The following is a 226,206-nucleotide window of genomic DNA, read 5'->3' on the forward strand; positions in this document are numbered from 1 at the left end:
CTAAAGGACACAAGCAGTGCGGGTGGCAACAGCCAGCCCAGGCGGCGGGAGCAGGTGGTTGAGCGGGTGGGGGTCCTGCCCGTGAACGCGGCCCCCAGTCCCAGGCAGCCCAGAGGCGGGCATAGGGGGCGCCATGCCGCCGGGGGGCCTCCGAGGTGACGCCAGAGAGGAGCGGCCGTCCGGAAGGGAGGCGGAGGAGCGCTTCGCCGTCACGGGTGAGCGCGGCGGGCAGCCACGGAAGGAGGGAGTCGCACCCCATACACCGCAGATCCGAGGACGGGGGAGCTGGTGCATCTGGAGTTCGCGCTCCTCGCAGGGAGCTGGAGGTCGATAGCGGAAGGTCCGAAGGGGAACTGTCGGAGTCGGACGGAGGGGGTGACCAGGTCCGGTCGGCAGTGGTGGGTCTGAACGAGGTGGCTGCAAGGCCCAGTCCTGGGCAGCCCGGTGAGTGTGCTTCTACTAATGTTTTTTCTTCCTTGTTACAGGATTTACTTGCACGGGGTAGCCCGCAGGGTACAGCTACTGCGGGGGGAGTCGGGGCTGTAGGGCCCGGGGTGGACCTCCCTGTGGCAGGGGAGAGGGAGTGCGGTCAGGTGGGTCAGGAGGCCCTGGGGGGTTTGTTGCAGGGACTCAAAGATTTAGTGCAAAAGTTTGAACAGCGGGGTGCGGGCGGGCCGGCTCACGCGTGGTCCCAGGCGCATACGCTTGTGTCCGGCACAGCTGGAGGGGTGACTGGGGTGCAGGCCGCCCCCGCGGAGTTCGTCGGTGGTTGAGCGGGGGCGTCGGTGGTTGAGCCGTTAGCAGCCCCGGCCGGGGCCCCAGCGGATGGGGGCACGGTTAAACAGGCTGACAAGACGGCTGAATCGGTCCATTTGGTGGATGCGGCGAAGAGTGAGGTATACGTCTGCTTCGAAGGCCCGCTCGGAGCACACCTGAAGACAGAGGTGAAAGAGAAGATTTGGAAAGGTGATACATCGAGATTTTCACCTTGTTGCCGCTGGAGAAGTTCAACCTGGATAGGTTGAAGCCCGAGGAACGGAAGAAGGAGGATGAGGAGAAGCGTCGGTACAGGTTAATCCCATTTGCCAACTGGCTACAGGCATTCGCCATCCTGGCGAGTGTTGTGGGAGAACGGACACCGGAACACTGTTCGGCGCTGTTCGTGTATTTGGAAGCCATCAGTGAAGCGCACAGGACGTATGGTGGTACGGCTTGTCTTCGTTATGATGAGCAGTTTAGACAACGTATGGCAGTCTGATCGTCTCTTCGCTGGGATCACAAGGATATTAGCCTGTGGATGAAGCTCATGACAGCGGTGCGGGCTCCTAATACGTTTTTTCAGCCGGGGGTCGGAAGTTCGACAACCTCAGGGCAGCCGACCGAAAAACGTTGGGGTTTTTGCTGGCAGTTTAACGCAGGCACCTGTAAGTTTGGGGCCAACTGTCGGTTCAAGCACTTATGTTCCGGGTGCGGGGGTACTCACGCGCTCTCCAAGTGTTTCAAGAAGGGGAGCGGGCGTCCCGGAGATATTGCGCATAAGAGGGACGACGCCGGTGCGAGTGGAAAGGATGTTGCCTTTCCTCAGTAGATACCCCGATCGGGCGGGAGCAAAATTGTTGGAAGACGGTTTTACTTCCGGTTTCAAGATCCCCTGTACTTTGACCTCGGTTCCACCCCTGGCTAAGAATTTGAAGTCCGCATTACAGCACTCAGCTGTTGTTGCTGAAAAACTTGGCAAGGAAGTGTCCTTGGGCCGCATGGCCGGCCCATTCAGGGAGGCGCCTTTCCCGGACCTGGTGGTTTCGCCTCTCGGTGTGGTGCCGAAGAAGGAACCTAATAAGTTTAGGCTGATCCATCACTTGTCGTTCCCAAAAGGGGGTTCTGTGAACGACGCTATCCCCCCGGAGGAGTGTGCGGTGACATACACTTCTTTTGATGCGGCGATCGATTGGGTGCGGCGCTACGACCTTGATGGCGAAGTCGGACATTGGATCGGCCTTTCGCCTGCTTCCTGTGCACCCGGACAGTTTTAGACTTCTTGGCTGCACATGGGAGGGGGGGTTTTATGTGGATCGATGCCTTCCTATGGGGTGTTCTATTTCTTGTGCCTTTTTTGAGCAATTCAGCTCCTTTTTGGAGTGGGCTATCCGTGACGTGTCGGGCATCAACTCGGTAGTCCATTATTTGGACGACTTCCTATGTGTTGGCCCGGCGGGCACCACGGTGTGTGCTGTCCTTTTGGGGACGCTGCAACATTTGGCGGAGCGCTTTGGAGTTCCTTTGGCTCCTGGGAAGACAGAGGGGCCCAAGGCCTGCATCACATTTTTGGGGATCGTGATTGATTCCGCAAGAATGGAGTGCAGGTTACCATTGGACAAGCTGATGTCACTTCAGGAGGAGCTGCGTGGGATGATTGGAGTGCGTAAGGTGCAACTGCAGTGGTTGCAGTCGCTGCTAGAGAAGTTGAACTTCGCCTGTCGGATCATGCCCATGGGGCGGGTTTTCTGCCGCCGGCTGGCGGCAGCTACATCGGGTATCCGGTCCCCCCAACATTTTGTGACCCTCAATCAGGATCACGCGGCGGACTTGGAAGTCTGGCAAGGGTTTTTGGAGACCTTGAATGGCCAGGCACTGTGGATGTCCGGCCCGATCAGTAATTTTGACCTGGAATTGTTCACGGACGCTGCAGGTTCCACGGGGTTCGGAGCGTTTTTTAAGGGACGATGGTGCGCGGCACGATGGACGTCTGAGTGGTCTGAGGCGGGGTTGTTAAAAAACCTGGTGCTGTTGGAACTGTTGGAACTGTTCCCTATTGTGGTGGCTGTTGCAATTTGGGGGGAAGCGTTTCGTAACCTGAAAGTGAGGTTCAATTGCGACAATCTGGGGGTGGTGCAGGTGGTGAATCGGCTGACGGCGATCTCAAGGCCGGTTGTCAGGCTTCTTCGGCATTTGGTTTTACGGTGTTTACAGGTGAATGCTTTCATCTATGCTGTGCATTTGCCGGGAGTTGACAACACAATTGCTGATGCTCTGTCTCGTTTTCAGTGGGAGAGGTTTCGGGGACTGGCACCGGAGGCGGAGCATCACGGGATCGACTGCCCCACGGGGTTGTGGAGCATTGCGCTAGAACAGCGGCAAGCTGGATAGAGCAATCTGTATGTAAGGCTACGTGGGGGGCCTACTCGAGGGTGTGGCGTGAATGGTCGGATTGTTTGGCAGCTATCGGCATGGCCCCGGGTGATGCGGGCATGGCTCAGGCGGTGTTCTATTTCATTAGTGGTTTTCTGGATAAGGGGGTATCGGCAGCCACCATTGATCGGAAATTGGCTGGGCTGGCTTTTTTGTTTAAATGGCAGGGTCAGCGGGACTTCACGAAGGAATTCTGGCTAAGACAAGCGGTGAAAGGCTACAGGCGGGCGCACAAGAGGAGGGATGGGAGGCGACCAGTCTCTTTTGACCTTCTTCGTGCCCTGAGTCGGGCTGTGGTGGGGGTTTATCGTTCGGCCTATGAGCGAAAAAGCTTTTCTGGGTGGCTTTCGCCCTCGCCTTTTTTGGGGCATTGCGGATTAGTGAACTGGTCAGCCCGTCAAAGCGGGTTGCGGGGGGTTTGGCACGGGAGGATGTGGAACTGGGCCAGGCTGGGGTTAGAATCCTGATTCGGCGGTCTAAGACCGACCAGGAGGGTAGGGGGTTGCGAGTGGAGTTGGCCAGGATAGGGGAAGTGGCACTCTGCCCTGTTAGGGCTGTGGAAAGCTTCCTGGCGGTGCGGCTGGCGGTCTCTGCCCCATTCCTAATACATTTGGATGGCACTTACCTGTCCAAGTTTCAGTTTGTGACTGTTTTTCGTAAGTGCGTGGTGGCGGCGGGTTTTGACCCAACCAATTTTTCCTCTCACTCCTTCAGGATTGGGGCTGCCACCGAGGCTTCTAGAGCGGGGTTGGGTGTCGAGGCGGTTAGGCGAATTGGGAGGTGGGACTCGGACAGGTTTAAATTGTATGTCCGTCTGCAGCTGTTAGATTAATGTAATTTTTCTTAGTTTCAAGTTTTGGGGCTGGGGGTTCGGATGGGTTTGTTAGTGTTTTTTTCATATGTGTTAATCTTTATTTCTCCTCAGGTTATGAAGTGGGCTTGGTATGGATACTGGGCCATTCATACGTTTTTGGGGAGCAAAGAGAGCGGATATGCGGCCGAACGGCAGGCAGCTTCGCATACCGAGGCAGGAGGCGCAAGTTCGTTGGATTGGGATCCCTGGCATGAGGTGGAACAGGGTGCTTGGAGAAGTGCATAGGTTCTCACGCCTGGACAGGTCACCCGATGTGTTGCTTTTTCATGTGGGGGGCAATGACATGGGGGCCAGGTCGATGAGAGATCTCATCCGGGACATAAAATGCGATTTTTTACGATTAAAGGCTGCTTACCCTAATATGGTTATGGTATGGTCGGACATGGTGGGCAGGATGGCTTGGAGGTGGGCCCTATCGGACAAGAAGGTAGACAGGGCCAGGGTGAAGGTCAACAAGGAGGTCAACAAGTTCTTCATCAGGAATGGGGGCCTTGCAGTCAGACATAGGGAATTAGAACTGGAAACGTGGAGGTATTTGCGGAGTGATGGCGTTCATTTGAATGACGTCGGGACGGATCTGTGGACGTTAGGCTTGCAGGAGGGCATTCAGCGAGAGCTGCGAGTGTGGAGGTGCCCAAAAGGGTAAGGCTTTACCCCTTTCGGGCTGTGGCGGTTCTTTGGCAGTTTTAAGGTAATAATGGGAGGTACGGGTAGTAAACTGTTGTACCCATCCATGGATGGGGGTAGTTTATTGGTACTTCCAGGTTACGAGGGGTTAACCTGGAAGGGTTAAAAGGGGTAGGTCACTGCGACGATTTAGGTATAGCCTCTGAGACAGGGGTTTCCGTCTGGAGGTCAAGAGGTCAAAGTTCAAAAGTCGTTCGCAGTGACCAGTATGTTATTATGCTAGTACCCATGACCCGTTTAACCACTTGGGACCCGCGCTATAGCCGAATGACGGCTACAGCGCGGATCTCCTTTTCCGAGACTACGTCTATTGACGTAGTCCCGTGCACGAGCGGCCTGCACGCCCCCTGAGGGGCGCGCGCGGCGCGCTCTGTGATCGGCGAGTCTATGAGACTCGCCTGATCACCGATCAGAGCAAGGGGGTCGATCCCGACCCCTTATCACGTGATCAGCTGTCAGCCAATGACAGCTGATCATGTGATATAACGGAGCCGGTAATCGGCTATTATTCCTCCTCGTGCTGATAGCGTGAGGCGAAAAAAAAAAAGCCGATCACCAGCGGCCGTGATCGGGACATCAGTCCCGATCACGGCCAGCCCTGCCAGTGCCCACCTGCCCCCTGCCAGTGCCCACCTGCCCCCTCATCAATAAAGATGATACAAAAATAAGTGCCCCCCGTCAGTGCCACCCAGCAGTGCCCACAGTGCCACCCAGCAGTGCCACCCAGCAGTGCCCACAGTGCCACCCAGCAGTGCCCACAATCTGCCTCAACAAAGGTGCTGCACTCCAGTGCCACATATCCGTGCCCATTAGTGTCATCTACCAGTGCCCATCAGTTCCCAGCAGTGCCGCCCATCAGTGTCCAGCAGTGCCACCTATCAGAGCCACCTATCAGTGCCACCTATCAGTGCCCATCAGTCCCATCTATCAGTGGTAACTATCAGTGCCCCTTAGTGCCACCCATCCGTGCCACCCATCCGTGCCATCTTATCTGTGCCCATCTTTGCCCATCAGTGCCGCCTTATCTGTGCCCATCGGTGCCACCTTATCTGTGCCTATTAGTGCCGCCTTAACTATGCCTATCAGTGCCCACCAGTGCAGCCTATCAGTGCCCACCAATGCAGCCTATCAGTGCACACCAATGCAGCCTATCAGTGCCCACCAGTGCAGCCTATCAGTGCCGCCTCATCAGCGCACTTCAATGAAGGAGAAAAATGACCTGTTTGCAAAATTTTATAACAAACTATTAAACATGATTTTTTTTTTTTTTTGCATCTTTTTTTGTTTGTTTAGCAAAAAATAAAACTCCCAGCTGTAATTAAATACCACCAAAAGAAAGCTCTATTTGTGGGGAAAAAATTATAAAAATTTCATTTGGGTACAGTGTTGTATGCCCGCGCAATTGTCATTCAAAGTGCATCAGCGCTGAAAGCTGAAAATTGGTCTGGGACTGAGGGGGGTTTAAGTGCCCAGTAAGCAAGTGGTTAAAGGCTGGGAAGGTTTACGGTTATTTTAAAGTTATTTATGTTATTTATGAAACAGATTTGTTAAATAAATTACGGCCGGATGGCCATTTAATCCATATGTAGTCCTAGTCCAGTCGTTTGTTTAAGGTGGGTTACGGGAAGTGGTTAAGGGTATTTGGAGGAGTAAAAGGTTTATAATACACTGGGCTTAGAGTCCTACAGATGTCATGTGTAATAGATTCTAAAGCTAACCATACATTGTGCTGAATGAGGAAAATGTATTCTCTCATCTACACTAAACAGCATATGGAGGATTCTCCCCTGCCAGCAATTGAATTCTGACAGCTAGCACCCATGCCTGTTAGAAAATCTGAACAGTTCTGTGCTGGATGGCCTCTCAATCTAATAATGTTCACCTCACAAAGAGCACTTAAAGGGGTTGTAAAGGTAAATGTTTTTTCACCTTAATGCATTCTATGCATTAAGGTGAAAAAACATCTGACAGTGCCTGCGCCCCCAGCCCCCCGTTTTACTTACCTCACCCCTCGAAAGTCCCGCGCTCGTCCCCCGACGTCCTTTCCACCGTTCAGCCTGGCCGCTGATTGGCTGGAGTGGATGGATGGAAAGCAGCGCAGCCATTGGCTCGCGCTGCTGTCAATCACATCCACTGACGCGGAGCGCCGGGGCAGGGCCGTGTGATACAGCGAGCGGCTATAGCCGCCGGCTGTATCACGGAGCGCGCCCGCAGATGCTTCTCACCATGTGAGGGAGCTCGCATGAACGTGAGAAGCATCTGCGGGAGGAAGCCGAGACAGCCGCCGAGGGACCCCAGAAGAGCAGGTTCGGGGCCACTCTGTGCAAAACGAGCTGCACAGTGGAGGTAAGTATAACATGTTTGTTATTGTAAATAAAAAAAAATTCACTTTACAATCCCTTTAATATCATATATTTAAAGTTGCGCTAAATATACGTGAAAACTCAAGTGAAAAAGAGTAATAAAACTCAATATAAATTGTATAAAGAGAGCAAAAGAAATCGAACAAGCACCATATACAAAATTCAATCAAAAAAAGAAAGTCCTTATAATTAAGAAATCCTGGTTCCAACTAAAGAATAACGAACAGGGAGATCAGTCCTTTTCACAAATTCGATGAAAACCTTCCTGGCTTTGCCACTATCGCTTCCAGACTGGGGAAAAAAAGAAGGTTTGACTCTTACCGCAATGGATGGACTCCAAATCAACGGAGTCGTTAGCGCTGGCAGACAGCCCTCTGCAGGGTTCGTTTGTTCGTAGTCCGTCCCCACACACTACTGAGGTACGAATGAGTACATGCAGATCATTCGAAGGTCGTTGGCCCCAGTCGAAGAGTTCCGGAACTCGTCGGATATCCTGCTTTTCGTCTTGATCACCACGGGGAAGAGACAAGGCGCAAACCTGCAGTAAAACACAAAACACTCGGGCCTCCCAGCCGCCAGTGAAGGGAGGGGGAAACAAAAATGGACTCCGATCGTGAATGTACTGTTAAACAATCGACAAATTTATTAAATAAAAATAGATACACAACAGGCCAAAGGTATGACCCAAAAGGCCGAATTATAACAAATAAAAAGTATACATAAAAAAACAGTTAAATTAAAAGCAAATATACACCCGTGCTAGGGAATATTCTAAGCATGGTGGTATCAGCACAAACAGCCCGACATGTTTCGTAAAAACTTACATCCTCTTGGGGCACAGGTGATATGCTGATCCATCACGTTAAATAGCAACACGACTTAACCAAGCCTCACTTCCATTCGGAAATGGTCGAGGTCGACATTACGGCCGAACCACGACTCACTTCCGTTCAGCTACCATTTTTCGAAGACCAAGGAAGTGAATCGAATCTCTAATGGGTCGACATTACGGCCGAACCACGACTCATTTCTGTTCAGCTACCATTTTTTCGAAGGCCAAGGAAGTGAATTGAATCTCTAATGGGTCAGACCAAACCCCGGTCGCGTCCCACCGCCATTCTCATGGGGACCGAACGCGATCTGGGTTCAAAACATAATCTCAACACAAATCAAACTCCATTTTTTTTGTAGACTGAACTTACATCGGAAACTGTGCGGCTATACACATTCGAATGTCACGCAGTATTCGATCCCCACTCTAAGACCAACCTTTTTAAAAACTAAATTTAAATGGAGGGGAATAGTCCATCCTCATTTGATTAATTGAGAGGAAACAAAAATTACCACCCCCCCAAAAGGATACGTATTTGTACTAGTATCACAAATGTAAATTAAATCTACAAATCAAGAGGGGGGACTCCTAAACAATTATTATTCAAGCGTAAAAATAAAGAACCAACAAATAATAATAATTAAAAGAATAACAATAAAATTCAACTACTTTCAAAAGAAGAGTTATGCAACCAAAATATACTAAGAAATGAACTTTGAGCGTTTCATACCCCTCTCATGCATTGTCTATAAAAGCATTAATCTCTATGTCTACGTTGAGTCCGAAGGGTTTAAGGCTTTTAATTTTGTATATCCAACTCATTTCGAGTTGTGAGATCGCCCTCTTTTTAGGGCCTCCTCTCCAAGGCAACTGTAATTTATCAATTCCTAAAAGGGAAGTTCCCCGGGGATTACGATCATGTACCTCCAGATAATGTTTTGAGACTGGATGTCCTTTAAACCCCCTTCTGATGTTTCCCAGATGTTCCCCTAGTCTCACCTGGAGAGGGCGCAAAGTACGGTCCACATAGTGGAGCCCGCAGGGACAGGTTAGGAGGTATACTACTCCCTCTGTAGAACAGGTTATAAATGATTTAAGGGGGAAAGTCTGTTTAGTGTTTCCTGAACAAAATTATGTTGTTTTCTTTATACTATTAGTGGAACATACACTACACTTATTGCACTTAAAGAACCCTATTAGATTCTGAAAGAACATGGGTTTAATTGTCGGAGGGTTGCACACATTAGGTGCAATTTTGTGTCTAATTGATGGTACACCCCTAAATACCACTTGAGGTTTCTCAGGAAGGGACGAGCCCAAAACCTGATCGTTTTTGATTATGTGCCAATGTTTTTGTATGATCTTTTTAACTGAAAAATGTTGTTGGGAGAATCTAGTGATGAATGGACATTGAAAATTGTTGTTCATATTATTATTCCTCTCAAACTCAGTTTTTTCTTTAAGTAAAAGGCTACGATCAATCTCCCATACTTCCCTCAATTTTTCCTTCAAATTTTGTTCATCTTAGCCTCTTACAAGCAATCTCTCCACGAGGACACCAGCCTGCGCATCAAAGTATCCTTCACGGGAACAGTTGCGTCTCATTCTGATAAACGGGCTCTTCGGAACCGATTGCAACCACGCCTTATGGTGGAAACTGTCCCGTGGGATAAATGCATTATGGTCAGTGTCTTTAAAGAAGGTGGTTGTCAATAGGGTATCACCCTCACTCCAGACCTTAAGATCTAAGAAGTTAATGGTATGTTGACTTGCTTCGTACTTAAATTCAATCCCTCTATCATTCTTATTGAGCTCCATCATGAATCCCTTCAGGGACTCAAAAGATCAGTTCCACAGGAGGAGGATGTCATCTATATACCTGGCCCAAAGGACCAGTTCTGGTCTCCTATCCAAGTAGATGACGTCCTCCTCCCATTTCCCCATAAAGAGGTTCGCTAGGCTGGGGGTAAATTTAGCCCCCATGGCTACTCCTCTCTTCTGGAGAAAAAAGCTGCATGCCAGAAAAATTGTGCGTAGTGGCATATCCTAGAAGTTCCATAATAAAACCCTTCTGTCTGTCTGCCAAACCTGAATTTTTATCCAAAAAGTGTTTTACTGACCTAAGACCCCAATAGTGTGGGATCACCGTATACAGGGATGTCACATCAGCTGTGACCATCCAAAAGCCTGCCTGATATTGACAATCCTTAAGGATATTAATAATATGGCGGGTATCCTTAATGTAGGCCGGTTAAAGTTTAACTAGTGGTTGTAGGTACCTGTCAATGTACTTCCCTGCTCTTGATGTTAGCGAATCTATCCCGCTGATAATAGGTCTACCTGGCGGATGAACCAGGTCTTTGTGTATCTTAGGCAGGAAGTACATGACGGGTATCCTAGAAGAGACAGGGACTAAGAAGGACTTCTCCTTCTTATTCAAAATGCCAGTCTCAAAACCATGTTTAACAATATCTTCCAATTCCTTTTTGAATTTAAATCTTGGATCACCAGATAGTGATATGTATGTATCACTATCTCCAACTATTTTGTTCAGTTCAGCTAAGTAATCCCCTTTATTTAAAATCACTATGCCCCCCCCCCCCCCTTTATCTGCAGGCCTGATGACTAGATCTTTCTGGTTACAAAGTTGATCAAACCCTAATTGCAATTCCTTTGTCATCCTTGCCTGCTTAATTTTTAAACCTTCAAGGTCTCTCAGGACCATGTCCCTAAAGACCCTGATTGATGCAGACAAACCACCTGGGTGGTTAAAAAGAGATGCATTGTTTAAACCCGAGTGTTTAATATCTGTCTGACTAACCGTACTCCTATCTTGTGTATTAGACAACATATACCTTTTAACATTTAATTTCCTAGTATATTTTTGTAGGTCCATGTACGTTTCAAATTTATTAAGGGCCTTAGGAGGGGCAAACTTCAGTCCCTTATCTAGAATGGAAATCTCAGCCTCAGTTAGAATGACACTACTGAGATTGAAAATTCCCTCCCCACTTATTCTCTTTTTCGCTTTGCTTTTTGATCTCTGTCCGCCTCTCTTTCCTCTCTGGGTTCTGATGGTCTTTCCAAATTTCGTTCTACCCTGGGAAAATCCCACTGTCCTGACTGTTGTTCATCCCATCGGGGATACTGAGGAGGTCCCCACACTCTGATTCCCTCCTTTGATGATAGGGGGGTTGATACCACAAAGGTTTCTCTCGTCCCCCTCCTCTTGGTCCCCTATGTTCCCCTGGTTGATCCATCCTATTTTCAAAGTATCCCTCCTGGTCATTCATACCCTGAAATCTATTCTGAATTGGGACATTATATTCCAAATATCTTTTATCTCTATAGGGATTCCCTGGATTCCCATATGGTCCATAATCATTCCCATACATCCCATTCAAAAATGCGGTGTACGGATAATTATTCCCTTGCCATGTGTCATTAAAGGGCTTCCTATTCTTGGGTTTCCAATAGGGGGATTTCTTTCCAGGGTTTTTTGGGGGGTATCCTGGAGTTTTTGGTCTCAATTGAGGTGGTTTGTAGTATCTCTCTGGAGATCTATAAGACACCCTCCTATTACTGCCCTGTTGTTGGGATTGGCCTAGTGGAGGCCTATACTGATTATTATCAATTTTTTTTATCCGTTTTTTTAAGCTGACTAGTATTACCCTGACTTGTACTAGACGTAGAGGGTTCAGATACTTCTGAACAAACCATAGGTTCTATTTCATTATTGGCAATTTTACTTTGCCACTCAAAAACTAAACCACTTTTATAATCTCCTATATCTCTGTTATATTTTTTCCCTTTTTTTATTCTTTTGTTCAACCTCCTCCTTTTCTAATAATTTTTTTAAGGCTAACAGATCTTTCTTTATACTCTTCACATCCAATGTGAGGCAAAAGTTTATCCCTAATCAGTTTAATTTCTGTGTCCAAACAGCTAAGTTTATTATTTTTCCTCTGTGTTAAAAAAAACAAGGAATTGGACACCGGCTACATTGAAATATTTGAACCAATCCTCAAGATCCGCCTCACCCTTTTGGGGGCCAACGTCCCACCTCAAGCTACGTGGGACCATGGATTCTGCCACATATTGTTCTAAGAATGCTATATCCCATTGTGTATGGATTTCAGAATGGTCTTACCCATTAGAGATTCGATTCACTTCCTTGGTCTTTGAAAAAATGATAGCTGAACGGAAGTGAGTCGTGGTTCGGCCGTAATGTCGACCCATTAGTGATTCGATTCACTTCCTTGGTATTTAAAAAAATGGTAGCTGAACGGAAGTGAGTCGTGGTTCGGCCGTAATGTCGACCTCGACCATTTCCGAATGGAAGTGAGGCTTGGTTAAGCCGTGTTGCTATTTAACGTGATGGATCAGCATATCACCTGTGCCCCAAGAGGATGTAAGTTTTTACGAAACATGTCGGGCTGTTTGTGCTGATACCACCACGCTTAGAATATTCCCTAGCACGGGTGTATATTTGCTTTTAATTTAACCGTTTTTTTATGTATACTTTTTATTCGTTATAATTCGGCCTTTTGGGTCATACCTTTGGCCTGTTGTGTATCTATTTTTATTTAATAAATTTGTCGATTGTTTAACGGTACGTTCACGATCGGAGTCCATTTTTGTTTCCCCCTCCCTTCACTCGCGGCTTGGAGGCCCGAGTGTTTTGTGTTTCACTGCAGGTTTGCGCATTGAAAAACCTTTGTACTTTACGATTCGTTGGAGGGCTCTAGATAACTCCAGGAATTCAGAGTGATTGGTCGACCACCTTGTCTCTTCCCCGTGGTGTTCAAGAGGAAAAGCAGGATCTCTGACGAATTCCGGAACTCTTCGACTGGGGCCAACAACCTTCGAATTATCTGCACGTACTCATTCGTACCTCAGTAGTGTGTGGGGACGGACTACGAACAAACGAACCCTGCAGAGGGCTGTCTGCCAGCGCTAACGACTCCGTTGATTTGGAGTCCATCCATTGCGGTAAGAGTCAAACCTTCTTTTTTTTTTTCCCTGGTCTGGAAGCGATAGTGGCAAAGCCAGGAAGGTTTTCATTGAATTTGTGAAAAGGACTGATCTCCCTGTTCGTTTTTCTTTAGTTGGAACCAGGATTTCTTAATTATAAGGACTTTCTTTTTTTGATTGAATTTTGTATATGGTGCTTGTTCGATTTCTTTTGCTCTCTTTATACAATTTATATTGAGTTTTATTACTCTTTTTCACTTTAGTTTTCACGTATATTTAGCGCAACTTTATGTATAACTTTTTTGATTTGATCCATAATTTGATATTTGATGGTTTATAGTTGCAGCTTTTAGGTTTTGCCCTAAGCACGATATTTTTGGTTTGTTTATTATTAATATCATATATTTACATGGGGGTTAAAATATGATGTTGAGCTGCAAGTATACCATTCCCTCACCATCCAACGGCCATATATAACCAGCCCCGTGGATGTGGTACAGCAAAATTTACGGAAAAGGCTGGCAGGCAGTACGACCACCAAATACAACTCATTCCAGTGAATAAAGCGCCACCACAAGCCAAACGTTACCCCGATCCCATTACCCCAAACCCGTCACCCTGATCCCGAGCACTCCAGACCCACTGATGCCAAGCAGCCCAGACCCGTCACCCTGATCCCGACCACCCCAGACCTGTCACCCTGATGTCGAGCAGCCCAGACCTGTCACCGTGATGCCCAGCAGCCCAGACCCGTCACCCCAATCCCTAGCAGCCCAGACCCGTCACCCCAATCCCTAGCAGCCCAGACCTGTCACCCTGATCCCGAGCAGCCTAGAGCTGTCACCCTGATCCCGAGCAGCCCAGACCCATCACCCCGATCCCAAGCTGCCCAAACCCATTACCCTGATCACGGGCAGCCCATACATGTCACCCTGATCCTGAGCAGCCCAGACCCGTCACCCTGATCCCAATCAGCCCAGACCCGTCACCCCGATCCCGATCAGCCCAGACCCGTCACCCTGATTCCGAGCAGCCCAGACCCGTCACCCTGATGCCGAGCAGCCCAAACCCATCACCCTGATCCAGAGAACCCCAGACCCATCACCCTGATCTCAAGCACCCCAGATCCGTCACCCTGATCCCTGATTTATTTTTAGGAGAAACCCTATGGAATAAAATGGCGGTCATTGCAATATTTTATGTCACACGGTATTTGTGCAGCAGTCTTTCAAATGCAATTTTTTTAGAACACAAAAGTTACCCCAATTTTTTTATAAAATGTAAAATATGAAGTTTAAGCCAAGTAAATAGATACCTAACATGTCACGCTTTAATATTGCACACACAATTTCCATAGGTGACACTTTTCAAGATTTGTACAGGTTGCCAATTTAACCACCTAAGCCCCGGACCATTTGTCAGCCTAAGGACCAGAGGTCTTTTTACAATTTCGCACTGCACTGCTTTAACTGGTAATTGCGCGGTCATGCAATGTTGTACCCAAACTAAATTTGCGTCCTTTTTTTCCCACAAATAGAGCTTTCTTGTGATGGTATTTGATTGCCTCTGCGATTTTTATTTTTTGCGATATAAATGGACAAAGACCGAAAATTTTGAGAAAAAAATATTTTTTCTAATTTTTGTTATAAGAAAAATCGAATAAACTCAATTTTAGTCATACATTTAGGGCAAAATGTATTCAGCCACATATCTTTAGTAAAAAAAAATGTCAATAAGCGTATATTTATTGGTTTGCACAAAATTTATAGCGTCTACAAACTAGAGTACATTTTCTGGAATTTACACAGCTTTTAATTTATGACTGCCTATCTAATTTCTTGAGGTGCTAAAATGGCTGGGCAGTACAACCCCCCCCCCCCAAATGACCCCATTTTGGAAAGTAGACACCCCAAGGAAATTGCTGAGGGGCATGTTGAGCCCATTGAATATTTTTTTTTTTGTCCCAAGGGATTGAATAATGACAAAAAAATAAAAATAAATAAAATGTTTACAAACATTTGTCACTAAATGATATATTGCTCACACATGCCATGGTTATATGTGGAATTGCACCCCAAAATATATTCTGATACTTCTCCCGAGTACGGGGATACCACATGTGTGGGACTTTTTGGGAGCCTAGCCGCGTACGGCACCCCGAAAACCAATCACTACCTTCAGGATTTCTAAGGGTGAAAATTTTTTATTTCACTCCTCACTACCTATCACAGTTGCGAAGGCCATAAAATGCCAAAATAGCACAAAACCCCCCAAAATGACCCCCATTTTGGAAAGTAGACACCCCAAGCTATTTGCTGAGAGGCATGGTTAGTTCATGGAATATTTTATATTTTGCCACAAGTTGTGGGAATATTACAAACTGTTTTTTTTTTTTTGCACAAAGTTGTCAGTAAATGATATATTGCTCTCACATGCTATAGGCATATGTGAAATTACATCCCAAAACAAATTCTGCTGCTTCTCCTGAGTACAGGGATACCACATGTGTGGGACTTTTTGGGAGCCTAGCCGCGTACGGGACCCTAAAATCCAAGCACCGCCTTCAGGATTTCTAAGGGCATTCATTTTTTATTTTACTCCTCACTACCTATCACAGTTTTGAAAGCCATAAAATGCCAAGATGGCACAACCCCCCCCCCCCCCCAAATGACCCCATTTTGGAAAGTAGATACCCTAAGCTATTTGCTGAGGGGCATGTTGAGCCTATTGAATATTTTTTTTTGTCCCAAGGGATTGAATATTGACAAAAAATGTAAAAAAATTTTTTTTTACAAAAAGCTGTCACTAAATTATATCTTGCTCACACATGCCATGGTTATATGTGGAATTGCACCCCAAAATACATTTTGCTGCTTCTCCTGAGTACAGGGATACCAAATGTGTGGGACTTTTTGGGAGCCTAGCTGCGTACGGGGCCCCGAAAACCAATCACCACCTTCTGGATTTCTAAGGGCGCAAATTTTTTGATTTCACTCCTCACTACCTATTACAGTTTCGAAGGCCATAAGATGCCAAAATAGCACAAACACCCCCCCTCCCCAAATGACCCCATTTTGGAAAGTAGACACCCCAAGCTATTTGCTGAGAGTCATGTTGGGTGAACGAAAAAAAAGAGATTGATCGGTGGTTATGCCCACCATTAGAATACCTCCCTTCATCCACCCACTTCTAATGAATTTGGACCGTCATGTCTGCATGAAGGGAGGTAAGAACAAAAACATTTTTATTATCCATCCACTTCATAGTGAGCATATTATTACACCACAAGCAGGCTCTCTCCCCTAGCCTAAGATGGGAATCTACAAGCCACTGGAGAAAGCCCCGGCGATTAGGTCGCACGGTGCCACATGCTCCAATCTGATGATCAAACAAATGACTAAACAGTGGTACGCTCGTGTAATAATTGTCCACGTACAAGTGGTACCCCTTTCTGAACAAGGGTGACATCAAGTTCCACACTATCTTGCCAGCGCTTCCTATGTAGTCAGGGCAGATCTCCGGCTCTACGTAACTATCTTTTTCCTCATAAACGTAAAGCTCCATGTATAGCCTGTGGCCCTGTCACAGAACTTGGCTTGACCCCGTATCTGATACGCTTGTTGGGAATGTACTGTTTGAATGACAAGTGACCAGAAAATGTAATCAGGGACTCATCAACACAGACAACTTGATGGGGAATAAACAAGGCTACAAAACGTTGGTTGAAGTGGTTTATGAGGGGCTGAATTTTGTAGAGCCGATCGTATTCAGGGTCTCCACGAGGACGACAAAGTTCATTGTCATTGAAGTGCATGAACCTCAAGATCTGTTCGTATCATTTCCTGGACATTGAGTTAGAGAACACGGGCATGTGGTCAGTCGGATGCGTTGACCAATATGTCGGCAACGTCATGAATTTATGTGTGCCCATGTTGAGGGAAAGGCCCAGAAAGGTCTTAAAGCGGTTCTCCACCCTAAAGTGGAAGTTCCGCTCATCTGATCCCTCCCCCCCTCCGGTGCCACAATCGGAACCTTTCAGGGGGGAGGGGGTGCAGTTACCTGGATAATCCAGGTATCTGCACCCACTTCCGGGACAGACCGCCGCAGATGCCCTGCCCCCCCGTTGTGTTCTGGGAAACACACAGTTCCCAGGACACAGCAGGGACCAGCAGAGACGCGCATCGTAACTCACGCATGCGCAGTAGGGAACCGGGCAGTGAAGCCGCAACGCTTCACTTCCCGATTCCCTGACAGAGGATGGCGGCGGAGGCAGCAGAGAGATGAGCGACCGCTCGTCATCTGCCGCCGACATCGCTGGACCCTGGGACAGGTAAGTGTCAATTTATTAAAAGTCAGCAGCTGCAATATTTGTAGCTGCTGGCTTTTAATATTTTTTTTTAAGGTGCAGAACCGCTTTAAATTCGGAAACCGTAACTGGTTTACAATCTCTGGCAAGGGAAGGCAACTGGGGATCAGCGGCGATGTGTTGACCAGCATAAATCAAGTGGCATAAAATCAGCTGTATCCACCTGAATACCGGGTTGGCCAGTGAATGTGGGAAGTACTGGTGCTGCAGAAGTGGTGGGCACCCAATCAGGATTGGCGAATTCTGCAGGAAGGACACTATGGGAATGACGGGCCTGCCTTTGTCTTCTTCTTGGTGGCAGCGGGACACTACTTGTGCTTGCCACCTCGCCAGGTTGAACTGCACTTATGGGACTCACCACGTCACCACGTGATACTGCAGTGCTGGATGTACGTCCTGGGTGTACTAGGCCGCTGGTGCTTGCCAGTTCACCAAAAGGATGAGCGGCTCTAGTACATCTCTGCTCCATATGAGGGACCTGCGGTTCCTGCACCTCAACAACATCAGAAGATCAGGGTCCGGTACACCTGACGTTAGCAGGGACCTCATCTTCGTCGCCAGAGCTATCTGTCATGGAGCCGCTGTCCTCTACAGGATCGTATTCTGAGCCTGAATCTGACAAATCAGTGACTTCCTCTTCACTACCTGTCATGCTCAGGTTTCTGGACTGATCCCGCTAACAATGCGTTTTTTTTGGAACCCTAAACTGCTGGGGACGCTAGTATAGATCTGATCAGATCAGATATTGATCTGTTCAGATTATATACCGCTAAGGGAGGTGTATGCTTTGCGCGTGGGTGTTAGCGGTACTGGCACTAACCTAGCGCTGGGGCGACGCAGACCCTATCTGACCCTAAAACCTAATTGATATCACCTGCCGGGTGATCAGGGGGTTAAACCTTTATTGGGTAATAAATGGCGGGTGACCTGATGCTATAAAAAGCGAACTAACTAACCAGCGTCACACTTATACGGTGATCACTGGTGAAAGGGTTAACTAGGGGCAATCAGGGGGTTAAAACCTTTATTAGGTAGTATATGGGGGTACCTGACGCTATATAAAAACCTGACAATGAACCTAAATAACTAAATAATTAACTGGCTAACCAGCGTCACCAGTGACACTTATACAGTGATCGCTGGTGAAAGGGTTAATTCTAGGGGCAATCAGGGGGTTAAAACCTTTTAGGTTATATATGGGGGTACCTAACACTATAAAAACCTGGCGGTGACCCTAAAAAATAACTAGCTACCTAGTGGCACCAGTGACACTAATGCAGCGATCAGAAAAACGATCACTTATGCCGCGTACACACGATCAAACAATCCGGTGGAAAAGTCCGTCAAACTCAAGTCCGCCAGACAATCCTCCCATGTGTAGCCTCCGGCGGACTTTTTTTACCCAAAAAGTACGGCGGACTTAGAAAGTAGTTTTGCACTCCAATCTTACCGCCGGACTTGCATTTCGGCGGCCATTCCGGTTGTGCGTATGCCAGTCCGCCGTACTTTTGAAATGAACGGACTTTTCCCGCCCGGAGAAAAGTCCGCTCATTTTGAGCGCGTCTCCAGGTAGGCGGGGCCCGCGAAGGAAGCGTCGCTGGCCCCGCCACCTGGTATGGACTTAAAGGGGAACCCCAACGCCGAAAAAAATCGGCGTGGGGGCCCCCCCCAGGTCCACATCAGACCCTTGTCCGAGCGCGCTACCCGGCCAGCCAGGAAAGGGCGAGCGAGCGAGCGCCCCCCCCCCCTCCTGAGCTGTACCAGGCCGCGTGCCCTCCCCCCGCAAAACACCTTGTCCCCATGTTGATGAGGACAAGGGCCTCTTCCCGACAACCCTGGCCGTTGGTTGTCGGGGTCTGCGGGCAGGGGGTTTATCGGAATCCGGGAGTCCCCTTTAATAAGGGGGCCCCCGGATACCAGTCCCCCACCCTATGTGAATAAGTATGGGGTACAATGTACCCCTACCCATTCACCTGTGGAAAAAAGTAAAAAAAAAAACACAGCACACAAGGGTTAAAATAGTTTATTGCACAGCTCCGGAGGTCTTCCGTCTTCGGGGGTCTTCTCACCGGACTCCTCCGCTATCTTCTGCTAGCTCTTCTGCTAGCGGAGAAGCCCGGCTTTCTTCTTCGCCGCCGCCCTCTTCTTCCGACTTCGGGGGTCTTGTCCCCCTATTCGGTTCTTCTTGCCGGGCCACCGCGCCTTCTTCTAGCTCTTTTACAGGCGGTGGCCCGGTCTTCTGTCACCGCTGTCGCCGCCTTCTGTTCTTCTCTTCTTCTTTTCAGAGGTTGCCTCGTCGCTCTCTCTACTCACAATGACGGGGACAAGGCGCGCGGCGACTTATATAGGGACATCACCGGATGATGTCCCCGCCCAGTATGATGTCACAGTCCCAGAGGATGCTGGGACTGTGACATCATAATAGGCGGGGACATCATCCGGCGATGTCCCTATATAAGTCTCCGCACGCCTTGTCCCCGTCATTGTGAGCAGAGAGAGCGACAAGGCAACATCTGAAGAGAAGAAGAGAAGAACAGAAGGCGGCGACAGTGGCGACAGAAGACCGGGCCACCGCCTGTAAAAGAGCTAGAAGAAGGCACGGTGGCCCGGCAAGAAGAACCGAAGAGGGGGACAAGACCCCCGAAGTTGGAAGAAGAGGGCGGCGGCGAAGAAGAAAGCCCCCCGCCCGCAGACCCCGGCAACCAATGGCCAGGGTTGTCGTGAAGAGGCCTCATCAACACGGGGACAAGGTGCTTTGGAGTGGGGGGGCTGCGCGGCTTCCCTTCCCCAAGACACCCCCCATGTTGAGGGTACGCGGCCTGGTACGGCTCAGGAGGGGGACCGCTCGCTCGTCCCCCCTTTCCTGGCTGGCCGGGTAGCGTGCTTGGACAAGGGTCTGATGTGGACCTGGGGGGGACCCCCACGCTGATTTTTTTGGCGTTGGGTTTCCCCTTTAAGTCCATACCAGGTGGCGGGGACAGCGACGCCTCCTTCGCGGGCCCCGCCTACCTGGAGACACACTCAAAATGATCGGACTTTCCTCTGCGTGTGTGGACGAGTACGTTCATTTCAAAAGTACGGCGGATAGTCCGGTGGACTTAGTACGCCATATCAGTCCACTGAAAAAGTGCCGTGTGTGGGCAAGTATCCCGTTCGGAAAGTCCGGCGGACAGTCCGGCGGGAAGTCCACCGGACTAAGTCCGCCTGATAGTCCGCTACGCGTGTATGCGGCATTAGTGACACTGGCAAAAGGGGTGAAAGGGTTAACTGGGGGGGGAATCAAGGGGGTTAAACCTTTATTGGGGGGTAGGGGGCTACCCTGGACCTAAAGGGGCCTAACACTAACTGCCCTGACACTTTTTACAGTCTCAACTGACACTAAATGCAGTGATGAGTAAATAAATGATCAATCTGTGACACTGTGACGGGGGGAGGGCGGGGGATCGGGGGGTGACTGGGGTGAAATGTGTGCCTATGTGTACCTACGTGTCAGTGGACTGTTGGTGCACTTACTTGGATGTCTTCTCTCCTCGTCATCCGGTCAAAAAGACTGCCATGAGGAGAGTGACATCACTTCCTCCTGCCTGTATTTACACTTACACAGGCAGGGGAAGCTTCTCATTCGCCAGGAGCGATCGAGAGGGGATGGCCAGAAACCAACGGCCATCCCCTCGTCCCGGATCGCTCCTGAAGCGAAACGGACCGCCGCAGCCAGAGGGAGGGGGTCCGATCGGACCCCCCACCCGCTGGAAGGGAAGCACGTACGGGTACGTGCTTGTGCCCGTACATGCCATTCTGCCGACGTATAGTTACATGCGGCGGTCCTTAGCTGGTTAAAGTTATAGAGTAAATCTGGTGATAGAATCACTGCGATAATAATAGTAATGGGATCACAAGTGCTTCCTGCATTTTGGGAATCGCAGTAATTCTGCCCGCAATCCGGAATGCTTAGGTGTGAATGCAGCCTAAGTGTCTTCTATCAGTTGGTGGCATTCACCTTCTATAGATTCCTCAAACATACCACACATTCGCTTCATTCTTTATTCCACCACTAATAAATATTCAGCATTGAACTCGTATAGCACTTTTCTCTCTGAGGACTCCATGTATTGGAGATGGCGTTGGCCTGGGAATCGAACCCGGGTCAGCTGCTTGAAAGGCAGCTATGCTCACCACTGCACCACCAACGCAAGGTTGCATGTCTTTATAGTCAGGTGGAGTACCCGGAGGAAACCTACACAAGCACAGGGAGAAAATGCAAATTCCATGCAGATAGTGTCCTGGTCAGGATTTGAACCATGGACCCTAGTGCTGCAAGGCTAACGCCTAAGCCTCTGTGCTGCCCATATGCGGCCTCTGTTCTCTAAGGCCCTCCCCCGCTGAGTGGAGTACTTCAGTTATGTCCACTCAAAGCGCCTCCAGAAGAAATCCAAACTTAACCTAAACTACAATCTATATATATATAACACTCCAAAACACACTCAAAGAATAACACACACCTTCACAACATATACAAACTCATCCTAATCTACAATATATAACACTCCTATAATAAAACGCACCCAAATAACAATAAAGAGTTCAGTGGTCCCCAAATTAGCAACACAAAGGAGCTAATGATTCCATTCATACTTCCATCTTATTCACATGGAGGGTATGAAGCTTTACCCCATGGGAGGGCCGTGTTTATCAGAATGGGGATGCACAGGTGTTCCCAGCATCCCGTGTAGGCAGTCCCATTGCTGTCAACTGGGGTGCAGCAGCTGTACCCAATGTGACATCTGTGTGGGTGCTGGTGCAAGGCCCCAAAATGCATCCAGGGTGCGTCCCCGCGACTGCACCCGCATGGATGTCCTTTTTGGGGTAAATACAGCCCCACACAGGATACAGATTCATACACCCCGTGTGAGTGAGGCCTTGGACTTCTGCATAAAGGACCTTATTGGTGAGAAGAGTTCTCATTTCTCCAGCAGAAAAAGCCTAAATAAAGCTGGAAAGACTCCTCCGACCTCTGAAGACAAAAAGATTTCCAACCTCCCCTCATAGCCGGTGCAACACACGGCTCAAAAACATACCGGCCTCCAACCTCCCCTTATAGCCGGTCCAACACACGCCTCAAAAACATACTGATAGTACTTATACTTGATAGTTGGTGATCCAGAAGCTGCAGAAAGGGAAATAGAGGGCTGATGGGAAGGCCCTCCAGTTACTGGAGTGGCAGCCGCCATCAGTGTAGGAGCCTGTGTTGGTACATATGTACCTGGTCCCTGGCAGGGTTCCTCAGACTTTCCATTGAGTCTTATAACATTCTATTCCCACACACAAAACTTAGACTATGTAGAAAAGATAATATGCAGTGGCGGGACAAGGTCATCCAGAGCCCAGGGCAAATATGCCAAACTGCACCCCCCGCCCCCAAGGTGTATGGGCATTATGCGTCATCAAAACCCCCCACAAAAAAACTGAGCACTAATCTTTTTCACCCCCCTAAGTATAAATCCCCCCTCCTCCCAGCACAAATCTTACCCCCACCCCCAAATCCCCCCAATTCAAGTGCCCCCCCAAAAAAATCACTCCTCTACCCCTAAGATTACTCCTCCCAATAACTCCTCTGCAAACCCCCTTCCAGCACAAAGTGCCCCAATCATCCTTCCTAGCACAAATCTTCTTCCCCCATTCCTTCTCCCTCTAAATTTTAGCATACCCCCAAATTTCCCCTCTTAGAACAATACTTCCTGTTGCCCCCCAAATCCCCCTTTCCAACACAAATTCCCTCCCCCCTATTTCCTTGTTGTGACCCCCCACCGCCCATGATATCACAGTGCCCAGGGCAGCCGCCCCTCCTGCCCACCCCTTGTCCCGGCCCTGATAATATGGCACTCCTGTTGGGTGAAGATAGCTGAAGGTATTGCTCTTTTGAAGATAGGTGCTGATGAGAATCTTTCAAGAGAGTGATGACATCTGGACTCGACTGTCTGGTGATGATGGCTCGACTTGAAGATCTTCTCCCTCATGTTCACTAGAAAATCATTCTCTGATCCCTTTTCCTCATCATCTCCTAGTTTAAAATTTCTTCCAACATTTTGGCCATCTTCCTTCCCAAAAAAGCTGCACCTCTTCCATTTAAGTGCAATCCATCACTGCAATAAAGATGGTAACTGGCTGAAAAGTCAGCCCAGTTCTCCATGAAGCCAAACCCCTCCTCACTGCAATAGTACCTCAGCCAGTTGTTAAGATCCCTAAGCTCCTGCTGCCTCCATGGTTTGGCTCGAGGTACGGGCAGTATTTCTGAAAATATTGCCTTGGAGGTCCTTTTCTTCAATATAGCCCCTAAGTTCCTGAAATCATTTTTTAGGGCATCCCAATTTCCTCTAACTTTTTCGTTAGTACCAATATGTATCATGACAGCTGGGCTCTCCCCAGCCCCATCCAACAATCTGTCCATCTGATGGATAATGTCTTGAACACGAGCACCTGGTAAACAACATACTGTTCGGTAATAACTGTCTTTGTGGCATATTTCCCTCTTTGTCCTTCTAATGATTGAGTCCCCTACCACCAATATCTTCCTATTCTTTGCTGGAACTTTGCCCCCATCTTCACTGGAGGAGATGTTCCCAAGGTTCCTCTGGCATTTTTGTGGAGTCTCATCTTGAGCGTCACATTCTGGTGAAGTCACAACGTGAATGCCACATTCTGGTGGAGTAACAATGTGAACGCCGCTTTCCGGTGTAGTCTCAATGTGAACGTCACATTCTGGGTGAGTCTCAGTGTGAGAGTTACATTCTGGTGGGTTCTCAATGTGAACTTCACATTCTGCTGGAGCGTCAACCAAAATTTCTTCCAACATTTTGGCCATCTTTCTTCCCAAAAAAGCTGCACCTCTTCCATTTAAGTGCAATCCATCACTGCAATAAAGATGGTAACCGGCTGAAAAGTCAGCCCAGTTCTCCATGAAGCCAAACCCCTCCTCCCTGCAATAGTACCTCAGCCAGTTGTTAAGATCCCTAAGCTCCTGCTGCCTCCATGGTTTGGCTCGAGGTACGGGCAGTATTTCTGAAAATATTGCCTTGGAGGTCCTTTTCTTCAATATAGCCCCTAAGTTCCTGAAATCATTTTTTAGGGTGCCCCAATTTCCTCTAACTTTTTCATTAGTACCAATATGTATCATGACAGCTGGGCTCTCCCCAGCCCCATCCAACAATCTGTCCATCTGATGGATAATGTCACGAACACGAGCACCTGGTAAACAACATACTGTTCGGTAATAACTGTCTTTGTGACAGATTTCCCTCTTTGTCCTTCTAATGATTGAGTCCCCTACCACCAGTATCTTCCTATTCTTTGCTGGAACTTTGCCCCCATCTTCACTGGAGGAGATGTTTCCAAGGTTCCTTTGGCATTTTTCTGGAGTCTCATCTTGAGCGTCACATTCTGGTGAAGTCACAACGTGAATGTCACATTCTGGTGAATTAACAATGTGAATGCCGCTTCCCGGTGTAGTCTCAACGTGAACGTCACATTCTGGGTGAGTCTCAGTGTGAGAATCACATTCTGGTGGGTTCTCAATGTGAACGTCACATTCTAGTGGATTCTCTGGTGGAGTCTCCCTGTGGAATTCACACTCTGGTGGAGTATCCTTGTGGAAGTCACACTCTGGTGGAGTGGTCATGTCTAGGTCACACTCTGGTGGAGTGGCCATGTCAACGTCCCACGCTGGTGGAGTGGCCATGTCCAGGTCGCACTCTGGGGGAGTGGCCATGTCCAGGTCGCACTCTGGGGGAGTGGCCATGTCCAGGTCGCACTCTGGGGGAGTGGCCATGTCCAGGTCGCACTCTGGGGGAGTGGCCATGTCCAGGTCGCACTCTGGGGGAGTGGCCATGTCCAGGTCGCACTCTGGGGGAGTGGCCATGTCCAGGTCGCACTCTGGGGGAGTGGCCATGTCCAGGTCGCACTCTGGGGGAGTGGCCATGTCCAGGTCGCACTCTGGTGGAGTGGCCATGTCCAGGTCGCACTCTGGTGGAGTGGCCATGTCCAGGTCGCACTCTGGTGGAGTGGCCATGTCCAGGTCGAACTCTGGTGGCGTGGCCATGTCCAGGTCGAACTCTGGTGGCGTGGCCATGTCCAGGTCGCACTCTGGTGGAGTGGCCATGTCCAGGTCGCACTCTGGTGGAGTGGCCATGTCCAGGTCGCACGCTGGTGGAGTGGCCATGTCCAGGTCGCACGCTGGTGGAGTGGCCATGTCCAGGTCGCACTCTGGTGGAGTGGCCATGTCCAGGTCGCACTCTGGTGGAATCTTAATTTGAATGTCACTTGTTGGCGGCGTCTCAATGCGTTGGTCAACAGGCCTGCCGTGTGAGCCTTTTCTGCAGTAAATACTGCATACATCTTCAATAAAAAAAAGAGGAATTAGATTTAGCACCTTCACCTACATTTCATATATTTTTCTTTGTACAACATCAAATTATAGAGAGAAAAGCTCAAAACTCTTGTGCCAGAGACAATGAATAAATGTGATATGACAGGGACACCAGGATGACTATTGTTGGCCTTCGTATAAAAATGCTGGTTGCCTGCCACTCATCCCAGCCCACTGGCTGGCAATAATCACATGAAAAACCAGACAGGCTGGTTGTACCCAGCCCATAATCAGCCTGCGCATACATGGTTAGAATCTCGGCTGGTCCCTGCTGAACTGGCCGAGATACGAACTGTCTATGGCCGGCTTTAGGAACACAGACACTTTTAATTACAGCACTTAGGTTAAAGGCATAGTGCCAGGGCCGGACTGGGAATAAAAACCAGCCCTGGAAATAATTTCATACCAGCCCCAGAGCATTATTATACCAACCCAACAGCATAACGTCATTATTTTCTTGTTCACAAAAGGGAAAACCATACATTTTAAAGCACATTTGAAGAGTGTATTATATATAGATAAGAGAGACGTGGAATTTACAAACAGCACCAATTGTTTACTTGCAAAAAATCATGGCATTTAGGCTACTTTCACATTGAGGCGCTGGGCGCGCTGGCGGTAAAGCGGTGCTATATTTAGCGGCGCTTTACCGCCGTTTTAGTGGTGCTTTTTGGCCACTAGCGGGGCAGTTTTAAACCCCGCTAGCGGCTGAAAAAGGTTTAAAACCGCCCGCAAAGCGCCGCTGCAGTAGCGCTTTGCAGGTGGGTTTGGAGCACTGCCCCATTGTTTTCAATGGGAAGGGGCGCTTTAAGAGCGGTAAATACACCGCTCCTACAGCGCTCCAAAGATGCAGCTTGCAGGACATTTTTCCCTGTCGTCCCCTCCGCAGCCTCTGGAGGTCAGACGCTGCAGGGGGGAGCAGAAGGTCAGACGCTGCAGGGGGGAGCAGAATGTCAGACGCTGCAGGGGGGGCAGGAGGTCAGAGGCTGCAGAGGGGGCAGGAGGTCAGAGGTTGCAGGAGGGAGGTTGCAGGAGGGAGGACAGGGCAAGTCAGAGGCTGCGGAGGAGATGACAGGGGAAGTCTGAGGCTGCGGAGGAGACGACAGGGGAAGTCAGAGGCTGCGGAGGAGACGACAGGGGAAGTCAGAGGCTGCGGAGGGGACGACAGGGGAAGTCAGAGGCTACAAAGGGGACGACAGGGGAAGTCAGAGGCTACAAAGGGGACGACAGGGGAAGTCATAGGCTGCGGAGGGGACGACAGGGGAAGTCAGAGGCTGTGGAGGGGACGACAGGGGAAGTCAGAGGCTGCGGAGGGGACGACAGGGGAAGTCAGAGGCTGCGGAGGGGACGACAGGGGAAGTCAGAGGCTGCGGAGGGGACGACAGGGGAAGTCAGAGGCTGCGGAGGGGACGACAGGGGAAGTCAGAGGCTGCGGAGGGGACGACAGGGGAAGTCAGAGGCTGCGGAGGGGACGACAGGGGAAGTCAGGGCTGCGGGTGGGGCGGACAGGAGGTCAGATTTTGCAGGGAGGGGCGAACAGGAGGTCAGAGGCTGCAGGGGGGAGGGGGGCGGACAGGAAGTCAGAGGCTAAAGGGGGCGGACAGGAGGTCAGAGGCTGCGGGGAGGGGCAGACAGGAGGTCAGAGGCTGCAGGGGGGCAGACAGGAGGCCAGAGGCTGCCGGGGGGGGCGGACAAGAGGTCAGAGGCTGCAGGGGGGCGGACAGGAGGTCAGAGGCTGCAGGGGGGCGGACAGGAGGTCAGAGGCTGCATGGGGGCGGAACAGGAGATCAGAGGCTGCAGGGGGAGGGGGGCAGACAGGAGGTCAGATGCTGCAGGGGGGCGGACAGGAGGTCAGAGGCTGCTGGGGGGGCGGGCAGGAGGTCAGAGGCTGCTGGCGGGGCGGGCAGGAGGTCAGAGGCTGCAGACCGGAGGTCAGAGGCTAAGGGGGAGGGGGGGCAGACAGGAGGTCAGATGCTGCATGAGGGAGGGGGGGCGGACAGGAGGTCAGATGCTGCATGGGTGAGGCGGGGCGGACAGGAGGTTGGAGGCTGCAGGGGGGAGGGGGGCGTTTAGGAGGTCATAGGCTCCGGGGGGGATGCAAGAAGAGGCACAAGCCATCAGACGAGACCTCACTGAGCGCTGCTTTACTTTTAAAAATGGCGCCGCCCGGTGCCATCGTGTCACTGCGCATGCGTCCACCTTTCCGAAAATTGCCGGGCGTGTACGGGCTCAGCCCGAGCACGGCCCCAGGGACAGCCAGGCAGCCGGCCCACCGGGAAATTTCCCGGTATCCCGGTAGGCCAGTCCGGCCCTGCATAGTGCATATTAAAATGCTCATGGATAATTAATTATCGCTGTTTTATTTGTATTAGTTTTGTCTGTCTGTATGGACTTGTTTACAAGGGTGATGAGGCCCATATAGCATGAACGGGCCGTTTTTGCAACATCTGTAACTTCCAGGTGTTGCATGCAGGCAGTCTATTGAAAATGATTAGAACACAAGCAGCTACTTCTCCTAATATGATATGCACTGTCTGCATTCAGTGCCATTCGCCCCCACACTCAGGGCCGCTGTTAGATATGGGGCCCCGTACAGCTTGCATGACTGGGCCCCCTCCACCTATAAGGGCCAGGGCCTGAGCCTGCCTGACAGCTCACATTCAGCCAGTAAAGAAAAAGGAGATTGTGTGCTCTGTGAAGAAATTGGGGTGTGACAACATTTTCCTAACAGTATAAGGGGTTTAAAACCTGTACAGCACACATACAGGGATCTAAAATGTTTATATAACGTTGTCGTGTTTAAACAAGTGGTGAGGAGGCAATATAACACCTTCTTACCACCTGTCAAATGGACTCTGAAGAGCGACCTGGATGTGGATTGCTGTTCAGAGGGCACAACATGCTTAAATGAGCCCTAAGGCTGTTCAGACAATCCATAATTTTTTGTCAATTCAGCAGGGAACAGGGGGGGCTATTTCATGTTTTCTTTGGGGCACCGCTAAGTAATCTTCTGGTTTTCAGCAAGTACAAATTCACGGGGAGATGGTGCTAATAAGAGATCTATAACCATCCATCTGCATGTTTATGGACTTCCCAGTAGTGTGTACATGTGGATTGTTGGAAATTAAATCAAAAGATTGACATATTTGACTACAGAGTTGCAATCAAAATTGAACCTTCAAAGAGAGAAAGGGATCTAAAGCCCCATACACACTATCAGATTTTCTGCTGATTTTTTTCTTCAGATTTATCAAAACCATATAATATTAGGTCAAACCTTAGGAGTTTCAATTTGTATGCAATCAGGCAGGCCCTTCCACTACATGGTTTTCGGTAAATCTGAAGGAAAAAATCAGCAGACAATCTGATAGTGTGTATGGGGCTTAAGTCCCATATGGGATGATCATTGGGAGGCGGCATTGTCCGCACTGCCCATGGTCTCTTTATCCTCCACACAGAAATGAACCCAACTATTCATTTCACACAGGACCTATCATACCCCTGAGAAATTGTTTAAATGGCAGCATAAAGATACCTCTCTTTGTCCTAGATGTAATATGGGGCTGGCTAATTTAAGACATATGTTATGGAGATGTCCTAAACTCCATCACTATTGGGAAGGGGTTATTTCTACTGCTAACTGTCTTTAAAACGGAGGTACATACAAAAATGGAACCTCAGCTTTTCGGAACCCCCCCCCCCCCTCCCCTCCGTTGTCACATTTGGCACCTTTCGGGGGGGGGGGGGGTGCAGATACCTGTGTAATACAGGTATTTCCACCCATTTCTGGGCATAGACTCTCGTTGGAGTCTACGCCTCTTCACCCCCCCCCCCCCCGCTATCTGCTGTGAAATACACAGATCCCAGAGACAGCAGGGACCATCCGGATTGCGCAGCGCAACTCTCACTTGAGCAGTAGGGAACTGGGATGTACAAGGCTTCATTTCCTGATTCCCTTACCGAAGATGGCGGCGGCAGCACCCGAGAGCCAAGTGATAGATCGGCTTCGGGTGCCGACATCGCGGGCGCCCTGGACAGGTAAGTGTCTATATTTTAAAAGGAAGCAGATGCAGTATTTGTAGCTGCTGACTTTAAAAATAAATAAATTGTGGGACCTCCACTTTAAGTCAGAATTGATGGAAGAACCTGGGGTATGCCCCTTAAGTATGATAGATGAATCTAGGACCATGGAAAACACTCATATACCCATAATTAGGACTCTCTTTATAGCCTAATTAAGGGATGTCTCCACATCCTCCGACATTAGGCGAATGGAAAATGCAAACAAATGATATGGTGCTTATAGAAAAATAAATATATCTACATAGGAACTGCTCAGAATAATTTGGTAAGGTGTGGGGGATATGGCTGACTACCATGGGTTCAGCACTCACAACCAGGGGTGGACTGACCATTCAGCCATTCGGCCGCCACCCGAGGGCCCGCGCCCAGTAGGGGGCCCGTTAGATGTTCTGCTGCTGTGGGGGGGGGAGCAAGACACAGCATCTCCCCACTGCACCTCTGGCATTCAGTGCAGTGGAGGAGAGGGGAGGTGGCGATCGGCAGCTCTATGGTGCTGGCGGAATCTGCCTGGGGCTTGTATTTCTCCTTCACAGTGTATAGAGGGGAGAGGGGAGGGGCCTCTGACCCGGGGAGCAGTCGGCAAAAGCGTACAAGCAGAGCAACTCACAGAAGAGCGAAACTTGTAGCTGCCTGGGTCAGAGGCCCCTCCCCTCTCCACTCTATACACTGTGAAGGAGAAATACAAGCCCCAGGGAGATCCCGCGGTCCACAGGCACCATAGAGCTGCCAATCGCAACCTCCCACCTCCTCCTGTGCTGGGGGTTGGAGGTGCACAGCCAGGTACAGGGAACCTCTGGGGGGTTTAAGTCTGAGAACCCTGATGTATGGGGGACTCTCTGGGGACCCTGATGTATGGGGGAGGGGGATCTCTGGGGACCTTGATGCATGGGGGGTGGTGGGCTCTCTGGGGACCCTGATGTATGGGGGCTTTCTGGGGACCCTGATGTATGGGGTGCTATTTGGGGACTCTGATGTATGGGGGGCTCTCTGGGGACCCTGATGTATGGGGGGCTCTCTGGGGACCTGGATCTATGGGGGGTCTCTCTGGGGACCTAGATCTATGGGGGGTCTCTCTAGGGACCCTGATGTAAGGGGGGCTCTCTGGGGACCAGGATGTAAAGAGGGGGCTCTCTGGGGACCCTTATGTAAGGAGGGGTTGGGGGCTCTCTGGGGACCCTGATGTAAAGAGGGGGCTCTCTGGGGACCCTTATGTAAGGAGGGGGCTCTGTGGGGACCCTGATGTAAGGGGGGGTCGGGGGCTCTCTGGGGACCCTGATGTAAAGAGGGGGCTCTCTGGGGACCATGATGTAAAGAGGGGGCTCTCTGGGGACCATGATGTAAAGAGGGGGCTCTCTGGGGACCATGATGTAAAGAGGGGGCTCTCTGGGGACCATGATGTAAAGAGGGGGCTCTCTGGGGACCCTTATGTAAGGAGGGGCTCTCTGGGAACCCTGATGTAAGAGGGGGTCGGGGGCTTTCTGGGGACCCTGATGTAAAGAGGGGGCTCTCTGGGGACCCTTATGTAAGGAGGGGGCTCTCTGGGGACCCTGACATAAGGGGGGTCGGGGGCTCTCTGGGGACACTGACGTAAGGGGGGGTCGGGGCTCTCTGGGGACTCTGACATAAGGAGGGGGCTATCTGGGGACCAGGATGTAAAGAGGGGGCTCTCTGGGGACCAGGATATATAGAGGGGGCTCTCTAGGGACTCTTATGTAAGGAGGGGGCTCTCTGGGGACCCTGATGTAAGGGGGGTTGGGGGCTGTCTGGGGACCCTGATGTAAGGGGGGGTCGGGGGCTCTCTGTGGACCCTGATGTAAAGAGGGGGCTCTCTGGGGACCCTGATGTAAAGAGGGGGCTCTCTGGGGACCCTGATGTAAAGAGGGGGCTCTCTGGGGACCCTGATGTAAAGAGGGGGCTCTCTGGGGACCCGATGTAAGGAGGGGGCTCTCTGGGGACCCGATGTAAGGAGGGGGCTCTCTGGGGACCCTGGTGTAAGTGGGGGAGGCTCTCTGGGGACTTGTTTACATCAACAGACCACTATTCTGCCTCTGTTGGAAACAATCAGGCGGGGCCCACCGGACGCGCTGATTAGCTCTCAGTGTGTCCAATCAAACAGCAAGCAGACCCGCAAGTGCAGAATCAAGTACCTGTACGTGATTCTGCTCACAGGAGATGCAGCCCCGCAGTAAATGTACATGGTTAATGTACTTTATTTTCTTAACTCTTTAAACATTTATTTTGAACATACAGTAGATAAATTCTGTGACCAATGCATGTAATGTAGCAGTGCAATATATACGTGGTGCTTTGTGAGGGTGTGGCTTGTGTGTGGGTGGGTGTTGACAAAGGGGGCCCCATGATCCCCTATTGCCCAGGGGCCCCATGAGCTGTCAGTTCGCCCCTGCTCACAACCATCAATTATGTAGAGTGGCACAAGGGGTTTGAGGACAGATATAGTCATGATGTATTGACCATTTATTACACCGGATATATATGAACCTCTAAATATAGCGGTGTAAAAACTTGAATGATGGGGTTAGGAGATTAAGATATTAGTAGGATACAATGTTATGAGGTCTTTTTTTTTTTTCTTTTCTTTTTCTTAAATATTGCTTATAAATGTGTGTTTATTATGATTGTACAATACGTACATGGGTTGTGTGTATGTCTTGTGTTGATTGTAACTAAAAACCTTAATAAAAAAAGGACTTACCATTCAGGTCTTCTGTTTTCTGCTGTTGGCCATTGACTTTAACGCCGGCATGAAAGCATCCAATAACAGCTCTGAAGCAGCCGCGCATAAGAGTCCGTAGTATCCTCCTCTGCATTCTTTTGGGCTTCTTGCTTGAGATATCTGCAGGATGGAAACTGATATCTCCTTCCATAGGTGGTCTTCCAATGGTGGGCTTCTCTTTGGTGTTATTTTGAGAAACAACCTTTTTAAGGTTAAATCTGTTCATTATGAAGAATAATGAAACACGCTTTAAATGGGTGAGAATTAAATTGTAATGAAATCGGATAAAATCTGATCAGATTACAAGAAAAAACTCGCCAGAGAAAGAAGCTCGTGTTAACCGTTCAGAGTCAACAAAGCAACTGGCAGGAACCCTGCTGAGTGTTTCTTATATGAGAGCAGCCAGTGACATCATCAGCCAGTGTTGTCATGGGAACCTTTTTTTTTTTCAAATCTCCTGGTGCTCCTGTGCAGAAGCTTTGGTAACCATGGCAACAAAAGCCAGTTTAGTGCTGGATGGTGAGGAGTACAAAATGTGGGTGGAGCTCCACTTTAAGCCATGGGACTGTAAGAATGTAAACATGTTTTTTTTTTCTTAAAGGAGCCTCCTCCTGGTTTTGAAATTCAGGCAGTAGGCTTAGTATACAAATCCAATAAACAAGGATGTGGCTCCTTAAAAAAAAAAAAAACATGTTTACATTTTTACAGTCCCATGGCTTAAAGCGGAGCTCCACCCACATTTTGTACTCCTCACCATCCAGCACTAAACTGGCTTTTGTTGCCATGGTTACCAAAGCTTCTGCACAGTGATGAGCAGTGGGGGAGGCGGCTGGAGCATTTTAGCTCTGATTATAGAACCCGGGGGGACAGCACAGCCATACCATCTTCTAAGGATTTAAGGATTTATAATAGAGGAATATAATGGGGCAATATTGATGGGACAACGTGGTCAACGTGATCTCATTTTAATGATTGTGGTGGAGGTAATATTTTTCATTGTTGCCAGTGCTTATGTGGAATTGTTTAATAAAATATTTTGTTTCTCTTTGAAGAATCTCTTTGGATTGTGTCCTCCTTTTTTATATGCTGTTTACTGATTCAGAGGAACACACCTCACACTTTATTGATTACTATTGGGGTGACAGTTTTGGTGGCTTGGTTGAGGAATTGCTACCTATAATTCTTTTCCTCCCTTGTAACCATTTACCCAGGTGTACCTTGAGTGACTATTTACCTATACAATACATTGTCTGGAGGTACTGCATGTTTTACTATACAGATTCAACATTGTGAAATTTAAATGATAAGTTCACTATAAAAAAAAGTGCACATTTTTTTGTAGGTAAAAAAAAAAGTGCATTTACCATTTTAGTTTTTTTATTCTTTATAGAAGCCTGGAAAGCATTGCACCATGCATGACTCCTACAGACGGTCAGTGTAAGCTGTCTGCCCTATACATCGTACAGACAGGCTTTTTCACATGACAGGAAGAATCAATGGACTACCAGATTGCTCAACAACACCATGGTAGTTCATTGAGGACTACAAGATGACAGCTTCAAAGGCAGTTGATACTTGAAGTTTTCACATTCACTGAACTCTACAGGTTTGGAATTATCAATTTGTAAATGGATAGAAAACTGGCTAAAAGACAGAATTCAGAGAGTAGTGGTTAATAATTCTTACTCTGAATGGTCTAAGGTTATCAGTGGTGTACCCCAAGGTTCAGTGCTGGGACCCTTACTTTTTAACATCTTTATAAATGATATTGGGTCTGGGATCAAAAGTAAAATTTCTGTCTTTGCAGATGACACCAAGTTATGCAGGGGAATAACCTCCTTACAGGATGTCTCCAATTTACAAGCCGACCTCAATGCTCTGTTTATTGGGCGACTATGTGGCAGATGAGGTTTAATGTTGAGAAATGTAAAGTTATGCACTTGGGGGCTAAGAATATGCATGCATCATACATGCTAGGGGGAGTACAACTGGGGGGATCCATAGTGGAGAAGGATCTGGGGGTTTTGGTAGATCATAAGCTCAATAATAACATGCAATGACAAGCTGCGGTTTCCAAAGCGAGCAAAGTCCTTTCCTGTATTAAGAGAGGTATGGACTTCAGAGAGAGAGATATCATTTTGCCCCTGTTCAAATTATTAGTAAGACCTCATCTGGAATATGCCGTTCAGTTTTGGGCACCAGTTCTCAAAAAGGATATCGGGGAACTGGAGAAAGTGCAGAGAAGGGCAATCAAACTGATAAGAGGCATGGAGGAACTCAGCTATGAGGAAAGATTAGAGGAACTGAATTTATTCTCTCTTGATAAGAGGAGATTAAGGGGGGATATGATCAACATGTACAAATATATAAGGGGTCCATATAGTGAACTTGGTGTTGAGTTATTCACTTTACAGTCAACAAAGAGGACAAGGGGGCACTCTTTACGTCTAGAGGAAAAGAGATTTCATCTCCAAATACGGAAAGGTTTCTTCACAGTAACAGCTGTGAAAATATGGAATAGACTCCCTGCAGAGGTGGTTCTGGCCAGCTCAGTGGATTGCTTTAAGAAGGGCCTGGATTATTTCCTAAGTGTACATAATATAACTGGGTACTGACATTTATAGGTAAAGTTGATCCGGAGAAAATCCGATTGCCTCTCGGGGGATCAGGAAGGAATTTTTTCCCCTGCTTTAGCAAATTGCATCATGCTCTGCTGGGGTTTTTTGCCTTCCTCTGAATCAACTGTGGGTATAGAATTGGGTATATGGGATTGTATGATATTATTATAAATTTTTTTTTTTTTTGTGGTTGAACTTGATGGACATGTGTCTTTTTTAAACCTGACTAACTATGTAACTCTGTGAATGAATAAACCTGTTTTTTTTTTCCTTAAAGAGGGATTTCACTGTCCAAAAAAATATTAAATCCTACTCTAACCTGTATCATGCTAATTTCGCGCCACTCTTTCGGGACATCGACCGACTCTTGCGACAATGGGACTTATATCCCATTTCTCTCTTGGGTCGCATCAATGTCCTGAAGATGTCCATCATGCCACGACTTTTATACCTATTTGAAACATTACCGATCCCCGTCCCCATGTCCCAACTCAAAGCGACTCAGAGGTCCTTCCTTAACTTTATTTGGCGCTATAAGGCCCACAGGATAGCTAGTTCCGTAGTGCTCACTCCCAGAACCAGAGGAGGACTGGGGGCCCCGGACCTCCTTAAATATTATTATGCTACGCACTTGAAACCGGTTATAGTATGGTCCCATAGAATGTCATCCAGTGTGTGGTCTGACATTGAAATGAGCATTACTACCCCGGTCCACCCCTGCTCGCTGATTTGGGCAGAATTGGAAACCTCCATACCTCAACTCAGGAACCTTTCTCTCCGCCCCATGCTCTTTACTCTTTCTATTTGGAAGAAATGTGCCCAGCGTTTCTCCCTGGCCTCTCCGTGCTCGCCATTGTTAAACGTATTGTTCAACCCTGACATCCCGGACAGCCTGTCCTACCCACGCATGCTCCTTTGGACGCGTGCGGGCGTTTTCCAACTTCGTAATCTGGTACACCCACTTACACATTCGCTTCTATCCTTCGCTGACATTTAACGTAAATTTCAGGTCCCCAAGGGTTTGTTTTACTCCTATCTTCAAATCAGACATTACTTTAGCTCCAAAAACCCCACCCTTACCTTGAATAACCCTACCCCCTTTGAACTTCTCTGCTCCCAAGGTCCACACCAAACTGGACTCATCTCTGGGATTTACAAGTATTTACAGGCCTCTCCCTCTCTTTCTGGCCCAGGTCACCTCTATATGCGTAAGTGGTCTCGGCTTCTTGGCCAGACCATTACTACTTCCCAGTGGCTGAAAATTTGGGAGACTGCCTCTAAATGATCTCGCTGTGTGGAACAAAAGGAGACACTATATAAAATCCTGATGTTTTGGTACAGGACCCCGCAGCTCCTACATAAATACGATCCCCGGGCTACCCCACTTTGCTGGAGATGTCGGCAAGCTATTGGATCTCTTTTTCACATCTTCTGGGAATGTCCGGTCATTAAACCTTTTTGGTCCTCGGTCCATGTATATTTGCAAGATTTGTCCGACACCGTCCTTCCTCTAACCCCAATCCACTTTCTGTTAGGCTTACCCTTTCCTGACCTGTCTACCAATGTTCAGAAACTCTTAGGATATATTCTATTGGCAGCTAGATGGGCCATACCAGTCAGATGGCTGTCGCAGTCCCCGCCAACGCTCCCACAGATATTGCAAACGCTGGAACAGATCCGTAGGATGGAGCACCTTACCGCTGTTGTTCATGATACTTTGCCTAGGTTTTCCCGAGTTTGGGACTTGTGGGACCATTCCCACCTTAATCCGGGACTCCCTATAGCCCCCCCTTAATGTTTACCCGATGTCTTTCCTTACCCCCCCCCTCCCCGCCAGTATATGTCTCTCCCCGAGGATGCCTCAGTCTGGTATAGGCTCCTCCCGGAAATGAGCGTACCCCAGATCCAGTGGCTGGCTATGCTTTTTTGGCAGACACGTAGCTATCTGGCCTACCCATCCATTGGACTCTCTTCTACACCCCCCCTCCTGATTCTCCCCCCCCCGTCCCCCCCGTTGCTGGATGCATTACTGCTTTAACTGAGCCTGTGACTTGATATTACATGTCCAATACGTTGCTGTATTTATTCTCTGTTTATTTTCCGCTTATTTTTCTTTCCTTGCTCTGTGGCCTAAGATCTGTAACGTTGTTGACACTGACAATCATTTGTTGTTGTACTTCCCTTTGTATATCCTCACTGAAAAATTTTCAATAAAAATAGAATTGATAAAAAAAAAAAATATATTAAAAGCCAGCAGCTACAAATACTGCAGCTGCTGACTTTTAATAAATTGACACTCACCTGTCCCAGGATCCAGCGATGTCGGCAGCCTAGGTCGAACGATCGCTCGGCTCTCGACTGCTGCCGCCGCCATTCTAGGTGAGGGAATCAGGAAGTGAAGCGCTGCGGCTTCACTTCCCGGTTCCCTACTGCGCATGCGTGAGTCGCGCAGCGCACTAGGAATGGTCCGCGCTGTCTCTGGGACCCGTGTGTGTCCCAGCAGACAGCGCGGAGGGACAGGAAGAGGCCCAGAAGTGGGTAAAAATACCTGTCTTAGACAGGTATCTGAACCCCCCTCCCCCTGAAAGGTGCCAACTCTTGACACCGGAGGGGGGGAGGGTTCAGATCAGCGGAAGTTCCACTTTAGGGTGGAACCCGACTTTAACTGCGTCCAGACCCCCCACCGCACATTTACCACGGCAGGGCGGCCCCAGCTGCACGAAACAAAGTACCTGTATGTTGCTTCCACTTCAGGGATTGGGGCGCGCTGCCAGCGACCAACTCCCGCTGTGATTAGACACAATCAGCGGCCACAATGGCTGCCAAATCCTGTCGATCATTCATTGGAGAGGCAGAACAGCAGTCTGCCTATGTAAACGAGAGAGAGATTTGTGTTTGTGTTCCTCCAATCAGTCCATCCCCCACACAGTTAGAATTCACGCCCTAGGAGCACTTTGATCACCCCTGGTGTCAACCTGTTCCTTGCCAGTGTAATTTATACAGTGACAGTGCATTTTTTTAGCACCGATCAATATATTAGTGTCACTGGCCCCCAAAAAGTGTCACTCAGTGTCAGATTTGTCTGCTGCAATGTCGCTGTCCCGAAAAAATATTGCTGATCGCCACCATTACTAGTAAAAAATATAAATGCCATAAATCTATCCCATAGTTTGTAGAAGCGATAACTTTTGCGCAAACCAATCAATATATGCTTATTGTGATTTTTTTACCAAACATATGTAGCAGAATGCATATTGGTCTAAACCAGGGGTGTCCAAACTACGGCCCTCCAGTTGTTCAGGAACTACAATCCCCATCATGCCTAGTCATGTCTTTGAATGTCAGAGTTTTACAATGCCTCATGGGATGTGTAGTTCTGCAACAGCTGGAGGGCCATAGTTTGGACACCCCTGGTCTAAACTGATGAAGACATTAGATTTAAAAAAAAAAATTATTGGATGTATCTTATAGCAGAAAGTAAAAAAAATGATTATTTTTTTTTCCAAAATTGTCAGCTTGTTTTGTTTATAGCCCAAAAAAGAAAAACCGCAGAGGTGATCAAATACCACCAAAAGAAATCTCTATTTGTGGTAAAATAAGGACATCAATTTTTTTGATACAGCGTCAGATGAACGCGCAATTGTCAGGTAAATTGATGTAGTGCTCTATGGCCTAGTCATTATAGGGGTGAAACCTTCTGGGGCTGAAGTGATTAAGGTTGCCATTAATTCTTAATAGTACCCCACACATTGGCAAACGCGGGCTGTTTTTAGTGCAGTGCAACTTAAAAAAAATGGATCAGGGGCTTCTTTCCCTGCATTTCTGCAGATAGGGCAACCTATTGAAATGCATGGGCTGCCCTACACGTGCTACGTGCTACACAACAGCCAAACAGACGTAAACGCAGTTAAACTGTTTTTACCACCCCCAACAGCTCCCCCTTTAGCTGCAAAGGCAGCAGCTGTATAAATGATGTGGGCAAGGCTGGAAGTATACCTCCAGGTGAATGGGGCTGCACTGCAACCACCTTGCAACTGTGTGCATTGCATGTGGTTGCGGTGTGGTGATGCTGCATGTAAGGGGTTAAAACCAGTGGTAAGGAGGCAATCTTTATCGCCTCTCAAATGCCTCTGAAAGGCAATCTGAACACGGATTGTTGTTCAGAGGAGTGACAGTCCTGGCTGCTATTATGAAAAAGGCGTAAAAAAGCAGTACAGGAAGGGGATCAGGATTAAAAGTAACACAAACACACACATATAAACACACACACCCGATGAAAATGCTGTACACATGATCGGATTAGGTCCGTCCGGCCCACTTGGTCGGGAAATCTTTCCAACATGTTGGAAATTTGGATCGGACGGAGATTCGGACGGAATCAATCCGATGCATACCACACACAGTCGGATTATCTGACGACGCGGTCCGATAAGACTCATTCCGACAGATTCTCCGACTGTGTGTACAAGGGCTTACAGCCCCCTGACGCTCTGGGCTTTTTAAAACTGCCGCCTGGCGCCTGCGCAGTACAGCACCGTGCACACCAACGTGCACAGCTCACAACCACACTCCCCCTCCTCCATTAGCCCAGGAGCGCGCATGCGTGCACGAGGACCGCCGGAATACAGGGGGGGGAAGGGAATCTCCATCAGAGCTACGTGGGAGCCCTGTATTACCTTTATTGTGGCAGGGATTGCAGTGGAGACGTGAGACCTCTGGAGAACCAGGCTTCACTGAGCGTGTGTACTGAAAGGCATGTAAGTATGCATCAGGCTGCTCTTACTCCCTCTAGTGGTGGAAACCAGGTAAGACATACTACTACTCAAATGAAGAAATCCATAATATAATTATATATAGGATTAACTTCCCTTACCTGTCCTCGCCGCAGGAATTGCTGAAAAAAGACAGATTCCAGCCTTCACCCATCACGGCGGGCAGAGTTGTGCCAACCTTCAGGTTTTTTAGGGGTTCTTTCTCAGAAGAACCTCCTACCTCGATCTTGTAAAAGACTCTGCCAGAAACTTTCGTGCCACTATGTAAATAGTACACCAAGTCTGGTTTTCCCAGAGCCCAGTCTTCCAATAGGAGAGGACTTACAGGCAAAACCTCGTTTCTTCGTATGACGAGGCCTGGGTACCATACCATCTTGGGAGTCAAAATATCGGCCCAAGATATGGATCCGGTTTGTTGTAGCCCTTAGGCCCCCGCAGGGACCTGCACAGAGCTTTCTTCATAGCACATGTTTTACGTGACCAACCACCATAGACACTGGCGAAAAAACTGAGGTGCCTCCCATATGGGAGGGGTTATATAGGGGAGGAATTCTCCTTAATTGGGGTTAACCAGTGTCCAATCACCAGAGGTGCCTATATAACCCACTATGTAATGAACTCCTGTGTCCCGTGATGTATGATCAAGAAAAAGTGTTGGCTTGCTGGAAGCAGCTCTTAGGAATGACAACACTCGCTCCCCTACAGTCAGGAGGATAACCCCCTAACTGGGTTACGGAAGGGAAGTCCCCCAAAGAACCACATCAAACCATATTTGATACTAGGAATATGCCTCCAGTAGAGGGTGAATTAAGCCAGATGTCCCAGAGAATTTCTTGGGGCAACCTCTAAACTCATCTGTGAATTAGTAAAGGGATATGGCCGTATTGACTAGATGCTTACAGAAATCAAGAGATGGGGCTGAAGGAGACTGATGTCTGGTACACACGGTCAGATTTTCCGACGAAAAATGTTCAATGGGAGCCTTTTGTCAGAAACTCTGACCGTGTGTAGGTTCCATCAGACAGTTTCTGTCGGAATTTACGTTGCACAAAGTTTGAGATCTGGTTTTCACATTTTCCGATCGTGTGTACACAATTTCGACGCACAAAGTGCCACGCATGTTCGGAATTAAGCAGAAGAGCAGCATTGGCTATTGAACTTCATTTTTTGACTTGTTGTACCTGTTGTACGCCACCGTGTTCTTGGCGTTCGGAATTTCCGACCAACTTTGTGTGACCGTGTGTATGCAAGACAAGTTTGAGCCAATATACGTCGGGGAAAAAAAAACATGGGATTTTGTTGTCGGAATATCTGATCGTGTGTACGTGACATAACACTTTAGAATCATAGCTTTCCTGGCACAATATAAAAGCAGACCATATAGCATTCTTAGGGCCCTAGTAGGGGCCAAGGAGTTTACCAGGCCCAAATATAGATGTCACAGATGTAACCTAAAAATAAAATGTTCAATTTCACCCCAAAATGCCTGAACCAAAGGACAATTCCAAAAAACATGAAGTGAAGTCCTCTGGATGGACTGTACATCTCCAGCATCTCAAAGGTCCTCTGGATGGACTGTACTTCTCGAGCATCTCAAAAGTCCTCTGGATGGACTGTACTTCTCCAGCATCTCAAAGGGACAGATGGATATATTCTGTCTAACCGTTGAGGAGTAAAATATATTCATAGGGAAAAGAGGCATGAGGGTATTACTACATGATATTAATTGGGACCAAATCCTAGAAACATTGATCACAGAAGACAAATAGGAATGCTGTAGGAGCATATTGAACAAAGGTATCACACAGTGCATTTCAATGGGCAATAAATATAGAAGAGCGAAGGTTAAATCTGGGTGGCTAAACCGTAATCGTATGATTTTTGGTCAATTCGTTTTCATATGAAAAAAATCGTAAAAGCAAGACTACGCATGCTCAGAAATGAAAAATACATACAAACTATTCAACATATTGGGTTTTATTTACTAAAGGAAAATCCACTTTGCACTGCAAGTGCGCTTTAAAGTGCACGGAAAGTGCGCTTGGAAGTAAAGTTGCTGTAGATCTGAGGAGGACATGCAAGGAAAATAAAAAACAGCATTTTAGCTTGCACATGATTGGATGATAAAATCAGCAGAGCTTCCCCTCATTTCAGATCTACCCCTTAGATTTAGAGCAACTGCACTTCCAAGTGCACTTTCAGTGCAAAGTGGAGTTGCCTTTCGTAAATAACCCCCATTATGTCACTTCTGATGGTGTATTCTGTAGTATGAACATTTTTGGTATTGTGAGTAACCTCTTCACTTTCGACGTGAGACTAGCATGCCACAAAAAATGTACGTTCAGTCGTCTGAAAATCTAAATGTGTGTATGAGGCTTTACTCAGCATTTTACCCAGAGCAGCAAATTCAACCTGTAGCCAGGTGCTTGGCTAAGAATGGAGAGGGAGAGAAACACTGGCTGCAGCTGCTCTTTGTAGCTGCAGCCCCGTGGGGCCGAACTGGGTAACACCTATATCAGCAAGAGGAAGGAGCAGCTGAAGAAATCAATAGATTGAGTCAGGCAGCACTGCACTGTGGGAATTGTAGTCTAGAGCAGTGGTCTCCAAACTGCGGCCCTTTGCTTGCTTTTATCTGGCCCTTGGGGCATTATTCTCCAACTGTCAGCAGCAGTAAGGCACAGTTCCTACCACTGACAATGGCTCAATTTCCTCTCACTGACACCAACGATGATGCACTATTCCTCCCAATGACAGCAATGTTGGGGCACTATTCCTCCCACTGACAGCAATGTTGGGGCACTATTCCTCCCACTGACAGCAATGTTGGGGCACTATTCCTCCCACTGACAGCAATGTTGGGGCACTATTCCTCTCACTGACAACAACAATGGGGCACTATTCCTCCCACTGACACCAATGATAGGGCACTATACCTCTCTCTGACACCAATGTTGGGGCACAATATCTTTCACTGAAATCAATGATGGGGCACTATTCCTCCCATTGATACCAAAGATGGGGCATTGTTTACTCCCACTGACACCACCACAGTCCAGCCCCCCTAAATTTTGAAGGACAGTAAACTGGCCTTTGGTTTAGAGAGTTTGGAGACCTCTGGTCTAGAGGAAAGAGACTCTACTGTAATCAAGAGCTTTTGAACTGCATTTCCCAGAGAGTGATTGCCAGGAGGAGGGGAAAGAGCTGCTTTTTCTTAGGCTGCACAGGACACAGCTTCCTTTTGCTATAAGGGAGACCAGAGAGCAGTGGCGTACTAACTAGGGGGCGGGGGGTGCGGTCCGCCCCAGGTGCCACACATTAGGGGGGTGTCAGGCAGCTCCCCTGTATGAAACAGTGAGAGTGGGACAGGCTTGGTAGTGCAGTCGATGTGACATGCTGAGCAGGGAGACCTCAGGCAGACTGACCCATTGTCACAATGCTCTCACTCTCTGTTTAATTATAACAGCCCAGTGAGTGAGTACAATTCCCCCCCCCTCCCCTCCACAGAGATGGAAGAGTCTGCCTTAGCTCTGCCCCCCTCTCTCCCCTGCGTGTCCCATCCATGCTCCGTGCAGCCTGTGTGCTGAGCTGCTCTGAAAGGAATGTGGGGGCGGGGACATTTAAACAGTGTGAGGAAGAACATCCAAGTAAGTTATCAGTTCTGTCCCTGTGTTCAGACTCTGCCCTCTCTCTCCCAAATCTCATTCACTCCCCCTCTTTCCTCTGTTGTCCTCCAGTATCTTTCCATCATGTCCCCATCATATTCCCATCATATTCCCATCATGCTCCCCATCATGTTCCTTTACCAGGGTTTACACTACTGTGTTCATAGACATTGCATGTGATTCGCACCGAATTGCTGTGCAAATCACATGCCATGTCTGTGCGATGCAAATTCAGCCATACAAACTGTATGGCTGAAGTCACATTTGCACCAAAATGGTGAGGGACCCTTTTTTTGGTCTGCACTGGAATTGGATTGGATGGGTGTTCACACATATGCAATCCGATTCTTGCACCATTTCACAGTTCTCACTGCGATTTGCAAACCGATCTGGGGATGTCATTAATTTTACATTGACACCCGTAGCAGCTTGCAAAGGGCAGTGTGAACAGCCAACAAGCAACATGCAATGCAGGAATCTGCACTGGAATCTCACCGATTCCTACATCGCATCGCATATATGTGAACCAGGACTCAGGTGGGTTCACACTGATGCGCTGTGGTTCAGTTGCCTCAATTTTCACTACAGTCCTACAGACTTCTATTAGGTTACACATTTTTGCACCATTTTCTGAAAGCGCACCAAATGTCCTCTATACTGAATCTTTCAGAAAACACAGTAAAATTACCCCAGCTAATAGACGTCTGTGGGACTGCAGCTAAAAATGAGGATTATATGCAGAAAAACTGCATATACCCCAACACTGCGACAAACTTCAAGACACCAGTGTGAACCCAAAGGCTTCAGGGTGCTGTGTAATGTAAAGGGGTCCTGAAGTGCAGCGGGTTGTGTAATGTAAAGGGATCCTGAAGTGTAGGGGGTTGTGTAATGTAAAGGGGTCCTGAGGTGCAGGGGGTTGTGTAATGTAAAGGGGTCCTGAGGTGTAGGGGGTTGTGTAATGTAAAGGGGTCCTGAAGTGTAGGGGGTTGTGTAATGTAAAGGGGTCCTGAGGTGCAGGGGGTTGTGTAATGTAAAGGGGTCCTGAGGTGCAGGGTGCTGTGTAATGTAAAGGGGTCCAGGAGGTGCAGAGGGTTTTGTAATGTAAAGGTGTCCTGAGGTGCACAGTGCTGTGTAATGTAAAGGGGTCTAGAGGTGCAGGGTGCTGTGTAATGTAAAGGGGTCTAGAGGTGCAGGGTGCTGTGTAATGTAAAGGGGTCCTGAGGTTCAGGGGGTTGTGTAATGTAAATGGGTCCAGAGGTGCAGGGTGCTGTGTAATGTAAAGGGGTCCAAAGGTGCATAGGGTTTTGTAATGTAAAGGTGTCCTGAGGTGCACAGTGCTGTGTAATGTAAAGGGGTCCAGAGGTGCAGGGGGCTGTGTAATGTAAAGGGGTCCACAGGTGCAGGGGGTTGTGTAATGCAAAGGGGTCCAGAGGTGCAGAGGGTTTTGTAATGTAAAGGTGTCCTGAGGTGCAGGGTGTTGTGTAATGTAAAGGGGTCTAGAGGTGCAGGGTGCTGTGTTATGTAAAGGGGCCCTGAGGTTCAGGGGGTTGTGTAATGTAAATGGGTCCAGAGGTGCAGGGTGCTGTGTAATGTAAGGGGGTCCAAAGGTGCATAGGGTTTTGTAATGTAAAGGTGTCCTGAGGTGCACAGTGATGTGTAATGTAAAGGGGTCCAGAGGTGCAGGGGGCTGTGTAATGTAAAGGGGTCCACAGGTGCAGGGGGCTGTGTAATGTAAAGGGGTCCACAGGTGCAGGGGGCTGTGTAATGTAAAGGGGTCCACAGGTGCAGGGGGTTGTGTAATGTAAAGGGGTCCATAGGTGCAGGGGGTTGTGTAATGTAAAGGGGTCCACAGGTGCAGGGGGCTGTGTAATGTAAAGGGGTCCACAGGTGCAGGGGGTTGTGTAATGCAAAGGGGTCCAGAGGTGCAGAGGGTTTTGTAATGTAAAGGTGTCCTGAGGTGCAGGGTGTTGTGTAATGTAAAGGGGTCTAGAGGGGCAGGGTGCTGTGTAATGTAAAGGGGCCCTGAGGTTCAGGGGGTTGTGTAATGTAAATGGGTCCAGAGGTGCAGGGTGATGTGTAATGTAAAGGGGTCCAAAGGTGCATAGGGTTTTGTAATGTAAAGGTGTCCTGAGGTGCACAGTGATGTGTAATGCAAAGGGGTCCAGAGGTGCAGGGGGATGTGTAATGTAAAGGGGTCCACAGGTGCAGGGGGCTGTGTAATGTAAAGGGGTCCACAGGTGCAGGGGGCTGTGTAATGTAAGGGGGTCCACAGGTGCAGGGGTTGTGTAATGTAAAGGAGTCCAGAGGTGCAGGGGGTTGTGTAATGTAAAGGGGTCCAGAGGTGCAGAGGGTTTTGTAATGTAAAGGTGTCCTGAGGTGCAGGGTGCTATGTAATGTAAAGGGGCCCTGAGGTTCAGGGGGTTGTGTAATGTAAATGGGTCCAGAGGTGCAGGGTGCTGTGTAATTGAAAGGGGTCCAAAGCTGCAGAGGGTTTTGTAATGTAAAGGTGTCCTGAGGTGCAGGGTGCTATGTAATGTAAAGGGGTCCAGAGGTGCAGACTGTTTTGTAATGTAAAGGTGTCCTGAGGTGCAGGGTGTTGTGTAATGTAAAGGGGTCTAGAGGTGCAGGATGCTGTGTAATGTAAAGAGGTCTAGAGGTACAGGGGGTTGTGTAATGTAAAGGGGTCTAGAGGTTCACCGGTTTTGTAATGTAAAGGGGTCCAGAGGTGTGTAATGTAAAGGGATCCAGAGCTGCGGGGGGCTGTGCAATGTAAAGGAGTCCAGTTGTGGAGAGGGGGTACAAAGTAGTGACAAAGAGATATTGGGGGATGCAGAGGTATGCAGGGGACACAGTGCAGTGTTTTTACATTTTAAAGTGAGGGGGGTGCCAGATATAGGAGTCGCCCCGGGTGCTGAATGCTCTAGGTACGCCCCTGGGAAGGGGCTAGCAAATATGTCATGGGTGTCTGCCATTTGTGTGCCCCTGTGAGGTGAATGAGCGAAGCCAGACCTGTGGGATGTTGGACTGATGGGTGTTCTGCCTGGCCATAGGGGGCGCTGTCACTTCTGGCAGGTATGGGGACACAGTCTAATTGGGTGCTTTAAGGTTACTTTCTCTCAGAACCAGCCCAGTGGGAGTGTAACTCTTGCTGTGCTTTCTGGGAGGGGGTACTTAAGATGGGGATGTCACGTGTGCCGATGTTCCGGTCCAGAAGTATGTTCTGACTGCATGGTCCTGGTCCTCCTGACCAGCCCCCAGGACTTCCATGGCCTGGGGTGCGGATCCACCCGACTTTACGTCTCGGGGCTGGCTAGCCCGAGGCGAGGGAACTAAAGGAAGGATTCAGAGGTGGTCCGGTGCCATACGAGGTGAAGAAGGTAACAATAAGCCCAATAAATTCAGCTGCTCCTTAGTGGGTCAGTGCTACATATATAAAGCCCAACATAAAACATTAATGAATATTTCATTTCTAGTATTTATATACTGTAGCTCTAGTCTATGCTTCACAAAGCACATAGATGCTGTATATTTACATTTTAAATGTATGCGGCTACCTATACTGACGTTGGTATTTGACTCTCTAATCCTGTAGCCAGTAGGCCAGAAAAGAGAGTCCACAGAGCTGGCAGCTGTAGGCTTTGGGCGAAGGGACGGTATGACATGTGCTGGGACTGCACAGTCACCATTTTTAGAAGTAACAGTGGCCGCTTTAAGAAAGTAGGCGGGGCTTGGGGGCAGAGCCTAGGATTATCGCCGGGAAGCCGAGCGGAAGTCGCTAGTCGGTGAGCGGAGGAGAAAGAGATTGCACACATCCCTCACCGCTCTGCATTTCCAATATGGTGGCTTCGGATGGTGTGATGGCGCAGCTGCACTCTGCACTCGAGAGGGAAGGCACTGCATGGCTTCAGGCACAGATAGCAGCCATTGCGGCAGAACGTGATGCGGCGGCCAGTGGGGGGACAGCGGTGACACCTCGGGCGCGGCGATCCAAGCCACCGAAGCGGTTCAGCCCAGACACTGGCCCAGGGGGGCCTCAGAGAGCGGCATACACTACCCCCCGGCGGGAGACCAGAACGGCTCAGATGACACCTCAGTGGGAGACCCCAGCCTCCACCCCATCTGGGGCAGGGAGAAGCAGATATGAGGTGAGTAGTGGGGCCAGGAGGAGAGGACAGGGGACGGCAGCGGGGGAGCCTTTCAGGGGTCGGCGCCCCCTGCGCGGAGCAGATGGGGCGGATGGCAGCGGCCAGCCCGGACAGCAGGGGTCGGTTACCCAGCGGGTGGGGGTCCGGCCCGCCGGAGCGGCCCCCAGTCTCAGGGGCTCTAGTGGTGGTCGGACGGGAAGCCAGGACCCCCTGCAGGAGTCGCTGTGGGGGTACGAGAGGCCAGGATTCGGCAGGACAGGAGGCGCAGGAGCCCTTCTCTGAGACATGAGGGCAGGGCTGGCGGGAAGGGGGGCTGGGACTCTAGAGCACAGCACCGCAGGCCCTTAGTTGATGGAGTTGGCCCATCCGGGTGTCGCACTCCGGGATCGCAGCCAGCTGGCAACAGTGGATGGTCGGAGAAGAGGATCAAAGACTGACGTCGGCGGTGGGTCCATGGGAGGCAGCTGTGAGGCCTGGTCCTGGGCAGCCCGGTGAGTGTAATCCTTCTCTTACAATTTCTTCATTGTTGCATGATTTGTTAGGACGGGGTAGTTCGCCTGAGGTCGCCAGCCACGGGGGGTTAGAGCTGTGGGGTCGGTAGCCCACCGCCCGCCATCGGGGGCTCAAGATGCGAGGGTGGGGAAGGAAGGCCTGGGGGGGTCTGTTACTGGGCCTGAAGGAGCTGGTTCAGAAATTTGAGCCAGGGGCGGGAAGCGGGCCAGCCCAAGCATGGAAGCAGGCAAGCGGGGTACCTACGCCCCCGGCAGCTCCTGGTGAGAAGGTCGTGGGGGGGAGGCGCTGACGAAGTTGGTTGCCTTCTCGACCGAAGGGGTCTCGGATAAGCCGGTTGATAAGGGCATGAACCTGGTGAGGTTGGCAGATTCGGCGAAGAGTGAAGTATACGTCTGCTTCGAGGGCCCACTGGGAGCACACTTGAAGTCGGAGGTGAAGGATATAGAAGGGTGAGTACATAGAGATTTTCACCCTGCTACCGCTGGAGAAATTCAACCTGGATCGGGTAAAGCCAGAGGAAAGGAAGGAGGACGAGGAGAAGCGGAGGTACAGGTTGATCCCTCGTACCTTCTCCAATTGGCTGCAGGCATTTTCCATATTGGCGAGCGTCGTGGGAGAAAAAACTCCGGAGCACTGCTCAGCTCTGTTTGGGTATCTGGAGGCCATCAGCGAGGCACACAGGACGTACGGTGGTACAGTGTGGCTCTGGTACGATGAGCAATTTCGGCAACAGATGGCGGTCCGACCGGCGCTTCGCTGGGACCACAAGGCCATTAGCTTGTCGATGAAGTTGATGACGGCGGCGAGGGCTCCGAGATAGTTTTTTCAGACGGGGGTCGGATGTTCAGCAACCTCAGGAGAACCGACCGAAAAGCGATAGGGTTTTTGCTGGCAATTTAACAAGGGCAGTTGTAAGTTTGGAGTGAACTGTCGTTTCAAGCACATGTGCTCCGGCTGCAGGGATCACACGCATTTGCAAAATGCTTTAAGAAAGGAAAGGGGCATCCCGGAGATTCTGCTAACAAAAGGGACAACTCGCGTGCGTGGGGATAGGATGCGGCCTTTCCTCAATAGATACCCCGACTGGGCGGGAGCACAATTGTTGGAGGCTGGGTTTACTTCAGGCTTTAAGATTCCTCGTTCACTGACCTTGGCACCACCCATGGCTAAAAATTTGAAGTCCGCTCTGCTGTATTCGGCAGTGGTTACTGAAAAGTTGGGCAAAGAAGTTGCGTTGAGATGCATGGCTGGCCCTTTTCGGGAGGCTCACCTCCCTAACTTGGTGGTCTCTCCGCTGGGGGTGGTGCCGAAGAAGGAGCCCAACAAGTTCAGGTTGATTCATCACCTGTCATTCCCCAAGGGGTGTTCGGTAAACAATGCCATTGCGCCTGAGGAGTGTGCGGTAACGTACACTTCCTTTGGTCCAGCGTTATGGCCAGGGGACGTTAATGGCTAAGTCAGACATTGAATTAGCTTTCCGACTCTTACCGGTTCACCCGGATAGTTTTTGTCTTCTCCGCTGCACCTGGGAGGGGGGGGGGGGAGTTCTATGTGGACCGCTGCCTGCCTATGGGTTGTTCGATTTCTTGTGCCTTCTTTGAGCAGTTCAGCTCCTTTTTGGAGTGGGCTGTCCGGGATGTGTCGGGCATCAACTCGGTTATTCACTACCTGGATGATTTCTTATGTGTTGGCCCGGCAGGCACGAATGTTTGCGTGGTTCTATTGGGAATGCTGCAACATCTGGCGGAGCGCTTCGTGTCCCTCTGGCTCCGGGGAAGACGGAAGGGCTCACGGCTTGCATCACTTTCTTGGTGATTCTGAGAGGATGGAATGCAGATTGTCCCCTGACAAATTGGAGATGCTGCAAGAGGAAATACGTGGGACTGTCGGGGTATGCAAGTTGCAGCTGCGTCAGTTGCAATCCTTAGGCAAACTGAACTTCGCTTGTCGGATTATTCCGATGGGGCGGGTCTGTTGCCGCCGTATGGCTACTGCGGGTGTCCGGTCCCCAACTCATTATGTGACCCTGAAGCCGGACCATAGGGATGACCTGAGGGTATGGCAGGAGTTCTTGGCGTCATTTAATAGGCGGGCCTTTGGATGTCCGGTCCAATTAGCAATTGGGACCTGGAAATGTTTACAAAAGCCGCGGGGTCCACGGGCTTCGGGGGCCTTCTTTAAAGCAGGCCAATGGTGCGCAGAACGTTGGCCCTCAAAGTGGTCTGAGGCCGGGTTGTTGAAGAACCTAGTTCTTATGGAACTGTTTCCCATTGTGGTGGCCATGGAACTTTGGGGGGAATCTTTTCGTAACCTGAAGGTGCGCTTCAATTGTGACAACTTAGGGGTGGTGCAAGTGGTCAATCGGCTGACAGTGGCTTCTGGGCCGGTGGTCAGACTTTTACGCCATTTGGTACTGCGTTGCTTACAGGTGCTTTCATCTACGCTGTGCACCTGACGGGGGTTGACAACACGCTGGCTGACGCTCTGTCTCGTTTTCAGTGGGACAGGTTCCCGGGGACTGGCACTGGAGGCAGAGCATCAAGGGATCAGCTGCCCAGCATGGATTTGGAGCATAGCGTTGGAATCGCAACCAAGTTGATCGAACAGTCTGTGGGTAAGGCAACATGGAAGGCCTATTCTAGGGTATGGCAGGAATGGTCGGAATGCATAGCAGCAATCGGCATGGCCCTGGGCCACGTGGGCTTGGCTCAAGCTTTGTTCTACTTTCTTAGCAAGGCTATGGATCGGTGAGTATCCGCAGCCTCCATTAACCGGAAACTGGCAGGGTTGGCCTTTTTATTTAAATGACAAGGGTAATGGGATTATACGAAAGGATTTTGGTTGAGGCAGGCAGTTAAAGATTATCGAAAAGCACATAAGCAGAGGGATGGGAGATGCCCAGTTTCTTTCAATGTGCTGTGTCGCCTGTGCCGGGCGGTAGGGACAGTCTGTAGTTCTGTTTAAGAACAGGTCTTATTTTGGGTGGCTTTTTCCTTGGCCTTTTTTGGGGCTTTCAGAATTAGTGAACCGTTTTGTCCGGCCAAGCATAAGCAAGGGGGTTTGGAGGTGGGCGATGTGGAGCCGGGCTGGTCAGGATCTGGCTACGACGGTCTAAGACGGATGAGGAAGGGAGAGGTGTGCAAGTGGAGGTGGGCAGGATCCCTGAAACTGAAATCTGTCCGGTAAGGGCGGTGGATCATTTTTTGCACCTTAGACCATGGGTCGCGGGCCCCTTCTTTGTACACGTGGATGGTTCGTTTCTTTCCAAATTTCAGTTCTGTGCGGTCCTTAAGAAATGTGTGCAGGAAGCTGGTTTCGACCCACCGAACTTTTCATCCCACTGCTTCCACATTGGGGCGGCCACGAGGCTTCCAGGGCTGGGCTCAGTACAGAGGCTGTTCGGAGACTGGGGAGGTGGTATTCAGATAGGTTTAAGTTATATGTTTTCCCGCAACTGTTGGCATGAGGGCTGTTGTTTTGAAGGGTTTGGGGAGGTTGGTGGTTATGGTGTTAGGTTTGTTTTGCGTGTGTTTAATTCTTCTTGTTCGCAGGTTATACAGCTGGCTTGGTGTGGATTCTGGGCCATTCACATGTCTTTTGGGGTACGAAGAGAGCTGACATTCGGCAGAACAGCAGACAACTTGGTATACCCAGGCATGAAGCGCAGGTTCTGTGGATCGGGGTCCCTGGTATGCGGTGGAGCAGGGTTTTGGGCGATGTCCACAGATTCTCTCACCTGAAAAGGCCACCAGGTGTCCTGCTCTTACAAGTGGGAGGGCAATGACATGGGGGCAAGGTCCATGAGGGACCTTATCAGGGATATTAAGTGTGATTTCCTGAGATTGAAGGCTTCCTACCCGGAGATGGTTTTAGTGTGGTCGGATATGGTAGACAGGACTTCGTGGAGGTGGGCGTTGTCCAATAAAAAGGTGGATAGAGCTAGGGTGAAAGTTAATAAGAAAGTAAGTAGATTCTTCCTCAGGAATAGGGGCCTGGCCATTCGTCATCTGGAGTTGGAGATTGAAATGTGGAGGTACTTACGGAGTGTTGGGGTCCATTTAAATGATGTTGGGATGGACCTGTGGGCGTTGGGCCCTCAGGAGGGAATTCAGCGTGGGTTGCATGTGTGACGGTGCTCAAAGGGATAAGGGTTTACCACATTTCGTGCTGTGGCAGTTTTTTGGGGTCAGTAGAAGAGGTTAAGTGGTTCAGGTAGGAAATATGTTGTACCCATCCATGAGATGGGGGTGGTTGGATGGTACTTCCTGGTTACAAGAGGTTAACCTGGAAGGCTTAAAAGGGGTAGGTCACTGCGCTGGTTTGGGTATAGCCTCCGAGACAGGGGATTCCGTCTAGAGGTCAAGAGGTAAAAGGTTACGAATGTAGTGCGCAGTGACCAGTATGTTTTGGTATGCTGATTACCCATGACCCTTTACAAATGTTGGAATGTTTTACAGTTGTTAAAGTTATTTATAGAAAGTTTATAATTATATATTTTGTTAATAAATTAAGGCCGGGTGGCTATTTACTCCAAATTTAGTTCGGTCGTCTGTTAATGGGGGGCCGGGTTTGGAGAGGGTTGGGTATGCTGTAAGGTTGCCTCACGCTGGGCTTGAGTCACTACAGATGTCAAGAGAGCCAATTAGGCTCTGCTGCAGTGTACATGTACTAACAAAGAGCGTACTGACAGGAGGAGAAAGAAGAGTGATGAACTCAATAATGTGCTGCTGGTTACATGTACTAACAAAGAGCGTACTGACAGGAGGAGAAAGAAGAGGGATGAACTCATTAATGTGCTGCTGGGTACATGTACTAACAAAGAGCGTGCTGACAGGAGGAGAGAGAAGAGGGATGGACTCATTAATGTGCTACTGGATACATGTACTAACAAAGAGCATGCTGACAGGAGGAGAGAGAAGAGGGATGGACTCATTAATCTGCTGCTGGGTATATGGTGTACCTTTAAAATCCCAGTTCCTCAACTCTTTGTGCCTCACACAAATAGAGCTTTATTTTGCTGGTATTTGATCATCTCTGGGTTTTTTATTTTTTACGATACAAATAAAAAAAGACTGAATTTTTTATTTTATTTTTTATATTTAAAATGTTCTGCTATATTGTAAAACATATCCAATAAATCATTTTAAAAATCGAATTTCTTCATGAATTTAGGCCAAAATGTATTCTGCTACATGTCTTTGGTAACAAAAATCCCAATAGGTGGATATTATTTGGTTTGCGTGAAACATATAGCGCCTACAAACTATGGTATACATACCCACAGCCACTTTATTAGGTACACCTTGCTAGTACCAGGTTGGAACCCCTTTGGCCTTTAGAACTGCCTTAATTCTTCATGGCATAGATTCAACAAGGTGCTGGAAACATTCCTTAGATTTGGTCCATATTGACATGATTTGGTTTCTGCAGATTTGTCGGCTGCACATCCATGATGTGAATCTCCCATTCCACCACATCCCAAAGATGCTCTATTGGATTGAGATCTGGTGAGTGTGGGAGGCCATTGGAGTACAGGGACTTCGTTGTCATGTTCAAGAAAGCAATGGTGAGATGATTTGAGCTTTGTGACATGGTGCATTATCCTGCTGGAAGGAGCCATCAGAAGATGGGTACACTGTAGTCATAAAGTGGTGGACGTGGTCAGCAACAATACTCAGGTAGACCTTGACATTTCAATGATGCTTAATTGGTACTAAGGGGCCAAAGAAAAATATTCCTCACACCATTGCACCACCACCACCAGCGTGAACCATTGATACAAGGCAGGATATATCCATGCTTTCATGGTTTTTACGCCAAATTCTGACAGTACCTGAATGTCCCAGCTGAAATCAAGACTCATCAGACCAGGCAACATTTTTCCAGTCTTCTATTGTCCAGTTTCAGTGATCCTGTGCGAATTGTAGCCTCAGTTTCCTGTTCTTAGCTGACAGGAGCAGCACCTGGTGTGGTCTTCTGCTGCTGTAGCCCATCTGCTTCAAGGTTGAATGTGTTGTGTGTTCAGAGATGATATCCTGCATACCTTGGTTGTAACGTGTGGTTATTTGAGTAATGCCGCGTAGACAAACACAAGCGTTTTTTGCGTCAGAATAAACTCTGACATTTTTTCTGACTGAGTTCCGCTGAAACGGACTTGCCTACACACGATCATACCAAAGTCCGATTGTTTAGAACTTGGTGACGTACAACACATACGACAGGACTAGAAAAAGGAAGTTCAGTAGCCAATAGCTGCCCATGCGTCGTTTTTGGTCTGTCGAAACAGCATTCAGATGAACGGTTTTCCAGATAGGAAGTGATTCCTTCAGAAAGATTAAAAACATGTTCTATTTCTAGGTCTGTCAGAATTTTCGAAAAAAAAAAAGTCAGATGAAGCCCACACACGATCGGAATATCCCATGAAATGATTCCGTCAGACTTTTTCTGCCGGAAAGTCCAACCGTGTGTACGCAGCATTACGGTTGCCTTTCTATCATCTCAAACCATTCTTCTCTGACCTCTGACATCAAAAAGGCATTTTAGTCCACACACCCCTTCCGCTCACTGGATATTTTCTCTTTTTCAGAGGACTCCAGAGATTGTTGTGCGTGAAAATACCAGTAGTTTAGCAGTTTTTGAAATACCCAGACCATTCCATCTGGCACCAACAACCATGCCACATTCATAGTCACTTAATCCCCTTTCTTACCCATTCTGATGTTCAGTTTGAACTTCATCAAGTTGTCTTTACCACTTCTAGATGCCTAAATGTATTGAGTTTCTGCCATGTGATTGACTGATTAGCAATTTGTGTTACCAAGTAATTGAACAGGTGTACCTAATAAAGTTTATATTGGAATTATAATGGGACTGCGATACTGGGCTGGTCAATCTGACATTAGCTGGGGGGAACTTGCTCACTGCCACTGACATTAATACAGTTATCAGTGCTAATAGTATACACTGTCACTGTACTAATGACACTGGCTGGGCAATGGTTAACATCTAGGATGACCAAGGGGTTAAATACGTGCCTAACTATGTGTAATGTGTGTGTTATGTTGCTTTTACTAAGCGATCTTCCTTTTTATTTCCCCCTGCTTCACGGGAAATAAAAATCCAGCAAGACTGTGTGTCACTTTTGGGAGCTCTGTATTGCTTACAACACAGAGCTCCATTTGCCTGAATGATGAAGCTGATCATTAATTGACCATTAAATGCATTACCTTTGGCAACGTCCAGGTGAATAACCCAACAGGCCCTAGAAGGGAATAGGATGGTGGCACTGAATGAGCTGTCTCCCCCGGGGTTGAGGCGGGGACACATCCCCCTCCCCCTAAGCCATAGCTGAAGAGTCTGTTGGGTTATTCCCCAGGGCGTTGCCAAAGGTAATGCATTTACATTTAAAACCTGCTCTGTCTTTGAAAGCATGATTTTCTATTTGAGACTGTACTGACCTATTTACTTATTTATTCCACCTTTTTTAGCCATTTTTGATGCATCCCACTCCTGATGATTGTCTGAAAATGCCATGAAACGCGTAGAGTCCACACTCAGGGATGCCAAGTCAAGTTTGCTTCAATCATGAATTTCATTAACTGCATTTATTATCTACATTTATTAGGATAACCATGGTCACTTGTTCTGTTTATCCATTCATTTTTTTAATTGTGATTGCTTGTACCAATCATGTCCATCCATTATATACATTAAATATGTCTATATGATTACTACTATAATTTATTATGCTTTATTTTGCATGATTTATGTATTATATATTATGATACATTATATATATCTATTACTCATTAATTGTATTTCATTTATTGGAATGATTAGCAACTCTCTACAGTTACACGGATCTTCCCAGCAGAGATAGTCACAATTAACTGGTTCCCGACGCTGATGTACGTTGGCAGAATGGCACGGGCAGGCAAATGGGCGCACCTGTACGTCCCTTTAAATTTGCCGCCCTGCCATCGCGAGCGCGCCGCCGGCGGCATGCTCACGTGCTGGTCGGGACCCCGTGAGTCTGATCGCGGGCCCCGCGGACTCGATCGCCGCGGGCATACCCGCGCTCATCTAACGGGGCGGCTAAATTGAGAAATGCCATTGTAAACAGCATTTTCCCATTCTGCCTAGCAACTAGTGACGCAAATCTCTGCTCCATGTGATTGGAGCAGAGATCAGTGTTCACTAAATGAAAGCCCGGCCCCCCACAGTTAGTAACACACCCCTAGGAACACTTAATCCCTACACTGCCACCCACTGGTTAACCCCTTCACTGCCAGTGTCATTTACACAGGAATCACTGCATTTATATAGCAGTGATTGCTGTATAAATGACAATGGTCCCAAAAATATGTCAAAAATGTCCGATGTGTCCGCCATAATGTCACAGTCACAATAAAAATCACTGATCGCCGCCATTACTAGTAAAAACAAAATTATTAATAAAAATGCCATAAAACTATCTCCTATTTTGTAAATGCTGTAACTTTTGCGCAAACCAATCAATAATCGCTTATTGCGATTTTTTTTTACCAAAAATATATATCAGCCTAAACTGAGGGAAAAAAATGTTTTTTTATATATTTTTTTATATATTTATTATAACAAAAAGTAAAAAATAATGCGTTTTTTTCAAAATTGTCGCTCTGTTTTGATTTATAGCGCAAAAAATAAAAACCACAGGGGTGATCAAATACCACCAAAAGAAAGCTCTATTTGTGGGAAAAAAAGGACATCAATTTTGTTTGGGAGCCACGTCGCACGACTGCGCAATTGTCAGTTAAAGCGACGCAGTGCCGAATTGCAAAAGTGGTCTGGTCTTTGACCAGCAAAATGGTCCGGGGCTGAAGTGGTTAATCAAATTTTAGGTATCCCAGGTCATTCTAATTACAGCAGAGCTGCTACCCGGAAGCGTGGGTCACATATCAAATACGTGATCCATCGCAGGGAGGCCACTTTGACGCCATACATGCTCGTTCGGCGGTCGGCAAGCGGTTAAACCAGACAGTGAATGGACTTTATACCAAGGTGGTGTAAGGACAAGTTGAATATGATGTTTCACCAGCCGCACCAAATCACTTTAAAAGCGATATGCAAACATTTCTAGAAATGTCTGAAATGTCATGCACAAAAAATGATGCAGCATTTGCACCAATGTTCCCATCTAAAAACAGTTTTAAAATGCTGTATAAATCATTACCAGAGTGATGTATTTACTGTAGAGAACAAAACTTCAGTTCTGTGCCAAAACTTTGGTGCCCGTGGAGTAAGTGTGCTTGAATCTGGGGAACCACTGTGTGGCAAATAACCAAACTGGTGTACGTTACTTTTACAAGCATATAGAAATGAGTGAATTTTTGTTAAGCACCTGGCATTTTTATTGTATATTTAGGACATTGTGGGGTGGAAATAACAAAAACTGGTGCACGGTGAAACATGCGCTAATTTTTATATGCAAAGTGGTGCCCGCCAATGCCTTTATTTTGCACAGTATCAAGTTCTACCAACATTTTGATTGAAATCTGAGGTAATCTTCCCAAAATGTTTTTCATCTCCTCTCCTTCCTGCAATGCTGCGACCTTGCTGTCCATCTACATACATCAACCCTTTCTTTGCTGTATTGCTGATTGTTGCTTGCTGCCCCTCCTCACTATAGAATGTACACCACTTTGGTAATGGATATTTTTATTCCGTTACATTAATCCAGCTTGGACTATTGAAAGTATGTATGTGCCATATTTGGTCAACCCCTTTGAAAGTGGAAGATTATTGTAGCAGCCATCGCTACTACAGGGATCCTCACCATCTTCCAGGTTGAGCAGAGTGGATGCCCTGCTGCTTAGTGAACACAGGAGGTCATTCATTGGGCACAGGTGCCATTCAGAGAACATTTTGGTTTTTCCCAATGAATACAAAGCATTCTCTGATTGGATATAATTTTGCTGTAAATCTAAGGGTAGATCTGAGTGGAAGCTCTGCTGATTTTATTATCCAATCATATGCAACCCAAAATGCTGTTTTTTATTTTCCTTGCATGTCCCCCTCGGATCTACAGCGACTTTACTTCCAAGTGCACTTTCAGTGTAAAGTGGATTTGCCTTTAGTAAATAAACGTCTATGTATACTTACCTTGGTCCAAGCTGGATAGGTATAACTATGTAAAAATAACCATACCTGGAATTCCTTTTTATTTCCTTATTTCTTCTATTTTATAATCTTCATCAGGGGGTAACTTGGATTTGGGGTTGGTAAAAAATAAACCTTCATACTCCATTGGTGTGATGCTGCAGCTGTCCCCTGTGGGCTCTAAGCCCGAGCGGTCATGTGATCGCTCAGTTCTCAGTCAGCTTTGAGCGGAGCGCAGTGACTGTCAATTACCGCTCCTCCATCACTCACTGGGCAGGGGAGGAGGTGGGCGCAGCTGGCTCCGGTTCTGAGCAATGTGCTGGGATGTGGAGCCAGCTGTCAATCAGCCAGCTAGGTGGATCCTGGCAATATTGGTGATATCCTTCCAGAGCCTGGAGCAGCTCTGCCACATCAGCTGGTAGCAGGCAATACCCCGTTATTAGCTGAATCTGGGCCACCGAACAGCAAATGTAAGTGCACCCCTGTGACCCACAAGAGAAGTATGGGCAAAAAATCTTTGGCCAAACTTCTCTTTTAACCAGTTAGACACATATTAACCACTTGCCGCCCACCATATAGCAATATGATCGGACGTCATATGACGTGATCAGGATAACAAGCCAGCGTGCGCGCGTGCGGGGGGGCACACAGCGCAGCAATCCGATCGCGGTATGGATCCTCTGATGCAGGCTTCTTACCACATGAACAACTGTGACAAATCACAGCTGGTCATGGTGTGAACCAGGAAGTGCCAGTAAATGGCTTTCTTTGGTTCATGCCGACAGGGAGAGCCGATCAGCGGCTCTCCCTGTCAGAGGGGGGTCTGCGCTGATAATCAGCACATTGATTATCAGTGCAGCCTCCATCAGAGGTGCTCATCAGCTGCCAATCACTGGCCATTAGCTGCCAGGCTGTGCCCCATAAAGAACTCCTGTGCCCATAAATGTGCCAATCATTGCCCATAAATGTGCCAATCAATGCCCATAAAAGTGCCAATCAGTATAACAACAGTAATGCCTGTCAGTGCCCGTCAGATGCCACTCAGTAATGCCTGTCAGTAGTTCCTCATCGTGCTGCCTATCCAATGCCATCTATCAGTGCCCATCAGTAACCACGAGTGCCGCCTACCAGTGCCCATCAGGTTTTTCTTTCAAAAATGTTGTTTTTTTTTTAGTTTGTTTAGCAAAAAATAAAAACCCCAGTGGTGATCAAATACCACCAAAAGAAATTTGTGGGAAGAAAATAATAAAAATTGTGTTTGGGCACAATGTTGCATGACCACGCAATTGTCATTCAAAGTGTGACAGGGCTGAAATCTGAAAATTGTCCTGGGCAGGAAGGGGTGAAAGTGCCCGGTGGTATTAAAGTGGTTACGATTATTTAGAACAACATTTTTCCCTGCATTCATATTAGCCACTGAATGGTGGCCACACTCAGCTTTATTATCCGGTTGATTCAATCACAATGATTGAATCTGCAAACAAACAAGTAGCCATAACTTTAGTTGATTTCACCTAAATTTAGATTGAATCCAATCAAACTGAATCATTCGGCCAGAGTGGAAAATTATTGGTTGCTTTGCATCAATTGATGGCAATGAGATACTTTGTTCAAGAAAACAATTGTATTTTGATTGCTCAAATTATCAGATGAGATGGTGGAAACAGAGATGTGATCAATAATTTTAAATCTTGAGTTATGATCGTATCTTGGCTATTGACTAAAACCTATGACATATTGATTGAAAAAATTGTCCAATATAGATCAATTATTCCTATCAGAAGAGAGTGATAAGGAAATATATCTATCATTTACTGAAGCACTTATGGCCACCATCATTTTTTTTTTTTTGAATGGATAGATAGGCAGATCCTCTGTCACTTGTAAGATCTGCCAGTCTATGGTTAGAAAAGCATCCCATGGCAGGCTGTGTGGACCCCCTCCTCCATCCACCCCTGTAGACGGTGGAGGGTGACAGCTGTAATGCTAATCTGTGTTGTTCTTTAGGCTGCTTGCAGCAGTTCCAATTTCAGAATGGGAGGGGCTCTTTTTTACCTCCCAGAATTAAAAACCTGAACAGATCCCAGCGCTCTGCAAACCAAGACTAGATCCGAGAAGGTGAACGCACATCACAGTAAGGTCCCCATTTACTCTGATTTCATTCACTGCCTTATAGGATGCCTCTGGGACAGTTCTGCTTTCTTTCTGGGATCTTATAGATTTTCTTATTTCATTCTGCAATGCTTTAATAAGTATTTAGGGGACCAGTCCATCATAGAATATGTCATACTATGTATGGGACATGGGGCTTACAGCCTAGACTCAGTCCCAGCAGGACGCTTGTCTTTTGGCTAGACATTCCCGAGTCATGGTACGACTACGGCTCAGATAGGAAGCCTTTAAACACATTTGGAAACATTCATTCATTAAGTCTACTTTGATCGTTCCTTCTTGGCAAGCAGCATTCACTAATTTGCTATTTTGGCTGTTTTCATTGCATTACTAGGAAACGTACTACAGTGAATTGGGATTAGTTTGTAACCTTAAGAGACCGTGTAGATCTGTGCGGTTTTGTGTAGCATTAGGTAAGCGCGTTTGTCATGCATCAATGTGCGTTTATGTGCTGATGCTAAACTTCAACGCGTTTGTGAATTTTGAATTTGCAGTGGATAGGGTTAAGAGCCATTGACCAAGGCTTGTAAATACCTGTAGCTAGTGCATCAAACCGCATGTGATATGCATTTTGGGATGCTGCAGTTGACTTCTATGGGCCAATGCAGGGACATTTTTTTTTTTTTTTTTTTGTGCTGAGATAGGAAAAAACATTATCTTTATTGTGGCAGACTACTAACACAGGCATTAAAATGCAACAGTGTAAATGGATCCTTGGTAATCTCAATGTAAATGGATCCTTGGTAATCTCAATGTAAATGGATCCTTAGTAATCTCAATGTAAATGGATCCTTAGTCTTCTCAATGTAAAGGGATCCATAGTAATCTCAGTGTTAATGGATCCTTAGTAATCTCAATGTAAATGGATCCTTAGTAATCTCATCATAAATGGATCCTTATTAATCTCAGTGTTAATGGATCCTTAGGAATCTCAGTGTTAATGGATACTTAGTAATATCAGTGTTAATGGATCCTTAGTAATCTCAGTGTTAATGTAAATGGATCCTTAGTAATCTCTGTGTTAATGGATCCTTAGTAATCTCAGTGTTAATGGATCCTTAGCAATCTCAATGTAAATGGATCCTTAGTAATCTCAGTGTTAATGGATCTTTAGTAATCTCAGTGTTAATGGATCCTTATTAATCTCAGTGTAAATGGATCCTTAGTAATCTCGGTGTTAATGGAACTTTAGTAATCTCAGTGTTAATGGATCTTTAGTAATCTCAGTGTTAATGTAAATGAATCCTTAGTACCTCTGTGTTGTATACGTCCAATGACAAGCTCAGAAATTCTTACTGACCTGAGTCACCATTGGATCAGTGCAGATTGTAGAACTACAACTGCTAGACCATACCAAGCTCTATCAAATAATGCTGGAACTTGTAGTTCAACAATGGATAAAACAAATGTGTGTTTTATACAGTAGAAGCTTAAATGTGATGGAGGACAGTCACTAAACAATGATGTCAGATACATTATATCATAAACCTGGGAAAGTAGGTTGAGTGACTCTAGAATATCCAGCACCTCGTCCCTGGTATTGAGAATTGATAATAGCAAGAGGATGGGATTATAGCAGTGCTTAAGTAAGGAAGTATACATATATGATAAAGTATAAATATTGATTGTTGCATACAATATAAACATAGAGGTAAGGCTCAATAAAATAATTAACAGAGCATATGCAAATTATTTTTTACTGGTCACTGGTGTCCCATAGAAACAAAGATGGTCAAAGATAGATGTTATATCCCAACATGTTTTGCCAGCATTGGCTTCTTCAGGGGATAATTTAGGTCTTTAGGTCCTAAATTATCCACTGAAGAAGCCAATGCTGGTGAAACATGTTGGGATGTAACATCTATCTTTGACCATCTTTGTTTCTATGGGACACCAGCAACCAGTGAATTTTTTTTTTCGTATGCTCTGTTAATTATTTTATTGAACCTTACCTCTATGTTTATATTGTATGCAACAATCAAGATTTATACTTTATCATATATGTATACTTCCTTACTTAAGCACCGCTATAATCCCATACTCTTACTATTATCAATACATTATATCATGGTTATTTAACAGCACCCCTCCGCTTCTAGATTGTTACAGTTCATTGTCTAAATTATTAAGTATTGTATGGAAACGTTGATAGAGATTTCCAATTTTTCATGTATTACAAGCACCCCGACATATACACTCTAATAGGCTAAGGCAGGTCATATTCTTACCATAGCATGACCATATAATTATTGTACAATCAACATTAGGTCTAGCAAAACCTAATCTTTTCAGGTTAGGTTCACACTAGAACGCGCAGCGGCTCACAGCAGGAGTCCGGTGCATTTCCAATCACTGTATCAGCTCTGATTTAAGCCCACATTTTGGGCTGAATTCGGACCTGAAATGGAACAAAATTCACACCGGAGCTTCTATGGAGACCCGGTCACAATCTCCTGCTATGCAAATTGGATGTGGGTAAACCAGCATACAATTCGCAATAGTGTGAACCCAGCCTCAGTCAATTTGTATCCAATCAGGCAGGTCCTTGCACTACATATTCATTTGCAGATCTAAGAAAGATTGTACAATCAGATTGCAACATGTATGGCAAGCTTAAAAAGTGTCTCTGCCTATTCCAACCAATTTGATTCTTCCAATGATCTGGACTTTGATATGGGCAACATTCACTTTCACAGAATAGCCATAATGACTTTGCAGTGACAATAAATGCCCAAGCAGTAAGTAACAGTCAGGGGATGAGGTTGGGCACATTAACAGAAAAAGGTTTATTCAATGTTGTGTGTATAACCAAGCTGCCAGAGCTCAGTTGGTTGTTCTTTTTTTTATAGCTGAATGGAGCACATAAGAGATACAAGACTCAATTCACAAAGCTTTAACATCCAGGATAAGGAGCTATATTTAAGCCATGTGACTGTCATGTTCAAATCTCATTGGTCTCAGCTGAAAATAACTGTCACTTTTTTAAACTACCTTAACCTTATCCTGGTGCTAAACCTCTGTGAATTAACAGTTTCTTAAACCTGCCATACACAGATGGAATTTCAGTTGATTTGTCATGAATTCGAGCCATGGAAGGCCTTGTCAGCAGCCCCGTTTTGATACACTTTGATTGATGAATTGCAGGAGCTAGGTGGAACATTGTTAGCTGAACATCAAGTCAGATGCAGTCACTGTTCATGTATTTAGACAGCTGTGGGTATTTGAATACAATGGCTGACAAGGAATATCCTTCATCCTCAATGTTTAGTGTGGGTGGAGGAATCTATCAGAATTTGTAGTACGTATGACTAGCTGAAATTTCTTGTGTTGGGCCTACGGGCTGAACCAAAGAAATCAAACAGATTCCTCTATCCATGATAAATGGATGGTCAAATATCCCACTGCTGCTATTGTACTGTGGCAGCTGGTGCCAGTAGCTGTCAGAATACTCAAAAAGTAGCTGCATCTGATTGGCAGCAGTTATTCTTCAGCTGACATAATTCCACCCAGCTCCTTCATCCTTCAGAACAAAGTTTGTCCAGCTGGGTGGTGCCCACAGGGCAACCCATAGATCATATTTCAGAAGTTTTAATAGGAAACAATGTTATCAGTGTATGGCCAGCTTTAGGCTAGCTATAGACAGGCAGATTTGTCCATGAGGATGACACTTGTGCCTATGCTATGTAGTGCCAGGACCTACCACAAATGATCTTACCATTTACCTAACTGATGGATTTGTGCAATGAATACCTCCTTTAATAATCTCTATTATTTTGAGAAACATTGGCCATATTACACAGAGGGTCATTATTATAAAATAGCCCTATACAGTCTAAATCACACCCATGTCTCCCATTGGGCCATACAATCACAGCCATGATTAAATCATTTATGAGCACAATATGAAAATATTCCAACATTGATTATCTCCTCCTAAGGTTGACCATGCACTATGCAATCCAATTGTACCCTCTCCCTAACGGTGGCCATACATGCTTGAATAAAAGATCCATTTATTTTCGGATTGATCTCTCCTGATAGGAGTAATTGATTGATAGTTAACAACCCAATCGATCAGTATATGCCACACACAGGGAAGTGGAGGTTGACCAATAGTTGGAAGATCCGATCGTAAGTTATCAATCGCCTCCCTATTTCAATCATGCAGTCTCATAAACGAATCAATCAAAATATGACCAGAGGCATGACCAAAGCATCTCAGTGCTGCCAATCAATATGATTGATAGCTTTATGCCATGATTGATTGACTCAGTTTGATCAAATGTGATGTAAATTGAGTCTAAAGCTGGCCATATACTAGTAGAATTTAATTTGAAAATTGTTGTTTTAAGAATGTTCATGGGGTCGTTAGTGGACTCAAATTGGTAATTTTTGACCACAGTGCCAGAAAATTTGAAGGAAAGATTTTCTCAAATGAAGGAATTTTTGACAGTGAATGTGGTTTTCATTCTGGAAAGTTCATTCATCCCAAAATCAAATGTTAACAGCAATTTTTTTTTTAAGTATGTTCTACTACATTTGTCATGTCATTGAAGGTTCTGATTTTTGTATGACTCTTCATACATGAAAAACCTACTAGTGTATGGCCGCTTTAATCGATTGGAAGAGAAGTTATGGTTATTTAACTGTTTGCTGATTTGATTGTTTTGATTGAATTGATCACATAATAAAATGGAAGAGGGTATGGCCACCATTAGGTCCACCATCAATTATGTAGTACAAGGACCAGTCTGTCTCATTTGGTACTAATTGTTTAGGATTATCTTTGTTACAAAGTTTTGGAGATTAGGGAGATTGTGTAAGGCAGCCCTAGATGCCCAATTCTTACCCATCGGGCCATTGTACCAGGTAAGTTATGGCTGTCCTAGCTGTAGAATTTAACAATTGACTCGACTTCTGTGTCACTTCAATTGCTTTTAAAACCCATGCGGATAACGATGTGGAACATGTGCTGTGAGTGTGTATGAAGTGTGTATGAAGTCCAGACATAAGGGAATTTATGAGTGATGTATGGTTGTATGATGGTTATGGCTCATTCTCACCCCTGGATGACTGTCCTTGATCACAGTCCCTGCCATACCTCTGCTTGGCCCACCATTCTGTTGAGTGTTGATTGTACATATACTGCCAGAGCTTAATGCATGTTAAATGATCAGCATTGTTGTGTATGATAAATAAGCCCTCTCTAGTCTGGAGACACTGCGCACCTCTGATCGGAGCCTTGGTCCCCTTATACACCAAGCCTGGGGGTAATAGAACATGACTGATGGCTTTCCATGGGGAAGGAGACACAGGAGAGAATAATTGTTTCCTTGTGTTCCACGCTCCCCGCGTGCTTATATTTATGGGCATTGCAGGCGTTCATTGATGTTTTCCATGGTTTACTGTAAAGGGATGTATTCTTATGTAAGCTGACAACTCTTTCTTCTTGGACTTTAGGATGTTTCGGAGTCAGGATAGTATACAGTTGGGTTGCCTTGTACTATGTTTGGTATGCTGACCCCTCAGACAATTTTAACACCCCAGCTGTCTCCTTCTTAGGTATATAGACAAAGGAGCTCTGTGAATAGCCTGCTGGGGTGTAGGAATTTTACAGATGCTACTGGAAACCTGCACTGCCATGGAAGCACTCATTTACATTATATACTGTACAGGGATTGTATCAAATATTCTTTGCTGTTTATCCTTATTTTATTGTTAGGCTCCATTCACACTAGCGTTACTCCAAAGTCGCACGATTTCCAGTTTGGAGGCGAGACTTTGCGACTTGGATCCAATTCTACACTCAATGGATCTAAAAGTCGCAACAAAGTAGTGCAGGCAGCTTTTCAATGTTGCTACTGCTTTTCACATTTGATCACCTTTTTTTTTTTCCAAATGCCAGTCCCTCTATGTACCAATATAGCATTAATGTACTTATTTTACAAAAATAAAACAGCTTTCCATTAATTCTATACATGCTTACCTCACTCTCTTCATAGCTGTTTAACTACTTTCCGACCAGCCGCCATCGTTATACAGCGGCAGGTTGGCTCCCCTGTGCGAATCACCGTAGGTGTCCGGTGGCTGCTTTAAGAGGTATAGGGCGCACGCCTGCCGCATGATGTAGGAGCCAATGCGCGTGCCTGGCGGCCTCAATGTCTGCTGGGCACCCGCGATCGCTTCTGACAGAGACAAAATGGAGATCTGTCAATGTAAACAGACAGATCTTCGTTCTGTCAGGGAAGTAGAGTGATCATCTGTTCCTAGTAATTAGGAACAGCAATCGGTCTCCTCCCCCCAGTCAGTCCCATCCACCCACAGTTAGAAAACACACTGAGGGAACACATTTAACCCCTTGATCATCCCCTAGTGTTAACCCCTTCTCTGCCAGTGACATTTATACAGTAATGATGGCTATTTTTAGCTCTGATCACTGTTATACATTATATATTTATAATGTCAATGGTCCCAAAATAGTGTCAACAGTGTCCGATCTGTCTGGCACAATGTTGCAGTCCCGATTAAAAATCGCAGATCGCCGCCATTACTAGTTTTAAAAAAAATTTCAAATAATAAAAATGCCATAAATCTATTTTGTTGATGCTATAACGCAAACCAATCAATATACGCTTATTGCAAAAAAAATTTACCAAAAATATGTCGAAGAAAATATATCAACCTAAACTGATGAAGAAATTATTTATTATAATTTTTCTTTTTGGGATATTTATTATAGCAAAAAGTAAAAAAAAATGTTTTAATTGTCACTCTTTTTTTGTCTATATCACAAAATATATATCACAAAAAATAAAAACTGCAGAGGTGATCAAATACCACCAAAAAGCTCTATTTGTGGAAAAACAAATTAAGGGGGTAAATCCTTTCCGGGGCTGAAGTGGTTAAACACACTGCTCAATTACTTCTGCCTTACTCCCTGGACAGACTTTAGGTCATGACACAGGAAGGAGTTGACCAGCTGAGAGTAGATGGTGCAGGGTGTGTGCTAATGAGATCAGTTGGTCAACTCCTTCCTGTGTCATGACCTACAGTCTGTCCAGAAAGTAAGGCAGCAGTAATCAGGTAGTGTGTTTAAACAGCTATGAAGAGAGTAAGGTAATCAGGTGTAGAATTAATGGAAAGCTGTTTTATTTTTGCAAAAGAAGTACATCAATGCTATATTGGTACATAGTGGAGCTGGCATTTAGAAAAAGAAAGTGAACAAAGGTGAACTTAGCCTTTAAGCCACACCAATTTGAATTGGTGCCATCAAAAAGAATGGGCTGCCACTTGACATGCGACTTTGATGACCAAAATTGTGAACAGAGCCTTAAAATAGTATTCAACCCTTAGCATTTTTAATTTAACACAGCTGTAGTACTGTAAAATAAACACCCGTGAAATATGAATTAAAGTGGTTGTATAGCCTTTCGACACATTTTTACCTACCTTATGGTTTAGTGGATATTCACTTTGTGAAGGTCCGGCTGAAGGAGCTTGTCGGAAAGAAGACTCCCGCGCATGGGATTGACATCATCGCGGCTCTGGCAGCTCACAGCCCCAGAGCCGCGAACCCCCCGAAGACAAGCCGAGGATAATATGTCAGCTCCCTTAGCGGTGACCGAGATCAGATGCCGACGCCTCGTTCTAAGGTAAGTATTTCATAATGAGCTAGCATGCAGTGCATACTAGCTCATTATGCCTTTGCTTTACAGGTTTTTAAATATATATATATATATATATATATATATATATATATATATATATATATATATATATATTTCTTTATTACATTTTTTTGTGCAGGTATACAACCGCTCTAAAACTCTTCCCCCAGTACTTGTAGCTTACAACTTTCAGTGCTTCTGGTTCTGACTTTCTTAGGCCGCGTACACACGGGCGGACTGTTCGCCCAACCTTGTCCGCTGAACAGTGTTTGGGCGGACAGTCCGCTCATGTGTGGGCTTTCAGCGGACAGTTTCAGCGGACAGTTGGACGGACAAAGTCTTTCGGAAATTCCGAAAAACTGTCCGCTGAAACTGTGTTTGAGCGAACAGTCCGCCCGTGTGTGGGCCTGTCCGCTGTACTTTCGAAATGAGCGTACTGTTCCCGCTCGGAAAGTCCGCCCATTTCGAGCGCGTGTACAGGTAGGCGGGGCCCGCGAAGGAGACATTGCGGGCTCCGCCGCCTGGAATGGGCTTAAAGGGGAACCCCAACGCCGAAAAAAATCGGCGTGGGGGTTCCCCCAAAGTCCACACCAGACCCTTGCCCGAGCACGCTACCCGGCCGGTCAGGAAAGGGGGGCGAGCGAGCGCGCCCCCCCTCCTGAGCCGTACCAGGCCGCGTGCCCTCAACATGGGGGGGTGCCTTGGGGAAGGGGGGGCCGCGCGGCCCCCCCACCCCAAAGCACCTTGTCCCCATGTTGATGAGGACAAGGGCCTCTTCCCGACAACCCTGGCCGTTGGTTGTCGGGGTCTGCGGGCGGGGGGCTTATCGGAATCCGGGAGCCCCCTTTAAGAAGGGGGCCCCCGGATACCGGCCCCCCACCCTATGTGAATGAGTATGGGGTACAATGTACCCCTACCCATTCACCTGTGAAATAAAGTACAAAAAAAAACACAACACAGGGAAAAAATATTTTATTGCACAGCTCCGGGGGGTCTTCCGTCTTCGGGGGTCTTCTCGCCGGACTCCTCCGCTATCTGTGTGTAGCTCTTTTACTAGCGGAGGAGTCCGGCTTTCTTCCTCCCCGCCGCCGGCCTCTTCTCCCGACTTCGGGGGTCTTGTCCCCCTCTTCGGTTCTTCTGCCGGGCCACCGCGCCTTCTTGTAGCTCTTTTGCAGGCGGTGGCCCGGTCTTCTGTCGCCGCTGCCTTCCGTTCTTCTGTCGCCGCCTTCGGTTCTTCTGCCGGGCCACCGCGCCTTCTTGTAGCTCTTTTACAGGCGGTGGCCCGGTCTTCTGTCGCCGCTGTCGTCGCCGCCGCCGCCGCCGCCGCCTTCCGTTCTTGTTCTTCTTCTTCTTGTTCTTCTTCTTCTTCTCCTGGAGATGTTGACTCGACGAGCTCTCCGGCCGGAATGCCAGAGCCGCGCTGTGCGGTCACTTATATAGTGACAATGGGGCGGTGTCACATGGTATATGTCACATGGGTTGGTCACATGGGTTGATGTCACATGGGGACTATGACATCGTAAGGGGCGGGGTCACCATGTGACCAACCCATGTGACATATACCATGTGACACCGCCCCATTGTCACTATATAAGTGACCGCACAGCGCGGCTCTGGCATTCCGGCCGGAGAGCTCGTCGAGTCAACATCTCCAGGAGAAGAAGAAGAAGAACAAGAAGAAGAACAAGAACGGAAGGCGGCGGCGGCGGCGACGACAGCGGCGACAGAAGACCGGGCCACCGCCTGTAAAAGAGCTACAAGAAGGCGCGGTGGCCCGGCAGAAGAACCGAAGGCGGCGACAGAAGAACGGAAGGCAGCGGCGACAGAAGACCGGGCCACCGCCTGTAAAAGAGCTACAAGAAGGCGCGGTGGCCCGGCAGAAGAACCGAAGAGGGGGACAAGACCCCCGAAGTCGGGAGAAGAGGCCGGCGGCGGGGAGGAAGAAAGCCGGACTCCTCCGCTAGTAAAAGAGCTACACACAGATAGCGGAGGAGTCCGGCGAGAAGACCCCCGAAGACGGAAGACCCCCCGGAGCTGTGCAATAAAATATTTTTTCCCTGTGTTGTGTTTTTTTTTGTACTTTATTTCACAGGTGAATGGGTAGGGGTACATTGTACCCCATACTCATTCACATAGGGTGGGGGGCCGGTATCCGGGGGCCCCCCTCTTAAAGGGGGCTCCCGGATTCCGATAAGCCCCCCGCCCGCAGACCCCGACAACCAACGGCCAGGGTTGTCGGGAAGAGGCCCTTGTCCTCATCAACATGGGGACAAGGTGCTTTGGGGTGGGGGGGCCGCGCGGCCCCCCTTCCCCAAGGCACCCCCCCATGTTGAGGGCACGCGGCCTGGTACGGCTCAGGAGGGGGGCGCGCTCGCTCGCCCCCCTTTCCTGGCCGGCCGGGTAGCGTGCTCGGACAAGGGTCTGGTGTGGACTTTGGGGGAACCCCCACGCCGATTTTTTTCGGCGTTGGGGTTCCCCTTTAAGCCCATTCCAGGCGGCGGGGCCCGCGACGTCTCCTTCGCGGGCCCCGCCTACCTGTACACGCGCTCGAAATGGGCGGATTTGCCTCCTCCTTACGTGGGCGAGTCCGTTCATTTCAAAAGTTGGTCGAACTGTTTGGCAAACAGTTTGCTGAAACAGTCCGCTCGTGTGTGGGCAAGTCCGCTCATGCAAATTTTGAGCGGACTGTTTGCCGAAACTGTTTGACGAACAAGGTTGGGCAAACAGTCCGCGCGTGTGTACGCGGCCTTAGACCTCAGGCACACTGCACAGTACTGATGTTTGAGCATCTGCTTTTTTAGATGTTATTTCAGGTGTCTGTTTTGCGTTTATAAGCGTGCACAATACATTCTTAGGGAAAATGCATTATTGTTTATGTTCATGTACACGTACCAGCACAAAATACAGATTTTTCTATTTTTTACTTTTTTTTGTTACTCAAGAATACGCAGCTCTTGTTTATGTGCCTGTGTGTAATTGTAAACAATGGGCTGCATTCTAGATCAGTAAAAAAAAAATGCTGTGCTGAGTTTTCAAGCTGTGGTGTGCAAGAGGCTTTGGTGCTGCTTCCCTGAACATCCAGAGTTAACAGTGCAGTCTGGAATCAGTATGTTTGTTTGGAGAGGGGAGGAGGAAGGAGAAGCAGGGGAGTACCTTACTATCCTCACTATGGGGCTGTGTGTTTCTATTGATGCACACAGCATATTGAGACATAACTCTTGTCCCTGCATGCAAGGGTGGCCCCACAGGATACTGCAAGAGAAAGGGGTCGCCCTGAAACAGAAAAACTGGGGCAGCGGTGATGGGATCAGCTTTAACTGAAACATAGACACAGATTAAAAGGTAAAGAAGCTGAATAAATCAGCTGCTGCAAGTGCTTAAAAAAACAGAGAGTTTAACATCACTTTAAAGCTGAAGTTTAGGTATAGCACCTTGGACCAATGTATGTGAGATACCTGTGGAATCCCTGTCTAAATTGACAATCCCTGTAGTAGGCACCACTACTCCAGTGATCTCTGCCAGATTCCATGTCCTGCGCCGAGCAGCTGTCTCTGATTGGTGCCCCTGTGCCGAATGAGCTCCCTCCGGTGCTCACAGTGCAGTAGGGCAGCTTCTCAGGACATGACCCCAAAGCTAGCAGAGAGCACTGTAGTAGCAGTGTCTACAACATTGATTTCCAGCTTTTATAGGGATCTCACAGGTATGAAAGATATATACTTACAATGGTCCAAGCTGGTTTAAAAATGTAAAAATTGGTGTACATAACTTCAGCTGTAACTCAAAGTCCCCTCTGTTGCCCTCAGTCTCCTCCAAATCTCCAATTCCTTTTTTTTTTTGTTTTTTTTTTTGCTGCTGCACCGGCTCTCCGTTGTCCCACCGTATGTAGGAGTTTGACCACCCTTTCACTCACCCCCAAGAGATGGATATGGACTATGGAATTTGTAGTATGCACAGAGCCGTACACATGACCATAACTAATGTGCACTGCTTGTTTCAAAGTGAGAGGGGAAAGGAAAGGTTTGGGAGCTCACAGAAAACAATAAAATGAGCCATAAAAACACAATATAAGAAACTATTTCATGAAAAATAGGTTACAGGGCCATTGTGTAGTGAACATATATGAGTTATTTTTGGACAATAAGGCTATTTTTTTTTCTTACAGGTACCATACTTATATATTGCTTATATATCAATTTACGCAATGCTTTACATATATAGTGTACATTCACATTAGTCCCTGCTTTCAAGGTGCTTACAATCTAAGGTTCCTAACTCATACACATACTAGGACCAATTTAGATAGGAGCCAATTAACTTACCAGCATGTCCCTGGAGTATGGGAGGAAACCAGAGTAACCAGAGGAAACACATGCAGGCAGAGGGAGAACATGCAAACTCCATTCAGGTAGTGTCGCGGTTGTGATTCAAACTGGCAACCCTGGTGCTGCTAGGGGGAAGTGCTAACCACTTAGCCAGTTTAGTGTCACTTTAATCAAACTACACATACTGTATACAATCTATGTGGTGAAACGTACAACATTCTTAGTACTTGCTCGTCTCCTCCTAATTGGGTAAAGTTTTACCAAATCTAGGTGCAATAAATAGCGAGTTGTGATTGCCGGCAATTAAAAAGTGGAAAAAAATTGTCGTTTTTGGTCTTGTATGCATTTTAAGGGGAACCCCCAAAATCCATACCAGACCCTTATCCGAGCACGCAGCCTGGCAGGTGAGAAAAGGGGGGGACGAGCGAGCACCTCATCCCCACAACCTAGGCTATGTTTGTGTAGGTCTGTAGTCAGGGGGCTTTAATGGAATCTGGATGCCCCTTTTAACAAGGGGGCCCCCAGATCCTGCCCCCCGCGCCATAGTACTCCTACACATTATCAAAAGAAGTGTCAAAAAGTAAAAAAAACACAGAAACAGTTTGTGCCAATTCCTTTATTAAAAAATAAATAAACAGCGTTCCCTGATGTAGATCCATCCTCAATCACAATGTCGACGCCACCACCAGACCCAAAAAATACCCCCAAACCCTGTGCTGTCAACTAAGGCAAACCACGAATGCCTGGCTTGCCATTTGACAGTTCTTATATAGATAAGGAGCGGGGCCACCTGGCGACGTCACCTGGTGGCACGCCCCGATGCATGCTGGGTCGGTGGCATCACAAATGGGACGGTGCCACCAGATGAAGCCGCCAGGTGGCCCCACCCTTACCTATATAAGAACTGTCAAATGGCAAGCCAGGCATTCAGCGGTTTGCCTTAGTTGACAAGGGAGCATTTTTTGCCCCCCCCCCCCGTACACTCTTTATAGCCAATTACTTACATATAAGCCTTCAAAATGAGCACTCTGAAAACCGATATAGCTGGCATTTTTTTATGAAACACAGAGACAGGAGCACCTATCATTAGCAAACACACAGGATTATATAAGACTTTTACATGTATTTCAGCAGCAAGAGGGGGCAGGCACTTGACACAGAGCAGGCAGGGAGGGAGAGGACAGAGGGGGACAGGACAGCTGCAGATGACAGAGACACGTAGACTGACCACGATGTCAGGGCTCAGGAGCCATGATAAACTGTGGTCAGTTTACAGGGGGAAGGCAGAAACTGGCAGGATCAGCCAGGTATTTCAGGTGATAGAGAGGGCCAAATAACACAGCACAAGTACTGTGCTATATAACATGCTTTAAAGGAACAGCGCTTTAAGTTGGCCAAGGGACTGGCCAAAATTCGATCCATGTATGGGCTATAGGCTATTTGTTTTTTGTTCCAGTGTGGAGCTGTGAGGGAAACTGCAGACATTCTGCATAATCCCACACTGGACATCGCACCTCCATTTTAGTGTGAACAAAACATGTAGGTAACCAATGTTTTGTGTGTGTCTTGCACAGACTCACTCTATCCAAAACTAGAAACATTTTAGCTAGCATTCCACTTTAAAATATATATTTTAAATAAATACAAACAAAACTTTTTTAGGGGAGAGAGGGTTAGGGCCAGGACACCCTTAGGTAGTTGCAAGATTAATTGGCAGACTCTGAGACTTCAATAGGAGGATAGTCATGCAAGGAAGGACATCCAGCAAGATGCCATATTTTCATGTGTAGGAATGCTGTCTCCTATGGCAACAGTATTTAACAATTCCAAACACAAGGCTTAACAGTTCCTTTACTTTTACTACAATCACTCCTTGTAGTTCTTCAATAAATTGAGCTCCCGGTCTTGATTCCCACTGAATTTTCCAGATTCTTCACTGTCCCCGCAGTTGGTGAGAATACTGATCCGGTACTTGCTTCAGTTACTCACTGTGGTCCCTGGTAATAAGGCGGCTAGTCCCTTACTGGTGACAACTTCTCTTTTACCTCCGACCACGGCAGGTCCTCCGGCCGACAGAACCGTCACTTCTGGTTGGACTGTAAGCCGCAATCCAAACCCTGTGCTGCTCGCTTGCTTCTGGATAGGCCCTCAGACAGCCTAGCAGCCAGATGTGCCTGGGATAGGCCCAATCTCTGGCCTAGCAGCCCGGGAAATACAACACACGTCCACCCAGATAGCACAGAACATAGATCCCCTGAATCCACACAGTATATAGGCTCTCCCAGCAGGCCAAGAGATCCAAGAAAACCCCTGTCCATTGGCTGAGATACCCCACTTACCAGTAACCTGACCTTGGGTTGCCCTTCTCTTATCTAGTACCACCCAGTACCCCGGCCACCTAGTGCAGTAAGGGTCAAACTTAGGGAGAAATCAATGGATCTCTAACAATCAACCAGGATAACTACTCCTGGCAAGTAAATTTGTGAGGGGCAACCCCGCCTAAACTCCAGGGTGCTACATCCCCCCCTGCTCATAAAACTATATCTCAGAGTTTGCAGAAAAATAATTTTAAGCTCTCAAGCTTGTGACCGAGAGTCCTGGCAAAAACTGGGATGGGTGGGGAAAACAGGAAAGGGTTACCAATATAAAAGTATTGAAATATAAACATGTGTGGAGTACCACATGAATAAACGTAGATGTCAAATAGTTATATAAAAAACTATTATAAGTAATATAGGACAATAAAGTATCAATATATATTTACAATTTTAAAGGCAGGCCTAAGCAACAACCTTGATTCCTTACTATCTATGTAAAATATATGTACACTAATATTATGGAAATAGGTTAGTGTTGACAGCAGATTAGATCCCTTTCAGAAAATATATTATGTTTGGGGGGTTTAACTAATCTTCAGGCCTAAAAGTATTTTTTTGACATATGCAATAAATGAAAAATACTGGTCTGACTATTAAAAGGGTTGAAACAAACTAATATGAATATGCAGAGCAAAGTAGCATTGTTTCTTTAGCATTATTGAGCTTTCATGTATACCCCTCCCCTCCATTAAGTCTTCAAAAGCAAGAAGACACCAAGTACTTCTGAGTAGGGATGAGCTTTATGTTCGAGTCGAACATGAGTTCGACTCAAACATTGGCTGTTCGCCAGTTCGCCGAACAGCGAACAATTTTGGGTGTTCGCAGCAAATTTGAAAGCGGCGAAACACCCTTTAAAGGTCTATGGGAGAAATCAAAAGTCCTAATTTTAAAGGCTTATATGCAAGTTATTGTCATAAAAAGTGTTTGGGGACCTGGGTCCTGCCCCAGGGGACATGGATCAATGCAAAAAAAGTATTAAAAACTGCAGTTTTTCTGGGAGCAATTTTAATAATGCTTAAAGTAAAACAATAAAAGTGAAATATTCCTTTAAATTTTGTACCTGGGGGGTGTCTATAGTTTGCCTGTAAAGGAGCGCATGTCAGCAAAATTACATTTCTAAAGGAAAAAAAGTAATTTAAAACTACTCGCGGCTATAATGAATTGTCGGGTCCGACAATACACATAACAGCTCATTGATAAAAACGGCATGGAATTTCCCCACAGGGGAACCCCAAACCAAAATTAGAAAAAAAAATGTGTGGGGGTCCCCCTAAATTCCATACCAGGCACTTCAAGTCTGGTATGGATATTAAAGGGAACCCCGCGCCAAAATGTAAAAAAGGATGTACGGGTCCCCCTCAAAATTTGGGTCTGCTATGGATTTTAAGGGGAACCCTGCACCAATTTTTTTTTTTTTAAATGGCGTGGGGTCCCCCCAAAAATCCATACCGGACCCTTATCCGAGCACGCAACCTGGCAGGCCTCCAGAACTGTACCAGGCCCCATGCCCTCAACATTGGGATGGTGCTTTGGGGTAGCGTCCCACCTCAAAGTACCTTGTAGCCATGTTGATGGGGAGAAGGGCCTCATCCCCACAACCCTTGCCTGGTGGTTGTGGGGGCTTATCGGAATTTGGAAGGCCCCTTTAACAAGGGGACCCCCAGATCCCCCCCCCCGATGTGTATTGGTAATAGGGTACAAATGTACCCCTACCATTTCACAAAAAAAGGGTTAAAAAACACAAGAGACAGTATTTGACAAGTCCTTTATTAATTTCTTCTTCTTTACGCTTCTTCTTCCATTCTCTTTCTTCTGGTCTTCCTTCCGTGTTCTTCTTCTCCATCTTCTTCTCCATCTTCTCCATTTTCTTCTCCATCTTCTTCTTCATCTTCTTCTTCCTCCACTCTTCTCGTCCCGCATCTTGCTCCGGCTTCTTCTCCGCTCCGTCTGCATGATCCATCCTCCTCTGTGGGAGTCTTCCGCCGTGTAACGCTTCTGTTCTTCTGACACTTTTTATATAACGGAGGGTGGGGCCACTCGGTGACCCAGCCCCACTCTGATGCACGGGGATTTCCCTATGGCTTTCCTCATGATGTCAGAGGGGCATGGGGTTCCCCTTAATATCCATACCAGACCTGAAGGGCCTGGTATGGAATTAAGGGGGAGCCCCACGCATTCGTTTTTTTGGTTCGGGGTTCCCCTGTGGGGAAATTCCATGCCCTTTTTTATCAATGAACTATTATGTGTATTGTCGGACCGACAATTCATTATAGCCGCGAGTAGTTTTAAATTACTTTTTTGCATTGATACATGGCCCTCCTAAACACTTTTTATAACAATATCTTGCATATAAGCCTTTAAAATTAGCACTTTTGATTATTTAGACTTTAATGGTGTTCGTGTGTTCGAATACATTTTTTGCCTGTTTGCATGTTCTGGATGCAAACTGAACAGGCGGCTCATCCCTACTTCTGAGTATGGAGGAGCATGTGACTCACTCCATGTGATAGCACTAGTGCTTAGTGATTGGCCATAGTGGCAGAGGGAGTCTTCAGCCTTGTGTAAGCTCTAACTTTATTACTTTGCTCGGGGGGGGGGGGGGCATTGGGGGAATAATTGAAAGTTGAGTGAGTTTGTGATGCTGGGGAGGGTGACAATAAAGTGAACCTGTTGCTTTGCACAGATTAAGTTTAATAATTGAATGGCATTGCAGAGGGAGAGCAGGGGCAGAATAAAACCCCCACCCACCACTTGCTCACAACACATTTATAAAAGGCTCTGATTTTATTACATGTTAACAGCTAACATTTTTCCATAATCTGAAAGACACTAAATGTCTTTGACAGTAGGTACAAGTTAAATAACATTCCAAAGTCAAATATATGATATATGGTAGCTTGCTTCCAGAGCTAAATAAAATGTTATTTGAGACTATAAAAATAGTAGTTCAAATACGAAGCTGAATTAAGGAAGGAGCGTTCATATTGGAAACTTAGCAACAGCCATCCCTGAAATTCTCTGCCTTTGCCTCTCCTGGACATCGGATGAGGTGAAGCTGGTTGTGATATGTACTGGCATGCAGCATATATAGTATACACATAAGACACAAGGTTTAAAGAGGAGTTTCCATTAACAAAAAAAAATAAAAATCAGCAGCTACAAATAATGCAGCTGCTAACTTTTAATAATCAGACACTTACTTGTCCCAGGGTCCAGCGATATGCAGGGGAGCGAAGCCCCGCTCACCCCCCCCCCTCCACTCGGCAGCCCCAGCATTGCAACTGTGGGCACAACTGTGAAGCCACAGCCGGGCACCCACTGTGCATGCGCGAGCGGCGCCATGTGCCGTGATTGGCCGCGCAGTCATCTGGGACCTGTCGCGTGTCCCAGATGACTGACAGGTGGGAGGGGGTAGAGATGAGCCCTTTCAGTGCCGAGGGGAAGTGATGTCACCAGCCCAGGCACTGAAGGAGGCAGACTATGAGGGACCCCCTAGCAACAGGCATTTAGAGGTGAGTTAAAAAAAAAACTCCAAATTTCTTTTTTAGGAATTTTTATGATTTTAATTTTTTTTCTGTGGAACACCACTTTAAGAAACAGGGAATAATTGGGACTTTTGAGTTGAACTTTCATTAAAATAAAAAGAGAAACGTTTATTCACCTGAAACATTATATATAAACACTGCCCAGAAAAATGATCAATTGGTGGAAGTTGTTCTTCCATTTATTTTTTATTTTTTTTCAAACCATCTTTTTGCAGGCTTGATTTTAGAGATAACCGCAAGGTTTTACACCAGTTTTCCTCAACCAGGGTTATGTAGAACCCTCAGGGGTGGTAGGGTTCCTTAAACAATGAGCAATTTTTGACTTTCAGAAATGAACCACTGACAACAATGTTCTTTTTAGCTATCTGTAAGGGGGGAATTGTTTTAATGGCTACCAATGTAAGGCACTTTCTTCCCACTAACCACCAATGTAAGGGTCATTCTTCCTACTGACCACCAATCAAAAGAGCATACTTTCCTCTTACCACCAATGTAAGAAGAATTCTTCCCACTAACCACCAATGTAAGGAACATTCTTCCTTACTGACCACCAATAAAAGAGCATTCTTCCTACTGACCACAAATGTAAGGGGCATCCTTTCCACTAACCACCAACGTAAGGAGCTATCTTTCCCCTGACCACCAATGAAATACGCAAACTTCCCACTACCACCAATGTAAGGGACATTCAGCCTACTGACCACCAGTGAAAGAAGCATTCCTCCCACTGACCACCAATGTAAGGAACATTTCTCCCACTGACCACCATTGTAAGGAGCATTCTTCCCAAAAACCACCAATGTAAGGAACATTCTTACTACTTACTTACTACAATGTAGGGAGCATTCGTCCCACTGACCACCATTGTAAGGAGCATTCTTCCCAAAAACCACCAATGTAAGGAACATTCTTACTACTTACTTACTACAATGTAGGGAGCATTCGTCCCACTGACCACCAATGTAAGGAGCATTCGTCCCACTGACCACCAATGAAATAAGCACGCTTCTCCCTGACCACCAATGTAAGGAACGTTCTTCCCAATCACCACCAATGTGAGGGGCGTGTTTTCCACCAACCAACATGTAAAAAGCATTTTTCTCCCACTGACTTGCATTGTATGAACATATATATATATATATATATATATATATATATATATATATATATATATATATATATATATATATAAGTGAAAAAAGACCAAAAATTTAAAAAAATATATATATTTTTTACACATATACAATAAAATAAAATGTCTTCATAAATTTAGGCCACAATGTATTTTGCGACGTCTTTGTCAAAAAAAATCCCACTAAGTGTATATTAATTGGTTTTCATGAAAGTTATAGCATCTATGGCATATACACTGTAATTTTTATTTTTTTTATTTTTATACTACTAATGGCAGTGATCAGTAACTTATAATGGGACTGCAGTAGTAAGGCTGGCAATCTGACACTAACTTACATTGGGTGGGGACTGACTAACTGACATCCCCAGTGCCACTAATACAGTGATCAGTGATAATCCTGTCTGTACACTGACACTGTACTAATGACACTGGCTGGGAAGGGGTTAACATCTAGGGGCAATCAAATGATTAACTGTGTGCCTAACAAGAACAAGAGTACAGGCATACCCCACTTTTAGGTAAACAATGGGGTTTATTTACTAACGCTGGAAAGTGCAAAATCAGGCTCACTTCTGCATAGGAACCAATGAGCTTCTAACCCCAGCTTGTTCAGTTAAGCTTTTGTAATAAAACCTGGAAGCCTGAGCCTGATTTTTCACTTTCCAGCTTTAGTAAATAAACCCCATTGTGTACCTAAAATTGGGGTATGCTTGTAACGTGTGCTGCTTTTACTAAACAATGTAGCTGATTCACTGCTCTGTGTACAGAGCCCTGTGTTTTTAGTAAACACAGGGCTCTATACTGTGATTCGCTAAGCCAGTGTTTCTCAACTCCAGTCGTCAAGGCACCCCAACAGGTCATGTTTTCAGGCTTTGATCAGTTTCACTGCCTTAGTAATCACCACAGCCAGGAAATCCCAAAAACATGACCTGTTGGGGCGCCTTGAGGAATGTGGTTCAGAAACACTGCGCTAAGCATATCAGCAAGTCCTGGCCATCCTTGGCTGGGACATGCTGACCGACTTGTGCTGTACTAAATCGCAGCACAGCACATTGGGCCCTCTAACCAGAAATGGCAGATCACGCCCATGTACACAATCCAGCGCAGGGCAGGTGCCCCAACGCCGTATATGTGCATGGGTTGGTCCACAAGTGTTTATAAATAAAGTATGTAGGAAAGATCATATATATGAGGCTGCTGGGAAAGAAGGGACAAGGTAAATAAAGGCACTTTTTTTCTGGTACCTTAGACAAAAAAACAAGCATTTAACCCTTGCTGTGTGTGTGGGGGGGGGGGGGGGGTTGGGGGAGAGAGGTAGCCTCCCTCCTTGGCTTTTTAATTTTCCTGTAATTCATTTAATTCAGCTAACATTTGCCTACTAGGGCACTTTTTACAAGCATGTTAAAAATCTGCATTTTTTGCTAGAAATTACTGTAAACCCCTCAAAATGTGTATTTTCTGATAGCCAAGGCCCTGGAAAATTAGCTAGTGAAGATTGCAGTTTTTTTTCTTTTCACATGATATTTGCGCAGCTAATTATCAAAAGCATATTTTCAGAAAAAAAAATAATAATTTTAGTTCAAACAAACACAATTTTATACCCAATTAGTGGATACAATATGAAAGCTTGTGTTGTGTCACGTAAACAGATACCAAACATATCAAGCCTTAAAATTTCTCATTTTTTGGTTCCTCAAACTTCTCCATAGGCAATACTTGAAGGGCTCATGCACAGAGAGTTTAAAAACACTACTGTTACATTCATTGAGTATTTTTTATTTTCAGCATGACAAAAGCACCTCTATCCCAGCCTATGTGTCCTTGCACAGTGGTCATCAACCCTGTCCTCAGGGCCCACTAACGCCTCGTTTCCACTGAGCGGAACGGTTCAGGTTGGTTCAGTACGGTACGCTATTTTGAGTGCTTCCATTATGAAAGAGGCCCATACAACCGAACCATACCGCACCATTCATGGTCCTGCTTCAGATGTGGGGCCATAGACAATGGTACGGTACTGTTAGGGCGGAGCTACTGGCATCACACAATACATTCCACTGATTGGTGGACAGAAAAAATGTCAATGCTCACATCAAAGGCATTTTTTCGAAACCCCATATGGCCCCTGGTGGTCCAACTCGCTCACCTGAATAGGCCGGACCATTCTAACCCTTCCAAACTGTACCGACCCCAACTGTTTTGCAGGATAACTGAAATACATCACAGATGATATCATTTGCTGCTCAGTGATTGCAGTATTCAAGTCTGCATCTCCCCAAGGTAATACATAAAACCTGGCCTGTTAGTGGGCCCTGAGGACAGGGTTGATGACCACTGTCCTTGCACACATATGTGTTTACAGGTGTATAGGAAGAGGAGTGTTTACAGGCTGAAAAAAACACCAAAGGAGTGTTCTTGAGTTGAAGAGCATAAACGCATGTGTATTACGCAAGTTTGGTGCATGTTTAAGCCACAGTTCTGTCATTCGAAATGTCTTCTACAGATGTCCTGTGTGCATGGGCCCTAAACGTCTTTACAGTTTATCAGTTTAGAGTTAACTGTGAATTATGGTCATAGAATTATTACTCTCACCCCGACATTTGTGACAATGCCTCATAAGTGTGCTGCAATTGATGTTTACATACATGACCTATGATGCCATTTTTATATGGGGTGTGTATGGGTGAGCAAGGTGCTTTAAAATGAACTGGACAAGTGACAGGTCTTCATCTATTATACCCCCAATGTCTTCCCTGCCCTCCAAATGCAGCTATTCAAGCAGAGCTCATGTTTGAACAGCTTCATCCTTGAATACACTATCCAAGGAATGACAGCTGTGACCCTGGAAGTGATGTGATTCATGTAGCTTACAGGGTCATTAGTCGCAGGAGAGATCAGATGTTCTTCAGGTTCCTCCTGCTTTCACTGTGCAAGCAGCTGCCTGTGATCCCGAGATGCTGGTGGGGGTCAGTCGTATGCATGGATATACAAATCCCGGAAAACATAAAATAAGCTAGAACTCAGTGCAGCCGCCAACCACTGGAAGAATGAATAACAGAACACAAAATGAAGAAGCCAGCTTGTCCGGTTCTCACAGGTTCCATCTCCCAGCGGTGAACCTTATACCATACCGTTTGCAGTGTGGTGGGGCTGGCCACAAGTTGAAGCTGATGGGATGATGTTAACCCCCCTCTCCACCTGGATGTCACAGTGGTATGTGGTTACAGTGGTATGCCATTATTATTTCATTTTACTTTCGTTTTTTTAGTTTTTACTTTAGTATCTTAATTGACTACATGCTTCTAGGATTGCTTCTGCATCCCCTTGGGATACAATCACGTCTATCCTTGACCCCTGTCTCTAGATGCCCCAATCAATCTCAACAGAATAATTATCAACATGGATTTCCCATTTTCTTCAGAGAAAAGGCAAGCTCTAGATATGTCTGCACAGTGCATAAACATGCATACTTTGCCAGTATAAGTATTTGTGTTTACGTCATCATATCTGTGCAGAATAATCAAGTCACAGTTGCAGTGTCATTTCCAAGTTTAGTCTACAGTACTACCACTTTACTACATAAAGTTCTCGTCGGAAAAAGCTCTGATGGTTTTCCTGACGGAATTCCTACGAAATTTTGCTCAAACTGTTTTGCCTACACACGGTCACACCAAATTCCGACGGTCAATAACACTGCGACATACAACACTTTAGACGGCAGTAAAAAAGGGAAGTTTAATGCTTCCGAGCATGCGTCAGAATTTTGCGTGTCAGAATTGCGTACACACAATCAAAAAACAGAAACGTTTTCTGCCGGAAAAATTAAGAACAGGCTCTCAATCTAAAGACCGTCGGAAATGCAGACAGAAAAAGACTGACGGGCATACACACGGTTGGAAAATCCGATGGAAAGCTCCCATCGGACTGTTTCCCTCGGAAATTCCGGCCGTGTGTACATGGCATAAGAGTCATGTCATACTAGCAAGTCTTCTTCTGTCAAAATCTTGCTGGTGCCAGAATCATCAGGGTGCAGCTGACACTTTTAGCCAATGGAAGTAGCCTCATCACTGGCTCAAAAGCCACAGAATCTTAATCAATTGGGAAGAAGCTGCATCTTGTTCAGTTACTGAGGAAGCAAGGCCATAAGGGGTGAGCCTGCTGCCGGCAACAGAATCACTAGTGTGCCATAGACCTCAAGAATATGCAAAAAATATATACTTGGAGATGTTTGAAGAATGGAGCTGAAAACATTGGTCCAAGGCAGGGTTTCTCAACTGTTTTTCAATCAAGGCACACTTTAAATTATCCTGAAAAATAATCGATTCCCTAACAAGAAAAACTACTAGGTCTTTTTAGGTACCACACCAGATTATAAAGATAAAAAATCTATTTTATTTTACACAACATTTAAAAGAGAAGAGTTAAAATATAAATATTAGACATTATAGTAATATTTAAAAACACTGTACACTTGCAAGATTGCAGATTATGCCATTAATTGTTGGTGATCCCAGCTGGTCACAAAAGGGATCTCACATAAGATTCTTCATCTCTAACATGTTTCGCAGGATAAAAGCCTGCTTCCTCAGGGAGATATTACAAAAATCTCTGCTCTCGGTAGCATTACATATAGCTTATTCCCAGGAGTTGAAAGATCATGGCCGCCATGTAGAAAAGACATTCAAAGACACAAATAAACATATAAACCATATATGGGTTAAAGGATGTCTGCTGGGGGACTTTTTTGCTGGGGTGTACCTGGACATTTGGAGGCAGATTAATGTAGATTCGGGATCCCTTTTTATTTATACATTCTTCAATATTTTCATTTTTGTATTTGTTACACACATTCTTTATGTTTACTGGTGAACTTTGAGTGTCTTCTCGACATGGCAGCAGCGATCTTTCAACTCCTGGGAATAAGCTATATGTAATGTTACTAACAGCAGAGCTTTATGCAATTTCTCCCTGAGGAAGCAGGTTTTTGTCCTGTGAAACATGTTGGAGATGAAGAATCTTATGTGAGATCCCTTTTGTGACCACCTGGGATCACCAACAATTTACTGGCATAATCTGCAAGTGTACAGTGTTTTGAAACATTCCTATGATGTCTGATATTATTTTAACTCTTAAATTTTAATGTTGTGTACAATAAAACATTTTTTTTTTTTATCTTTATAATTTGGTGTGGTACCTAAAAAAAATCCTAGTAGTTTTTATTTTTAGGGAATCAATTCTTTTTCAATGTCTTTAATATTGGATGTGGTATCAGCAAAACTATATAACAAGCTGAGACTCATTCACTGAGATCTCCTTCCCATTCTTCTATTTTATGTTTAAAATATCTTTAGACACTGCTATCTAAAATGAAAATAAAATTAAATAAACAAATAGTTTTACATTACGCATCAATATCCACACATTAATACTCCTCAATTACATGTCCACTCAATGTTTATTTATACATCTGATTCCAGATACGTCTGTCTGTTGACCCATACACCAGCACTGCCAACTGTTCATCCTCATACCCAGACTTTTTTCACCATAACCGTTGCTGCCTAATTATGCCGCCTCAGCTCCCTGGGGGGTGAATTTGTGCCTCCGATTCACCATGGGCCAGTTGCTGCCTGCTGCGCTCACTGCCAGGGTTGGTAGATACGCTTGGTTAATTTCTTTTTAAGCATCTTATATTTTGCATTTATTCCCCTCTATAAAGAGTGTTGTTTACCATATCTGTACATTTTACAGGAATCTGTCGCATCTGCTCCTGATGAGTGGAGATAAATCCACGAAACGCGTCGAGATACATTGGATGCTACAGTGATATCTATTATGTTCTGACGATGTTATCAATATGAATTCAGTACAGTTATATTTCTATTATGAGATTTTAGACAGAGGTACCGGATATGTCGCCTTAAGGCACCTTTAGGCCATGTTGTTGCTCTACATACCATCTACTGCTTATATATGCCTCTTGATTGATGCGTTTTTACATATACTTTGATGTCATCATAAACATATCTTGTGCCAAATAGTTGTACATGTATGTATATATATATATATATGAATTGACTCTGTATTATATATTGTTAATAATTAAATTAAATACTCTTTTTTACTTTTACCTCCACACTTCAGCCGCTTCATTTTAAAGTCCCAACCTCCTTTCAAATTTTGCCTTATATACCGGGATGGAGGCGCTAACCCGTGCCTCATTTAAAGTCCCAAAACTGTTTTTTTGTTCAATATCCACACATAGGACACCCAACATTGGAGGTGATTTATTTTTACACCTTTGCAAACTGATACTGCCTGGTATTCTCCTTCAGTTTCTCTGCCTCACTCAGCTAGTGATGGAGTGCTGATGGAGAGCAGCCAGGGAGGGGCAAACAAAGATGCTGTGCGGGTGCCCAACATGATCCTTATCAACCAATGATGTCATTAGTTGTTAGGATTCCAGTGGTTGTCCTGCACAGTGGGGTAAGGCTGAATTGTTGCACAATAAATTCCTGTGGCTTTGTGTAACAAAAAAAGGGCAAATTGGGTAAATTTTTAGTTATTTTGCCACAGCACCCCTGAAGAACCCAGACTGAATCATGGTAACGTGTTGCTTTATAGCATAGACTCTTTAAGACCCTATAAGAAACGTTCAAGCGTCATTTTAGAATCCCTACTAAAGCACCAGGAGGTTTATGCTAGGCATAACAAATAATAGTCCATGTGCCCCTAATGTGCAAAAATAAAAAATGCCAGTGCTGAAGAGCTTCTGGCAGCCACAATGAAATTCATGCTCATCCTGAGATTGCCTATGCTGCAAGCTTCAGGAAGTACACGCTCCTACTGACCTTCTTTGGTGTAGAGTATGCTCATAGATGCAAGGGATTACATCAAGTTTAGAATAAAGTAAACTGATTTATGATTTTAGAAATGTTGTTACATAACATGTTAAAGGAGAAGTCCAGCCTGAGCTTGTTTGTCTGGACTTCTCCTATGGGTCACAGGAGTGCAATTAGTTTTGCAATCCTGTGACCCGTTTTCAGCCCAGGCACAGCGTCATCACGACAAAGTCTGGATCCGCCAGGTGCCTGGACTGATTCCTGTCTCTGCCTCTTAGTGAGCAGCTGAGACGGCCGTTCCAGCCCTCCACAGCTCAGGAGGAGCAGAGAGGAGAGCTGCTGATTGACAGTCAGCAGCTCTCTGCTCGGGGAGCTGAGAGAACCGAGCCATCGGCAGTGTTCAATCGCTTGGTTCTCATTGTAGAGGCACCGGGGGACAGATGCAGCGGATCGATGCTGCATCCACCTAAGTAAGTATAACGGGGGATCCTCACTTCTCTTTTGATGAAGTGGGGGTTGGCTTTAAGTGTAAATATTGCTACCATTTTCATGGAACTTCAGCGCAGGCAATAGTTCTGACAATCGTTAGTTGAAAAAAGCAGAGGCAGAGGGTAGGGGAAATATTGGGGGCTTGTTATCCCCCTTGTGATAGTACTTAAATAAAAAAAAAAGTGTAAAAGAAAAAAAAAAAAAGAATTGTATATAATAAATAAAAAGAATTCAAAACTTTTTTAAGCATCCCATCATCCCTGCACAGACCTCAAATAAAAAGCGCAGCATAGATATACAAACATCAATTGTGCCACAAATGTGAGGTATCGTCATGAATGTTGCAGTGAGAGCAATAATTCTAGCTCATGGTTAACACTGAACCTATAAAGGCCTTTAACCTCCCTGGCGGTATGATTAGTTCTGGTTTTAGGTGCTGAAAGCGGTACAATTATTTTGCATGGAAATTTGGCATTTTATATTGTAGTCCTGTAATTCTTATAACTCTCTTAAATCTCTTCAAACCAGAGTCTAGCAGACATCCCGGGTATGATAAAGTTTATAATATAATAAATAATAATAAAAATTATTCAATAATGTAATCAAATCCAAAAACACTGAAATTTGCTCATTTGCAGAATTGTCGCTGTCATTAGATTTAGTCGAATTTCCCCACAAATCGCTATCGCTCAATTCTGCAAGTGATTATAATTTATTATCGCTGTTTTCTAGTTGGTCTAAAATCACTTTTGACATAAAGGGACAGTTTTTGGTTGCTATGGACAATCTCCAAATTCCAGGCAGAAAAAAACAGTATTTATAATATAAAAGTGCATGCAGGGCACTGCACAGACCACTAGGGACAAAGGGGGTGTGTAATTTTTTTATACAATACTGTAATCTGTAAGATTACAGTACTGTGTGTGTTTTGTGTGTTTTTTACTTTTTTGAATTTGGAGCCGATCTCCGCTCCCGTGCGTTGTAACGTCGCAGGGAACGGAGATCGGCGGCATTCAGGCACTGTGTGAATCGAGCGGAGGACAGCTCGATCACACAGCGAGGAGGACATCGCTGGATCCAGGGGACAAGGTAAGTAACTTCTCCCTGTGTCCTCCCTGTATCCAGCGATGCGATCCCGAGTCTGGCTTGGGATTACCACTAGGGAGGTTAAAGCATTGTCTATGGAGAATTTTGGGTACCACCATTTATGGACCATTGCAATTTTAAGATTTGACATGTCGGGTGTCTATTTATTCAACACAACCCCATTTTATCAAAAAAGTGGGTATATTATTGTGTTTTTTGCACTATTTCCTGAAAATATGCGTTTGATAAATAACTTTGCAAATATCATGCAATGCACAAAATTGCTAATACCATAATTTTATTCTCCAGGGGCTTTGCTTTCAAAAAATGTAGATTTTTGAGAGGGTTACAGTAATCTCTAGCCAAAAATGCTGATTTTAATGTGTGCAAAAAGAATGAACAAGTTGCCCCGGTAGACAATGGTTAGGCTTTTAATTTAAATGCAGTTGTAAGGACATTTGCAGCTACACATCACTAGGACATTTCTGGCCTGCATACTTGCTTTAGGTAAGTGGCACAAAGGGGGTTATTTACGAAAGGCAAATCCACTTTGCACTACACGTGCACTACAAGTGCACTTGGAAGTGCAGTTGCTGTAAATCCGAGGGGGACATGCAAGGATAATAAAAACAGCATTTTAGCTTGCTCACGATTGGATGATAAAATCAACAGAGCTTCCCCTAATTTCAGATCTACCCCTTAGATTTACAGCGACTGCACTTCCAAGTGCACGTATAGTGCAAAGTGAATTTTCCTTTTGTAAATAACCCCCAAAGTGCTGTAGTCACCATTACATAGACTTTTTTAAACCTGACTGACTATTTGGTTTAACCAACAGAAAACAATTACCGTACATAGAAATTCTCCATATACATAATCTTTTACACATACAGTATCTCACAAAAGTGAGTACACCCCTCACATTTCTGTAAATAAATTATTTTATTATATCTTTTCACGTGACAACACTGAAGAAATTACACTTTGCTACAATGTAAAGTAGTGAGTGTACAGCTTGTATAACAGTGTAAATTTATTGTCCCCTCAAAATAACTCAACACGCAGCCAATAATGTCTAAACCACTGGCAACAAAAGAAAGTACACCCCTAAGTGGATTTGTCTGAATTGGGCCCAATTAGCCATTATGTCATGTGTCATGCAACTCATTAGGGTTACAAGGTCTCAGGTGTGAATTGGGAGCAGGTGTGTTAAATTTTGTGTTATCGCTCTCACTCTCTCATACTGGTCACTGGAAGATCCACGTGGCACTTCATGGCAAAGAACTCTGAGGATCTGAAAAAAAGAATTGTTGCTCTACATAAAGATGGCCTAGGCTATAAGACGATTGCCAAGACCCTGAAACTGAGCTGCAGCACTGTGGTCAAGACCATACAGTGGTTTAACAGGACAGGTTCCACTCAGAACAGGCCTCGCCATGGTCAACTAATGAAGTTGTGGTCAAGTGCTCAGCGTCATATCCAGAGGTTGTCTTTGGTAAATAGATGTATGAGTGCTGCCAGCATTGCTGCAGAGGTTGAAGGGGTGAGGGGTCAGCCTGTCAGTGCTCAGACCATATGCCTCACACTGCATCAAATTGGTCTGCATTGCTGTCATCCCAGAAGGAAGCCTCTTCTAAAGATAATGCACAAGAAAGCCTGCAAACAGTTTTCTGAAGAAAAGCAGACTAAGGACATGGATTACTGGAACCATGTCCTGTGGTCTGATGAGACCAAGATAAACTTATTTGGTTCAGATGGTGTCAAGCGTGTGTGGTGACAACCAGGTGAGGAGTACAAAGACAAGTGTGTCTTGCCTACAGTCAAGCATGGTGGTGGGAGGGTCATGCTCTGGGGCTGCATGAGTGCTGCAGGCACTGGGGAGCTACAGTTCATTGAGGGAACCATGAATGCCAACATGTACTGTGACATACTGAAGCCGAACATGATCCCCTCCCTTCGGAGACCAGGCCGCAGGGCAGTATTTCAACATGATAACGACCCCAAACACACCTCCAAGATGACCTCTGCCTTGCTAAATAAGCTGAGGGTAAAGGTGATGGACTGGCCAAGCATGTCTCCAGACCTAAACCCTATTGAGCATTTGCGGGACAGCCTCAAAGGGAAGGTGGGGGAGAGCAAGGTCTCTAACATCCACCAGCTGCGTGTTGTCGTCATGGAGGAGTGGAAGAGGACTCCAGTGGTAACCTGTGAAGCTCTGGTGAACTCCATGCCCAAGAGGGTGAAGGCAGTGCTGGAATATAATGGTGGCCACACAAAATATTAACACTTTGGGCCCAATATGGACATTTTCACTTAGGGGTGTACTCCCTTTTGTTGTCAGCGGTTTAAACATTAATGGCTGTGCGTTGAGTTATTTTGAGGGGCAGCAAATTTACACTGTTATACAAGCTGTACACTCACTACTTTACATTGTAGACAAGTGTCATTTCTTCAGTGTTGTCACATGAAAAGATATAATAAAATATTTACCAAAATGTGATTGTCTGCTGTGACTTTAAGCATCTTTTTATCTGCTGTCATTTCATAGAGAATAATTCTGATTGGTTGATGTGAGCAATGACCCCACCATTGTGTTTTGTTTCCACTGAATATACCGTATATAGATTTATAATCCCTTTGCCGAGCCACCTCTTGAAAGACAAAAGGGAGACAACGCAGGTATTTGTTCAGGTGTCCCTTCCATGGATTGAACTTTTTTTTCCCATGAGCAGTAAGTGAGACGGTGAACAGTTGGATTTTATAGTGTGTGGTAAAAATAAGCAGCAGCTTGACTTAGAAAAGGGCAATTGTTCTCCCCGACTGGAATGTGGATGGTGCAGAGCGCAGACCTATTCTGCTTGGAGAAAATAGCTGAATGCAAGTATTCAGAAGATGCCTGCCACAGGGTCGCCTCTGTTAGAGGTCCATTCAGTCTCCTACAGTTACCGGGGGCACAATTCAACCGTTTCTTTACATTAAAGTAGACCTGACGCTGTAAATCACAATTCACACTCATCAAATCACCTCGTGTCATCATTAATATGTCACATTTGTATTTTCATTAAAAATAGATATTTTTCCAGGATTTTCATTAGACATGTGCAGAACTAAATAAAAAATTAAATTTGCTATTTACATAAATTTGTTTAGTTACATTTATTTAATCCACTTAATTAATTTTTGGAATTAGTTTTGTTTATTCATAATCGAAGCGATTAGAATTTTCGCATTTGGATAGATTTGAAAAATTTCTGAATACATTTCTAATAGTTTTAGAATTCAAATAGTTTTCAAATTTCCAAAGAGAACAAAATAGAATAGAAAATAATGGAATAGAATAGAAAAAAATAGAATAGAAAAGAATATAACAGAAAATAAAATATAATAGAGTAAAACAGAACAAAACAGAATAGAAAATAATCTTTCTTCATAAATTTAGGCCAAAATTTATTCTGCTACATTAAAATAAACCAAATCCGTGTTTATTATTTAGTCCGTATGAAAGTTAAAGGGTCCACAAACTATGGTGTGTACATATCTTAAAATGGATCAATCCTGATGTACTGATGGCCTATCTCATTCCTTGAGGCCTGGAAACACAAAGACAGTACAAATACCCCCCAAATGACCACTTTTTTTAAAAGTAAACAGTGCAAGGTATTTAGTAAGAGGCATGGAAAGTTTTTTGAAGTCGTAATTTTTTTGTCACAATTTTTTGGAAATTTAAATTTTTTAACAATTTTTTTTCACTATTTTTTTTTTTTTTTACATACTGTCACCGGTGCAGTACAGTGTTATCATATATCTAGTGTGGTGGTGATCGGGACACTGGTGACAGTATGTATTTGTGCTGTCCTAGCATTTTTTTAACACGCCGTGACCAGAGCAATACAGGGTTACCATTTCACACATTATAAGTTCTTATATCACTGGTATAAGCAACTATTTTTACTGAATTAAATTGATTCCTTGCAGTTGGCCACAGTTAGATGGGCTGTGATTCACCATGTCTGTACCACTGTGACCAATTACAGCTAGCAATACGAGTGTACACTATGAATGCCATAAAAGGAAGCCATCCATTGTGCACAATTGTCATGTGATCTGTTGTGAGTGGTCACAGTGATCACATGGTACCTGCTGGTACACTGATTAGCATTGGACACAGCTGATGACAGTTTGCTCCGCAGCAGGGCCCGTGATGTCCTATGATGTCCACCTGCAATGACAAATGACCCGTCCAGGCGTCATTTTACAATAGGCTGGGTGGATAATGGTTAAAGGCATAAAGGCATAGGGACACACCAGAACCCCAACATGAGCACAATGGCAGCTGAAGGCTTCTAATGTGTCCCCATGCCAATTCCAGCAAGCTAAACAAAAATGTCAACCATTTTTAATTCAACTCAATTTATAACATGGTTTTCCTCTTCCCCCAGAACTACACTCCCTAATATACCTAGAGGCAAGATCCGATTCCCTCCGTGTAGTAGTTGGCCAATGCTTATTGGATGTCTGTGAGGCAGAAACACTGATTGACTGCTCAGGGAGTCCAATCAGATATTCTGTCTCACACAGTACTCACACCAATCACAACATTGACCCAAAACATTGACGATACAGGTTATAGATAGGTAGGCTTTTGAATGAAAATTCTTGGGAAAAGAAGGTTGTAAGAAAGTTTGTTTGTTTCTCTAATCATTAAAGAGTCAAATCAACATTCCTTTTGAATTTTGAATGAAAATTCTTACCAAAAGAAGATTCTAAGAAAGTTTGTTTATTTTTCTAATCATTAGTGGGGTCAAATTAACTTTCATTTTTGAATACAGTGATGAGGAAATTCAAAGGTGTGGGATGGAAAACTTTTTTTGAACGAACAACTTTTTAAAGCTGGCCATAGATGATTAGAATTTTGAACAAAATGTGTTGGAAAAAGAAGGTTCTAAGAAAGTTTGCTCAGTTCTCAAATCATTAGTGGGTCAAATTGATGTCTCTTTTTGACAACAGTAAGAAGATCAATTCACGCAAATGGGGCTGTGCCACAACCACCCTGCAACCGCCTGCCTCCTCTTCACCGTTTGTTAATCACCATTTGAAACGTGATCGCTTTGCTACTTCCCCATATGCATCCCTCCTGTTCCAGGCTTCCACTGTCTTTTACTGTATAACCTTCAGTTGCTTCCCTCTTCACTGTATGCTGATCCCCCTTTACCTATTTGCAGATAAGTAGAATTACAAGGGCGGGTAAGAAAGCTGTTGTCTGTAGACAACCTGGGGGATCTATTATCACTAGAGTGGTGTAGTGTCAATTGGGGGTTCTATTGTTGCTGATGGGAGATCTATTGTTGCAGGGGGACTATTAGTAGAGGATCTACTGTTGCGAGAAAGGGGGTTGAAACGACACCTCGAGTATGAAAGGGGTTAAAGAAGTTTAGGACATTCCATACCCGAACACAAAGGCAGCTACCAAACACTCCAATCCCCCGAACAAGAAACCCATAGGAATAATTCTCCCCCAAGTACGAGAGGAGGCTCTGTCCTGAGGTTCAAACAGGAATGAACTTTTATTGAAAGGAATACAGGTCTTATATATAGTAAAAAGAGGAGGTGTATACCTCCTGCTCATATTACTCTGAAAATACATCTGTAACCAGAAACCTAATTAACATGAGCTTATTAACCACTTACCGACTGCCGTACAACAATGTACGTCCCTTTTTTGAAGAGGGATAACGCGGTAACAGCAGCAGCTGCTGCCACAACCGAGGTATCCATCTCTTCGGGCGGCAGTTCAGTAAACAATAAGGGTGGTCTCTGCAGCAGATTCACCGCGAGATCACTGTTATCGGCGGCAGGAGAGGTGCCACCCCCCCTCCCGCCACTCTCCCGCCCCCTCGGCTGCATTCCCGGAGCCGTCGGTAGTGGCGGAAGCGATCGGGTCCTGTCACTTCCTTGGTATGGAGACGAGTGAGGCTAAGATGGCCCCCACCTGTCTCCATACCATAGCAGAGAGGAAGCAACATCAAAACGTCACTTCCACGCACCTCTGAAAGGCACTTTTTTTTAATGAAAAATATATTTTTTTATTGCATTTAAGTCCAAATATGAGATCAGAGGTCTTTTTTGACCCCGGATCTCATATTTAAGAGGACCTGTCATGCTTTTTTCTATTACAAGGGATGTTTACGTTCCTTGTAATAGGAATGAAAGTGATTGAAATTATTTTTTTTTAAAAAACAGTGTAAAAATAAATAAGGAAAAAAACGTTTTTTAAAGCGCCCCATCCCAACGAGCTTGAGCGCAGAAGCGAACGCATACATGAGTAGCACCGGCATATGGAAATGGTGGTCAAACCACACATGTGAGGTTTCGCCGCGATCGTTAGAGCGAGAGCAATAATTCTAGCCCCAGACCTCCTCTATCAAAACATGCAATCTGTAGAATTTTTTAAATGTCACCTATGGAGATTTTAAGGGTAAAAGTTTGTCGCCATTCCATGAGCTGGCGCAATTTTGAAGTGTGACATGTTGGGCATCAATTTACTCAGCATAACATTATGTTTCACAATATAAAAAAAAAAAATTGGGCTAGCTTTACTGTTGTCTTATTTTTTTATTCAAAAAAGTGACTTTTTTCCAAAAAAAGTGCACTTGTAAGACCACTGAGCAAATACGGTGTGATAAAAACTATTGCAATGACCACCATTTTATTCTCAAGGGTGTTAGAAAAAAAATGTTTAATGTTTGGGGGTTCTAAGTAATTTTCTAGCAAAAAAACGTGTTTTTAACTTGTAAACACTGAGTCTGAAAAAGAGGCCCGGTCCTTAAATGGTTAACTAATTCCCCCTTTAGGCAGCCTGGTCATTGTTATGATAAATCAGGATTTCACTACAGGTCAGACTTGTCACCAAGCTTCACACAGTAGATGATACATTATCATAAGTTTAAACACAGGACATTCTCACGACAGCAGGAGCTCCGCTAGGAGTCGGCTCGTCTCCTACATTGTACAGAGGCCAATGTGATCAGCTCTTTCAATTAACATGTTGATTTCAGAATCAAACAAACCAAGAATATTCTTTACATATGTCCTGAGAGATATTGTGTATAAATATTACTGTACCATTTTAAGTAATCCAATATATATTGTCTCAGTCACCCTGTGCCCTAAAGTGACTCCTGTCAATGGGGTCTATTGTTGTTGGCTGCAGGGGATCTGTTGCTGCTCGCTTCAGGGGATCTTTTGTTGCTGGGGGGATCTATTGTTTTGGGAGGTCTTATGTTGCTGGAGGATCTACTGTTGTGGGGAAGGGGGTCTATTGTTGCTGGCTGTAGAGGATCTGGTGTTGCTGGTGGGGGCCTATTGTTTTTGGGCGAGTGGGTGTATTGTTGCTGGGGGGATGTAGCAATTCTGGGGGATATGTTGTCAGGTGTAGTTTTGCTGGATGGTTCTATTGTTGCTAGCGGGAGATCTGTTATTGATGTAGTTTTATGCTGCCAGGGAGGATCTACTGTTGTGGGGAGGGGGTCTATTTGTGCTAGCTACATTGGATCTTTTGTTGCTGGCTGCAAGGGATCTATTGTTGCTGGGGAGAAATATATTGTTGCTGGGGAGTCTATTGTTACTGAAGGGTCTAATGTTGGAAAGGGAGTCTATTGTTGCTGGGGATCTATCATTGCTGGAGGGGGGTCTGTTGTTGCTGGCTTCAGGGGATCTAATTTAATACTGTTCTTGCTATGTTTACAAATTTCATACAAATTACTTACTATGGTAATAGCACATACAATAGCACCATAAAATGAAACTTGGTGCTGTTTTCTCTAAATGGAGTGGAGCAGCACTGGGAGCTGGGTAGGGTAGGAGACAAGATCAATGCTCAGAGGTGGGCAGGGGGAGGAGAAAATGGACGATGCTCAGAGGTGGGCAGGGGGAGGAGACAAGGGACGATGCTCAGAGGTGGGCAGGGGGAGGTGACAAGGGACGATGCTCAGAGGTGGGCAGGGGGAGGAGACAAGGGACGATGCTCCGAGGTGGGCAGGGGGAGGAGACAAGGGACGATGCTCAGAGGTGGGCAGGGGGAGGAGACAAAGGACGATGCTCAGAGGTGGGCAGGGAGAGTAGACAAGGGATGATGCTCAGAGGTGGGCAGGGGGAGGAGACAAGGAACGAAGCTTAGAGTTAGGTAGGGAGAGGAAACAAAGGATGATACTGAGAGGTGGGTAGGGGAGGAAACGAGGAGTGACGGGGAGAACCTTGTACTTTCTCTGAAAAAAAAAAAGCTCTATGCATAAAAGTATTGCAGAGGACAGGAAAGGGGCTGGTGAAAGGTGTAGGCATGCTACCTTGTAAAACTTACTGCATAAATGGAGGAGGGGCCAGTCACATAAGTTTGACAGGTCATGAGAATGGTTTGTCCTTTTATGGAATAAGTGGTGCTCCACATGATTGCGAGTCCCAAAGAATGCAGTGTTTAATGTATTTTCTTTATATTCTTATTTTAAAGCAATGGCATGGCCTTGGTGAAGCCAAGTGGTTTTATATATTAGCCTAGAGATTGTCTTTCGCCAGATCCTGATTTTAGAAGAATATAGTGCTTTTTACTTACCCTATAGCACACTTCTTGAATCTCATTTCTGTTGTACAATACCATACATTCATGAGTTAATTAAATGGAAAGTTTGTGGGGCAATCTTGGTTTCCTCTTTTTCACGCTTTCCTAACCTCAGCCCAGAACAGACCACAAGCAAAGTCTTCCTGATACCTCTATTCAGTGCACCCAGTGTTTGCATGCCTCCATAGCTAAAGTCTTCATTTAGTAGAATCAGACCTTTGTTTTGATGGAAGGAACAGACATTCCTTTTAAGTGTCATGTAACATTTTTCACCATTGTGCTATGCTAAACTAAGCCACACAACCTTGTCCTCCTTGCTGCACAGTGTTACTGGTTTGGAGCTACCAGCACACTATTCTCATAGCATTTCTGTCAGCCTGCATTTTAGTAAAGGGCCTCATTGTACACCGTAGACAGGAAGGCAAGCCTGTAGGAAAATGCATAGCTGGTGAGGTGTGATTCCTACCAAATGTAGTTCCTTCTTAGTGATATATGGTAAGCCAAACACACAGTACCTATTTACTACCCTTCATGCCCGCAGACTCAGATTGATGCCTTATTTGTGCTGTTAAATAGCCTGTGACAATAGTGTTTTTGTTCGCAACAAGGTGCTGGAAATGTGAGGCAGGGCAAGGTATTTTTTATCTAAACATTTTGTATTAAAGGAATTTCTCTTGGTTACCTACCCCCAGCTGTATATAATTAAAGTCTAACTTTGGGAATAAGACATAATCTATTCTTTCATTGGGGCCCCCCTCACTGCAAGGGTAAGGCCTCATTCATACCTGAGTACTTTGTAGCTCGAAGATCGAAGCTCCAAACAGGGCCGGACTGGGAATAAAAAACAGCCCTGGAAATTTCATACCAGCCCCACAGCATAACGTCATTATTTTCCTGTTCATTAAAGGGAAAAACATGCATTTTAAAGCACATTTGAAGAGTAATATATATATATATATATATACCGGTTTAGGAAGGGGGGATGCTCTCTAGTCCCCCCTCTTTTCCTGAAGGTTGCATGCTTGGATAAGGGTCTGATATGGATTTTTGGGGGGACCCCATGCCAATTATTTTTTACAATTTGGTGCAGGGTTGCCCTTAAAATCCATACCAGACCTGGTTTCACTTTAAGCATTATTAAAATAACTGCTCCCAAAAAAACTGAATTTTTTAAAACTTTTTTTGCATTGATATATGTCCCCTGGGGCAGGACCCAGGTCCCCAAACACTTTTTATGACAGTAACTTGCATATAAGCCTTTAAAATTAGCACTTTTGGTTACTCATGTTCGTGTCCCATAGACTTTAATGGTGTTCGCATGTTCCAACAAATTTTTTGCCTATTTGCATGTTCTGGTGCAAACCGAACGGGTGGTGTTCGGCTCATCCTTACTCACCAGTCAGTGCCTGGATTATGCACAGCGGGAGACCGCTGTGTCACGGAGTTCAGTCTGAAAATGTTCGACCACGCTGTGACAAAAAGTCTCGCCCTCCTCCTAGACCAGCTCGTGTGATAGACGGAACACTGAATCTATCACACAAGCTGGTCTAGGAGGAGGGCGGGCCAAATATTTCCAACTGAACTCTGTGTCATAGCAGTCTCCCGCTGTGTGTGTGAAAAGTAGACAAGAAGGGGGAGGAGGAGGAAGGGAGGGGAGCGCTGCAGCCACAGCTCAGCTCAAAGTGGCCCCAGGGCAGGTGGCCTACTGGGAAATGTCCCGGTATCCTGGTAGGCCAGTCCGGCCCTGGCTCCAAAACATTCAGGGAGAAAAAAATTATTCTCAATGAAGGTGGTTCACATCTCCAATTCAAAACCCTTGAAGCCAAATGCCCAAAGCTCAAAAAAGTTTAGCTTTTGTAGCTTGAATCAGGAAAAATCATGAATTTTTGAAGCAGATGAAAGCAGAAACACACAGCAACAAATGATGTGACAGATGAGTTTTCTTTATTGGCTAATACAAAACACCTCTGAAAACGTTGTACACAAACACGCAACAAAATGCCTGAAAAAACGTGCAAAAACAAGACACTGTGAATGCAGCTTAACCGCTTGCTTAGCCTAGGGGTGCAGTCTGGCTCCATTGGTGCGACCGTTCCTGCAAAATCAGAAGACCAGGACCATGCATGCTCGGAAACAAAAGGATACATTACAAAGCAATACAACAAATTACATCACCATAGTTGTATCCTGTTGTATGAGAATTTTCATAACTTTAGTAATCTCTTCATTTTCGACATGAGACTAGCATGCAAAATAAAATTATTATTTGTCAGATATTCTCATTGTGTATACAAGGATTTATACAGTGATCTGTGCTAATACTATACATTAACACTGTACTACTAATGACACTGGCTGGAAAGGAGTTAAAGTGTTACTAATCCCAGGAGCCTGCATTCACTATATCTGGTCTTCCACAGTACACAGAACATGGAAATGCCATTATTTTAGTAAATATTAACTGCTAAATACCTTTTCTCATCAGCAGTATAGAGTAGTCTTGTAACTTATTTTAGTGCCCAGCCAAGCACTGGTAGCTTGTAGGTGGAGTTCTATTTCTCCTCTGACTGTCCTATGACCCTCTTTTTGGACAGTGCTGATTGGCTCTGTGCTGATCACATGCACCCTTGCCCCCCAAAAAAGAGAAAAAATTCTCTAGCAATACACACCAAACTGAGCATCTTCAGTTTGCCCCTAAGGCTCTGTTCTATCAGCAGATGGATTGGGGACTGTGGAAGAAGGAGAGGATCAGAGAAGACAGGATTGAATAGCCTCTTTACACAATGCATCAGATTACCTCAGATGACGTCATCCTATGACGAAACACGCGGCGGTTGGCTAGGACGTGCTGACGCGAACACGTTGGGATCCTGAGCGAAACAGGTGCTCGCTTGCTGGCCGGCATACATGCTGTTTTTACCTTGTGTTTGTAAGTGTTTCTATTCATTATTTATTAAAGTGGTACATCAGGTTTACACTATGGGATGTCCCTTTGTTTTTCTTCTGAGTGACTATTGCCCTACGATTGGGAGTCTCCTCGCAAATCAATGGGGGTGTGTGTCCCTGACCTGCTGTTCTCTGAATTGCTAACGCGGGATCTGTCATTGGGACCCTGTTGGGTGTTGATTACAAGCTGGTTGATGCTTGCCTTCTGGTAAGCGTGCATTCTTTATGGTGGTCCACACTTATTGGTGAAGGAAGATTGCATGATTCATATTCACTTAACATTGATTATTTTCATTTTTATTTGTTTTCATTAATTTTCAATAATTGTTATTGATAATATTTTTATTTGATTTTATTCAGTCTATTTATTCACCTAGCATTGGTTGTGGGATCACATTTGTTTGTTCACATATTTATTTAGTGTATTTAATTTTAATAATTAATAATTAATTGACTAATCAATTAATTTTCTGTCTCTGGTTTAATAACGGGGGTATTATTGTCAGCGCCGCCACTTTTTTTTTTTTCATTCACTGTGTTTTTGTGTGTATCACACTTAGTTTTATCTATATCACTAGGTAGGTAGGAGTATTTTTTCCTTTTCTCGGTATAACAAGCATGCCTTATTGCATATACAGACTGATTTTACAGTTGTGGATCTAGTAACACTTTACCATCTTGGGGCAATCAAAGGGCTGTGTGTCTAACAGGTGTAAAGTGTGTTTCTTTCACTAAGCAATGTGAGTATTCTCTGCACTCTATAGGGAGCCACGTGTTGTTTACCATCACAGGGCTCTCTTCTCTCATTTGCTCAGTCAATCATTGGTCGGGATCCACTGATTGTGCTATAGAGAATGACAGCACAACAAGGGCTGTGTGTGCGCCCCCTACCTGAGTATGCTAAATCACATGCACGTACGTGATTTGGTGCAGACAATATTCTACTAGTGTATTGGCCAGCTTTAGACAGTTATTACCCGGAATGGACTTCTCCATTGGATGATTTACCCTCACCTTTTGTTTTAGTGACACTGACCACTTTAGATTTCTCATCACTTTTGGTGACACTGACCACCAGGACAATTTAAAGAGGGTGAATCTCCCCGGGGACACAGAAAGCTATAAAAACCTGACTGTGTTTATCTAAAACATAAAATCTTGGCTCTACATACACTCTAGATTTTGTTCTGCAAATCATTTGGAGCTGTGAAGGACCCCATGTGAGGCTCATAAATGGAGCATCTTGTCCATCTCTTATCTCGAACCTGGCACGCTGAAAAAGTTTTCTTGCAACAAGCTGGGTTTTGTTTTTTTTCACATAAATTCCCATGAAACCAGGTCTCTCTTTGGTGTCAATGCTTCCAATTTGTGTACACAAAGCCCTTTTCATCCACCACTACTAGTGCAAGATTCCATCTCAACAGAGGTCTGTCAACATCAGGACATCAAGTTGTTCTAAGCAATGCTTCTCTTCTCTTCTGATCTTCTGGATGTCAGTGCAAGGAATTCAACACATAAAGAATGTATTCTCAGACTTTGGACTACGTTCGTCCACACCACCTGCTATTTATTAATATTATCATTTCCAAGGAAAAATATCAGCCTAGTAGCGACGTGTCTGTATGAAGCTTGACAAGTATTTCTAGTATGTGAATATGATGAATTATGTTTCCTCTCTCAGTGGGAGTTATCGCTGAAAGTGAAATATGGCCGCCATTATCCAAAGACAAATGAGAGGAAATCAGTAGCCGCAAATGCAAAGAGAGACAAAATGATTTTGCAAGTTTGCCTACTACGTGGCCAAAATGTTCAACTATTTGTCAATGTTTCTTTTACAAAAATGATAAAGATTCAATCCTATATCCTTCTTGGTAAACTTCAGTTTACTGAAGGTGAATTGGTGACAGTGTGTGCATCTCTAAATTTGAAGGCCACGGTACAACCTGAAACACAGGGGTGTATTTATAAAAAAAAAAAATGTGTGACCTGTAAAATTTATTGTACATTCATTCTGTGCCACGGATCGGCCCTGTCTCTCCCTCTCCTCATTGGCACACTGGCTTTGATTGACAGCAGCCGGAGCCAATGAGGAGGGAGAGTCTCCGGAGAGCCGAGGCTCTGGAGCACATCCCTGGAGGAAGATCAAGCTTAGGTAAGTATTGGGGGGGGGGGGGGGCTGCTGCACAGGGGAGGTTTTTTATAGATATGTGCAATTCGATTGGTAACGAATCAAAATTCAGACAAATTTTACATCTTTCGGACATTCGGATGCATCTGAGTGTCCGAATAAAAAAATAACGAATCTCAACGAATACAAAAGAAATTATAGCGAATATATGAATGCATTCGACATGATTCAGTAATCCGTTAAAGATCTAATGAAACAAAAGGTCAACTCAAAGTAAATCTTACAGTCCAATCAGCTGATTAATTTTGTGCTGGAGGTTGGATTACTGGCAAAATGCATTCCTGAGAACTGAGTGAGAAGGGTGTTGTATTGTATTTGAGCAGAAGAGAAGAGATATTGTCATTGTGTGTGTTAATAGATTCAATAAACAAACAACTTTCCAAACTACGAATCATTATCATGGATATATATAGATTATATTTATTGAAGTATAATACTCACTTTTTCACCCTAAAAATCGGGTGCAAATAGTGTGTGCGTGTTATACGCCGATACTGCAATTTGAGCTGCCTAGGAGGGAACAGGGAGGGGACAGGACAAGAACCGTCAGATTACATACAGCGAGAATCTCCTGTTTACGTGGCCTCTGTAATAGGAAGTCCCGTGTTCTGTCTCATAGAACTTTGTATTAAAGAGTCTGCCGAGTAAACAGATTTGCGCTGATGGCACTTGTTCCGCCCCATCCCTGTCTCCTCTGAGGCAGCAGTAATCTAAGGTGAGGCTGCAGATGGGCATTGATCAGGCTGCATTTATGTCAAAGGTGAGGCTGCATATGGGCATTGATCAAGCTGCAATGATGGGCAATTGTGAGGCTGCAGATGGGCATTGATCAAGCTGCATTGATTGTCAATTGTGAGGCTGTAGATGGGCATTGATCAGGCTGCATTGATGGGCAATTGTGAGGCTACAGATGGGCATTGATCAAGCTGCATTGATTGGCAATTGTGAAGCTGTAGATGGGCATTGATCAGGCTGCATTGATGGGCAATTGTGTGGATGCAGACGGGCATTGATCAAGCTGCATTGATTGGCAATTGTGAGGCTGCAGATGGCATTGATCAGGCTGCATTGATGGGCAATTGTGAGGCTGCAGATGGGCATAGATCAAGCTGCATTGATGGGCAATTGTGAGGCTGCAGATGGCATTGATCAGGCTACATTGATGGGCAATTGTGAGGCTGCAGATGGGCATTGATCAAGCTGCATTGATGGACAATTGTGAGGCTGCAGATAGCATTGATCAGGCTACAGATGGGCAACGTTGAGGCTGCAGATGGGCACTGACCCTTATTTTGCTTCAAAGTTCTTCATTTAAAATTTAAGGTTTTTTTCCTGAAACTTCCCTCCTAAAATGAAGGTGCGTGTTATACGCCTGTGCGTGTTATATGCAGATAAATACGGTACATACATAAATATTGAATTTCAACTAGTACAAAATAAATGATAGCGGATATAATGAATGAATTCGACATAAATCGAGATTCACTATAAGGAATATCAACATGCTACAGAAATAACAAAATATCTGATAACGAATTAACGGAACATAACCAATATAACAGAACCAAATTATGTATTTTACGAATGACAACGAACCGAAACTAAACAAAATTTTACGTTGTGCACAAGTATAATTTTTTACCTTCATGCATAGAATTAATGAAGGTAAAAACCTTAAACCTGTACATCCTCTTAAAATTTATTTAAAAATATCATCACTCACAAAGGTTAAACAAGACAGGACTTGTAAACACACTGCCGCGATCCTGCCAGTGGGCATTATGACGTCACTGGCAGGTCTCCGACCAATGCGTTTTTTTACAATTTTGAACATCATCAGGGAAAGAGAACCATTATAATTATCTACATTTTCTGGGACCATGATCTTTGAACATGCAGAAACGCCTCAAACCCATGGTAGCTGTGAACTCGAATCTCCTCCCTTAGTGAAAGAAGAGCCTATTGTTGTGCTGCTTACCTTTTCACTGTACAGAAACAGGCTGCATGGGTCCAGAAGAAACTGGGCTCAGATAATGGATAGGGCAGGCCAATAAATCCAGGCGGTTTATTGTGATGTGTTTCAGATTAAGTGATTGCCATGAGGTCAAAGTTAATTTGTGCAGCAAAAAGAAATTAAAATCTTCTGTGTAATATATCCCTAAGGCTGTAGTAACTCTACCAATATGGATGAATATTTCCCACGTCTTTCTGTATGTGTGGACTGCGAAACTGCTTTAAAGTTTATTCTCTTTACAGAGAATAATATTACTTGTCATCTCAATGGAAGCAAAATATGTGGTGCACTATTCATCTTGCCTTGAATAAACAAACTGAGCTGGAAATGTGTTCTTTATTTCCTTTTGTGGGACACACTGGGCTCATTTTGCAGTGTTTAGTCTTGGTATTAACTTAACCTTAGCGCAGTTCATTCACATGAGACGCACTATTGAGAACCATGCCCACACAAGTGAATTGTCATGGCAAGAAGGAGACCATATTTGGTTTGGTGGAAGAGAAAATACAGGAAATACTGTGTTCAAAGTTGCCAACAACCATTTATTTCTTTGTTTATATGCCTGCATTTCCAATTTCAAAGACAAACCTTCATCAAAGCAAAATTATTTTAGGAAGATAATAACAGGTGTGATCGTATGATACCAGTTTGTCTTTAATCTTGTAGCAGCAAAATTGTGCCAGTTTGTTGAACAGGATAGTTACAGAATTTCTTAGAAATGAATGTACAATATGATTGAAGCACCCTGCCTCTGTTAGGCTAAATGTAGTATTTGGCTTCACTGTAGTCAGTGAAGGACTGATCAATTTTTTGGTCTGGTCAGGGTTTCCTAGGCTGATTGATTACTACTGCCTGTTTCCAGAGGGAGTGCCACGTACCCGGTAGGAGTCTGATATGACGAGGTCAGCCTCCCTTGTATCTCCAGCCCAAGCCCCACTGAAGGTGGAACAGATGGTTGCCAGGGCCAGGAGGATCATGAGTGCCTGTAAGTGTTGCTTGCAGAACTTGCAGATGGAGTTGTAGGCTCGGTGGCACAGGCAGGATAACAGGCAATGTTTGAGCCAGGCGAAGTGCAGGAGCAGGGTCTCAAGGATAGCCGTGTTCGGTAACAGGCGGGCAGCGAAGTATAAAGGCATGAGCAGAAGCAACATCAAATGGAGGCCGAGATCAGGAACCAGTAATCCGGAATCAATCAGAGTCCAGAAGCAAAGTCAGGGTAAGCCGGGTTCAGCAACAGGTATCAGGCAGAGTACAACAGGAATCAGAAGATCAGGACACAGCTGAAGACCAGTCAGCGCTGTTTGTGAGTCAGGGCACCCTTTAAATAGGCTGTCTGGCATGAACTGGTGCTAGAGACACACTCCTGCACGTGCCCTGGAAGTCCGCTGTTGCACGTGTGTGTCCCAGAGCAGTTCTCTTACAGGGAGCTTCCAGAAAACAAAACAGGACTGTCAATCACTTATGACAATTTATCAGGCCTTGGCCAATCCCTAACAGGGGGCACTCAGAAGGTGGCTGAGGAAGGTGATACATACTTGGAAGGCCTTTCCAGAGTGTTCTTTCCTCTTCATGGGGGGGGGGGGGGGGGGGGGTTCCAGTTCTCTTGAGGCTGCTGCCCCTGGGAGGCAGCTACAGGAGAAAAGATTAGCAGTTTGGGCCTCGGTAGTTGCTGAGCTGAGGACCTAAAGAAGATTTGCTAAAGGATTTTTGCTGGAGGGCGTCGTTCTGAAGTTCTGGTCTGGGGAAGGATCCTTGTCTCCCCCACTAAAGAGATTTGTGGGGAAGCTGGGTGGCAGATGGCTTCTAGGACATTGTGAGTAAGACCTGACTTTTGGACTCGTGTGTGCATGCTTCAATAAGATTTGTGCTAAGAAGTGTGCCTTCGTGTTGATTTCTGATGCTGTTTTTGGGTATCCTGCACTTTTATTCCTCCTGTGTCAGTGTGCGGAACTGTGTCTGTGTCAGGCAGGCTCTGTACTAGCAAGGGAGACCTAGCCATATTCTTAGTGGTCCCTCAGGTAGTGAGCACTACATGGAGTCCAGTAGCCTGAGAAATGTAATATATAGCACAGAGTATACAGTAGAGAATTGTTGGGCTGTTACAGTGGTAGTGAAGAAGTGCATTGATGCAGTGGCAGTCAGTGGAAAAGTGCATGGGTACATTGGTGGTCAGGTAATGTCTAAGCACTAACATTTGCACAAAACGCATCTACCTCTTTGTCCCCTGCTCCATCTGTCAACCGCTGGTCATATGAAGGTCAATAAAAGGATTTTTGGAAGTGCAGTCCTCCGTAATAATTTCCTTCTGATACATTAGTGGTCTGTTGAGCAGTGGTTGTCAAACCGCAGTCTTCAATCAGCCAACAAAAACCTCCTCCTCGTGCCCAAAGCCCAATACAAATCTAAGGGGGATCGGAGATTCGCTGTCCAAGGTCCAAGGACCTCGGGTATGGAATGCTCTACAAATCAACATCCGCCTGGAAGAAAACCCCCTGGCTTTTAGGAAAAAACTCAAGACCTTCTTCTTCTAGCTGATGATCAAAGCTCGTCACAGCGTCTTGAGGCAATTCAGTTCGGGTTGTGCGCTATACAAATATTTCATTCATTCATTCAATGGAGAAGTGCACAGGTGCAGTGGCAGTCATTAGAAAATAGCATAGGTGCAGTATTAGTCATAGTACTGAAGACGTGCACATAGGTACAATGGTGGTCAATGGAGAAGTACATACAGGTGCAGTGGTTGTCAATGGAGAAATGAACAGGTGCAGTGGCAATCAGTAGATATTTGCACAAGTACAGTGTTGGTCAATAGAGAAGTGCATTGATGAAGTGGTTGTCAATGGAGAAGATCATAGGTGCAGTGGCGATCAGTAGAAAAGGGTATAGGTGCATTAGTAGCCAGTGGAGAAGTGCATATAGGTGCAATGGTGGTCCATGGAGAAGTGCTTAGGTGTAGTGGTGGACAATGGAGAAGTGCCCAGGTACAGTGGTGGTCAGTAAAGAAGTGCATAGGTTCAGTAGGAATCAGAGGAGAAGTGCATAGGTAAAATGGTGCCCAATGGAGAAGTGCACAGGTACAGCGGTGGTCACTGAGATGCAAGGATGCTTTAGCAGTCATTGACCATATACTAAAGCCATTAGACAAGCATGGAAGCCACGGAACTATTATTCTCAAGAGGTCAGCAATAACAGCCTCCATACTTAACCACGACAGGTTTTCTTTAATCAAGAGACCACAGGAAAAATAAACGTTCCAATGTTATTTCTAGCTGACGATGTGCTGATGGTCAGTAACAGACAGATTGTCTCCAGATTACATGAAAACAGTTTGGATCATTCAGCGAACTATCTTCTATCTTTCATAGGTTGGACTTGATGGAATTGTGTCTTGAATGACTTGTGCCTTTTTTCAACCTCACCTACTATGTAACTATCTTCATATATGGGTTCCTTCGATTTTGCGGCCTTTGTAACTCTATGAAACGTGTGTTCTGGCTTGGGTGTATATCATATTTCAGGCAGGAGCCAAATTCTGAAATAACCATGTCAGAGAAAATACTGCCAGTGATTTCTGCTTAAATCGTACAGGGAAATTCTGTTTAAATACACAGAAGCCTCTTTGTCGATCAATGAAAATGAGTTGCCAAGTGTATACATAGCTATATATACACTATATATCAGTAGGACATACTGGCTGGACCCGGGCCAGTCAAAATGGAAAGCTAACTTTGCAGATTTTATCTGAAGACTGGACGAAAGTCAAAAACACCATTCAATGTGATTAAGTCAGCAAGATAAAATCATATTTTGAATATTCTTTATATTTTTTAGCATGTAAAAAGAAAAACAGATTTTGTTTCCATGGTCTTAGAGATCTTTATTTAGATGATTTTTTGCATTTATGTGTGGAATTTTTGTTGCTTGTTCAGCCAAACCAAGTTTGAATGGGATCTAAAAACAGCAAAAGAAGTAGGCTAGCCAAATCCTTTCCAAGGTATTATAGCTTTGACTGACAGCTTTGCCTTGGTCTGTTAACTGTTATCAGATGCATAAATCTAGTGATAGTAAAATATTCCTAAGCGTTTCCCATGTCACGTCTCTTGAGTGCCGGTTTACACCGCAGCGTGCAAATTCGCACACGTGCATTGTTACGTGTTCCTGAACAGTGCATTTTTGCTAACCAATTCATTTCAATGGGCTGCTAAACAGGAAGGAATGTGCAAAAAGTATGGCAGTTGTGACTTTTTAAAATCATGCTGGCCCAAACCGCATGGTACTGGGGTACCATGTGCTTTGGTGGCCACAATGCACATGTACTTGCTAGATGTGTTTGAGGTGCCATTAACAATTCATGGCACCCACACACCAGGACAGTACATTTCCATGTGGTGCAGAAAGTACGTGTTTCTTGCAACACCATTGGTGTAAAGAGGCCCTTAAAAATGCTGCCCGAAATTAAGCAAACTTCAAGCATCCTATAGTGAACTAACTATGCTGTCAGAAGAAATAGCAGGCATGATAATAAAAATAGGAGGATGTGCTGTGCAGATGTCATAGGAGGATGTGCTGTGCAGATGTCATAGGAGGATGTGCTATGCAGATGTCATAGGAGGATGTGCTGTGCAGATGTCATAGGAGGATGTGCTGTGCAGATGTCATAGCAGGATGTGCTGTGCAGATGTCATAGGAGGATGTGCTGTGCAGATGTCGTAATGGATGTGCTGTGCAGATGTCGTAGGAGGATGTGCTGTGCAGATGTCGTAGGAGGCTGTGCTGTGCAGATGTCGTAGGAGGCTGTGCTGTGCAGATGTCGTAGGAGGCTGTGCTGTGCAGATGTCGTAGGAGGCTGTGCTGTGCAGATGTCGTAGGAGGCTGTGCTGTGCAGATGTTGTAGGAGGATGTGCTGTGCAGATGTTATAGGAGGCTGTGCTGTGCAGATGTCGTAGGAGGGTGTGCTGTGCAGATGTTGTAGGAGGATGTGCTGTGCAGATGTCGTAGGAGGCTGTGCTGTGCAGATGTCGTAGGAGGCTGTGCTGTGCAGATGTCGTAGGAGGCTGTGCAGATGTCGTAGGAGGCTGTGCTGTGCAGATGTCGTAGGAGGCTGTGCTGTGCAGATGTTGTAGGAGGATGTGCTGTGCAGATGTCGTAGGAGGATGTGCTGTGCAGATGTCATAGGAGGCTGTGCTGTGCAGATGTTGTAGGAGGATGTGCTGTGCAGATGTTGTAGGAGGCTGTGCTGTGTAGATTTTACAGGAGGCTGTGCTGTGCAGATGTTGTAGGAGGATGTGCTGTGCAGGAGGATGTGCTGTGCAGATATTGTAGGAGGATGTGCTGTGCAGATATTGTAGGAGGATGTGCTGTGCAGATATTGTAGGAGGATGTGCTGTGCAGATGTTGTAGGAGGATGTGCTGTGCAGATTTTACAGGAGGATGTGCTGTGCAGATGTTGTAAGAGGCTGTGCAGATTTTACAGGAGGATGTGCTGTGCAGATATTGTAGGAGGCTGTGCTGTGCAGATTTTACAGGAGGATGTGCTGTGCAGATGTTATAGGAGGATACATGGGTTTTTTTTCCAGCTAAAGTCCAGCTAAATTAGGCCCTCAGCCTGAATAAAACTAAAAATACAATTGCAGCTGCTCTTCTCTGCCACAAGATGTCCTCAGTCGTCTGGATAAAATGATGCTTGCAATGAAGAAAACTGAGGCCACACCGAGTATAGGGGGGCCATGGACCCATGCCCAAGGGGGAGTCACCATAGCCACATTAAGAGGACCTCATGGGGTTGATTTTCTAAAATTGGAGAGTGCAAAATCTGATGCAGCTCTGCAAAGAAACCAATCAGCTTCCAGGTATTTTTTATTTTTTTTGCAAAGATTAATTAATCTTAGTCTTAAGTGATGAGTAGATGGGCGTTCTCCAATCTCTAACTCAAACTATTAACTCCTGGTTTTTGATACTCGAATGAGCTGCTGGGACTCATGTGAACTGTGGGTTGGGAAAAGACCCGGTCAGCAGATCATTGGATTAGAAGAGTGAAGGTATGAACACATTCACTGAATTGGAAGTCCTATAACTGTGTGTATGTCTTTCTTTTTTTGTATCCTATTTTTTTATATGTTAATGATGTGAACCAATAAAAAAGTTTTATTTTTGGAGGGTCAATATCTTCACTCTTCTAATCTGATTGCTTGTGGCTGTGGAGTGTGCAGGCACACAAGTATCTCTATCATCTGTGGATCTGCCTGCAGGCTGCTTTGGAGCAGTGTGTATCCTATGAGCAGATCATTGGGGAACCAAAAATTGTGAGTTAGGAGTTCAGATTAGAGATGAGTTTAAACTCATCTCTATTCATCACTTGAGATTTAAAGTGGAGTTCCACCCAAAAGTGGAACTTATGCTTTATGCACGCCTCGCTCCCTTACATGCCACATTTGTAATGTAATTTTTTTTTGGGGGGGGGAACGCTCCCACTTCCGCATGCGCAGTGCACACCTGGCTCTGAAGCCGCAAGCTGTCACAACTGGGTGCCCACACTTACAATGCCAGTGCCACGGAGAGGAGAGGCAGAGAAGCGAGGCTGGACCATGGAACAGGTAAATGTCTGTTTATTAAAAGTTAGCAGCTACACTTTTTGTAGCTGCTGACTTTTAATAAACTTAAAAATTACTGGAACATCACTTTAAAAAGATGAAGGCCAGCAGGTGGCTCAGCCCCACACATTTTGCATACAACTGGAGTGTCACTTTTAGGTAGATTAATACTATTATCTATAGACAAATATAGATCATTATTAAATTGTGCATACCATAAATTAGGAAACTACAGGTAAAAACATGAAAATCTTTGTCCCTGATACAAATTGTAATAAAAACATAAAAGTTTGCAGTCTGTTAAGATTTGGTTAAATTATATTATTGTTTTATATTGTTGTTCCCCACAGTCAATCAATAGAACAATATCTTCACCTTGCAAGATGAAGCTGCTGTATATCTCCACACTACTTCTCGTCCTCATAACACAACTGAAGGCAAGACCACCAACTGAATGTAAGTACGTGGACGTCTAAGACTGGAAAAAACCTCACTGATCATGTAGAAACGTACAAAGCAATAAATATACACACACACACACACACACACACACACACACACACACACACACACACACACACACACACACACACACAGGCGTCTGCAGAACTTTTTCCAGGGGGGGGCATCAATTTAAGGTCTGGTAGTGTGATCTTGCCTGTGTCAGTCATCAGTGGCTGCAAGGGAGAAAGCACATGGCAACGGCTGATAAAGCCTAATGAGATGATGTCACCCATAGGTTTCCATGTCACAGTTGTTATTGGTGCCCCCTCTTCTCCCCTGCATACACTTCTGGATCACACAGGTGAGATAACATGACCAGATTGGAACAGTCTGAAAATAGGTTAGTCCGCATACGTGTAAGGGGACGGGGGACAGTTTTTAAGGCTAGCGCAAGCTGGAATTCTACTTTCAATCTACCCTCCCTATTGGTGGCTTGTGGCAGTGTTAAAGCAGAGCTCCACTCAAAAGGGGAAGCTCCACTTGTTTGCACCCTCCCCCCACCACTGCCACATTTGGCACTTTTTGGGGGAGAGAGTGTACCTGGTTTTGCCATGCCGATCTGAGCCACATGCAAAACCATGCAAAATATGCTGCGAGCGACCACAGGAAGGGAAGGTATAAATAAACATACAATTAGGCAATCAATCAATTACAAAAAAAAAAACTACACCTGCATGGTGCAGCATTGGCTTAAGACAGTGGAGATTTTAAAATCTGTATGGACACAATAGCATCTTTATGCTGCTGTGCCCATATATAGCTGCTTTTGTGCCCATATAGATGCTGGTGTGCTTCTATTTGGGTGCAACAGCATCTATATAGGCACAATAGCAGTTATATGGGCACAAAAGCATAAAGATGATATTCTGTCCATACTGTATAACTCCTATTGTTGCCATACGAATGATACTGTCTCCTATTGTGCCCAGTGAAACTGACCTTGCCGCGCTCCCAGTGCAGGGATAAGTTTATCTGGTGACCAGGGTGAAGATGCCAAACTGCGCTTAATGTTGGGTGTCTTTAGTTAGCCTAAAATACAGATTTCTTCTAAAATATTAACAGCTACATACAAAATGCCTACAATGATTTATACTGGGTGAGAGATTTTTAGAGATTTGTAACTGACCTTGGGGCCAGTTCACACCAGATGCAGTTCCATGCAGTTCCGTTTTTTCTGCACCAATACAATCAGTTCTGGACAATTTCGCCACTGGACACTGACCAGAAACTGACTGCATGGTGTGATCTAGAGTCATTGGAATACATGGAAAACACTGTGCATGCATTCTTAGTGCAGAAAAAAGCACACGGTACTGAACGGAACTGCGTCTGGTGTGAACTGGTCCTTAAAGAATATGTAATTGATCACGTGCTTGGTCAGAAATTAATTCTTGCAGACACTCACCTCCTTTGCACTAAAAACATGTAGCCTTAAAAATGTCTGTAGTGGCCATAACCCTTGATAGGGCGGCCTTAACTTTTGGGCTTACCGGTTACGTCCGCTTGGCTGTTTCTTCCACGTCTAGGGGTTCCCAGGGTTAGTACCCAACAACTTTGGACGCTTAAACCATAAAAGTCCTTTAGAAAGTTTTTATTTGCAGGGGTAACATCCAATAAGCACAGTCTCATATGGGAACAGAGGGCAGGGGTGAAGGAACTCAGGCACCTTGAACTGCTAATATCACAAAGTCTCTAGTACCACCCAGAGAGTAGCCACTCGTAGCTGGGCACTTCAAAGCTGAATAAATCTCTAGCCAGAGATTATGGCAGTCAGCACTTTGATCCAGAACTTGTGAAACCTTGGACCTTGAGTAACTTGTAACTGAAGTGAACAGGAAACTTTTTCCTCAGTACCTGGAACATTCTCTGTCTCCTTGGCAGTACTGGAAAAAACTTGAATTTGTCAGTGTCCTCCACAACTCGGCAACCAGGCATTTCTCAGGATGCCAGCTTATCAGCCCTCCTCCGAAGAGTCCTCCCCCGGTCACTTACATGAGCTGCGGTGCCCCTCCAAGCCGAGAGCACACCCGGACGCCTTGAATCCTCCCTCAGTTACTGCACCTCGGGAACAGATGGATCCTCACCCCAGACCAGGTGATTCTATTGGGGCTAACCAACTGAAGCATGTTGCAGAGCGACATACGCTCCCGTGACCGGGACCCCTCGTGGGGCTAACCCACTGATTGGTTCCTGGGAACCCAAAGCGTCCAACCAGGCCTGGTTCTGAGCCAGGTCATGTGCACCTAACTGTACACATGACCAGGCAGAACTCTAACACAGCCCAGCCAAACTGATGTCAAAGTTAACCTACACAATTAACCCTCAGAACCCCTTTACTGTTCTGAGGCAAAAACTAAATTTACACATGACAGACACCTTGTCCAAAGTGTCATCGCTACATGTCCATTACAGATTTGTAATGAGCCTGGGAAGTAGTATAATTGCCCTGGTCTGGAGTCTTCTCAAAGCTGCTGGATACTGATAATTAACGGGTAATCTGAAAGCACTGGTGATTACAGACAGACCATGACACAGAACGAGCTGGCACTAACCCAGCTTGTTCTGCAAATATCATTTAGCACTTCACCTTAATGGCAGCTTCCATGGCTTCAGGAACTTCTTAGCTGGCCTGTGTCTGGTACGGCTGCAGCTACAGAGAAGGAGGAAAGCACAGCCTCAGTTCAGTGTGCGGGCTGTATCAGAGTTCAGAGCATGGGGTGGTGTGACAGCTGGGCAAGTTGCTCAAGAGCTTCTCCTGAGTGTTATGATCATAGTGCAGCTCACAATATGGCGCCCCCTCTCCTCCCCGCCGTGCCTGACCCCCCTTGCCTCTATCTGCGGATATATATATATATATATATATATATATATATATATATATATATAATGATGATATTAATATATACAGTATATATCAAGCAATCGAGAGAGAGAGAGAGCTGTTCAGTATGGCAGCTGTATGGTAAATCTCAAGACAGAAATATCAATCTTTTGGCAGGTAAAACTACTCTCATATATATGTATTTTGTCTGTGTATTTAGTTGTTTGCCTCCAATTCAGCCTTAAGCACTTTCCCACTGGCCATTTAAACCCCCTTCCTAACCAGACCAATTTTTTGCTTTCTGTGCTCTCACATTTTGAGTGACAATTACTCAGTCCACTGTTGAATTGCAGTGGACCTATTTAGGACTTTTGCTTGTTCATCCTTGCAAAGGTGCAGATCAAGCTGCAATGCTTCAACTGCTCCAGAAACTTGTTGTTGCTTATGGTTGTCACAAACAAGTCCAAAGTGATAATGGCTCACTCTTCACTGGATCAACAGTACAGCAGTGGGCCAAAAATAAATTCTGGTGTGTACTGGTTGTGCCACATCCCATAACATCCACATGCAGTTGGTTTGATTGAAAGATACAACAGGATATTGAAGGACCAGCGCCCTGAGGCGATTCAGTTCGCATAGGTAGCGCTATACAAGTCACTCACTCACTCAATATCTCAGTCCATTGTTTCCCCAGGGCAGGTGATCAATGAAGTCAATCTACCTGATCTCTACAGGCCTCTCGCCCTTCTTAATCGGCCCAGTGGAGTACTTTTGCAATGGCAATTGTCGCACTTCTCCACACACTGTACAGTTCCTTATTACAGACTTCATAATGTCAGTGACTTTGCAAATTCAGTGTATTTAAATCTTGGGCAATCAGTCCATGACAAATATTTGGAGAATGAGTCTTCAGGAAGCACAGTGTACTGGCAACTGTTCCACACAAAGACAAACTGGTTCTGACACTCTGGGTCTATCAAAATGGAAAAGAAACCATTAATGTCTATCACATCATAATATTATCCTGCCTCTTTAGCAGTTTTCAATGATTGAGATCATATCATGTACAGCTGACTTCAATGGAGGAGCCACTTTGCTTAGATCTCTGTCGTCCACAGTCATTCTATATGTTCCATCAGGTTTCTTTACCGGGAACAACGGAGACGAGAAAGGACTTACAGCAGATCTATCCCTACTCTCAACAGTTCTTGAATAGTCTCCTCAATTTCTTTGTGACCTCCAGGAAGTCTGTACTGCTTGAGACAGACTGGCTTCTCTGGTGGAGGAATGTAGACAGGAGTCTATTTCGCATGACCTCTCACAACAACCTTCACCGCCCTAACCAGATACGCTTTATTTAAGAGAGACCCTCTCTTACCTGTTTACTGTAGCTATAGACACAATAGCTTGTTCAAACTGTCAAATTAATACAACAATGGTATCTACATTCCCATTGTATCCAACAGCATTTGTTTGAGAAGTTCTGTGTCTGCGAAACCAGAATGCTGTTCCAGTCTTATAATAAAAAATCATATTTAACACAACTATGCATATAAAATCTTTGTTTCAAAATTATTACAAGGTACACTTGTGCCACAGGATTTATGGAGCATTAAAACGAAAGCTCCGCAGAAACTATTTACGTTTGACTACTTCACTGTATGGCTCTGTCTAAATAGGGAAGCAGGGTAAAAAAGGGGGAAGAGTTACTGCTCTAACTAATTCAGCTGTGTGTACATTTCTGCTTCAACTATTGAGCTCTAAGAACCATTATGTTTGTCCCCACAGCAGCTAAGAATAGATGGGTAAACATGAAATGAGGCCTAGATCTATTTCTGCAAATAAAATCACAAAATATTTATGTGATATATAAAAGTTTTAAGCAGATATTGTAAATTAAGAATGCTTTCATCAATTAAAGAAATGTAAAGTAAATGAACAGAAGAGAAATCTAAATCAAATCAATATTTGATGTGATCATATTTTGCATCAATTCTTCATGGTACACTTGCACACAGTTTTTGAAGGAACTCGGCAGGTAGGTTGTTCAAAACATCTTGGAGAACTAACCACAGATCTTCTGTGCTGCTAATCCCCAACTGCTAACGCCCAACTGCTCCTAAATATCTGTTTATTAGCAGCAGTGTACATGAAGCCTAAAGGCCGTACAAATGATCCGAAAATAGGATGGAAAAATTCCTACGACGAGCTGCCTATCGATTTTTGGAATTTTAGTACGGTGCTTTCGACAGCCGATTTTGCTTTTTCGTCAGACAAAAGCCGGATGTGCAGACTATAAAATTGTTGTTGCATGTGAACTCAACGTCTGATTTTTCCTTTCATTCGTATGGGAAAAAATCGTAAGAGCAAGAATACGCATGCTCAGAAACAAAAGAATACATACAAAACTATTCAACACATTACGCCACTTCTGACGTTGTATTCTGTCGTATGAAAATTTTCGTGTTGTGAGTAACATGCCACAAAAAATGGACGTTTGGTCATCTGAAAATCTAAGCGTGTGTGCAGACTAAACCAGGCTAAATCAACTTTCTGCAGTATAGGGTGATCAGATAAAATAATGCTATTTTTTGGTATGGATCACTGAACACAATTGTTAAATAAATCAGAGTTCATGTTCATGAACTTTTTCTGATACACAATTTCCATTTAAATACAGCCCCCATGAATTTAAAACTTTCTCAATACATTTTAATTTTATTACTGATACATCAAAATAGCAAGAGCTTGCTGAGTACAACAAAATAGCACACGTCTGCACAGCGTCCTTTCTACTAATGCCACGTACACATGATCAGATTTACAAAGAAAACAAAGAAAAACTATATTTTTTTCTAAATTTTCTATTTGTTGCGCAAAAAATACAAATCGCAGAGGTGATCAAATACCACCAAAAGAAAGCTCTATTTATGGGAACAAAATGCTAATTTGTTTGAGTACAGTTTTGTATGACTGCGTAATTATCATTCAAATTGCTACAGTGCTGAAAGCTGAAAATTGGCCTGGGCAGGAAGGTGTCTAAGTGCCTGGTATTGAAGTGGTTAAGGAAGTGGTGTGACATCCATGCTGATATCTCAGTTATTAAGTTTGCAATGCGAGAGGAGACTTGGTACTTGGTCCCGACATGTCTAACTAAAATGTACCCCTCTGTAGCTCTTCTTTGTTTTCAAGGGTGCAACTTGCGTGGATCTATGTACCAAGTTTGGTGGGAATGTTCATGGATTCAATGCTTCTGGTGTACTGGTGTACAGAGTCACAGGAATGTCGGTTATCAGATTCCCCACATTGCTCTTCTTAATACTCCGGTGGATGGTATACCTAGCCACCGCCAACAATTGATCCTTTTTTCTTACTGAGGGCTAAAATGACTATCGCTAAATCCTGGAAGCAACCTACTGTGTCTCTGGCACAGGCAAAGCAAAAAGTAATTTGGATTATGTTGTATGACAAAGACATTGTCTGTATTTTACACGGCCAAAGTATTTGAAAAGACCTGGGAACTGTGGGCTAGTTGCATGTCTTATTTGTAACTTAATGCATTTCTCTCTCTCTGTTAGGTGTGAGTCTCTCTTCTAGTTCCTGTTCAGACCTGCTCTTCTTTCTTCCTTCTCTCCTTTTTCTCCTTCCTTTGCATTGCCACTTTGAACGCCCTGGCACTTTGGGTCTCGCTCTGGGTGTTTTTTAGAATGGCTTTTGTTGTGTGATCCTTCATGATTGTATATTTGTCTATTACTTTCCAGGTTAAAGTGGAAGTCCATGCTAAAATGAAAATCCCTGCATCTTTAGACACCCACGATCTAACACTAACCTATCTAGCCCTGTAAAGAAGAAATTAGTATACATACCTTTTCTTAGGCCAACCTGACCCGACCTCCAGCAGTGGAAGCTCTGCAGAGGACACGGTCCAAAATGGCTGTGAAATGAATGGGGAGTGACGCCACCCATAGACTTACTATGGGGCACCCATTGTCGGATGTGTCCTCTGCACCCGCCTCCACAGCGAAGTCATGGCTGAAAGCTCAGCGATGGATCGGGTCAGATCAGCTTCAGAAAAGGTATTATGCTGATTTTTTTCTTTACAGGGCTAGATAAGTTAGTGTTAGATCGCAGGTGTCTATAGATGCAGGAATTTTAGTTTTAACATGGATGTCTACTTTAAGACCCCTTTCACACTGTGCGTTAGTGCTGTTTAAGCGTTGTATATTGGCCGCTAGTGGGGTGCTTTTAACCCCCAATAGTGGCCAAAGAAGGAGTTAAAAACTTTGCAGCACTTCCAAATCTCTTTTTTTAGGCGCTGCCTATTCATTGCAATAGGCAGGGGCGTATACATCGCTCCCAAACCACCCCAAAGATGCTGCATGCAGAACTTTTTCTAACATCCCGCAAGCGCACTACCCCAGTGTGAAAGAACTCAGGCTTTCACATTTGAGCGGGATGGGAGGCAGTTTTCAGGTGCTTTACAGGCGCTATTTCTAGCACTAAAATGCCTGAAAACTGATTCAGTGTGAAAAGGCTCTAACTGGATGTTTTGAAGCAGACCATGGCTCATCATACTGGAATAACTTTCCAGTGTATTCTGTTATTTTTGACTGATTATTGTACTTTTATACTATTGTTGGCTTTACGTTTACACAAAATCAATAAAAATATTGAAAGTAAAAAAGCAGGTAAGTATAACTATACAATATTTTGATAACCATAAAATGATCTCTGTTTATATATAATTGTTTCTAGAATAAAACTATTTTATTTTTTGTGTTCAAGTAGACTTCTGATTTATTTCCGATTCTGATTTTTGATGTGTGTGTGCAAGCATAAATAACTGTTTTTTTTGTTTGTTTTTTTTATACCTTTTGCAGTGCAGCAATGTAAGACTGGTCCCATGGACCTGATCTTCATCATCGACAGCTCAAGAAGTGTCCGACCCTTTGAATTTGAAAACATGAGAAGATTTATGATTGATATGATCAATTCACTTGAAATTGGACCTAGCCATACAAGAGTTGGAGTGGTCCAGTACTCCAGCCAAGTGCAAAATGTGTTTTCTCTTAAAACTTACACTACAAAAGCTCAAATGCATAAGGCCATTAATGACATAATTCCTCTGGCACAAGGGACCATGACCGGTCTGGCTATACAATACGCAATGAATGTTGCTTTTACTGAGGAAGAAGGAGCTCGACCACTGTCTCAGAGGGTTCCAAGAGTTGCTGTTATAGTAACTGATGGTAGGCCTCAGGATCGTGTTACAGAGGTGGCTGCACAGGCGCGGGAAGCCAAGATTGAAATCTATGCAGTTGGTGTACAGAGAGCAGATGTCAACTCTCTGCGGACCATGGCCTCTCCTCCTATTGACGACCACGTGTTTTATGTAGAATCATTTGATCTCATTCAGCACTTTGCCATTCAGTTTCAGGATAAGCTCTGTGGTAAGTTGAAATACTTGTTACAAAAATTGAATTAAGAATTCCAAGTTTTGCGAAACAGTCAACTGTATGCCTTACAAGAATTTCTGAAACCTTGTCCTAAATCCTCATCTCTTCTATTCCATAGATTAACCCAGCCTTTCTCAAACTTTTCAACACAGGGGAACCCTTGAAATAGTATAAAATGATAGTGTTTTATTCCTGCGCTACCACTGGTGATCTATCAAATGTCAAGGGCTGCTGCTACTACCGGAATGGATCACACCGTATCCACTTAATATGAAACTTAAGATATGTTAGTATTGCGCTGCCCCTATATTAAATAACCCTCCGAGGGTGATAAGTAACCCTTGAAATAGCATTCCCGTCACAGGGAACCCCTGCTAAAACTGACTAAATGTACAACTCATGATACATCAGTGTGATGGTCAGTGGGAAGAATGTTCCTTACACTTGTGGTCATTGGAAAGAATTGCCCCATTACAGATAGCAAAAAAGATCAATGCTGTCAGTGGGAACTTATCTGAGGGGCAGATATTGCTCAAGGAACCCCTAGCAACCTCTGGAGTAACCCTAGTTTAGAAACCCCAGATTAACCCTACCAGCATATTTGCTAAAATTGATCAAAATCACTGCTAAGTGGGAGTGCCTTTCTTTGCTATAATCGCATGATTATGCCAAGGGACAGGTTAACATTAAACCTTCAATATCCTATACCACATATCAATTATGAATGGGGCCTCTAGTGTCTTAAAAGTAAGGACTTTGTTGAGGAATCCATGTTACATGGTTTTGTTGCGGTTTTGTTGAAATCCAGTCTTCAAAAGTACTGTTGTCATAGTTAAAAGAAAGTGAACACATTTACCAAATTTTACAAAACCATAATTGGCTGCAGACTGAGAACTGCTGAGTCACGTCACCAAGCACACACTTCGATGGGAGCTAGACACGTCAGTGCTCTGCTCATTCCATCTATAGCCAGGAATGGTGAAGCTTTTACAATCCTCAGATGGGAGAGCACATTCTTATATCCATGGTCGTTAATGAAAGGGACTTGGTGTGCAGCCTGAAAGTAGGGATGCCTGCACCTTATACATTAGCTGGAAACCTGCTGTGTTATGCAATAATTGCAATAATTCCTAGCTGAATTTACCTTATTAATAATAGGATGTAAATAATTGTCATAGGCAATTTAGAATGCCCTTTTTAATAAGTTAAGTGAGCTAAAACATGTACTGCCTGTTATAAATATTTAAGTTAACTAAATATTGAATGACCATAGCCTGGCAATTTCACTTAAGGTGCTAACTTGTTATATTTTTGTATTATATGTTTTTTAATGGGTGCCTATTGGTTGGACCATGCCTGGCTTCTTATAGCTCTAGCCCACTGCTGCAGCTATTTTATGCCAAGTCAAATAAGAAAGTCAACTTAATCTTCTCACTGCATTCTCTAATACTGGGTATGGCAGTTTGGAACTGAATTTGGAATCACTGCCCAGAGCATCCAAAAATAATAAAATCCAATTGGTGGTACAAGCCAATAATATTCAAAAACAAATAATTAATTTACATGCATTGTATTTACTATATTGTTGTAGAAAGCATGAGGCCGTATATGAACACGAAGAGTAGTATCAAAATAACCAAAGTAGATTCACATCAAACATTTCTACATTCAGCAAAGTATTTGGTAGGTCTCTGGCATCCCACCCGTAGCATGAATCCATCCATCCATCCTTGCTTACAGCACATTGTGTTACAGCTGCATCTGGTTTGATTAGGTAATCCAAGACAAAAGTTTGTGCCTGCTGCCTTTTCTACATTACATAAGCATGAACAGGCAACACGAGTGTGCCTTTTGGTTGAAAACCCTTAGCATTACATGCACTCCACATAAAAGAAGAGTTCCAAGAAATAGGGACAGAAAGTAGTGTGTGCACTGTTCTAATGGTACTACTTCACTCCTGGCACAGTTTTTGGAGATCAATAATGTAATTGACACATTACACTTGCAACCTCCCTTAAATTCCAATTATAGATCCCCTTATTCTCTTCAAAGATTAGTGGTAACTGTATTTTGAATTGCTCATGCAGCAGAAAGCTTCTACAGTTTCCTATTAGTGAAATATAGTGATGATCCCAGCTGCCCTGGTTTTGCTTTGAGCAGGTTTCCGTGATGTTGTGCTGAACCCGAATCCTACTGAAATCAATGGGAGCCCAATCTGTCAAAACAGCATGGGTTGGCAAAAAAATAAAATATTTTCAGCCAGGAGCAGTGATTTATTTTATTTTTTTAAATGCTTAAAATTAAACATTACAAATGTCAAATTCCTTTAAATAGCATGCCTGGGGGGACACATATCTGCAATATACAGAGGAAATAAGTGTTTAAAATTGCCAAAAATTTACAGCTTCCTGGCAAAGCACCATGTCTTAATGTTGATGAGGAAAACGACTTCTTCCCCACAACCCAGTTGGTTGTGGGGGTCTTAACAGAATCTAGATGGCCACTTTAATATTAAAGGAGCCCCAGATACTGATCCCCTACATGAATAAGTAGGGGTGCATAGTACCTCTACTCATTCACCAATAAAATCATTGTAACCTACAAATAAAGACATCCAAATGGTTGACAAGTCCTTTATTAAAAATGTGAAAATTCCCCAAAAATGTCCCTCACTGTAAATCCATCATTAAACACAACGCCTGCTGCCTGCAGAGTCACTTTCACTGTCATAAGAACCAGTGGCAGTGGGAAGCTAGGTTCTGTCAACATATCCTTAATGAACTTAGGGTCATTTGTGTTACATGATGTCTCAGGTTATATTATAGTGAAAAAATCCTTCATATGAAATCTGAATATGAATATTATCTTTTTTTCAGGTGTAGATATGTGCACTGAAATGGATCATGGATGCCAACATATCTGTGTTAGTGTTCCCAGCTCCTACTACTGTAAGTGTAACCCAGGTTACAAGCTTAATGCAGATGGAAAGACATGTTCTGGTAAGTAGAAATAACCTTGTGTTACGTATTTATGGCATGGCATTAAAATTAAATTATACATGGGAAAGAATAGAACAAAGGGGAACTCGGCCTATTTCAAATCCATGGGTAGAGGGAGCAAAGGATGGAGTGGAGTGGAACAGAGAAGTGTTAATATAATGTATACACAATATTAACATTTCTCTGTTCCACTCCACTCCATCCTCTGCTCCCTCTACCCATGGATTTTAAATAGGCCAAGTGCATTATACTATATACTGTATGTCTTCTAACCTTCACTGTTCAAATGTATGAACAAAAACAAACTGCAACTAGGTATCCTACATTTTTTTTTTTTTTTTTTTAATCTTTTTTTTATTGAATTTTCAGTGTCATACAAAATCGCCCACGCAGGGGCCAAACATTTCCCACACAGGGGTAAACTTCCAAATACGGCAACAGGCCACAACAAAGCACATTACAAAACATATACCCTGCCTCTGATGCGGCAACCGACCGCAACAGGGCAAATTAACACAAACATAAACTTGCCTATCTATACCCCACTGTGGGGAGAGGATATTGTAGGATAATTCGTGCTAAGTATTAAAATGACCGGATAAAGTGTCATAAGAGCAGGTGGGTCAGCCTATAACCATACTACATCCATACCGAACTATGGGTTATTTACTACATCTGTTGCCGTTGTGTTATCATCCAGCCAGCAGTTCCACACCTTCTCAAATTTCTTTGGGCAACCCCTGTTCAAGTAGGTGGCCCTATAGAGGGGTAAGCTAGCGTTCACCAGGTTTTTCCAGAATTTAATAGAGGGGGGAGACGATTGTTTCCAGGTCATGGTGATGGCCTTGCGTGCATAGTAGAGCAACAGGGATATGAGTGTTTTCCTAGCCCTGAGGATCGACATTTGTTCCACCAGCCCCAGCAGGCAATATTTAGGATCGCAAGGAATATTAACCTCAGTGGTCTTAACTATCACCAGGAGAAGCTCTTTCCAAAAGCATACAATCGCTGGGCAAGCCCAGAAAATGTGAATGAAGTCTCCCGGCTGATATGAGCAGCGCCAGCACTCCGGGGAGTGCGTCGGCGACATCTTGTGCAGTCTGTGGGGCGTGTAGTGGACTCTGTGTACAATTTTGTATTGGACCAATTTGTCCCTGGCTGAAACCAAAGGGGAGAACGGAAAATCCCAAATCTCCCTCCAGTCATCGTCATCCAACTCCGGTATGTCCACCACCCATTTCCTGCGGAGGGAGGACAGCTCGGGGACGGCAGCAACCAGTAGGGACCTGTAAATCTGAGACATGGGTTTCTCCAGGTCTTTTACCCGAAGGATGGACTCAAGCTCAGAGTACTCCAGTACGACCGGTTGTCCCAAAAATTGACAGCGATAAGCATGCGCGACTTGAAGATAACGGAAGTGGGCCCATGTAGGCACATTAAATTTGTCACGCAGGATATGAAAGGGAGCAAGTTCCCCGTTGAGAACGACATGTTCGAGCGTCAGTATCTTACACTTGGCCCAGGCCTGAGGGTCCGGGATGGTATTAAACTGCGGAAGGCCAGGATTCAGCCACAGGGGGGTGTGAGGAGACCAGGAGTTCGGCAGGGACGCCCTCAGTGCCTCTCCCGCCCTCCACGCCCTTAAAGTGGTGCGCATAGAAGGGGTGAGGCAGTGAGGCATTTTTGGGCCCCTGAAAACCAACCCCCTTAAGGCCTCCAGAGACCCCACTATAGCTGCCTCCAAGACCGTCGCAGCATTGGTCAGGTCCGGCTGCAGCCACCAGTAGACGGTAACAAGCTGGGTAGCTAGGAAATATTTGTGACAGTCGGGAAGAGCTAACCCTCCACTGTCCACAGGCCTGGTGAGCGTGGTGTATTTGAATCTGGGGGACTTGGGCCCCCAGATGAAGGAGAGAAAAAGTTGTTTCAGAGAGTTAAAGAAGGCTTTAGTCAGCCATTGTGGGGAGTTCCTAAATATGTATGTAAGTTTGGGAAGGACCTTCATTTTAAGAAGGTTTATGCGGCCAATAAGAGAGAGGGGGAGATTGCCCCAAGCCTTTAATTTGGGCTTGATTTCTATCAGAACAGGTTCAAGATTGAGCCGGACAAAGTCCTTGGTCTCTCTTGAAATGACAATACCCAAATAGGTAAACCTATCCACCCATTGAAGCGTGGTGGAGGATGGTGTGGTCCTGGCCCCCTCGTCCACCGGAAAGAGCTGAGATTTATGCCAATTCACCCTCAACCCAGTGAAGGCAGAGAAGGCATCCATGATTCCAAGTGCGCCCCGCAGAGAGTCACCGGGATCATTTAAAAAAAGCAGAAGATCATCCGCATAGAGGGCCACTCTCTCCTCCAGCCAGCCCACCCGAAGACCACGGACCTCGACCGAACTCCGAAGAGCCTCAGCAATAGGTTCCATGGCTAGGGCGAACAAGGCCGGGGAGAGAGGGCACCCCTGCCTGGTGCCCTGCTGCAGGGGGAACGAGGGTGACAGGGAACCATTCAGTTTAATGCATGCCGTAGGACCGGTGTAAAGTGTACGTATCCAGGCAATAAACCGCAATGGAAAGGTATCCTACATTTTAGTTTTATAAGCTACACTATGTTCCTTATAGATCCATTTTCTGATCAAACACTTTCTTCAGGGAATAGCTACAATAATTAGAACGCATGGCTCTAGAGGAGCACCAACAATAGCCAAAGGGTTACTTTCTTGTGCGTTAAAATACCTTTGTTTAAATTTGCCAGTTTTTAGAAATGGCTGCCATTCTCCTTTCATTACTTTGTCTGACCCAGATGGTGTGAAGACCTCTGTGTATACAAATGGACCACCCATATGCCCCAACAACCTCAGGATTTCCCTCTTAGACTGCTTGTTCACCGTAAAGCTAAATAAACATTCCTTAAGTCAGAGCATAAGGAGAGAACTAGAACAGAGCTCCCATTAAAGCAAAATTATGCAGAAAAAGGTTCACATAAGATCTGCAGATGTTCAGCATGAACAGTAGGTGGCCAAATAAACTGAAAAGGAAGGGAACTTGTTGATATTTAGTTTGAGATTTTCCAAGTTTAAGAATTGTGAAAAAGATTAATAAGACAATGTTCAGCAGTCCTATTGGAAAGTCAGTAATAATTTTGACTAAATGGTTTGGGGTAAAATCAGCTTTAGACAGCTCTGATAACAAATGGAACTTAGCATCCTTTCACGTACCTGTAATGCCACGTACACACGACCGGACTTTCCAGCAGAAAAGGTCAGAAGGAATCATTTCATCGGATATTCTGATCGTGCGTGGGCTTCATTTGACTTCTGACGGACCTAGAAAAGGAACATGTTTTAAATCTGGAAACCGTTCGTCTGTATGCTATTCCGACAGAACAAAAAAGACACAAGGGCAGCTATTAGCTACTGGCTATTTAACTTCCTTTTTCTAGTCCAGTCATACGTGTTGTACGTCACCACGTTCTAAATGATCGGACTTTGGTGTGATCATGTGTAGGCAATTCCATTTCAGCGGAACTCCAAAAAAAAATGTCAGAGTTTATTCTGATGGAAAAAACGGTCATGTGTACATGGCAGAAGACTATTGTCCCACTGCTGATTACATATACATGGAAGTCTAATATTTAAAGGAGCATTTAAGTTTTCAAGTTTACCCCAGAAATTAGTTTTAAATCAAGCCTGTTGTGAAAGAATATGGAGTCGTTGCGTACATTTTTCTTTTACATTTTCTTCTAAAAATGCCAGTTGCCTGGCTGTCATGTTTGTGACAGACCCAAACAGCCCCCAGCTTGGGTGCTTCTGTCAAGATAAAGCTTCCTCCATGGGCCATAATCAGTGGGTAGGAGGCTTGTCCCTAATCCCTTCTAAAAGCCTCTGTCCAAGTTTGGTCTGTCATATTTTCCCCCCATTACAGTTAGACTAACAAGGTCCTAGACCTCCACCTGGTATGGACCTGCGTTAGTCGGGCAGAGTGAACCCACATAGTGGGTCCATGTGATTTCCATACTTGGCTGCAGGGAATAGTTGTCATCGGTAGGTTGTGGAACAGAGGGCGTGGACTCTCTGTCTGGCTTCCAGCACTTCGCTGGGTGGTCTTACCATGCTGGGGCTCGGTCTGCTGCTGGAGAGAGGGGCTGACTGTCCCAGCTCCCTGAAGCTGTGGAGACACTGTAGGTGCTAGGTAGAAGCCTGTGGCGCTCTGCCCTGTTGATAGAGGTTCAGCTGGGAGCAGGAGCTTCACTACATCAGCTTGTCACTGGGGAGAGGGGCCACCTGCCTGTATCCCTGGAAATACAGAGTTGTTGCTGGTGCTGGGCAGAGATTTGTAGCATTCTGCCCTGTTTACCAACACTTCCTCTGGGGATCCCACATCATCCGATGTTGAGGGGGGGGGCTGGCTTCCTCCACTCCCAGACTGTGGATCTGTTGCTGGGGAGGGAGGACAATCGCCTCCTCTACCTTGTCCTTGGCCTGCCGCTGGGGAGTGAGGATGGCTTCCCCCCCTCCCTGCATATCTTACTGCTGCTAGGGAGTGAGGACAGTTTCCTCCCCTCCCTGCACATCAGGCTCTCGCTGTGGAGAGTCCCTAAACTGCTGTTGGAGAGGGAGGAAGACTCTCCCGGCCTGTGGATCAGCCGCTGAGGAGGAAGGATGACTGCTTGTCCTCCCTGGTCCTTGAACTGCTGCTGGGGAGATGAGCCTGCTACTCCATCTCCCGTAGTGTCATCCAGATGCTGGGAAGACATTCTTCTGGTACTGTCTCCCAGGAGCACGGATCCTTGCTGGGGAGGCAAAACCTTTTCCTTTGCTCTGGCTGACTGTTGAGGAGGGAGGACAGCCACCTCCTCTCCTGAACTGTGGATGCTGGAAAAGAAGAACCACCACCTTCTCACTCTGGGCCTCCAGAACTGCTGCGGTTGTGGAACAAAGGTATTGGACCCACTGTCTGGTTGCCAGCACTTCAGCTGGAGAAGTTTGTTGTAACTCCACATATGCTGTTAGCATGCAATCCCATGCCCCTGTCAATGGTGTGGGAGAAAGGCTGGCTGCCTCTTCTCTCAGAAAGGCTAAAGCTGCTGTTGGTGCTGGGCAGAGCTCAGTGATATTCTGCCCTTATTTTTCCGCTGGGGAGCAAAATTAAAAGTTGGTGGCCTTCCACAAATCCTCCAGGGCTGCAGTGCTCTGCCTTGATGCCAGCTCTTCTGCTGGAGGTTCACTGGGTTGTTCCTCCTCAGCAGAAAAGTCTATTAAATCCCCAGTCTCTGGAATTACTGAAAATCCAGGGCATGGGCTGGCAGCACTTGGGCCCAGTGCCAGCGCTTCGGCAGGTGACCTTATAATCCATAACATCCACGGGTGCCGGGGCATACTGTTGAGCTTCGTTAAACAGTCTTTTATATGCTTGTTCCAGCTCCCATTCCTGAATAGCTAGAAACTCCAACTCTACTCATGCCCAGCACACTTCTGAGATGTCAGCATCTGTTCTTTGTAATCTATGATTTCCTCCAACCTCCACTCCAGATCGCTCTCCAAGTCAGGGTCCTGTGACAGCCTCCTGTACAACAGCCTCAAGCTGCTGTAGCCAAAGCCTTCCATCGAGCTGTTGTCCACTGTTAAAGGGCACACTTGGGCTAAATGCCACCAGAGGGCTCTGTAGCTCTCTTCCAGCCACATCTCTGCCCCAGCCTGCTTAAAGGGGAGGGCCACCCTGAAAAAATAAAATGCATTAAAAATTAGAAAAAAATCATTAAAAAAAATGAGGAAAATTTGTTTTTTTTACTTACCAGAAATGCCTAGATGTTGCTAGGCACATCATCCTAATCTACCTCTTCCTCCTCCGGAGATCTTCTTTCTTCTCTCCTCCGTGCGGCGTCTTCTGGGTAATGGGTCGCGCTGTGTTCTGGGAACTGTGTGTCCGAGAACACAGTGCGTCCCATTCACAAAGCGCTGCGCGACTCGCGCATGCGCAGTAGGAAACGGGCAGTGAAGCCGCAAGGCTCCACTGCCTGTTTCCCTTACCCAAAATGGCGGCGCCGGGACCTGAGACCGAGGGACAGGTCAGCCTCGGGCGGCCGACATCGCGGGCGCCCTGGACAGGTAAGTCTACTTATTAAAAGTCAGCAGCTACAGTGTTTGCAGCTGCTGACTTTTACATTTTTTTTTTTCAAAACCGACCCTCCTCTTTAACTCATCTGTCCACTCCTTGTGTGGTTGTTCCCCCAACAACTGCAGCTGAACTTCATATTGCAACCAGTACCTTTCCTGGATGGACGGGAGAATTGTTCCCTGGTGGTGCTGCTCTTGGTCCATTCTTTCTTTCCAGAGTTGCTGGAAGACAGAGTCATACCATCCCAGCAGGACCTGCATTGGCACTGATCTTCTGTGCTGCAGATACATCTCTTGCAGCCTTATAACTGGACCTCAGATCTCAGTGGTGGCTTAGATTTCCCAGACTACAGGAAGCATCCCACCACTTGCCACCAAATGTGACAGATCCATTCAGCACCCAGCTTGGGTCTTCCATCAAGATACAGATTCCTCCATGTGCCATAATCAGTGGGTAGGAGACTTGCCCCTAGTCCCTTCCAAAAGTCTCTGTCCCAGTTTGGTCTGTCACAATGTTGTTCCAAAAACTTTATGCCATGCTTTTCAATGACTCCTAAACTCAGTGGATCACAAAATACTGAAGCAATTGGAGGAGTATACAGGTCAGGAGTCCTGACTTCCTAATCTAGATGCTACAGTAAATCATATCACTATTTCTCCCTGCCTAGCTGTGCATCTAGCCCAGATACAGTGTTAAATTATGAGACAATCTTTCTATTAGCTTCCAGGCACCTGACCAACTTTTGTATTCACATCTATGCACTGTGGCACTTTGAAGGTTAAGGTGAATTGATTTCTGCACTGAATGTGTTGGGGGCCCTTTAGAAATGTTCAGGATGCCCCCCAAATTGCAAATACAAAATGTGTGCCACCAATGTGCCAATCAAAATGCTTGTGGCAACATGCAGGTATGGCTATGGAGCCAGTCTAAATGGTTCCCTCACCTAAACCCAAATCCTACCCCTCAAATAATCAAAACCTAACCTATCACTTAAAATCCAAATTCTAACTTCAAAGGGTAAGTTCACCTTTACAGAAAAATCTGTAAGGTGAACTTACACAGGTCCCCCTCCTTGCCCCCCCGGTCCCGCTGACCTGGACCGAGGCACTCTCCGGTTATAAGCCCTGGTATATTTCCGTCAGGAGTCTGGTACTTGGGGGAGGGTGGGGGCGAGGAGGGGGTCCTGTAAAAAATTCACCTTACAGGATTTTCTGTAAAGGTGAATTTACACTTTAAAGTTTTCAACTTCAGCCTATAAATGAAAATGTAAAAGTCAGCATCTACAAATACTGTAGCTGCTGACTTTTAAAAAGCACACACTTGCCTGTCCCAGGATCTAGCAATGTTCTCACCTGGCACGACTCTTTGCCGGTCTTCAGGTGTAGGCGCCAGCATTTTATCAGTGGGCAGCTGACTCTCCTTCATGCTCAGCTTCTCCTTTGGGTGAAGTTCAGTTTTAACCCCTATGCCCCAACAATAAGCTAACGTAACACTAACCTAACCCCTGAAGAGCCATATAAATCTTATTTAACTCCAAACGTACTGGCCTGTTCTGCCCTGAGATCGTCACTAAAAGCTAACCCTTGCAGATCTGTACTTTCTTTGTGGGTTGCTGAAAAAAAGCTTGCTCGCACCAAGATTTTACTCTTAAAGCGAAAAGTTATGAAGCAAGAAATCTTCATTGGAGACGGCATTTGGCTGCCATTGCTAGCCTCCTAAAATTGCTGACAGTGTATAACTTCCAGTACTTTTGTTTCACAGCCCTAGAAAAAGCATGCTGTAAATGTGGTTCAGAACTCCTTATCTATAAACTTGCTTCAGGTCACATACTCAGATGCAATAATAACCACCAACACTAGTGTCAGTAGACACAATATTAACAGGCAACAGCGGTGCCAGTAAATGAAATAACTACAACATCGGTGTCCATGAACACAGTACTAACCCTCAGCATTGGTGTCACTGAACACAGTAATAACCCTCAGCATTGATGTCAGTGAACACAGTAATAACCACCAGCATTGGGGTCCGTGGATGCAATAATACCCCCCCCCCCCCCAGTATTGGTGTCATTGGACACAGTAATAGTACAATTGTTGAAACCACTCCTATTGCCACATCTGTAAATAGTCATTGAAAATAGAAAGAAGGAGAAACTCAAAGGCTGGACTTTAGAGGCAAATTGGACCACATTGATTGAATAAAATTCCAATTTTAGTTATAAACATAGAAATATAAAAGATAGCACGTACAAACATGCCACTAAAACACGTATACACATATATACAAAGTATGGCCAACAAAGGCCTAATGTTTCAGATAGGTTACATGATGTCAATTGAAAGAGCTCCTGTGCGTCAATGCTTTTTGCTGGCCCACTTCTTTAGGACCCAGCAAATGGGAAGTGGAAGAAAAATGGGCTTCACTTGCCTGGGCCAAAAAGTGCATAATAACCCCCAACATTGGTGTCATTGTCTGTGGACACAGTAATGACCCCCAATATTAGTGTCCATGAACACACCCAGCACTGGCATCAGTAAGTGCAAATAAACCCCAACATTGGTGTCAGTGTACACAGCAATAGCCCACAGCATTACAGCATTAGTGTCAGTGGACACAGTAAAAAACCCTGAGCATTGGGGTCACTGAGTGCAAGAATAACCCCCAGCATTGGTGCCAGTGACTGAAATAATAAAACCTAAGTACTGGTGTCAGTGCTAATATCTCCCCACATTGGTAGTCAGTGCAGGGGCAGTGAAATTTAACCACCACTAGTAAGTCTTGTAAGCTGATATTTTAGAGTCACAAGATCATTTCGATTTCTAAGATCAGAAATTGTAATTCTGACTTAATACTGGCCACAGACTGACAAATGTCATGTGAGAACGCCTCTGGCTATTGTATGCAGCACCAGAACCCACCACTGTTTCTTGCCCATTAGACTAAAGTGCACCCATAATTAGGACCATCTCTTTCTCCTATAACTGAAAGAGTATGAAATCGCCTAGGTTGCACAAAGATTGTACAATTTAGAACATATTTTAGGAGTTATAGCAGGCAACTCTTGCAGTTGGGAGTACTTATTATTACCTCCTAGGGTGGATGAAAATTTTCGAATCCTTGCAAGTCAGGTCAGGTCAGGCCAATTATGTCTATACTAAGTTTTATTCATTTGATTGTAATATTTCAGTAGGTATTAGATCAGTGTTAAAATACAGTAAAACAAATGGGGCTGCCATATTTACTATATTTCTTGCTTTGTAGTGATAGACCTGTGTGCTCAAGGAGACCATGGGTGTGAGCATCTATGTGTCAGTTCTCCTGGATCTTATACCTGTGCCTGCAGAGAAGGGTACAGATTAAACAACGACAAAAAGACTTGTTCACGTAAGTAAATCTACTTAGTTGAAATGTGGTAATGGACACTGTTTTTGGAAAACAGAAAAAAAAATGTGAGAAATAAACCATGTACTTCTGCTGACCCCCTAACAGTTTACTACGTTATGGTCATTTAAGGTCAGGGAGTAAAGCTGTCATTTCCTGATCAGCAGGGGGTTTATGAGAAGCTTGACAGATGCTGAGACAGAAAGCACTGCCAAGAATGTAACAAAATCATAGGAGCCAGAGCCAAAGGCCACGTTCCAGGGATGGCAAAACTGGCCCTGCTTTTTTTTTTTTTTTTTTTTATAATATTAATCATATGAAAATAATATGTTTAATATTGCTAATTTCATACACTGACTGGTAACAGAATCGTTTCTAAAGTGTAAGCCAAAATATATTATTTTAGATTTGTAGGAGTGGGGAGGGGTTAGAATTTATGACCGATTATTTATATCTGTCTGTGTTGGCAGCAACAAAAAAGACAAAAACCTGTCCTAAACTTCGTCAGACCTTTACCCGTTTTGTCTAAAATGAAGGTGTATCTAAAGCCAAGACTTTTTTTTCTCATTATTTCCGGTCCTGTATACTTAACAGAAAATGAGAAGAAATCTTTCCAATGTGAGAGAAATTTCCTTTTGCACAGTCAGAGGAACAAGTGGAAGGAAACATTGAATACGTTTTCATTCCTCCTTTCGCCTATTCCTGTTCTAGTAGCCAAAATTTGGGATGGAGGGTAAATAGCCACCAATCCTGCCACCAGTGTCTATTTGCACTGTTGCAGAGCAACAGTGGATGGAAAATCTTCAGCATCACACACTTCTGGGTATCTCAGATGTTGTTCCATCCACTGGCCCCAAGGTCACAATAAAATTTAAATGTCATTTTTTTCTTTCCATACAGTATGTCAGTTTTGCTGGTGCTATACACAGTACAGAGGACAGTACTTGGGGGGCATACCCTTTTTTTATGGCAATAACTTGCATATAAGCTTTCAAAATAGGGACTTTAGATTTTTGATGTTCGGGTCCCATATACTTTAAAAGAGTTTACACAGGGGGGCGTACGGCTCATCACTAGTAAGACATTGCTTTGAAAAGATTGTTCTATGTTTGCATTTCTTCGGTAAATACTGTTTGTGTACCTTTAAATGCCTGGTCTGAAGTCTCTCTAAGTGGTGCATTGAATGGCGTATCTAAAGAACAGGGCTGGTAACATGGGGACTGTAGGTTAGAGGGGACACAGTACATTTTAGTGCAGCATGAAGGCTGCTGTCTAATATAGTCTATAGTGCTGTTGTCATTCCCTAGCATCCAACCAGCCAGGGAATTGGTGACTTGGCATAGGGTGATGGTTACTCTAGTAGTGAAAGGGGCTAAGTGCTTTGCACCTTCACTTGTGACCTGTTCCCCACATACTAGCACTGGACCCATGGCACAGCTTACCTAAAGTCCTAGCCTGGAAGTCACGGGAGAGTTATGTTATGTTGGGAAGGGGTACCTGGGAATTGGTATTCTCTAACTGTAGTCATGTCTGTAGTGTTTAGTGTTAACAGTACAGCAAGTTAGCCTCGGGTTGATAGAGGGTTAACTGTATGCATTGTGGCTCGCTTCTAAGTCTGGAGTTGTGCTTTTATGCTGATTTCGCATGACCACAACCTCCTACCTAGAACCTAGGAAATCCGTGAGTGTAGTTCCCAGTGTTCCCCACTAGGATGCCTAAGCCCCACTCACAAACTTCTGTACTAGGTGCTCCTCCATACATATCCAAACATTTACTGTCTTCTGAGGCAGGCAGCCACCTAGGACAAAGCTCACAACTGTCACTGATTTGGAGGGACTGTCCCTGATTTGGAAAAAAGTCCCTCTCTCCTCCTCATTTGTCCCTCATTTTAATCTGATCTATATAGTTGTATATAAAATGCACTATTTATCTTTCAAAAAGGTGCTAAAGCTTTCATCCAATTAAACTGTTGCATTTGTAAATTTCAAAAGCCAGTATAAAGGAATAGTAGTGGTAAAAAAAAACAAAAAAACACTTATTTAATCAATCATTGTTTGTATAATTTAGAATGATCTAGGGGAAAGAGGTGGAATTTATGACAAAAAAAAATCCGCTGATTTATTGCTTTGTTTTTCTATAGCAATAGACCTGTGTGCTCTGGGGAACCACGGCTGTGAACAGCTCTGTGTCAGCTCTCCGGGCTCATATACCTGTGCCTGTCGTACTGGATACAAACTGAACAATGACAAGAAGACTTGTTCAAGTAAGTGGATGGGCTTTTCCATTTGTCTAGAAGACGGCAACTCTAATGCCGGCCATATACGGTTCGAATTTCAAAAGAATTTTCTTTCAAAAATCGTATCTAAGAATTTTCGTATTAATTTCGCTCCATTAGTGGGCTGCAGCAACAGCCGATTTTCGTGCGGAAATAAAATTTGAGGAATCGGACATGTTGGAAATTTTTAGAAAAACTAACGATTTTCTAATCAATGATGGGAGAATCTTGCGAGAAACGTAAGAAAATGTACGGAGATAAAAGAAAATGTACGGAGATAAAAGAAAATGTATGGAGTTAAAAGAAAATGTATGGAGATAAAAGAAAATGTACGGAGAGAAAAGAAAATGTACGGAGAGAAAAGAAGATTCCCAGCCAAGAAAATTATTTTCTGTAGCAACATGAGGTGAAATTAAAGGCTTGGTCGGCCAAATTTCGAAAATCAATGGTGGCATCATCGGATCACAAAAAAAACGAATTTTCTGATTTTGAAAAGAAAATTCGTTTGAAATTCGACCGTGTATGGCCTGCATAAGATCTTCATATCACTGCTTCAATTTAGAATTACACCCTCTGCCAGTTTTTTATTGCTGTTTTGTGTCACAGTTGGGATGTTTTCCCTTCATGTATAGATGTGATGTAACCACTTGGCGCCAGCCACACTCAAATAGGTTGGCCGAGCTTTCCAATCATGTGACCACTGTGACAGCAATCGAAAACCCCACCCGGCATCCCCTCCCAACATCCTAAACCCCTTAAAGGGCCAGGAAGCGCCGGCTCCAAGGGGTTAATAATATGGAAATATAATTTTTAAAGGTGTTTTAAAGTGTAAGCATTGACAAAAAAAAAAAATTACACATAAGTTGCATTCTGTCACCAGCATTACCACATTAGACTATGTATTTATTAAAGGGGTTGTAAACCCTCAAGGATTTTCACCTTAATGCATTCCATGACCTAAACATTTTTCTTGCATTCAGGTAAAAAAAAATGTTTAGGCATCAGTATGCCCTTTCATCCCCCTGCCCCCTTTTTTTACTTACCTGAGCCATCCTTTGAGCTAGCGCTGTGCACGTCTGCAGCCTTTCTCGCCCCTCACTTCCTGCTCTCATAGGCTTTGCTAAAACAGTGGGAGTCATTGGTTCCCACTGTTGTCAATCAAAGCCATTGATGATGGATCGGGAGGGGGGAGGGGGGTACAGCTTCACTGTCTGTGTCTACAGACACATGCAGGGCAGAAGCACAGGAGCGGACCCGCAAAAGTGCCCCATAAGAAGTGGCTTCCTATGGTAGGTACTCGCCAGGGCAGGGCTTACCATTGGGCTTGACTGGGCTCAAGCCCATGGGCCCCACCCAATAGGGGGTCCGACCAAGATACATAGCCGAGTGTACCCGGCTCGGCTCAGCTCACAGTTACTGGGCGTGACTGTGAGCCGAGCTGAGTACACTCGACTACTCTCGGCTCCGTTCAGGACTGTGAGAGGACCCGAGAGCCGCCAAGATACACAGGACTCTGTATCTTGGCAGAATGCAATGACAAGCCTGCAAATGACAAGGCTGCAATGACACTGGACAAGACTGTAGATGGATGGGCAAGGCTGCAGATGGACACTGATAAGGCTGCATTGATTGGCATTTAAATGTAAATTTTTCCTTAAACTTCCCTCCTAAAAGTTTTTTCCTTAAAATTCCCTCCTAAACTTGGGGTGTGTGTTACACGCCAGCACCTGTTATACGCCAATAAATACGGTAATGTATAGAAGGTAGGGCCCAAAAGTGACTCAAGCCCAGGGGCCCCCACCACCCTAAGTCCTGCCCTGGTACTCGCCAAAGAGGAGGAGCCATGAGCACCAGCAAGGGACCCAAGAAGAGGAAGTTCAGGGCCACTCTCTGCTATTCCATTACACAGGGCAGGTAAGTATACATCTGTTGCCTAAAAAAAATGCATTTACAATCACTTTAAAAGACCATTTGAACTACTTGTCCATCTAAGACTATCTTGTCTAGAGGGTGACAATCCTGCTGCGCAATTTCACTGCAAAATGAGCAGTAATCTCACTCTGTTAGGGCCCATTAACACTGCTCTAGAAGGTGGTGTAACTTTATGGTCTGAACTATTGTTTTCTGTGTGCCATTGCAGTTATCTGCGTTTTTCCAAGTGGAACAATGCTGATAACTGCACCTAATGTGAATGAGCCCTTAAAGTGGAAAAACATGGATCTACTGGCATGACAAACAGGGGGTCTCAGAAAAACAAACTGCTGTGTTAATGCTACTGACACTTTATTTTATACATCTTTTTTTGCTATTTTTCACTTTGGTAAAGGTCAGTTTGGCTAAATTCAGTAGACTTTAATATGTGCATTATTTGCATTAACTACTTGCTTACTGGGCACTTTCACCCCCTTCCTGCCCAGGCCAATTTTCAGCTATCAGTGCTGTCACTCTTTGGATGACAACTGCGTGGTCATGAAACAATGTACCCTACGAAATTGGTTTTTTTTTTTTTTTCACACAAATAGAGCTTTCTTTTGCTGGTATTGTATCACTACTGAGGTTTTTATTTTTTGCTAAACGAATAAAAAAAAAATGTTTGTAATAAAATTGAGCAAACGGGTAATTTTTTCTCCTTCATTGATGTGCACTGGTGGGCACTGATAGGCTTCGCTGATGGGTACTGATAGGCTGCACTGATGAGGCAGCACTGGTGGGCACTGATCAGGAGGCACTGAAGAGGTTGCACTGATAGGTGGCACTGATGGGCACTGGTAGGTGACCCTGATAGATAGTGTAAAGGTGTGCTGATTCTATATAAAGGGTGGGAAAAACCCATAGTGATATTAAATATAATGCACAATAATGTTGCCCAATGTGGATACAATGGGTACATTGGAAACAAGTGTGTGGTCTAGATTGACCTGTAACGCATGTTGTGGATAAGCAAAATATCTTAAGACTATGTGCATAATCAAAAAAATGCAATTAAAAAAAACGTGTATATGATCTAAAAAGAAAAAAAAAACTGACAAGAGAGTAAATATATACCATCAGTCTGTCTCAGGTTCCAAAAAAGTCTATGTGAAAGCAAATCAAATTAGTGAATGGGCTGAAAACACATCAAATTATCATGTCAGTCCCAAATCGTACAGATGCCGATCCCAAGGTGTGTGGACCCTTTATCATTTATCATGAGCCCTTCCAGGAAGGTATAGAAGAATCCATTTTATCAGCTGCAGATGAGCATCCATGCTTACTCATCCATTCAGGTCTGCTGGGAGCTGTTGTCCATCATGAATCTCATTTGGTAGACAGAGGAAGTGCATCTCTGAGCTGTGGATCAGCACACTTGCTTGTTATGTATATGGGTCTGGTAAGCAGCCAATTTTATTACTTTTGAGCATGGTGATGTCGTCATACTAAAGGGTCCACACACCTTGGGACTGGCATCTGTTCGATTTGAGACTCACAAGAGAATTGGATGTGTTTTCAATTCAGCCCATTCACTCTCTGAATTTGATTTGCTTTCAAATTTTTTGAAACCTGAGAGAGACTGCTGATATATATTTACTCTCTTGTCAGTTTTTCCTTTTCAGATCATGTACACGTTGTGTTTGAATTGCATTGTTTATATTTTATGATTATGCACATACAGTCTTAAGTTTTTTTGCTTTTCTACATGTGTTACAGGTCAATCTAGACTTGTTTCCAATTTACCCATTGTGTCCACATTGGGCAACATTATTATGCATTATATTTTATACCACTGTGTGTTTTTCCCACCCTTTTACATAGAATCAGCACGCCTTTACACTTTTCATTCCTGTTATTCAGGGTTTTTCAGTTAATTGGATTGTCAGCGCTTCCCTTCACCTATACACACAGATGACACTGATGGGCAGCACTGACTTTTGGAGGCAACTTAGACATGACTTGGGGCGACTTAAAGTCGTGTTGTAAGTCGCCCCAAGTCATGTCCAAGTTGCCTCCAAAAGTCGTGTTGAAAGTCGTTTTGCCCCTGTGTGAACCGACCCTTAGTGCCTCATCAGTGCTGCCCATGCCAGGCGACTTTTGCCGTGGCCAATCAGAGAATGAGCTCTCAAGGGGGAACTCCACGCCAAATAAAAAAAAAAAAACCGGCATGGGTTCCCCCTCCGAGAGCATACCAGGCCCTTAGGTCTGGTATGGATTTGAATGGGAACCTCCCTACACCGAAAAAACGGCATGGGGGTCTCCCCCAGATCCATACCACACCCTTATCCGAGCACGCTACTCGGCCGGCCAGGAAGGGGAGTGGGGACGAGCGAGTGCGAGCATCCTCTGGGACTGTGACATCATAATGGGCGGGGACATTATCCGGTGATGTCCCTATATAAGTCGCCGCACGCTGCATCCCTGCCATTGTGACCGGAGACAGCGACGAGGCAACATCTCCAGAAGAGAAGAAGAGAAGAACAGAAGACAGCGGAGACAGAAGACCGCTTGTAAAAGAGCTAGAAGAAGGAGCGGTGGCCCGGCAAGAATAACTGAAGAGGGGGACAAGACCCCGAAAAGGGGGACAAGACCCCCGAAGTCGGAAGAAGAGGGTGGTGGCGAAAAAGAAAGCCGGGCTCCTCCGCTAGTTAAAGAGCTTGCAAAAGAGCAGAAGATAGCAGAGGAGTCCGGCGAGAAGACCCCCGAAAACGGAAGAAGACCCCCGGAGCTGTGCAATAAACTATTTTAACCCTTGTGTGTTGTGTTTTTTTTTTTTACTTTTTTTTTCACAGGTGAATGGGTAGGCGCAGACCCCGACAACCAATGGCCAGGGTTGTCCGGAAGAGGCCCTTGTCCTCATCAACATGGGGACAAGGTGCTTTGGGATGGGGGGGTCGCACGGCCCCCCCTTCCCCAAGACACCCCCCCATGTTGAGGGCACGCGGCCTGGTACCGCTCAGGAGGGGGAGGGCGCTCGCTCGTCCCCACCCCCTTTTCTGGCCGGCCGGGTAGCGTGCTCGGATAAGGGTCTGGTATGGATCTGGGGGGTCCCCTACGCCATTTTTTCGGCGTAGGGGGGTTCCCCTTCAAATCCATACCAGACCTAAGGGCCTGGTATGCTCTCGGAGGGGGAACCCACGCCAATTTTTTTTTAATAAATCTGGCGTGGAGTTCCCTTTTGAGAGCTGATAATTCTCTGAGAGTCGCCTCCTTAAAGACGGAGATCCAACTTGGAGGCGACCTCCATTGAAATCAATGGATACCAGTCGCCTACAAGTCGGATTGAAGTAGTATAGGAACCTTTTCTGAAATCGGAGCGACTTCAGTAGTGTGCATTAAGACGGCTCTCATTCACTTAAATTGATTTGTACATGTTGTGCGACCTGAGGCGACTTGGGGCGACTTGTAGTCGGATCTCAGTTGCCCCTGTGTGAAAGGACCCTAATGGGCACTGATAAGTGTCACTGGTAGGTGGCACTGTTGGGCACTGATTATCAGTTCTTATGGCCATTGGTAGGTGGCACTGGTGGGCACTGATGAGACGGCAGTAGCTTTCCCTGTTCGGGACTGCTGTCCCGTTTACACAAGCCCAGTAATTTACTTATTTTTTTCTCCTCACGCTGATAGGGTGAGGAGAAAAAAAATGATCACTGACTTCTGTTTATATCACGTTATCAGCTGCCTTGGCTGACAGCTGATCACACGGTAAGGGGCCAGGATTGGCCCCTTACTCCGATCTGTGATCAGCCGAGTCACACAGCCCACAGGGGGCATGCAGACAGCACATTCCATTGAAGCACTGTAGCCGTCTTTCAGCTATAGCACAGGCGCAAAGAGATTAAATTGCCACACGATATCCTTATTTTCCAAAAATAATCCATAAAACATCCACTACTTTATAGCATGTAATCTATTTTTTTTTTGATCCTCCTCCTCCTCCCAACAGTGCCCACCAGTACTGCCAATCTATGCCCATCAGTTCCACCTATCAGTGCAGCCTCATCAGTGCACATCAGTGAAGCAGAATATTTACCTGTTTGCAAAATTTTATAGCAAACATAGCATTTACTTTTTTTTCAAAATTTTCATTTTTTATTTGTTTATTTAGGAAAAAATAAAGAAGAAAACGAGTGGTGACTAAATAGCACCAAAAGAAAGCTCTATTTGTGTGAAAAAATATTTTTTTTGGGTAGAGTGTTGCATGACTATGCAATTGTTGTTCAACGTGCGACAGAAAGCTGAAAATTGGCCTGGGCTGGAGGGGGGTACAAGTGATCGGTAGGCAAGTGGTTAAACTAGGCAAAATGTTGCAAAGCTGCACAGGGTTTTTAAGCTACTGGGGTCCTTTGACTGCATAGTCTATTTTATTTAAAAGGTGTGCCTTTAAACATTACAGACTGCACCACTACACTTATTGTATTTGTTTTGCAGTGATAGACCTGTGTGTTCAAGGAAACCATGGCTGTGAGCAGCTCTGTATCAGCTCCCTTGGCTCCTATACCTGTGGATGTCGTACAGGTTTCCAGCTGAACAATGATAAGAAGACTTGTTCAAGTAAGTGCCAATATGCCACTTCTCCTATAAAGCAATGCCCAGGCTACCATCCAGAAATCACTGCAACTGAGCTAATGTCAGAAAGGCCGTCTATTTTATCAGTTTTGTGTAATTCACTGCAATATAAACCAGGAGAGGGCAAAGGGTCACTGGGATTGCATTTGTTTCTAGTAGCACCCATCACATATAAATTTCCAAGCTTGTATGAATCAAATTAGTGGCTGGGAGAATTTTCCTAGTACCAACATTCTTCACATCAGTCTTGGAATTCTTCTTGTGCCTCAAAAACAGAGGTTACATAGTTACATAGTTAGTCAGGTTGAAAAAAGACACAAAAGGTTCTCAAATTGCATGTGACCAAAAAAAATTGAATCACAATTCATGGACTTTATGGGCATTACCAGACTATAAAGTGCCCATAAAGTCCTTGAACTGCGGTTCAATTTTTTTATGGTCACATGTACTGTATGGATTATATTTGGACGTAGCACTGTTGTACAATTAGGGTTAATGAGTATCCATTGTGCCACCAAATAGTTTCTCGTTCATTTTGCTTCTAGATCGAATGGGAAAAAAAACAAGGCAAGGCATTCGATTTCCAATGCCAGTATGTGGCCATATTATACCAGGCCCCACAGTAATAATGGTGCATGTGCGGCATCGGTTAATGCTTCACTCTTCTTCATGGAAGAGAATATCCAACATTTTGTGTTGTCTCCAGAAAAAGAACAAAAAGGAAGTCTTCCATTGGGGACACAGCGCCCAGTGACAACTGTCTTAAAGCAGATTTCCCTCACTATGAAAAGATTTTTTCACTTCCCATTCTTTCTATTAGACAAAGAGGGAAATCTCCCCAATGGAACATAAAATGGGGTTCAAACTATCCCAAACCATCCCAGTTGGTGGCTTTAAATATAATATCGTTATTTAGCTCCTTTCTAAATTAGCCCTAGTATGTCTATATATGAATGTGAGATAGGGACCTTGGATTGTAAGCACATTGCGGTCAGGGACTGATGGGAATTTACAATATATACATAAAGCGCTCAGTAAATTGTCAGCGCTATATAAGTACCTGTAATAAATAAGTAAAATAACTTCATTGCATCAACTGCCTCCAAGACATAGATCTAATGTTAGGGAGGGCATAGACCTCAAAGGATGGTAAATATGTGGGTACTGTCTAACCAAGCATTCAGTTTTTCACATATGGACTAGAAATCAGGGTAAGACACCGCCAGTACCAGCGAGTCTCGGGGAAAACAATAGTGACTATATTGACATGCAACCTAAACACAATAGCTGGATTGTGATAATCTTCTTTTATCTATACTGTAGTCATATTATGAACGTCAAATTATATCTAAGGCCAAGATTTTTTTAGTCAGGAAACTGACGCAACTGGGGAGATTTCTTTTTAGTTCCCGTATCACAGACACGAGAGAAAATTAGTGGAAAACTTTCCAAAGTAATGCTAATGCCCTTTGCAATTAGTGTCCCCATAGGAAGATTTTCCTTTACGTGACAACGCTTCCTATATGTAACAACAATAGGATTGTTGGGGATTTCTTATTGATTTCTGTCCTGTAGCAATCATAACCAAAACTAATAGAGAGATGACCCTCCCCAGCAAGAACCCAGAAAACAATGAAAACCCAAAAGAGGTTTTATCCTTTCTCCACAGAGACAGAGCAATGGGAGTCATTGGAGGGAGCAGTGGGTGAAGCTGAGCACCCAGAGGTGGCTCAGGATTGAGCATGCAGAAGTGCCCCAAAGGAATGGGGGCTTCCTATGGGGGCACTTGTGGGGGGGAGCCAGGAGTGCTGGCAGGGGACCCGAGAAGAGCATCGAAACTGCTCTGTGCAAAACCATTACACAGAATGCAAAGCTTTACAATCACTTTTTCGATGTGAGTGTGCAATTTACAGGGATAGGAACAATTGTAGACACTCACTCAGGTTGAACTGGATGGACTGGTGTCTTTATTCAACCTTACTAACTATGTAACTATGTAACTTTAACGTTTAGTCAAAACTGTTTTTTTTTTTTTTTTTTTTTTTTTTCAGTTTTAGGGTGGGAAAGGATTACGTTCCTTTTAATTTTTTACTGTTTGTAGCTGCCTTAGAGAAATGTTTCCCTCATTTTCAGTCATGGCAACAATGATTTTGCCAGACAGGAGGTGAGGGAAAATCTTCAACAGGCACAGACTTGACCTTTGAAAACTTGTTGCAACCATTATGTGATAAAAAAAACTAAGATTATTACTGAAAATCAGAACATTTATAACCATGTGGTCTGTCAATACCTGAGTTCAACCAATACTTTTCACATTTTCATAAATATCCAAGGGTAGTCTCCACGTGACATGTAAGTTTTTATAGCTGGTAACACAGTATTGATGGGATGAATTACCCCAATCTGACCATACAAATTAAAATTGATTGTCTGATCTCAATTAGTTCTACCAATTATGTTGGTAGATTTGTGTAGAGTTCTGGTGCCCAACCTGCAGCCCTGGGAGCCTCTGCATGCGTTAGTCTATGTTACCTTATTTAGGTGGTTGTCTAGGCCAGAGAAGAAAAAATATTCCTTAAACTGTTCCATTTTATTTTTTTTACACTATTTTGTTATTTTTTTGCACTTTTCACTTTTTATGTTTTTTTTGTGGTTGTTTTTTTGTTTTTACCCCTCTGATCTTTTATAATGGACCTTTCTGTGAGAAATATCAAATGGGGCTCAAATTTTCAAGGAGGCTATAGGGAGCACAAATATAAAAACATGGACTGGTAAATGGCCAGTGATAGTAGTGATCTCTAGCAGTCTAATGTAATGTGTCTCCAGCACCTCCTATAGCAGTCTTTGTACATCACTTCTAGCATGCCCATAATCTTTGACCATCTCCCGTTGCATGTCTGCAATGTCTAACAGCTTTCTGTAACATTACATTCACTGTATGTTATGTGATGTCAGTGACCACATTTGCTTCCCCTTGCATCAAGAAAGTTGACCGGCACTAGTGTAGAGCCACAACTTTACAGTCTGGAAACAAATGTAATGATTTTTTTTTTTAAGTATGCTCTTGCACTGCATAGTTTTAGAAGAGTGGTCACCAACCTGTGGTCTGTGGACCACTGATTGCCAATGGGAAACATTTTGTGGGTTCCAGGGGTTCTGCTGCAAATCAAAATTGTGGCAGGGGGATACCACCCGGTGTTGTTCTCAATGCATGCTGACAGTCCTTACTGTCAAGATAAAAAAGAGGAAAAAGCCACGCTTATCAGATAGAAAAAACTAAGAAAAAGCAGCAACCCAAATGTTATACTACATTTGGCATGCAAAGAAGAAAGAGTGGGTTGCGCTAAGTAATAAATTTAACTAAATAACACAAATGCAGAAAAAACACCTATGTGAAAAAAAAACTCCAGTAGCTTTAACTTAGTAAGTTTGTCAATCCTATGCGGAAAGATTTTCAGTGCAAGGAAATTCCAAATATATATCGGTATTGTCAATCAAGATATCAAAGAATATATGTACTAAATTATCCTAGTGTAATATGATCATTCGAAAGAACAGCAAAATATGGCAACCAATAACGAATTGCCTTAAAACATAAGTATAACCTCAATATATGTGAGAAAAAATTATAACATTGAATATTAAAGTGTTCATATAGTCCATGAAAAATATTAATTTCAAAAGTATTCCACAGTGATACGGTGACAGCACAAGTATCCAAAACGAACGTGAAGCATGCACAACCTCCACCACAGATATTACTGCCGCTTACCGAAGGTGTATGGTTCCTTATTACAGAGAACCATGCAGAGCGGATGACTGATTCCCCCAGTCCAGGGTTTTCACAAATGGATGCAAAGGAAACTCTGGAACCCGTTCGCCTCCAATTACGCTCCCTCTCACCGTTTCACATAGAAGATAATAAGACTCACAATAGTGTAAAACCCAAGTAAAAATTTTTAATCGAACGTAAGAGACAAATGCGCACTTACAGAGATGATGTTTAAAACGATCGTTTATGCAAACTAAGTTAAAGCTACTGGAGTTTTTTTTTCACATAGGTGTTTTTTCTGCATTTGTGTTATTTAGTTAAATTTATTACTTAGCGCAACCCACTCTTTCTTCTTTCGGTCCTTACTGTCAGCATGCATTGATACCCAATGCCTCCTCTGTAGTTCCTGTGAACTCAGAAAGAGGCGACAGGAGTAGCGCAGAGAGTGGGAAGTGAAGGAGGGGGCTTCCAATGACAGTACTGATCACAGACTGTGGAAGGGAGCATGGAGCTCAAGCACATGGCCAGATAAGGAGGTGAGATCCAATGATGAGTCTGTGTAAGGGGGCAGAGAGCCAGAATATTGTGTATAAGGCAGCAGTGTTAATCAGAGTGAGGGGGGTAGAGAGCCGGAGCATTGTGTGTGCATAATGTATGTAAAATCCATGTCAGTGGTCCGTGGGATTCAAAATTGTGAGTTTAGTGGTTCGTGAAATCCAAAAGGTTGGTGACCATTTTAGAACATTTAAAAGTGATTGTAGAGAGATTGTATCATCTCATAGTAACACGGATTTACCTTTATTAGCAATATTTTTATCTGAAATAAAACACAGTAGTAAATGAAAACCTAGCCTACCATATTTGGACTAAACAAGGTTAAAATACCAAGTATGTCCACCGGGGTGGTACAAAAATTTTGGTAAGACAAGGTGGATGACACCATGACCAATTTTTCAGAATAGCCTGAGAAAAGTATAGATACAAAAAATTTTAAGGGTTTGACTTGAACTTGTAGGCATCTTTTAGCCTCCATGCACTTACTTGTGGTAGGTTCACAAATCCTACGGCCATAGCTATGTGTTAATGTATTGTTTCTTTGATTGTAAAATCACTTTGATCAGCTGGATCATGAAAATGAATGGTATAGTTGCATTTCTCTTCTGAGACAAAATGTTTCTAGTCTGTAGAATATCTTAATGAAGAGACTGGAGCACAAAGTACAAAGTCAACAAAGAGCTTTTATGTTAGGTCTGCATGAAAGCCTGACTGATGTAGATAGCACCATTTCATTAAAACAATAACAAAATCAACTTTTAGACTGTTCCAGTTGGAGTTGAAACAGTCCAACCTATCTGACCTTTCTCTACAAAGATTTCTTTCAGGAATGTGAAATAGCTGTGTATTCTTCCATTGCTTCAAATAAGAAGAAGAAGAAGCCTTAGATAGGACTGTGATGTTACAGGGTGGCGGGCATCCAGCGGTTATATGAGAAGGATCTAGAAGTCATAAGCTACGTCTGATTACCCTGTCTGTTCTAAATTGCAGTGATTGACTATTGTTCATACAGCAATCACAGCTGTCAGCATGAATGTGTGGGCATCCTGAATGGCTACTACTGTCGTTGCAACGAGGGCTACACTCTTCAAAGTGATGGGAAGACTTGTCTGGGTGAGTTGAAAGACCAAGACCAGAGCAGAAATGACATACTATGCACACAGATCCCTATTTCCAACTAGCATGAATGTCCACGCTCCATTACAACTATACCAATGTATTATCTACGTCTATTAAATGGACTATATATTTATTTTCAGCAAAGTATATTTCTACATTCTGTCATTGTGGTGCTACAGAATGCAGGTACACTTTTCTAACTTTCTAAAAGTACAAAAAGGCTTGTGTTTGCTTTTTTTTTTGTATGGACATCAAAGTAGAACCAAACTCTCACAAGAATACTCTTTTAGAGCACTGTAAGGTAAAAAAATATCACATTATTTGTCACGTCGCTCAAGGCCAGATCAGGCTCCACACTCCACAATCACATGTCAGGTGCTGGCTCTGCTCGTCTTCACCAAAACAATCAATTATACCAGCAGCAATGCTGCACACCAAATGCAAGATAATCTTCCTTTATTAAAACAGTCAGCAGGGACAAGTTCTGTTCTGACATGTTTTGCACTAGGTGCAGCGCTTTCTCAAATAATTCTTTCTTTGAGAAAGCACTGTGCCTAGCATGAAACATGTCAGAGTAGAACTTGTTCCTGTTGGTTTTTTCAATAAAGGAAGATTATTTTGCATCCCAATGCACCCGCCAACCGCGGGAAGCCAACGTGTAGTTTGTGAACACGTTCCCGGTTTGCCCCCACTGCTCTCATGTTCACTGCAGAGCAGAGAGCAGGAGGCAGCCCAGTACTGGATGGATGGTGGGAGCAGGAGCTGCCTCAGTGAACCGTTCAAGTTAACCAGCAGGTGATTGATTTTTAGGAGGCCAGGTGGTCCTAGGAACCAATCACCAGGTTGGTAATGTGAACAGTTAACTTCCACAGCTCCCATCCTTCATCCAGTACTGTGCTGACTACACACTGGTGTGTGTTTCTGTCAGAGGAGGGATGATGTGAAGGGGGCAAAGAATTATGGTGGGGGGCACGGGACACTGCTGAGGGGGGTTAAAGAACACTGCTATGGGGAGGGGGCAGAAGACACTACTCTATGGGGGCAAAGGACACTACTGTTGCAAGCAAGACAAACATTTATCCATTCAACAGTATTATTGGTTTGATTTAGGAGAAGTTTCTCCTCTTTATACCTCTTTTGTATACTGTCAGTATTCTCTTCTGCCACAGAACCAAATCAGTTTGTGCTGCAATCAATTCATTGTCTAATACTGAAGAAGGGTAAAAAAGGAAGAAAAAGGGAAAAAAAAGGATTATTTAAATTCAGGAGGAGTTTTTTCATTATTTTTTTTTTATGTTTTCATTAGCCCTCTGTGGGCTGTCTGTGTTATTTTCTCCTATTGTATGATTATTATTTTATATCAGCTGTAAGGCCGCATGTAAACTGCAGCTGGGAAATGGACATTTAGGAGCATTTGAGCGTTTTTTTTTTCAGCAGCCCCTGAACTCTCCTCTGTTATCCTATTGGTACATGTGCACTCAGGCATTTATAGTAGTTTAGAAGCAGTTGAGGTTTGAAGCATTTTTTTTAAAAGCAAAAATTTGCATTCAGGATGGTAGTTCAGGGGTATTTGAAACCCCAAATGCTTGTAACAGCGTGTAAAAGCGTCTTAAATGCAGTAACTTGCGTTTATGCGCATTTTAGTTTATAGACGTTTTCAATGGGGAATCATTTCTGACCATTTGCAATGTTAAAAACAGAGAGAGAAAGAGAGAGAGAAAATCAATTTTTTTCCTGGATTGAAGGCATTTGGGAGGGGCTAGTGATATGTAAAATCTGTTATCTGTCAAAAATGCTTCTAAACGCAAACGCTAATAAACACTGCATGTAAAATTGGCAAAACAGATGTTTTTAACCGTCGGTTACTAGCAATCAAGTTTCCAGCGTTCAGAAGAGGTTGTCAAACATCCTGTGTACATGAAGCCTAAGTGGTTGTGAAGAGTAGCTTTTTATATGTATTTTCTTTTTGTTTTTTGTTTTGTTTGATTTGATCTTTTATAGGTAAGGATTCTCGTAGTGCCGGCTATATGTGGTTTGGTATGATAATCCATTGACACAGGATAGGGTGACAACATTATAGCAGAATTAGGCAATGAATTAAGATTCATTTCTTTTAAGCTACTCCTACTGTTTGGCGTGATCTGGCCAATGCCACAATACTTGTGCCTCTATAGTGTGTTTTAAGGATGCCCCATGTCTTTCACAATTCTAGAAAAGACCCTGATAAGTTAAATTTTGTTGTTTTAGACGGGAAATGGTATATAATACCACAGCAGCAATGTGAAGTTAGGCTCCATTCACACTAATGTATTTTTTTTGCAGAAACGCTTTTAATTTTTTTTAACATGGGTTCCTATGGAACTCGTTCACATCAATGCATTTTTGTGCCTCTGCGTTTTTGGAAAGGGTCGGGGACTTTATTTCCTGCAAAATGCAGCAAGCATTTTGCATGTAATAGACTTCAATGGACCCGCATCCAAAACACAAGTACTGTGATTTACGTTTTGCAATTTTTTAACTTTTTTGGGCTTTACAGTCATTGTATATAGCTGGTTGCTGAGGATCAGGCAGGGAAGCCGGCTGCCATGTCCTTAACAACGGATGAGTCATCAGCTGTCAGCAGGGTTCCGGCAAAAAAAAAATTGGTAAAAAAAACGGTGTGGTCCCCCCCAGGCCCATACCAGGCACTTCGAGTCATATGGATTTGGAGGTGACACCCCCATGCCAGAATGTAACAAAAAATGGAGTGGGGTCCCCCCAAAACCCATACCAGACCCTTATCCGAGCATGCACCCCAGTAGGTCGGGAAAGGGAGGGGACGAGCGAGTGCCCACCCACTCCTGAACCTTTGGGGCAGGGAGCCTCTTCCCCACAACCCTGGCTGGTGGTTGTGGGGGTTGTGCCCTTCGACAAAGCTTTGAAACTGGGTTTGTGTGCTGCCTTGTTGAATTAAAGTACAGGATAAACCTGATGGGCTGTTTCTGTGTTGTGTAGGAATTACTACTGCCGACCTTACAACTCGGAAATTAGATGGGTAGAGGGTATACTCTGGGGCAGAAGGGACCATTCGCTAATGTTTTTTCATTCTTGCTGTAGGATGTACTATGGCAAAAGTTACATTTACAAAATACAGTTTAAATTAATGGAAAATGACATTTATATACCAGCTTTTAAAATACAAAAACAGCATACAGACCACTTCGAAGATCCCCCAAAATACATGGCAGACCTTTGGAAGTATCTGTGTGCTTTTTAAAAAAAGAAAAAAAGAAGCTGGCAATGAAATGTAATTTGCCAGCAATTTTAAAGAAGTCCAGCCTGAGCTCATTTGGCTGGGCTTCTCCTATGGGTCACAGGAGTGCAATTCGTTTTGCACTCCTGTGACCCATTTTCAGCGGAGAGAGTTCTGAAGTCCACTCTCTGCTGATGTCACTGGAAGCAGTCCAGGCACTGCATCATCCTGACCATGGAGTTTGGATCCACCAGGTTCTTAGGGATTTCACACAAAGGAAGCAAAACAAAGAGAATGGGATACTTTTTCATACAAGTATATGGTAAAGCAGACACATATCAGGAATATGAAATGTCGGGTTTACGTATTCTTTAAGTGGTTACATTTTGTGTAGAACATGAAATGTGCTCTGTCCCACCAGTCTAAACAGAAAGGAAGGGTATGCGAGGCACAGGCTGGCAGGATTGTGAATGTTATGTAGGTGTTGCCCAGGTGTCTCACAAAATATATGGTGACGGGCTCCATGGTTTATGACTGATGTGCAGAAAACAAACTTTTTGTTTTTTCAGCTTCCTAATAAGTTATATTCTAGGTCCTGAGGCTTTGTAGAATTGTGGGTGCAATAAAGCCTCCATTACTAGGTTTACTTCTTACCTGGCAACCAGATCTCATAATTAGATTCCGTCATCCACAGGCCTTTATACTGTATATACAAGTTGAATGTTGCTCGGAACTTTTTCACTTACTTTCTCTGCTATTGGAGCCTGCTGCTTGGTGAAAACACTGAGTGCTGACAGAACATTATACAGGTACAGTTGGTGCCTGTTTGTTTTGGGGTACCCATTAGGGGCACCCTGTTAGTCAGCAACAAACTCTCGGGCAGAGAGATGTATTGTTGAGCCTTATATATGTACATCTAATCCAGGTTTAAAATAAACTGAGAATTTTTTCATTATTTGCCATCCAGTTTATAATTGAGAGCTTGGGTTTTGATAAGAGTTTGTGGCATTTTGTTTGCCAGGTCCATAGTTGGCAGGCCCTCGTGGCAGGAAATAACAGGAATAGTAGTTAACAAAGTTCTGTATTTCATTTCAAACTGGAGATGGTACAGACGTTAATGCAATCAGCGAACACTACAGCTTTCTCCCAGTTCAAAGAATGTACAATAATTGTTTTAGCCCCTGCTCTCTTTGCTTAAGATTAAAATATCATCCTTACGTTGCATGCTCTGCTTGCATGGTATTTCCTGTCTAATGACTTTGAAAATGAAAAAAAAAAAAACACTTCTAAAGAGATTTGACTTCATTTAAAGCCAATAATGAAAACCGCAATACATTCATGCTCACTAGCGGTATATACTTTGATACAGTTAAAGGGAATTTTAAATATATACGATTTTTAAGAGACAGCACAGCCTAGCTCATCTAAGTTCCAATATATTGTACTTTGTCTAGGAAACTTAATTACACATTTCAAATAATGCAATAACTACAAAGACCACCAGACCTATTATGTTCTGCTTTTTACATGCCACTGTCATAGCTTTGTGTGCGCAAAGAAAATCATCATCTTTGACATGGCAGTGTTGATTTAAACACCATGTCTATCTTTACATAGTCACGTTAATCTGGTTGAAAAAAGACACAAGTCCATCCAGCTCAGCCAACATAGAAAAAAAAATAAAAACACACACACACACACACACACACACACACACACACACACACACACACACACACACACACACACACACACACACACACACACACACACACACACACACACACACACACACACACACACAGAGAAAAACCTCCATTTACACAACCCTATACCCATAGTTGATCCAGAGGAAGGTAAAAAAAAAAACAGCAAAGCATGATCCAATTTGCAGGGGGAAAAAAAATTCCTTCCCACAACAGGCACTCAGATATCTCCTGGATCAACTATGGACCTATAAATTAAAGCAAAATTCAGAGTGTGTGTGGAGAAGGTTCTGGCTAAAAATGCATGCTAATGAAGGGTCTCATCCTTCAAGTCAATAGAATGGAATAGTGTGGAAAAGACTGCAAGAGCTGGTTCTTGCCAGCTCAGTAGATTGTTTTAACCACTTAATGACCACCTCGCGCCGATGTACAGCAGCAGAATGGCATGGCTGGGCACAAGCACGTACCTGTACGTTGCTCTTTAAGTGCCCAGCCGTGGGTTGGGATCGTGCCACCGGCAGCGCACTCCCGACCCGGTCCTGAGTTCCGTTATCGTGGATGTGGGACCAGCGGACCCGATCGCTGGTGTCCCGCGATCGGGTCACAAAGCTGAAGAACGAGGAGAGGTCTGTGTAAACAAACCTCTCCCTGTGCTTCCTACTGTGGCTGTCACCGATCGTCTGTTCCCTGATATAGGGAAAGACGATCAGTGATGTCACATGCCAGGCCACACCCCTCTACAAATACGTAAAAAAAAAAAAACATAACCCCTACACTGCCCCCTAGTGGTTAAGTCCTTCACTGCCAGTGTTATTTACACAGGAATCAGTGCATTTAAATAGCACTGATTGCTGTATAAGTGACAATGGTTCCAAAAATGTGTCAAAAATGTCCAATGTGTCCGCCATAATGTCGCAGTCACAATAAAAATCGCTGATCGCCGCCATTACTAGTAAAAAAAATATATTAATAAAAATGCTATAAAAATATCCCCTATTTTGTTAAAGCTGTAACTTTTGCGCAAACCAATCAATAATCGCAAATTGCGGTTTTTTTTTACCAAAAATATGTAGAAGAATACGTATTGGCCTAAACTGAGGGAAAAAAAAATTTTTATATATTTTTTCGGGATATTTATTATAGCAAAATGTAAAAGTAAAGTAAAATTGTCGCTCTATTTTTGTTTATAGCGCAAATAATAAAAACCTCAGAGGTGATCAAATACCACCAAAAGAAAGCTCTATTTCAGGGGAAAAAAAGGATGCCAATTTTGTTTAGGAGCCACTTTGCATGCAATTGTCAGTTAAAGCGACGCAGTGCCGAATCGCAAAAAGGGGCTTGGTCCTTTGCCTGCAAATTGGTCCGGGGCTTAAGTGGTTAAAAAAGGCCTGGGTTTTTGTCCTATGCACATAATATAACTGGATATTAATTTATAGGTAAAAAAGCACAGAATAAATTGATTATATTAAAAAACTATACACATCTTTATTTTATCCACTAATGCTGCGTACATACGAGTGGACTTCTCGTCGGACTGAACTCCGAAGGACTTTTCGACAGAGTTTCGCCAAAACTGACTTGCCTACACACGATCACACCAAAGTCCGATCGTCTAGAACGCTGTGACCTACGACGGGACTAGAAAAAGGAAGTTCAATAGGAACTGGTTCCAGCGGAAAGATTTGAAACATATTCTATTTCTAGGTCCATCAGAATTTTGGAAAAAAAAGTCAGATGAAGCCCACACACGAGTGGAATGTCTGACGGAATCGTTCCGCCAGACCTTTTCTCCCGGAAAGTCCACTCGTGTGTATGCGGCATAAAACATTCTTTATTTTATGTGTCTATACATTGATACCTCAATCATTCTCCACCTAACAGATATAACCCATGGCAGTTTTAACCACTTTACGACCGGCGCACGACGATGTACGTCCATTTTTTGAAGAGGGATATCTCGGTAACGGCAGCAGCTGCTGCCAAAACTGAGATATCCATCTCTTCAGGCGCCGGCCGTGGGTACGATAATGGTGGTCTCTGCGGCGCGTTCGCCAAGAGATCACCGTTATCGGCAGTGGGAGAGGTGTCACCCCCCCCGCCGCTCTCCCATGCCCTCCGCCGCTTACCGGAGCCGTCGTTATCGGCGGAGGCGATTGGGTCCTTCACATTGCTGCGTATGGAGATGAGTGAGGGAACATGAAATTAAGTGAAATGAGTACTCTCATGAGGAGTATAATGCTTGAGAAATGCCCTAAAAAGGGGATGGGAGGGTGGGTATCGCACACAGGAACCGACAAGGAAGACAGCCGAACAGGCTGGTTAAATACCCCTCCGGGCTCCTCCCATAATTCCAGGCCACCATACTGACCTTCTTATTTATGGTTCAGAGCCCTCTGGCCGGTACGGATAAGGATGACAAACAGGGTTAACATAAACTCACTACTTGAAATGGACCTGAAAGTGTGCCCTGGTCTAACGTACAGTATACCAAAATAAGGGGGCAAAAACATTCAGGTAGGGTTTGTGCTTTATTTGACTTTAGTTTAGTCACTGGGTGAGTTTGATGAAGGCATGGGCAATCTCCACTAGTGGATTGGGTATGTAACGGGCAAAACAGGTGGACTTCCATCTGCCCAACTTCTTGATGACATGGTCTGGGACCCCTTGGCGGGAGGCTGTTGAGGCTGCCCCGATACGGAACGAATGTCCGGAGAAGTGAGTAGGGTTGAGCTGAAGGATACATAGGAGTATCCTGACGTGTTCCATGAACCGGGCAGCGTTTAGAGGTTTAGTATGAAATGGCAGAAGCGGGCTCGTGTCTGGTTGATCGGCCAGAAGGGTCAACAAGCGGGTGAGAAATGGATGTCCGTACCAGAGCCAACCTGCTGCGTTTTGGAGACTGCTAAGTGTAAAATGAAATGGTCTTCGTAACGGACCAGGTGGCGTTTGCAAAGCATGCGTTCTGTGGGGTTGTTACAGGTAAACTCGCCTGGCCGTAAGAAGCAGTAGAAGGCCAGATGTATGGCTGCTTGCAAGATGACACTAGGACGAAGACCGAAAGGTGACGTGGCCAGGATATCCTACATGTTTCTGAAAATATCTCCTGTGATAGGCAGACGTCTGGTGCTGGCCACTGGCTGGCGCTTCTGGACGCCGCGCATGACAGCCCGAACGGCGTGGTAAAAAAATAAAGAAGGTTCAGCAGGGTCCTGGAGGGACGTGAAATGTTGGACACCGGCCAGATACAGCCGGATCGTATTGTAGGACGATGCAAGCTCCGAGTGGCAATAGGAGATGAAGGCCAGGACTTGTTTGACACGGGACGTCTCTGTGCTGTGATGTGCCATGAAGCGGTTGAAGGCCCTCCAGGCCGTTTGGTAGGCCTTGAGGGTATTACGTGAGAGGGAAAGATTGATGAGCTGGGTTGCCGCTAGGAGGTGTGGGGCTAGTCCAGGGTCAGCTGAGACCAGTCCGGGATAGCTGCTGATATCGGTTCGGCTTCGGGCACCTGATCGAAAAATTTGACAAAATTAAAGTGGGAGAGGGCGTCCGCTGCCTGATTTGACTTACCGGGGATAAAGGAACAGTGGATGTTGAACTGAAATAATAACGAGAGCTGAACCAGCCGACATAGGAAGGACATCATCACTAGAGACCTGGACCTGCCTTTATTAATGACCTCTGCAGTGGCTAAATTATCTGTTGAAAAGGCCACAGTTTGGCCCGACCAACTGCGGCCCCAAGTGTATGCTGCGATGGGGTATAATTCGAACAGGGAGGATGTTTCGGAGAAGCCAGGTATCGCCAGTATCTGGGGAGGCCAGGGAGCTGCGAGCCAGAGGTGGCCAAAAATTGCCACGAAGCCTGTGGAGGCAGCCGTGTCGGTCACAACCTGGGGTGAAAGGGAAGATATGGAGGGAATGAACAGGGACACACCATTCCAAGATGACAGGAACTCCTCCCACATAGAGAGGTCTGCTATTGCGGCAGGATCAAGGCTGAGGACTTGCTCCGGATCCTGTGTGAGGGACAGTAAGACCAGTAGGCGTGACCCTGAGGGATGATGCGCATGGCGAAGTTCAACATGCCGAGAAGGTATTGCAGCTGCCTCTTGGTGCAAGTTCTGGCGCGGGTGAAGTCCCTCAGGACTGCCCTGATGCCTCCGGGGGGAGGCTGGCCTGCATGGTATTGGTATCTAGGTTAACCCTGAGAAAGGTGATGGACTGCGCTGGACCATCCACCTTGTGCTCGGCAATGGGGACATTGAGGTTCCTGAAAACCACCCTTAATTTATCCAGGTCTCCTGGCGGTGAGCCGGGTGGCTCGATCAGCAGGAAGTCATCCAGATAGTGTATGACTCCCTGACACTGGGCTACGTGCAGCAAGATCCATGTGAGTGACTGCACGAAAGTGTCAAGTTTGGTGGCAAAATAGTACAGCTCCCTCCACTTGATGCCATGCCAGCACCAGAGAGACGGATGGATGGGAAGGAGCTTGAACACATCCGAGATATCGGCCTTGGAGAGCCAGATGCCCGTGCCTGTCTTGAGAATGGCCTGGATAGCCGTGTCTACGGAGGCATACTTAAGAGAGAACTCCTCGGAGGGGATGAGGGAATTTAGACTGGGGATAGAAGAGGAATGAGGCGCTGACAAATCGTACACCAATCTCAGTTTATTTGAGAACTTGCCCTTGACAAGCCCAATAGGGCTGACTCTCCAGGTGTTGAAGGAGGGGGGGTGAAAGGGCCTATGATAAAGTCCCGGTCTAACTCTGTCTGTAGGAGTTGATCAATGGCTCGTTCATCAATGGCTGCTGACCGTAGGTTCCGGCACTCGTACGTGAGGTGAGGGAGAGGGTGAGGGAGAGAGATCAGTGTGAAAGCCTTGGGTGAAGCCCTGAACAAGGTAGACGGACAGTGAGGGAGTGGGATGAGCCGCAAGGTAGATGCTGAGCCATGAGACGTCGACCCGGCTCAGTCATGAATTCTTAAGCTGTTTGACTTCGCACATAAGCCTGGGATGAGCCCTTTGACATAGAGTGCATATGTGGAGCAGCCGGGACTGAATAAAATTACATGACCCGTAATTAAAGTTGTTGCAGATTGCTGCACCTCCTACGGTCTTGACCGGGCGCCCAAACTTGTCCATCTACGGCAGGCGTGCAGGCGCCTGTTGGCCCTGAGCAGCACCCGAAGTAGAAGGATTGTCTGAGGGCCGGGCTGCCACTGAGTTAGCGCACCAGGTGGCGGTATGGGTAGCCGACTGGCAAATTGCGCAGAGGGGAGACCGTAGGCAAGCGAAGTGGCGGCAGAACAGCTCAGTATCCATGACGCTCCAGTCAGTAGGCGTCTGGAATTGGAAGAGCCTGGCGGCCGCTTTAGCAGAGAAGGAGCGGTGGTAGTCATAAAAAGCAAAACCGCTGTACTTGTAGCCCAGATCTACTATTGTGTGGAGGTACCGATCCAGCTCCTCTCTCCAGGCTGAGCAGATAACATCCCTGTGAGTGGGATAGTCACTGCCTGGGCTGCTGGTACTGGAGGAGAAACGGGCGGGCGGGTCTCGAGGAGGGCCACCCGATTCTGGACCTCTGAAACTGAGGTCGCCAGGGAAGATACCAGGGTATGAAGTTATGAAATCGAGGAGGCGATAGAACCCAGGGAGGCCTGCTGGGTACTAGCTCCTGCTGCAGCTGGAGGAGGAAAGAGGAGCTTGAAGAGCTCGGACTTTCTGGCTGTCGCCGGAAAGGGTACACCTCTGCGCCTCAGCTCAGTTGTCAGTCTGGGAATGGTCCATGCTCTGGGGGACCGCAGGCTGCCACTCTCAGAAACTGGAGATGGAGATAGTGGGGCTGTGAGATCCTCACTGCCGGCCAGGGACATGGTGGCATAGTCCAGGCCTAGGCGAGCCTACTTGTCCTCGGGGTTGGGTTTTCTCTGAGCGGAACCTACACAAGGGTGACATGGATTACAAGACTTGTTGGTGACTCCTGAAGATATACATACTTAATGAGAAGGACACTCCCGCTCATGTGCGCCTTCTCCATTTTTTTTTTTTCCTTACCTACGGAGGCACCGTCCGAACAGGTGCAGGGTAGACCTACTGAAACTCGACTGACCTGAGAATATGAAGGCAAAGTTTGTTGAGAGTTCTATACCTGATCACAAATAGTTGGGCTAAAAATAGTGACTTCATTGGGATGGTGAGATTTTGAAATGAAATGAAATGAAATGAGACAAACAAACAAATGAAATGTTGCCTTTAAGGCCGGGTTCACACCGCTGCGATGCGGGAACGCCGCGAATCCGCGGCGTTTTCCCGCATCGCATTACTCCCGCCGGCAGTTCACACTGCCCTATGCGGACGGCTGGGAGTGTCAATGATATGTTAATGACACCCCCAGATCCGTCCGCATATCGCAGTGCGATCTGCCGACTCGCACAAGAATCGGATTGCATGGTGTGAACCCCCATGCGATCCGATTCTGTTACGGACCAAAAAAAGGGTCCCGTGCGAGTTTGCTGCGGGAGCGATGCGAATTCAGCCATACTATCTGTATGGCTGAACTCGCATCGCTAGGGAGATCGGATGTGATTTGCGGTGCGAATCACATCCGGATCTCCCCCCGCAGCAGTGTGAACCCAGCCTTAATGAAACATCTGCCATGACAGAGGTGCGATTCGGTCGTGTCGCAGCTGCAACTGACAGCGAACCGAACTCTGGAGCATGTATTGAAATGAGGCAATTTAGTGAAATGAGGCCGATGAGCAAGGCCCCCAGCAGGAATCGGAACATTAAAGAAACAACTGTATTCGAACCGGGAAGCAGTACGTGACAGTGATATGAGTGAATCTGCCATGACAGAGGGCCGGATCGCCATGCTGTAATCTCTCGACCGAGCACGAAACGGACTCTGGAGCATGTACTGAAATGAGGCCTGTCCTAGGGCACGCCGAGACGAATTTGGTACACAGGTGTGACTATTCATACCGGAGCGTGATAGGTGAGATGAAATAATACCCATGACAAAGACAAAAATCAGAGGGTGAGCCCACGAATGACAAAATGAATCCTGTCTCTGGAGCATGTACTGAAATGAGGCGAAAACAGCTGGGCACACCGGAACGAATCGGTGCATCAATAAATGCGACAGGATTCGAATCGGAGCGTAATAAGTGACAGAAATGATATGCCATGACAGAGACAAGAATCAACGACTGGACCGATGGTTTTAACAAAGAATCCGTCTCTGGAGCATGTACAGAAATGAGGCCGACAGCTGGGCGCACCGAGGTGAATCGGTGCATACCTGAAACGCGACTGGATTCGTATCGGGGCGTAATATGTGACAAGAAATGAAATGCCATGACAAAGACGAGAACAGCTCAGTATCCATGACGCTCCAGTCAGTAGGCGTCTGGAATTGGAAGAGCCTGGCGGCCGCTTTGGCAGAGGAGGAGCGGTGGTAGTCATAAAAAGCAAAAACCAGTGCTGGGCACCAGATGGCCTTGTCCCAGCACTGGTTAAGAGGCCACACCTGATAATTTGGGGACAACTGGGAAATTGTCTTACAGGTGAGAGACCTCCTACTGTCAGAGCTGGTGTGTGGGCAGTGTGGCAGGAACCCAAAAGAACACAGCTTCTCATAAAGGCCCAGCTACTGTGAGGAGCCTTTCATTGTCAGAACCATCCTGTTTGCCATCCTAAACTTGTTGTGTGTTATTGCTTCTAATTTTGTTCCCCTTTAGCAAACTGGAAATTACAGTTACTGCCTTTCTGTTCATTCAAAAATTACCTACAGTAATCTGTTAAACTGTAAAAAAATAAAATAAACTCTGCTAGGAAAAGCAGAGAGCCATTCACATGAAGAGTCACGGATATTTTTAGAACATTTTGTACACTGACATTGGACAGCAACCCCTTGCTTGTAAGAGGTGGCATTTTAACCTTGGCACCAGCCTTAGAAAATAATAGCTTGCTTCAAATTGAAGCAAAAAACAACCAGTTGTGGGCCTTGGGTACACAAGATACACCAAAAATTCATCTAAATAATTTGGGCATACTTTGTATGTCCAGGGACACCTTCCCTGCCACAGCCATTCTACTGTGACATGACTAGGACAAAATAACTGGCTCTGTGACCCAGAAGAACAGACCGTGGATATTGTGTGAGCAAGCAGGGTATAAAAAAGTCACACAGTTTAAACAGTTACACAGATTTTTACCCCAACAGCTACTGCATGCATTCATTGATAAACACAAAACATTAATATTCTTACAGCGTATTTAGACTAGTTCTTCACATAATATGTTACAGAAATTGTACACGTAAAAAAAGAATGGTTCCTATTTAAAGCGATTGTAAAGGCAATTTACATTTTTTTTTTTTAATAAATGTTATACTTACCTGCTCTGTGCCTCCAAAGTGCACTCCCGAGCTGGGCTGTGTGCATCCAAGACACACACAGCACGGCTCAGCTACAGCCCCCGGTCCCCTCCTCACAGGATTAGACTGACAGCAGCAGGAGTCTATAGTGAGGGTTGTCATCCTAGTTGCTGACAGGATCATTTTAAAATAAATGGGAAAAATCTTAACTAGTTAACTATTGCGACCACCACATCTAAGGACTGGCAATCTCTAATCTGCCATGTATTCCAATTTTGTTCTTTGGTTTAGACATACATTAACTTAAATCATAGCCTCCTAAAAACAACTTTTTGTCTCCAAAGTATATAACATTAAGGTTAAGGTGACCAGATTTTTAAAATGAAATCCGGGCCATATTTTTTTTTATTATTGGCAAATGGTAAACTATTTTGTAAGCATATTTTCCTCAAATTATATATGCAGTGTATGGGGTATGTGTTTATGGAATGATTGTATGATATATACTGTATGTTATTTCTCACATTTCATCCTTGAGATAAAAAAAAAATCTTATGGACGAAATTTTTGAGATATGACTACCAAATGTTAAGAAGATAAGACAGAAAAAAAACTTTTTAATGCATATTTTGTATTTTATTCTTACCAAAGAATTTTGGTTCAACAATAACATAAATTCATAATTCAGAACAGTAAGGCCTCATGCACACATGATGTTTTGACAACGTTTTTACAGTTGCTGTTTTTGGCTTTAGATGTTTTTTTTTCTACAGTCAATAAACTCCCCATCATGTTATCCTATGTGTCCATGCACACATAGGTTGTTATCAACTGTTTTGGGCAGGGGCATTTTTGGACTGTAAAAAAATCCAAAAACTAGTGACTTAAGGTTATAGAGCCGGGGGTGTGTCCAAAATGGCCACCTGAACGGCCACATTTTTGGATTTTCTTTTTGGCTATCTCCTAGGTTCTCCTAGTGCACTTGTAGTGCCATGTGTATTTTCCTTTAGTAAATAAGCTCCATTGTCACTGTAACCACCAAATTACTTACAAAACTGGTATTGAGCATTGAAAGAAGAAGCCACACATTGTTGATTACCAAACCTTTTAATTTGTGCACATTTTTTTTATAACAATATATATATATTTTTGTTTTAAAAAAACTTTTTTTTTTTTTTTGTTTACAAACAGGCATGTTTTAAAACATAATATATACACAACTCTGGAACTTACAAAGTTCAACATCTATAAAATGAAGGCAATATCAGACATTATAGTGTCAAAAATGTCTTGATATTGTCATAAATCAAATTGGGTGATGTCACCACTGTAAAGGCCAAATTTTGAAGATGCACACAAATTGGGAATCCAAATGGGTAATGTCAACATGTGCTATCTCCCATCATGGGGGATCAATGGACCTGTTTTGTGGGTGCAATCCCTTCCTCTCACCTACTAGCGTTATGAGGAAGGGGTTGCACCCACAAAACGCGTACATTGAGATCCCCTGATGGCACTAGTGAAAGGTTCAGCTTGCTGTTCCACAACCAGCACATCACCTAAAAATTGGTTAAAAAACATGTACCGTATATACTCGAGTATAAGCCGAGATTTTCAGCCTCTTTTTTGAGGCTGAAAGTGCCCCCCTCGGCTTATACTCGAGTCATCGCTGTCTGTCTGCCCGATCAGCGTGTCGAGCAGACAGACAGCGGCCATTCTAGGATTCAAAGGCCGCGCCTCCGTCTCCGCCTTCGCCTGTGATAGGCGGAACACTGAATTTCCCAGCAGTCTGTGTTCCGCCTATCACGGACGTCCTCTCATCCTCGTCCGTAGTATGAGGATGAGCGGACGTCCATGATAGGCGGACCACTGACTGCTGGGAAATTGAGTGTTCCGCCTATCACGGACATCCGATAGGCGGAACACTCAATTTCCCAGCAGTCAGTGGGAAATTGAGTGTTCCGCCTATCACCGACGGAGGCGCGGCTTTTGAATCCTAGAATGGCCACCGACGAAGAGCTGCGGGACGGGCCGGGACGCAGGCCGGGACGGGACGCAGGCCGGGACGGGACGCAGGCCGGGACGGGACGCAGGCCGGGACGGACACAGGCCGGGACGGACACAGGCTGGACGGACACAGGCAGGCTGGACACAGGTAGGCTGCACGGACACACACACACACACACACACACACACACACACACACACACACGGATGCATGCACACACAGGGATGGATGGACACACACGGATGCATGGACACACACACACACACACACACACACACACACACACACGGATGCATGCACACACACAGGGATGGATGGACACACACACACACGGATGCATGGACACACACGGATGCATGGACACACACACACACACACGGATGCATGGACACACACACACACGGATGCATGGACACACACAGGGATGGACGACACACAGGGATGGACAGGCATGTCTCACCCTCGGCTTATACACGAGTCAATAATTTTTTCCAGTTTTTTGGGGGTAAATTGGGGACCTCGGCTTATATTCGGGTCGGCCTATACTCGAGTATATACGGTATTACAAATATGCAGGCATACATAGATTACCTGAAGCTGGGGTGTCAGACACTCAGCTGTTAGGGTGACAATCTCACCCACTTCCTCCACCTCTCCTTCCTCCACATCCTCGTGAGTGCTTGTCCACTCCTTACATTCCACTGAATAAAGTTTGCTATTCATTCTAGTTTCAAAGACATCTAGATAATAATGTCCTAAACTTCTTTTAATAAGACAAATTAGCGAGACAAAAATGTTGTTTAAACCCTGTATCAACTAAATACACAGTATATATTTCCATACGATGTTGCCTACGAACGATTACTGTGTCCACGAACATGAAAACCGGAGTTAGACTTACCGGTAACTCTTTTTCTAGGAGTCTTCCAGGACAGCCTTTGAGATATAGGGCTCCTCCCTCCGGGACAGGAAACACGTCAAGCCAATTAAATAAAAGGTGTGGTCCCCCAGGCCCTCCTCAGTTTTACTCCAAGAACCGCCGGGAGGCTCTGAAAGACATAACACACTAACAATCACGTTAATACACATCCTCACCACTTAGTCCAATTTAAACAACTTTGGGTGGGAAGCCAGGCTGTCCTGGAAGACTCCTAGAAAAAGAGTTACCGGTAAGTCTAACTCCGGTTTTCTCATATCGTCTTCCAGGACAGCCTTTGAGATGATAAGCAAGGAGCTCACCTTGTCAGGGCGGGACCACTGCCTGGAGGACCTTACGTCCAAAAGTCTGCTCTTTATCAGACCATAAATCCAGACGGTAATGTCTTGCGAACGTTGAGTAGCTGGACCACGTTGCTGCTTTGCAGATCTCCTCTGGAGAGGCTCCAGCCCTCTCTGCCCATGATGCGGAAACCGCCCTTGTAGAGTGTGCCTTAACTAAGGGTGCCTGCTTCCCCTCTAACTCATAGGCTTTAACTATCGCCATTCGTATCCACCTGGCGATAGACGCTTTGGACGCCTTGCAGCCCTTGCGGGCGCCCGAAAAATTAACAAAAAGTGAGTCTGACTTCCTGAAGACCTTAGTGGCTTCTAAAAAAATTAATAGACTTCTCCTGACGTCTAACAAACTTAAAGATCTCGCCTCATCCTTGTCTGAGGTTGAGAAAAAAGTTGGCAAAATAATATCCTGTGTCCTATGAAAAGTGGACACCACTTTAGGAAGAAAACTAGGATCAGTCTTAAGTACTACCCTGTCCTCTAAGATTAACAGAAATGGCTCCCTGACCGAGAGCGCTTGTAGATCACTGACCCTTCTAGCTGACGTGATCGCTATCAAAAATACAGTCTTTAGTACAATCCACTTAAGTGAAGCTCCCTCTAATGGTTCAAATGGATCTTGGGTCAGAGCCCTAAGAACCAAGGCCAAATCCCAAGTAGGACAGGACTTCATTCTCACAGGCCTGGATCTAGATAGAGCCTTGAAGAAGTTCCTGACAAATGGATTCTGCTGAAGGGAGGACTGAAGGAAAACACTTAAGGCCGCCACCTGTACCTTTAGAGTGCTGATAGATAGGCCCAGTTCTACCCCTGCTTGTAGAAAATCTAGGACTGCCGGGACCCCGGGACTTGCAATCCCCTGTTCTCGCAACCAGGAATTAAACCTCTTTCCTACCTTGGCGTAAATTGCCCTAGTAACTGGTTTACGGCATTCTAACAAGGTCTTAATCACTCTTTCTGAGAAACCCTGTGACCTTAGGATTTGTTCCTCAGATACCAGGCCGCAAGCTTGAGCCTCTCTATCTGAGGGCACAGGATCGGCCCCTGGGAAAGTAAGTCCTCCCTGACTGGTAGAAACAGCGGAGGATGTACGGCCAATCTCTTTATGTTGGCAAACCAGGGTCTCCTTGGCCAAAAAGTAGCTACTAAAATGAGGTCCGTAGTTTCCGAGCGGAACTTCTGCAGAACCTCCGCCACCATCCTTACGGGAGGAAAGGCGTAACACAGGCCAAACAGCCATGGATTGGCAAGGGCGTCTATCCCCCTGGCCCGATCCTGTGGGTGAACCGAAAAAAATTGTGTCACCTTCCTGTTGCCTTCTGTTGCAAATAGGTCTATTTCTGGCCTTCCCCAGCATGACACGATCTCCTCGAACACTTCCTTGTTGAGGGACCACTCGTCCTGACCTATCTTCTGGCGACTGAGAAAGTCGGCCAGGAAATTCTGAGTTCCCTTTAGGTGAATGGCTGATATTGAGGACAAATTCTTCTCTGCCCAGCAGAAGATTTTGTCCGCAATTACCTGTAGTGCAGGGCTTCTGGTTCCCCCTTGCTTGTTCAGGTAGGCTACTGCTGTCACATTGTCTGAGCGAACTTGCAGATCCCTGCCATGTAACCGGGACTGGAAGGTTTCTATAGCTTTCCAGACTGCCAGAAGTTCCTTCTGGTTTGAGGAACGACCTGTCTCTAGGTTCGACCAGGAACCCTGGGCTAAGGTTCCCTCTAGGTGGGCACCCCAACCCAGCGCACTGGCATCGGTCGTGACCACCACCGTAGCTTGTGGGGACCAGGGAAGACCCCTGTCTAGGTTGACCTGGGCCCGCCACCACCAAAGAGACCTCCTGACTGCCGAGGATAGGGGCATAACCTGATCCAGGCTCTCCTGCCTGCCATCCCAATAACGGAGCATGAGTCTTTGTAAAGGACGCTGATGATGTCTTGCCCAGGCCACCGCTGGAAAGCATGATGTCATCAACCCTAGGACTCTCATCACCTCCCTGATCTGGGCTTCCCGACCAGATTGAAGCTGGGCTACCGCCTGTTCTAGCTTGCCGATCTTCTCCTCCGGAAGAAATACCCTCATTTCCACTGAAGAAATCCTGTATCCTAAATACAGGACCTCCTGTGAGGGGGTCAGCTGGGATTTTTCCTGGTTTATCAGCCACCCCAGTGAGCGCAGAAAAACCAAAGCCTCCTGTATGTCCCTCTGCAGCTGTTGGGCCGACTGGGCTATGAACAGTAGATCGTCCAGATATGGGATCACTGTTATAGCCTTGAGCCTTAATGGGGCCAGTGCCTCTGCCAGAACTTTTGTAAAGACTCTTGGTGAGGCTGAAAGCCCGAAGGGGAGAGCTCGAAACTGGAGGTGTAACACACCCGTGTTCAACCTCACCGCCAACCTGAGAAATCTCTGAGATTCCGGATGAATCGGGATATGCAAATATGCATCCCTGAGATCCACTGTGGCCATGTGACAGCCCTGAAACAGGAATTTGGTTACCGAGAAGATTGACTCCATCCGGAACCGCTTGTATTTTATAAATCTGTTCAGGGGACGGAGATTCAGTATTAACCTGAACTTCCCCGAAGGTTTCTTTACCACGAATACGTGGGAGTAAACCCCCAAGCCTCGCTCCTCCTGAGGTACCTGCACCATTACTTCTTGGTCCACCAGATCCCCCAGAAGAAGAGCCAAAGCCTCTGCTTTCTCTTGGTCCCTTGGTAACCTTGTTACTTGAAAGTTTGGGAGGGGAACTGAACCAAACTCCAACCTGTAGCCGTTCCTTACAAGATCTCGAATGAACGGACTTTCGGTTGAAGCTTCCCACTGTGGGAGGAACTTCCCCAGTCTTCCTCCCACCGGGACGCAGGAGTCACTGGGTTTTAGGGGAGGGCTGAGGAGGATTGAATAAGATACCTCCTCTGCCTCTTCCCTTGTGACCCGCCCAATGCTTTTTGGGGCGAACCTCCCTTTCCTGCAGGTTTTGCTGCCTGGGGCTTCGAAAAAGGCGTTTCCCTTCAGGTCTCTTTTTCCTTTCTGGGAAAGCTTTCTTCCTATCCTGCGTGCGCTCTAACGCCTCTTGCAGGCCGGGCCCAAACAAATGGTCCCCTGAAAAGGGTAATCCACACAACTTTAGCTTTGAAGCTGTGTCTCCTGACCAGGTTTTAAGCCAAACGGCCCTTCTGGCAGCGTTCACTAGTGCTGCTGATCTAGCAGCCAGTTTGACTGATTCTGCAGAGGCATCCGCTAAAAAGCCCACAGCCTTAAACAGTAGCGGAAAGGACTTCAACAGCTGTTGCCTAGAAGTACCTGCAGAAATATGTGATTGTAACTGTGTAAGCCAACACTCCAAGTTTCTGGCCACACAGGTAGCTGCTAGGGCCGGTTTAAGCCCAATGGAAGAGGCATCCCAGGCTCTCTTGAGCAGCAGATCTCCCCTCTTATCCATAGGGTCCCTGAGTGAACCCATATCATCAAAGGCCAAATCTGTCTTCTTAGAGACCTTAGCCAAGGGAGCGTCTAATTTGGGAACCTTGTTCCAGGGATGCACCGCATCCGATTCAAAAGGGAACCTCCTTCTAAGGCTACCTGAAAAAAATGGCCTTTTTTCCGGTTGTTCCCACTCCAGCAGAATCGCCTCCACTAGCGACTTATGGACGGGGAATACCCTGTCTTTCATTACACTCGACCCTTGATACATCATGTCGTGTTTTGAAAGCTGGACCTGTTCTTCTCTGATCTCCAAGGTGTCATATATAGCCTTGAGGAGGTCACCCACATCATCCAAAGACAGCTTGTATCTGGCTGATCTAATGGCCTCTTCCTCCCCCTCAGATTCTGAAGTAGACTCTGTCCTAGAGGAGGCTAATGACCTGGGTAACCTCTCCCTATCCACCTCCTCCTCCTGACTTGGCTCGGATAAGGAAGGCATACTCACGGCTCTGGGTAAAGAGACAGAGGGACCCTGCATCCTATCCATCATGTTTTTAAAAGATTGGAAGGTGGATGCAATCTCATCCTTTACGGATGTTAAAACATTGTGACAAGCTGCCACCGAGTCCTCTTTTACCAGGCTACTAACACAATCTGGGCAAAGTGGCTTCTCCCAACCGGTGCCTAACTTAGTCTCTACCGGTGCCTAACTTAGTCTCAGTCTCTCTGAGCCTTCACACTGCTCCAGGCAACCCTGTAGTCACACCGCCGCGCCCAAAGGACTGGAACGGGTCCTGCGGCGCCCCCTGATGACGCGAATCCGGCGGAAGTGCGTCTCTCCCACTTCCGTACGCCAGAGCGCAAAAACTCCGCCCCGACGCCGTGCGTTCCTTACGAACGCACCGCTCACAGTACCCGGACGCCGGTCGGTAGAACGAACGTCTCCCGCCACCTCCGACCGACAGGTACGAGCGGTTAGCGCTCCGAGGGGGAGATTTGCCACGTATCGGGGTCCCGTTCTCTCCGAACGTTTTAAATGGCAGCGGGGACTGAAAGCTACCCTCTCCTCCCTTCGTTCGGACCGAGGGGTGCTAAGGGCCAGGTCCATCAAGGCGCTCTCCCCAGGCAAAAACCCCTGAGAAGGAGCTCCCCTTACCAGTTCCAAATGTGCTCCTTCCCGTCCGGCAGGAAACACAAAAACTGAGGAGGGCCTGGAGGACCACACCTTTTATTTAATTGGCTTGACGTGTTTCCTGTCCCGGAGGGAGGAGCCCTATATCTCAAAGGCTGTCCTGGAAGACGATATGAGAAAATAGCCATTTAAAACTGTACAACAGTAAAGAAAAGCACATCGAGCAGCATGCAAGTTATCAGAATAGGAACACACGACAAGTACTTACATTTCTTTATTTCTTTCTTTATACATTTCTTTTATTTATTTCTTTATTCTTCTGTACCGATCCTGCTCCCTCAGTTTAAGGTCAGACTAGCGTTCCCTTAATTGGTCTTTGGAGCGTTGTACCCCAAAATTCTGATGCATAGTCTTTACAAATTTTGACATGATTTTGGCCTTTGCGCAAATTCGGATGGGTGTTCGGTCCATGCTTCCCATCATAATCGTTCCTCCGCAAGATGTCCACCATATCCAGCATTTCTTCAAAGGCCATATCGGAGGCCTTAAATCTCCTCTTCTCGGATCGGGATGTTTCAGGCTCCGGGCTTTCTTCGTTACTGGAATCATTTCCAACCACCTGCTGTGTCTCCATGTTGCTCCTACTGCACACCGTAGAAAGAAGGGGTGGGGAATATTCGTGAAAAAGAACATCGAGGCAGGAGAAGCAGGTGGAGTTTCACGCATGCTCAGTGTATATAAAGCTAACACGTATGTGCCGTATGGCGGAAAGGGGAACGGAAGTTGCAAGCATCCTAAACTAAGGTAATTTTTTAACAATTTTGAAACATGAGTGGCCTTTACTACTTAAAGATTGAGGCCTATGTTGGGATAAGATTATGAGAGTTTCGACTAACATTAGTGTTTTTGTCTTGTGTATTGTCTTACAGAAAATATGAATAATAAGTTTAAGGACCCTCAATTTATGTCCCAATTTATTGACAAGTACAGGGAGATGAGGAATCTGTGGGAGGTCAAACACAGGTTATATTACAACAAAGGAAGGCAACGCTGGAGCAACTTCTGGCATTTGTGCAGACTTGGATCCCAGAAGCAATCATTAATTTTTTGGAAATTAAAATTGGGATCTTGAGGAATATGTACAGAAAGGAGCACAATAAGATCCAGGCTTCCCTCAGATCAGGAGCATCAGCAGATAATGTGTATGTACCCAAGCTGTGGTACTTCCAAATCTGCATTTTCTTGATGGACAGACTGAAGCCAGGGAATCTCTTTCGACGCTTCCCTCCACCCTTCCCTGCAGCCTTCCCTCCACCCCAGGAGAGGCTGACGAGGAACAACCTGGGCATTCCATCCTGGAAGAAGTGGAATGCACCCAGCTTTAGCCAGGTATATTATTTTTCTACGTATTTAGTGTCCTAATATTAATGATGTTAACTAGATGTTATAAATGATTACCTATTAATGATTTTATCCAAAAAATTATGTATACATATCAATTGACCGTAGTGACCAAAAATGTTTGTCCCCAGCTTGAAAAAATGCTGGGGTCAGAAAGATACTCTTTTATATGTATTAACTTTGAATTTGCAAGTCATGAGCTGAAAATTGTGTGTGATTGATGAACCAAAAACTAAAACGATGTCCCTTTTTTTTATACACAGGATGAGCTCAGCCAGGAGGAAGGTGTGGAAAGTGGCAGGCAGGAGGAGGCTGGGCCCAGTGACAGCCAGGAGGAGGCCGTGCCCTGTGTCAGCCAGGAGGTGGCTAGGCCCAGTAGGAGTCACACCCAATCCCAGGTGCCTCCCCTCTGCCTTCAAACAAAAAGGCCCAGGAAAGAGACGGTGACAGAGGAGGCAGGGAAGCTACGAATGTCCTCAGGAGCCCCCCGATCCTCAAGAGGCTTATGGCTGCTATATAGCCACCAGGTTGCTAGAATTGGAGAAGGGCCAACACCTCCTCTGTGAGATAATTATTTTTGATGCCTTTCAGAAGGGGCTGAGGGGCCAGCTTACTGAGACCAGCCAGATATCTGAGCAAGCCCCTCCTCCTGCCACAAGTCCACCACCAGAGCCACAGCCTCCAAGGAAGGCTGCAGGGAAGGCAGAAGGCGCAGGCGCAGGCTGGTGTAGTACCACAGCCTGAGGACATATATGTCATCTGCTGCTGGTCTTGATCTCTTTTCTTTTCCACAGACTTGATGTGTGCCCTGCGGCCAAAAGGCTTCACAAATTCCAAAACTTTCTCCAGCGTTGCCTTCATCTTTATTTTGTTAACCAGAATAAATGGATATTTTATTGTAATTTTGATAAATATTTTACTTATAAATATGTACCTATGTGTTTTTATTCAAATACATTTCTAAAAGACAATGTCAAATTAACAAGGGACACCAACCTCCTTGAGGTTCCCAAAAAAAAAAATATATATATATAATATATATATATATATATATATATATATATATATATATATATATATATACACACACACACAGGTATATATATATATATAGTGTGTTATTGTGGTAACTTGAAAATTGTATTTATGGAAAAAGAAATAGACTTAACAGGCACGTAAAAAGTAGCAACATTTATTTAACCTCCCTAGCGGTAATCCTGAGTCTGACTTGGGATCGCATCGCTGGATACAGGGGAGGACACAGGGAGAGTTACTTACCTTGTCCCCTGGATCCAGCGATGTCCTCCGTGCTGTGTGATCGAGCTGTCCTCCGCTCGATTCACAGTGCCGAATGCCGCCGAGCTCCGTTCCCTGCGACGTTACGACGCACGGGAGCGGAGATCGGCGCCAAATTCAAAAAAGTTAAAGTACACAAAACACACACAGTACTGTAATCTTACAGATTACAGTACTGTATAAAAAAATTACATACCCCCTTTGTCCCTAGTGGTCTGTGCAGCGCCCTGCATGCACTTTTATGTTATAAATAATGTTTTTTCTGCCTGGAATTTGGAGATTGTCCATGGCAACCAGAAAGTGTCCCTTTTGCAGTGTTTTAGGATTTGATTACATTATTGAATAATTGTTATTATTTATTATATTATAAACTTTATCATACCCGGGTTGTCTGCTAGACTCTGGTTTGAACAGATTTAAGAGAGTTATTCCTAAGAATTACAGGACTACAATATAAAACGCCAAATTTCCATGCAAAATAATTGTACCGCTTTCAGCACCTAAAACCAGAACGAATCATACCGCCAGGGAGGTTAAGGTTCACAGGTCATACATAAAACATGTTATACACCTATTACATATCAAAACACTTATATAAGAACACAAAAGACAAACAAAAGAAGAAAAATTATGAAAGAAGGGACCCACAGATACACCCACACCAAATACTAATAGCCACTAGAGTTGCTTTCCTGTGGAGCATGTATATCTACTTCCTAATGACTTCCGCCAGGATATGGCATAGCATGTTGGGGTATCCACTTGTCCTGCTAAATTAAAAAGCGTTTCTGCTCGACATGTTTCGCGAGTAAAAACGTGCTTCCTCAGGAGCTTCTATATAGAAATAAAAAGGACATACCACTTACAATATATCTTACACTTTGCATTGAGCAGCAAATGTACATACAACAATAGGCTACATCATTACATTATGCATAACACATGAATTTACCACTCTTAGCCCACGTACACACGGTCAGAGATTTTGCCAACCAAATCCGTCGGATTTTGCCCGTCGGATTTAGTCCGACCGATTGTGTCCGAAACTGTTGCATACACACGGTCGGGCCAAGTTGGCGAAAAATCCGATCTTTCAGAACGTGATGACGTAATTTCGTTACGATGGGACTACATTCAGGCTAGTAGCCAATAGCTTTCATGTAGGAATTTGATCTGAGCATGTGTGGCACTTGGTCCGATCAAAATGCTCTACACATGATCAGATTAGGTCTGTCCGGCCCAGTTGGTCGGGAAATATTTCCAACATGTTGGAAAATTGGGTCGGACGGAGATTCGGACGGAATCAGTCCGATGCATACCACACACAGTCGGATTATCTGACGACACGGTCCGATAAGACTCATTCCGACAGATTCTCCGACCGTGTGTACAAGGGCTTAGAGTTTGACGTGCTCTCTGAACTAACCACACTGCAAAAGTGTTGCCGCTGTACCAAATGAGGCAACCCTAATGGATGTGGAAGGGAGGGGGGGGTGCTTTTTGGCAATCCCTCCCTTAAAACTCCCTCAAATAAGATCAGGTGGTCTGATTTGCAGGGAAGCAACGTGGGGATGTATCAGATAACTGAAAGAATAAAAATAAAGGATAAATACTCATAGACTTATACTGATTCCAAATGGGGGGGGGGGGGAGGAGGGAAAAAGTGGGGAAAAAAAGAGGAAGGGAATGGGAAGGAGGAGAGGGAACGCGGAAAGGAAAAAAGAAGGGCATGGGGGAAAGAGACAGGGAGAGGGAAGAGTGGGAAAAATAGGGGGGGGGCAAGGGAAGGAAGGGGGAAGGTAAAAGGGGGAGAGAAACGGGAAAGGGAAAAGAGAGAAAAAAAGGGGGGAAAAAAGGGGGGACTGCAGGAGGGAAAAATATGACCTATATTGAGCATGAACACAAGGCAATACTCACAAACAAAAATGCAGGGTGCGATGTTTGGGGAAGATGCTCGGGATGCTATGCTGTTACAAACCCAGCCAAAAGTACTATAGGCTGTCTGTAATAAAAATTAAGAAAGCTATAGTATGTTCATCATTCAGAGGTGATGAAAGATACTTTCATACGGGTTACCTGCCTATTTTGGTATACAAAGATAATTGAAAACATATTTGTTTGCACAGCATGGCCTAACGAAGACCAAAAATATATATATAAAATTTAGAGGTATGAAACTGCATAGAGCAGAGTACCCCAAAAAAAGCCATAAATATAATACTAATAATAAATGTAGAATATTGGCTTATTGAAAATGCCACTGCAAACAAATGATATACAACCTCCCAATTTAATTCTTCCCTCATATTAAGCACCAAAATGGTGAGTGCAATCCATAAATAAATGAAGGCACGCTTGAGTTTAAGGGGTATATATCTCCCCCACCCCCTCACATGACCCTGCTTGGTAAGTTTAAAGGATAATGAATGGTAAATGGATAACCCGGAAATTGGTACCATATAAATGCCAGATGACTTTCCCATCTATATATATAATTGCCTTGTTTGCAAATGTTATAAAAGCAGATTCAATAAATAAATAAATACTGCAGTCATATTACCTCCGCTGAAGGTTTCCTAGAATGGCAGGTCGATAACGCCAAAAACATTCACAGTTGTATCCTTCAGGAAGCCACCATCCCCAAAAGCACCTGTAGGGAGGACCTTCCTGCCTGCCGTGTTTTATACATCCCGTCCGTGTAACGTCGGCATACATCCGGCATCATCGCGAATCGGCCAGAAGACGTCACTGCGCACGCATCAGCGGGGAATGCGTGTGCATCAGCCATAAACCTAGCCGAGGCGAGCACAACTCCGCACAGCGCAACAAGGATGTGGTAGGCGGGGCTGCCCAAAGGCAGCGCCAGCCCATAGCCACTGCTACTCTGCCCAAGTAACACCGCCCCAACATCCCTAGGACTGGGGGCGGAGCTCAGTGGCCTGAGTGGCCGCAACATTGCGCTGCATGGACCACAAGATGGTACACATCCAGGCTGCCCCATAGGTCACAAACTCGGCACCCTAATACAGAAATGGGAGAGAAAATCAGAGAGCGCGCCATCACATCAAAACAGAGCAATACTTAAACAAATAATAATAAAGTTTTTCTACTACATGTTACACATGCTTCTATAAACAAATAGACATGACTATCTAATCCTATATATAACGCATGTATGCAAATATATTACATATCTGCTCACTATTGAGAATATCATAGTATAAATTTCATTCTTAGACAGTAACCTGTTATCCGAAATGGACAAACCAGCCATAAGCTTTAACCAGTATACTTTACATAGGACTTCGGTATGAAGGGGTATGGGCCCATATACTGCATCACCGACATATGTGCTACCAAGCATGCTTATGTAAGCGGGTGGACGAATGGGCATTCAAATTGTTGTCCTGGTCAGATTTTGGGATGACAAGTAAAAAGTCAAAAAGTCTGCTGCTTCAGTGTTTTTAGATCTTTTTGTCAGATGTTACTATGGCATACTGAAGTATAATTGCAAACATTTCATAAGTGATAAAGGATTTTATTGACAATTACATTAAGTTACTGCAAAAGAGTCAATATTTGCAGTATTGGCCTACTTTTTCAAGACCTCTGTAATTCGACCTGGCATGCTGTCACTCATTTTCTGGGCCACATCCTGACTGATGGCAGCCCATTCCTGTATAATCAATGCTTGGAGTTTGTCAGAATTTGTGCAGTTTTTTGTTCACCCACCTCTTAAGGATTGACCACAAGTTCTCAATGGGATTAAGGTCTGAGGAGTTTCCTGACCATGAACCAAAAATTTCAATATTTTGTTCCCCAAGCCACTTAGGCATCACTTTTGCTTAATGGCAAAGTGCTCCATCATGCTGGAAAAGGCGTTATTCATCACCGAACTGTTGGTTGTGAGAAGTTGCTCTCAGAGGATGTTTGTGTACCATTCTTTATTCATAGCTGTGCAAAATTGTGAATGAGCCCACTCCCTTGGCTGAGAAGCAACCCCAGACATGAATAGTCTTAGGATGCATTACTGTTGGCATGACACAGGACCGATGGTGATGCTCACCTTTTCTTCTCCAGACAAAGTTTTTTTCCGGATGCCCCAAACAATTGGAAAGGGGATTCATCAGAGAAAATGACTTTCCCCCAGTCCTTAGCAGTCCAATCGATATTCCTTTTGCAGAATATAGGTCTGTCCCTGATGTTTTTCATGGAGAGAAGTGATGTCTCTGCAAGTGCAGTTGCTCCAGAGCTTAGTAAATGAGGAAAAGCTTCATGTTGCCAAGAATACCCAATCATGTGCAAGGAAAATGTAAAAAATTTATTTTGCACATGGTTGGATGAAAAAAAAAAACACAGTATAATACCACATTGTTTGGTTTATTATAAAAGTCAAGTAAATAGAAATCAAATATGTCAAGCCTCACAATTGCACACACCAGTGAAATGATGAAAAACAACATTACCCAAAATTGTCTTACAGCTCATCCATTTAGAACTAACTATGTATGATGGCCCTAAGACTGTTATAGATGTGATAGCATTCATATTGATGATTTGACTGGTAGTGTTCATTCCATAATTTGATGTACTTGCAGCTAATGACATGTGCAACGTTGTGGACCATGGATGTGAATTTAAATGTGTTAGCACTCCAGGATCATACCACTGCATTTGCCCAGAGGGCCAAGAACTTCAAGCAGATGGAAAAACTTGTAACAGTGAGTATCCCAAAAATTTGCAACCATTAAAAAGGACTGCTTAAAGTAGAAGTGTATAGATTTTCAGTGTAAAAGATGATTGATGGACCTTAAAGCATATAACTCTAGATATCTGCACTACTCAGTGAATAAGGAGAGAAGCCCCATTATATATTCTACAACAACCTTCAGTTGTCCCATTCTGCCCTTGGACTTCAAATTTCAATAAAATGTCTCATAATTGATTGAACCAATCACGCCTCTGCCTTAAACAGGTCATAACAGGAAGTAGCAGGTCATGACTGGGGTAGACCATCCAATTGTTGGATTTCTAGCTTCCTTTATCTTTAAATTGTACAATATTTTGCTATGTGCCATCACCTGTCAGATTTTCACTACCCATCTATCAACTGGCCCCTTATGTTGGGGTTACTGTTGATCCTACCTGTTCACAATGTTTATTCCAGTATTTCTCCCTGTGAGGAGCCAATCCCTACTAACAATTGATGGTACTTTGCATGTGATGGCTTTTGTGTTGCTTAATAAAATATTTGAATATGAAAAAAATGAGCACAGGAGACCTCCACTTCAACTCTGTGCATGCACCCTGCAGCCCCATAGGCTGTCTCTCTCATCAAGTTGACAGGAATCAATAAGAGCCTATGGGGGTGAAAGGTACATGAGTGCAGGTGAAAAGGAGGTCTCCGCTGTTCTTGTTTCTATGAAAATCTGGCTGCAGCATCTGAATCAGAACATAATATTTTTTTATTCTAAGATAAGAAGGCCACCTGGGAGCATATTCATTTTTCTACTTTATCTTGTACTTTTAATTTAAGGTTACGAAATTTCTGTGCTTTTCAGTAACCTTCCCCTTTTGACCTCCAACATATTCGGCAAAATACACACATGGGCTTCCAACATAGGGATGAATAGACTTTATCTCTCAAGCAAGGCCAAGACTTTGCACTTTTGAAAGCTATGAATGTACTTATTTTCAATAATGGCAGATAATTTGAGTTAAATAATGTAGATGCTTTCTATAACAACTTAAAGAGATACCCTGATCTTAAGCTTAATGTACATGGGCATGTCAAATGCAAGTCAAATGCAAATTGCTTTGCGGGTAAAATGTTTTGCATTTGAGCATTTTAAAAATGGAGGTCCACCCTAAAATAAAAAATTACATTAACATTATCCAAAAAATATATAACAAAACATTTGAAAAAAACAGCATAGTTTACACAAAACCAGGGGTACCCATGTTGTAGCATAGGAGTTTATTTTGTTTTCATTTTAATGCAGAGCAAGTCTTTCCTATTGACTAAGAAGCTAATCTTTACCATTTTAAAAGTTTTCCTTCTATTTATATTGTTTATATCATAATTTAATTATTCTATATATCCTTTCTATCCCAGAATGTTCCACTGGTTACATTGATTTGGTGTTTGTAATTGATGGCTCCAAAAGCGTTCGACCTCAGAATTTTGAGCTGGTGAAGCAGTTTGTGATAAAGATTGTGGATTCCTTGGACGTGTCAGCCCATGGCACACATGTTGGACTGGTTCAGTATTCCAGTCGGGTGCGCACTGAGTTTTCCTTGAACCAGTTTAAAACATCAAAGGATGTTAGTAATGCAGTGAGGAACATTGAGTACATGGAGAAAGGCACCATGACTGGACTGTCATTGAAGCATATGGTGGAACACAGCTTTTCCCAACAGGAAGGAGCCAGACCCAACGTGCCTAAAATTGGTTTGGTGTTTACCGATGGGCGTTCACAGGATGATATCTCAGAATGGGCTAAAAGAGCCAAGGATGCTGGTAAGAAAAACACTGACCTTGCAGGAAATCTACTGAGAAAATCTGTAAAATACCGTCTGACAGATTCCTAATATTGATCAGTTCAGATGGACAAAAAATGAGCCCCAAAGATTTTACACATTGGTACAGTTTAGTGAACGTGATTTAACAACATTACATATACTTTGTTTTATATTATAATGGAACGTGGGTCGTCACTCAGAGTTAGGATATGCATTTTGTTTTCTATTATGCTGTCAATAACTATTGACGGAGTGTTCGGCCTGTGACTTGCATCAACTGCTAAGATACATTTTTTTTTATTTTACACACACATGCTAAAATTAAAAGTTTCAACTTCTAAAAAATGCATTTTTATTTTTTTGCAAAATGCACGTAAAACCGCTCAAACCAACATGGTTTCCATGAAAGCAGAAGCCCTTTAGAATAAAATTATGCTAGTTGAATTTTGTTGTTGTACAATGTGTGCAATTTTTTTTTAAACTATATTTTTAGTTAAGGATACACTTGAATTATTCATATGCCACTTTCTGTGTGCATTTTTAGCGGTGCTTTACCATAGTTTTAGCTGCGCTATTTGGCCGCTAGCGGGGTGCTTTTAACCCCCGCTAGTGGCCGAAAAAGGGTTAAAACCGCCGCTGCAGCTGACCATTGATTTCAATGGGCGGGGGTGCTTTAGGAGGGGTGTATACACAGCTCCTACAGTGCTGCAAAGATGCTGGGCAAGTGAGTGAACCAGGGAGCCACTATGAATGGGGGGGGGGCCACACCTCTCCATCAGATCACTTCTACTGTATCATATATGGACAGGCTGATTGCACCCAAGCTGTTGGGTCGAACAACTTAAGTACAGCCAGCCTGTCAGATTTTTCATGCAATTATTGCCAGTGGTCACTGGGTGAACACAATAGCTTCGTGGAGGAGATTTCCTCACCAACACTGTGTTGATGGGAGAATCAAGCGATTTTCTTAACTGCAACCATGAAAATTGCACCATCTATGGCAAGCTTTAGGGTTAAATTTGCTGTCTAGTGTCTGTTTTTCTGTCCTGGAGACACCTGCACACTCTTGTTTTCTTGTCCAGGTGACAATAAGACAGAAACTAATAGCAAAATCTCCCCAATGAGGACACATTCAGTGATTACAACAGGCGATAAGGCAGTACAACCATCCTGTACTGGGCTCAGACCCCTTCAGTTCAAAAGGGGGGCTGGCTGTACTGTCTTATTGCAGACATCAATCCTCTTCTGCTTTCCCCTGCAGCGTTTCCAGCTCCTCCCTCTAGCTGCACTGCAGAGAGAGTGATTCTAGCACACACACATCTTCCATCTGCTGTTTGGACCCCCCTGTGTGTCCCTTTCCCCACTTTGGCTTCCCTCCTCTGTTTCTGGCAGCTGCTGCAGGCACACAGGGTGATTTTTCTAGATGGGAATCTTGAATGGGGATGGTAATTATATAATTTATTGGCCCCTTCTTTTCCTGAATGAACACAGTGAGTGATCAGTACCAGTCACTCCGGTGTTTGATACCGATTGTAAACGTTTGTGAATAAGCAGGAAGCCTCAGAGCAATTCCTATTCATTCATCTTTGTAACTGAGACTGCAAAGAAAGGGTCTGATAAGGTCAGGTAGGCTGTATGGGGCCCGGTAATTTCTGACAGCAGCCCTGATTACAACCTAATAGAAGTTCTGACTATCACCAGCTTTTTTCACCACTATGGAAAAATGTTTTATCTGGAGTTGTGTTTTCATTTGTAATTGTCGCTGTGCCCCTTATGATAATGATAATTGGCAAGTTATGTTATTTATTCAGTATATTCCAACACTGGACAGAGCACTATATATAGTACAGTATAATCACATATATCAGCCACTACTGTTGTTTGCATTGGAATGTGCTTGAAGGCAACTTTTAAATTTACTAGTTTATAATTCAGCCAATAAAGGGTATCACCTAAACTCTAAACTTTCAGCATCCGTCGATGGCTAACATGATACAACACTCTACTACTGCTAGTAAACAATAAAAATACTTAATAGGCAGTTAAAGAACTGTATAGAAAGAAGAGGGAGAGAACACATACTATAGCTATTGGAATGCACGGTCATGCACACAGGCTGGACTATGAATTCCTTGTTTGTTTCTGTAAGACTTGTGCCTGACTCACAAAGATTTGTTAGATTTCACACTGACCACCGAGGACTAAGCGTTTGTTGACTGTTTTTTCTTTCTGCACGTTCTTCTCATTGCAGGTATTACTATGTATGCTGTAGGTGTTGGAAAAGCAGTTGAGGAGGAACTCAATGAAATTGCATCAGACCCTGTAAACAAACATTCCTTCTACACAGCAGATTTTACCACAATTAATCTCATTGCTGAAGATTTAAAACTCAACATTTGCCCAGGTATGACTTGTCATTGGTGCCTTCTTGCTTTTTTAGTATTCAGATTCCTAAAGAGTAGGGCTGGATATAGCCTGTCTGATATGGAGGTGTAGTACAAAAAATGTCAAGCGGCAGAGAATGCAAGGTCAGCAGAATATAGGAGTCAGTAGGGCAGTGTACGGGGGTCAGCAGGACAAAGGACAGGGGTCCGCAGGACAGAGGACATGGAGGCAGTGTACAGGTGTCAGCAGAATGAAGGGCAGGGTCAAAAGGACAAAGGACAGGGGGTCAGCAGGGCAATGTACATGGGGTTAAATCTCCCCCATTTCCCCGCTTAACTAAAATACCCCCTACCCCTCTTAGTTCATATCCCCCAATTTCTTTTCCTAGCACCATCAGCAGGGTGGAGGACAGGGGCCACAAGGGCAGTAGACAGGGATCAGCAGGACGGAGACAGATGTCAGTATGGCAGAGAAGAGGGGTCACAAGGGCAGAGGACAGGCATTGGCAGGGAAAAGGAAAGGGGGTCAGAAGGACAGTATACAGTGGTCAGCAGGATGGAGGACGGGGTCAGCAGGGCAGTGTACAGTGTTCAAACCCCCCTATTCCCCCTCTTACCAAAATCCCCCCAATCCCCCTCCTAGCACATATCCCCCATGCCTCCTCCTAGAAAATTAGCCTTCCTTGGCTGCCCTCCCCTTGTCCCGGTCCTGAATGCGGGGATGGGGAGAGGAGCTCAGTGGCCATGCAAAATGTTTATGGGGTGGCTGGCCTGTGGGGGGGGGGGAGGCATGACTGAAATCTGGGGTTGCACCCCCCTAGATCCGACCATGCTAAAGAGAGACTTTCAGTGGTCATATGTGACCCGATTTTATTTGTGTTGCAAAGAAGATCTAGTGGGTCTGGCTATCTATGTGGAGCCTAATGCAAATACTGTAGCTGGGTTGGATAATCTAAAGAATTATAAAAATGGTGTTATTGACCATCCCTTGAAGCAAATTTAGCAGATGAATATAATAGCACAACCACCAAGTGGGTTTTGGGTGTCTCCTGTCGTGAGCAAAGTGTCCCGATAGTGTAGACCTTGATGTAACTTACCAAAACGTTACCTTGCCATCTCCCCTACTAACAATCCAACACCAGAACTCCAGCATCCAAAAGAGGATCTGGTACAGGACTGCTGAAAAATTTATGGAAACACTAACAATAAACTTTTCTACTCCCTTTTGGTCTTGTAAATATACCATTGAAATGTTTTAGTTATAGCTGTTTGATAACTGGAAGAAACTAAGGCCGCGTACACACGGGCGGATTGTCTGCCCAACTTAGTCCGCTGAAACGTGTTTCAGCGGACAATCCGCTCGTGTGTGGGCTTCAGCGGACTTTTTCAGCGGACAGTCTGACGGACTAAGTCTTTCGGAATTTCCGTAATTTTGTCCGTCCAAACTTGGTTTCAGCGGACAGTCCGCTCGTGTGTAGGCAAGTTGGACGGACTAAGTATGGCGCATGCTCAGAAAGGATTTACACGCCGAAGGTTGCATTGCAGTGTATTGGACGTCGTATTTCTAGTCCCGTCGTACGTGCTGTACACGTCATCGCGCAAGCTTTCAGCGGACTGTCTGTTCATCGTGTGTGGTCAAGTCCGTTCATTCAAAAGTTGGATGGACTGTCTGTCGGATTGTCTGACGAACTTAGTTGGGCAGACAATCCGCCCGTGTGTACGCGGCCTTACTGTTGCTCCTGCCAGATTTTGTGAACTGATTACTTCCGCTGCTCCCTGCATTTTTATGAGTTATGTTAAGGGGGAGGTCTCAGTAGTCTTCTTCTATTATCCTGTTACAGTAGAGTTTGTGAACAGTGTCACCCTAGGACAGGAAATTTGTTACTGACAGAATGACCATGCAATAAAATAGGAAAATATAGGAAATAAAATGTGTAATATATTCATATTCTGGGTTTAGATATGCTTTAGGACTCGGGACCTGCAGGAGGGACTTAGTGGGTGTAAGCCCTGTTACACCACTTGTACCTACAGGTAAGCCTATAATAAGGCTTACCTGTAGGTACTGTAAATATCTTCTAGACCTGCACAGTCTAGGCGATATTTACCATATACACTTGCGCTGATGTCATCGGCGCATGCCCACTGAAGAAACTGCTCGATACTGCAGTTTCTAAAGGGCCTGTGCCATTACCGGCGGGAGTGACGTCACCGTGCTTCGGCCAATTACAGTGCCAGAACCCGCAAACCCGGAAATAACTCCAGGAGACATGTCACTGGTCCCAGCGGTGTGTATGGACCGCTGCAACAGCTTCAATCTAAGGTATTTTATAATGAGCTTGAATTATGCAATGCATACTAGTTCATTATGCATTTGTCTTGCAGGTTTTTTGTATTTTTTATATATGGGTTTATAACCACTTTAAAGTATAATTCAAGTCTAATACTATCACTTTTAAAAATGATCCCTCCCCCCTCCTCCTTACCCTCTGCAAAACAGATTTATGCACTTACCTTTCAGTAGAGTGCCCCGGTCACATGATCCTGCAGCTCCTGCTTCCCTGTGTTAGAGAGCAGTGGCTGCAGGGGAGAGGAGAGACTGCTGACATTGGAGTCTATGGGTGACGTCACAGCTCCCAGAATTCACAGCCATTGTCAAGTGCTCCATGACACAGGGGAGCCAGAGGTGCATGATCATGGGACCAGACTAAAAGTAAGCACATAGAGGGAAGAGGGAGCATTTTTAAGAATAGTTAATGTTAAGAAGGAACAAATTCCACTTTAAGTGAGCTGTGGACCCAACACCCATGAAGTGAGATTCCCAAAACCTATACTGAGGATTTAAAAACTACTTGCAGATAAATTTATGTACTTGTAATTGAAACTAAATGTTGGCTTGGAGTACAGTTAAACAAAAAACCCAAAAGCACCTATTTTAAAGTTTTTTATGCTTAAAGTGGAATTCCTACCTAACAATAATCAGGTTTAGGCTGAGTTCACACTATTGCAAATTTGATGTGGTTTTCGCCGCATCCAGTTCACATGTCAGTTGATTGCGACCGGCTCTCAATGTAGCCAGTTCACACAGCTCCGGGACAGCTGCTGAGCTCATTGCACAGGAGTTCTGTGTGTCTTCTGGTCCATTTCAGGTCCGAATTCAGGCAAAAATGCAGACTGAAATCAGACCTGAAACGGTGAACAGGGAGGCATCAGACCCCTGCTATGAGCCACTTTGTGCGGCAGTGTGAACCCAGCCTTAAAGAGGTCTATTCCCCCTCCTGCTATGTTCCCTAACCTGTGTAAAAAAAAAAAAAAAAGTGTATACTTGCTTATTTTCAGCCCGATCCTGCCTGGTCACATGACCCCCTTTGGCAGTCAGCAGTAGCTGCAGGGAAGAGGAGGAAGCTCTCCAAAGCTGTTGTCAGCCATCTTTCCTCTCCCCTGCAGCCACTGCTGACTTAGACAGAGGAAATGTAGCTGTGGGATCATGTGACCAGACTATCCTAGGTTGAAAATGTTGTACATACCTGGTTGATCCTGCCTGTTCCTGTGTCCCCCTATGTGTACTGACCATGGTAATTATGGCTGCTGATCCATGATACCGTGGTCAGTTTATGTGCCTCTGTCATCCTGCTGTGTTCAGAGTCTCTCCCTTTCCCCCTCCCTTCCTGTCATTTCTGTGTGTGAGAACTGATCTTCCCACCCCTCCCCTCTCCTCCTGCTGCTATTCCCTGCGGCTCTAAAGTAAGATTTACAAATAACTGGCATCCCCTCTGTTGTATGAAGATTTAAAGCAGTGTATGTCAGTTCTTCTAAAATGATAATCCTAAAAAACTTCTTGCACAGCGGCGCTGTGTGGTCACGAGATCTCCCTCTGCTGGCAAGCTTCAGAGGGGAATCTCAGGCCCTCCTACTGCTCTCCTTAGATCCGGAAAGGAGAGCAGAAGGAGGTCACGTGACTGCACAGTGGAGTAATGCAAAAAGGTATTTAGGATTATCATTTTCAAAAAAATTGACACACAGTACTTTATATCTTCATACAAGAGGGGATGCCAGTTATTTGTAAATTTGACTTTACAACCACTTTAAGTGTAGTAGTAATCCATAGCAACCAATCACAATCCATCATGTACTGGTCAGCAGAGTGAATTCTGATTGGTTGCACTTTGAAATCTGCACTATTTTTACTGAATAGGGCCTATAGAATTTGTAATATATGCAGTTAATGCTTCTATATATATTTTTTCCATATCTTACTTGTGGCTTTAACATCTATTTTGCAGAAGAGATTAAAGGAGAGACAGAGATAAAGAATCCATGTGAATGTGAGCACCTTGTCGCCTTCCAAACAGACACCTTAACAACACTCGGAAATCTGGCAGAGAAACATATCCTTTTATATATTAATACTTTGCCATTCTCAACCATGGAGCAAGGTTGTAGAAAGGAACAACCAGTGCCTAATTGTGATTCTTCCATAAATTCTATAATATGTAAATCATATAGATGCCATACATATGAATAGATATATAGCGGGCTGCACCAACAGAACACTGCAACAGCTATCTTGGACCATTCAAACATATAATAAAAGAAAGGCATACACCACACTCCCTCCCTCTCATATCCTCAGCACATTCAATTTGGCTGCAGTCAGGGGTAGACTAATGCCACGTACACACGATCGGACAATTCGATCGTGTGTGGGCTCCAGGGGAATTTTTTTTTTCAAAAGTCAGACGGACCTAGAAATAAAACATGTTTCAAATCTATCTGACAGGCTAAAAATCGGGAAAACCGTTCATCTGTGTGCTGGTCTGACGGACCAAATAAGACGCAAGGGCAGCTATTGGCTACTGACTATAGAACTTCCTTGTTTAGTCCCATTTACGCCATCACGTTCAAAGGGAACGGACTTTCGAACGGCCTTAGTCCGTTCATGTGTTGCCAAGTCCATTCAGAAAGTCCATCGAACCTCCGCCAAAAGTCCGTCTGGAAGACCGTCGGACCTAGTCCATCGAAAAGTCCGTCGTGTGTACACGGCATTAGATACTGTGTGAGAGAGGAGAGGCACATATTGGGTCTTACTACCAAATGCTGCATATTGCTAATGATTTAGAGGGGCATGGTTAAACAGAGACTGGTCCTTCTCACAGTACACACTACGAAGGGTAAGGTTGTAGGCAGGGCCTGTTGCGGTAGTACCCAGTCATTTTAGGGCACTCACATAGATGCCAATTGGTGGCATAAGTTCTTTGAATTTGAACTTTACAGAAGTAATTTTAGTGAGTGGTAGTAACACTTGTGATAATCTTTGCAGTAACCTTGACAGTAACACACTATTCCAGGCATTAATGGCACATCATGCATCATAAGCATACACAAAATCACTGAGTTGTAACAGCAGGTTATTCTGCACTGGCACAGGCATGCAGCAGTGATTCACACAGGCTCAAAGTAAGGCATTAGTTCAGGTAAAGCCTCCTTTACCAGGACAACATCTGCTGAAGCGGTGGCTGACTGGCAACACAGATAGTGGCTCTTGTAGGCTGGAAATGAGTCTGCATCAGTGGCTCTGGTGATCGGAAACAAGAAGGTAGTGGTGTCCCTATCCTGTCCCTCCTCCAGCAGGAACCTTAACTTATACTCTCACTCCCTCTCAAACCAGAGTGGGAGTTGTCCCTAGCCTTTCCCTTTTCACAAATTTACACAAACCCAGCAGGGTACTGCTATTAATAAACACTGCCCACACTTAATATGGCTGCCAAAGGTCACCAGGAGTTACAGCCTCCAATCGAACAGCAGCTTCCCCTGGAACACCTACAGAGTCTGCAGTGGAACTTAGCCTCTGCTCTTTCTGCACAGTGGCACTGCAACACAGCGCCACTATTTGGGTGGAGGACAAACTGCAACTAGGGTTGCCACCTGTCCAGGATTCATCTGGACCAGGGGTCTCAAAGTGGCGGCCCTCCAGCTGTTACAAAACTACAAGTCCCATCATGCCTCTGCCTGTGGGAGCTTGTAATTGTTAGCCCTGCAATTCCTCATGGGACTTGTAGTTTTGCAATAGCTGGAGGGCCATCAGTTTGAGACCTCTGAGATTCTGGACAGTTCAGGTTTGAAATCATGTGTCCGGGTTAAAAACTGCCTGAAACCCGGACTTATTATTCAGACTGCGCTATGGTTTCCTAGCAGGGTTGCTGGCTGCAGTTGTCATAGCCGAGAGCATCTGTTAAACTTTCTTTCACACTGCGCAAAGCCAGCACTAACAATTCCCCCCCCCCCCCACACACACACACACGGGAGAGGAGAGAGGGCTCAATCTACTCCTCTTCCTCCCACCCTTACCCCTCTGTGTCTGCCCACATTCCTATCCCCGACACTGTGCCTCAGTGGGGGCAGGAAATTTGAAGTCCAGCAGCCTCAGATACATCTGGATGAGAGGACTGACTGCCAAGGGATGAGTCTGTGACTGAGGTCTCCCCCCCCTTCTCTCTCCTGCCTCTGAATGAGTATACTAAAGAAAATCAGGGTTCTTAGAGCACCCCTTATATCAGAGGTCCCTTTATACCAGAAGCCACAGTGTTTCCCCTTACATCAGAGTCCTCTCCGTACATCAGAGTTCTCAGTGTTTCCACTTAAATCAAGGTTTCCAGAGCACCCTTTATGTCAGAGTCCCCAGGGTTCTCCCTTACATCAGAGTCTGCAGAGTCCCCCCTTACAGTGTAAGATAACTCAGCAAGTGGATTCAGATGTAAAAGGGGAACTCTGTGGACTCTGATGTAAAGGGGGACTCTTGTGATAAACTTCACATGATTAGAAATGTTCCTTAATTTCAAAATATATGTATAGTTTATACTATAAAAAAAAAGTATGTGTGCCCCTAAAGTGTTCAGGTTTGACTTGAAGAAAAGGTGGCAACCCTAACTGCAATGCCTACAAGGTGGTAACAGTGCAGCATGACTGAGACCAGGTGGGAGACAAGAAAGGTAGAGCAGCTGCAGCATCCTACCCTCCCTGCTCCTTATGCTGGGGTATCATATATGTTATTCTTTTATTCTCCCCTAGGCCAGCAACCTTGTGCGCCCTTATCAATCTTCACACAGCATAAAGAGCAATATGTAATTTGCTAGCACTTAAATTATTATAAACAATTTAACACAATCACAAGCAGAACCATGTCCACAGAAAAACATAATCATTGTACTAACACAACCACACATTTTTCCATAGAAACCTAATTAGTACTGTACTGACACAAGTACAGAACACAATCAGTATTGCATGGACATTACCATAAACATATCTGTAGACGCTGTCAATTCCATACTGACAAAATTAGAAACATGTCCCAGGACAAAATCAGAACCATACTGGCATGGCCAGATACCCATAGGTGCCCACAGGGTCACTTGTAAATAAAGGCTGAAGTGTAAATGAACACCATGTACTGTATATTTAATACTTTACTGGTGGCCTTTTCAAAATGCACTCATTAGCAGCAGTCATTGCAGATATTTCCACACTAGCAGGTGTATCAACCCTCCTGCTCCTTCCGCCACACAATGTGGTTCCTCCTGCTGGCTCATACATGGTAGGCACTCATAGAAGAATCCTCCCACGCTGCATTTCCAAAGGCACTGGGATGTGCCAGCACTCATTGTGCAGCATTGTTCTACTGTTTCCAACTGTGAACCCAAAAATCCATATTGAGAACAAATGAAATGTCATATACTACAGTAAGTCAATGGAATTTAAATATTATCCACAAGCATGCCTTTCAAGACCATTGCAGACCTGATTGTTGTGGGAAATCTGGTGACATCCTTAGTATATTCTGCTCAAGCAGGGGGCCACTAAAAGATTTTTCATATACAGCAGAGATTTGCAATTGCCTTCGAGCTCTTCACTTGAAATAAACTTAAAGTGGAACTCAAGCCAAAACGAACTCTAAACCTACTCTCAGCCACATTCTACACCTGATCTATTTATAATTACCTGTTCTGCAGCCGCTCTGATTCAGTCCCAGCATCAGCTGTCAGTGGTGGCTTTATTGTGTTGGGATGTGCAGGAGAGGCAGCCAACAACGGAAGCCTCATAGTAACTTTATGGGTGACGTCACTTCCCAGGTATTTCCCAGCCGTTGTCCGTTTTCTCCTGCACACAGCATCCAGGTAAGTATAGCAATTTTTTTCTATACAGGGCTAGATGGATTAGGTTTAAAATGTGGCTGAGAGTAGGTTTAAAGTTAGTTAGGTTTTGACCTTCCACAACTTCCACTTTAAGACCCCTTTCACACTGAGGTGGTTTCCAGGCATTTCAGCGCTAGAAATAGCCTCTAACTAATGCCTCAAACCTGCCTCCCATTCATTTCAGTGTGATTTTCACACTGGGGCTGTGCGCTTGCAGGACGTTATGAAAAGTTCTGCAAGCAGCATCTTTGGGGTGGTTTGGGAGCGCTGTATACGGTGCTCCCAAAATGCTATGTTTATTGAAATGAATGGCCAGCGCCTAAAAAGCGGTTCGCAAGCACCGCAACACGAGCGCTTTTAACCCCTTCTTTGGGGTTAAAAGCACCCGCTGGGGGGCGTGGCTTGGTCGTGGCGCTGTGAGGTTGTGAAACAGGGAGCTCTGTGCAGTGATCGGGGAGAGAGCCTGCAACAGTGTACCAATCTCAGGCTTTTCTAATGTACGCGACCGACAAAGCTCCAGGGACACCTTGTGCACACAGAGGGCCAGATATCTGTACATATTTCCTGTGGAATTCCACAACCCTGGTCCCGGCTCTGGATTCCAAGATGGTGCCACCACACAACAGTAATGCCTGCTCCAGCAAACAGAAGAGAGGAGGTAAAACACTGCTAGGTCTAGTTCTCGAGGCTCGGCAACTGTCAGAACATCCGGATTCCCCTATTTTATCTCCAGAGATCCCCAGGGCAGACTCTCCTTCAGCCTTGCTGGTTGCCAGTTCACAGGAACAGCCATCTGCAGCTGCATGGAAGGACATCATCTCCCTTCTCTCCACCAAGCAGGACATCTCAGAGATGGCAGCCTCAATAGTGAGTACGCGAGCTGGAGAGATACATGATCTTAAACAGCAAATTGATAATGTGGATTTGCAGGTCTCAGCACTTGAGACCTCCTCAAATGTAATGGAAACGAGAGTGTCAGCCCTGGAGAAATCGCACACAAAATACCAATGCCACAAGATCATATTGCAATTGTGAATCGATGATGGCGAAAACGGCAATCGCAGAAACAATATTAGGCTCAGGGGTATACCAGAGGCCACCACTGGGAGCAATTTCAGAGCTACAGTAACTGCCATTTTTAACCTCCTGCTGGATAAGTCACCCACAGAGGAATTGGAGTTGGATCAGGTGCACAGAGTACAGGGACCCCGTGGGCGGATCCTTCCCCGGAGATGTCCTTGCCAGGGTCCACTTTTATACCAATCAATGAAGAAACACTACATTGCGCATGGGCCAGGGGCCCGGTGGACTTTGATGGTGTCTCCAGCCGCCTCTTCCCTGACCTCTTGTGACTTACACTACGGATGAGAGGGACTCTCTGCCCACTGCTGGAAGTCATAAGGCGCTCTCGGGCCATGCATTGTTGGGGACACCCTTTCCATCTCTCAGTTCAATACTGAAATGACTCCTTCATTCTACACTGGCCTGAACAGCTAACAGATCTCTTTGCTTTCCTGGAGGGCCCCATCTCCCATATTGGCTGGATTTTCCAACTACCACTGGCAGCTCCCATCCTGAATCTCCGAGACCTCAAAGATCCAGGCTGCGAAGGCGACAATCCAGTGCAAGGGTGGAACCCAGAGACGCTCCGACCTCTCCTGAGCCTTAATTGTGTCCTGTTTTCTTGGTTGTCATCTGTTTCTGTGGCGGTGTGGTAGAAGGCTACATAGTGGCCACTTGGCACTGGCAAGTTCGCCCACTTAGTTGTTTGTGTTACCTGCAGGTACTGAGTTCCCGAGAACTGTAGGGGCGCTGCTCCTTACTTTGCCATCATGAGACTGAACAGCTGTTTGCTACCCAACCAGGCTGACATATCGGTGCTCACAGAGACAACCTCACGTTTTGCTGTTTAATGTGATTGACATGCTTGCAATGTTCTGATCAGTCGTGCTCCACAGCTGGACAGGGGCTGACATGCTGCATCCCTTTCCCACTATAGACCAGGGTTGTTATTTATTTATTTATTTTTTTACTTTTTCCCTAGCATGTGGCTGGGGGTTGTGGCAACTCATCCCTGAAGACTGTGTAACACCCTGCCATGTGCTATTTTAGTTCATATAGTGCCTTGTGTGTACTATCTCTTATTGGGTTCTAGTTCCAGTCTATGGCTATCTATTTGCACGTAGGCATAATTGGACAGATCAATGACCACTCACTTGTCCTATAGGTCCCATATCCTTGGTCGTTAAGGGGTTCTCGGTGATTCCTGTCCTTCACGGTTGAGGTCCCAGTCTAACCCATTAATATAGGGCCTCACCCCTTGGCACGTCTCCCACAGAGACTTCCACTCCCCACCCATAGGCTGTGGGTTATGCTCTTTAGAGGCCAACTTTAGATCACCCTGCACACTTTCTCTTTTTGCTCCCCTTTCCTTTACCCCCCTTTTTTTTCGTCTTACTTCTTTTTTTCCCCAAACTTCTAGTCCTTATTTCTTGTACTCCTTTCTTGATTCCTCTCCCCTCCCCCCCCCCTCCTTCTTCTGAGTTTGATTTCTTTTTCCACATCCCTGCCCCGCGCTTTTTTTGGGGGGTCGCTATCCCTGATTGGTTCAGGGAGAATGGTACCTCTGCAAATCTCACCTCCCGACACTCAGAGAACGGGCTCAAATTTACCTCCCTAAATGTCCATGTTTGGCCACTCCAGAGAACAGGTCCAGACTTCTCTCTGATTTCAAAAGGCTCTGTACTCAAGTGGCATTCCTGCAGAAGACCCATTTCAAACTACAGGCAGTCCCTAGGCCCTATAACCGTGACTCTCCTAGCATTTATCATGCGCCCTCACCTCTGTCGAAAGTCCAAGGGTGTTAGTGTCTTGATTGCAAAGTCAGTCCCCTGGACCTTTTCAGAAAAGTGTGAAGATCCCCAAGGCCGATACCTGCTTTTAAAAGGGAAAATTGGACCTACCACAGTGATCCTGGTGAATGTATACTTTCAGAACTCAGATCATCTAACCTTCCTGAGGTCCTTGGTCTCAATATTACTGGAGTTCGGTGAGGGTACCTTTCTGTTGGGTGGGGACTTCAATTTCTCCCCAGAGCCATTACTGGACGCCTCGAGAGGGATTTCCCATGTATCTTACTCCTACCTTAAAAAACTAAAAGCAGAACTGTTTAATCTAAATCTGGTTGACCCTTGGAGAATTATGCTCCCGAAGGATAGGGAGTACACCTACTATTCTTCGATGCCTCCTCCCAAGTTGACTCCATCTCCTTTCCTGACCACGCACTGACTCATGTGACCCTGCTATGGGAAGATTCTTCCCATAGCCCTCCGACGTGGAGACTCAATGAGTCCTTGTTACAAAGTCCAGAGGTGCATTGTGATCTAGGCAAGGTGCTTTCTGATTACTTCTTTGAAAACGTTGATCCGTCCTTGAATCCCGTGACCATCTGGGAAGCACATAAATGCATGTTGCGAGGCGTGCTGATATGGATAGGGGCTCAAAGAAGCGAGAGAGGACTCGGCAGATTGATGCATTCATTGCCCAGGTGCACTCCCTCGAGTTGCAACACAAACGCTTGTTGGCGAAATCCCATCTCACTGACCTTTTGAAGGCCAGAGAAGAGCTGTATGCTCTTCTCTACCAAAAGACAACCCAACGACTAGAGTGGGCTAAATGTTCTTTGTTCGAGTTTTCTAATAAACTGGGTGCCATGTTGGATAGAGCTCTTTGTGACCCGAGGAAGTGCACCTTCATTCCGTATATCACCACCAGAAAGGGTACTAAGATGAACACCTCTGAGGCAATGGCGAGTGAGTTTTGTGATTTCTACCAGGAGTTGTATAACTTACACCCTACTTGGACCCCAGAAACAGTTGCGACCCGGACAGAGTCAGCTACTGAATACATTAGAGCCTCAGGCATGCGAATACTACCTGATGGGATTGAAGACTCCTTGGAGTCTGAGATCACTACCGAGGAACTCAAAGTAGCCTTGGCCCAAACTAAGGCACGGAAGGCACCAGAGCCGGACAGCTTCACGTTGACTTATTAGCATACCTTCTCGACTATCCTGACTTCTCATCTCTTGACAGCCTATAATGCTCTGAAAAGGGAAGGTCACATGCCAACAGACACATTGAGGGCATACATATCGCTTATACACAAGGAGGGGAAGGATCCATCCCAGTGTGGTAATTGACGACTCTTGCCGTACATCCTGAAGTTGATACATTTGGATCAGGTGGGTTTTGTGCCATTGAGGGATGTGAGAGGCAACACCACCAGAGTGTACAATCTTATCCATATGGCCCGATCATCCAGGAGCCCTTTGCTGTTGCTTTCCACAGATGCAGAAAAGGCCTTCGACATGATGACCTGGGACCCAATATGCTCAGATGGATCCTCTCCCTCAATTCCGCCCCTTCCACTCTGACTTCTTTGATATAGCAAACGGGACGAGACAGAGCTGTCCCTTTTCCCTGATTATTTTTATCTTGACTCTAGAGCCCTTCCTGTGTTCCATCAGAGATGATCCCAACATTTTGGGTGTACAGAAGTCCTCAGAGCATCATAAAATCATGGCATATGGAGACGATTTAATCTTTTTTGTTTTCAGCCCACGAGCATCTCAATATCCTAGAGGCCTTAAGTGTATATGGAGACTTGTCAAACTTTAAGGTCAATTTTGTCTGCAGTGCTGAATATAATAATCCCAGATTCCAAAGTCCAAAGTCTACACATATCATATAATGGACATGTGGTCTCAGTCCCCTCCCCCTGCAGACATTTCCAGGCTCTTACATCCGCCACTGGATAGTCTGAGTACGAATCAACTTAGACATTTCCTACAGTCCCTTCAGAAAGTGCATTATAACCCACGGGATCTCACTCCCTTTGAATACCTGTGCAAAATGGGAGAATCCTCTAGACACACCTTATCCTTGTTATATGACAGCCCTTGCTGACGATCCAACCCAACTTTTGTCCGCCAATGGGAAATTGACTTGGATACACAGTTTACATCACGACAGGTGGAAAAAATTCTCCACTTAGCACACAGATCCTTTCCTGATAGTATAGAGTGACTTACATACTCCACAAGAGTAATATGGCCTCCCCCGACACATGTTGGCGATGTAATGCGGAGGGTGGTACCAAATTTCACACTTTTTAGTCCTGCCCCATTTTTCAACCCTTTTGGGAGGAGGTAACAACCACTATTAAACACCTGGCCTCAGTAGATTTGAAAAGTAATCCAGCTATATGTCTCTTACACCTGACAGCAAGGCCGCTGCGGAAGTACAAGAAATCTCTTGTGCTGCATGCTCCTCAACGCGGCAAGGGCTTTTATCCCTGCATTGTGGAGACAGCCTCAACCACCAACCAGGGTCCTGTGGTACTCTAAAATTAATCACATTCACCACATGGAGAATACACTCCATAATACGGAAGAACAATACAGGTGGATGCCCTGGAGATACAACACCTTTACGGACGCTTACCTGCAGGAGGTCACCTGAGTCCTTACTGAGCTAGACCTGGCAGCTGCCCAGATTTTGGGCTTTTGTTCACCTCTTGGGACAGCGACCCATTTTCCCTTTCCTTTTGCTTGTTTTGTTTGCCCCCCCCCCCCCCCTCTTCCCTTAGTCTCTTCTAAACTCTTGCTACATAGCCGTGGTAATGGCAAAAATGGAAATTGGCAGACTTCTCAGAAGAAATTTGTTATTTGATAATATCCTTGGATGAATAATTGATGCATAAAGTTAGAAACGTTAACAGTTCTATCCGCTTTCTCACATTACTAGATATTCTCCATTTCGTTAGTTGGGATTTCACTGTTTGATTTTTGATACGTGTAATTAGAGGCCCTCGGGCCCCTCGACTTCGCTGAAGATAGATGTTATAGTATATACAAAGCTATTTCTAAACTGTCAGCAAACGTATTTGCAGGTCTTGTATGTCTAGGTTTTTTGGCTTCTGGTGTCTCCCGTTGAAGTGTTCCTACTTGGCACCTTTGTTCAGTTTGGTAAACCCGACCTGTGACTGAGATGCTTTGCCATAATAAAAGAATTTGAAAGAAAAATGGACGCTATCGGCCAAAAAGCATCACTAAAACGAGTGGTGCTTTAAAGCTGTCGGTGCTTTCAGTGTGAACGCATCCTAAGTGATTTTTTTTTTAGACTTTTTCAGGGAGGTCTGAATGGTTGAAAACATTTTGTGTATAATTAGAGAAGTTTCTGTAACAAACGCATTTTTCACTCCATAAGACACACTTTCCCCCCCCCCCAAAAAAATGGGGGAAAATGTTGGTGCATCTTATGGAGCTAATACCCACAGCCATGTTACATAACGAGCCGATTGTGGTCAGAAGGCATCCTCGATCTCCCTGGGGTCAAACTGGTCAGCGGCAGAAGTGACCATCATGTTCAGGCCTGGCTGGGCCCCAGCAGCACGCATGATACCATCATATAGCAAAGGAAGGGAGCCCGGCCCAGGTAGATGAAGCCCAGGATGCTTTGCAGCAGGAGAGCAGTCCCATGCACTGGACCTGCTTCTATAGTGTACACGCATTGGGCCCTCACACAACGTTCCTTCCAGTCCCTTGCCTTGGCAATCAGTGCCCGCCCTGCATAGCCCGTGAAGACATTACTAAAGGGAACATAACAATTACTATAGGAATACTGTGAATACTGTAATTAACACTGACTAGGTACTCAGCCACCCACGGCAGGGACCAGGTGCTCAGCCACCCCCATGGCAGGGACCAGATGCTCAGCCACCTTCACTGCAGGAACAGGTGCTTAGCCACCCACCTCAGAGACCAGGTGCTCAGCTACCTCCGCTGCAGTGACCAGGTGTCAGCCACCCACTGCAGGGACCAGGTGCCAGCCACCCACTGCAGGGACCAGGTGCTCAGCCACCCACCGCAGGATCCAGGTGCTCAGGCACCCACCGCAGGGACCAGGTGCTCAGCCACCCACCGCAGGGACCAGGTGCTCAGCCACCCACCGCAGGGACCAGGTGCTCAGCCACTCCCACTGTAGGGACCAGGTCTCAGCCACCCACTGCAGGGACCAGGTTCTCAGCCACCCCCACTGCAGGGACCAGGTGCTCAGCCACCCCCACTTCAGGGACCAGGTGCTCAGCCATCCCCTACCGCAGGGACCAGGTGCTCAGCCACCCACCACAGGGACCACCCCCCTGCAGGGACAACTAAAAATAGCTCTGCTTTACCCCGACGCCGCTCCCGCCCCAGTGTGAAAGGGGCATTAATGTCATTGTTGACTGCTGTTCACTTTACATGGTTGAAATATTGTTCTGTTACATTTTAGTACACCATTTGGTTCAGAATATTTTTTATTCTTGTTTTCCTCCTCTAAAACCTAGGTGCATCTTATGGAGTAAAAATTACTATAGTTGTTCATTTTTATCAACAATTTGGACTACAGGGGGTCCCCTACTTACAAACATCCGACTTAAAAACGGCTCCTACTTACAAACGGAGGGAGATAACAGGAAGTAAGAGGAAATCTACCTCTAGGAAGGGAAATTCTCTCCTGTAAGAGTTAATATGGGAAAAAGGTGTCTCCACTTATGTTTCCCTAACAGCCCAAAATTTTCAAAATCCAATTATCATCGGGACAGAAAGTGAGGAGAAATCTTCTGTACAGGGGCACAGACAGCTAAACAAATGTTACAGGGGTGATAACCCTTCCCTATGTTATCCAAAAAGCTTAAAAATAGATTTTTTGGCTGGAGTTACACTTAAAAAATTTACCTGTTCCGACTTACAAACAGATTCAACTTAAGAACAAACCTACAGTCCCTATCTTGTTTGTAACCCGGGGAGTCCCTGTACATTTAAATGCTAAATGCAAGAGTAGAAGAGTAGTAAGCACAATACATGATTATTTACATACTACACAGAGCTAAAGCCCCAAGTGCCTGAGCCTGTAGCACCAGCCTACAGAATCGGGATACCCTTTTTTGTTTGGGTCATTGTTGGAAACTTCTGGACAGTGTTGGCTATACTGGTAGCTCTGTTACTTTTGGAAAGTCCCACCACCATTATGTAGGGACACCTTCAGGGGGTTTACAAGTGCCAGCACATTTAAAGCTTCTCTCAGAGCACAACAAAATACCAAATCCTCCTACATCACCCACTCCTATTTATTTATAATTAATTTATCTGACTGTACATCACATTAACCCTCTGCAGCACCTCTTTACATAGTAAAGCCCAGTCATCTACCACCACAGTCCAGGCCCAAAGACTGCTTTTCTTGCCTCCTCCTGCATAATGACTATAAGAAGCCACCGCTTAGACTCCCCTTACAACCAATGACAATTGACCACATTTCCAGACAGTGATGTGGGCACTGAAACAAGGTGTCACAGTCAGGGGTCAAGCTTGGAGACCAGTAGCAATAGCAGTAGAGAGGATCCCAATGACCAGCTGGATAAGTAAACAAGCAGGTCAACCTTGTGGATGACATAGGCTTGCCTGATGTTAAGGGGTCTATGCACGAACCAAAATTACCCAGTGCTCCTTATGGTGGAGATGGGTTTTGTTGTACCAGGTTGCATTCCTTATGCCCCGTACACACGAGAGGAATTAAGTCTGACAGACCTCCAAAGGAGTTCCGCCGGAGTTCCGACGGAGTTCTGGCGGACTTTTCGACCGAACGGACTTGACCACACACCATCACCCCAAACTCCGACGGAGTCGAACGTGATGACGTACGACTGGATTCGACGTAGGAAGTTCATAGACAGTAGCCAATAGCTGCCCTAGCGTCGGTTTTAGTCCGTCGGAGTAGCACACACACGAGCGGATTTTTCAAAGGGGACCGGGTCCGGCGGAGTTCCGTCGGGAAAATTTAAAGCATGCTTCATTTCTAAAGTCCGTCAGACTTTAGCTTCGCTAAAGTCCGTTGCAGCCCACACACGATCGGATAGTCCGCCGGACTCAGTCCGTCGGAGTTTGGATGTCGAAAAGTCCGCTCGTGTGTACGGGGCATTAGGATAACCTCACCAGGAGATCAGCAAGGCGGGATCCAGTAGCAGATATAGCAGGTAGGGATCAAGTAGAAGCATAGTTAGTAAACAATCCAAAGGTCAGTAACATGTGGTTGCGGGTTGGGAAAAAGCAGAAATGTAGAAGAACAAGCAAAAGGTCGGTAATGAGTGGTTGCAGGTTGGGAACAAGCAGATGCATAGTCGAGGAACAAGCCAAAGGTCGGAATGAGAGGAAGGGAAGATATGGACAGCAGTAGGAGTGACAAGAGCGACTGACAAGAGCAAGAAGAGACGATGCCAGCACAGCAGAAGTTGCAGGTTCAGATCTGGGTTCTGGCAGAAGCAGCCACCAATGCTCTAGTCCTGTAGAAAGTAGGTTTGGGACCCAGCTTATCATGTGACAGCACTTTTGGTAAGTAATTGGATCAATTTGTCATTTTTTTGAAAATCAATCAAGTGAGTAGCTAGAGGAGGTTGGGTGGGGAAAGTGTAGTGGGGGCTCATCCGGGATATCGGCTTTAAATGACACAGTCATGTCTTGTCACACTGCATTATATGTCTGTATCTATTTCCAAAATATATTCCTTAACGTTTCTTACTAGCCCAGCTCACTGCAAGACTGGATATTTTGGAACACGAGCTGAAAGATAGAAAATGAAGCACCCCAACTGAAAATATAAAAAGCTAAAAAGAGGTTTATGTGGCATTTTTATGTCACGTAATATTATTTTGTTATCCTTTCAAGGAGACATACACCTACAAGCCGTGCAGAGCTGTAAAACGATTATATAAATAAATGTGAATAGATTGTTGTTATTATTATTATTAAAATGTTTTTACTGTAACTTACTAAGAATTGATAAATATGTTAATGGACTAGACTTTAGTAGGTTAAAAAATACTTTGTATTTAATTTTGTTTTTCTTTTTAAAAAAAAAATGAAACAAAAAGACACAATGATATTATTATGACAGCTCATTTTAAAAAGAGGGTCTGGATTTAAATTCATTAATGCCAAGAAAATGTTATGAATTTTGGCTTGGCGGCTTCTTTAAAAGCTCAAAATACATTTTTCATGCCATGGTTTGTAAAGAATTTGCAGAGCTTCCTAGATTATTTTAAAATCCAGTCAAAACAGAATTCTGTAATAAATACATTGTGTGAATACCAACACATCTTGGTCTGCTTTTTGTTTTGGTTGTATTCTTTTCCTAGGGAAAATGCTCTGCCTGCACTTTCCAGCCTGTAAGGGCTCTAAACTCCTTGGTATGGAATAAACTTAAAGCGGGAGTCCGCCGGCACTCCGCGTTTTTTTTTTTTTTTTAAAAGCCAGCAGCTACAAATACTGCAGCTGCTGACTTTTAAAATAGTGACACTTACCTGTCCAGCGCGCCCGCGATGTCGGCACCCGAAGCCGATCTCTCGATCGTCTCTCAGGTGCTGCCGCCGCCATCTTGGGTATGGGAATCAGGAAGTGGAGCCTTTCGGCTTCATTTCCCGGTTCCCTACTGCGCATTCGCGAGTCGCGCTGCGCAATAAGGATGGACCCGCTGCCTCTGGGATCTGTGTGTTTCCCAGCAGGCAGCGGGGGGGACTTTCGGAAAGGGGCGTAATCTACGCCCCTTTCCGCAGAGAGCTATCCCGGAAGTGGGTGCAGATACCTGTACTGTACAGGTACCTGCACCCCCCTCCCCCCTGAAAGGTGCCAATTGTGGCGCCGGAGGGGGGGAGGTTTCCGATGAGCGGAAGGTCCACTTTAGGGTGGACCTCTGCTTTAAGCCCTGTACACACGATCGGATTTTCTGATGGGAAATGTTGGATGTCAGGCTGTTGGTGGAAAATCTGACCGTGTGTATGCTCCATCAGACATTTGTTGTCGGACTTTCTGCCAACAAATGTTGGTTAGCATGTCTTCAAATTTTCAGCCAACAAATGTGTGTTGTCAGATTTTACGATCGTGTATACACAAGTCTGTCGGACAAAAGTCCAATGTACAAACACGCATGCTCAGAAGCAGAAGCGGCCAGTCTTTACAAGACTAGAGTCTTGTAAATTAGCAAATTATGAAATCTCCAAATGCAGTGCACAATTATCTTCTTCTTTAATGGCATAATAATGAAGCTTATTTGCTGGTGATACTTATGGAGTTATTGCAAACAATTTTTCAAAGGCTTTTTTTTTTCTAGTGATATCAAGAATATTATTATTATTATTTTTATTTATTTAATTTGTAAGATCAAAGATACAACTATATTGATGTCCCTTGTTAATTTTGCATTGTATTTTTAAAATGTAACTGCCTACTCTCAAACTGTCATTTGAAGTAAAACACATAGCCAAATATTATTCTCCACAATTTTTTAACTGTGCATTAAATTTTTTTTTTAGATATGCTATCTGCCAATAGAACTTAAACAAGATGTGCATTCTATGCATCCAAAAATATACCAAATCAAATCATTATTCAACCAAAATAAAAAATGTCAAAGCAATAACTCCAAGGCCAATAATAAATAACACATTATCTACTCCGATTCCGCAACATGTCTGGTTGCCGAACTGCCGAGCTAACTGAAAAGTGCTAAATGAAAAATGCGAAAAGAAAAGAGTGAATCAACACTCACCAAACTTCTACTAACACCAAATTAGCAGAAGGAGCCCAAAGGGTGGCACTAATGAGCTGAAAAACCACGTAGTACGTCTAGTAAGTCACTACATTCGCAATTGTTGGCCAATATTTGTGTGACTGTGTGTATGCATGACAAGTTTAAGCTAAAGCCCTTCGGCCAAAATTCCACGGTTTTGCGGTCAGGAAGTCAAATCGTGTGTACGAGGCTTACCTGTATGTTAGTGAACTGCGAGAAGAGCTGAGCAATGTCTCTTGTGGCTACAGCTTCACTAGGGTAAGTGAATTTTCTACTCTCAATCAATCCCAACCCTGACCCCAAATGCAGACATCATGTCTACAAATTTATTTCAAACAAAGCAAACTTTTGTGCTATACTGTACTGCAAACTGATATTATACTACTGACATTACAGTGCTCAGAAATTATTAGAAGGCTTGCCTTAATGATTCTAATACCAAAGCCACTGTAAACTCAGGTAGGATGGCTAAGGCAGTGTAGCGCTTCTCAGATAGGGGGGTCCAATATTGCACAAAGCACAAAAAGGGCGCAAACACCTTACAACCAACACTTTATTATAAAGTAGATAAGTACAAGTTATACTCACAAATCAAAATGAATAGGTGGCATGTCTAATTGAAGAGTCCAGAAGTCTGCTCTCCACCTGCTTAGAATGGTGCGGATGGCGACAGTTGATGTGTCTAGGTGGAGGCCGGACTTGTGTGATAATATATTTAAACTTAACCTGTTCTTTACCACTCAAAAATCCACTGCCAAGTAGGAGGAAAGGAGTGGGAAAGGAGAATGTCACCCATACCAACATAAAGCTGGTGCTCTGCTGCTAAATCCTCAGAGGCTGTCCATTAGTAAAAAGTAATCATGACCGTCCCTGTCTAAAGATTTTGGTGCTGCAGGACCAATGAAAGGGGCTTACCCTAGCTTGTTCTTCCATTGTCCAATTTCTTTGCACAATAAGACTTCATCCAGTTTACATAATTTCACTCTGCAAGTGATAATTTTTTTGCTGCTGTATTTCTTGAGTTTTCAATAAGCAGATGAGAGAAGTTGTTTTGTCTTGCATGGATAGATTACAGGTTCCATTTAAAATGTTTCTTTACCTATCACCGTTAGAACCCTTTGATAGCATACTGTATGTAGACCTGTGAAATGTTGGGCGGTACTGTAGTGTTGTAAAAAGGACTGAGACATTGTGCTACAGTTTAAATTAAAACCCTAATCAAATATTTTGTTGCTGAGTAGTATAGGAGTTAAAGCTTTGGCAGATTTTTGGTCCCTGCGAATATAACCCCTTGATTCCTTTATTATTCTGACTCCAATTGTCGTAATCCTTTCCTGAGACCTCTATGTCTGGCCAGATTATAGCCCAAACAATCACTGCAGACAATCTTCAACAGATAGCTGGACTCACCAAACCCTTGTCATCCATGAAAATCATTATTGCGCGCAGAAGGGTTTAGGCAATAGAACAATATGCAGCAGATGTTGGCATTTGCAAAAGCAATATTTAGTTCCAAGGCTCCATGTGCACCTTACAGGAAAAATACAGGATCTCACGAGGAAGGAAGGAAGTTACATCATATAAGAGGGAAGATCCACAGACAATTGAACCAACCAAAACAATGACCACAGGATGGCAGCGTAACAATAAAAATTTCTTTGTCAGGGGTGTCCAAACTTTTTTCAAAGAGGGCAAGATTTGATGAAGTGAACATGTGTGAGGGCCGACCATTTTGCCTGACATTCTTTAACCATTAAAATTCAGTCTAAGGCCGCGTACACACGGGCGGATTGTCTGTCCAACTTAGTCCGCTGAACCGTGTTTCAGCGGACAATCCGCTTGTGTGTGGGCTTCAGCGGACTTTTTCAGCGGACTGTCTGACGAACAAAGTCTTACGGAATTTCCGAAATTTTGTCCGTTCAAACTTGGTTTTGTCCGTCCAAACTTGGTTTCAGCGGACAGTCCGCTCGTGTGTAGGCAAGTTGGACGAACTAAGTATGGCGCATGCTCAGAAAGGATTTACACGGCCGAAGGTTGCATTGCAGTGTATAGGACGTTGTTTTTCTAGTCCCGTCGTACGTGCTGTACACGTCATCGCGCACGCTTTCAGCGGACTGTCTGCTCATCGTGTGTGGTCAAGTCCGTTCATGCAAATTTTTAACGGACTGTCTGTCGGATTGTCTGACGAACTTAGTTAGGCAGACAATCCGCCCGTGTGTACACGGCCTAAGCGTGTTTGTTCGAGCACTGATACACTGCCCAACAAGAATTAGCTTTCCTTTGTGGCTGTGTGAGTAAAGAGATGACCTCAGGTGTTATTTGGATATACCATACTTATTGGCGTATAACACGCACTTTCACTTTAGGAGGGAAGTTTTAATAAAAAAATTAAAATGTAATTTTCAATAAAGAACTGTGAAGCAAAATAAGGGTCAGTGCCCATATGCAGCCCCACCATTGCCATGAATGGAGCACCCCCATTGCCATCAGTGCAGAACCCCCATTGCCATTAATGCAGCACCCCCATTGTCAGAAATGCAGCACCCCCATTGCCATGAATGCAGCACCCACCATTGCCAGGAATGTAGACTCACCATTGCCATTAGTTTAGCCTAATTGATGCCCATCCATCTGGGACGAGCGCCAAAATATTACATACAGGAAAAACTCCTGTTTTCTCTGCAGCCTCTTTAATACGAAGCCTCCTATGATGGACAGAATAGTCGTCCAAGGGCAGCGCAGGAGATGGGACTTCCCATTACAGAGGCTGCCGCGTAAACAGGAAATTCTCCTGTGTGTGCGGCACTCGTCCTGCCTCCTCCCTGTCCCCTCCAAGGCAGCCAGCATGTATATCTTTTGTGGCCCCTGCGCTGGGAGATGTTGGGGGCCACAAAAGATATATATGTCCAAATAACCAGACAGGCCATTCAAAACCTGGACTGTGAACATGCCTGATCTTGATGAAACAACATAGGGATTAGTAAAACATCATCAGGAATATGCAGTTCGGTTTTGGTCACCAGTTTACAAAAAGTATATTGGGGAACTGGAGAAAGTGTAGAGAAGGGCAACTAAACTAATAAGAGGCATGGAGGAGCTCAGCTATGAGGAAAGATTAGAGGAACTGAATGTATTCTCTCTTGAGAAGAGTAGATTAAGGGAGGATATCATTAAGAATAACCTTCTTGATCCCCTTCAGTCTGGATTTCGCCCTCAACACTCCACAGAAACTGCTTTTTTTAAACTCACAAATGACCTACTAACTGCAAAAACCAATGGAAACTATTCTGTACTCCTACTTCTGGACCTTTCAGCTGCCTTTGACGTGGTTGACCACCCCCACCTCCTCAAAAAACGTTACTCCCTCAGGCTCCGTGACTGTGCTCTTCAGTGGCTCTCATCCTACCTATCCCAACGCACCTTCAGTGTGACTCACAATTCTACTTTCTCCACTCCTCTTCCCTTCTCTATCAAGGTCCCCCAAGGTTCTGTTCTTGGACCTCTTTTATTTTCAATCTACACCTCTTCCCTGGGTCAGCTGATAGCCTCTCACAGGTTTCAATATCATTTCTACGCTGACGGCACACAAATCTATCTTTCCACTCCTCAACTCACTCCATCAGTCTCCTCACGCATCACTAACTTACTAACAGACATATCTGTATGGATGTCACACCACTTCCTCAAACTCAACTTGTCCAAAACCGAGCTTATAATATTTCCTCCCCCACACGCCTCTTCCCCTGACTTATCTGTCAAGAGCAATGGCACAACCATCCACCCATCCCCACATGTCAGGGTGCTAGGTGTTATCCTGGACCCTGAACTCTCCTTTCGCCCCATATTCAATCACTTTCCAAAGCTTGCCACCTGCAACATCTCTAACCTACGTTCCTTTTCTAACCAACGAAACCACAAAGCTCCTGATTCACTCCCTGGTCATCGCTCGCCTTGACTACTGCAACTCCCTCCTCATTGGCTCACCTTTAAATAGACTACCCTCCTTCATTCCATCATGAATGCTGCTGCCAGACTCATCCACCTTACAAACGGCACAGTGTCTGCTACCGCTCTCTGCCAATCCCTCCATTGGCTGCCACTCGCTTAACTAATTAAATCCAAAATACTAACAATAAGTTACAAAGCCATCTACAACACTGCCCCCAGCTACATCACTAGCCTAGTCTCAAAATACCAACCTAATCGTCCTCTTCGTTCCTCCCAAGACCTCCTGCTCTCTAGCTCCCTCGTCACCTCCTCCCATATTCGCATCCATGACTTCTCCCAAGCCTCGCTCATCCTCTGGAATTCCCTACCCCAATCTGTCAGACTGTCTCCAAATGTATCCACTTTTAGGCGATCCCTGAAAACTTCCCTCTTCAGAGAAGCCTATCCTGCCTCCATCTAACAACTGCACTATTTTCTCCATTAGCTCATCCCCCACCGCTATTACCCATTTGTATAACCTAACCCTCCCTCCTAGATTGTAAGCTCTAACGAGCATGGCTCTCTGATTCCCCCCCTGTATTGAATTGTATTGTAATTGTTCTGTCTGCCCCAATGTTGTAAAGCGTTGCATAAACTGTCGGCGCTATATAAATCCTGTATAATAATAATAATAATATATAAATATGTAAGTGGTCCATATAGCAGTGTTGCCAACCATCACAATTTTTACTGACAGCCAGTAAAAAATGGGCACTTTTCTCCTGCCAGTAAATGGCAGTGACAGGAAAAAGTTGCCTGTAAAAAATATGACTGTGGCACTTGACTTGAAACTGCACATGTGGTCCAGAGTCGGCCAAGACCATCCAAGTGCCTGCTACAGTGTGTTTGGGCGACGCCAGCGGGAGGTGGGTCAGGCAGAGGTGGTGCCTGACTGTGTCGTGTGATGTCATGCAATGGAGCCGTGTGGAGCAGCCAGACCATAGTGTGTGGGTCTGCAGGATGAGAAGGGATCGAGGCAAGTGGGGAGCGGGACTGTCAGTGATGTTTGGACTGGAGTGGACTGAAGGGGCCACCTGGCGTGGAAAGTGACTATCACTGTGACTCAGAAGGGGATGTGTCATGTCGGTGAGGTGTCATCATCATCTGTGCTGCTGCACACTGCTGTCAGTGTCACTGTGAGAGTCAGTTTCATGTGTGTGTGCCGAGCATTCTAATGTCTTGCCCTCCTTAGTCCTATCCCTGAGCTACTTACTATATCCAAATTAAAATAGGAAATGTGTTTTTTGTCCTAATATCTACCTTTAATCACATTGCTAATTGCAAATTGTACTCGTTTGTAGCCTGAATACTGAAATGTGCACATAAAACTGTAATTTTGTAACTTTTGAAAATGCCAGTACCCATACATTTTGGTTGCCGTGTTAGTAAATTTCACTCTGGTAGGTTGGTAATAGTGATGGCCGAACGGTTCGCCCGGCGGTCGTTTCGCGGCGAATTTCCGACTTTCGCCGTCCGCGGGTTCGAACGCCTTTTTCCGTCGTTCGCCCCGGCGGACTTACGTGTTTAATGTATACAAGAACTTTAACCTTTCGTGACACGTTTATCATGTGTTACAGGACAACCAATTGAGACATGACAGCTCATGGACACTTGGACATTCCCCCTAACCTATAAATACACCCGATCCGGTGGCCATTTTACATTCTTTCTTCTGTCACTGTAGGGAAAGGATCCTGTGTGGAGTAGGGACAGAGAAAACGCTAGCTATTTGGTACACAAAAGTTCTTTTCAGGACTGGTATAGGTGTTAGGTCAGCAGCCTGAGTTTCTTTTGTCAGTTTAGATAAAGGGACAGAGCGCTGTATGCTGCTATTTTAGGGACAGCTCAGCCAGATTAGTCTTTCTTCATCATCATCATCATCATCATCATTAGCTGTTACTATCAGGTCCACAAAAGAGCTGTTCCAGCTAATCGTTCCAGCCTACTCTTTTTTGCCAATTTGTATAGGGACAGGCAGGAAGCAGTGTTGTCAGGCAGTGAGGATAATTTTAAAGACTTGCTGTTACTATTAGTTCCACAAAGGTTCTTTTCAGGACTGGTATCAGTGGTACGGTAATAGGCTTGTACACGTATAATATTCTTTCTTCCAAATATAGAAAGAATATTATACTTGACTGCTGCCCTTCTGCTGCAGTCTGCTAATCATTCACAACTCACTTGTTCCACAAAAGTTCTTATAAGGACTGGTAACTTGGTCTGTCTAGGGTGCTACGGTACATAGGCTTGGGTGCGGTACAGTCTGCTGTTCTGTAAGGACCGCTATCGGTCCACAATAGATAGGGTTGCCGTGCACTACTGCTGACCGCTGCCCTATACTGCAGCAGTCCTTCAGCGGTATAGGGACTGACGCACAGTCTGCTAAACACTAATACACAACCTGCTTGGTCCACAAAAGTTCTTATAAGGACTGGTAACTTGGTATAGGGTGCTACGGTACATAGGCCTGAGTGCGTTACAGTCTGCTGTTCTGTAAGGACCGCTATCGGTCCACAATACATAGGGTTGCCGTGCACTACTGCTGACCGCTGCCCTATACTGCAGCAGTCCTTCATTGGTATAGGGACTGACGTACAGTCTGCTAATCACTAACACACAACCTGCTTGGTCCACAAAAGTTCTTATAAGGACTGGTAACTTGGTATAGGGTGCTACGGTACATAGGCCTGAGTGCGTTACAGTCTGCTGTTCTGTAAGGACCGCTATCGGTCCACAATACATAGGGTTGCCGTGCACTACTGCTGACCGCTGCCCTATACTGCAGCAGTCCTTCAGCGGTATAGGGACTGACGCACAGTCTGCTAAACACTAACACACAACCTGCTTGGTCCACAAAAGTTCTTATAAGGACTGGTAACTTGGTATAGGGTGCTACGGTACATAGGCCTGAGTGCGTTACAGTCTGCTGTTCTGTAAGGACCGCTATCGGTCCACAATACATAGGGTTGCCGTGCACTACTGCTGACCGCTGCCCTATACTGCAGCAGTCCTTCATTGGTATAGGGACTGACGTACAGTCTGCTAATCACTAACACACAACCTGCTTGGTCCACAAAAGTTCTTATAAGGACTGGTAACTTGGTATAGGGTGCTACGGTACATAGGCCTGAGTGCGTTACAGTCTGCTGTTCTGTAAGGACCGCTATCGGTCCACAATACATAGGGTTGCCGTGCACTACTGCTGACCGCTGCCCTATACTGCAGCAGTCCTTCATTGGTATAGGGACTGACGTACAGTCTGCTAATCACTAACACACAACCTGCTTGGTCCACAAAAGTTCTTATAAGGACTGGTAACTTGGTATAGGGTGCTACGGTACATAGGCCTGAGTGCGTTACAGTCTGCTGTTCTGTAAGGACCGCTATCGGTCCACAATACATAGGGTTGCCGTGCACTACTGCTGACCGCTGCCCTATACTGCAGCAGTCCTTCAGCGGTATAGGGACTGACGCACAGTCTGCTAAACACTAACACACAACCTGCTTGGTCCACAAAAGTTCTTATAAGGACTGGTAACTTGGTATAGGGTGCTACGGTACATAGGCCTGAGTGCGTTACAGTCTGCTGTTCTGTAAGGACCGCTATCGGTCCACAATACATAGGGTTGCCGTGCACTACTGCTGACCGCTGCCCTATACTGCAGCAGTCCTTCATTGGTATAGGGACTGACGTACAGTCTGCTAATCACTAACACACAACCTGCTTGGTCCACAAAAGTTCTTATAAGGACTGGTAACTTGGTATAGGGTGCTACGGTACATAGGCCTGAGTGCGTTACAGTCTGCTGTTCTGTAAGGACCGCTATCGGTCCACAATACATAGGGTTGCCGTGCACTACTGCTGACCGCTGCCCTATACTGCAGCAGTCCTTCATTGGTATAGGGACTGACGTACAGTCTGCTAATCACTAACACACAACCTGCTTGGTCCACAAAAGTTCTTATAAGGACTGGTAACTTGGTATAGGGTGCTACGGTACATAGGCCTGAGTGCGTTACAGTCTGCTGTTCTGTAAGGACCGCTATCGGTCCACAATACATAGGGTTGCCGTGCACTACTGCTGACCGCTGCCCTATACTGCAGCAGTCCTTCAGCGGTATAGGGACTGACGCACAGTCTGCTAAACACTAACACACAACCTGCTTGGTCCACAAAAGTTCTTATAAGGACTGGTAACTTGGTATAGGGTGCTACGGTACATAGGCCTGAGTGCGTTACAGTCTGCTGTTCTGTAAGGACCGCTATCGGTCCACAATACATAGGGTTGCCGTGCACTACTGCTGACCGCTGCCCTATACTGCAGCAGTCCTTCATTGGTATAGGGACTGACGTACAGTCTGCTAATCACTAACACACAACCTGCTTGGTCCACAAAAGTTCTTATAAGGACTGGTAACTTGGTATAGGGTGCTACGGTACATAGGCCTGAGTGCGTTACAGTCTGCTGTTCTGTAAGGACCGCTATCGGTCCACAATACATAGGGTTGCCGTGCACTACTGCTGACCGCTGCCCTATACTGCAGCAGTCCTTCAGCGGTATAGGGACTGACGCACAGTCTGCTAAACACTAACACACAACCTGCTTGGTCCACAAAAGTTCTTATAAGGACTGGTAACTTGGTATAGGGTGCTACGGTACATAGGCCTGAGTGCGTTACAGTCTGCTGTTCTGTAAGGACCGCTATCGGTCCACAATACATAGGGTTGCCGTGCACTACTGCTGACCGCTGCCCTATACTGCAGCAGTCCTTCATTGGTATAGGGACTGACGTACAGTCTGCTAATCACTAACACACAACCTGCTTGGTCCACAAAAGTTCTTATAAGGACTGGTAACTTGGTATAGGGTGCTACGGTACATAGGCCTGAGTGCGTTACAGTCTGCTGTTCTGTAAGGACCGCTATCGGTCCACAATACATAGGGTTGCCGTGCACTACTGCTGACCGCTGCCCTATACTGCAGCAGTCCTTCAGCGGTATAGGGACTGACGCACAGTCTGCTAAACACTAACACACAACCTGCTTGGTCCACAAAAGTTTTTATAAGGACTGGTAACTTGGTATAGGGTGCTACGGTACATAGGCCTGAGTGCAGTACAGTCTGCTGTTCTGTAAGGACCGCTATCGGTCCACAATACATAGGGTTGACGTGCACTACTGCTGACCGCTGCCCTATACTGCAGCAGTCCTTCAGCGGTATAGGGACTAAGAGTTTTGTCACAGGGTGATTTAAAAAATGACAGGCAGAGGAAGAGGCAGGCCCTTCCGCAGGGGTGGTAGGGGTAGGGCAGGAGCAACAGCCTTGAGCCAAAGTGGGAAGTTGCAGAAGGTGCGTTCAATTACTTTAAAGGACGCACCAGACTTGGTTGAGTGGCTCACTCAGCCTTATTCTTCTGCACCCTCCTCATCCTCTCGATCTGCACCCTCTTCTTCACTCTCTGCTATGTGCACCCCCAAAGACACTACCACCAACAACACGACCACCACCACCACCACCACATACCTTCCGCTTGAGTCACTGGAATTATTTTCCGATCCATATCAAGAGGACATTTCTGATGCGCAGCCACTCTTGGTATTGGATCAGGAAGAGGAGGCAGCAACAAGCGCTACTCAGCAGTCTGACGCCAGTACCCAGATCAGCCCAAGGAGGAGGTTGGTCCCCGGTGTTGCTGCCTACTCTACTTATAGCGGTGGGGAAGGTGACGTTGATGATGACGTGTCTAGTGATGTCACGTGGGTGCCCACAAGAGAGGAAGAGGAGGGGAGTTCAGAGGGAGATATGGACCAGCAGATAGGGAGGAGAAGCAGCAATGACTTACATTGCACAGCAGGGACAAAGCAGACTGCAAATGTATCAGGAGCGAGTCATCGACCATGTACGGTCACATCTGGCGCTCCCAGGACACCGGCACATGGCTCCGCAGTGTGGGCTTTTTTTAACGTGTCCGCTGCTGACAATAGCGTTGCCATCTGCAATCTTTGCAGTCAACGCGTTAGTCGCGGTAAGCCCAATACTCACCTAGGGACGACCGCCTTAAGAAGGCACATGAGCAGCCATCACCGAGCCCAGTGGGAGCAACGGAACACACAAAGCCACACTGCAGGCTCTCACCGTCCAGCCTCGTCTTCTACTTCTCCTTCTCCTCTCTCCTCACAATTGTCCTCCACTCCACCTTCCATCACGCCAAGCTCACATTTTTCTGCAAAAAGGCAGGCTTCCGTGGGCCTAATGTTTGAGCGTAAAAAAATGATGACGCCGGATAACCCTCTTGCCCAACGGTTGGCGGCTGGCTTGTCAGAACTCATAGCCCGCCAACTACTGCCATATAAACTGGTGGACTCGGAGGCCTTTCGCAAATTTGTGGCCATTGGAACACCACAATGGAAGGTCCCAGGAAGGAAGTATTTCTCAGAGAAGGGCATCCCAGAGCTATATGGCCATGTTCAGCGGCAAGTGAATGTATCTCTGGCACACAGTGTCGGTGCCAAGATACATCTGACCACAGACACGTGGTCTAGCAAACACGGGCAGGGAAGGTATATCAGTTTTACTGCCCACTGGGTGAACCTTCTGACGGCCGTCAAGCATGTAACCCGTGGCACCCGTGTAGATTTGGTTTTACCGCCACGGATTGCATGCAGGCCTGACTCTTCTTCTCCTCCTCCTACTCCATCCTCCTCCCTCTCCTCCTCAGCTGCCTCCTCCTTTTCCGCTGCTAGCGTCTCTTCCACTGCACCGCCCAAGCTCCCCAGAACCTATTCCACATGCCAGGTGAGACGTTGCCATGCCGTGCTGCGTCTGTTGTGCCTGGAAGCAAAGAGCCACACTGGCCCGGCACTCCTTTCAGCTTTGCGTTCACAGGCAGATGAGTGGCTAACACCGCTCAATTTGACAGTTGGTAAAGTGGTGTGTGACAACGGTGCCAATCTGCTTAGCGCATTGAAACAGGGCAAAATCACGCACGTGCCGTGCATGGCACACGTCTTAAACTTGGTCGTGCAGCGATTCCTTGTCAAATACCCTGGGGTCCAGGACATCTTGCGGCAGGCAAGGAAAATCTCGGCCCATTTCAGAAGATCTTACACGGCCATGGCTCGCCTTGCTGACATTCAGCGGCGACACCATCTGCCGGTCAGACGTCTTATTTGCGATTGCCCGACGCGATGGAACTCAACCTTCTATATGCTTGATAGGCTGCTCCAGCAGAAACGTGCAGTTAACGTCTACCTGTATGAACTCTGCGAAAGAAACGGTTCTGGGGAGCTGGGTTTTTTTTCACCGCGCCAGTGGCTGCTCATGCGCGACACATGCAGACTTCTGCGGCCATTTGAGGAGATCACCAAACTGGTCAGTCGCAGCCATGGCGCCATCAGTGACATGGTACCTTATGCCTTCTTTCTGGAGCGTGCATTGCGTCGTGTCATTGATCAGGCTGTGGAGGAGCAGGAGCGGGAAGATGAGGAAGTCGCAATGCTGGATGAATTCCCAGGGGGGGCTACTCTATCTGAGACAAGTCAACAACAGGAGTCTGATGAGGAGTCAGAGGAGGATGGTGCCGGGGCGGATGAGCAGGAGCAAGAAGAGCATGCTTTAAACCTTTCTGGGATCCCTGTTGTGCGAGGATGGGGAGAGGAGAATGAAGAGGACGACATTATCCTGGATGATGAGCAGGAGCCAGGCCACCACACCGCTTCCACTTTAGTGCAAATGGGGGCCTTCATGCTCCAGTGTTTTAATAGGGACCCCCGTATAAAAAGCATGAGGGTCAAGGACCAGTACTGGGTGGCAACGTACTTAGACCCCCGGTACAAACACAAAATGGCGGAAATGTTACCGCCGTCGCAGAGGGCTGTCAGAATGCAGCACTTCCAGGCCTTGCTTCGAGAAATGCTGCATTCTGCTTTTGCGTGCGCTGGCAGAGGAGCAATTCCCACTCCCAGAGAAGGATTTGCGGGTACCAATCCAACAGCGCCTGCAAGAAGAGGCCGGTTTGAAGATGTGTTGGTGACTTCGGATATGAGGTCATTCTTTCAGCCGACCCATCGACAGGTGTCATCCGGATCCAGCATCAGGGAACGCCTAGACCGTCAGGTGTCCGACTACATTGGGTTAACGGCCGATGTGGACGCTCTGAGGAGTGATGAACCCCTAGACTACTGGGTGGGCAGGCTTGACCTCTGGCCAGAGCTTGCCCAATTTGCAATCGAACTGTTGGCTTGCCCCTCATCCAGTGTCCTGTCCGAAAGGACGTTCAGCGCAGCAGGGGGGATTGTGACCGATAAGCGTACTCGCCTAGCTCACCACAGTGTTAACTACCTCACATTTCTAAAAATGAATGAGGCATGGATCTCGGAGGAATTCAACACATGTGATCAGTAGACCATGTATATGTCTATAAACAATTTTTGGAATCAAGCACACAGACCTTCTTAATTCATTTGGCTCACTTCCCTGACCCAAAAAAGCACACCGTACTATATGCCCCTACCCTCCTCTTTGAAGAGGTTGAGCGGTGTCATATTTCTACTGGGGCTGCTTATTATGAGGGGTTCCCACCATCCCTGTGCTGTGCTGACTTCCTCCTGGGTGTTCTTATTATGAGGGGCTCCCACCATCCCTGTGCTGTGCTGACTTCCTCCTGGGGGTTCTTATTATGAGGGGATCACACCATCCCTGTGCTGTGCTGACTTCCTCCTGGGGGTTCTTATTATGAGGGGATCACACCATCCCTGTGCTGTGCTGACTTCCTCCTGGGGCTGCTTACGGTGCTGCTGTCAGCGCTGTATGTCACGGAGCTGCTGTCAGCGCTGTATGTCACGGAGCTGCTGTCAGCGCTGTATGTCACGGAGCTGCTGTCAGCGCTGTATGTCACGGAGCTGCTGTCAGCGCTGTATGTCACGGAGCTGCTGTCAGCGCTGTATGTCACGGAGCTGCTGTCAGCGCTGTATGTCACGGAGCTGCTGTCAGCGCTGTATGTCACGGAGCTGCTGTCAGCGCTGTATGTCACGGTGCTGCTGTCAGCGCTGTATGTCACGGAGCTGCTGTCAGCGCTGTATGTCACGGAGCTGCTGTCAGCGCTGTATGTCACGGAGCTGCTGTCAGCGCTGTATGTCACGGAGCTGCTGTCAGCGCTGTATGTCACGGAGCTGCTGTCAGCGCTGTATGTCACGGAGCTGCTGTCAGCGCTGTATGTCACGGTGCTGCTGTCAGCGCTGTATGTCACGGAGCTGCTGTCAGCGCTGTATGTCACGGAGCTGCTGTCAGTGCTGTATGTCACGGAGCTGCTGTCAGCGCTGTATGTCACGGAGCTGCTGTCAGCGCTGTATGTCACGGAGCTGCTGTCAGCGCTGTATGTCACGGTGCTGCTGTCAGCGCTGTATGTCACGGAGCTGCTGTCAGCGCTGTATGTCACGGAGCTGCTGTCAGCGCTGTATGTCACGGTGCTGCTGTCAGCGCTGTATGTCACGGAGCTGCTGTCAGCGCTGTATGTCACGGTGCTGATGTCAGTGCTCTGTATTACGGTGCTGCTGTCAGTGCTCTGTATCTCCTGCACCCTCTTGTTTGCCTACCCTGGTCCCTGACCTTCCCTCTCCTCCATTGCCTTCATTAGCTCCATAGTCCTGAATTGTCAGAACAATTTCCCAAATAAAAAAAAAATGCTTGTAGTTATCGATCCCAAATTCACCTCATACATGTATTATGCTATTGTCCAGGTGGTGGGACTACGTGCTACCCCCTAATAATTACCACGTGGCCGCAAATTCGACCTAAAGGTTTGCGAAATTCGCCTCCCATTGAAGTCAATGGAGCCCGCGGCGAACGGTCGTTTTCGCGAACGTTTGTGCCCGTTCGCGTTTCGCGTTCGCGAAACGTCCCGTCGGAAGTTCGTCCATCACTAGTTGGTAACACTACCATATAGTGAACTTTGTGGTGAGTTAGAGTCCATTCACACAGGGGCAACACCACTTTGGGAAGCAACTTGGACACGACTTGAGTATGAATCACAGAGCGACTTACACCACGAATTCAAGTCGCCCCCAGGCCAGGCGACTTTGGCTGTGGCCAATCACAGAATAATCAGCTCTTGAGGGGGAACTCCACGCCAAATTTTAAATAAAAAAAGGGCATGGGTTCCCCTCCAAGAGCATACCAGGCCCTTAGGTCTGGTATGGATTTTAAGGGGAACCCCCATGCCTAAAAAAACGGTGTGGGGGTCCCCCCAAAATCCATACCAGACCCTTATGCGAGCACGCAGCCCGGCCGGGCAGGAAAGGGAGTGGGGATGAGCAAGCGCCGCTCCCTGAACCGTACCAGGCCGCATGCCCTGAACATGGGGGATGGGTGCTTTGGGGAGTGGGGGGGGGCATCCTGCAGCCACCCCCACCACAAAGCACCTTGTCCCCATGTTGATGAGGACAAGGGCCTCATCCCGAAAACCCTGGCCATTGATCGTCGGGCTCTGCGGGCGGGGGGCTTATCAGAATCCGAGGAGCCCCCTTTAATAAGGGGGCCCCCAGATTCTGCCCCCCCACCCTATGTGAATGAATATGGGTACATTGTACCCCTACCCATTCACCTGAGGGAAAAAAAGTGTCAATAAAAAAACACACTACACAGTTTTCAAAAGTAATTTATAATGCAGCTCCGGGGGTCTTCTTCCGACTTTGGGGGTCTCTTCCGACTTCTCCGCTCTCTTTGGCCTTTGGTTCAGATGGTGTCAAGCGTGTGTGGCAGCAACCAGGCGAGGAGTACAAAGACAAGTGTGTCTCAGACAAGCATGGTGGTGGGAGTGTCATGGTCTGGGGCTGCATGAGTGCTGCTGGCAATAGGGAGCTACAGTTCATTGAGGAAACCACGAATGCCAACATGTACTGTGACATACTGAAGCAGAGCATGATCCCCTCCTTTGGAGACTGGGCCGCAGGGCAATAATTCAACATGATAATGACCCCAAACAGACCTCCAAGACAACCACTGCCTTGCTAAAGAAGTTGAGGGTAAATGTGATCAACTGGCCAAGTAAGCATGTCTCCAGACCGAAACCCTATTGAGCATCTGTGGGGCATCCTCAAACGGAGGAGCACAAGGTCTGTAACATCCCCCAGCTCTGTGATGTCGTCATGGAGGAGTGGAAAAGAACTCCAGTGGCAACCTGTGAAGCTCTGGTGAACTCCATGCCCAAGAGGGTTAAGGCAGTTCTGGAAAATAATGGTGGCCACACAAAACATTAACACTTTGGGCCCAATTTGGACATTTTCACTTTTGTTGCCAGCAGTTTAGACATTAATGGCTGAGTGTTGAGTTATTTTGAGAGGACAGCAAATGTACACTGTTATACAAACTGTACACTCATTACTTTATATTGTAGCAAAGTGTAATTTCTTCAGTGTTGTCAGATGAAAAGATATAATAAAATATTTACACAAATGTGAGGGGTGCACTCACTTTTGTGATATACTGTAGCTCTGTCAGATTGGATGGAGAACATCTGTGAACAGCAGTTTTCAAGTCTTGCCACAGATTCTCAATTGGATTTAAGTCTGGACTTTGACTGGGCCATTCTAACACATGAATATTCTTTAATCTAAATCATTCCATTGTAGCTCTGGCTGTATGTTTAGGGTCGTTGTCCTGCTGGAAGGTGAACCTCTGCCCAAGTCTCAAGTCTTTTGCAGATTCTAACAGGTTAGCATTTTGCATTTAGACCAAAAAGTAAAATTTTGGTCTCATCTGACCAGAGCATCTTCTTCCACATGTTTGCTGTGTTGGGGTTCCCCTTTAAGTCCATACCAGGTGGCGGGGAGAGCGACGTCTCCTTCGCGGGCCCCGCCTACCTGGAGACCCGCTCGAAATGAGCGGACTTTCCTCCGCGTGTGTGGGCGAGTCCGTTCATTTCAAAAGTAGGGCGGATAGTACGGCGGATTTAGTACGCCGTATTAGTCCGCTGAAAAAGTGCCGTGTGTGGGCAAGTAGCCCGTTCGGAAAGTCCGACGGACAGTCTGGCGGGCAGTCCGCCAGACTAAGTCCGTCAGATAGTCCGCTACGTGTGTACGCGGCATAATACAGTGATCAGTGCTAGAAATATGCACTGTTACTGTACTAATGACACTGACAGGGAAAGGGTTAACATTGGGGGCCATCAAAGGGTTAAATGTGTGCCTAGGGAATGGTTGCTAACTGTGTGGGGGTCGCTTGTACTATGGAAAGGCAGAGATCAGTATTCCTGCTTTGTAGGAACACAGGATCACAACCGTCCCTTCTCAGAGAACGGCGATCTGCCATGTTTACGTGTTCCAAACAATCGGCGGGTCTTGGCAGACAGTGCACCGCTGATTGGCTTCCACTGTGTCCAATTACAGCGGGAGTGGGTCACCAGTGGCGTGCTTGTGCTCCCCAGACCTGGAAGTGCAGGATCATGTACAGGTACTTGATCCTTTACAAGGGAGGCGCTTTGCCACTGTACATTTACTGTATACGGTCGGCAAGCAGTTAAACTGCTTGGGAAATTCAAAAACAGCAATAATACTGCACCAATAAAGTTACTACCAATGAGCTAATGAGACCAAATCATGCATCAATATCTATAGCTGTGTCTGTCTCCATTTCTCAGGTCTCCTTCACCATGTCCTGCAACCCCTCATGTCCCATATCCTTCCCACAATATTCCACACCCAGCTATGTACACATCCCCCTCCCCACCATGTCCTGCACCCATTGATCTCTCACACACCCCCATTATGTCCTGCACCCAGCCATTTCCCACCAGAGGTTCAGGGCAGGGGCGGATCCAGAGTCTAGTTTTGGGAGGGGCACTGCCAGAAAATATTTATTTTTTGCGGGCAATTTATCTGGAAAATGGCTGGCGTTGTCGCTTCAATCATCACGGCGCCATGGTTGATATGGTGTCAGGATGATTGAAGTGCATTATTTATATTATTACATTGTTATATAAAATTAAATGGTTCAACTCACCATAATCCAGAATCAGTGGGAGCCCTGAGGGTGTCACTTGCCACCGTCGCCTGCCACCAGATGTGGATTGTCACTTGTGTGACGTCACCTGCCACACCTTGCGGATTGTCACTTGCCACGTCACCTGCCACACCTTGCCGATTGTCACTTGCCACGACACCTGCCACACTTTGCGGATTGTCACTTGCCACGTCACCTGCCACACCTTGCGGATTGTCACTTGCCACACCTTGCGGATTGTCACTTGCCACGTCACCTGCCACACATTGCGGATTGTCACTTGCCACGTCCCCTGCCAAACCTTGCGGATTGTCACTTGTCACGTCACCTGCCACACTGTGGATTGTCACTTGCCAGGTCCACTTGAATGGTGCTTACACCCTTCTATATAGCAGCTCAGAGACAGAGTTCATTCACAGCCCCCATTTTTCTCCCACCAAGCCCTGACAGCACTCCCACTCTCCTCTTTTGTTCAGACATGCACTCCTTCCAGCATGCGGGTGCGCAAACTCCATCCCAAGCCCTTTGCGCCACCGCCCCTCCCCTCACACACTGCTCAGAGGGCGGAGGGGACCCGGAAATTACTCACTGCTTTGTGCTGCGTGGTGTTATAGGTCCAGTGTTGCATGCCTCGTCATCACGTCGGCTCCGTGACTGACTCCAAGACGTCACTCGTTGCTAGATGCCAGGCGACCCAGGCGCTAGCAACGAGTGCAGGGTTGCCATGCCAGCGCCCCAGCTCCACCCACCTCCAGGCTCCTCCTGGTCCCAGCGCCGCATAATTAATCTCTAGAGTCTCTCTCTCTGTGCTGCTGATCGGATGATGAGAGAGAGACTCCGGCAGCGCTGCAGCCTGCAAATGACTGTGACAATCATGTTGGTGTGATATTTTCGGGGAGGGGGGGGGCAATTGCCCTGTTGCCCCCCCCCCCCCCCCTGGATCCGCCCCTGGTTCAGGGCTGGATTAGGATCATCATGGACCTGGTGCTGAAGATTTTGGGCCTTTTTATAAAAATACATTTAACTTCCACTTCTGTGCAAGGAAGGCTCAGGCTCATGGTCCTCCCTCTCTGCCTCCTTCATGCTCTGGAAAAGGTCTCTAGGAGCATTGGCAATCTCTATGAGGGCAAAGACTACTTCCACAGAGACTGTCAGTGCTTTCGGAGACTGCCTGACAGAGGCTGTGGCTCATACAGAGATTGCCTCACAAGTGACAGAGACTGTACATTTCACAGACACTGCCCAACAGGTCACAGAGACTGCTGTATATTTCACAGAGACTGCCCCAAAAGTGATAAAGACTGCCATACATTTTACAGAGACTGCTGTACATTTTACAAAGACTGTCCGACAGGTCACAGAGACTGCCATACATTTCATAGAGACTGCCCAACAGGTCACAGAGACTGCTGTATATTTCAAAGAGACTGCCCCAAAAGTGATAGAGACTGCCATACATTTTACAGACTGCTGTACATTTTACAGAGACTGTCCGACAGGTCACAGAGACTGCTGTACATTTCACAGAGACTGCCCTGCCCCCCACTGTCTAGGAGAAAGATGCACCAGTGCAGCGAGAGCTGAGGGGGAGGGGTTTCTGTATGCCGGTACTCACCAAGGGTTCCCAGAGGCTCGGGCAGCTGAAATCTTAGTTCATGGATGGTCCAATATGGATATCCAATTCCAGTCTGATCACACAAGACACGGGTAGATCTCCAATCCATAACATATTTAGTGGATAGCGCTTATCCTGTCTGTGGCCCTGCATCTTGGCCGCGCCGACAGACACTTGCTGACAGGTTCAGAGGCAGAGAGAGCCTGTCAGCACCCATGGGGGAATTCTTCCGATCCCTCTCCACACTGAGCTTTGCTGTGTACGATCGGCGCTCACACAAGCAGCCGCCTGCCTTGCTCCATCCCTTGTTTTCTCATTGATAGGGGGAGAGGCAGCCAATTACTGGGATGACTGCAGGAGCAGCAAGGAACTGTGGGACATGCAGTCCCCAGAACAGGGGTACCCACTATAATATCTAGGGGAAAACTTCACACGCCCACAGGATCAAGAGGAGGGATCTAACACCTAGAGGCTGCCTGGGAGAGGAAAGATACCACGAGGTGCAGGGAAGACTGAATGCTGGGGAAGGATGCTGCGGTCCTGAGTCGGTATGACTGTTCCTGCCACAGCTCCAAGGTCAGTGACAGACATCTCACCAGAGGGTGGACCTCAGGTGCATCTCCAGGCGTCCCTGAAAGTGTGAGCCATTCAAGTGATTAGGTAGCCAGTCAGGCAACCTGTAGAACCTGTCCCAGGATATCTTCCCCTTTGGGCCTCCTGATGCTGGATTGAACAGAGGACCCAATCTTCCCTAAGCCCCTGTACACACGGTCGGAGATTTCCACAACCAAATCCGTCGGATTTTGCCCGTCGGATCTTGTCCGAAACTGTTACATACACACGGTCGGACAAAGTTGGCGAAAAATCCGATCTTTCAGAACGTGATGATGTAATTTCGTTACGATGGGACTACATTCAGGCTAATAGCCAATAGCTTTGATGTAGGAATTTGATCTGAGCATGCGTGGCACTTGGTCCGATCAAAATTCTCTACACATGATCGGAGTATGTCCGATCGGCCCAGTTGGTCGGGAAATATTTCCAACATGTTGGAAAATTGGGTCCGACGGATATTCAGATGGAATCAGTCCGATGCATACCACACACAGTCGGATTGTCCGACGACACGGTCCGATAGGACACATTCCGACGGATTCTCCGACCGTGTGTACAAGGGCTAAGACAGAACACTGCAATCTTCCCTAAGACAGAACCTGTAAGCGGGGGAATTAGCGTGGCTGCATTATAGAGGGAAACACATTGTGTGGTATTGTAAATGAAGTAACTTTAATTGCCAGATAAGCAACAGTAGAAAATTATATTTACAAAAGAGGCGTAAACAGTTCTCTTGTTAGCATATTTGTTTTTTTTTTTTTTTTTGCTTTTGCTGCTGCCTTGCGGGGTCTCCCCCTTTCAAGACCACCTCCATACCACCCTTCGGGGCAACCATGGTGTGTACTGATCCATGCTCCCATCCCTCGGCTCCTCCCTCAGGTGCGGCTTCCCTCACTCAGCTTTTCAGCGCCGGCGGCCCTTTCACGTGGGGAGAGGCGGGGACATACGTCTGCCCCCTCCCTCCTCACATTTGTGCACTGCGAGCCAGTGACGCAGGTGCGGGTCCCCATCGGCGGCTGCCCCGAACGTCACAATGCCGGGCACATGCACCCGGAAGTGACCTCCCCCTATGGAAGCCGACTGCGAGATCCTTTTTGCAATGGCTTCCTGTGTTTTTTTTTTCTTTTTTGTTCCAGGGCTTCCCCTCCCCTTAATTGGCACCGGGACACGCCCCCTCCATCTACCGCACATTACATGTGGAGGGGGCGGGCTCCCACGCCACCGACTCGGGGGGCATCACTATCCCTCCCTACCTCCTAGCCACTTCCACCCTCCTCCCTTTAAAAGGCTGGCTTTCCACCCTGTCAGTCTGGCCAAGACTTCAGGCCACACTGACACACACACACACACACACACACACCGCTGCTCTAATCAAGGTAAGCCTCTGGTCTGACTACTCATCCCCATCATACCACTATTGTACTGTTCTGACTCCCTCACTCATCCCTACCATACCCCAATTGTACTGGCATCCCAGCCCCCTTCCCCCTCCCCCCCTTTTTTTTGTTTCCATCGCATTCCTATGTGTATGGCCCTTTTTTTTGTTCCCTTCCCCCAATTCACTATTTACACAAACTATTTCCAGACCCACTGCCTGTTTGAAACACCAGACGTGCTCCGACCTGAGCGCTGTGTCCGTCATTTACCACCGCCAGCTTTTTCTCCGCAATACAATTCTACAAATTTTCAGTGGCTTTCCAGGTAATCATACTCCTTTATTACTACTTTAATTGCTCATGGAGAGGCCATACCCAGTCAATCATTTCATTTTATGCTGACCTGTTTGAGCTTATATATATACACACACATTAATTACTTTTATTTCAATCTCATTTCATTCTTATTTACATCCTATGTACTCTTTTTAGATTACCCCCTGCGGTTTCTGTGAGGGACCTCCATTGATGCCCTCTGTTGGGTGAACCCCCATTTCGTCACTTAAGTTTGTGAGCCTCCCATCCAGGGCGGGAGCAATTTTTCAAGGATCAGTCTCTCTCCACCTCCTGGTTCCTTTGTCGGATGCGAGGAGACACAAGGCAGCAACACAACCCCCCCCCCCCCCCCCCTACTGTTCTCCTGAGATCCATCATTGTTTTTAACAATGTATAATTATGGAGGGATTTATGACGTATCGAGCTTCTGATACAGGGTCAGTACAATCCTAGCTTTTACTCAATGTTAGTATGCTACAGTGACTATAACCTTTGTATTAGCCACGCATCTTATGTTATCTCTTTTTTTGTAGATTGATATTATATGTTTGCTAATCCATTTCCCTGAGGAAGAGTTTGAAACACTCGAAACGCATCGGAATAGGAATATTCACCTGTATTTTGCTCTTTGTGTTTATTGTATTTTGCATCATATTTTTGTTTTTTGTATCCACACATTCATTCATATCCCTTCTACCATTCAGGCTTCTGTTCGCCCATATGACCACTACCCCTTTGATTTTACTTGAAGTAAAATAAAAATATTTGTTTTAAAGTAAGATATTGCCTATTAAATACTTGTCCTGCCCCTTTAAAGTCCTGCTGAGGCACCCTTTTCGCATCTTGTTAGCATATAAGGCACAGATTCACAGTCCATTCACCAAAGATACAGAATGCCGCTCAGTAAACTGGCACTGTAGTTATGATTCCTCTCTTCAGGCATATCAGTGGTATACAAGGCACATTTTGGTTATTTGCCATAGGCTGCTGTCCATAAGCAGGTTCCACGGATGCCGCAGAGATGATTTAACAGGAAAACACACCGTCTTAGATGAGCTCCTATCACAAGCACAGCAGTAGCGCTGATAGGCAGGACTCCTGAGGATCCCTGCTCTGTCCCTACAGGCTGGAACACTCTCCCTGAGCAAGACGTAGCTTTCCCTCACAGGCAGTATACCTTTCCCTCACTCATTCCACACACAGCTCCTTCAAAATGGTGGCTGTGCTCTCTTTTATATGGAAGCTAACAGAAAATGGTGGACAAAATCTAAAGATAACTTGGTACCAATCAGAACATGAGGCTTCTCCAAGATGGCTGCTGGAGACAACTTCAGAGAAGTTACAGCCTCAACAGGATTTCACAGAACAGCAGGAAAACACAAACACATTCTGAATATAATATGACTATTTCTGCATTAGGAAGTAAGCATGATACAATTGTAGTCCCACTTCTCCTCTAAGCCAGCAAGATTGTCCTGTCACAGTTAACTGTATGTGAGGAGGCTACCTACAATCCTGTGATACTCTTACATTCTGCTGAGCAGCGATAGTACCTGCCTTGCTTTTCTGAATACTGCCAGCACAATATGCATCACCCCTATCTACCAAGACATCTATGAATACACCCTATTCACTTTACCCAAAAGGAATTAAGTGCACCAATAAAAGGCCAACTAAGGATATAAGGACCCTATCTACACCCAGGAATCTAGTCACTAAATGAGTGGGTTTAGGACTTAAGGGTTAATTCAGTGCACTAAATCACATATTGTATTTTTAAAGTGTCGTTTGGGACTGTAGTGCTGAGGTGCAGAAGGGAGAGGTCTGACATAAAAGAAAAGGACATTCCCCTACCCTCCTCCTGCCTGCACTCCTAGAGCCCAATGTAAGTAGAGTTGGGGATTAATCTATTAAAGTGTTATAATTCCTACTGTAATTTATCATTTTTATGTGGTTACCTCTGCTTTCGGGGGTTATTGTGCTTTGTGGTTATTGTGCTTTGTTAGGAGCGTAGATAGAGGCAATAGTAGTAGCATGACCTTGGATCTTACCCTGTAATATTATAAACCTACTATTTGGGTCCTTGTATATATGATCAATTTCAAATGCTGAGTTTTTTAATGAAAATGGCTACTCCACAGGATTTGGTGGTGTGGGTTGTACAATAAAATTGCTTGAAAGATCTGTCAAAGAATTGTGGGCGATTGGTGTTAGAAAAGTGGGTCTCCTGCAATAGAAGAATATCTGCACCCAGACTTTTGTAATGACAGAATGCTTTCTTCCATTTCTGGGGAAGATTAAAGCCCTGTACGTTATGTGAAATAATTTTTAAAGGGCCATTGGGGCTCAGAGATTGTGTAGCTTGGTGATTGCTATAGGGGCTGTGGGGGGAGTAATACCATGGAATAGCCAAAGTCACATCATCTAGACAGAAGAAATACCATAAATGATTCTTAACAGAAAAGGCCTTTGTCAGCAGATCATCATGAATAGATGTTATTAGAGGAATTCTTACTGAGCACAATGAATGAACAAACTTAAACAAGCTAAGAGAACTTAGAAAATTGCTCAAATGCCAAAAAACAAGCATGGGGGTCAATGGAGAACGTCCCCAATGACAAACTATAAACCTTTTTTGGACTATAAAGTCCAATACCAACCGGAGGGTCCATGAGTTGCCAAGGCGAGGAACAGGGCGACCATATAGACCATGTCACACTGAGAATGACCAAGGAAAGGGACGAGAGTCGGTAGGGGGGATGACCATGAGCGCGAGGAGAGCTACCACCTGAAGGCTTTAGAGTATATTGAAAATTGTTCAGGTGTGGTCTGGCTGTCCAAAAAAGAAAAAGTACAAAAATTGTCTCGCAAGTTGGGAAAAGTAGCATAGGGGATAGAAGGGTTCCTTCAGGGTTCGCTTCTTGAGCTGCGGAGAACAGAGCTGAGCTCCAACAAATCAGTCAGAACTGTGAAAATAGGAGATCCTTCTACATGGGTTAGTACAAGAGTTTGTTGGATTGAGAACCCATCTCGGTGCGAGACAGTCTTGAAGTAGAAAACCGAAGAACTAACAGGCAGGATGGATTAGGATGGCTGGTCCCGAAACAGTTGGCGCCATCTACCTTGGGGTCGGCGTGAGGAGGGTGTGTTCCATATAGGGCTGGGTCCTGGCGTAGGAGGCTGCTGACTCAGGGCATCTGGTTCCAAAAGGCCAAGTTTAAACAATACTTCCTTTCCTTCAGTGACATTATAGGCTGTATACGTAGTTCCATTGTGTGGTACAGTGAGTTTGAAAGGAAAGCCCCATCTGTATCGGATGTGAGCTGACTGTAGCACTAATGTGACCTCCTTCATCCTACGCCTCCTGTCAAGTGTAGCCTGCGAAATATCGGGGAAGATTTGATTCTTCACTCCATCCAATTCTATGGCTGCTGAGTTTCTGGCAGAGTGTAAGTTGTCTTCCTTGATTAGGTAATCTTTAAGGCATAGTATAACATCCCGTGGCGGTTTCTCCACAGGAGGTTTGGGGCGTAATGCCCTGTGAATTCTAACGCACACAAGCGCAGAAGGTGGCGTGGAAGGAAGGAGCATGTGAAATAACTTATTGGCTGCAGCAGGGAGGTCGGTAAGCGCTTCTGAGATGCGACGCAATCTCAAATTGTTTTTACGGTTACGATTGTCGAGGTCTTCAGCCTGTGCCTACACCATTTGAAAGTTCTCAGCAAGTGCCTCATAGTCCTTACAGAGATCGACATGTGCTAGAGCCAGTTCGTCATGTTTGGTTTCTAATAAATCTGTGCGGCCGCCTACAGCTGTGATTTCTAATGACAAAGTATTGTTAGCTTTGTGTAGCTCTGATTTGAAAGTCCCTGGTAGTTTTTCATACATGGCGGATAAACTATCCTCCAGATCTGTCTTTGTAAGCTGTGCAGGGCACTCACAGTCACCCCAGGCTGATGCTGTGAACACAGGGGAAGCCGCTGAGGACTGTGAGCCTCGCTGGGCCTGGGCACCATCTTTAGCCATGCCTGTTTGTTCAGCAGTGCGCAGGAGGCATGTGGGGAGGGACCCTTGTGGCTTGTAGTTCCTCTGCTTTATGCGGGACGGCATGCACCCGGAGTCCCTACAGGGGTGCAGGGTTGAATGTGACCAAAAAGGAGCGAAGTCTGGCCCTGTGGGAAAGCGATTAGTCTCCGTTACCAGAGCTCCTTTTAGCTGCGTCCGTCTCTCATCGCGCCGCGCATGCGCCCCCCGTGGCTGGTATTGTTTATTTGTGGGGTGGGCAGGGTGGTCGTGTAGATGGTCTGCATATATAAAGGTAGAGCTATGGTGATGGGTTTATAATTGTGCCTTGATGGGAGTTACAGGTTCCTCAATATAACTACCATACCGACTTTTGGGGATACCAATCTTCACAACCACCATTCTCTTGCTTTTTCAGGAAAAACAGGATTTGTATAACCGCTTACCTGTACAATCCTTTTCTTGGACTACATCATAGGACACAGAGCCTTAAGTATTTACTTAGTGGGTTATAGCTACCTTTAGATGTTGACACTGGCACACCCAATACAGGAAGTTGACTCCTATATATAACCCCATCTCCTTCCAGGAGTACCTCAGTTTTTGTAGCCAAGCAATATACTTAAACCCCATAAAAGAAGAGGGCGGGACCTCTGTGTCCTATGATGTACTCCAAGAAAAGGATTTTACAGGTAAGCTGTTATAAAATCCTTATTTTCTTTATCGTACATCATAGGACACCAAGCCTTAAGTATTTACTTAGTGGGTCGTCCCATAGCAATGCTACATGAGGGGAGGGAGACACAACCCGTAGGGCACCCCCAAACCTTGAGGACTTGTACTTCTGTCTGCAGCACACTGTGCCCGAAGGCGATATCCTCATTGCGTCTTACATCCACTTAGTAAAATTTTGTGATTGTATGGACCGAAGACCAAGTTGCGGCCTTGCAGATCTGAGCAAAGGAGGCCTGGTGACGCACTGCCCAAGAAGCACTAACCGCTCTGGTAGAGTGTACCTTAACTTGAATAGGGGGAATCATAAGTTTGAATTATAACTTGCCGAATCCACTTAGCAACAGTGGATTTCAACGCTGCCAGTCCTTTTTTAGGACCTTCTGGCAGAATAAATAAGACATGTCTTACGAATCTGAGCAGTTTTCTTTAAATAGATTTTCACTGCTCTCACTACATCAAGACAATGTAGTGATTTTTCTTCCCTGGAACATGGTTTTGGGAAAAACAATGGCAGGACAATATCTTCATTCAGATGAAAGCCTGGAACCACTTTTGGCAAAAAGCCTCGACGAGGGCATAACACCACTCTGTCTTCATGAATAATCAAATATGGCTCTTTGCAAGAAAGAACAGCCAATTCTGAAACCCTCCTTGCTGAGGATATAGCAACCATAAAAATCAGCTTCCTAGTCAGAAGGACTAAGGGAATATGCTGTAATGGTTCAAATGGCTGTTTTTGTAACACTGACAAAAACTAAATTCAAGTCCCAAGGGGTTAAAGGTGATTTAACTTGCGGATTAATCAGCATCATCCCTTGCATAAAACCCCGGACAAAAGAATGCGTAGCAAGCAGTCTTTGAAATAAAACCGATAAGGCTGAGACTTGATCCTTCATAGTACTTAGGGCCAACTTCATCTCTACGCCCATTTGTAGAAAGGCAAGGATTCTGCCTATAATAAATCTCTGAGGGTGCCAACCCTTGGATTCAAACCAGGAAACTTAAGCTTTCCAAACTCTATAATATACAGCTCTGGAAACTGGTTTCCTTGCATTGATTAAAGTTGAGATAACAGACCTGGAAAGCCCACGCTTCTTCAGAATATGGGTTTCAATAGCCAAGCCATTAAATTTAACATTCGTAAAGTAGGATGGAATATTGGCCCCTGGGATAGCAGGTCTGGCCTTAGTGGGAGAGGCCAAGGACCCTTCACTGCCATCTTTACGATCTCTGCGTACCATGACCTTCTAGGCCATGCTGGTGCTACCAGAATTACCGGCTTTCTTTCCAGGTTGATCCTGCAAAGAAGTTGAGGCAGCAACTGAATCAAAGGGGAAAGGCGTAGATGAGTGAAAACTGATCCCATGGGGTTACCAGCACATCTGTTCCGTATGCGAGTGGATCCCTTGTTCTGGACACAAAGTTGACTAACCATGTTGAATCTGGATGCTAGAAGATCTATGTCCGGAGTCCCCCATTTTTGCAAATGGCCCGAAACACTTCGGGTGAAGAGACCATTTCCCTGGGAATAACTGCTGGCGACTTAGATAGTCGGCCTGCCAATTTTCTACTCCTGGAATGAAAACAGCCGATAGGGATGGGACATTCCTTTCTGCCCAAGTCAGGGTATAGTTTACCTCTCTCTGAGCTGAGAGACTCTTGGTGCCCCCTTGGTGATTGATATAGGCCACAGCCGTGACATTGTTGGATTGAATCCAGACTGGACAATTCTTTAACCTGGAGGTTCATGTTTTCAGAGCCAGATACACTGCCCGAATCTCTAGGATGTTGATGGGCAGGGCTCTTTCGAGTTTTGACCACTGTCCCTGGACAGTCGTCTCCTCTAGTACTGTTCCCCAGCCTGAGAGGCTGGCCTCTGTCGTTACTACTTTCCAAATTATTGGTCTGAAGGATTTCCCCTTCAGAAAATTCTGGCTTCTTAACCAACTGAGGCTTTGAGACACTCTTGGGGACAAGTCCAAAGCTTGGATCGTCTTGTTCCAAG

At 45.4% G+C, this 226,206-nt stretch overlaps 1 protein-coding gene across 1 annotated transcript; it reads left to right on the plus strand.

Annotated features, from left to right (window-relative positions):
- Window positions 1-60,348: 60,348 nt before the first annotated feature.
- MATN4 (matrilin 4) lies at window positions 60,349-197,045 on the plus strand. Its single transcript, XM_077459568.1, has 13 exons — window positions 60,349-60,502; window positions 110,701-110,806; window positions 118,556-119,125; window positions 122,008-122,130; window positions 131,508-131,630; window positions 133,768-133,890; window positions 140,305-140,427; window positions 145,760-145,882; window positions 174,354-174,476; window positions 175,871-176,275; window positions 178,529-178,681; window positions 182,945-183,047; window positions 196,472-197,045. Exons 2-13 carry the CDS (start codon window positions 110,734-110,736, stop codon window positions 196,530-196,532), a joined length of 2,103 nt encoding a protein of 700 aa, XP_077315694.1. The 5' UTR covers window positions 60,349-60,502; window positions 110,701-110,733; the 3' UTR covers window positions 196,533-197,045.
- Window positions 197,046-226,206: the final 29,161 nt, after the last annotated feature.

This window comes from Lithobates pipiens, unplaced genomic scaffold (genome assembly GCF_037356315.1).
Source record: "Lithobates pipiens isolate NorthernLeopardFrog02 unplaced genomic scaffold, aLitPip1_a1.2 Scaffold_28, whole genome shotgun sequence".
NCBI lineage: Eukaryota > Metazoa > Chordata > Amphibia > Anura > Ranidae > Lithobates > Lithobates pipiens.

Excerpts from the sequence above, each read along its gene's own strand:
- MATN4 (XM_077459568.1), top strand. The coding sequence starts at position 110,734 with ATGAAGCTGCTGTATATCTCCACACTACTTCTCGTCCTCATAACACAA. Across the intron at positions 122,131-131,507 it reads AGATGGAAAGACATGTTCTG|TGATAGACCTGTGTGCTCAA; the intron begins GTAAGTAGAAAT and ends CTTGCTTTGTAG. Across the intron at positions 133,891-140,304 it reads TGACAAGAAGACTTGTTCAA|TGATAGACCTGTGTGTTCAA; the intron begins GTAAGTGGATGG and ends TTTGTTTTGCAG.